Genomic DNA, 234,773 nt, shown 5'->3' on the forward strand with positions numbered 1-234,773 from the left:
GCAGAAACTGTAGCTGGCGGGCCTCGGGTCTGTGGACACCAGTTCTCCCTCCTCACCAGGCACTGGGGGTCGGGGAGCATCTTCGGTGAAACTTGCTCCGAGGTCCAAGGGGAAACCCTGCTCTTGGATATTCATTTTGGGACTCTGCGTCAATGAACAATGAGCGCTGCACCCTAATACATCAGTACTTACAGCTCCAAAGTGAATCAATCTGTCCTGTTGAAACCATTAAGAGGACAAGGATTAGGAAAGGTGGGTCCATGAAACACGACCAGAGGTTTTCTCAAGACAAGACTCACGATGATGCCCTCCCGCTCAAACTCAAAGCAAGAAACTCAGTTTAAATGTTCAGTCGAGCTATATTTTGGCTACAAGCATAGTTCCACTTTAAAACAATTTCTGGAAACTTTTACAACTACAGGAATGCCTCTCATGCTAAGAAGGGATGCCCAGGACACGGGAATGCCACTCCCCACAAGTCTCACTGCATGAACATCACGGAGGCTGGCAGCTTGAGCACCTCCCACCTCAGCTGCAGAGCTGAGTGACAGGGAAGACAGGAAGGCCGGAGGCAGGAAAGCTGCCTCTAGTCCTGGCTATGTGTATAAACCTGAGTGAGGGCTGGACCGTCACAAGTAAGATGGAGACAATCACTCCACCAGCCCCAACAACACTCAGAGAGAAAGGAAGGCGCGCTGCAGCCCCGAAGGTGGTGGGCGTCTTCTGAACCCCACATCCTCCAGGCTCAAGGCCACTGTTTTCCGCCTTTGCGTCACGTCACACGCGGTACACCTTGCAACACATGAGAACACACGGCACGGTGTTCCTCCAACTCTCAACACGCGCCTCAAAGAGAGATAATCATGGGTCACCTTCAGCCCCATCAACCAGGGGATCATGGACACCACCCACGCCCAGAGGCGCTCGGACACCGCCACTGGAGACAATCTTTAATTTTTTAATTTTTTTTTTGAGATGGAGTCTGGCTCTGTCGCCCAGGCTGGAGTGCGGTGGCCGGATCTCAGCTCACTGCAAGCTCCGCCTCCCGGGTTTACGCCATTCTCCTGCCTCTGCCTCCCGAGTAGCTGGGACTACAGGCGCCGCCACCTCGCCCGGCTAGTTTTTTGTATTTTTTAGTAGAGACGGGGTTTCACCGTGTTAGCCAGGATGGCCAGGATGGCCTCGATCTCCTGACCTTGTGATCCGCCCGCCTCGGCCTCCCAAAGTGCTGGGATTACAGGCTTGAGCCACCGCGCCCGGCGGAGACAATCTTAACACGCTCTATCAGAATGCTGCACTTGACTCTTAAAAGCCTCTCTGATGAGGATTCAGATAGCAAATAGTAAATGGGTAACTTAAGGAACAGAGAAGGTACAGAATAAAAGGAAATGCAAATACAGTTTGTAGCTAAGGAAGCTATAGTTCATGTGACTTCACTCCTTAAGCTGAAAACCGAACCACCCACCCTCTTAGACATCAGAGAACTATAGAATTTGCTGCTACTACTGCTGCTGCTGCTACAAGCCTGCAAGGAGTATGCAAAAGAGACTAGGTAAGGGCTCCAACAGAAACCCTGCCATGGTCTGTGGTCCTTCCTGCCACGAACTATAGGAGCCCAGGAGCTCTGGCTATGCCTCTCAACCTGGCCACGCAGGTGACTGCCACACAGCCTGCCATGATGTAAGTGGTCCTGGCTAAAAGGGGCTGGAGAGAGGGCTTTAGAGAAGCATGTTGGGTTCAAAAGCCTGGAGTGCTGAACAAGCCACGGGGAACAAATAAAACCCTAAAACCCAGGACCAACTCAAGGGGGATCTCCCAGCCACCACTCCACACTGCTGTCCCTGGTCTACATGGAATCTGTCCCCCACATCAACTTCCTCACATTGCACACACTTTACCAGCCAACAGCTGCTCCTGGCTGGAAGCAAGAAGGATCCACAGAGCCAGGCATGGTGTCACGCACCTGTAGTCTCAACTACTCAGGAGGCTGAGGCTGGAGGATCCCTTGAGTCCAGGAGTTCAAGACTAACCTGGGCAACATAGTGAGACCCAATCTCTACAAAAAAACTTTCTTAATTAGCCAGGTATGGTGGTGTATGCCTGTAGTCCCAGCTACTTGGAAAGCTGGGGCAAGAGGATCCCTTGACCCCAGGACTTCAAGGGTGCAGTGAGCTATAATCGCATGCCACTGCACTCCAGCCTGGGCAACAGAGCAAGATCCTGTCTCTAAAACAATAAAATAAAATTAGTAAATAAATAAGAAGTACCTATAGATGGAGGATGGGTTGCAACTATGTGCCCCCAGTGACATTTCAGCAGCTAAGGACTTTTTGGGAACGCTGCTGGGTAGTGTGTCATCTTGGTCTCAGCAGGAACACAGCTTCTAAAGGTCAAGGCCCAGTGAGCTGTGCTATCCTGCTGCTCACACACCACTTCAGCGGCAGCCACTCTGTGAGCCCTATCAGCATGGAGGGAGTACCCTAGGTGTGGGCACCTCCACACTAGCTCACGGTCATCTGTCTGGGACGCCGTCACAGGAAAGAAGGCCTGCACCCTGACCACCTGAGCCTTACCGTGATAGATGCGCTGCCATTCACTAGCTTGAATATTCATCAATGAATATTTAATTCATTGATTTTTAATTCAATGATATTTAATTCTTTGATTTAATTCATTGATGTAAAAAAGACAGACATTTGTCACAGATGCCAAACACTGGCTCTCTACAGATGCTGAACTACTGTACTACAGAAAACAGCAGCAAATTCTTCCAAAACTAATGGGTTTTATTGTTTTGGTTTTTTTTGTTATTTTGAGACAGGGTCTCGCTCTGTCGCCCAGGCTGGAGTGCAGTGGGGCGAGTTCAGCTGACTGCAGCCTCAGCTTCCCAGGCTCAAGCAACTCTCCAGCCTCAGCCTCTCATATGGCGGGGACTACAAGCAGGAGCCACCAACGCCCGGCTAATTCTTGTATTTTTTGTAGAGATGGGGTTTCACCATGTTGGGCAGGCTGGTCTCAAACTCTTGAGCTCAAAGCAATCTGCCCATCTCGGCCTCCCAAAGTGTTGGGATTACAGGCCACCTTGCCTGGCCCCAAAACTAATGTTTTAATTCATGTGTGAACCAAGTCCACCTTAATTATTTTAAACTATTTTTCAGAGCCCAGGAGAAAATTTTTTTATAATCATGTGTATTTTGGGCTGTCAACTGACAGAAGACTTTTTGGTGTCCCTGGAAGCACATGAACCCCTCCACAAGTTACTGATGTTGTTAAAACATATCCCAATTCCTGAAATCTCTGGGTTTCCACATGGAAGCACACCAAGCATTTAGTGTACACACACGTAGACACCACACATAAAGCAGTTATGTTTACTCAGGTTAGCATCAAATGCCCGCAAGCACTGAATCTGGCCCACAGCCTGTAGCTACCATCAATAAAGTGAGTCCATAAAATGGGCAGGATGCCTACAAGTCTGATATCGTATTTAAAATTCCCTTTCATCACTGCTTAGGCATATGCCCCAGGCACCATGGCAGCAAACTCAGTGCTACCTACGTGTGTAGGTATTTATTTTACCCAAACTTAACTTTTGAAATTTTGATTTACATGGAGGATGCAAGTAAAACAGCACGACTCTGACATCTTCCCAGCTGTCCACTGATTTAACTCTTGAAGGTTCAGGGCTACTATTTCACATGTAATTTGTTCCCCCATCACTGAAATTCTCAGTGACTAATGTAATCCGAAAAAGTCTGCTTAGCTTTTCTGAAACTAGAAATCCAAGTCAACACCAGCTGAAAATCAAACAAAAACACTGTTTTTCATGCTTTCCCATCCTTGTCCCCGAATGGAGATCTTAAAACTGAAACTGAGGCCAGGTGTGGTGGCTGACCCTTGTAATCCCAGCACTTTGGGAGGCCGAGGTGGGCGGATCACCTGAGGTCAGGAGTTTGAGACCAGCCTGACCCACATGGAGAAACCCCAACTCTACTAAAAATACAAAATTAGTCAGGTTTGGTGGCACATGCCTATAATCCCAGCTACTTGGGAAGGCTGAAGCAGGAGAATCGCTTGAACCTGGGAGGCGGAGATTGCGGTGAGCAGAGATCGCACTATTGCACTGCACCCTTTATCAATTATCTTAGAAGGGGCCAGGCACGGTGGCTCACACCTGTAATCCCAACACTTTGGTAGGCCGAGGTGGGCGGATCACCTGAGGTCAGGAGTTCCAGGCCAGCCTGGTCAATACGGTGAAACCCCGTCTCTACTAAAAATAGAAAAATTAGCCGGGCGTGGTGGCGCATGCCTGTAATCCCAGCTACTCAGGAGGCTGAGGCAGGAAAACTGCTTGAACCCAGGAGGTGGAAGTTGCAGTGAGCCAAGATCGCGCCACTGCACTCCCAGCCTGGGCGACAGTGCGAGACTCCGTCTCAAAAAAAAAAAATTATCTTAGAGGGGGCGGTGGTCACGCATGTAGTCCCAGCACCTTGGCAGGTTGAGGCAGGTGGATCGCTTGAGGCCAAGAGTTCAACAACACTTGCTGGGCAATATAGTGACACCTCATCTCTACAAAAAAAAAAAAAAAAAAAATTACCTTATAGATGGGCTGAGAAAAATCCCTAGAGAACTGACATGTTTTTCTCTACTTTCTTCAATGCCAAGCCGAAAGTTTCACTGCTCAGGCAATGCAGCTCTGGTTTCACTGGGGGCTAAATTCCAAAGTGCCGGGCGGGAGGTAGAATCTAGGAACCACACCCAAGAGAGAGACGAGTGTTTGGGCAGCGAGGCATCAAACCTGGAGGGCACGAACGCCTGAGCACGCGGCTACTCAGGCCGCACCGCGACCTGGACCCGGTACGCGGCCTCGGCGAGGGCGGGCGGGAGTGCCCTCCTCCGGGGCAGCCGGACTCCTGCCGACTTCTGGGAGGCGGGGAGGGCTCCAGGCCCGGCTCTCCCGGAGTTCCCGCACGCGATGCGCGGCCCCTGCAGCTGCTCCGCGCCCCCAGACGCGCCCGAGGCCTCGGAACTCCAAGCGGCCCCCGCGCCGCCGGTCTCGCTGCCCAGGGACACCCCTGCCCCAGCTCCCCGCGCGCCCACCCCCTCGGCCCCACGCGCGTCAGCCACCCGCGCCCCCCGCCGCTTCCGGGTCCCGCCCGCCCGGCCTAGCGCGGCCTAGCCCGCCCCGGCGCCCGGCCCTACTCACCCGCGCGCGGAGGCGGCGGGGCCCCGGGCCCGGCTCCCGGAGCGGCGCGGCGCAGCCCGGCCCATGCGCTCAGCGGCAGCGCGGCGGGCGGGACTCGGCGGGGGCGCGGCCCGGGGCGGCCCCCATCTCGGCGGCTGCGGCTCGGCGGCCCGGGGGCGGACGCGGGGCAGGCCGCGGGGGCGCCGCAGGGGCCCAGCCGCCAGCTCCCACCCGCCCGCTCCGCGTGGACGCGGCTCCGGGTCGACTCCGGCCGGCTCTGGCGGCGGCAGCGGCCACGATTGCCTCCGGAGCCGGAGCCCGAGCCCAGAGCGCCGAAGCCCAGGCCCGAGCGCCCCCGCCGGCGGCGCCCGGAAGTGCGGGGGCGGGGCCGGGGCGCGGGGACGAGGTGAGAGCGCGGGGCGGGGCCTCAGCTCGGGGCGGGGCCGACAGCGAGGGGACGAGGTAAAGAGCGTGGGGCGGGGCTTCAGGCGCGGGGCGTGGCTGAAAGCGCGAGGATAAGGTGAGGAGCGTGGGGCGGGGCAGACAGCGATTGGACAGGTGAGGAGCGCAGGGCGGGGCCCAAGCACGGGCGGGGCCGGAAGCGAGAAGACGAGGTGAAGAGCGCAGGGCGGGGCCTTGGGAGTGGGGCTGCGGCCAGGGAGCAAGGCGGGGCCCGCCTCGAGCCGAAGAGGTAACGAGCGTGGGGCGGAGCCTCGTGCGCGGGGCGGGGCCGGAAGCGAGGACGAGGTGAGAAGCATGGGGCAGGGCCTCTGCGTGAGCGGGAGAGGGGTGTGGTCAGCCCCTGCCGGGGGCGGGGCGCGGCGGGGGCGTGGTCGCGCGGTCTTCCCGAGGGGCGACGCGGAAGCAGAGCCGCGGCGGCTGCGGCTTCCCGGAGTGCGGAGTGGGGGAGGCGCCGCTGCAGGTGCTTGGAATGGCTGCGACCGTGGGGAGCGCTGGGCGGACTGCCCGCCCCGACGGGCGCACGCGGGGCGCAGCCCTTTTCTGCCGCCAGTACATCGGTGGGCATCCAGGGGGCTGCAGGCCTCGGGGCTCCCTGCCCCGCCGGCCCTGGACCGGAGGCCCCCGCGGAGACCGCCACGGCCTGCCAGCCGCCGTGAGGGAAGCAGGCTCCCAGGAGTTGGGTGGTCGGCAGGCAGGGATGGCCAGGTCCCTTGGAAGGTGGCGTGGGCTCCACCCTCCTGAGTCCCCAGGCAGCCGGGACTCACAGCGCCAGGGAACACATTAGGCCCCAATATGTGCTGGCTGTCACCCGGACAGGAGCCACAACCTCCAAGGAGCCCACCGGCTAGGACCCTCTGCCTTGATTTCTCCCAGGCACCATCTAGTATCAGAGAAGGGTTCTCCTTCCCTCCGCTGCCCAGGCCAGCCTGAGAGGAAGGCCATTGGAGTGTCTGAAACCCTGCAGCCCCTCCCCTGGGCTGTCTCCACAGCGGCCCTGCCAAGGGGTGCAGTCCAATCCTGCCATCTTGGCTGCCCAGATCCGTGCCACCTGCCCTGCAGGCCACAGAGCACAAGGCCACAGCCCCAGGCATCCCACAGCAGAGAGGCACAGGACCCCAGCAGCAGCCCCCACACCAGCTCTGGCCAGCCCAACCCTGTCAGAACCAACCCTCTGCTCTCCACCCAGGCCTCAGCCGACCATCAGGCCCTGCCTCCCCCAAGGAGGAGGATGTCAGTACCAGGATCAGCCCTGTCCTTCCCAGAGCACTGTTGGGCCTGACACCTCCCAGGACGCCCCAGGCAGCCCCCTGGGGTCAGCTATACCCCCATTTAACAGAGGAGACAGCTGCAGTTCAGGCCACACAGGACCAGCTCGCCTCCTGCTGGGTGAGGGCTCCCCACCTCGTCCACCCCACACCTGAGCCAACGACCCTCATCTATCTGCCCTCTGCTTTAGGCCTCCCAGGGCTCTCTGGTGCCCACAGCCCTTCAGGGCCTTTCCTAACAGCGCCTCCCCCATGCCCTCCCCTAGATGCATCTGGCCACTTGCCCGCCTCTGTGCTTCTGTGTCCATCATGTCCATACCCCCCAGCTCCCTCCAGGCACCTCTCACACCAGCCCCATGTCTTTCCCTGGGCTATGTCACCCTCGGTGCCCAGCCTCATCCTTCAGAGCTCCCAGGCAAGCGCAGAAGTCCCAGCTCCAGGCTCCCTGAGCCGCCAGCCCACCCCCCACCAGATTCCCACAGGTGGGACTGCATGGGGAACCATGTGTGGAAGCCTCCGAGCCCACGCCCCTGCCAGCCCTCGCCCCTGCCAGCACTCAGCATGGTGTCCGATCCCAGCATTGCTGTGTGGGAAAGGGGGCAGCAAGGGATGAGGGCCACTAGGCTGTCCCCAGCCTGCCAAGGGCCCAGGCCCACCTCCTAGATCACCATGCTCAGAGCAGGTGAGCAGGGGCTGGGGATATGAACGAAGCTGTACTGGTAAGCCAACACTTGGTCCCGCTGGGTCCTGGCAGCAAGCACCCTGCCAGGTCCCACAATGCTGGACACTGGGTCCTCCCTGCAAGCCCCCCCAGCCCATTCAGCCTCAGAACCTTAGAGGAGACAGAGTGGGTGGCCTCCATGCTATAGCCCAGTTTCCAGGGATGAGGGAGTCCTGGATGGCCAGGCAGCAGGACCTCAGACACTGACCCATGGGCTGCCCCCCACTCCCACAGCAAGGTCCCCAATGCTTGCCTTGGTTCTGCAGAGCTGCCGCTGCGGCCGGGCCAGGCTCTTGGGGCTGTGTCCATGTCCATCCTCCTCTTGGCCCTCGGTGGCATGTGTCCCCAAGCCCTGGGACCAGAACAAGGCCCTTGGGCCTCCAGCTCCTCGGGGCCCCTGCCCTGCAGGGACAGGAAAGGGGTCAGAAAACCTGGAGGAAATGCAGCAGCCCTTCTAAAGTAGGTTGGGGTGTTGGTATGGAGAGGAGATTCTCTGAGTCTGGCACAAGTAGGGGCAGGCCAGGCAGGAGAGATGTAGAGGAAGGCCCTGAGGAGGGCAGGGAGGCCGTGGGGGCCTGTGGTGTGCAGGGTGAGGTTCAGCCACCTCTTCCTCACAGAAGGGGCAAACGCCCTTTGCTTCGAGTGCGAGTTTGCCACGAAGGCTTTTATTTGATTGACCATGGATGACATTTAATCAGGTTTTGTTTCTAGGCACCAAATGAAAAACTTAAGAGCAGACATGAAATTATTTTTTTCAATGTAGACATAGAGGGAATGCTTTTTTATTTTTGGAGATGGAGTTTCACTCTGTTGCCCAGGTTGGAGCCCAGTGGCATGATTTTGACTCACTGCAGCCTCCACCTTCCATTCTCAAGTGATCTTCCCACCTCAGCCTCCCGAGTTACTGGGATTACAGGTGTGCGCCACCACACCCCACTAATGGTTTGTGTTTTCGCTAGAGACAGTGTTTCATCATGTTGCCCAGGCTGGTCTCTAATTCCTGAGCTCAAGGGATCCACCTGCGTCAGCCTCCCAAAGTGCTGGGATTACGGGCCCAAGCCACCACACCCAGCCAGAAGGAATACTTTGAAAATAAAGTGACTGGCTGGGAGCAGTGGCTCACGCCTGTAATCCCAGCACTTTGGGAGGCCGATGCATGTGGATCACGAGGTCAGGAGTTTGAGACAGCCTGACCAACATGGTGAAACCCCATCTCTACTAACAATAGTAAAATTAGCCGGGCATGGTGGCGGGCGCCGTTAGTCCCAGCTACTCAGGAGGCTGAGGCAGGATAATCGCTTGAACCTGGGAGGCAGAGGTTGCAGTGAGCCAAGATCTCCCCATTGCACTCCAGCCTGGGTGACAGAGCGAGACTCTCTCAAAAAAATAAAAATAAAAATAAAGAAAAGGCCAGGCACAGTGGCTCACACCTGTAGTCCTAGCACTTTGGGAGGCCAAGGCCAGAGGATCATTTAAGCTTAGGCGTTCAAGATCAGTCTGGGCAACACAGTGAGACCTTGTCTCTACTAAAATATGTTTAAAAATTAGCTGGGGTGGTGTTGCGCACCTATGGTCTCAGCTACTTGGGAGGCCGAGGCAGGTGGATCACTTCAACCCAGGAGTTGGAGGCTTTAGTGAGCTGTGATTGCACTATTGCACTCCAGCCTGGGCAACAGAGTAAGACCATGTCTCAAAGAAATAAAAATTAAGAAAATAATAGGCCGGGCGCAGTCGCTTATGCCTGTAATCCCAGAATTTTGGGAGGCCGAGGCAGATGGATCATGTGGTCAGGAGTTCAAGACCAGCTTGACCAATATGGTGAAACCCCGTCTCTACTAAAAATACAAAAATTAGCTGAGCACGGTGACAGGTGCCTGTAATCTCAGCTACTCGGAGGCTGAGGCAGGAGAATTGCTTGAACCTGGGCAGCAGAGGTTGCAGTTAAGCCGAGATCATGCCATTGCACTCCAGCCTGGGTGACAGAGTGAGACTCTGCCTTAAAAAAAAAAAAAAAAAAGAAAATAATAAAGTTTTGATGCCTTAAATGTGTTTATCCACTTAACTGAAGAAGACTACTTATAAAAAATGACTCAAAGGAATCCTAGAAGACACGCCAAGGACATTCGTTGGGGAGCGTTTGCCGCTGTACGATGTGTGATGGAGACAGCCAGCTGCAGAGACGGATGCTGTGTAGCCAGCGTCCCTACACCAGTGTAAGGGGAGCGGGGGAAAAGGACGGACGATTCTGATCCAGGGTACCGGAGGCCGGGGGAAGCCTTGGGTTCAGCCTCTTCCTGTCTGCCGCTTCCCCACCCCTCCACCCAGTCCATAGGTGTGAGAGGTGGGAGTGGGCAGGAAGGGGAGGCCCCTGGAGGGGGAGTTCGGGTGAGGGAGGACTGCACTTTCCATCGCAGGCACAGCCGCCACCACCCTCCGTGGCCTTCCAGGTGGTAAGGTGTAAGGCAAGCCCCAGCTCTCATCCCTGAGTCTTCTTTTTCTATCAGTTCTGAGCCCATGGGAGAGGCCAGATGCTGCCTGTGCCCCCATCCCAAGCCCAACAGAGAACAAGGAGATATAACACCCCGGAGAGATGCTGCAAGGCCACACACATAGAGCACCACTTTTCGTGAAAATAGAAAATGTGGGCCAGGCACGGTGGCTCACACCTGTAATCCCAGCACTTTGGGAGACTGAGGTGGGCGGATCACTTGAAGTCAGCGGTTTAAGATTAGCCTGGGCAACAATGCAAGACACCGTCTCTACAGAAGCATTGTTTTTAATTAGCCAGGCATGGTGGCGTGCGCCTGTGGTCCCAGGTACACGGAAAGCTGAGATGGGGATGGCTTGAGCCTGAGCAGTCAAGGCTGCAGTGAGCCAAGATGGTGCCACTCCACTACCAGTCTGGGTGAGAGCAAGACCTGACTCTGGGCTAGGTGTGTTGGCTCCCTGACAGGCTGGGTGGTGGGACGGAGCCCACAGCTGGCCGTGACCCAGTTCTGGTGTTCCAGGCACATCGTGAGTACAGGGCAGGGCCCACTGGCCTCCCCCAACCTCAGTGCTGTTTTCCCAAAAAAGGTGGCACCCAAGTGCAGGGGCCATGCCCCGAGGGTCCTCGGGCTGACTTCGGGAAGCAGCAGGTGAAGTCCCACCTCCCTGGGCAGCCTTGGGCCGCTTCCTGTCCTTGCTGGGGGCACTCCTGCCCCTGCCCCACGGATCCCAGTCCTTGTCCCTGCTATTCCCTCACCTGAACGCCCTTCCCTGCCCTGATGGCCTCCATCCCACAGGACTCTCTGGGCGCCGCCGCCCCCCGTTGGTGCTCATCTGTCTTTCTACCCACTCTCCCCAGCGGCCCCAATGCCTGCACACCCCAGAGCCCAGCGGTACCCCCTCGAGCTGGCAAGGGGACATTAAACGGGAGGTGAGGAAGTGCAGCCCCCAGCGGGCAGCTCCCTTCACCCTGGCCCACCTGTGGCCCCGTCCACCTGTGCCCTCCACTGCCTCCCTCTGCTCGGCTGTCCCAAGACGTCTCTCTCGGCTGCCTAGGAACCCTGCGGCCGCGGCCAAGTTCTGAGTGTGTGATTGTGTGTGCTGGGCCCCAGGCCCCTTTGTTGCCGCAGCGTCTGTCGTGGCAAACAAAAGTGCACTGGATTAGCCACAGTGGATTAAAAGATTTGCTTCTCAGAGTTTACCTAATAACCTAACAATCATGTCGACGGGAGCTTTGAACCCCCAGGGCGCGCCTGCCAGGCCAAATGAGAGCTCAAGGCCTCTGTGGACAGCAGGGCGTGGTCAGGGGGAGGAGACGCGGCCACGGCTGTCCTCACACCCGGCTCGGCCCCTGCAGGCTCCTCTGGGCAGAACTTGGGGAAGGGACAGCCTCTAGCAGGAGGTAGAGGTCTTCCAAAGGGTGCGGGTGTTGGGACCAGGTGTCCGGCCCAGGCCCCCAGCCACATCCACACACGTCGCACACGGCAGCAAGGACACAAGCGGCATGGACACGGCCGTGCGGGCGACGTGTGGGTCCCACAGTGCTGTGGTGCACGACATCTCTGCTGTCACCCCACGGTGCCCTTTCCTGCCCGTACACGCATGCACGCGCACACACGTGCACATGCACACACACACAAGCACGCCCCGCTTTGATCTCCAAAGGAGACTCCATTGACAAGCTCTTAATCGCAGCTGCCCTTGCAGGGCCTGTCCCTGAAGTCCCGAGTAATGGGATTTGGCGCTTCTGATCCATCGGGCTGGCCGCTTCCCCTGTCATAGGTGGACATTTTTTTCTTTTTATCGCTTCTGTTTCTTTCTTTTTTTTTTTTTCCCCTCGAAAAAATGCTGCTTAAATGGCACCGACTTGACATGGCTTGTCACCCTGGAGCGGTGGCCGGGACGCTGGCCTGGACCAGTCGGGGGTCTTTGATGCCGCCTCTATGTGAAACCTGACGTGGAAGACCCACCAGGGCGGTTTTGGGGTCCGAGTTCCGTCAGGATCCATCCTGCCTCACCCTGCTCCCTTTGTCTCTTCCCCTGACCCTTCCTTGGGACACCCGGAGAGGGTCTGAGGGTGAGGGTGCGGGCGCTGTGTGTGGGCTTGCGCTTGAGGGTGGGGTGGGTCGAGGGCAGGGCCGCAGCCGCGAGAACAATGGGCAGAGGAGGCGCGTCCACCTGTCCGCCCGGCCGCCTGCCCGGCTTACCTCACCTGCCTGGCTCCGTGTGCCTGCTCACGCCCCACCGTCCCGCTGTCCGCCATGATGGGCTTGGCCGTCCGTCCGAGCACTTTCAGCCACTCTGGGAAGCAGGTCCCTGCTCTTGGCCACTGTGTGGCTGGGAGGCAGAAGCGTGACTCTGGGCTGCAGCTCGGGCTCCTGCCGCCGATTGGCTGAGGCAGGGACCAGATGACGGGCCTCGGAACCCTATGGTAGCCATGGCAACCAGCCCCTTTAGACACCGCCACCCCCGAGCCACTCCTGACTGCCGAGGGAGCAGGCGGCGCTGCCCGTGGGCCCATGCCAGGGTCCCCTTGGAGGAATGAGACGGGCATGGCTGCATGGTAGCTGTCCCCACAACAGCTGTTAAGCGTTTGCATGTGTTTCATTCATGTCCAGTGTGTGGGGTCCTTGTCCCTCTCCTGGCCTGTCTGGGGCCACTCCGTGCCCTGCCTGACCCCCAGCAGAGGCAGAAGCACTGGCCTTGAAGCCCCTGCTGAGAGGAGGACTTCAGGTCAGGCTTGCCCCAGGGGCTGAAGGCCAAGCACACTCTGGTGGGAAAATAAAGGGTAGAAGCAGTGGGAGGGGGAGCAGGGAGAACTTCTTAGCCCCAGTGGGCAGAGCCAAGCTCTCATCCACCTCAGACGGCAAAGGCTGCCAGCTTTATCTCTGCCCACAGTCCACTCTACCACCCTCTCGTTAGCTGCAGCCCTTGGAATATACTCATGTGCTCACACAGTCCTGTCTCACAAGCCCCCTGAGGCCCCTCCCATGGCCTTGCTCCCTGGACCTGGGGTTCCCGCCGGGCAGGACTCTGGGTCTTTGGCCACGCTGAGCAGACCGTCTGGCCATCAGCCACACACCTGCGGCTACACCTGCTCTCCCCCTGGGCTGCAGTGCCCTCTTGCGTCCCGAGAATGCCTCTTCCCTCCAGGGTGCATCAGCATCGGCCCTGGCAGAGCTTTCCCGTATGTCCGGAGACCAGGCTTCTCACCCGTCACCCATGGACATCCTGGGCATTGCAGGGCACTGAGCATCCTCAGAGCCACCCCCCACCCCCAGCCCTGTGACAGCCAGAAACAGCGTTGGCTTGTCCAAGCGCCCTGGCAGCAGCACCGCTCAGCCAAGACCCCTTCGAAGGCCTCGCCTAAGCCTAGGAAGCTAAGTCCCCCTTCCTGGCCCAGGCCCAGCACCTGATGAGCAGAATCTGGTGATGAACCGCTCCAGGACTGCAAGGAGCAAGCGAGAGCCTTGGGCTGCTGCAGCCCAGGGAGGCCACTGCCAAGGCCAGCAGAGGGACCTGGGAGCCAGGGGAGCCTGCAGTATAGTCCACGGGGATCCACCTTCAAGAGGGCAACTTCGGGGCCGGTCCCAGGGAACATGGTATGGCCTGGGCGCTGGGGGTCTTGGGCCGCGGCTGCTCCCCCAGGACCCTGGGCCTAGCTCCAGGCTTCTTCACACTGGCCTGGTGGTGAGCCACCTGTCCCAGGATGGAACCCGGCCTTGAAGCACCCCCCCCATGCCATGCTCAGAGCTACCAGCTTGTCTGGGGACAGGGTGTGGGTGGGGACGCCAGCCTGGGACAGCAGGCAGTGGTTGGGGAGGATGGTCCAGGGCTGGAGCCAGCCTAGGGAGGGCTGCGGGGCACTGCAACAGAGGGAGCCAGGACTGCGAGGCAGCCCAGGCTGCTGGGTGTGGCCATGTGGCCAGGGTTCCAGCTTTGGTGGCTGGTGGGTGTAGGAGGGACAGGGACTTGAGGGAGCCTGGGAGCCCCACACAACTCAGCCTGTGCCGGGGGCCGGCAGAGGGTTGGTGTTACAGATGAGCACTGGTGAGAGGGAGAGGGCGGCCAAGGACTGAAGGTGGAGGCGGAGCCCTAAGCAGGACCAAGGGACACACAGTGGTCTCCTGGCAGCTCCCTTGAGCTCCCAGCACACTGACGGGGCAGAGGACAGGAGCAGAGGTGCCAAGCGACCCAGAGGGCCCGTCTGCTCTCCACACCCTTCCCTCCACTATCCTGCTGCTTCTGTGCACCTAAGCAGGACTCAGGAAGCAGGCGAGACCCTTGGGGTCAGGGGTCAGACACGGAGTTGAGACTGGGTACCACAGACCAGCCTCACATCCACTCCACCCTACCCTTTCTGGCCTTAGCTTCCCAGTCTCTATGTGGAGTGATGGGGTCACTGACGCCCTTTCCAGGCCTCCAGTTTTCTACCCCCAAAGGACCCCTGCCCATAGCCATGGTGAGGGTCCACCCCGGAGTCCACCCTGAAGTCCACAGCCCAGTTTCTGCCCAACACCGCAGCTAACTGTTGTCATGGAGACACATGGCCTCTGCCAAGCCTGGGACACACGGTGGGGAACTCCTGGCCCCTGAGGGCTCTGACATGCTGGGGCTGGTGCAGGCTGGCCCAGGGCAGTTCTGCCTCCTGCAGGGTTCATCTTGCTCTGCACAGACCCCTCTCCCACTCCTGGTACCTGAGGGTCTGCAGGCCGCAGTGAGGGAGAACTGGCCGTTCTCACAGACCGAGTCCAACACTTCAGGAAGCAGCCTGACAGTTGCGATTGGTGAGGACGGCAGGAGGGTCCAGTGGCCCCAGCCTGACCTGGCTCTGGAAGGGGTGAGGTGGGCACAGGCAGGGCAGGAAGGTGTGGGGTGGGCACAGGGAGGACAGGGAAGGGTGGCCGGCAGTCATTCCCAGGTCGGCTCCCCAGGCTCCCAGCTCAGTTCTGGGTTCCGCATGTCCATGGCGGAACCGGTACAGTCCCTGGGACCCCTCCCCACATCCCAGAAGGCAGACTAGTATGCTGGATCCAGCTGCTGGGCCCGTCCCAGAACTGAGTCATGGTTTGATCTTGGGAGATGGGTCCGGCATTCACGGAAGGCCTCTTGCCCTTTTCTCAGTCAAGCACTTTTGTGGCCTCTGACCAGAAAGCAGTCAGGGCCCTGGCCACACCCAGACCCCACCTCAGTCCAGCCTGGCCTCCCCTGCCGTGGGCTCCAGTGAGGTGACTGGCACAGGAGGTGACCTGCTGAGGCCAAATGCAGCTCCTCTCACTGGTCAGCTGGCAGCCTGGTCCCAGACCCACGACCCTGAGTCAACATAGATCAGGACACTGATAAGCACGTTCCACCACGGCCAACAGGGGGACCGAGGCCAACACCTGCGAGCCCGCTGCCAAGCCTGGCCCCTCACCCCTTGGGGCCCCCGGAGTCTGACCCAGGAAACCCTACTGGCCTTGACAGGAGCCCTGCTTGCCCTGGGGCCTTGGGTGGGGTGGGAAGGAGCAGGTGGTGAGTGAGGGGCAGCTGCTGAGGCCTGAGCTGGGACGTGTTGGACACACACACCGTCGGGGAGCCAGGGGCAAGGTGAGGGACTAGAGGGGGCTTGGCTTAAATTCAGAGCTGAACACCAGAACTATAGGGGGCAGAGAGTGGCCAGAACATCCCAACTCTGGCTAGAGCTGGGGCCTGGAACAGCACTCATGGTATGGGCAGCAGGGCTGAGCCTTATGGCCCCACAGAGCTGGGAAAGGGACTGGCTAAGCACTGTCTGCTTTTCATACTTTTTTTTTTTTTGAGACGGAGTCTCGCTCTGTTGCCCAGGCTGGAGTGCAGTGGCACCATCTCGGCTCACTGCAAGCTCCGCCTCCCAGGTTCACGCCATTCTCCTGCCTCAGCCTCCCAAGTAGCTGGGACTACAGGCACCTGCCACCACGCCCGGCTAATTTTTTGTATTTTTTAGTAGAGACGGGGTTTCACTGTGTTAGCCAGGATGGTCTCCATCTCCTGACCTCGTGATCCGCCCACCTCGGCCTCCCCAAGTGCTGGGATTACAGGCTTGAGCCACTGCACCCGGCCTTTTTTTTTGAGACAGAGTTTCGCTCTTATTGTCCAGACTGGAGTGCAATAGTGCAATCTAAGCTAACTGCAACCTCCACACCTTCCAGGTTCAAGCAATTCTCCTGCTTCAGCCTCCCAAGTAGCTGGGATTACAGGTGTGTGCCACCACACCTGGCAAATTTTTTGTATTTAGTAGAGATGGGGTTTCACTATGTTGTCCAGGCTAGGCTCAAACTGCTGACCTCAAGTGATCTGCCCACCTCAGCCTCCCAAAGTGCTGGGATTACAGGTGTAAGCCACCGTGCCAGGCCATAGTTTTTTGTTTTTTTTTTTTTTTGAGACTGAGTCTCGCTCTGTCACCCAAGCTGAAGTGCAGTGGTGCGATCTCGGCTCACCGCAACCTCTGCCTTCCAGGTTCAAGTGATTCTCCTGCCTCAGCCTCCCGAGTAGCTGGGACCACAGGCGTGTGCCACCACGCCCGGCTAATTTTTTGTATTTTTAGTAGAGATGGGGCTTCACTGTGTTAGCCAGAATGGTCTCTATCTCTTGACCTTGTGATCTGCCTGCCTCAGCCTCCCAAAGTGCTAGGATTACATGTGTGAGCCACCGCACCCATCCCAAATTTTTTTTTTTTTTTCAGACGGAGTCTCGCTCTGTCGGCGAGGCTGGAGTGCAGTGGCACGAGATCTCGGCTCACTGCAAGCTCCGCCTCCCGGGTTTACGCCATTCTCCTGCCCCAGCCTCCCGAATAGCTGGGACTACAGGCGCCCGCCACCTCGCCCGGCTACTTTTTTGTATTTTTTTAGTAGAGACGGGGTTTCACCGTGTTAGCCAGGATGGTCTCGATCTCCTGACCTCATGATCTGCCCGTCTCGGCCTCCCAAAGCGCTGGGATTACAGGCTTGAGCCACCGTGCCCGGCCTAAAATTTTTTTCAAGTTCATTCACAGAGCAGGGGCGTCACGTGAAGGCGCTGGTATGGAGAGCAGCAGGTTCAAGTTCATTCACAGAGCAGGGGCGTCACGTGAAGGCGCTGGTATGGAGAGCAGCAGGTTCCAGTTCATTCACAGAGCAGGGGCGTCACGTGAAGGCGCTGGTATGGAGAGCAGCAGGTTCCAGTTCATTCACAGAGCAGGGGCGTCACGTGAAGGCGCTGGTATGGAGAGCAGCAGGTTCCAGTTCATTCACAGAGCAGGGGCGTCACGTGAAGGCGCTGGTATGGAGAGCAGCAGGTTCCAGTTCATTCACAGAGCAGGGGCGTCACGTGAAGGCGCTGGTATGGAGAGCAGCAGGTTCCAGTTCATTCACAGAGCAGGGGCGTCACGTGAAGGCGCTGGTATGGAGAGCAGCAGGTTCCAGTTCATTCACAGAGCAGGGGCGTCACGTGAAGGCGCTGGTATGGAGAGCAGCAGGTTCCAGTTCATTCACAGAGCAGGGGCGTCACGTGAAGGCGCTGGTATGGAGAGCAGCAGGTTCCAGTTCATTCACAGAGCAGGGGCGTCACGTGAAGGCGCTGGTATGGAGAGCAGCAGGACACGTGGGCAGAGGTGCCTGGTGTGCACAGAGACCTCACAGGCACTCCCAGGGCTCTGAACCAGGCAGGTCCTGACCCAGTGACCCCTTGTGGCCCCGGGAGCCACGGGCTCCTCTACAGCCCAGCAGGGCCAGCTGCTCCCTCTGGACTCTGCCACAGCCCTCTTGGGAGCTCAGGGCCCCTCAATCAGCCAGCAGGCCCACATCGGGCAGCTGCCTCCAGTTCACCCCAACCTGCCACCAGCTAGGGCTGGCTTAGGCTCAGGGGACATAAACCCCCCTTGTCATTCTGCACATGCGGCTGGGGGAGCCCTCCCTGTGCTCCCTAGGAGAACTGAATGGGTCCGGAGGATCAGGATATCCAGGTAAGGGTCAGGGGAGAGGGCCAGGCACCCCTAAACCTCAGGGCAGGAAAAGCCTTAGGGTACACAGCCCAGCTTCCCGCTGGCCATACCTCCACCCTGCAGGTCAGGTGGGAAGTAGCAGGAGGGGACACCAAGGTCGCAGGTCCCCAAGTTCGTGTCACCCCCACCTCCTGTACCACTTGCCACGACAGTGCTGACCAGGGGAGGCTCCTGACTCAGGCGGCTGCACCAGTGGGGCCCTCTGAAGGCCCCTCCTGGTTCCTTCCAGTCCCTGAAGAGCCAGGCCACAGCCTCCCTAGCCCTGCTCTGGAGAATGTTCGGGAAGGGCAAGAATGTGCAATGGAGAGGGAACGGGCATCAGCCGGCTACACCCCTGGATGCCCCCAGCTACACCAGACCCTCTACCAGAGGAAAGACAGACACGGAATCCGGCCAGGGTGGTGGCTCGCACCTGTAATCCCAGCACTTTGGGAGGTCGAGGCAGGTGGATCACCTGAGGTTAGGAGTTCAAGCCCAGCCTGGCCAAAAAGGTGAAACCCCTTCTCTACTAAAATACAATTAGTCATGCATGACAGCAGGTGCCTGCAATCCCGCTACTCAGGAGGCTGAGGTGGGAGAATCGCTTGAACCCAGAAGTTGGAGGTTGCAGTGACCTGAGATCACATAGATGCACTCTAGCCTGGATGACAGAATGAGACTTCATTAAAAAAAAAAAAAAAAAAAAAAAAATGGTGAGAGGCCGAGGTAGGCGGATCACAAGATCAGGAGTTCAAGACTTGACCAACATGGTGAAACCCCACACCTACTAAAAATACAAAAATTAGCTGGGCGTGGTGGTGGGCACCTGTAATCCCAGCTACTCAGGAGGCTGAGACAGGAGAATCACTTGAACCCAGGAGGCGGAGGTTGCAGTGAGTTGAAATTGCGCCACTGCACTCCAGTGTGGGTGACAGAGCAAGACTCCGTCTCAAAAAAAAAAAAACAAAAAACCACAAAACACAGAATCAAACCTCGCTCTCTGCAGCTCAGCTGGGGACAGGCAGCCAGAGTCAATGCCCACGGCTCATCCAAGGTCTCAGGGACAGCAGGGGCAGGGGTGACAGGATCAGGGTCCCCAAAGAGAACGCCGGTCCTCAAAGCAAAGACGCACACACACAGCCTGGCCCAGACTTTACTCGCTCCCAGCCCCACGGGCACAAGCAGCACTGCCCCGAGCATGGGGGCCCCCGCCTGCGAGGAACTGGGTGGCCCCAGGCCTCCTGGGGATCCCTGCCAAGCTGGCCCCAGGCTGGAAGGTACATGGGCAGCACACAAAACCAGGATCCACTCACTGCCCACGAGTGGCCCTCACAGCTCCCCAGGATCTGTGTCCTCGGTGCAAAGGGCCTGGCAGGGAAGGCTGGGCCTGGTGGTCAGGCACGGAGGAGCTGTGTGGTCACTGGCCACTGGCTCTCTTCTGCACCACCACCGGCTCTGACAGTGCCTGCTGCTGCAGCCGCTGGATCAGCTCCGCCACGTAGATCTTGAACAGGGGTACAGGGTCCTAAAGGGAAGAGGGGCTCATGGTGAGGCCAGGGAAGCCCAAGGCAGCTGGAGTTCTGGTGGGGATGGGACCAGCAGCTGCCGCCCAGAGGAACTGGGGCATGAGAGGCCCTGGAGGGCAGAGCCCTGTCAGTGAGATGAGAAACCCCCTCCCTTGGGGACACTGGAGGCACACACCTGCCCCTGTCCCATCCCTGTGGTTGTGGATAAACAGAGGGAATGGGGGCAGCCAACTGCCATGCCATCAGGGGCTCCCGGTCCCGACAGCTACCACAGGCTCCAGACCCTGGGATGCTGGTGGCCGAGCAAACCCTTGGTGCAGGAACCCAATCCTCCTACTGAGGGTCCTGTGGCAGGACAGGGTGGGGACTTGGAGGGGAGGGAGCGGGCCATGCTCCTCTGTGGGGGCAATGCAGAGCAGCAGCTCCTCCCCTAGCCCACCCAGTGCAGCAGCCCCTCATGCAGGCTCTCTCCAAGGCAGCACACTCCCAGACCCCGCACACCAGGCCCTGGGCAGGCAGCAGTGCTCACACCCTCACCTTTTCCTCCAGAAGTCTCTGCTTCTCAATGGCCTCCTCCAGTGTGAGGCCCACCCACTCTGCCTCCTCCTCTGGGATGGCAAATTCCTAGGCAGACAGAGATGGAAAGGGTGGTGAGGCCCAGGGCCGAGCCAGGAGGCCCCAGGGGCAGGGAGCGGGATGGAAACCCTCACCTTGTATTTGTCGTAGATGGCCGCCCGCCGCTCGGGGTCCTCGGGGTGCAGCTGGGGGTCCTGCCGGGCAAGCCGCAGCAGCATCCCTCGCTTCAGGTCCATCCCGAACTTGGAGCACAGGTCCTCCTTCGGGGTCTGGCAGGAGGCTCACATGGGGCCAGGTGCTGGTGGCAGGGCCCCGCCTACCCTTCCAGCCAACCCACCCGGCTCCTCTCTAGCCGCTGGTGGTCCCAGGACAGGACAGAGAAGGCCCAGGTGGGGCCGCCTGATCCCACGGGGGTGGGATCAGAACAGAAGCAAGTCCAAGAGCAGGGAAGGGATCAGCTGTGCTCACTCAGGCCCCACCGGCAAGTCAGCCACCCACAGAGCAACGGCCTCTCCTGCAGGCAGGAGACCCCACAGGCGCTGGCCAGAAAGGGGCACGGCCCCATTCACGCTTTCCCAGTGATTCTCCTGCACAGATGCCAGCGCGCCCCGGTGTGATGCTGACCTGGGGCTCCCTTGAGTCTGACTGGCCCATCCCAGACCCTGCTGTGCACTGACTCGCCCCACCCCGCTTGCCTTGAGGATGTAAAAGTCGAACCCGTAAGCCTCATCGATGAGGTCCAGGGTCCGCATGGTCACGGTCACCGTGAACTTCTTGTCCAGGATCTCACTGTAGAGCTCTCGCTCAAACAGCTGTGGCTTCCACACCTTCTTCAGCCTCTTGGAGAGCTGAGGGTGCAACAGAGCCTCTGTGAGTACTGCTGCTTCCTCCTACAGACCAAGGGGGACCCAGGGCAACTGCCCTCACCCTCCCCTGGGAGACTCCATCACAGACCCACGGCTATCAGACTGGGGACTTGGAGCTGAGTGGGCCGGCCCCCAGCCCACTGCTGCCCTAGCCCAACCGCTGGTCCTGGCTGTGTACCCAGAAGTCAGCTGCTCCCCAGCAAGCTGGGCGTTCCCGCCCTTGTCACATGGTTGCTGGATGTGTTTCAGAAACATGTGCAACCCCACAGTTTACAGGTCGTCACATTCCAGGCTGGAGGTGACACAAGTCTCCCCAGAGGCTTCAGCAGTCCCGCCAGGAAGTCCATCATAAGCAGCCTCGAAGCTCTGCTCGCCTCCCGGACCTGCTCTGCTCCTCCTCATCCTAACGTTACCCCGACTCCGCACGGCCTCTGGTTGCTCCCCGGCCTGAATCACCCCACCTCACCCCTAGTTTATCAGTCCTGTTTGCCAGAACTGCGGTTCTTGCTCTGCATGCCCCTTTGCTGGAGCTGTGTCTCCGCCAGGCTGTAATCCCCAGAGCCCATCCACATCTCTCCAGGTACCCCGGGCGTTCCGCACAGCCAAGCCCTGGGAGGAGCCCCTGAAGCCCGCCTGCCGACCCACCTTGTCGTCGTTGGCGTATCTTTGGCCCAGGATCCAGCCCTCGCCGCCCCACAACCCCCGCTGGGACTCGGGGGGAAAGTAGATGGGGATAGGCACGTCCTCCACACGCTCCCGCTGCCCGTTCTTGGGGTTGATCTTGAACTTGACCCCATGAGGCCTATAGTGCACGGGAGTGGGCGTCCGCTCCTCCTCCAGGGAGCGCAGGTAGTGGCCAGGCAGGCGGGCACAGATGCCCTCTCGCAGCCGCAGCCGCTTCCAGAGCCACACGGGATACTTGTGTAGAGGCATCGCGGGCCTGGCGGGACGTGAGGGCTCGCAGTCACCTGCAGCCTGGCCCGGCCCCCGGTTTTCACCACCTACCCCCTACCCCGGCCCCGGGCTCTTACCCTGACCCCCGGGCTCTGACCTCCTACCCCTACCCCCTACCCCGGCCCCCGGCTCTCACCCCCTACCCGCTACCCCGGCCTCCGGCTCTCACCCCCTACCCCTACTCCGGCCCCCGGCTCTCACCCCCTACCCGCTACCCCGGCCCCCGGCTCTCACCCCCCACCCCTACTCCGGCCGTCGGCTCTCACCCCCTACCCCTACCCCGGCCCCCGGTTCTCACCTCCTACCCCTGCCTCCACTCTCACCTCCTACTCCTGCCCCCGGGCTCTCACCTCCTACCCCCTACTCCTGCCCCCGCCCCGCACCCACCTGCCCCTCCCCTTCTGCCGCGGTCCCCCCGCCGCACCCCACCGGCCCGCGCCCACCTTTCAGAGCTCTAAACCCGGCGCCCCACCGGAACCGGAAGCCGGTCCGCCGCGCCTGGACCTCCTCCCACCGCTGACTGGCTGCAAAGGCCATCCGTCTACCCCTCGTTCCGCCCCCTTTAGGGACCGTAAAAAACACCCTGCAGAGACAGCAGCAGCAGCTCAAGGCACCGTTGGCAATGTGCGGCCCAGGCGTTTCCGCAAAAGGGCGACGCGGGCGGGGCGGGGGTTGTTCTCCCGGGGCCCGCTTACCCTACCAGGGAACGAGCGCAGAAAAAATGTAAAAACTCGTTTAGTTTGAAATATTAAATTCACCAATCACAGATAAATCAGATCTACATAAAAATATGTCTTAATGTCTTAGAATTTTCTTTTACTCCAAAACACCCCATATATACATATTTCTTTTATAAGCTTAGAGATTGCTTTGGTGGTCAAAGGCAGGGTGGCTGGGGGAGGTAAGACCCTCAGGAAAGCCACACCCCGGACAAGACCCAGAAAGGAAGCCCCCAGAGCCAAGTGTAGGAGGACCCCACCCGGGTCTCAGCCGCCCACTTCCCCAGGGTGGATCCAACACTCACAGGCCTCAGGGAGGGGCCAGGTGCTGCTCCTAGTCATTGCTTCCCCCACAAGGCTTGCATGAGGAGCAGAGACAGCCCAGTCTCCTGAACACCCGCAGGGCACAGACAGCCCAGTGCAGGGGGCAGACACAACCACAGCTCCTGGGACCCAGAGAAAGCTCCCAGAGGGAGGCCCAGGAACGCTGGGGTGGGTGGACTGGGCTGGGTAGGGGTTCCTTGTGGGCCAAATCCCCAGAGCAGCAGAGCACACCAGTCCCAGGAGACTCTTCTCAGGGACCCAAGGCTCCAGAGCCAAGAAAAAGGGAAGGGCGGGGCGGAAGCCTGCATCCCCAGCGCCCATCAGCTTTGGTGGAGACCTTGGTCTCCAGTCCCTATGATGACCACAGCAGCAGAGGGGGATCCTCCATGCCTCAGGCAGGCTGGCATCAGGGCCACATAGGGGCCAGGAGCAGGGGTCTCGGAGTTCACAGCTCCCAGCTCCAGTGGTGGGCTCAGGGTTCCTGGGCTCCATGGGTCTCTTACCACAGCCTCACCAGGGAACAGGACCACAGGGAGTCCTTCACCCCATCTCTAGCCACCCTCAGGCCAGTAGAGCACACAGCCCCATCCTCGCACAGGCACCTGTGGTCTCCAGGTAACTAAGCCCAGGCCCCAGGGGCCACTGCAGACAGCAGCTGGGATCTGCAGAGGGACCTCAGCAGCCAGCAGGCAGCTGGTGGGGAGAGGTGCGTGTGAGGGGGGGTGGCCCTCTCCTCAGTAGGAGGAAGTGAGAGGGTACCCAGGCCAATTTTATTCAGCTGGAAATCAATCTGTCCAGGACTGAACCAGGTTCCCCCTCCTCGATGCAGCTCCTGGCTGAAGAGATCATCAGAGCAGCAGCTGTCCCCAGGCTGGTGTCATGTCACCGTGTACAGTTCCTCCCGATCATTCTTACAGATCTGATAGTGGCAGGGGAATTTCTGCGAGCAGGCCCAGGGCTCAGCGTGCTCATCAGGTGGCGGCAGCAGCAAGGCTGCGCTCCCGGCCAGCAGGACGTGCCAGATGCTGTGGGTGTAGTAGTAGTTGTCGCTGGTCATCATGGAGGTATAGATGGCAACGCCCACGGACGCCATGGAGATGCCGGGCAGGAGGTAGAAGGCCCAGCGCTGCCACGAGGTGGGGTAGCACTGGCGCCGGTGCCCGCAGCGGTAAGTCTAGAGAAAACAGCCACGCAGGCATCAGTGCAGCCGCAGCTCCCAGGGCCCGGAAACAGCGGTTACTGGGGGCCTGCCCAGCTCTGGGCAGCAGAACGACAAGGGTGGGCTGCTTCAAGGGGGCTCAAGGGCACAAGGCCACTGGTCCTCAGGCCCAGGCCTCAGGGACACAGCCATGCTGGGCCTCTGTGGGTGCCATGGCAACCCCCAGCAGATACGGGCATTCACTGGTTGGAGCAAGACCGGGAACGTGGCCAGAGCAAGGGGCCAGGCTCTCTTCTGCGAGCATCTGGGCAGCAGTGCCAGCCAGCCCGGCTCCTTACCCACATGGAGGCCATGATCACGAAGGCAAAGAGGCAGGGCCCCAGCATGTTCCAGATGCCCCTGCGGTCCAGCTGCAAGGACATGGCGATGACCAGTGTGCCCAGAAGAAACAGCACCTGGGCAAGACACAGGGATGACTGCAGGGACACCTCTGAGGGTGAAGGCCCAGCAGGAGCAAGTGTACCCCAGGGCCCCGCAGCACCTCTGCCTGCCCCCTCGGAGCTGCTGCCACCCTCTGACCAGCTCTGCCAGCCGGCAGGGACACGCCCCTCCTTCAGCTTCTGCATTGCATCCACAGGTGAATGTGGCCAGGCGCGCACCTCTGGGGGACTAGAGGGTGGTCAAACCGGACAGCCACATATGGCAGCTCTGCACCCACACACTCACTAGCCCTCTGTACCCCTGGGTTTCCAGGAATCCCCCATCAGGGTGGCTTCAGTCTCCCGCCCACTGTTCCATAGGGAGGGGCTCCTACCCCCCAGTCTCCATCAGACACTTCTGCCCACAACCTACAGTTCTCTGCCTATCTGCAGGTTCAGGCCCTGCACTCAGCCCTGCAGGACCCTGGTGTTTCCCAGCCTCCCCCTGCCCTGGCTGTGGGGCTCCCATGGGTACCCCCTTGGGGCAGCACCCAGCCTGTAGTTCCCAGAGCAGACAGGAGGGCAGAGCATACAGCTCACAAACCTAGGGCACGAGTCTCCCCATGCCAGGGCCAGCTGCCACAGAGTCCCCAAAGCATCCTTGGCACCAAGGACCCAGGGAGCATGGGTAGGGGCTTCTCAAGGATAGGGGGCCTGGCCTCCCCTGCCTACCACCTTCCTTCCTGGCATCCTCCAAACAGCTGGCATTGCCCCCTCACAACTGCCTGCAGGGTCTCAGACCCGCATCTCCGTGTGGCATCACAGAAGACATGAGCTTTCTTTTCTTTTGTCACCCAGGCTGGAGTGCAGTGCCGTGACTTCAGTTCACTCCAACACCTCCAACGCCTGGGATCAAGCGATCTTCCCACCTTAGTCTCCCGAGTGGCCGGGACCACAGGCATGCACCCACTACGCTCAGCTAACATTTCGATTTTTTGTACAGCCCAGGCTGCTCTTGAACCCCTGGCCTAATGGGATCCTCCCCCAGGTGTTGGGATTACAGGTGTGATTACAGGTGTGAGCCACCAGAGCCACCGTGCTAGGGCGAGATGTGAGGTTTCCAGGGGCTGTGCCCAATGCCAGGTCCGGCCTCTCCCACGGTACTGCCTTTTGCAGGCTGCACTTGGGGGCCCTGCTCCCCCAGAGCCTACACCCCACGTCGAGGGCCACTCACGTATTTCAGGACTGCCTTGAGCCGCGCCATGCACAGGATGGTGACCCAGATGGCCGCCCCGGAGCCCAGGAAGTCGCAGTACTGCAGCGTGTCATAGTTGAGGATACACAGCACCGCCTCCCCGGGCTGGTCGCAGGCGTGGTAGAACTGTGGAGAGGCTCCGTGAGCGCCATCCCGCCCTCCCACCCCAAGTCCCTGCAGGAGGGCAGCCTACCGTGGAGAAGAACATGGTGTAGGCGTAGACGGAGGCCTCAACCAGGAAGAATCGCTGCACTGAGACGGTGATGGGGGCCAGGAACATGAGGTTGCTGAGCGTGAGAAGCAGTGCGGCTGCCCTCTGCTGGGCCACCGTCTGGGCTGTGCTGTTGTCCGTGCAGCTCCACCCACGCCAGCCTGGGGGCACAAAACCCCACGGCGGAGGCTGGGGGCACTGCTGAAACTCAGGGCCCACCCCTCACCCAGGACCCTGCAGAGAAGCCCCTTCATCACCCAGGGGCAAGCTGGGTAGGCACAGTGGGCGGGGCCAAGGTCAGGAGGCAGTATCACCCGCGGGGATACCTGGTGCCTGTGCCAGGCAGACAGATTGTTGGTGGGGAACAGGGGAGTGGGGAGGAGGCTTTGCCCCTGCATTGCTTTGCAGGGGTCTCTCTCCAGCCCCTTGTGGCGCTTCCCCAGGGGAGAGGCATGGCACAGCACTGGAAGCCAACAGCAGCAGCGTCTCGGGGCGGGCGGGGCCCTGGCCCTCACCTGCCTTGCAGCTGCAGCCGGCATACAGGTAGCTATGTCTGCGGAGCAGGAGGCACTGGCCATAGGGTCCACAATCGTTCAAACAGGGCACCAGGTACAAGGTGGTCTCCACATGGACCACAGCCTGCTCACACTCCCTTTGAGGAAGGGGCCACAGGAAAGCTGGTGCAGTGGTCTGACAGCCCAGCTGCCACCAGCACACCCAAGAGGCTGACGGACATGAGAACCCAGCATTGAGGCCCTCAGCTTTCAGTAGCCCTGGAAGAAGCACCCCTCTAGCTGGGTCACTCAGAATGCCAACCTCAGGCAGCCCGCCTGTGATCCTGAGTGAAATGACAGGGTGCCTGACCCCCGTCCCTGCCCTAGATTTACTTACTCAGCGTTCTCAGGGCACATGAGCTGTAGAGAGAGGTACCAGTTGTCTGTCTCTGGGTAGGGGATGATGAGGTTGGCCCTGAGAGACCAGGCGCTCAGAGACAAGGGGTAGCCCTGGAAGAAGGCTGCAGGGGAGCCAGAGGGCCCCATCAGAGGAGGCCGGGTCGGGAGCTGGCAGGGGCCACGCTGATGGTGACGCCTGCCCATCATACCTGTGGTACAGTTGAGCGAACTGTTGAAGCCAAGGAAGGGTGAGGCAGCGTTCACACAGGCCACTATGACGGTCTCATTCCGCATCTCTGTCTGGAAAGGGAGGCAGTGCCGGCTCAGCCCCAGCAGCCCCTGGCCACAGTGGGGTCATCCGCCCCACATGCCAGCTCAGCCTGGTGCTGGTGCCTTTTTTTTTCTGAGACGGAGTCTCGGTCTGTCACCCAGGCTGGAGTGCAGTGGCGCGATCTCGGCTCACTGCAAGCTCCGCCTCCCGGGTTCACGCCATTCTCCTGCCTCAGCCTCCTGAGTAGCTGGGACTACAGGTGCCCGCCACCACGCCCAGCTGATATTTTTGTATTTTTACTAGAGATAGGGTTTCACTGTGTTAGTCAGGATGGTCTCAATCTCCTGACCTCGTGATCTGTCCGCCTTGGCCTCCCAAAGTGCTGGGATTACAGGTGTGAGTCATTGTGCCCGGTCAGTGCTGGTGCCTTTCTCTGAGACTCCTGCAGGCCCAGGGCCCAGGGCCCACCGAGACCCTTCCTCCCCGGGCCCTGGGACATCCTGCCTCCACCCCACCTCTGACCCTAGCTACCCTGGGCCCTGCTGACAGGAGCAAGGCTGCCCAGCAGGGTAGGCGCCCCCAACATGGGCCCCTGTCCTGGCCCATGCCTGCTGGTGTCACTGTGTTGCCTGTCCCAGTGCCAAGGTAAATGAGGAGGCCCTGCAGGGGCCGCCCGACGCCCTGCCCAAGCCCAGGCCACAGGCCGCTTGCAGACAGCAGGTACCTTGTTGGCCCGCAGGGAGATGGTGAGGGACCCCCCGCTGTCCATGCCGGTGTTCAGGCGCAGTCGCATCATGGACGGTGTGTTTGGACACACCCTCACCGAGACCCTGTCCAGGAGCTGGAAGTGCACGGACACCACGTCCATGTCCTCCCGCATGACTGGGTAGTTTGTGAGGCAGAAGGGGCTGCGGTCCACGCTGCCACTCCTGCCCAGATACTGGTGGTCGGGGCTCAGGGAGGGCAGACCAGTGGAGGCATTGAAGCTCTGGTTTTGGCTGCTCTGCAGAAGGGGCTGGATGGTTACACTCTGTGGCCTGCAAGCTGCCGAGAGGACAAGGGGTTTGGTTGGAGGAATGTCTAGGGATCTGGGGAGGGGCAGGGCCATCCCTCCAGCCCTTGTGCGGCCCACCTGTGAGGGCAGCTACAGCACTGAAAGTCACTGTCCCGAGGGGCCCCACCAGGCTCTCAGCTGTCACTTGCAGCCACCGGTCCCAGGGCGGTGAGGGCAGCAGCAGGCGACAGGGCCAGGGGGCACTGGTGCAGGTGAGCACCTTCTGGAAGTTGCTAGGCAGGGTGACCGGGCCCACGGTGAGACGCACAGGGCAACCCAGGCTCCCGCTGGACACACAGTCCCGCAGCTCCAGCAGAAGCTCCCGCGTGTAATCGGGGACAAAGACCCTGCAGCAAGGGGACACAGCTGGCTCAGGCTCTGCCATTCCTCAGCCCACCTCGTGGGGACCCAAGGAGGCCAGGCATCTGGACTACTTCCCAGCCCACCCCCAGGGCTCAGGGCCAGGCTCTCGCACCCACTCCACCAAATCTGAGGTGGGGCCGGAGGCCAGAGCTGGGCTGCCCCACCAGGCCCCGCTCACTTGAGGTAGCTGGGGTGGGAGAGGAGAGTGTGTGGAAGGGGCACATCTGGCTCCATGACTGAAATCTCGACCACCCGTGTGACCAGCAGGTCAGGCTGGAAGACGTAGGCACAGGTGGGAGCCAAGCCCTAGGGAGAGAACAGGTGTGGGCAGGGGTGGTGTCAGAGAATGCAGGCATGAGGGCAGGGTCCCACCAGAAACCCCAGGCATGCAGGGAGCAGGGCTGGCCCCAGAATGCAGTGTGGAGCCTAGAGCAAGGACCACCCCAAAGAGGTGAACGGCAGGGACTGGCCATCGCCGCGAGGTTCTCTGCCTCCATCCCGGAGGGCAGCCCCTCTCACCTTCAACTCGATCTTCTGGGATGACGGGGGCAGGTGGGCGGCCACGAACCAGTCCCCGGGGGCTGGGTGGGAAACGTTGACAGAGGCATTGCTTAGCGGTGCAGCGCTCAGTGGCACCCTGACCTGGAAGGAGGGCTGCACCGAGGTGTCATCTGGGAAGCTGGTGCCCAGTGGGTTGATGACGGGAGGAGCGCCGGAACGGAAGTGCCTGGAGACGGGAGGGCAGCACAGGGCTCAGGCACAGGGCTTGGCCAGGCGCGGGGGGTGGGCAGGCAGGCGGGCGGCCACCTACACGGTGATCTCTGCGTCGGTGCAGGCGGTGCCGCCCTCCCGGGAGACCTGCAGCAGCCAGCGCAGAAGCACAGTGTCCGGGGGCACGCGGAAGCGGAAGAGCCTGGCACTGCCGTACCAGCTGTAGAAGGACAGCCTCTGCGGGGCCTGCGAGAAGTGCTCGGACACCAGCCCCACCTCTGTGAGGAGAAGGAGGCGTCAGCCAGGCTGGGAGCCCTCCTCCAGGGCCGCAGATGGGGAGGATGAGGTCCCCAGAAGGAAAGGGCTGTAAGCCCCAGGGGACCCACCTGCAGCCCTTGGCACACCAACTCTGACCTTGGTAAAGGTCACGGCCACCCTCTGGCCCCTCAGCCAGTCCTCTGCCATCCCTCCCCAAATGACCTACATCCCACCCTCCTGGCATCTGGGTCTTTTCAAAGCTGCCATCTCACTGCAGCAGCTTCCAAACAAGTCCCAGGGCACCTCAGCACCCGTCGCCACCCTAACTGCCTCCAACCTTAGAAGACCCCACTCCCCACGGCCAACCCAGGTTGAAGCTGAAGGACCCAGCAGGTGTCAGGAAGGAGCCCCCGCCCCTTATCACAGATGCCCTGGCTACCAAGGCCAAGGCATGGCCCTCCCACCTCCTCTCAGCCTTCCACATCCCCCATCTCTGGATGGGTTGGCTGCCTGCTTGGGCTATGATGTCTTCGGACACAGCCAAACCAGAGCCCAAATTCCCCCTTACCCAGAGTGAGACCCCGCGTGCGGGAGGGACCCAGGCCAGAAGCCTGGCCAGCCATGAGAACAAGCGGACAGCTGCCCCCTGCATTCCAAGCGGGCAAGGCTCCTAACTGTCCTCAGGGAATGCGCCCATGCCTGGTGCGGGGATGGAGAAGGGCCCGTGGGAGACATCCTGCTCATGGCCCCAGGCGAGGACTCACAGGCTCTCACCCCCAGCCCCCGTGCCAGTTCCGACCTCGTGCCCTTGTGACCTTGGGCATCCTTCCCTCCCTGGGTCCCAGCCTTCTCCTGGGTAGGTCAGGGTGGAGGGCACGTCCCTTTGGGGGCCCCTCCCTCTGAGGTTAATTAATGACAAAGGCTTCAGGAGGAAATGCACAGTGGACACAGCAGGGTGTGGCATCCTCCCCTCCGCTGCAGTTCCCCACTGCAGTTCCCCATCCTGCACTCAGGAACCCTGCCTAGGTCTCACTGGAGAGTGGCTGGCTCAGGCCCAGGCCCAGGCCCCTCCTGAGGAGGAAGACAGGTGAGCAGCAGGCTCTCCTGCCAGCCTGGTGACCCTCCCATAGAGGCACCCGAAGAAACGATATACCTGCCAACAGCAGCCTGTCGGAAAAGCCGGGCCAAGCTCCAGGGGAGCCTGGCCTGGGGGCTGGGCAGGGGCAGGGGCAGGCTCCACCCACGACGGACTCCAGGCTTTCCAGGTGTCTGCTGGCCACCAGGTCCCACCCACCAGGCTGTGGCCTGATAATGTGGGCAGAGGAAACTCAAGCCCCCGGGGCCACGGTGTCCTGGAGAGAGCCGGCCTCTGTGGGGACAGGCAGGGGAGGCCACCAGCAGCACACAGCCCCTGGGCCTGCTGGGGCAAAGCCCTCAGCCCCTCTGGCCCTGGAGCGCCAGCCTGAGGGCGCCTAGAACCCAGCTGGTGGCTGTGAAGTTTCAGCAAGTACACAGAGATAAGAGATCTGTTCAAGGTTGTCCTAACACCCAGTTCCCGACTCCCAGGGCTCACAGGCCCTCAGGGCCTCTCCCAGGGCTCTGTAGCCCAAGCTCCCTGCCCAAATCGCCCACGCTACCAGGCTGTTAGCGGTGCTCTGAGCCCGAGGTGACCACAGGGTGAGGAGGGCCAGCCACACACCCCCCCTGCCTGCCCCACAGCCCCTCCACGGACACAGGGCCGGGTGAGGAAGGTGGGAATGCAAGTCCCTGTCCCTGTCCTGGGAACCTGAGTGAAGACCCCTGACCCACATCCTCCAAACCAGGACAGGCACCCATGGGAGACCCTGACCACCCACAGATGCCACAGAGCACTTACTCCACAGTAGGCTGGGAGGAGTGAGGGGCTGAGCCAGCCCATCAGGCCTCTCCACTGCCCACACCCAGGTGTTCCATCTCCCAGGGACCCCTCACCAGGCCTGAGTTCTGGAACAGGAGAATTTCCTTTGCCAGTTTCCTAAGGAATAAGGTTTTGGTTTTTTTGAGGGTCTCACTCTGTCACCCAGGCTAGAGTGCAGTGCCATGTACACGGCTCATGGTAGCCTCAGCCTCCCATGTAACTGGAACCACAGGCTCACATTACCACACCCAGGTGATTTTTTTTTCTTTTTTTCTTTTTTTTTTTTTTTGAGACGGAGTCTCGCTCTTTCGTCCAGGCTGGAGTGCAATGGAGCGACCTCAGCTCACCACAACCTCCGCCTCCTGGGTTCAAGGGATTCTCCTACCTCAGCCTCCTGAGTAGCTGAGATTACAGGCGCCGGCCACCACACCCAGCTAATTTTTGTATTTTTAGTAGGGATGGGGTTTCTCCATGTTGGTCAGGCTGGTCTCGAACTCCCGACCTCAGGTGATCCACCCACCTCAGCCTCCCAAAGTGCTGGGATTACAGGCGTGAGCTTTGCGCCCAGCCATGGAGCAATTTAATCCCGGGCACCGTCCTCGGGGAAAACTGCTTTTCATCTCTAGCTGTGCCAAGCTCAGAAAGCAGGAGGCACAGCCCCCAGAAGAAACAGGAGCTCAAAGGAGCAATATTTCAGGGGCGGGGGAGAGGCTGGGGGCCGGGAAGTCAGGGAACAGCACCGGATCAGCTGCAGGCAACCTGGGCACCCGAGTGACTGGGGACGTGTGGGCCCTTCCAGCCAGCCGGCAAGGACACGACCCTTCGAGCGAGGCCACAGAGGCCAGGGCAAGTCCTCAGCATCTCCGGGTGGCCAAGGCCTGGCGGTCTCCACACACACGTCCCTACCCTGTACAGACCTTGGAAGGGCAACACCTTCTCCCTGGTGCAGCCGGCTCCTTGGACCTCAGTCAGGGACGGCGACCCTCAGGGAACAGAAATGCAAAGTTTCCAAACAAGAGGGGAGAGGGGCGCCCTTTCCTCAGTCCCTCCTCCCAGAAGCCGGGCGGGCGGTGGGAAGTGGCTGTACCAGGGCTGGTGGTCGCTGTGGAAGGGCTGGAGCCATGACGCCCACGGGCCCCGCTCCAGTGTCTAACAACTTTCTCCTGGCTCTGCCCCTCTCCCAGGCCGGACCGGGCCGGTGAGTTCACGGCCCAGACACTCCTCCCATCTGGAGTCCCGGGCAGTCTCCTGGGCCCCTCAACTTCCCCGCGCCGAGTGCGCCGGGCACGCCGGACCCGAGCGCTCTGGAGGGAGGAGGGACAGGAGAGGACGCTCCAGGGGCCGATGTGGCCCAACCCAGTTCAGGGAAACCAGGAGGAAGAGCGGGGTCCCGCCCGCCTCGACCCCTCGGACACGAACCGCCGCAAAGGGCCACCCTGAGCCCCCAACCCGCGGCGGGGACCCCAGCCCCGCGCCGGCGCCAGATGAGCGCACAGGTGCGCCGGGGGTGAGTCACAATCCCGCCCCGCCCGCGGCCCCAGCCCCACTCCCCCGATGGCGCCCGCGCCCCCCGCTCACCGCTCTTCCCGCTGTCGCGGGCGGAGGCAGGCGGGGGCCGGGCGAGCAGCAGCAGCAGTAGCGGCCCCGCCACCACCGCGGCCACTGCCTCGCCCCCGGTCCCGGTGCCAGCCCGGCCCATGGCTCCGCGCTCGGCCCAGCGCTACCCGGCCCGCGTCCCGCGCCGCCAGCCCCTGCCGCCGCCCGGGCAGCCTCTGCCGCCTCCGCGGCCGCTGCCGCCTCTGCCCCCGGCGCCCATGGCCCGGCCGGTCTCCGCCACCGTCGCCCCGGGCACTTCCGCCCGCAGGCCCCGCCCCGCAGGCCCAGCTGGGAGGGCGCGGGCGGGGTCGGGGGGCGGGACCGGGGGGTCGCAGACGCCGGGCGCGGGGGGAGGGTTCACGTGGGACGCGCGGGGGACAGAGCGGGGGACGCGGGGTCTGGGGGACGCCGGAGGGGGCTCGCGGGACGGAGGATCGCGCGGGACGGAGGGATCGCGGGGGTCCCAGGACGGAGAGGTCGCGCCGGGCGCGCTTGGAACACGCAGGAAATTCTCCCCGAGGCGTGGGCTTCGCGGGGCTTCCCCGCCGGTTCGGTGAGTCCCAGCTCTGCTCGGCCGGGACGTCCGTGGCGGGCTCGGGGAGCCCGCGGGGCGCAGAGGCGCCGACCTCCGCCTGGGACCTAGAGGGGCCCGCGCCCTGCCCTGCCCGGCGCGCGTGGGCCTGAGCCAGGCGCCTCAACACGGCGACCCCTGGGCCGGCCTTCACGCCGCAGAGCCGCTGCAGGTGCGTGTCAGATCCACGCTTTTATGCACAGACGAGAAGGCTGCTTGTGCTTAGGGACTGTAGTACCCGATTGGGATGGCGATTCAGACGGGTGCGTGGTCAAGTCGTGGTACTTTTTTGCACCGGGATGGAGTCCCATCATGTAAGATTTAAGCCGAAAAAAGGAAGCGATAAAGCCTAGAAGAAAACTCAGGGAAGCTTTTTCTGTCTTGGGGCCAAGGCGGCTTTTCCAAGCGTGGCACAGAATCCAGAAGTTCCACCGCGTCGTGGGTGGGAGGGGGGTAGGGGGCGTCTGCAGAGCCAAACTACATAAGCGAAGTCAAAAAGACGAGCCCCCAACTGTGAGGTGGGGCACACAACTTGCAACTCACATCACAGAGCTCACCTTAATAAGACTAGTAACAGTGTAGTAATAAACAGCTCTAAATCAACCATACAAAGGCTCCCGGAGAAGATACTGAAGGACAGCTGCCAGAGATACGGGGATCCTCCCCCCTCAGCGCAGAAATGCAAATTAAAAACCTCTCCAGGCCGGGGGCGGTGGCTCACGCTTGTAATCCCAGCACTTTGGGAGGCCGAGGCGGGCGGATCACGAGGTCAGGAGATCGAGACCACGGTGAAACCCCGTCTCTACTAGAAATACAAAAAGTTAGCTGGGCGCGGTGGTGGGCGCCTGTAGTCCCAGCTACTCAGGAGGCTGAGGCAGGAGAATGGCGTGAACCCGGGAGGCGGAGCTTGCAGTGAGCCGAGGTGGAGATCGCGCCACTGCACTCCAGCCTGGGCTACAGAGCCAGACTCCGTCTCAAAACAAAAACAAAAACAAAACACTAAAGTGTCCTTCCCAGGATGTGAGGGTAAAAAAGTAAAACATAAAAGGAAAACCCCGTTGAAGTGACTTTTTTTTCCTTTCACCTAACACATTGGCAAATAAAAACTGTACTGACAGGTGAGACTGCGGCCCACAGACACTGCTTGCAGCAGGCAGAGGATGTGGGAGCCTAGTGGGAACTCCGGACTTGTCCACTAAAGTAACAGCAGCAATGACCTTCCCTCGGGAATTGCACCTCTGGATTTTCCCTGCAGATACGTTCACGGAAGTGGGATACTGCATACGTCCAGTGACTTAACGTGGCACCGCCTACATGCGTGTCACTGGCCGGTGGGGCATTCAAGTCATTCATACGGGGTCCAGATGCGACAGAGCGTGGCCGAAACAGGAAAGACAGGAAGCGCTGTGCTGCTTAGAAATGGTCTACCAGATGCAGCAGTAGCTGTAAGAAAGGAACAGGCAGAACAGTGTGTTCAGAGCGCTACCATTTGTGTAGAAAAGGGAGAAAAACACGTTTCATTTGTGTGTATCAAAGGCATAGAATGTCTGGAATGATCCAGCACCGGCTACACTGGTTGACCTTGGGGGCCGGAGAGGCAGGGGTGGGGGTGGGGGTGGCCGCAGGGACTATACCCGTTTGTACCTTTTGAACGCCGCAGCGGGGGGTGAGGGTTTACGGAGCGGGGGAAGGGAAGCTGACTCCACGAGCCCAGACCCCTGAAGGCCAAAGCAGCGGAGGTGGAGGTGTTGGCCGGGGAGGAAGGAAGCCCCGGCTGAGCCTTAAAGAAACCCTTTGTTTCCCGGGAATGCCAGCTGGCCGTCCTCTGCCCTGCTGAGGGGTGAGGGGGCTCCTAGGCGGTTCTCAATTTAAAGGCACAGAAGTCAGATCGTGGATTTTGCTGAGCCATGATTTGAGTGTGCTGTGCCGGGCTGCACCCAGCAGCCATGGTCAGCACCAGCACCCAGGACTGCTCCATCAGACCCAGTCCCTGCACCAGGCTGGGGCCAAGCCCCGCTCCTCCCACTGCCCTCCCCTGAGTGAGTCACCTTAGTTTGAGGTTCCTGTGCCCCAAGTTCCCCACCAGAGAGGGAGAGAAGCAGCAGAGTCCCCATTTCCAGTGCTCCAGCTGAGGGTTGGTGAACTTGAAGGTGGATAAGAATCCCCAGACAGAAGTCCACAGACATCTGCTAAGTCACAGAGCGCTGGCATTGGAGAGACTCTTCTGTAACAGGAGACACAGCTCAGTCACACCAGTGGTCAGGGAAACAAATTAAAACAAGTCATTTTGTCAAAAAGCAGCCACGCAGCCCTCGCCACAACAGGCGCTCACGCTTTGCTGGCAGGAATGTGAACCCCCTCAACCTTTTGAAAATTATTGTGGCAACATTAAAATGTAATGGAGAGGCCGGACACGGTGGCTCATGCCTGTAATCCCAGCACTTTGGGAGGCTGAGGTGGGGGGGGTCACCTGAGGTCAGGAGTTCAAGATCAGCCTGGCCAACATAGCAAATTATTTTTGTCTCTGCTAAAAATACAAAAATTAGCCAGGCATGGTGACATGCGCCTGTAATCCCAGCTACTCAGGAGGCTGAGGCAGGAGAATCACTTGAACCCGGGAGGCGGAGGTTGCAGTGAGCAGGGATCAGGCCACTGCACTCCAGCCTGGGCAACAGAGAAAGACTCCATCTTTTTAAATTATTATTATTAAAATAATAATATTAATTTAAAAAATAATTTTTTATTATTAAAATAATAATAATAATAATGTACTGGAGAACACTAGGGCCTAGGGACAGACACACAAGGATGTTTGCAGCAGAACTGTTTGTAGTTGCAAAAACCTGGGAGCTCCATGAGGGCAGTGGGTAAACAAATTATGCTATAATACACTCTGAATTTTTTTTTTTTTTTTTTGGACATGGAGCCTCACTCTGTTGCCCAGGCTGGAGTGCAGTGGTGCGATCTGGGCTCACTGCAAGCTCTGCCTCCCAGGTTCACGTCTTTCTCCTGCCTCAGCCTCCCGAGTAGCTGGGACTACAGGCGCCCGCCACCATTCCCAGCTAATTTTTTGTGTTTTCAGTAGAGATGGGATTTCACTGTGTTAGCCAGGATGGCCTCGATCTCCTGACCTCATGATCCGTCCACCTCGGCCTCCCAAAATGCTGGGATTACAGGCGTGAGCCACCACGCCCAGCCTACTCTGAATTTTTATGCAACTTTTAGATAGGTCTATAAATGTGTCTTCTGAAGGAATGTCGGTAAAGTGGAAAAATTCAGCTGCTGGATAACATGGACGCATCGTATTTCCAAATAAACAGGAAGACCCTCAAGCCCCCTCCCCAGGTCCCCCTCTAGTGAGCCTGGGTGAGGGTGAACTCCAGCTGCCTGTGGCCTGGCCAGAGGGGAGGCTTGCTGGGTGTGGGAGCTGCTTTCCACAGTGGGTGTGCTCTTCGCCCAGCAGCAATAAGCATTATTATAGTTGCCTTGGATAAAAATATCAAAAGTTAAATAAAAGCAAAAAGAAAGCTGTAATCCAGTTTTCTCCAAATAACCACCCTGTGCACCTCCTCCAAATGCTTCCCGTGTGTGAGACTGCATGAGGACCGCTCTCTCGCGCAGACACTCTCCCATGCTCTGCAGGTTGACAGGAGTTTCCCTCTGTCTGTTCATGGCCACCTGGTAGACATGGCAGACCTGTCTCCCCACTCTGCCGCGAGTTTCCTGAGGGCAGGAGATGGGTCTCTCTCACTCTGTGGCCAGGCAGGAGGGGTGCAGACAGTAACCCCGTCTTTCTGACCCAGTGCCCCAAACTGTCAGCATGAACCACACCAGAGGTGCCCAGACATCAGAGTTTCATCAGAGTTTCACAGACAGAAATAGTTTTCCCAGAGTTTGGGTTTTTTTTTTTTGTTTTTTTTTTTGAGGCGGAGTTTCGCTCTGTCTCCCAGGCTGGAGTGCAGTGGCCGGATCTCAGCTCACTGCAAGCTCCGCCTCCCGGGTTTACGCCATTCTCCTGCCTCAGCCTCCCGAGTAGCTGGGACTACAGGCGCCCGCCACCTCGCCCGGCTAGTTTTTTTTGTATTTTTTAGTAGAGACGGGGTTTCACCATGTTAGCCAGGATGGTCTCGATCTCCTGACCTCGTGATCCGCCCGTCTCGGCCTCCCAAAGTGCTGGGATTACAGGCTTGAGCCACCGCGCCCGGCCGGGTTTTTTTTTAAGGCTCAACTACCATACATTATTATTCTTTCATTAAAAAAAAGGTCATTTTCCCAGCCTAGGCAACATAGTGAAACCGTCTCTACAAACAAACAAACAAATTGTACCCAGGCATGGTGGCATGTGTGTCTATAGTCCCAGCTACTCCAGAGGCTGAGGCAGGAAGATCCCTTGAGCCCAGCAGGTCAAGGCTGCAGTGAGCCAAGATCGCACCACTGCACTCCAGCCTAGGTGACTGAGACCCCATCTCAAAAATTAATTAATTAATTAATTAATTAAATCATCCAAGGGCTGGGGACGGTGGCTCACACCTGTAATCCCAACACTTTGGGAGGCAGAGGTGGGCGGGTCACGAGGTCAGGAGTTCAAGACCAGCCTGGCTAATATGGTGAAACCTGTCTCTACTAAAAATACAAAAAACTAGCATGCCCTGTAGTCCCAGCTACTTGGGAGGCTGAGGCAGGAGAACTGCTTGAACCTGGGAGGCAGAGGTCGCAGTGAGCTGAGATCGCACCACTGCACTCCAGCCCGGGTGACAGAGACACAGCAAGACTCCATCTCAAAAAAAAAAGAAAAAAGTCATTTTCCAACCAAAAAAGTAGGAAGTACATACCATTTTTGAGGGGGCCCTGCCCCTCTATATCTGTGGATATTTCTTGTCAGGTGGGACGAGAGACTGAGAAAAGAACTAAGACACAGAGACAAAGTATAGAGAAAACACAGTGGGCCCAGGGGCATGCGAGGACCTGCACTGGCGCTGGTCTCTGAGTTCCTTTAGTATTTATTGATCATTATTTTTACTATCTTGGTGAGGGGAGTGTAGCAGAGCAACAGGTGGGAAGAAGGTCAGCTGAGAAACATGTGAGCAAAGGAATCTGTTCAAGGAAAGGTACTGTGCCTGGATGTGCACATAGGCCAGATTTATGTTTCACTTTACACAAACATCTCAGTGTAGCAAAGAGTAACAGAGCAGTATTGCTGCCAGCATATCTCGCCACCAGCCACAGGGTGATTTTCTCCTATCTCAGAATAGAACGAATGGTCAGCTTTATACTGAGACATTCCATTCTCAGGGACGAGCAGGAGACCGAAGCCTTCCTCTTATCTCAACTGCAAAGAGGCCTGTCTCTTTCACTACTTCTCAGCACAGACCCTTTACTGGTGTCGAGCTGGGGGATGGTAAGGTCTTTACTTTCCCACGAGGCCATGTCTCAGGCTGTCTTAGTGGGGGAAAACCTTGGACAATACCCAGGCTTTCTTGGGCAGAGGTCCCTGCGGCCTTCCGCAGTGCATCGTGTCCCTGGTTAATCGAGAATGGAGAATGGCGAGGACTTTTGCCAGGCACACTGCCTGCAAACATATTGGGTTTTTTTTTTTTTTGTTTGTTTGTTTTTTTTGAGACAGAGTCTTGCTCTGTCGCCCAGGCTGGGGTGCAGTGGCCGGATCTCAGCTCACTGCAAGCTCCGCCTCCCAGGTTTATGCCATTCTCCTACCTCAGCCTCCCGAGTAGCTGGGACTACAGGCGCCCGCCAACCCGCCCGGCTAGTTTTTTTTGCATTTTTTAGTAGAGACGGGGTTTCACCGTGTTAGCGAGGATGGTCTCGATCTCCTGACCTTGTGATCCGCCCGTCTCGGCCTCCCAAAGTGCTGGGATTACAGGCTTGAGCCACTGCGCCCAGCCGCAAACATATTGTTAACAAGGCATATCCTACACAGCCCTCATCCCTTAAACCTTGTTTCCACACAGCACATGTTTCTGTGAGCACAGGGCTGGGGCTAAAGTTACAGGTGAACAGCATATCAAAGCAGAAACAATTTTTCTTAGTACATACCAAAATGGAGTTTCTTTCTTTTTTTTTTTTGAGATGGAGTCTCGCTCGGTTGCCCAGGCTGGAGTGCAGTGACGCGATCTTGCCTCACTGCAACCTCCACCTCCTGGGTTCACACCATTCTCCTGCCTCAGCCTCCCGAGTAGCTGGGACTACAGGCGCCCATCACCAAGCCCAGCTAAATTTTTTGTATTTTTAGTAGAGATGGGGGTCTCACTGTGTTAGCCAGGATGTTCTCGATCTCCTGACCTCGTGATCCGCCTGTCTCGGCCTCCCAAAGTGTTGGGATTACAGGCTTGAGCCACTGCGCCCAGCCCAAAATGGAGTTTCTTATGTCTTCCTTTTCTACATAGACACAGTAACAATCTGATCTCTCTTTCTTTTCCCTACACTTTTTTTTTTTTTTTTTTTTTGAGACAAAGTCTCGCTCTTGTCCCCCAGGCTGGAGTGTAATGGCAGGATCTTAGCTCACTGCAACCTCTGCCTCCCAGGTTCAAGTGATTCTCCTGCCTCAGTCTCCCGATTAGCTGGGATTTCAGGTGTGCACCACCACGCCTGGCTAACTTTTGTATTTTCAGTAGAGACGGGGTTTCACCATGTTGGCCAGGCTGGTCTCAAACTCCTGACCTCAGGTGATGCGCCCACCTCAGCCTCCCAAAGTGCTGGGATTACAGGCATGAGCGACTACACCTGGCCGGAAGTACATACTCTTAGAATTTGAATGAAGTTTCAGTTTTTTTTTTTTTGTTTTATGTTCAGTACAGTGTTTTGTTGTTATTTTACATTCAGTAGATGGCAGTAGATGGGTTTTTCTTTTTTCTTTTTTTTTTTTTTTTTTAATTGAGACAGGGCCTTGCTCTGTCACTCAGGCTGGAGTGCAGTGGGAAGATAGTGGCTCCCTGCAGCGTTGGCCTCTTGGGATCAAAGGGTCCTCCTGCCTCAGTCTCCCAGGTGGCTGCAATTACAGGCCAGTACCAGCACGCCCAGCAGTGGTTCTTATTTATCCCTATTTTGTCTGAGCAAATGAACGCCTGTCCTGGGTGTGGGTGCTAGTGAGTTGGAAGATGAAGGGCATGGGCAGTGACCGTACAGCGCTCAGCCTGCAGGGAGCCTGGGGTGAGTCCAGCAGTACTGGAGCACGGAACCACAGCAGATGTCCTTGTCCCTTCCAAGGGGTGGGAACAAAAGGTGACAGGGACAGAGGTGACTGCTGGGGCAGGAGGCCCAAGAGTTGCTTTCTGCTTGGAGGGCTCCCCTTGCATCCCTCAGCAGTGTACCTGGGCTGGCCGATGGGACTGAGGCTGTGCTGGGCCCCTCCTTGTAGGAGGAACCCACTCTTCCTGGATCCTCCCTGCAGTGACCTGAGCAGAGGTGAAAGAGGGCTAGCTGGATGCGATGGCTCACACCTGTAATCCCAGCACTTTGGGAGGCCCAGGGAGGTGGATCATGAGGTCAGGAAATTGAGACCACACTGAAACCCCGTCTCTACTTAAAATACAAAAAAAATTAGCCAGGCGCAGTGGTAGATGCCTGTAGTCCCAACTACTCGGGAGGCTGAGGCACGAGAATGGTGTGAACCCGGGAGGCGGAGCTTGCAGTGAGCCGAGATCGCGCCACTGCACTCCAACCTGGACAACGGAGTGAGACTCCGTCTCGAAAGAAAGAAAGAAAGACGGAAAGAAGGAAGGAAGGAAGGAAGGAAGGAAGGAAGGAAGGAAGGAAGGAAGGAAAGAAAAAAAGAAAGAAAGAAAGAAAGAAAGAAAGAAAGAAAGAAAGAAAGAAAGAAAGAAAGAAAGAAAGAAAGAAAAGAAAGAAAGAAAAGAAAGAAAGAAAGAAAGAAAGAAGTCTAGCGTGTGTACACATGGAACTCCAAGAGGACAGGAAAGAAACTGAGACAGAAAAAGATATGTGAAGAAATACCCCAAATTCTAAAATTTGGTGAAAGGCGTTAATTTACAGATTCAAGCAGCTTAGTGAACCTTAACAAGAATCAATGCAAAGAAAACCATAACCAATTACATCATAGTCAAACTGCTGGAAAACGAACTTAAAGAGAAAATATTGAAAGCAGACAGAGAAAGATGACACATTATAGTCCAGGGAACAACTGAATGGCATAACTTCCCATTAGAAACAACGGAGGCCAGGGCCGGGCGCTGTGGCCACGCCTGTAATCCCAGCACTGTGGGAGGCCAAGATGGGAGGATCAACAACAGCTTGATGGTTTCTAACAAGAGTTCTGGCGCGCACCACTACACCCACCTAATTTTTGAATTTTTTTTGTAGAGACAGGGTTTCGCCATTTTGCTAAGCTGGTCTCCAAGTGCTGGCCTCAAGGGATCTGCCTGCCTCGGCCTCCCAAAGTGCTGGGATTACATGCGTGAGCCACTGAGCCCGGCCAGCATGTTTTTAATGTGCAAAATAAAATACACGGAAATAAAAAGAAAAAAATGCCAGGCACAGTGGCTCACGCCTGTAATACCAGCACTTTGGAAGGCCAAGGTGGGTGGATCACGAGGTCAGGAGATCGAGACCATCCTGGCTAACATGGTGAAACCCCGTCTCCACTAAAAATACAAAAAATTATCCGGGCATGGTGGCAGGCGTCTGTGGTCCCAGCTACTCCAGAGGCTGAGGCTGGGGAATGGCGTGAGCCCAGGAGGCAGAGGTTGCAGTCAGCCAAGATCGTGCCACTGCACTCCAGCCTGGGCAACAGAGCGAGACTCCGTCTCAAAAAAAAAAAAAAGAAAAAATAAAAAAACTATACTGAAATACCATTATGAAAATATTGTAGGCCAGGCCGGGCACAGTGGCTCACACCTATAATCCCAGCACTTTAGGAAGCTGCGGTGGGTGGATTGCCTGAGGTCAGGAGTTCAAGACCAGACTGGCCAACATGGCGAAACCCTGTCTACACTAAAAATACAAAAAATTAGCTTGGTGTGGTGGCGAGCACCTGTAATCCCAGCTACTTGGGAGTCTGAGGCAGGAGAATTGCTTGAAACAGGAGGTGGGGGTTGCAGTGAGCCAAGATCATGGCATTGCACTCCAGCCTAGGCGACAGAGTAAGACTATGTCTCATAAACAAACAAACAAACAAACAAAATATTTTAGGCCAAGTGCGGTGGCTCAGGCCTGTTTTCCTAGTTACTGGGGAGGCTGAGGCAGGATTGCTTGAGGCTGGGAGGTGAAGGCTGCAGTGAGCTATGACTGTACCACTGCCCTCCAGCACAGGTGACAGAACGAGACTCTTGCTAAAAAAACAAAAACAAAACATTAAACAATGTACGATATAATAATAACTGCTTTTTCCTTTTTGCAATAGATTTATTGGGATACAATTGACATATTATACACTTCACTCATATATTTTTTATTTATTTTTATTATTTTTTTGAAGAGACAGGGTCTTGCTATATTGCCCTGGCTAGCCTCAAACTCCTGGGCTCATGTGATTCTCCAGTCTCAGCTTCCCAAATTGTTGGGACAATAGGCCTGAGCCATAGAGTCCAGCCTCTAAAAAGAAACAAAGCCACTTCTTTATACCATAGTACTGCAAATTTTAGCCAGAGCAACTAGACAAGAAAATAAAAGCATTCAGATTGGAAAGAAAGAACTGAAACCATCTCTATTCCCATATGACATGACTTTTTTTGAGGCAGAGTCTTGCTCTGTCACCCAGGCTGGAATACAATGGCACGATCTCGGCTCACTGCAACCTCCACCTCCTGGGTTCAAGCCATTCTCCTGCCTCAGCATCCCCAGTAGCTGGGATTACAGGCATGCACCACCGTGCCCAGCTAATTTTTGTATTTTTAGTACAGACGGGGTTTCACCACATTGGCCAGGCTGGTCTTGAACTCTTGACCTTGTGATCTGCTCGCCTTGGCTTCTCAAAGTGCTGGGATTACAGACACGAGCCACTGTGCCCCGCTCCATATGACACAATCTTATACAAAGAAATTCCCAAGGAATTCATTAAAAAAACTAGTAGAACTAATAAATGCATTCGGCAGGCTTGCAGGATACAAGACCAATGCACAAAGCTCAATTGTTGGCCGGGCGGGGTGGCTCACGCCTGTAATCCCAGCACTTTGGGAGGCCAAGGCGGGTGGATCACCTGAGGCCACGAGTTTGAGACCAGCCTGGCCAACATGACAAAAACCCGTCTCTACTAAAAATACAAAAAAACACCAGCCAGGTGTGGTGGCAAACACCTGTAGGAGCCTGAGGCAGGAGAATTGCTTGAACCTGGGAGGCAGAGGCTGCAGTGAGCAGAGATCATGCCATTACTGCACTCCAGCCTGGGCAGCAAGAGCGACACTCCGTCTAAAAACAAACCAACCAGCCTCAATTGTACATTATACACTTGCAACGGACAATTTTAATAAGAAAACAATTCCATTCATATAGCAGCAAAAAGAATACAAGCTTTTTCAAGATTCATTAAGTTCTAGGAGTGGGAGACCTAACCATTTCAAACAGTAGCACCCTGTGGTATCTACCCAATATTACCATACCTGTGAATTCTGTTGGTGACAAAGTCACAGGCCCTGCAACTATGACCGTGCCTTGTTCTTCATATCCACAACTGAATGAATTAGAGGAATGCAGCCACATCAGCGGCCATTTGAGAATAAAGGTCGGATTTTTCCCCATTCACATTCACAGACCAGGCTCACATCTGTAATCCCAGCACCTTGGGAAGCCAAGGCAGGAGGATTTCTTAATCCCAGGAGTTTGAGACCAGCATGGGCAACAGGGAAGCCCCATCTCTACAAAAAATTAAAATATTAGCTGGTTGTGGTGGCGCGGGTCTGTAGTCCCGCCTACTCGTCCTGGCCGCAGGGCCAGCGTCTCCGGAGCGCATGCCTCCTCCCGCCCTGGGGCTCCCGTGGGAATTTCACCCTCCATTGGAGGCAGCTCAGGCCAGGGCTTCTAGACAGACTTCCTTTTGGTCCGTGAATTTATTTATTCTTGAGACAGAGTCTTGCTCTATTGCCCAGGCTGGAGTGCAGCGGTGCAGTCACAGCTCACTGCAGCCTCAACCTCCTGGGCTCAAGCGATCCTCCCGCCTCAGCCTCCCGAGTGGGCCTTCCTCCGCGGGAAAGCGTTAAAATGATAGTTAACAGTTGCGTCCGTATAAAGACGAATGCAATTCGAGAGGGATTCATTATTATTTTCTGTTTTTTCTTCAATTTTAACAGAAATTGGCGTTGAACATTTCCACGCGCCCCGTGAGCGCCAGGCCACGGGGGTCTGGGGCGGCGGGGGGCTGCGGATAACATCGGCGCGGGGGCTCCGGGGCGGGCGGGGGCGGGTCTGTGGTTGGCACCGCCCTCCGCGCCCGCTCCTCGCTCTCGCAGCGGCCCGCGGGCCGGGCGTCATGGGCGGCCTCTTCTGGCGCTCCGCACTGCGGGGGCTGCGCTGCGGCCCGCGGGCCCCGGACCCGAGCCTGCTCGTGCGCCCCAGCTCGGGTGAGTGGGGCCGCGCTTCCCGGCGGGTACGCGGGGGACGGAGGGGGCGCGCGCCGCTCGGCCTTTGTCCGCGCACGTGCGGATCGGGGTCCGACTCCCCCAGAGGCCTCGGGGCGCGGGCTGCGGGGTCCGCCCGAGTTGGGGAAGGCGCCGGCTTGCACCCCCGCGCCCCTCCAGGGCCCGCCCGGCTCTGCGGCCCCTTCTCGCCTCCCCAGGCCCCAGGCTGCAGGCGCCCGGCGAGTTGGCAGCCTGGGCGGATCCGGGGCGACCGAGGGCCCAGGAGCCCAAGGAAGGCAGAGGCCGGCGGCAGCACTGGGCGGTGAGGGGGCTCCCGGCCGGGGTGGGGGTAGGGAGCCGCTCCGCTGGGTCGTTCGCTGAAGGCCAAGTTAGGCCAGAATCTGACTGGGACGCCAGGCGCTAAGTCCCCGGCCCCGCCGCCACCCGGCCCCCCCAGCTGCCACCTCACAGGACGATCCATGTCCCAGGGCTCCCTCCATCGGCTCTGAAAAGTGAGCCGCCGCCTCCAATGCCCGCACCAGCCGCAGCAGAGCCCCAGGCTACACAGGGCGCCCTGTGAACTGGGTTTTGGGGGAACAAACCAATCAGGGGGTCTTCCTCCCATGGGCCTCAGCCGCCTGCTGGGGTTAACTTTTCCTCTTGGCCTGGCGGGGCCCCTTTGGCTCTTTCCAGCCTCTTTGTGGGACATACAGGGTCTGGGCTCGTATGGAAACCAGGGACCCGCTGCGGAGGGTAGCTTGGCTCTGGAGCAGCCTGGGACTGTGGGAGGGTGAGGACGTCTTCTGTCTCCCTGGCAGCGTCCCCTCCAGTGGAGGACGGCTGGGGCGGAGCTCAGTGCTGACCCTGGGTCTGGAAGCGGCAGGCCTTGAAACTCCACAGCAGCACAGACCCCGTCTCCTGGCTCGGGCAGGAACCCTGTTACCTTCCCTCTTCAATCTTCAGGCCCCCTTTGTCCGTGTTTCCAGGGCTCACCGGTGGGGAAAGTGTGTTTCTCCCTGGTTTCCTGCCACTCCTTCACCTCAAACACAGGGTGGGCTCTGGGTTCCTCTTCACGTGGAAAGTCTGGGCTTCAGACCATGTCTGTCGTCATCCAGAAGGGCTGGAGTCAAAAGTGAGGCTGGAGCTTTGCCAGATCTCCAGACTTCCCTGCGGCCACTGAGCTGGGCTGTGCCTCTGGGGACCCCGGGTGGTCCCTGAGCTGGGCTGTGCCTCCGTGGACCTCGGGGTGGTCCCTGAGCTGGGCTGTGCCTCCGTGGACCTCGGGGTGGTCCCTGAGCTGGGCTGTGCCTCCGTGGACCTCGGGGTGGTCCCTGAGCTGGGCTGTGCCTCCCTGGACCTTGGGGTGGTCCCTGAGCTGGGCTGTGCCTCCCTGGACCTCGGGGTGGTCCCTGAGCTGGGCTGTGCCTCCCTGGACCTTGGGGTGGTCCCTGAGCTGGGCTGTGCCTCCCTGGACCTCGGGTGGTCCCTGAGCTGGGCTGTGCCTCCCTGGACCTCGGGGTGGTCCCTGAGCTGGGCTGTGCCTCTATGGACCTTGGGGTGGTGATCCTTGAGCTTAGGCAGTATCTCCCTGAACCTCTGGGCGATCGCACATCTCAGGCAGCCTCTGCCTCTGCTGGGAGAAGCCATGGCCCCTGGGAGAGGCTAGAAGCCCTAGGGACACATTGTCTTGGGTGTCCCTGACAGGGACTATCGTGGGAGCATTTCTGGCTATGGGCACCATCCTTGTCCATTCCAGAGTGCTCTGCATAGTGGCAGACACCCTGAAGCCTGGTGACCCCTGGGCTCTGGCAGGGAAACCCGGGTCGTGGGGATGTGAAAGGCTGAGGTGTCAGTGCCCCGACCCCTTGCCTTTTAAAGGAGGGCCCTCCTGGACCCGGGAACGGACCCTGGTGGCGGTGAAGCCAGATGGGGTGCAACGGCGGCTCGTTGGGGACGTGATCCAGCGCTTTGAGAGGCGGGGCTTCACACTGGTGGGGATGAAGATGCTGCAGGTAGTGGGGCTCTGGGCTTGTGGGTGTCCCCATGGGGACAGGGTTGGGGGATCCTTCTCAGCCTTTTCACATCCCAACCAGTGCCGGGGTAGGGCCCGGCTTTGGCAGTTGAAGGGGCAGGAGGGATCTGTTCTGCAGTGGGGGTGCTGCCCATGCTGGTGTTATCTGCAAGGTGCCTGAGGTCAGGGCATCACAGCTGCTGCGCTAGTGCCCAGGTTTACTCTCTGTGGCTCCTCCTCCTTCCCTCAATGCCACCCAGGCACCAGAGAGCGTCCTTGCCGAGCACTACCAGGACCTGCGGAGGAAGCCCTTCTACCCTGCCCTCATCCGCTACATGAGCTCTGGGCCCATGGTGGCCATGGTATGGCAGGGCAGGGGTGGTGGAAGGGCCTGGGGGTGTGTCTTCCCCCCAGCAAAGGGAGGGGCCCTGGATTGAGTGCAGGGGCCTTGGTGTTCCCCACTTCTTCCCAACCATTATCTCGCGCTGCAGGTCTGGGAAGGGTACAATGTCGTCCGCGCCTCCAGGGCCATGATTGGACACACTGATTCGGCTGAGGCTGCCCCAGGAACCATAAGGGGTGACTTCAGCGTGCACATCAGCAGGTACGGGGGTCCTGACACACCGGGCTGCTGCTGGGGACGAAGAGGGCCAGCACTTGGGGTGGTGGCAGATCCACGAGACCTGGGTGTCTTGCTGTGCTGGGCTGAAGCCAGGTGGAACATGACAGCTCACATTGGTGACAGCGGTGTTCTTCCAGACCCTCCTGCACACAGGGCAATGAGGCGTTCCCTTTGTGTTATATGTACCGTGCCATCATTGCCTGACACCCCAAGGGGTTGGCATGGGGCAACTTGGCGGGAAATGAGGCTCCCAAAAGCTGGGGTCTGGGGGGGGTCCACGAGGCTGTAAAAGGCTGAGGCCAGGCTGGAACCCGGTTTCCCAGCTCCACTGTTACTCCTTTCCTGTCTGCAGTCACAGGCTTGCTCCCCTAGACAGAGGGCAACAGGGGAGCAACAGATGGTCCCTGGGACTCCTCAGGGTGCACATGAAGCCTGAGCCTCACCTTGCTCCTGTCACTGGCACAGGAACGTCATCCACGCCAGCGACTCTGTGGAGGGGGCCCAGCGGGAGATCCAGCTGTGGTTCCAGAGCAGTGAGCTGGTGAGCTGGGCAGACGGGGGCCAGCACAGCAGCATCCACTCAGCCTGAGGCTCAAGCTGCCCTTACCACCCCAGCCTCCACGCAGGAACAACTACCTCTGTCAGCAAGAACCCAAGCCCACGTCCATCCCTGCCTATCCCAAACCACTTACTTCCCTGTTCACCTCTGCCCCAGCCCAGCCCAGAGGAGTTTCAGCCACCAACTTCAGTGCCTTTCTGTACCCCAAGCCAGCACAAGATTGGACCAATCCGTTTTGCACCAAAGTGCCGGACAGCCTTTGTGGTGGGAGGGTCTTCGAAAGTTATCCTAACCTTTCCTCCAAAGGGGAGGCATTAAAATTCACCATGCCCAGCACATGGGTGGTACATTAATTATGACTTCCACCAACTCTGAGGTAGAAATGACGCTTTTATGCAAGTTGTAAAGAGTTGAAGAGTAAAGATGAAGTTTTGCACACCTAGTTCTATAACGTTGTTGGATGTATGAGCCAGGCGGGGGTCCAGAGACCACCAACCTGCAATCCGGGGGAACCCAAGCTGGGCAGGAGTCTGATGCCGCCAAAGGAGGAGCTGCCTTCCCTGGGAAGGGGCAGAAAGGGGCCGGCGGGCTGACACCATCCGGCGCAAAAAGGGCCTGGCAGCCTTTACTGTGGCGGTGGCGGCTCCATCCCGCCCCTGAAGCCGCTGGCCCGCGGGTATGTCCAGTCCAGGAACGGCCCAGCGTGTTTTTCCCCCGTGACCGTGGCGGGCTCCCCTCTTCCAACAGTGGTACAGGCGGGGCGCCCCGTCCTGGGTTCGTGGCATAGCCCCGCCGGGGCCGCCTCCCGGGTTCAAGGTATTCTCCTGCCTGAGCCTTCCGAGTAGCCCAGATTACAGGCACCTGCCACAACGCCCGGCTAATTTTTGTATTTTGATAGTAGAGACGGGGTTTCACCATGTTGTCCAGGATGGTCTCGAACTCCCGACCTCGTGATCCGCCCGCCTCGGCCTCCCAATGTGCTGGGATTACAGGCGTGAGCCACCGCGCCCGGCCCCGGACCATTCTTTATTGGCCTCAAAACGGGTCATTTTGGGAAGCGACGCGGGGCAGGCCGCGCTCCCCATGGTGTTTACGGGGATGCGAACGGGGGCCCAGAGGCTGCGAGCCCGGCCTGGACCCAGGAGCCAGGGGTATCCCACAAGTTCCGCAGGCTCCGAACGCGACGCTCACGCCGAATACCTGTGAAAAAGACTCGGGGAGGGGACCGCAGAACGCCGGACTTCCGCCGCGGGAACCGCCCCCACCCCATTGCGCCTGCACCTCGCGCGCTGACTTCCAGTCCCAGCAGCCCCCGCGGGGGGCGGGGCCTCCGGGGAGAAATCAGAGGAGGGGCGGGGCGTCCGGGGAGTGGGGCGGGGCTCCCGGTTACAGGAGCGTTCGCCGCTTCGCGCGGGGTCCCGGAGGCCAAGGCAGCTCCCGCCCGCTGTCCCCGCAGTCCTCGCCGCGAGCGTCATGGCCCAGCCGCCGCCCGACGTGGAGGGGGACGACTGTCTCCCCTCGTACCGTCACCTCTTCTGCCCGGACCTGCTGCGGTGAGCGGGGCCCGGGAAGCGGGCGCAGCCTCGGTGCGGCGTCCGGTTCCTGGGCGCGGGCGCCCCCACGTGGTCCCCGTAGCGCCGAGAGGGCCGGCGGGGTCCCCACGGAGGGCTCGTGTGTTAGGAAACCTGTCCCGCCTGGCTCCTTTCTTTTTTTTTTCTTTTTTCTTTTTTTTTGAGACGGAGTCTCGCTCTGTCGCCCAGGCTGGAGTGCAGTGGCGCGATCTTGGCTCACTGCAATCTCCGCCTCCTGGGTTCAAGCGATTCTCCTGCCTCAGCCCGGCTAATTTTTTGTATTTTTAGTAGAGGTGGGGTCTCACTATGTTGGTCAGGCTTGTCTTGAACTCCTGACCTCAGGTGATCCACCCGCCTCGGCTTCCCAAAGTGCTGGGATTTACAGGCGTGAGCCACCGTGCCTGGCCCAACCTGGCTTCCTCTTTCTTAACATAAAATTTTAGGTTGAAATCATTTTTCCGAAGACCCAGAAGGCCCAGGAATGCCGGGTTTTGCCCAGCAGCTCTTCATTTTCCTGCAAACGCCTTGGTGTTCACATGGGAAGGCAGCCCGGGTAAAGGTCGAAGTCCTCCCTCACTCGGCCAATGGGCGGATCCTTTTTTTTCTTTCCTTTTCTTTTTTTCAATTTGCAACATGTTCAAGTTTTTATTACAAATGTGATCTTTTGCCAGGAGCAGTGGCTCACGCCTGTAATCCCAGCGCTTTGGGAGGCCGAGGTGGGCAGATCACCTGAGGTCAGGAGTTGGAGAACAGCCTGGCCAACATGGTGAAACCCAGCCTCTGCTAAAAATACAAAAAATTAGCCGGGTGTGGTGGTGCACACCTGTAATCCCAGCTACTTGGGAGGCTGAGGCAGGAGAATCGCTTGAACCCAGGAGGTGGAGGTTGCAGTGAGCCAAGATCGCGCCATTGCACTCCACCTGGGCAACAAGAGTAAAACTCCATCTCAAAAAAAAAAAAAGAAAAAAAGTTTTAAGTTATATTCTCCAAGGAAAGGTATTGACAATTGTTTTTGAGTGTTCTGCAAAGTAAAAAAAAAAATTGTGGCCGGGCGCGGTGGCTCACGCCTGTAATCCCAGCACTTTGGGAGGCCGAGGCGGGCGGATCACAAGGTCAGGAGATCGAGACCACGGTGAAACCCCGTCTCTACTAAAAATACAAAAAATTAGCCGGGCGCGGTTGTGGGCGCCTGTAGTCCCAGCTACTCGGGAGGCTGAGGCAGGAGAATGGCGTGAACCCGGGAGGCGGAGCTTGCAGTGAGCCGAGATCGCGCCACTGCACTCCAGCCTGGGCGACAGAGCGAGACTCCGCCTCAAAAAAAAAAAAAAAAAAATTGTTTTGAAACGGAGTCTCACTCTGGGTTCAAGCAATTCTCCTGCCTCAGCCTCCCAATTCTGCTTCAGTCTCAGTGTGCCCAAGTGGGACTATAGGCACACGCCACCACGCTGGGCTAATTGTATTTCTAGTAGAGATGAAGTTTCACCATATTGATCAGGCTGGTCTGGAACTCCTGACTTCAGATGATCCACCTGCCTCAACCTCCCAAAGTTCTGGGATTACAGGAGTGAGACACTGCGCCTGGCCCAAAATTAATCTTTAATCATTAAGAATAGGAAAGGCAACTTAGAGCTCTGCCCATCCATCTGGTACAATTTGTGCCAGTCATACCGATTAGTACACATTTAATATGTACAAGAAAATCTCTAATAAGGCCGGGTGCGGTGGCTCAAGCCTGTAATCCCAGCACTTTGGGAGGCCGAGACGGGTGGATCACGAGGTCAGAAGATCGAGACCATCCTGGCTAACACGGTGAAACCCCTTCTCTACTAAAAAATACAAAAAACTAGCCAGGCGAGGTGGCAGGCGCCTGTAGTCCCAGCTACTCGGGAGGCTGAGGCAGGAGAATGGTGTAAAGCTGGGAGGCGGAGCTTGCAGTGAGCTGAGATCCGGCCACAACACTCCAGCCTGGGCGACAGAGTGAGACTCCGTCTGAAAAAAAAAGAAAAAGAAAAAGAAAATCTCTAATAAATAAAAAAGCCATATTATCCTGACCTAGCTCACTGAATCTCAGGAATCATCTTTGACATTCATGCCATGCAGGGCTTAGGAGAGAGGAAACTATAACCTCTATCTTGTTTAAACCAGGGTTATTTTTTCTATCTTGTATCTACTTCTGTCAGTTTCTGTCGAAATAGTCACTGCAACCTCCGCCTCCCGGGTTCAAGCAATTCTGCTGCCTCAGCCCGGCTAATTTTTTGTATTTTTAGTAGAGGTGGGGTCTCACCATGTTGGTCAGGCTGGTCTTGAACTCCTGACCTCAGGTGATCCACCCGCCTCGGCTTCCCAAAGTGCTGGGATTTACAGGCATGAGCCTGTGCACCAAAATACTCTTTCCCCCACTGCACTTTGCAAGTTTGTGTCAGCACAAGTTCAAGACCAGCCTGGGCAACAAAACAATACCCCTCTCTAGAAAAAGTAGAAGAAAAATCAGGCCGGGCGCGGTGGCTCAAGCCTGTAATCCCAGCACTTTGGGAGGCCGAGACGGGCGGATCACGAGGTCAGGAGATCGAGACCATCCTGGCGAACACGGTGAAACCCCGTCTCTACTAAAAAATACAAAAAACTAGCCGGGCGAGGTGGCGGCGCCTGTAGTCCCAGCTACAGGAGAGGCGGGAGAGCAGGAGAATGGCGGTAACCCGGGAGGCGGAGCTTGCAGTGAGCTGAGATCCGGCCACTGCACTCCAGCCTGGGCGGCAGAGCGAGACTCCATCTCAAAAAAAAAAAAAAAAAAAGAAAAATCAGCTGGGCATGATGGCGTACACCTGTAGTCCCTGAAGCAGGAGGATCCTTCTAGCCTGGGAGGTCAAGGCAGCAGTGAGCTGTGATGGTGCCACTGCACTCCAGCCTGGATGATGTAGCAAGAATTTCTCTCAAAATAAATATATAAAATACTATAATTTTATGGATTTTCATTTTATTTATTTATTTTGAGACTGTGTTTCGTTCTTGTTGCCCAGGCTGGAGTATAATGGTATGATTTCGGCTCACCACAACCTCTGCCTCCCAGGTTCAAGCGATTCTCCTGCCTCAGCCTCCCGAGTAGCTGGGATTACAGGCATGCGCCAGCACGCCTGGCTAATTTTTTGTATTTTTAGTAGAGACGGGGTTTCTCCATGTTGGTCAGGCTAGTCTCAAACTCCCGACCTCAGGTGATCCGCCCGCCTTGGCCTCCTAAAGTTCTGTGATTATAGGCATTAGCCATGGTGCCTGGCCGAATTTTCATTTTAAATCATTGCCATGTAGCAATATGGGGGGTGTATTTTAACAGGGCTCTTTTATTTTTTACTTATTTTAATTTAATTTTATTTATATATATTTTTTGAGACGGAGTCTCACTCTTTTGCCCATGCTGGAGTGCAGTGGCGTGATCTCTGCTCACTGCAACCTCCGCCTCCTGGGTTCAAACGATTCCCCTGCTTCAGCCTCCCAAGTAGCTGGGACTACAGGCACCCACTACCATGCCCAGCTAATTTTTCTATTTTTAGTAGAGACAGGGTTTCACCATATTGGCCAAGCGGGTCTCGAACTCCTGACCTTGTGGCCCACCCACCTTGGCCTTCCAAAGTGCTGGGAGCCACCGGCCTGGCCCAATAGGGCTCTTCTAACGGAGCCTCCTTTTTTACTCTCAGGGACAAAGTGGCCTTCATCACAGGTGGCGGCTCTGGGATTGGGTTCCGGATTGCTGAGATTTTCATGCGGTGAGACTGCTTTGAGTCCCCTCCCTGCTCCCCGCTTCTCCCTGCCTGGGCCCTGCTGGATGCTGGACCCCTGGAAAGATGCTGGTGGGAGGTAGAAGTCCCCTGCTCATCCACCTGACAGGATCCAGGTGCCTGCCAGAGGGACTGGGGAGGGGTTGAGGATTGCCCTGGGGGGAGTCAGGACTTCGGAGCTCCTACAGGTCAATGGAGATTGTGTGGCTCTGGTCTGGGGCCTGCTGGGACTGTGTCAGGCCCCAGTGCTGGCGCCCGGCAGGGCACATTTTTTCTTGGGACACAATTCTGTGGCTTCAGGCCGGGGTCAGCAACGTATCCCACCTGACAGCGGCTAGAGTTAGGCTGAGGTGGGAGAGAGGGACTCCTTTTCGGTTCCCCTGAGGCTCCTGCTTTTCAGACCAGAAAGGTGAGCCCCACAGGAAGAGATTTGGCCTTTCCACTGGTGGCTCTGTGCTCGGGGCGTCTGAGGACCGAATGGGACACTGCAGCTCCAGTGGGGCCTGCCTGGCAGGGGGAGCTGCCTTTGTGGCTGAGGACCGAATGGGACATTGTGGCTCCAGTGGGGTCTGCCTAGCAGGAGGGTAGCTGCCTTTGTGGCTGTTGTGGGGAAGCAACTCCCAAACCAGAAGAGTGGAGAAATCAAAGAACAAGGCAGACAGATCCCGTTTGTCCCTGTGAGGTGATTTTATTGGGGAATTTATGGGCAGAAGCATAGTCGGGTGGCTGCGAGACAGGCGGGTGGCTGCGAGACAGGCGGGTGGCTGCGAGACAGGCGGGTGGCTGCGAGACAGGCGGGTGGCTGCGAGACAGGTGTCTCCAAGCTGTTACCCCCAGGCCCAGGGCTTCTGTACCACAGGGAAAGGGTCTTGCTTCAGAGGGAGTGTGTAGGAATTTGTTGAAGATAACATCAAAATTGTTTTGACCTAAAGGCAGGACTTATCTTTGTGCTCTTCTGCAAGAACAGTAGATAAGCTGGACATTGGAAATCATAGCGGCCTTCCTGGAACTGGGGTCCCTAGAGGCCAACGTGGTGGATTTGCATCCATGTGGTCAGGAAGGGGAGCAGGGAGCACCCCGCTTCAGAACGGCCTTCCACACCAGCCCCACAGGGAGAAGAGGGTGGAGGATGTGGGCCCAGCAGGCCCCAGGCAGATGTGTGGGCTGGGCCTCTGTGGCTCACAGCAGTCTCTGTACCTGGTGTTTGGGACAGGGCTGGCAGGCCTGTGCGGTGGGATGTCCCATGCCAGAAACCCCAGGGTGGGCACCACCTGAGGTCCCTCCAGAGTTGCTCAGTCCTGTTCACGCCCCTGTGCCCTCTGCCAGCTGGGCCTTCAGCCCTGGACTGGTACTTCCGCCCGAGAGACTCCTGCCCAGGAGCTGGGCAGATGCCCCCTGGGAGTGCCGCTCGCCTGCACTGTCCTCACACCTGCTTCTGGTTTTGCAGGCACGGCTGCCACACGGTGATCGCCAGCAGGAGCCTGCCACGAGTGCTGATGGTGAGAGGACCTCTCCCGTGGTCCCCTGTGCGGGTGGCTGTGGGGGTGCTGGGCCTGGGCCTGGAGGGTCCAGAGGCTAAGGGGATGTTGGCACCAACATTTTTTTTGTTTTTGAGACGGGAGTCTCGCTCTGTCGCCCAGGCTGGAGTGTGGTGGTGCGATCTCGGCTCACTGCAGCCTCTGCCTCCCAGGTTCACGCCATTCTCCTGCCTCAGCCTCTGGAGTAGCTGGGACTACAGACGCCCGCCACCACACCTGGCTAAATTTTGTATTTTTTTGGTAGAGATGGGGTTTCACCATGTTGACCACCATGGTCTCGAACTCCTGACCTCAGGTGATCCGCCCACCTCAGCTTCCCAAAGTGCTGGGATCACAGGCGTGAGCCACCGTGCCCAGCCGGCACCAAAACTTGCACTTCTAAATATGGAGCTTCAGTGTAAGTGGCCAACCAGAGACATCTTCCACTTTTTTTTTTTTTGAGATGGAGTCTGGCTCTGTCGCCCAGGCTGGAGTGCGGTGGCCGGATCTCAGCTCACTGCAAGCTCCGCCTCCCGGGTTCACGCCATTCTCCTGCCTCAGCCTCCCGAGTAGCTGGGACTACAGGCGCCCGCCACCTCGCCCGGCTAGTTTTTTGTATTTTTTAGTAGAGACGGGGTTTCACCGTGTTAGCCAGGATAGTCTCAGTCTCCTGATCTCATGATCCACCCATCTTGGCCTCCCAAAGTGCTGGGATTACTTGAGCCACCGCGCCCGGCCTTCTTTGACTTTTTAAAAATCTAGTTATTGGCCGGGCGCGGTGGCTCAAGCCTGTAATCCCAGCACTTTGGGAGGCCGAGACGGGCGGATCACGACGTCAGGAGATCGAGACCATCCTGGCTAACAAGGTGAAACCCCATCTCAACTAAAAAATACAAAAAATAACTAGCCGGGCGAGGTGGCGGGCGCCTGTAGTCCCAGCTACTTGGGAGGCTGAGGCAGGAGAATGGCGTAAACCCAGGAGGCGGAGCTTGCAGTGAGCTGAGATCCGGCCACCGCACTCCAGCCTGGGCGACAGAGCGAGACTCCCTCTCAAAAAAAAAAAAAAAAAAAAAAAAAAAAAAAAAAAAATCTAGTTATTGGGTCCTGGGAGGAACCTTCCTGTTTGGGGGTAATGTGGCCCCAATAAAGATCTCTGGGCTCACCTGGGTTATTTAGGTGGTCCGTGCATCCCACCTACCGGAGCCCTCAACCTGTGAGGAGAGTCTCACCTGTGCCACTGGTCTGCGGCAGGGGCAGGACATGGGTGACAGTGGCCTGGAGGGCGATGCAGAGAGAGGATTCTAGGACGGGTGGCGGTGCGGGGAGAGTGTGGCAGGCAGGTCCCCACAAACATCTACCAGGGTCGTGGGTACTTGCAGGCTGTGCTTCCCCAGAGTGGGGCCCCGCAGCAAACCCAGGGTTCCAGTGGAACCCGGACCCATTGTCCTCTGCAGACTCCAAAGGCCTTTTCTCCAGGCCGGGGCTGCAGGGCTGCTGTCTGCCTCTTTACCTGGGCTTCTAGGCCGCCAGGAAGCTGGCTGGGGCCACTGGCCGGCGCTGCCTCCCTCTCTGTATGGACGTGCGAGCACCCCCAGCTGTGATGGCTGCCGTGGACCAGGCTCTGAAGGAGTTTGGCAGAATTGACATTCTCATTAACTGTGAGTCGGTGCTGAGTGAGGGTGGTGGCTTCTCACAGGTTGGTGGTACCGATTGGAGGCCCTAGAACTCTGGTCCTGGGGTGGGGACTGTGCCAGGGAACCTAGCTGCCTGCCCTGGGGTGGGCTGTAACCCATCCATGTACCTGAGGCCCAGACTCAGGCTCCGGGCCTCTGTCTCCGGCCCTCTGTCTCCCGGTTTCTGTCTCCGGCTCTCTGTCTCCGGCCCTCTGTCTCCCGATCTCTGTCTCCGGCCCTCTGTCTCCCGATCTCTGTCTCCGGCTCGCTGTCTCCCGATCTCTGTCTCCCGATCTCTGTCTCCCGGCCTCTGTCTCCCGATCTCTGTCTCCGGCTCTCTGTCTCCCGATCTCTGTCTCCCGATCTCTGTCTCCCGGCCTCTGTCTCCCGATCTCTGTCTCCGGCCCTCTGTCTCCCGATCTCTGTCTCCGGCCCTCTGTCTCCCGGTTTCTGTCTCCGGCTCTCTGTCTCCGGCCCTCTGTCTCCCGATCTCTGTCTCCGGCCCTCTGTCTCCCGATCTCTGTCTCCGGCCCTCTGTCTCCGGCCCTCTGTCTCCGGCCCTCTGTCTCCCGGTTTCTGTCTCCCGGCCTCTGTCTCCCGGTTTCTGTCTCCGGCTCTCTGTCTCCGGCCCTCTGTCTCCGGCCCTCTGTCTCCCGGTTTCTGTCTCCGGCTCTCTGTCTCCGGCCCTCTGTCTCCGGCCCTCTGTCTCCCGGTTTCTGTCTCCGGCTCTCTGTCTCCAGCCCTCTGTCTCCCGATCTCTGTCTCCGGCCCTCTGTCTCCGGCCCTCTGTCTCCCGGTTTCTGTCTCCCGGCCTCTGTCTCCCGATCTCTGTCTCTGGCCCTCTGTCTCCAGCCCTCTGTCTCCCGGTTTCTGTCTCCGGCTCTCTGTCTCCGGCCCTCTGTCTCCCGATCTCTGTCTCCGGCCCTCTGTCTCCGGCCCTCTGTCTCCCGGTTTCTGTCTCCCGGCCTCTGTCTCCCGATCTCTGTCTCTGGCCCTCTGTCTCCAGCCCTCTGTCTCCAGGCCTCTGTCTCTGGGCCTCTGTTTCCCGATCTCTGTCTCCAGGCCTCTGTCTCCGGCCTGACTCCGCTTCTCTGGGAGGCAGCAGGTCAGCACAGCTGCAGTCCAGGTGGACTCCATGATCACGGCTAAATGGCAGAGTCGGGTGCCCTTGTGTCCTGAAATTCCCTCCTAAAAAAAAAGTAATAGCCGTTTTTTTTTTTTTTTTTTTTTTGAGACAGCATCTTACTCTGTCACCCAGGCTGGTGTGATCATGGCTCACTTCAGCCTCCACCTCCTGGGCTCAAGCCATCCTCCTGCCCCAGCCTCCTAAGCAGCTGGGACTACAGACGTGTGCCACCACGCCTGGGTAATTTTTGAATTTTTTGTTTTTCGTAGAGATAGGGTCTTACTGTGTGTTGCCCAGACTGGTCTCAAACTCCTGGGCTCAAGCAATCTTCTTTCCTTGACCTCCCAAAATGCTGAGATTACAGGCAAGAGTTACCAATAAAATAAAAGCTAGCCCGGTCTAGCTTTTTTTTTTGAGACGGAGTTTCACTCTTGTTGCCCAGGCTGGAGTACCGTGGTGCAATCTCAGTTTACTGCAACCTCCGCCTCCTCGGTTCAAGTGATTCTCCCATCTCAGCCTCCTGAGTAGCTGGGATTACATGCACCCGCCACCATTACCTGGCTAATTTTTGTATTTTTAGTAGAGATGGGGTTACATCACATTGGTTAGGCTGGTCTCGAACTCCTGACCTCAGGTGATCCGCCCACCTTGGCCTCCAAAAGTGCTGGGATTACAGGCATGAGCCGCCGCGCCCGGCCCCCAGCTTTTATTTTTTATCACAGTTTTAGGTTTATAGAATAATTAATAGTACATGGAATTCCATATTCCCACCCACAGTTTTCCCTGTTAACATCTTGCATTTGTTACAATTGATGAACCAACACTGGGTTCACTCTGCAAAAATTCCTTTTGAAAAACATCCTGTGTATTAGTTTCCTGGGCTAACAGAGTACTACAACCTGCGTGGCTGAAACAACCGAAATATAATCTCCCAGTTCTGGAGGTCAGAACGTCCAAGGGGAAGGTGTTGGCAAAGCTGTGCTCGCTGAAGGCCCCGGGGATAGCCTGTTCCTGCCTTCTGCGTGGCTTCTGGTACTGCCACAGTCCTTGGCCCTCCTGGGCTTGAAGACTGTCGCTCTGCTGTCTGCCACTGTCTTAACGTGGCGTGTGTGTGTGTGTGTGTGTGTGTCCTCTTCCCTTGTTATACGGATGCTAGTCATTGGATTTAGGGCTCACCCTAATTCATTGTGACTTCAATGTAATTCGATTATCTCTGCAACCTACCCCATTTCCAAACAAGGCCACAGTCGCAAATACGGGGTCAGGGCTTCAGCATGTCTCTTCTCGGGGACGTAGTGCAGCCAGGACACCCATCTTGCTCCGGTCATTTTGGAATTTATCCTAGGGCATGGGTCTCCTCCCTATGCCACAGGGCATCTGGGCTCCCTCCTGCACCCTCCCCTTCACCCACCTGGCCACGCCCACCTGGTATCCCTCTCCCCAGGCTCCAGCAGCTCCTGCGGTCTCCCACTCTGCAGGTGCGGCTGGGAACTTCCTGTGCCCCGCCGGCGCCTTGTCCTTCAACGCCTTCAAGACCGTGATGGACATCGACACCGGCGGCACCTTCAATGTGTCTCGCGTGCTCTATGAGAAGTTCTTCCGGGTGGGCATCCTCCCGGCGGGGGCCTCCGCCTTATGACCGCCATCCACCGCCCCGCGGCCTCCCCCTTACGGCCGCCGGCCCACCGCCCTACCGCCTCCCCCTTATGGCCGCCCACTCACTGCCTCAGGCCTTGTGTGTTGCAGGACCACGGAGGGGTGATCGTGAACATCACTGCCACCCTGGGGAACCGGGGGCAGGCGCTCCAGGTGCATGCAGGCTCTGCCAAGGCTGCTGTGGGTATGACCCCCCTGCCCAGGTCTGCCCACCTGGGTTCCCACTGGGCCCTCTGCTTCCATCCCAGGAAGCCAGCAGTCTCCACGTGAAGCTGAGCCCAGCTTCAGGCAGGGAGGCCTGGCCTTGGCCCTGACCCCTGCAGAGAGCAGAGCGGCCCCTTCATATCCAACTTTCTCCCGTGCAGACGCGATGACACGGCACTTGGCTGTGGAGTGGGGTCCCCAGAACATCCGCGTCAACAGCCTCGCCCCTGGCCCCATCAGTGGCACGGAGGGGCTCCGGCGACTGGGTACGGCTCTCAGGGAGCCCAGGCCTCCCACAGATCCTCCCCTGGGGCACAGGGTACCCATGGAAGCTTCCAGAACCTTGGCAGGGGGTATGTTGAAAAGCCCTCACGCCTGTAATCCCAGCACTTTGGGAGGCCGAGACGGGTGGATCACGAGGTCAGGAGATCGAGACTATCCTGGCTGACACGGTGAAACCCCGTCTCTACTAAAAATACAAAAATTGGCCGGGCGCGGTGGCTCACGCCTGTAATCCCAGCACTTTGGGAGGCCGAGGCGGGCGGATCACAAGGTCAGGAGATCGAGACCACGGTGAAACCCCGTCTCTACTAAAAATACAAAAAATTAGCCGGGCGCGGTTGTGGGCGCCTGTAGTCCCAGCTACTCGGGAGGCTGAGGCAGGAGAATGGCGTGAACCCGGGAGGTGGAGCTTGCAGTGAGCCGAGATCGCGCCACTGCACTCCAGCCTGGGCGACAGAGCGAGACTCCGTCTCAAAAAAAAAAAATAAATAAAAAAAAATAAAAATAAAAAATAAAAATAAAAATACAAAAATTAGCCAGGCGCAAAGGCGGGCGCCTGTAGTCCCAGCTACTCGGGAGGCTGAGGCAGGAGAATGGCATGAACCTGGGAGGCGGAGCTTGCAGTGAGTGGAGATCGCGCCACTGTTCTCCAGCCTGGGCGGCAGAGCGAGACTCCATCTCAAAAAAAAAAAAAAAGAAAAAAAAAAGAAAAGCCCTGTGCTGATTCCATGGTGGCAACTATGTTCGGTGCCTGGCCTGATCCTGCTCCATGCTAGGCCTTGGGGACACTGACTGTGCCCTTGCTGTTCCCAGATGCTTCTCGGAATGAGCTGGGGGAGAGGGGAGGGTGCTGGGTCTTGGGGCCCATGGGGCCTAAACCTTCTGCTGCCCTCCAGGTGGCCCCCAGGCCAGCCTGAGCACCAAGGTCACTGTGAGCCCGCTGCAGAGGCTGGGGAACAAGACCGAGATTGCCCACAGCGTGCTCTACCTGGCCAGCCCTCTGGCTTCCTATGTGACGGGGGCTGTGCTGGTGGCCGATGGCGGGGCATGGTTGACGTTCCCAAACGATGTCAAAGGGCTGGCGGATTTCGCATCCTTCTCTTCTAAGCTCTAGGTGAGGTGCCGCTCCCGCTTCTTGGGGTCATCTGTGTCCTTGGATGTTGGTCACTGCATGGGCAGGTCTGTGCGGGACCCATGGGGCTGGCGTCTCCTTGGTCCCCATCCTGCCGGCCCTGCACCAGCCTGACCACACGTGGGTGCTGCCCCGTGGGGCTGGGCAGGAGGCGGGCGCTAGGGCACTTGCTCTTCTGTAGTGGCCTCGGCCTCTGCCGGCATTTCTGGCAGGTGCTGGGTGGCCGAGGCAGCCGAGGTGTTTTAGGGGGAAGCCGTCCTCAGCCGGCTCCTAAGTTCTGGAACTTCTGCAGGATTCTTCCGGTCACTGCTTCCCTCTGCCTCACAGCCAGGTGGAGAGCACCAGTCTGAACCAGCAATGCCCGCAGCCCAGCCCCTCCTCCGGACACTCAGCTATTTCTGCACTCTCCCTCCCCATGGTCCCAACTCCAGGGCAGGAGCAACTGGACAGTGGGCCTGGCCCGTGGAGCTGCCATGCCGGTGTCTGAGGGCCAGGTGCCACGCAGGTGGTGCAGGTGCAGACAAGATACTGAGATGTCCCCTGCCCCGTGGTCAAGGCTGTCCTGCCTGCCTGGGTCCAGGGCCTGAGGGAGCCACATGGATCCTGAGACTTGTGTTCTCTTGGCTGAAAACACTGAGGTGCTCCCGTCCGTGCGTGGCCCATGAGCTGGGACGGGCCTCTGTCTCTGCACCACCTGTTTGCATAAACACACTTTGCTACAATCTTGCTAGATGGTGCATTTTCTTAAAAGATAATCTATTTACTGTAAAAATAAACTGGACTTTGCAAAAGCTTTTAGAAGGAAAAGAGCATTAAAGAGAATTGCTGGTAACCCTGTCGTTTGTGGGTTGTGTTTTCTTCCTGTCTTTTCTGTGATGTTTAATTATTATTATTATTATTATTATTATTACTATTTTTGAGATGGAGTCTCGCTCTGTCGCCCAGGCTGGAGTGCAGTGGCGCGATCTTAGCTCACTGCAAGCTCTGCCTCCCGGGTTCATGCCATTCTTCTGCCTCAGCCTCCCGAGTAGCTGGGACTACAGGCACCTGCCACCACGCCCAGCTAATTTTTTGTATTTTTAGTAGAGATGGGGTTTCACCATGTTAACCAGGATGGTCTCCATCTCCTGACCTCGTGATCCACCCGCCTCGGCCTCCCTAAGTGCTGGGATTATAGGCATGAGCCACTTGCACCCGGCCTTTTTTTTTTTTTTTTTTTTGAGATGGAATCTCCCTCTGTTGCCCAGGCTAGAGTGCAGTGGTGTGATCTTGGCTCACCGCAACCTCCATCTCTGGGGTTCTAGCGATTCTCCTGACTCAGCCTCCCCAGTAGCTGGGATTTCAGGCATCTGCCACCACGCCTGGCTAATTTTTTGTATCTTTGTAGAGAGAGGTTTCACCATGCTGGCCAGGCTGGTCTTGAACTCCTGACCTCAAGTGATCCACCCCACTGGGCCTCCCAAAGTGCTGGGATTACAGGCGTGAGCCACCGCACTGGCCTCAATATAATTCTCAAGTATGTTTTGGTATTTTTATTACAAATGAAAGCATTTGAAAACAAGATAGGTCATTGATTATGTGTTTTTAAACTTAACAAAAATTGGCTGGGCATGTTGGCTCACGCCTGTGATTCCAGCACTTTGGGAGGCTGAGGTGGGAGGATCACCTGAGGTCAGGAGTTCCAGATCAGCCTGGCCAAGATGGTGCAACCCCGTCTCTACTAAAAAATACAAAAATTAGCCAGGTGCGGTGGCGGGCACCTGTAATCCCAGCTACTTGGGAGGCTGAGGCAGGAGAATCGCTTGAACCAGGATATAGAGGTTGCCGTGAGCCGAAACCGTGCCATTGCACTCCAGCCTGGGCAACAAGAACAAAACTCTGTCTAAAAAATAAAAATAAAAAATATATGATATAGCATGTATTATTCTGTAAGTTGCTTTTTCACCCAGCTTGTCTAGAAGTCTGCCGTGTCAGTTGTGCAGATGTGGTGTACTCACTTAAACTGCTACACTTCACAACAGACAACAGGCTCCACTGAAGCCGTTCGGTTCTTCTTCCAGAGAAATACAAACACCTGAGGGAAACAAGTCTTTCCATCGCCCTGGGAACATGTGCAGTTTCTCTGACAGGCACCGGAAGGCGGATCCCACACTGGAGTACTCCGACCTCTAGCTGCATGCGTAGCGCCAAATTCCCACTTGCTGGTGTCCTCAGACTTACTCTGATTGGTATCCAGGGCTATTTTCACACATTTTCCTGGTTACCTGTGAGGATGAGGATCTTTTTTATGTGTTTACCGGCCACTTGAATTTCCTCTTCTGGAGCTGCTTATTAATATTCTTTCCTCGTTTTTCTACCGGGTTGCTGTTCTTTTACCGTTTTTTGAGAAATTCTTTTGTGTATTCTAGAAATGAATATTTTGTCTGTTAAATCCTTTCTAACTATCTCTTTTCCTAGTTGCTACCCCAACATTTATATATTGGAGTCCTAATGCCAATGGATGGTATTTGGAGATGAGGTCTTTGGAAGGCATAATAATTTAGGGTTAGGGCCGGGCGTGGTGGCTCACGCTTGTAATCCCAGTACTTTGGGAGGCCAAGGCAGGTGGATCACAAGGTCAGGAGATCGAGACCATTCTGGCCAACATGGTGAAACCCCATCTCTACTAAAAATACAAAAAATCAACTGGGCATGGTGGCGGGCGCCTGTAGTCCCAGCTACTCAGGAGGCTGAGGCAGGAGAATGGCTTGAACCCGGGAGGTGGAGCTTGCGGTGAGCCGAGATCATGCCACTGCACTCCAGCCTGGGTGACAGAGCGAGACTCTGTCTCAAAAATAATAATAATAATAATTAGGCCGGGCGCGGTGGCTCACGCCTGTAATCCCAGCACTTTGGGAGGCCGAGGCGGGCGGATCACAAGGTCAGGAGATCGAGACCACGGTGAAACCCCGTCTCTACTAAAAATACAAAAAATTAGCCGGGCGCGGTTGTGGGCGCCTGTAGTCCCAGCTACTCGGGAGGCTGAGGCAGGAGAATGGCGTGAACCCGGGAGGCGGAGCTTGCAGTGAGCCGAGATCGCGCCACTGCACTCCAGCCTGGACAACAGAGCGAGACTCCGTCTCAAAAAAAAAAAAAATAATAATAATAATTAGGGTTAGATGCGGTGAGCAAGGTGGGGCCCCCATGATATGGGAACAGTGCCCTTATGAGAAGAGACAGTCTTTTTTTTTTTTTTTTTTTGAGATGGAGTCTCGCTCTGTCGCCCAGGCTGGAGTGCAGTGGCCGGATCTCAGCTCACTGCAAGCTCCGCCTCCCGGGTTTATGTCATTCTCCTGCCTCAGCCTCCCGAGTAGCTGGGACTACAGACGCCGGCCACCTCGCCCGGCTAGTTTTTTGTATTTTTTAGTAGAGATGGGGTTTCACCATGTTAGCCAGGATGGTCTCAATCTCCTGACCTCATGATCCGCCCGTCTTGGCCTCCCAAAGTGCTGGGATTACAGGCTTGAGCCACCGTGCCCAGCCTCTTTTTTTTTTTTTTGAGATGGAGTTTCACTCTTGCTGCCCAGGCTGGAGTGCAGTGATATGATCTTGGTTCACTGCAACCTCTGCCTCCCGTGTTCTAGCGATTCTCTTGCCTCAGCCTCCCAAGTAGCTGGGATTACAAGTGTGCACCACCACGCCCAGCTAATTTTTTGTATTTTTAGTAGAGATAGGGTTTCACCATGGCCAGGCTGGTCTTGAACTCCTGACCTCAGGTGATCCACCCGCCTCGGCCTCCCAGAGTGCTGGGATTATAGGCATGAGCCACCACACCCAGCCTTTTTTTTTTTTTTTCTTGAGATGGAATTTCCCTCTTGTTGCCCAGGCTGGAGTGTAGTGGTGTGTTCTCAGCTCACTGCAACCTCCACCTCCCGGGTTCAAGTGATTCTCCTGCCTCAGCCTCTCGAGTAGCTGGGATTACAGGACACGCCACCACACTCAGTTTTTGTTTTATTTTTTTTTTTTTGAGATGGAGTCTCGCTATGTTGCCCAGGCTGGAGTGCAGTGGCGCAGTCTCGGCTCACTGCAAGCACTGTCTCCCGGGTTCACACCATTCTCCTGCCTCAGCCTCCTGAGTAGCTGAGATTATAGGCGCCTGCCACCACGCCTGGCTAATTTTTTGTATTTTTAGTAGAGACAGGGTTTCATCGTGTTAGCCAGGATCATCTTGATCTCCTGACCTTGTGATCCACCCGCCTCGGCCTCCCAAAGTGCTGGGATTACAAGCATGAGCTACCGCGCCCGGCCTAGTTTCTGTATTTTTAGTGGAGACGGGGTTTCACCATGTTGGCCAGGCTAGTCTCGAACTCCTGATCTCAAGTTATCCACCCGCCTCAGCCTCCCAAAATGTTGGGATTACAGGCATTAGCCACCATGCCTGCCTTTTTTATTTTTTTGAGACAGTCTCGCTCTGTTGCCCAGGCTGGAGTGCAGTGGCTTGATCTCAGCTCACTGCAACTTCTGCCTCCCGGCTCCAGTGATTTCCCTGCTCACCCTCCTGAGTAGCTGGGATTACAGGCACCCGCCACCACCCCCACCTAATTTTTTTTTCTGAGACACAGTCTTACTCTGTCGGCCATGCTGGAGTGCAGTGCTGTGATCTCGACTCACTGCAACCTTCACCTCCCGTGTTCAAGCAATTATCTGCCTCAGCCTCCCTAGTAGCTGGGATTACAGGCGCCGGCCACCAAACCCAGCTAATATATACATAAATTTTTTAGATGGAGTCTCGCTCTGTCCCCAGGCTGGAGTGCAGTGGTGCAATCTTGTCTCACTGCAACCTCTGTCTCCCAGGTTCAAGTGATTCTCCTCCCTCAGGCTCCTGAGTAGCTGGAACTACAGGCATGTGCCACCACACCCAGCTAATTTTTGTATTTGTATTTTTATTTTTATTTATTTATTTTTTTTGAGATGGAGTCTCGCTCTGTCACCCAGGCTGGAGTGCAGTGGCCGGATCTCAGCTCACTGCAAGCTCCGCCTCCCGGGTTCACGCCATTCTCCTGCCTCAGCCTCCCGAGTAGCTGGGACTACAGGCGCCTGCCACCTCGCCCGGCTAAGTTTTTTTTTGTATTTTTAGTAGAGACGGGGTTTCACTGTGTTAGCCAGGATGGTCTCGATCTCCTGACCTCGTGATCCGCCCGTCTCGGCCTCCCAAAGTGCTGGGATTACAGGCTTGAGCCACCGCGCCCGGCTTTTGTATTTTTAGTAGAGATGGAGTTTTACCATGTTTGCCAGGATGCTCTGAATCTCTTGACCTCGTGATCCGCCCGCCTTGGCCTCCCAAAGTGCTGGGATTATAGACGTGAGCAACCGCGACCAGCCTAAATTTTGTATTTTTAGTAGAGACAGGGTTTCAGCATCTTGGCCAGGCTGGTCTTGAACTCCTGACCTCATGATCCACCCGCCTCGGCCTCCCAAAGTGCTGGAATTACAGGCATGAGCCACCACGCCCGGCCCAGAAGAGACAATCTTTCTCTAACACGTGACAACAGAGAAGATGGTGGCTATGGTTTGAATATTTATACCCTCCAAAACGCATGTTGAGGCCAGGGCAGATCACTTGAGGTCAGGAGTTTAAGACCAGCTTGACCAACATGGTGAAACCCTGTCGCTATGAAAAATACAAAAAATTAGTCGGCCTTGGTGGCACACGCCTGTAATCCCAGCTACTCAGGAGGCTGAGGCAGGAGAATCACTTGAACCCGGAAGACGGAGGTTGCAGTGAGCCGAGATCGCGCTACTGTACTCCCGCCTGGGTGATAGAGTGAGACTCCATCTCAAAAAAAAAAAAAAAAAAAAAAAAAAAAAATTAGCCAGGGGTGGTGGCAGGTGGTGGCTAATTTCTATTTTTTTTGGTATTTTTAGTAGCGATGGGGTTTCACCATTTCTGTCTTCTGATCTCGTGATCTGCCTGCCTCAGTCTCCCAGAGTGCTGGGATTACAGGTGTGAGCCACTGCCCCTGGCCTAAGGTGGGAAGATCTATTGAGCCTAGGAGGTTGAGGCTGCCGTGAGTTATGGTCGCACCACTGCACTGCAGCCTGGGCAACAGGGCAAAACCCTGTCTGAAAAAAAAAAAAAAAGGGAACTGCCACAGCTCACAGCCTACCAAGGGGCACAGATAGTAGGTCTGAACAGCAGACGGATAGATGGGAACTTGTCTCTTTAGTTTTTCATGAACAGCTTCTAACTGGTCCAGGCAGGGAGGTGCAGGCTTCCAGGCTGTGGTTCCATGGAAGATACCAGCCGGGCACGCAATGGACGTTTTCCAGCCCTGGCACAGACAGAGCGTGCGCACCCCTGCTCTCAGAAAGCCAGCCTTCTGCCTCTGGCAGCACCGGCACATAAAAGCAGAGGCAGCCTGCTGTCTCTGCCTCACCCACACTAACACCCCTATTTAGAAAGGTTGACACATCACTATCACTGCTTCTGAAAATTTTATCTGGCCAAAGGCATCAGCCCAAACTTGAATTCTTGCCAAAGCTGGAGGTGATTTCGTTCTTTGAATGCAGTATCTTCCTCATGAACACATACAGCTCTTACAAGAAAATGAGAATATAGTTTGGGGAGGGGGACCCCTCATCTTCCTTTTCCCAATGCCAGCCTCACAAAGTCTGGTCCCATGTCCCCTGAGATTATGCCACGGGAGATGACTCACTCAATTAATACGCTGCTCCTGACCGTACACTTGGAAGCAGAGGTTCCGTTCCTTTGATTTTTGCCAAAGCTGCTTACGAAACCGTATCTTGTGTTGGTGCCCAAGGTGTGTAAAAATACAAGTTCATCATTTCCCTGATACAAATCACGACAGGCTAAATTTAGTGCCTCACCTGCTCCTAACTAGTCTGTCCCACCGTCATGCCTGCCGCCAGGCTGTGGTCCTGTCTGAGGTTCTGTGTCCCTCTGAGGACAGGGACACCTAGACACAGAGGTCAGTTGTCAAACGCGGCCACGGTGCTCGTGAGGCTGGCTGCAGACGGGCGATTAACGCTGGGTGTCTTCTTTAGTCTTATTTTCTTGTAAAGACGAGGTCTCGCTTTGGTGCCCAGGTTGGTCTCGAACTCCTGGGCGCAAGCGATCCTCCTGCTTGGGCGTGGGGCACCGCGCCCGTCCCAACGCTGGGCGTCTTGGAGACCTTGGTCACAGGCTTAAGGGAAAGGCCTAGCGCGTGGCCGCGCCTGCCTCTGGTTTCGAGGGACATGGACTGCGTGTCTGGGGCCCCTCCGCACTCCGTGTCAGACCCTGCGTCCGCCGGGTCAGCGCGGGGTCTGGGTTGGGCCTCGCCCTCTGCAGCGTCTGCGCCTCACAACCCCTGAGGCACCTGCGACCCCTGGGCCGCGGAGCCAGGAGTGCGCCGCCTCCTGGTCTCATCAACGTGAGAACGCTTTACCCCGGAAGGGCTCAGCTCCCAGGGGGCTATGTCCCTGTGCGTCTCTCGCTCGCCGCGCGGTGCCGTTTACTCGTCCGCACCATGCGTGGGTCGCGGTCTCGGTTGCGCCCGCTGGTAGCTGTACGTCGGGAACCGTTCTAAGTAAGGTTTGACTCCGCGCGCCCCTTGCCAGGGACGTCACGTCACGCCACGCCTCCACTCGCAGCCTTGGAGCACCCCGGCGTCCCGCGCCTGAAGCTCGAGACCCCAGCTCCGGCGAGACGAGGCATACAAGACAGCGGAACACCCCCCGCAGCCGCCGCACTGCCGCGACACTCCCGGCGCCTGCCTTTATAGGAAGCCGGCGAGGGGCTGGGGCACCGCCGGGACGTGCTGACGTCAAGCCCGACGGAGGGCGGGGCCGGGGCAGCGGCGGCGGCGTTAGTTCTCCGGGTACCTCAGGAGTCTCAGCCTCCTTAGTCTCCTCATCCTGCTTCACAGGCTGCGCGGCCTCCGGTGTCCTCGGCCCCCGTCCGCTGTCGCCCGCCGCCCGGCCCCTCGCCGCCCTCCCTAGGCCGCCCCGCCGCCATGGGCCTGCGCCCGCCTCGCCGCCGGGCCGAGGGCAGCTGAGGCGCGGCGCGAAGATGGGCGAGGACGGAGCAGGGCCCGAGCGCCAGCCCCAGCAGCCCGGGCGCCCCGCGCGCGCCCGCCCGCGCCGCCGAGGGGATGCCCGCGCCCGCCGCCGCGCCCTGAGCGCCTTTGTCTGCCGCCCGCGCCCTCCGCACCACTAGCCTCTGAGGAGCATGGCGTCGGCCCCGCCGGCCTCGCCCCCGGGCTCGGAGCCGCCGGGGCCCGACCCGGAGCCGGGCGGGCCGGACGGGCCGGGGGCGACGCAGCCGGCGCCGGGCCCTGCGGAGCTACGCCTCGGAGCGCTCGCCGCTGGCTCCGATCCGGAGCCCCCGGGCCTGGATGAGCCTGCACCCGGAGCCGCTGCGGATGGCGGGGCGCGCTGGAGCGCCGGGCCGGCCCCGGGGCTGGAGGGAGGCCCGGGGGACCCCGGGGCGCCCGCCCCGCCGCCACGCTCCGGCCCGCTGGGGCAGCTCGAGAGCCCGGAAGCCCCGGGCCCAGGGCGCCGCTCCGAGGCGCCGCTTCCAGAACTCGACCCGTTGTTCTCCTGGACTGAGAAGCCCGAGGAGTGTGGCCCCGTGGGCTGCCCGGAGAGCGCGCCTTACCGCTTGCAGGGGTCCAGCAGCAGCCACCGAGCGCGGGGCGAGGTCGACCTCTTCTCTCCCTTCCCCGCGCCCACGGCGGGCGAGCTGGCGCTGGATGAGGGTCCCGGGTCCCCGCCGCAGCCCTCGGATCTCAGCCAGACCCACCCCCTTCCGAGCGAGCCCGCGGGGAGTCAGGAGGACGGCCCCCGCCTCCGAGCCGTGTTCGATGCCCTGGACGGGGATGGGGACGGTTTCGTCCGCATCGAGGACTTCGTCCAGTTTGCCACGGTCTACGGGGCAGAGCAGGTACGGAGCGGCCCGGGCCGTGGCGTGGGAACCGGGCAGGTGCGCGTCTGGCCTGCGGGGTTGATGTGGGACCGGTCGACGCGGCCCATGGAGTCGGCAAAGGCATTGTCAAGACCTGCGAGTCCTGCTTTTGCTGCTTATTCACCACTTCGGCCCTGGTTTTCTGGTTGAATTTCACTGGAGTCCCTATTCCCTTCTTAAAAGGAGGTTCTATTCTGGGGAGTCAGTTTTTTCCCATCCCCCCATCGCCCCGTCAGCTGGATCTTACAGAGGTCTGCTCCTGGCCTGGGGACACCCCCCCAGGGTGCCTGATCGACGTGCCCCTGAATGAAAAAGTTCCCCGCGATTCCCTCGCCCGAGGGCCCAGATACTGCTTGGCTGAATTTACCCAAGTTCGAGCCGCAGAGGCCAGGCTGCCCAGACACCTTGAGATCCTACTGATAGATACCTATTTTGAGCACAATTACTTTACTGTGCGTGGTTGACATCTTTTCTACTTAGATTTAATCTTTTATTGTTTGGGAGACAGTCGATGCTTGTAGAAGGTCCTGGAATTAAGAATTTTTACTTTGGTGCCTTTGGGGAGGAAGGGAATGAGCCTCTGAGCTTGTTGGCAAATACAGAAGTCTAGCAGAACTCCATTACGGCCACCTCCACTCTAGCAGGAGAGGTGAAATGCGTGGACAGGCACTGCGCACAATACAGTGTGGCAGGGGTCCGCGCGGTCCTCAGGGCGCCTGCTCCTGGGGGGAAGGTGGGCCGGAAGATGCAGTCATTGCTATCTACCTCAGCACTTAATAAGTTTAAGTGGAGATAACAGCAGGGCTGTGTGTGTTCTGCCAATAACCCAGTGGACATCAAATAATACCAGCGCTCACTTTTAAATAGTTTACTTTGTAGGAAATCCCTAAGGTGCATCTGTCAATTTTTTGTATTTTGTTGACTTCTCACACATGCAGGCATATGGTAAGTGGGTGTTCAAGTACATATGCATGTTTAAGCCAAAGGTCTGTAAGAAAAGAGGTAAAATTGGCACACTGCTATTTAGGGTGTCAGTCATAACATTAAGAACCTTGATGGGCAGGCGCGGTGGCTCACGCCTGTAATCCCAGCACTTTGGGAGGCCGAGGCGGGCGGATCACGAGGTCAGGAGATCGAGACCATCCTGGCTAACATGGTGAAACCCCATCTCTACTAAAAAATACAAAAAAATTAGCCGGTGTGGTGGTAGGCACCTGTAGTCCCTGCTATTTGGGAGGCTGAGGCAGGAGAATGGCCTGAGCCCAGGAGGCGGAGCTTGCAGTGAGCTGAGATTGTGCCACTGCCCTCCAGCCTGGGCGAGAGCGAGACTTCCATCTCAAAAAAAAACAAAAAAAAAAAAAAGAAAAAACAGGGGCCTGATAAATCAGTGTTCCTTACTGAGTTCACACTAAGAAGGTGTACAGACAGGTTGCCTGTGGGGCAGCCTGCACTGCTCACGTGCTTAGCTCCAGTTGGGATATTGTCAGGATAGTTTTCCACCTACTCTAATGGGCAGTAAAATATGTGACTGATACTTTCCGGTATCGTCAGTGTGGATGGTGGTTGCTGGTCTAGGTGTTTTGCTGTGTTTCCTTCTTGCCTCTGACCTGGAGAGCACCTTGAGCTCCCTTGGTTGCTGTTGGCTAGTGCACTGTGTCTTCTCTCAAACATACTCTTGCTTTAGTACAGCAAAGAAGGCAGGAGAGTACCACCTTTGCTCCTTGTTACCATAACCCAACTTTGATAGAGAGCTTCTGTGAGGCTCAGGTATGTTTCCACTGGATTATACCACAGTTCTCTGAGATGGTAGGCAAGCATGATTCATCCCCACTTTGCAGGTAAGAAACCAGAAACTCAGAAAGGTTAATGTAGCTCTCCCAAGGCCTCACAGGGGTAGAACTAGATCTTTTGGCTCTTAGACCTTAGATGCCTCTTCTTAAATGTGGTGGCTCACAATATCCCTATTGTGATAATAACTTTTTGACTTTCATACAATTATTTTTATTTGAGAAACAGCTTTTGTCATAACCTCCCTTAATGATCACAATGGGAAAAACTTCGGGTTGCTATTTGGGGCTGAGCTTTCTTGTCATCACAAAGTACAAGTGAGACAAAATTCTTCACTCTGACAGCTCTTGGTGGAATTCGAAGGTTGGGGGCAAGGACTGGATGACTTGGGGTTTGATGAGGATGGGAAAGTGGAAGGGATCTCCTTTGGTATTACTCCTTCTGTCTGTTCTTCTGGACGGCTGAGGAAGAAGCAATGTTGGGTATGATCTGAGTGCCTGGACTTGGACCAGGTTCCTGGGATGGAGGAGAGCTCTTGATTTCTTCAAGCTAAGTTACTGTTCGGCAGCAGATAATTTACAGGGTAAAGAAAGGTTGATTTTCATGTTATGTAACCCTGTAGCCATTCCTCAGTTTCAGCAGTCTTGGTTCATCTGTAAACTACCCACTTACTACCCCCAGATGATTTTTGAAGTGGGTTCCTGACATTATATCATTTCTTCCATAAATGCTTCAGTATGTATTTCCAAAATATATCGATTCTTTTGAAAACATTAATGATTTTTTTAAAAAAACCCTAGGGAACAGTTCAGATAAACTGGATAACAGCAATAAAGATCGTAAGTTTTTGTACTTTCTACCTTGAGATTTCAAAATATTGAGCACATGAGAGACTCTTAGTCCAGTCACATTACTGTCCTTGATGATAACAACTGGATTATCTTATTTTATTTTATTTTTTTTTTGAGGTAGAGTCTTGCTCGCTCTGTTGCCCAGGCTGGAGTGCAATGGTTTGATCTCAGCTCACTGCAACCTCTGCCTCCTAGGTTCAAGCGATTCTCCTGCTTCATTCAACTTCCTGTGTAGCTGGGATTATAGGCGCCTGACACCACACCTGGCTATTTTTTGTATTTTAGTAGAGAAGGGGTTTCTTCATGTTGGCCAGGCTGGTCTTGAACTCTTGACCTTAGGTGATCCACCCGCCACTTTGTAATCCGAAAGTGCTGGGATTACAGGCATGAGCCACCGCGTCCGGCCAAGTATCTTAATTTTTATCAAATTTTCAGAGGTATCATATTCAATGTCTTCTGTGTAATCTGTTTATGAAGGTAGCATTTTAAATTATTTAAATGGATTATCTGAATTTTTAATAGAAGCAGCTCCTGTTTATAATACAGGTGGCTTTTGTGTCCCTCTTTCTTTAGCAATGTCATGGTGTGTTTGGATCTAATTACATCATCTGGTGATAGATCAGGTGTGGTGTAATGTAACACAGTGTTATGTTAGCAGGAATCAGCAGATGAAAGGAGCAAGTGGAGCTTTCTGGTTATTTTTTCTTTTTTTTTTTTTTTTTTTTTGAGACAGAGTCTTGCTCTGTCGCCCAGGCTGGGGTGCAGTGGCCGGATCTCAGCTCACTGCAAGCTCCGCCTCCCAGGTTTAGACCATTCTCCTGCCTCAGCCTCCCGAGTAGCTGGGACTACAGGCGCCCGCCACCTCGCCCGGCTAGTTTTTTGTATTTTTTAGTAGAGACGGGGTTTCACCGTGTTCGCCAGGATGGTCTCGATCTCCTGACCTCGTGATCCGCCCGTCTCGGCCTCCCAAAGTGCTGGGATTACAGGCTTGAGCCACCGCGCCTGGCCTATATTTTCTTGAAACAGGAATTTATAGTCAGATGCATCCAGGAATTAGCTATGAAGTTGGAATAGGTGATTTTTAAGGCTTCAACCATCTCTGGAGATTGACATGACCCTTTCATGGTGCGAGGGCTGATGCTTTTGTATTTACTACCACCCATCATGAAGCAGAGATTGTAAAATAAATTCTAGGAGTGTTGTGAGAAAGGATTACTTTAATTTTGTTTTGTTTTTAAAGATTATGACTTTACATGTTATTTTTACAGTCACTTAAGCATTTGTATTTTAATAGCCACTGATTCTTTCCAGAGAGTGTCCTTCAGTAACCTTGGTAGGCATTGTCTGTCTTCAGTACTTGCAGAAATAGGCTGCTGAAGGAAGTGTGGATGCTCAGATCTCCCTACGTTTTTTTATTCCGGCACCGCCGCTGGTGGCAGTAGGAAGTTCCTAGGGACATTTGACTGCACCTTTTTGTTTGTTTGTTTTGAGACAGGATCTCACTCTGTCACCCAGTCTGGAGTGCAGTGGCAAGATCTCAGCTCACTGCAACCTCCACCTCCTGGGCTCAAGCAGTCCTCCCATCTTAGCCTCCTGAGTAGCTGGGACTATAGGCAGGCATGACCATGCTCTGCTAATTTAAAAAAATTGGCTGGGCGCGGTGGCTCACGCCTGTAATCCCAGCACTTTGGGAGATTGAGGCGGGTGGATCACGCGGTCAGGAGATCAAGACCATCCTGGCTAACATGGTGAAACCCCGTCTCTACTAAAAATACAAAAATTAAAAAAAATTATTTTTGTAGAGACGATGTATAGTGTAGTGATATTGTCCAGGCATATTATTGAACTCCTAGGCTCTAGCGACCCTCCTCAGGCCTCAGCTTCCCAAGGTGCTGGGATTGCAGGCATGAGCCATAGCGCCCGGCCTGGCATCACCTTTTATTTGCTCTGTATCATTTCCAGTCTGTTAGCCTTGAATTTGAGTGAAGGTGTGTGTGAATGAGAGTGAGCGTGTGTGTGTGTGAGCAGTTATGTATGTGATGTGTGTAATATGTGTGTGTGTAATATATGTGTGGTGAGATGTTTGGGAGCATGTGTCTGCAGGAGAGGGATTTGTATGTAGGAGTGGGATATCTGTGTGGACGTGGCTTGTCATGTATGTGTGTGAGCAGGTGAGTGTATGTGTTCTGGGTCTGCATGTTGACTGAATTGCTAAAAGGCAAATGAAGCTTGGGTTATATAAAGCAGAAAATGACCAATAATCCCACTATCCTAAGAAAAATAACATTACCATTATTTTAGTACATTTCTTTTCAGACTTTTTTTTTTTTTAAATAGAGTCTCGCCCTCTCCCCCAGGCTGGAGTGCAGTGGCACAATCTCAGCTCACTGCAGCCTCCACCACCTGGGTTCAAGTGATTGTCCTGCCTGAGCCACCTGAGTAGCTTGGACTACAGGCGTGCAACGCCTGACTAATTTTTATATTTTTAGTAGAGACGAGGTTTCACCATGTTGACCAGGCTGGTCTCGAACCCCTGACCTCAAGTGATCCACCTGCCTCGGCCTCCCAAAGTGTTGGGATTACAGGTGTGAGCCACTGTGCCCGGCTTAGACCTTCTTTGTACATAGACACAGACACACAGGTGACTGTCCACAAAGGTACACAATTGAGATCATATTGGGGTAGAAGCTAAATTTTTTTATTTTTTATTTTTTGAGACGGAGTCTAGCTCTGTCGCCCAGGCTGGAGTGCAGTGGCGCAGTCTTGGCTCACTGCAGGCTCCGTCTCCTGGGTTCATGCCATTCTCCTGCCTCAGCCTCTTGAGTAGCTGGGACTACAGGCACATGCTACCACACCTGGCTAATTTATTGTATTTTTAGTAGAGACAGGGTTTCACTGTGTTAGCCAGGATGGTCTCGATCTCCTGACTTCGTGATCCGCCCGCCTTGGCCTCCCAAAGTGCTGGGATTACAGGCGTGGGCCACTGGCCTGGCAGGTGTATATGTTAATGGAAACCTAAGGTTTACTTGTCCCCAGGAAAATTCAGAGTTGTTAAGGATGGCCTGAGCAGTGGCTAATACCGGTAATCCCAGCACTCTGGGAGGCTGAGGTGGGCAGATCACCTGAGGTCATGAGTTTAAGACCAGCCTGGCCAACATGGCAAAACCTAAACTGTACTGTCTACTAAAAATACAAAAATTAGACGAGGCGCGGTGGCTCCCGCCTGTAATCCCAGCACTTTGGGAGGCCGAGGCAGGTGTATCACGAGGTCAAGAGATCAAGACTAGCCTAAGCAACATGGTGAAACCGTGTCTCTACTAAAAATACAAAAAATTAGCCGGACGTGGTGCATGTGCCTGTAATCCCAGCTACTTGGGAGGCTGAGGCAGGAGAATTGCTTGAGCCTGGGAGGTGGAGGTTGCAGTGAGCTGAGGTCTCACCACTGCACTCCAGCTCGGGCGACAGATCAAGACTCTGTCTTAAAAAACAAAAACAGGCCGGGCGCGGTGGCTCACGCCTGTAATCCCAGCACTTTGGGAGGCCGAGATGGGCAGATCATGAGGTCAGGATATCGAGACTATCCTGGCTAACACGGTGAAACCCTGTCTCTACTAAAAATACAAAAATTAGCCGGGCGTGGTGGTGGGTGCCTGTAGTTCCAGCTACATGGGAGGCTGAAGCAGGAGAATGGCGTGAACCCGGGAGACGGAGCTTGCAGTGAGTAGAGATCGCGCCACTGCACTCCAGCCTGGGCGACAGAGCGAGACTCCGTCTCAAAACAAAAACAAAAACAAAAATTAGCTGGGCTTGGTGGTGGGCGCCTGTAATCCTAGCTACTCGGGAGACTGAGGCGGGAGACTGAGGCAGGAGAATTGCTTGAACCCTGGAGGTGGAGGTTGCAGTGAGCTGAGATTGTGCCACTGCACTCCAGCCTGGGTGACAGAGCGAGACTCCGTCTCAAAAAAAAAAAAAAAATAGGTGCTGGGCACGGTGGCTCAAGCCTGTAATCCCAGCACTTTGGGAGACCAAGACGGGCGGATCACGAGGTCAGGAGATTGAGACCATCCTGGCTAACACGGTGAAACCCCATCTCTACTAAAAAACAAAAAAACTAGCCGGGCTAGGTGGTGGGCGGCTGTAGTCCCAGCTGCTTGGGAGGCTGAGGCAGGATAATGGCGTCAACCCGGAAGGCGGAGCTTGCAGTGAGCCGAGATCCGGCCACTGCACTCCAGCTTGGGCGACAGAGCGAGACTCCGTCTCAAAAAAAAAAAAAAAAAAAAAAAAAAGGTTAAGGACTATTCTAGTTCCAGTTTAGGATCTAACATACAGGAAGAGTTTAATTATATGTAGATGGTGCAGACAAGGTTGTTAAGGGCACCAGGCTTATGAATTGCTTCTCTTCCAAGCACTTATTGTGTTTAAATTCTGGCAACATTCAATCTAAACATTAGTTATATCAGACAAAAGGATTAGGCATCCATTTAAGTCTATTATGTAGCTCGTCAAAGTGATAATTATAAAGGCTCCAAACTTACTTAGATTAGCACTTGTAAGTTATTATGATAGAGTGATGTACTAAATATATACCACACTTACAACCATGTAGAATTGTTACAAGTGAAAGAAGTTTTGAAGATGTATTAAAAGTACTTTTAGTTTTGTGTTGAGAGGTGTGAGTGTGTAGGACAGGGTGTATGGTGGGAATGGTTTTATGTGAGGTATTGTCTATATTTCCTGTTACGTTACTGATTTTAATTATTTTGAAAAGTAGTGCCTTTGCACATAGCATAGAGTTCAAACAGTATAGAAGGGAATCTAGTAAAAAAAAATCATTACAGTTGGTAGAAATAAAAAAAATTAAGTACACCCTAAAGATAAAATATTTACATACTTTGAGTTCATTAAGGTTCGTACAAAATATACAAAATGCATCTAAAGAAACTTGGATTTCTAGTAAATTAAAGAACTAGATGGAACATTGAATTTGCATCTGCAGATGCTTTATGAAGATGGGCTATTTTTATTGATACTTGGAAAAATGCATATTAGAAAATGCCTGTAATTCCTGCTTCTTGGAGAAGGAAAAAAAAATGCTTGTAATCCTTTTATAATTTTTTTTCTTTTTTTTTTTTTAAGAGATGGGATCATTGGCAAGGTGCGGTGGCTCACACCTGTAATCCCAGCAATTTGGGAGGCCGACGCGGGCAACTCACAAGGTCAGGAGTTCGAGACCAGCCTGACCAATGTGGTGAAACCCCGTCTCTGCTAAAAATACAAAAAATTAATCCCAGCTACTCAGGGACTGAGGCAGAAGAATCGCTTGAACCCGGGAGGCAGAGGTTACAGTGAGCCAAAATCACGTCCCTGCACTCCAGCCCGGGCGAAAATGCAAGACTCCATCTCTTTTTTTTTTTTTTTTTGAGACGGAGTCTCGCTCTGTCGCCCAGGCTGGAGTGCAGTGGCAAGATCTCAGCTCACTGCAAGCTCCGCCTCCCCGGTTCCCGCCATTCTCCTGCCTCAGCCTCCCGAGTAGCTGGGACTACAGGCGCCCACCACCTCGCCCAGCTAGTTTTTTTTTTGTATTTTTTAGTAGAGACGGGGTTTCACCGTGTTAGCCAGGATGGTCTCGATCTCCTGACCTCATGATCCGCCCGTCTCGGCCTCCCAAAGTGCTGGGATTACAGGCTTGAGCCACCGCGCCCGGCAAGACTCCATCTCAAAAAAAAAAAAAAGAGACGGGGTCTCCCTTTGTCGTCTGGGCTGGAGTGCAGTGGTGTGATCATGTATAGTTCACTGCAGCCTTGAACTCCTGGGCTGGGTTCAAGGGATTCTCCCACCTCAGCCTCCAGGGACATGCCCCCACACCCAGCCAATGTTTTTTTTTTTTTTTTTTTTTTTTTTCCGAGACGGAGTCTTGCTCTGTCCCCCTGGCTGGAGTGCAGTGGCACTATCTCGGCTCACTGCAAGCTCCGCCTCCCAGGATCATGCCATTCTCCTGCCTCAGCCTCCCGAGTAGCTGGGACTACAGGCGCCCGCCACCGCGCCCGGCTAATTTTTTTGTATTTTTAGTAGAGACGGGGTTTCACCATGTTAGCCAGGATGGTCTCGATCTCCTGACCTTGTGATCCGCCCGCCTCGGCCTCCCAAAGTGCTGGGATTACAAGCGTGAGCCACCGCGCCCGGCCTGTTTTGTTTGTTTGTTTATGTATTTATTTGTTTATTTTTGAGACAGGGTTTGGCCCTGTTGCCCAGGGTGGAGTGCAGTGGCATGATCTCAGCTCACTGCAAGCTCCAACTCCCAGGTTCAAGGGATCCTTCTGCCTCAGCCTCCTGAGTAGCTGGGACTATAGGTGCGTGCCAGCACACACAGCCAACTTTTGTGTTTTTTGTAGAGATGAGGTTTTGCCATGTTGCTGGTCTGCTAAGCTCAAGGGATCTGCCCACCTTGGCGTCTGAAAGTGCTGGGATTATAGGTATGAGCTACTGTGCCCAGCCTTATTTTTATTTTTTGTAGAGACAGTTCTCACTATGTTACCTGGGTGAACTCCTGGCCTCAAGCAATCCTCCTAATTTGGCCTCCCAAAGTATTGAGATTATGGGCGTGACCTCCTTGCTAGGCCATCAAATTCTTAGTGACAGAATTACAGCGAGATAGGAAGAATAAGTCCTAGTGTTCTGCCACTGTAGGATGACGGTAGTTAAAAATCTGTTTTTCCAAATAGCTAGAAGGGAGGAGTCAGGTGCAGTGGCTCACACTTGTAATCCCAGCACTTTGGGAGGCCAGGGAGGGTGAATCACTTGAGGTCAGGAGTTGGAGACCAGCCTGGATAACATGGCATGAAACCCCGTCTCTACTAAAAGTACAAAAATTAGCTGAATGTGGTGGTGGGCACCTGTAGTCCCAGCTACTGGGGAGGCTAAGGCAGGAGAGTCGTTGGAACACGGGAGGCAGAGGTTGCAGTGAGGCGAGATTGCGCCACTGCACTCCAGCCTGAGTGACGGAGGGAGACTCCGTCTCAGAAAAAAAGGCTAGGTGCGATGGCTCATGCCTGTAATCCTAGCACTTTGGGAGGCTGAGGCAGGAGGATCACCTGAGGTCAGGATTTCTAGACCAGTGTGGCCAACATGGTGAAACCCCATCGCTAATAGAATTAAAAAAACCGAGCCAGGTGTGGTGGTGCACGCCTGTAATCCCAGTGAGCTGAGATAGTGCCATTGCACTCCAGCCTGGACAACAAGAATGAAACGCCATCTCAAAAAAAAAAAAAAACTAGTAGGAGGATATTGAATCTCCCCGACCCAAAGAAATGATAAATGTTGAAGATGAGAGATGTGCTAAGTACGCGGAACTGATAACTGTACGTTATAGACATCGGAACATCACTGTGCAGCCACGAGCATGCAAGACTGTTATGTCAGTTAATCAAAGGGGAAAAATTCTTAGTGAAAAGAATTGTACTAATTGCAATGTAATTATTACTATTTTTTTTTGTGAAATGGAGTCTTACTCTGTCGCCCAGGCTGGAGTGCAGTGGCCGGATCTCGGCTCACTGCATGCTCCGCCTCCGGGGTTTACGCCATTCTCCTGCCTCAGCCTCCCGAGTAGCTGGCACTACAGGCGCCCGCCACCTCGCCCGGCTAGTTTTTTTTTGTATTTTTTAGTAGAGACGGGGTTTCACTGTGTAAGCCAGGATGGTGTTAATCTCCTGACCTTGTGATCCGTCCGTCTTAGCCTCCCAAAGTGCTGGGATTACAGACTTGAGCTACCACGCCCGGCCCACTGTAATTATTATTATTATTTTTTGAGACAGTGTGTCAGTCTGTTGCCCAGGCTGGAGTGCAATGGTGTAATCTCGGCTCACTGCAATCTCCGCCTCCTGGGTTCAAGTGATTCTCCTGCCTTATTCTCCCAAGTAGCTGGGATTAGAGGCTCATGCTAGCACACCTGGTTAATTTTTATATTTTTAGTAGAGATGATGTTTCACCATATTGGCCAGGCTGACTTTGAACTCCTGATCTTAAGTGATCCACTCACCTTGGCCTCCCAAAGTGCTGAGATTACAGGCATGAGCCACTGCACCTGGCCTTCCCTCACCTCCTGAGATGGAGTCTTGCTCTGTCACCCAGGCTGGAGTGCAGTGGTGCATTCTCCACTCTCTGCAACCTCCACCTCTCAGGCTCAAGTGATTCTCCTGCCTGAACCTCCTGAGTAGCTAGGATTACAGGCACGCACCACCATGCCCGGCTAATTTTTGTATTCTTAGTAGAGATGGGGTTTCGCTGTGTTGGCCAGGCTAGTCTTGAACTGTTGACCTAGTGATACGCCCACCTTGGCCTCCCAGAGGGCTGGGATTATAGGCATGAGCCACTGCATCCAGCTTTTTTTTTGTTTCTGTTTTTTTTTTTTTTTTTGAGACAAAGTCTCACTCTGTCGCCCAGGCTGGAGTGCAGTGACCGGATCTCAGCTCACTGCAAGCTCCACCTCCCGGGTTCACGCCATTCTCCTGCCTCAGCCTCTGGGACTACAGGCACCCGCCACCTCGCCCGGCTAGTTTTTTGTGTTTTTTAGTAGAGACGGGGTTTCACCGTGTTCGCCAGGATGGTCGCGATCTCCTGACCTCGTGATCCGCCCGTCTCGGCCTCCCAAAGTGCTGGGATTACAGGCTTGAGCCACCGCGCCCGGCTTGTTTCTGTTTTTGAGACAGAGTCTTGGTCTGTCACCCAGTTTGGAGTCCAGTGGCACCATCTCAGCTCACTGCAGCTTCCGCCTCCAGGGTTAAAGCGATTCTCCTGCCTCAGCCTTGTGAGTAGCTGAGACGCCACCATGCCTGGCTAATTTTCGTATGTTCACATTGGCCAGGCTGGTCTGGAACACCTGACCTTGGGATCCGCCCGCCTTGGGCTTCCAAAATATTGGGATTACCGGCATAAGCTAATGTGTCCGGCCTTTTAAATTTTTTTTTTTTTTTTCCTGAGACGGAATTTTGCCCTATCTCCAGGCTGGAGTGCAGTGGCACTATCTCAGCTCACTGCAACCTCTGCCTCCCAGGTTCAAGTGATTTGCCTGTCTTAACCTCCCAAGTAGCTGGGACACCTGGCATGCGCCACCGCGCCCAGCTAATTTTTGTATTTTTAGTAGAGACGGGGTTTCACTATATTGGCCAGGATGGTCTGCATCTCTTGACCCTGTGATCCGCCTGCCTTGGCACCCAAAGTGCTCGGATTTATAGGCGTGAACTGCCATGCCCGGCTAAAACATTTTTTATTATTTATTTATTTATTTATTTATTTATTTTTTGAGATGGACTCTTGCCGTATCGCCCAGGCTGGAGTGCAGTGGCCCATCTCCACTCACTGCAAGCTCCGCCTCCCGGGTTCCCACCATTCTCCTGCCTCAGCCTCTCGATTAGCTGGGACTACAGGTGCCTGCCACCACACCTGGCTAATTTTTTTTTGTATTTTTAGTAGAGACAGGGTTTTACCATGTTAGCTAGGATGGTCTCGATCTGCTGACCTTGTGATCTGCCTGCCTCGGCCTCCCAAAGTGCTGGGATTACAGGCGTGAGCCACCGTGCCCGGCCAAAACATTTTTTAAAGAGATAGGGCTTTGCTCTGTCACCCAGGTAGGAGTACACTGGCGCCATCACAACTCACTGCAGCCTTGAACTCCTGGTCTCAAGTGATCCTCCCACCTTAGCCTCCTCTTTGTAGCTGGCACTACAGGTGTGCACCACTGCACCTGGCTTTCAGAAGTTCTTGAGACTATAACAGACTAGGAAAAATGGATTCAGTGTCATGATTAGGGAGGAAAATAAATTCTTTAAGTAGGTAGTTTTATTTTTCTCTCCAGATACTTCATGCTTGTATCTGTCTGTCTGTCTGTCTGTCTATGGCTAGTCAAGTGAAACAGTGGGAATGGAGAAGGACCAAAGCAACCCGTAACTGATTGTGGTCCGTCAGTCGTAAACACCACTGCACTCGGACCAGCTCAGTTTGTTTGAGCAAATTGGTATTACTCTGGTTACCATCTTGTGATATTCTTGTGTTTTTCATAAGTTTCAAAACAGAGCTCATGTTGAGCCAGTGTTCTGTGTGTGCGACTAAAACAGGCGTCCTGGCTCTTCAGCCTTCAAGTCTCCCGATGGGTGTGGACCCACAAAATCTAAGACAGGTCTCAATTAATTTAGAATGTTTATTTTGCCAGGGTTGAGGACGCATGCCCATGACACATCCTCAGGTACTCCTGATGACATGTGGCCAAGGTGATCGGGGCACAGCTTGATTTTATGCATTTTAGGGAGACATGCGACATCAGTCAATATATGAAAGAAGTACATTGGTTCATTCTGGAAAGGTGGGACAACGCCAAGCAAAGGTAGGAAGACATGAAGCAGGGAGGGGCTTCCAGGTCACAGATAGGTGAGAGACAAAGGGTTGCATTTTGTTTGTTTTTGTTTTTGAGACGGGGTCTTGCTCTGTTGCTCAGCTGGAGTGCGGTGGCGCAATCTCAGATCAATGCAACCTCTGCCTCCTGGTTTCAAGCGATTCTCCTGCCTCAGTCTTCTGAGTGGCTAGGACTACAGGTGCATGCCACCTCGTCCGGCTAATTTTTTGTATTTTTAGTAGACATGGGTTTCACTGTGTTAGCCAGGATGGTCTCGATCTCCTGACCTCGTGATCCGCCCCCCCTTGGCCTCCCAAAATGCTGGGATTACAGGCGTGAGCCACCGCGCCCGGCCTTCTTGGTTGATTAATATTTATTTCTTTTTTTTTTGAGATGGAGTCTCACTCTGTCACCCAGGCTGGAGTGCAGTGGCCGGATCTCAGCTCACTGCAAGCTCCGCCTCCCGGGTTTACGCCATTCTCCTGCCTCAGCCTCCCTAGTAGCTGAGACTACAGGCGCCTGCCACCTCGCCTGGCTAGTTTTTTGTATTTTTTAGTAGAGACGGGGTTTCACTGTTTTAGCCAGAATGGTCTCGGTCTCCTGACCTCGTGATCCGCCCGTCTCGGCCTCCCAAAGTGCTGGGATTACAGGCTTGAGCCACCGCGCCCGGCCAATATTTATTTCTTTACTTTTATTGTCTTTTGAGATAGGGTCTCATTCTGTCACTTACAGTTGCATAAAATGGAAACGCTCTGGACTACAATAAATTTCTGTGTTCCTTTTTTTTTTTATTAAAGATTTACTAATTTTTGTATTTTTAGTAGAGATGGGATTTCGCCATGTTTCCCAGGTTGGTCTTCAACTCCTGAGCTCAAGTGATCCACCTACCTTGGCCTCCCAAAGTGCTGGGATGACAGGCATGAGCTACCTCGCTCAGCCCCTCTGCTGTTGTCCCTTCTCTGGGATCAGTGGCCCAAAGTCCAAGGGAGGCTCTTGCTCTGCCTACCTTCCCCCCTTTCTCCTACCTGGTGGGCATTCTCAGCTAGGCCTGGCCAGCTGGCATCTTAATTTCCTGAAGGATTTTCTCTTTGCTGAGTGATCGATCCCCTTGCTTTGCTGGCCGTGTCCTGCCTACTGTTTCTTAGGTCAGTGATGCGTCTTCCTCACAAAGATGTTCAAAATACACAGATTTTTTTTATCCCTTATGGGAAGAAAGACTTCTGAAAATGCTGTGTGATGAATCCGGGAATGTTAGTTCTGGAGACCAGCCATGCTGGGGGATCAGGAAGGCGTCCCTGCCATCCCTGCTGGTTCAGCTGGAGCTGTGTGTGCAGCAGGAAGTGAGGAGGTGAGAACAGGTGCTGGCACAGGCCCGCCTAGCTGCCCTTGTCCCATCCTCTTCCTCCTCCAGCCGTCCTCCAGAACACAGGATGGTCAGCTGGGACCATTTTTCTTTTCTTTTTTTTTTTGAGACGGAGTCTCACTCCGTCACCCAGGCTGGAGAGTGCAGTGGTGCGATCTCGGCTCACCACAACCTCCAGCTCCCAGGTTCAAGTGATTCTCCTGCATCTGCCTCCTGAGTAGCTGGGATGACAGGCGCCTGCCACCATGTCCAGCTAATTTTTTTTGTATTTTTATTAGAAATAGGGTTTCACCATGTTGGTCAGGCTGGTCTTTATCTTCTGACCTCAGGTAATCTACCCGCCTCAGCCTCCCAGAGTGCTGGGATTATAGGCCACTGTAGCCACCGTGCCCGGCCCTATTTTTCTTTAAGCCTGTTCTGATCACTCAGTAACCTGGTATTCCCAGTCACTCAGTGGCCTGATGTTCCTGACCCCTAAGCCATGTGTAGCCGTGATTAGACAAACGCATGCTCTAGGAGTGCACAGCAGGGGACGCGAGGTCTTCCCGTCACCGTTAGCACGCTGGCCTATTCTCACGGGGGGTGAGTTTTCCCCCTCTGTGTCACTCTCCAGTAAGTCCTGCTGATTCATTCGAAGGCCCACCTGTAGACGAGTGATGAGAATTAATTATTTGAAATATCTTGTAATGGTAATAAAATAATTGCTATGCCGGGTACTCCGTTGTTGCCTCTCTAAATTGATTTCACACACACAAGCCCTAATGTGCACAGGGACTGGCCTGGAGTCGGTGCCAGCTGCCTCTCTGGCTGGAGCCCTCTGCTCCATGCTGCTCCTTTCTTGGCCATGCAGCAAACACATATTTGTGTTCCCACACCAGGCACCCTTCCTTCTATGACATAGTAACAGTGTCTGAGTGACTGATCCTTTTGATCTGTCTCCCTAGAGAAGGAATTCCACAACTCTTGAACTATGGAGTTCTCTAATCATGCTGGGTTTTTTTGTTTTTGATTTTGTTTTTGAGACGGGGTCTCGCTCTGTCACCCAGGCTGGAGTGCAGTGACTGCAGAGGTGCGATTTCAGCTCACTGCAGGCTCCGCCTCCTGGTTTCACACCATTCTCCTGCCTCAGCCTCCTGAATAGCTGGGACTACAGGCGCCGCCACCGTGCCCGGCTAAGTTTTTGTATTTTTAGTAGAGACGGGGTTTCACCATGTTAGCCAGGATGGTCTCCATCTCCTGACCTCCTGATCCACCCACTTCAGCCTCCCAAAGTGCTGGAATTATAGGCGTGAGCCACCACGCCCGGCCTCATGCTGCTTTCTAGGAACGGGGTCTCACTGTGTTGCCCAGGCCTGAGTGCAGTGGCTGTTTACAGGCTCCGTCACAGGCACTGCAGCCTCCAGCTCCTGGGCAGTCCTCCCGCCTCAGCTTCCCGAGTAGGTGGGACTCCTGGCCCATGCCACTGCACCCAGCTTATGATGCTGGTTTTTGAAATGGGGTTACTATTCCCACGGTGAGTGTCTTGGGGGAGTTTGGGAATGGTAGTTGGAGTTATAAATTCAACGGAGGTCTTTCCTTTCATTCTGGAGGGTTATTAGAACCCTCGTGAAGGGGGTTGCTATTTCAGGAGGAGCTGCTGTGGCCAACCAGGAGTGCGCTAGGTCACATTTCTGGTTTTCCTCCTGCTCAGCTGGGCTGCTGCTTCTGGTGTCTGGATGCTTCCACAGTTCTCTACTTCTGAAGTGGCAGTCCAGGGCGGTCAGGCAGGGGTGCATCGCTTTTCTGTGTCACACTGCTTTTTTTCTGACATAGTGGCAGTGTCTGCTGAGTCGTCCCAAAGCACGGAGTTTTGTATCTTCGTGGGCAGGAGCTGGAGTCCACCCTGTTGCTTTAGTGGGTGGCCTTTGAACGAGAAAGAGAGCCGGTCTTACTTGTTGGGCGTCATTCTCCTGAGAATCAGAACAGGCTCCATGCTAGAGCCGTTATCTCTGCAAATGTTTCTTCCTCTCTTCTTCCATCACTCTCAGCCCTTCTTTTTTTTTTTCCCACTTGTCTGCAGTTTTATTTCATTCCAACATTGGGTGGGTTGGTTTACTTTACTAAAATCCAAGAAAAACAAGGCTGAGGTTTTTGCTGTTGGAAATGAAAAGCCCTTTCATGAAAACGTCCATCCCGGTCAGCATGGCTTATTCTGTCTGGTGAGGAGAGAAGAAGCCTTGAAGACATTTCCTCTTGGTGATTTAATTTTTAAGAACCCCCTTCGGGAAGCCTGCCCTGTGATGCGTTTTAAGAGAAACACCAGTTAGTGAGGTTTCATCAGCGCTGAGGAACACTTGGCTCTCTCTTGCGGACTAAGAAATACCAAGCAGGAGGAGTCTTGGCATTTGGAACAGGTAAATCAGGAACCTGCTCTCGTTGGTTTGCGAGTGCCTTTAAAGCGAAAGCAAGAAACTTAGAAGAAAAACATCACAGATCATGCACACTTAAAATGAAAACGTGCAAAAGAAATAAATAAAAATAATAAAAACATGCAAATAAAGGAGAAAATAAAAACCCCATTCAGCACTGTGAATCTTTTCAGCCTTCTAGCTTTTAAATTTTTCTTTGTATAGGACAGTTAAACAAAACCAGAGTCATAATTGACCATTTTAACCCAGTTTAAGTCAACATATTGTTACCACCTCTTGACATCAGTGCATCTGCTTCTGCAGCACGATCTTTGGTGGTAGTGGTGGTGGTTGTTGAGAGGGAGTCTCGCTCTTTCGCCCAGGCTGGAGTACATTGGCGCGATCTCGGCTCACTGCAACCTCCGTCTCCCGGGTTCAAGCGATTCTCCTGTCTCAGCATCCCGAGTAGCTGGGACTACAGGCGTCCCCCCACCACGCGTGGCTAATTTTTGTACTTTTAGTAGAGACGGGGTTTCACCGTGTTAGCCAGGATGGTCTCGATCTCCTGACCTCGTGATCCACCCGCCTCAGCCTCCCAAAGTGCTGGGATTAGAGGCTTGAGCCACCGCGCCCGGCCCTGCAGCATGATCTTAATGGCTCATAGCTTTTCTGCTGTGTAAATGAATATGCTACAATTTGAGTACTTCTCTGTCTTTGGTATTTTAGGTTTTAACTTTTTTACCATTATAAGCTTTGTTGTAGCTGAATCTTGCTGCACAATTTATTATTTTTTTAGGTTAAAGTCTTAAAAATGGAATTGCTGGGAGAATGAATATGTAGGTTTTAAAGCATTTAAGAAAATGTTTTCCGTCACCAAATTGTCCTCCAGAAAAGTATTGCCAATCTGACACAGGAAGAATGGCATATCAGCGGAGTTTTAGTTTGTATTTCCTGGAGTGTATTTGAGCCGATGTTCCTCTGTGTGTTAATAAACACATATTTTTGTGCATGTGTGTGTCTGTGTTGTGGTGTAGGTGTTCTCCAGCCTGAGGCGCCTGTTTCTCAACCTGCGCGTGGAGGTCGGCCGAGGCAGCCTCTGAAGTCCATGGAGCCCTGGACAGTGCCCAGAGTTTCTGTAGGGTTTCTTTCTTTGTGGTATTATCCTTTCTTACAAGTTTCAGATATAGGCCATCAGTCTGCGTCATTCAGCAAGGAATAAAGAACATGGAAATGCCTACTTTTCACTACCTTTGTTCTGATGTAACATTCTCCTTGTAAAGGGCAGAGGGTAGTAGGCTAAGGCAGACAGCAGCAGGATGGTGCTGAGAGCGGCTCTGAAGAGTCTCCATTTTGTGCTGACTTAAAAGTTTTCTGTACTGTTGGATGATCTCTTGATAATTAAAAAAGAAATTATGATAGTCATAGCTGTTCAACCAGATCTGCAGTTACTTTATTCAGCAAGGTCTCAGGCTCCTAATTTTAGAACTCCTAGAATTTTGTAGTCCTCTCAAGATCGGGTTCTGGCCGGGTGCCATGGCTTACGCCTATAATCCCAGCACTCTGGGAGGCTGAGGCAGGTGGCTTACTTGAGGTCAGGAGTTCGAGACCAGCCTGGGCAACATAGCGAGACCCTGTCTCTATTGAAAAAGATTGGGTTCAGGCCGGACGCGGTGGCTCATGCATGTAATCCAAGCACTTTGGGAGGCTGGGGCGGGTGGATCACTTGAGGTCAGGAGTTTGAGACCAGCCTGGCCAACATAGCGAGATTGTCTCTATTAAAAAAGATTGGGGCCTGGTGCGGTGGCTCACGCCTGTAATCCCAGCACTTTGGGAGGCTGAGGCAGGTGGATCATGAGGTCAGGAGATGGAGACCATCCTGGCTAACATGGTGAAACCCCGTCTGTACTAAAAATACAAAAAATTAGCCTGGCATGGTGGCAGCCTCCTGTAGTCCCAGCTAATCGGGAGGCTGAGGCAGGAGAAGGGCATGAACCCGGGAGGCGGAGCTTGCAATGAGCCAAGATCACGCCACTGCACTTAAGCCTGGGCGACAGAGTGAGACTTCCTCTCAAAAAAAAAAAAAAGATTGGGTTCAGGCCGGGCACGGTGGCTCACACATGTAATCCAAGCACTTTGGGAGGCCAAGGCAGGCGGATCACTTGAGGTCAGGAGTTGGAGACCAGCCTGGCCAACATGATGAAACCCATCTCTACTAAAAATGCAAAAAAAAAATCAGCCAGGCCTGGTGGCAAGCGCCTGTAGTCCCAGCTACTCGGGAGGCTGAGGCATGAGAATTGCTTGAATCTAGGAGGCGGAGGTTGCAGTGAGCTGAGATCTTGCCACTGTACTCCAGCCTGGGTGACAGAGCAAGACTCTGTCTCAAAAAAAAAAAAAAAAGATTGGGTTTTAGGTACTATGCCAGTATAGGAGCTCTTACTTTTAAATTTAAACCAAATTTCAAAAGAAAAAAATAGGTGTTCTATAATCTTCCCCTTGCCCACCCAAGGAGGTGACTCTGGTCTGGTATTGTGGAATGAGAATCTGAGCCCGACAGCCTCAGTCAGGTGGCTGAATCTCAGGCCCACAGAGACTGGGTTACTGTTGGTTCCTGTAGTGGCTCCACTGTGGAGAGAGCGATACTGCCAGAAAATCTGGGAGCCACAGAGTACAATCTTCCTCCAGGCACTTGCCATTTCTCCCCATTTGTGCTCTCGGCGGGGGCTGCTTTGTGCCCACCTGGCCCAGGTGTAGGGACTCAACAAGAATGGGACAGACCTGGCTGCTCCCTGGGGGAGGCAGATGGGCAAAAGGACATTATGGCCTGAGCACCTAGAAGCCTGCAGGTACAGGTGTTCTCTGGATGCAGTCCTGTGGCTCAGGTGTAGGCCCCATGTGAGGTGGTGGGTAGGTGGGGCTGGGAAGTGTTCTAGACACAGAGACGAGGGTGCATCGTAGAATTTGGGGACGTTGGGTCCTATTTGGGGAATGGGAGCTTTGCATCCTGTCATCTTTGTTTCCCTAAAGATCACCCTGGGTGCTGGGCATGGGGGTGCTGGGCATGGGGGTGCTGGGCATGGGGGTGCATGTCTCAGCTACTCGGGAGGCTGACGTGGGACGATTACTGGAGCCCAAGAGTTTGAAGCTGCAGTGAGCCATGATCACTCCTGTGACTAACCACTGCACTCCAGCCTGGGCAGCATAGTGAAACCCCGTGTCTTTAAAATATAAAATAAAGATCATCCTGGCCTCTTTCTGACCCGTATCTGAAGTTGGTTGTCTACGCGAAGCAGAACAGTGGTACCCAGAGGCAGGGCCACTGAGGCTTGTTTTATTTTAGGGAATGACTTTGCAGGTGGACTTTCCTTGGAAGCGGATATTTCCTTCAGAGGGACATAAAGAATGCCCCTTGCCAGGCTGTCTTCCAGGTGGCCCTTGGCACTGCCTGCAGACCGGGTGGGCACTGTGGCTGCAGAGCTCTGTGCACTGGCAGGGTCACATGGTCTCATCCTTCACGGTAGAAGTCTGTGGCGTCTGCTGCTCTAGGCCGGTGTCCAGATGTGTCTTATAGGGACATCTTGACATATTTTCCAAGCACACTTCAGTGTGAGGACTTATTTCCATATAGTCCTTTTTATTCATAGATCTCAAACTTTTTTTTTTTTTTTTTAAGACGCAGTCTCGCTCTGTCGCCCAGGCTGGGGTGCAATGGTGTGATCTCAGCTCACTGTAACCTCCGCCTCCTAGTCCTGGTTCAAGCAATTCTCCTGCCTCAGCCTCCCGAGTAGCTTGGATTACAGGCACGTGCCACCATGCCCAGCTAATTTTTGTATTTTTAGTAGATTTGGGGTTTCACCATGTTGGCCAGGCTGGTCTTGAACTCCTGACCTCATGATCTGCCTGCCTTGGCCTCCCAAAGTGCTGGGATTACAGGTGTGAGTGACCATGCCCAGCTTTAAAAACATTTTCTTAAGAGACGGGCTGGGTGTGGTGGCTCACAACTATAATCCCAACACTTTGAGAGGCTGAGGCAGGAGGATCACTTGAGGCCAGGAATTCAAGACCAGCCTGAGCAATATAATGAGACTCTGTTTCTATAGAAAATATAAAAATTAGTCAGGTGTGATGGTATACCCCTGTAATTCCAGCTACTTGGGAGGCTGAGGCAGGAGGATCACTTGAGCCCAGGAATTTGAGGCTGCACTGAGCTATGATTGTGCCAGTGTCCTCTAGCCTGGGCAGTAGAGTAAGACCCTGTCTCCAAAAAGGAAAAAAGAGAGTCAGAGAGAGAGATGGGGTCTCACTGTGTCACTCAGGCTGGAGTTCAGTGGCACGGTGGCAGCCCCCCGAGTAGCTGGCACTACAGGTGTGAACCACTGCATTTCTTATTGTAGAAACAATTTCTGGGCGCCTATTTACTGAGTACCTGCTGTAGGCATTTTGCTCAGCTCACATTACAGTGAGCAAGATGGACCACAATTTCAGTTTTTTCTCAAGCGTTTTAGATAACTGTATTTACAGCATTCCAAAGTATTGAATAACAAAATAGATATGTTCCTAGAGATTGTTTCATAGAATGAATTATTTTGCCCATGAATTCTGTTATATTTTCAGAAATATTATTCTAGAGAAAAGGAAATTTGCCACTTGAAGATTAGCCTCAGGAAAAAGTAAACACATTTATGACATCAAATGGAAGTTAACATGACTGATGTTCATGGAAGACTAAACTAGGCCAGGTTGGGTGGCTAACGCCTCTAGTCCCAGCTGCTTAGGAGGCTGAGGTGGGAGGACTGCTTGAGCCCAGGAGGTGGAAGACCAGCCTGGGCAACATGGTGCAACCCTATCTCTACAAAAAAATTAAAAATTTAGCTGTACCTGATGCTGTGTACCTGTAGTCCCAGCTACTGGGGAGGCTGAGGCATGGGAGGATCGCTTTAGCTGGGCAGGTCAGGGCTGCAGTGGGTGGTGATTGCACCACTGCCATCCAGCCTGGGTGACAGAGGAGACCCTGTCTCAAAAAGAAAAAAGGCCAAGCGCGGTGGTTCACGCCTGTAATCCTAGCGCTTTGGGAGGTGGAGGTGGGTGGATCACCTGAGGTCAGGAGTTTGAGACCAGCCTGGCCAACATGGTGAAACTGCGTGTCTACTGAAAATACAAAAAAAATTTGCTGGGCATGGTGGTGTCTGCCTGTAATCCCAGCCACTTGAGAGGCTGAGGCGGGAGAATCGCTTGTACCCAGGATGTGGAGGTTGCAATGAGCCAAGGTCGTGCCATTGTACACCAGCCTAGGCGATAAGAGCGAAACTCTGTCTCAAAAAAACAAAAAAGACTAAGGGCCGGGCACGGTGGCTCACGCGTGTAATCCCAGCACTTGGGAGGCCGAGGCGGGTGGATCACGAGGTCAGGAGATCGAGACTATCCTGGCTAACACGGTGAAACCCCATCTCTACTAAAAATACAAAAAATTAGCCGGGCATGGTGGCAGGTGCCTGTAGTCCCAGCTACTTGGAAGGCTGAGACAGGAGAATGGCGTGAACCCGGGAGGCAGAGGTTGCAGTGAGCCGAGATTGCACCACTGCACTCCAGCCTGGGCAACAGCGCGAGACTCTTTCTCCAAAAAAAAAAAATAAAAAGACTAAAAACGTATAAATTATACCTGTCTCACTACAAAAACTCATTAAGAGAATCATGCTCAGACCGTTGTCTGGTTAATGTGAACGCATCTGAAAAAAGGGTGAGAACAAAGGGTTAAATTCAGCTTTCAGGTAGACTAATTTAAAACCACAGGCCAGGCTGGGCACAGTGAATTGTGAAAAATAACGACAATGTAAAATAGTAGAACAAAATTAAAAAAGGAAAAAGAAAAAAAACTATAAAGAAAATTTGACATATGAAAAAGCGTATTGGCCAGGCATGGTGGCTCACACCTGTAATCCTAGCATTTTGGGAGGCCGAGGTGGGCAGATCACGTGAGGTCAGGAGTTTGAGACCAGCCTGGCCAACATGGTGAAACCAATCTCTACTAAAAATACAAAAATTAGCCGAATGTGGTGGCGGGCACCTGTAGTCCCAGCTACTTGGGAGGCTGAGGCAGGAGAATCGCTTGAACCCTGGAGGCAGAGGTTGCAGTGAGTTGAGATTGCGCTGGCAATGAGGGAAACTTTGTCTCAAAAAAGTAGCCGGGAGTGGTGGCTCATGCCTGTAATCCCAGCGCTTTGGGAGGCCGAGGTGGGCAGATCACCTGTGGTTAGGAGTTTGAGGCCAGCCTGATCAACATGGAGAAACCCTGTCTACTAAAAATACAAAAGCAGCTGGGTGTGGTGGCGCATGCCTATAATCCCAGTTACTCGGGAGGCTGAAGCAGGAGAATTGCTTGAACCCGAGAGGCGGAGGTTGCGGTGAGCCGAGATCACGCCACTGCACTCCAGCCTGGGCAACAAGAATGAAACGCTGTCTCAAAGAAAAAAATCAATAATATACATAAATAAATAAACAAACAAACAGGATGGAAATTATACCTCAAATTTAAAAAGTAAGATGGCTATGGTAGGCCAAATAATGGCTGCCAAAGACGACCAGGTCCTGCTCTGTCCGCTTAGACTACCACACTCTACCAAAGTCCTCGTCACAGTGCGCTCTGGCCCTCTTGCCCCTGCAGCCTCACTTCCTGCTGCCGGCCCCCTGCTCATTCTGCTTCTGACACTCCACAGGCACACATCCTCCTCCAGGCCTGTGCAGTAGCTGTTCCCTCTGTCTGGAACACGCAGTCCTGTACATCTCCAGCTCAGTGTCTTACAGGACTGTCACCAGGCAGGACAGAGTTCAGGCTCGTTCAGGTGCTCAGCAGAATTCAGCTCCTTGAGGCTGTAGAACTGAGGACCCTGTTTTCTGGTTGGTTGTTGGCCAGAAGTGGCTCTTAGGTCCTGGAGAACCCTCAGGTTCACCACGTGGTCCTCCCAGGTATGGCAGCTTAATTCTTTGAGACCAGCAGGCTGCTACAGTGGAGTCTTAAGTTAACATAATCAAAACCAGGCATGGTGGCTCACACCTGTAGTCCCAGCTACTCAGGAGGCTGAGGTGGGAGGATCGCTTGAGCCTAGTATCTTGAGGCTGCAATGAGCTGTGTTTACCACACCACTGCACTCCAGCCTGGGTGACAGGGAGACTCTGTCTCAAAAAGAAAAAAAAAGTTTTAGGCCAGGTGCAGTGGCTCACAGCTATAATCACAGCACTTTGGGAGGCTGAGTTGGGTGGATCACTTGAGGTCAGGAGTTTGAGACCTGCCTGGCCAACATTGTGAAACCCTATCTCTACTAAAAATACAAAATTAGCCGTATGTGGTGGCGGGCGTAAGTAATCCTAGCTGTTGGCGTAGACTGAGGCAGGAGAATTGTTTGAACCCGGGAGGCAGAGGTTGCAGTGAGCCAAGATCGTGCCACTGCACTCTAGCCTGGGTGACAGAGTGAGACTGCATCTCAAAAAAAAATTTTGTTTTAAGGATTAAGTGAGCCTCATCACAGTGACTGTCCCACCATATGCACAGACCTTGCCAACACTGAGGAGAGGGAGTCTTAGAATTCTGCCTGCTGCCATGGTCTAGTCCTGGCACACCTTCCTTGACAACATGGAAGCCAGGTCACTACCCAGGCCACCAACAAGGAAGTTCACCATTTGACCTCCTGAACGTGCAGAACAAACCTTTTTTCTCTTTCTTGAGACAGGGTCTTACTCTAGCCTAGGCTGGAATGCAGTGGCACAATCTTGGTTTACTGCAACCTCTGCCTCCCAGGCTCAAGCGATCCTCCTGTGTCACCCTCCTAAGTAGCTGGGACCACAAATATGCACCACCATGCCCAGCTCTGGCTAATTTTTTGTATTTTTGGCAGATATTTTTGTATTTTTGTTTCACTGTGTTGCCCAGGCCAGTTTCAGACTCCTGACCTCAAGTGATCCCCTGGTGTCCAAAAGTGCTGGGATGAGGCGTGAGCCGCCATGCCCAACCAAGTATTGGATAACTTTTTAATTTACTTTTCTTCCTCCTTTACTTCCGCTCAGGGGTCTAGGTCTGAGCCAGGACTTGAGGGTGTCCCCATGGGGGCTGGTGTTACCCAGGACACTGTAGCGGCTAGCAGGGCTTGGCTGGGCTGGCGAGTGAGGGCCCCACTTCTCTGTTGCGTACAGGGGAGGGACCGAGGATCTGAGTGGCATCTGTAGGTCAGAGGGCATGCTGACCTTGAAAGCAAGGCAGGAACGGAGTTCTATGAGCTGAGGAGTCCCAGCTGACTGGCATTCTAGAGAAGAGCCATAAAGGGAGCGTATTCATTAGCCCCAGGGAGAGAGTCCCCCCAGGAGCTGCTCACCTTCCCCTTGCCTGGGGCACACACCTGCTTCTCCAGGGACCAGACCTGAAGTGCAGGAAGGAGCCTTCTGCTTCCCGCAGCGCTCCGTCTGCCATCATTCAATGTGTGGATTCTTTGGTTGCTTTCATCAATTCTGTTTTATTTCCTCAGCGTGTGTGCTGAAAGCTTGAATGTATCCCCTTGGCTGTTTTCCAAGTATTCTGATGTGCATTTTAAGAGTCTCCTGTCTTTAAAATAATGTGGAGACAGCTCTGAATATACTAAAACCATTGAATTGTACCCTTCAAATGGGTGATTTTGTGGTATGTGAATTTTATTTCAATAAAGCTGTTAACAGAAATAGTACGGAGTCCGTACTGCTGTGTTTTCTGGAGCACCCGGAGTCCCCTCTGTCCCTGGCCATCCCTCCCTCCCCCCGCCTCACCCCTGCACCTCACCCTCCCCACCCTTCCCGTACCAGGGAGCTTCTCAAACACAGAGTGGGGTGTTGAGATTATTGGAGGGCTGCAGCCTATTGGAATCCCGACGAAGGTGGAAAGGTGTCAGGGAGGGGTGCCCGTGGTGTGGAGGAGCCCCACATTCTCGTCCCTGGCCTGTCACGAAGAAGGAACCCATCGCAGTGATTAGAAGGACTTAGGCCGGGCGCAGTGGCTCATGCCTGTAATCCCAGCACTTTGGCAGGCTGAGGCGGGTGGATTACCTGAGGTCAGGAGTTCAAGACCAGCCTGGCCAACATGGAGAAACCCTGTCTCTACTAAAAATACAAAAAATTAGCCAGGCATGGTGCTGTGTGCTTGTAAATCCCAGCTACTTGGGAGGCTGAGGCAGGAGAATTGTTTGAACCTAGGAGGTGGAGGTTGCAGTGACCTGAGATCACACCACTGCACTCCAGTCTGGGCGACAGAGCAAGACTGTCTCAAAAACAAACAAATGAGAAAAACAAAAAAAAAAGGCTGGGCTCAGTGACTCATGCCTGTAATCCCTGCACTGTGGGAGGCCGAGGCGGTGGATCGCCTGAGGTCAGGAGTTCGAGACCAGCCTGGCTAACATAGTGAAACCCCATCTCTACTAAAAATACAAAAATTAGCGGGGCATGGTGGCAGGCATCTGTAATCCCAGCTACTCGGGAGGCTAGTGAAGGAGAATCACTTGAACCCTGGGAGGCAGAGGTTGCAGTTAGCTGAGATCGCGCCACTGCACTGCAGCCTGGGCGACGAGTGAAACTCCGTCTTAAAAAAATAAAAAGGAAACAAACAAAAAATCAGCTGGGCGTAGTAGTGGGGGCCTCTAGTCCCAGCTACTTGAGAGGCTGAGGCAGGAGAATCGCTTGAACCTGGGTGGCTGAGATTGCAGTGAGCCAAGATCACGCCACTGCTCTCCAGCTTGGGTGATAGAGTGAGACTCCATTTCAGAAAAGAAAACAAAGAAAAAGCCACAAAGAAGGACTTAGAGCTGGGTGCTAAGCAGGCCTCCTCCTGCTGTTAGGTGGACATGTCTATTTCTTTTTTTTTTTTGAGACGGAGTCTTGCTCTGTCGTTGAGTCTGGAGTGCAGTGGCACGACCTCGGCTCACTGCAAGCTCTGCCTTCCCCGTTCACACCATTCTCCTGCTTCAGCCTCCCGAGTAGCTGGGACTACAGGCGCCCGCCACCACACCTGGCTAACTTTTTGTATTTTTAGTAGAGACGGGGTTTCACTGTGTTAGCCAGGATGGTCTCAATTGGCCTACAAAAGTGCTGGGATTACAGGCGTGAGCCACCGCGCCCGGCCTATTTCTTTATTTTGTTTATTTTATTTTATTTATTTCTTTTTTTGAGACGGAGTCTCACTCTGTTGCCCAGGCTGGAATGCAGTAGTGTGATCTCTGCTCACTGCAACCTCCGCCTCCCTTGTCCAAGTGATTCTCCTGCCTCAGCTTCCTGAGTAGCTGGGATTTCAGGCACACATCACTATGCCCGGCTAATTTTTGTATTTTTAGTAGAGATGGGGTTTCATCATGTTGGTCAGGCTGATCTTGAACTCCTGAGCTCGTGATCTGCCTGCTTTGGCCTCGTAAAGTGTTGGGATTACAGGCATGAGCCACCGCGGCTGGCCTCTTTTTTTTTTATTTTTATTTTTTATTTTTGAGATGGAGTCTCGCTCTGTTGCCTAGGTTGGAGTGCAGTGAGCGATCTCAGCTCACCACAACCTCCGCCTCCTGGGTTCAAGTGATTCTTGTGCCTCAGCCTCCCAAGTAGCAGGGACTACAGGCGCCCGCCACCATGCCTGGCTAAAGTTTTGTATTTTTAGTACAGATGGGGTTTCACCATGTTAGCCTGGCTGGTCTCGATCTCCTGACTCTGTGATCCGCCCACCTCGGCCTCCTGAAGTGTTGGGATTACAGGAGTGAGCCACCGTGCGCGGCCTGGCCACATCTATTTCTGATGGATGAAAGTGGATTCCTGAATATGTGGTATGACTCTCTGGGCACATACGGAGTAACCTTTTCCATGTCAGACCAGCACAATGCTTTTATTCTAGACTTTTCTCCTCTAAACCAGGGAAAGCAAGTCGGTGCCTCAGTTCCTCGTCATGGGTAATCAGAACAGATCTCTGATTTAGGAAGCCTTTTTTTTTTTTTTTTTTTTTTTTTTGAGACAGAGTTTTGCTCTTGTTGCCCAGGCTGGAGTGCAGTGGTGTGATCTTGGCTCATTGCAACTTCCGCCTTCTGGGTTCAAGTGATTCTTCTGCCTCAGCCTTCCGAGTAGCTGGGATTACAGGCGCCTGCCACCAGGTCCAGCTAATTTTTTTTTTTTTTTTTTTTGTGACGGAGTCTCGCTCTGTCGCCCAGGCTGGAGTGCAGTGGCGCGATCTCGGCTCACTGCAAGCTCCGCCTCCCGGGTTCACGCCATTCTCCTGCCTCAGCCTCCCGAGTAGCTAGGACTACAGGCGCCCACAACTGCGCCTGGCTAATTTTTTGTATTTTTAGTAGAGACGGGGTTTCACCGTGGTCTCGATCTCCTGACCTTGTGATCCGCCCGCCTCGGCCTCCCAAAGTGCTGGGATTACAGGCGTGAGCCACCGCGCCCGGCCCCAAGTCCAGCTAATTTTGTTTTTTTTTGTTTTTTTTTTTTTTTGAGATGGAGTCTTGCTCTGTCGCCCAGGCTGGAGTGCAGTGGTGAGATCTCGGCTCACTGCAAGCTCCGCCTCCTGGGTTCATGCCATTCTCCTGCCTCAGCCTCCCGAGTAGCTGGAACTACAGGCACCTGCCACCACGCCTGGCTAATTTTTTGTATTTTTAGTAGAGACGGGGTTTTACCATGTAAGCCAGGATGGTCTCGATCTCCTGACCTCGTGATCCGCCTGCCTTGGCCTCCCAAAGTGCTGGGGTTACAGGCGTGAGCCAGCCCGCCTGGCCCAAGGAAGCTATTTTTGTACTTCACACAGAGAAACTGAGCTGCCACTGAGCACATTCAGAGTAGGAAAACTCATGTGATTTAACCTACCTGTCTTTCTTCCAAATTTCAGTTTAGAGGTATACACACCATAGCTTTTAAGTTGCCAAGAAAAGAGACATGAGATTTACTCAGATGCCTTCATTTTCCCAGCAGGACCTCATCATTCCAGGTGGTTGAGGCATCCAGTAGGCGGGTCTTTGTTCCTTGCTCGCACACCCGATTAAAAGCAAAGACCTCCCCTCATCTAGGGCAGACTCTGAGCAGGGTCTTTAAGCATCAGTTGCCAGGCATAACCCCCCATAAAGTTACTTGCTATAGTAGTTGGTGCAAAACTGACTAAATGGGAAGGGAAAACTCTCTAGCCAGGTGCCGTGGCTCATCCCTGTAGTTCCAGCTACTCTGGAGGTCAGGCGGGAGGATTGCTGGAGTCCAGGAGTTTCAGACCAGCCTGAGCAACATAGTGAGAGCCCCTCCCTACAAAAAATACAAAAATTAGCTGGGTGTGGTGGCATGCACCTCTAGTCCCAGCTACTCAGGAGGTTGAGGTGAGAGGATTGGCTGCGTCTAGGTGTTCACATCTAGCCTGGAAAACATATTGCAGACCTCATCTCTCATACTGTAGACCTCCTCAAAACCAAAACGAAAAAAGCGCAAAAACAAAAACCAACAAAACCCCACAAAACCAACCCTGAAAACACCCCTGTCTCTGGAGCTCTTTGTCCAGGTCCCTGAGCCTAATGTGATTTGCAGCAGAAGCCAGCCTTCCTGCAGGTTTAGGAAATGTCACATACAGGCTCTTTCTCATTCAAGCTTTCTTGGCCGGGTGTAGAGGCTCACGCCTGTAATCCCAGCACTTTGGGAGGCTGAGGCGGTAGGCAGACCACCCGAGGTCAGGAGTTCAAGACCAGCTTGGCTAACATGGCGAAACCCCATCTCTACTAAAAGTACAAAAGTTAGCAAGGCATGGTGGTGCATGCCTGTAATCTCAGCTACTTTCGAGGCTGAGGCACGAGAATCGCTTGAACCCGGGAGGTGGAGGCTGCAGTGAGCTGAGATCGCGTCACTGCACTCCAGCCTGGGTGACAGCGTGAGACTCCATCTCAAAAAAAAAAAAAAAAAAAGAAATAGGCTTTCTTTTTTTTTGTTTTTTTTTTGTTTTTTTTTTTGAGACGGAGTCTCACGCTCTTGCCCAGGCTGGAGTGCAGTGATGCGATCTCGGCTCACTGCAAGCTCCGCCTCCCGGGTTCCCGCCATTCTCCTGCCTCAGCCTCCTGAGTAGCTGGGACTACAGGCGCCCGCCACCGCGCCCGGCCAATTTTTTTTTGTATTTTTAGTAGAGACGGGGTTTCACTGTGGTCTCGATCTCCTGACCTTGTGATCCGCCCGCCTCGGCCTCCCAAAGTGCTGGGATTACAGGCTTGAGCCACCGCGCCCGGCCTAAGAAATAGGCTTTCTTTCTTTCTTTCTTTCTTTCTTTTTTCTTGACCACATGCACCAGATTGAAGAATAAGCTTTCTTGTCTGTTCTCTATACAGTGATATGTAAAAATCACCACTCAGATCAAAGAATTGAGAACCACGCAGTGGGGGTGCGGTGGCTCACAACTGTAATCCCAGCACTTTGGGAGGCCGAGGCTGGTGGATCACCTGAGGTCAGGAGTTCGATACCAGTTCTGCCCAGGTGGAATGCAGTGGCACAATCATGGCTCACTGTAGCCTCAACCTCCCAGGCTTAGGCAATCCTCCCACCTCAGCCTTCCAAGTAGCTGGAACTTTTTGGTATTTTTTGTAGAGATGAGGTTTCACCATGTTGCCCAGGCTAGTCTCGAACTCTTGGGCTCAAGTGATCCACCCGCCTTGGTATCCGAAAGTGCTGGAAATCCAGGTGTGAGCCACCACGCCTGGCCTTAGTTTGGTTTAGGCTTTATAGTAAGTGCATCTCTAAGATATTTTATTAAACATCTTTTCATTTGTGTTTTTTTGTTTTTTTTTGTTTTTTTTTTTGAGAGAGAGTCTCGCGCTGTCGCCCAGGCTGGAGTGCAGTGGCTGGATCTCAGCTCACTGCAAGCTCCGCCTCCTGGGTTTGCACCATTCTCCTGCCTCAGCCTCCCGAGTAGCTGGGACTACAGGCGCCCGCCACCTCGCCCGGCTATTTTTTTGTATTTTTTAGTAGAGACGGGGTTTCACCGTGTTAGCCAGGATGGTCTCGGTCTCCTGACCTTGTGATCCGCCCGTCTCGGCCTCCCAAAGTGCTGGGATTACAGGCTTGAGCCACCGCGCCCGGCACATCTTTTCATTTGTAAGAGTACTTCAGTTATCTCTGTTAAAATGAACCAACCAGAAAGATTCCCACTTCAGTGCAGGACAACAGGTATTAGTATCAAGAATTAAGTCTGGGCACGGTGGCTCGCGCCTGCAACCCCAGCACTTTGGGAGGCCAAGGTGGGTGCATCACCTGAGATCAGGAGTTCAAGACCAATCTGGCCAACATGGTGAAACCCCGTCTCTAAGGTGGGCTGAGTGGCTCACCTGTAATTCCAGCACTTTGGGAGGCCGAGGTGGGTGGATCACTTGAAGTCAGGAGTTCGAGACCAGCCTGGGCAACATGGCAAAACCTTGTCTCTACCTAAAATACAAAAATTAGCCAACTATGGCGGCACACGCAGCTATTCCGGAGGCTGAGGTAGGAAAATCGGTTGAACCTGGGAGGGAGAGGTTGTAGTGAGTTGAGATTATGTCACTGCACCCTAGCCTGAGTGACAGAGTGAGACCCTGTCTCAAAAAAAAAAAAAAGAGAAAAAGAAAAACAAGGCTGGGTGCAGTGGCTCATGCCTGTAATCCCAGCACTTTGGGAGGCTGAGGTGGGCAGATCACCTGAGGTCGGGAGTTCGAGACCAGCCTGCCTAGCATAGCGAAACGCTGTCTCTACTAAAAATACAAAAAAAATTAGTTGACTTTGGTGGAAGGTAGCTGTAATCGCAGCTACTTGGGAGGCTGAGGCAGGAGAATCATCTGAACCAGAAGGTGGAGGCTGTAGTGAGCTGAGATCGCACGACTGCACTCCATCCTGGGCGAGACTCTATCTCAACAACAAACAAACAAAAACAACAGAAAAGAAAAGTCAAAACAAAAAAGCAAGCACTTGTTGGGAACAGCAGGGAAAACCCTTTGTGTATATATATATGTTTAGCTGCTTGGCGTCTGCTTTTAGAAAGAAGCGTCCGTGCCGTCGGCAGGCGAACCACAGGCTTCAGTGCTGTTGGGAGATACTGCATAGCCAGGCGTTCAGAGCTGCCTCTCTCCCTGCCCACGCTGGCCCACGTACTGATCTAGTGTGACGTTTACAAATAGCTAAGGGAGCGCCTCGGAACATTTTGCTTATTATTGCCATGGTTTCTGATAAGATAAGCTTTGTTGAAAACATTCAAGTATGATAGTAACAACAGGATGTAGAAAGGTGGTGTTTCTCCTTTGAAAGGTGCTTTGCTGTGAAGCCATAACACTGTGTTATTCGAGAATCCTGGGAGGAGTCTCTGGGATCCTAGTTGACTGTGGTGGGAGAACTCGTTCTGCTTTCCTTTCTTTCAGATCAGTGGATCATGTTTCTATATCCATAGCAGGAACAATGCCGTTTGTCAGTAAGTTTTTCATACTGCAGTCACCCTGGAGCCAGTGACTGAGTGGATTCTGCCTCTGGTGTTTCTATAACTTACTGTCCGTCTGCTGGAGCGGTGCTGGCTGGCTTTGGCCATTCTGGTTTGTGTCTCTTGGCTCAGTTTTCTGCCACTACTGGATTTTGCAGGGAAGGGTAGACTGTCTTATTTTTCACAGTTTCACCTTTTTTTTTTTTCCGAAGCCTCTGAATTGAGTATTTTGGGCTTGGAGAATTAGAACTATCCCCAAATCATCAGTTACATGAAGCTCGTCTGTTCTACAAATTATAAAGAAAATACAATTAAAATGGAGTTTTAAAAATGTATACTTTGATTCACTCTTATTCATTCTAACATGGTAACACGTAAAGGGGCCTATTGTAGTTAATGATTTGTTTAAAAAATGTTTGGTGAATGTTTCAGAATGAACAACTTGGTACTTTGTGTTCAATTAGTAACCTCAGTGTTGAAATCCTTAGGAATCTTCAGGACAGATTGGCCAGTCTGGACTCTGGATTAGGTAACTCTCAGGTACCCAGCAAGACTCTCACATTCTTAGGAAGGAGGACTTTTGTGAGATAAGTGGGTAGACGTTTTATAAACTCCGGTTGCCTCCGGGAAGTTGGCTGATGATGGACTTCCGAGCCCAGAGTCGCACTGGCACACGGGGCCCTAGGATTGAGGCGATGGCCCCAGCCTCTTCCATTGTGGAGGGGAAGCGGAAACTCAGTCTCTGGCTCAGGAATTCCGCACTGTGGGGTCCGTTAGCTGGGGCTGGCCCTGTTTGAGCCTGACTTTATGGGGTATGTTGGCCGACAGTGGCAAGAGGGCCAGCCGCAGGGGTCCTGGCCTGCATGCTTCGGGCTTTCTGGATTGCCTCCTGGGCGCATCCCATGCGATGGCCTTGCTGACCACATGCTGCACCCCCTATCCTTGTCCTGAAACAGAGCAGCTGTGTCCTGGCGTCTCCAGCGGGGTTGCCCTTGAGGGTTCCGTGCTTGCTGCTTGTTGGCAGCCGGGGCATCTGGACTTCACCGCAGGGCCTAGGGGTTTGTCAGTTAATGGATGTGGCTGCAGCCAGGGCTCTTGCCAGCCTGTTGCCTCTCCCTGTCCCTGAGCATTTTCACAGCCCAGCCCCCCACCCAAGAGGGGCTTCCTTCAGGAGTCTGCTCCCTCTGTGGCTGAGTGCTGCCTCCTTTTTCCTTTCTCCCTGGCCCACACTTCTTTCTTCTTTGCTCTCTTTTTCCTCTTTTGCTGTTCTTGAAGTTTTCATTATGGAAGAGTTCAAACCCATATGAAAGTGGAGAGTAGTGAAACGGTGCACTGGTACTCAGCCCCAGTCGCAGCAACGTGCAGGCATGCCTCTGGTGACATCTGTACCTCACCCCAGATTCTTGAGGTATTTCTTAGTTTTTCAGTACATGTGTCTAAAAAGCAGTGCTCTTTGAAAAATTACGAAAATATAACCACACCTGCAAAAACGAACAGTTCCTTAATATCATCAAATATTTATCAATGTTCAAACCTCTTTTTTTTGAGACAAGAGTTTCACTGTTTTTGCCCAGGCTGGAGTGCAGTGGCATGATCTCTCTCAGCTCACAACAACATCCGCCTCCCAGGTGTAAGCAATTCTCCTGCCTCAGCCTCCCGAGTAACTGGGGTTACAGGTGCCCGCCACCACGCCCAGCTAATTTTATATTTTTAGTAGAGACGGGGTTTCTCCATGTTGGTCAGGCTGGTCTCGAACTCCTGACCTCAGGTGATCCGCCTGCTTCAGCCTCCCAAAGTGCTGGGATTATAGGCATGAACCACCACACCCAGCCTCAAACTTTTTTTCTTTTTTTTTTTTTTTTGAGACAGACTCTCACTATGTAGCCCAGGCTGGAGTGCAGTGGCATAATCTTGGCTCACTGCAAGCTCCGCCTCCCGGGTTCAAGCAATTCTCCAGCCTCAGCCTCCCGAGTAGCTGGGATTACAGGCGAGTGCCACCACATCTGGTTAATTTTTGTTTTTTTAGTAGAGATGGAGTTTTGCCATGTTGGCCGGGCTGGTCTGGAACCCCTGACCTTCGGTGACCCGCCCATCCCAGCCTCCCAAAGTGCTGGGAATACAGGCGTGAGCCACAAGGCACCCAGCCACATTATGGTTTTAATTTGCATTTCTTTGAGGACTAATTGAGCATTTTTTCATGCGTTTATCAACCATTCATACATATTATCTGATGAAATTTCTATTTAAGTATTTTGCTCACTTAAAAAAAATTCAGTTGTCTTTTTTTTTTTTTTTTTTTTGAGACAGAGTCTCATTCAGTCACCTGGGCTGGAGTGCAATGGCACAGTCTCCGCTCACTGCAACTTCTGCCTCCTGGGTTTAAGCAATTCTCCTGTCTCAGCCTCCTGAGTAGCTGGGATTACAGGCATGCACCACCACGCCTGGCTGATTTTGTGTTTTTAGTAGAGATGGGGTTTCTCCACTTCGGTCAGGATGGTCTCGAACTCCTGACCTCAGGTGATCCACTCACCTTGGCCTTCCACAGTGCTGGGATTACAGGCGTGAGCCACCGCGCCCGGCCTGAGTTGTCTTCTTAATTGTAAGATTTCCTTATATATTCTGGACATAAGTCATTTAACAGATACATGATTTGCAAATACTTTCTCCCAGTGTCATTTTTTTGCTTTTATTGTTATCTTTTGAGCATAAAAGTTTTAAATTTTTATTTTTTATTTTTTAAGTTTTGGGGTGCATGTGTAGGATGTACAGGTTTGTTACATAGGCAAACATGTGCCATGGTGGTTTGCTGTACCTGTCAGCCCGTCACCTGGGTGTTAAGCCCAGGTATTTTTCCTAATGCTCTCCCCGCTTCCAACCCATCCCCTGAATTTTTTTTTTTTTTTAATTGAGACGGAGTCTCACTCTTGCCCAGGCTGGAGTGCAGTGGCCAGATCTCAGCTCACTGCAAGCTCCGCCTCCTGGGTTTACGCCATTCTCCTGCCTCAGCCTCCTGAGTAGCTGGGACTACAGGCACCCGCTACCTTGCCCGGCTAGTTTTTGTGTATTTTTCAGTAGAGACAGGGTTTCACGGGGTTAGCCAGGATGGTCTCAATCTCCTGACCTCGTGATCCACCCTTCTCGGCCTCCCAAAGTGCTGGGATTACAGGCTTGAGCCACCGCGCTCGGCCTGAAATTTTTTAAATTTTTGTGAAATCCAGTTTACACTTGGCAGAATAAACCTGCATTCTTTCTGAAGAGTTTCATTTTATGTTATATCTGTGTGTGAGTTAACCTACTTAGCGTTTATGATTTTTGATATCTAGGGTCTCTTTTCCTCAGTTATTTTCTACCAAGGACTCTGCAGAGCCAGGAAGGCATTTCTGAATGGGCGGTGTGTGCTTATCTATGTTATCTTTTTTTTTTTTTGAGACGGAGTCTCGCTCTGTCGCCCAGGCTGGAGTGCAGTGGCGCAATCTCAGCTCACTGCAAGCTCCGCCTCCCGGGTTCACGCCATTCTCCTACCTCAGCCTCCCGAATAGTTGGGACTACAGGCGCCTGCCACCACGCCTGGCTAATTTTTTGTATTTTTAGTAGAGATGGAGTTTCACCGTGTTCGCCAGGATGGTCTCGATCTCCTGACCTCATGATCCGCCCGCCTCGGCCTCCCAAAGTGCTGGGATTACAGGCATGAGCTATGGCACCCGGCCGCTTATCTATGTTATCTATGTAACATATCTATGTTCGCCTGCTGGATCCTTGCCAGAACAATATCTAAAACTTCAGAACTGATCTCCCCACATAAGACCCTGGCTGCTTTCAGTGGCCAGGGTCCCACTCCCGTGGTTCATCACACCAGGTGCTGCTGGTAGCCCATTTACAGGGTGCTGCCTGTCCTGTGGCTGTGGCCGTCCGCAGTGGCCTGTGAAGGCTGTGCTGCCTCTTGTATGTGCGGAGTCAGACGTTGTCGCTGTCAGCACCACCACGTTGGCGGCTTCTGTGCTTTTGGTGAAAAAGCCAAGCACGTGATACAACCTAATCCTGATTCCCTAAAGTGGCCCCCAGCCTTCCTGGCACCAGGGATTGGTTTCATAGAAGACACTTTTCCACAGACGGGTCTGGGGTCAGGGTGGTGTCAGGATGAAACTGTTCAGGTCATCAGGCGTTAGATTCTCATAAGGAGCGCACAACCTGGACCCCTCGCATGCGGAGCCCACGGGAGGCTTTGCACTCCTGTGAGACCCTGATACCCTGCCCCTGCTGATCTGACAGGAGGGGAGCTCAGGCGGTAGTGCTCCCTCACCTCCTGCTGTGCCTCCCCGTTCCCAGCAGGCCATAGACCAGATCTGTCCCAGTCCGAGGTCCAGGGTTGGGGACCCCTGCTGTAAAGGCTTAGGGTAACCTGGTCTCATTTGGCAATTACAGGTGAAGGACTTAACTAAGTACTTGGATCCCAGTGGGCTCGGCGTGATCAGCTTTGAAGACTTCTACCAAGGGATCACAGCCATCAGAAACGGAGGTCAGTCGTCCCCGCCATGAGCTCCCACCTCCTCTCCCCTTCCTCAGCCATCCTCTCAGCCACCTGCATGTCACTGGGCTCCTCGTGCCGACTGTCATCGTTCCTTCTCCATGAAGCCCCCAACATCCCCCAGGTTTCCAGGTGGTCTCCTTCCTTTCTTGTTGCTTTCTCCTCACACACCCTGTCTTCCAGAATTGGCTGAGTCAACTACTTTTCCATAATGCTAGAAAGCAATTGCCCCTTTCCTCAAAGATTTCATGATGGAAATTTGAGAATTTTCAAAGTACTGAAAGAATGATTCCATGGCCACCCACGTGGGTGTTCACCACCGTGCTCTGCAGGCAGCACTTTGTTGCACTCTCTCCATGTCTCTGTCCATCTCGTCTGTCCCCCAGACCCTCTCGAATGGGATGTGTTTGCAGTCAGCATGCTTCCACGCACACCACCCTGAACACTGCAGCCCATACCACCATCGTTCCCTAGAGCTCAGTGTTTGTTTCCAGTCTTCCTTTGAGTAAAAATTTACCTGTAGTGAAATGTACAGCTCACGCCTGCTCCTCTGTGAGCTCCGACAGAGTCCCATGCCTGGCAGTGCGGAGCCTGTCACACGCATCACTGTCCCCGTGTGGGTCCCGCATACCCCTTGCCCTCAGGCAGTGCCTTCCCTCCTGCTGGCACCGTTGCTGATTTCTGTCACCGTGGATTAGTTTTGCCTATCTCTCTCTCTTTTTTTTTTTGAGACTGAGTTTCACTCTCATTGCCCAGGCTTGAGTGCAATGGCCCGATTTCAGCTCACTGCACCCTCCACCTCCCGGGTTCAAGCAGTTCTCCTGCCTGAGCCTCCCGAGTAGCTGGGATTATAGGCACCCGCCACCATGCTCGGCTAATTTTTGTATTTTTAGTAGAGACGGGGTTTCACCATGTTGGCGGGGCTGGTCTTGAACTCCTGACGTCAGGTGATCCACTCGCTTCAGCTTCCCAAAGCTGAGGTGCTGGGATTACAGGCGTGAACCACCATGCCTGGCCAGTTTCACCTGCCTTGAGGGTCGCGTGCTGTCACCTGGCTTCTTTCTCCAGCACGACCCCTTCCCCAGCACGACCCCTTCCCCAGCACGATCCCTTCCCCAGCACGACGCCTTCCCCAGCACGACCCCTTCCCCAGCACGACCCCTTCCCCAGCACGACCCCTTCCCCAGCACGACGCCTTCCCCAGCACGACCCCTTCCCCAGCACGACGCCTTCCCCAGCACGACCCCTTCCCCAGCACGATCCCTTCCCCAGCATGATCCCTTCCCCAGCACGATCCCTTCCCCAGCACGATGCCTCTGAGATTCATCTGTGTGGTTTGCATGTTTCAGACTCTGTGCTGTCCATTGTGGGGGCAGCGTCCATTGTGTGCTTGTTCCGTATTTCATTTCTTCATTCTCCTGGTGATGGGCATGTTTGTGTACAAGTCTTTGTGTAGACGCGTGTCGTCAAGTCATTGGGGCCTGTATCTAGGAGTGGGTCATGTGCTGGGATAAAGTCAGTTCTTCACAGTGGCCGTGCCGTTTCACACTCTCACCAGTCCCTATGCACTGTCCATCTTACGTCAAGTTCTGAAGCTCTGAACAGGCCTTCTCATTTCTCATGTTTGGCCAGGCGGTGTAGGGGTGACGGTGGCGGGCCCTTCCCTCCTTCCTGCACGTGCAGGGTAAGTCAGACCTTGGCTGGGTCCTGCAGAGTTGACAGGTGCAGTCAGGTTGATGGATGCCCTTGGGCCTCGACCTCAGGTCTTGTCTGTCTCCTCCACAAAATTATTGCCTGACAGTGTCTCTAAGGTACTGGGTTTTATCAGATGCCAAGTCCTTTGATGGCTCTGGGGAATGTGCTGTGTGTTGTTCCCTGTTTTTTTTTTTTTTTTTTTTCTTTTTGAGACGGAGTTTTGCTCTTGTTGCCCAGGCTGGAGTGCAGTGGCACGATTTCATATCACTGCAACCTCCGCCTTCCAGGTTCAAGCAATTCTCCTGCCTCAGCCTCCTGAGTAGCTGGTGGGATTACAGGTATGCACCACTGTGCCTGGCTAATTTTGTATTTTTAGTAGAGACGGGGTTTCAACATGTTGGTCAGGCTGGTCTCAAACTCCTGACCTCAGGTGATTCGCCCACCTTGGCCTCCCAAGTTGCTGGAATTACAGGGATGAGCTACCATGCCCAGTCTGTTCTCCATTTGTTACTCTGTATTCCACTGTCTGTTCTTTCACCCATGAATGTGTTGTGGGACCATCGTGGCCTCTGCGCTGGGCTTGGCCCCAGGGCCTTTGTGGTGAACCAGCACCAGAGCAAGGCCAGTGGGTGGCGGCAGGAGGACAAATGGGTGAGGTGCTGCCGCTGTCAGTGTAGCAGGCCGGGGGTGAGATGGGAACTAGGCAGGCAGCCCTCTCTGAGGAGGGGTTGAGGGGAGAAAGGACACCCTGACAACCAGGTAAAGACCACCTGGCCCAGGTGAGGAAGCAGTCCTTAGGTGGGGCGAGGATGGAGAGAGACTGCAGGCCCTGGAGGCTGAGAGGAGGGTGCAGGCAAGCTCTGGGTCAAGGGGCCTGCAGAGCAATGGGCAGAGCAGGTAGCCACAGATCCTCAGGAGGCAGCATTGGCAGGAGAAGGGGGAGGAAGAGGACAGTCAGGAGGCCTTAGAGTCTGCAGGCTGAGCACCAGCAGGTTGAGGCTGATGGGGCCGTGTCTCAGTCTAACTGATAGGCTGCAACCCTTAAGTAACGTCTTGAGGATAGATGTATACTTGATAAATTTATTTAACCTTTGTCCTTCTGCACAAAGCTTTCAGTAGCAGCTTTGTGAGAATTTTGGCTCTCGCATCCTGTGCCTTGAGGCTTGCTGCATGGTGTGCTGCAGGTCCTCCCTCCAGGCCTTCTGGAAAGTCTGGTTCTCCTCAGGTTACTCATGACATGGCAGTCCTGCCCATGACCCTCGGGATGAGTTTGTCCTCTAACTGATTCACTGGTTAGCTCAGGGGAGATTCTAGGTGTAAACTTTTTCATCTTAGTTTGAAAAATCCATTATGGGCCAGGCACAGTGGCTCATTCCTGTAATGCCAGCACTTTGGGAGGCTGAGGTGAGAGGATCAGTAGATCCCAGGAGGGTAAGACCAGCCTGGGCAACATAGCGAGACCTTGGCTGTGCAAAAAAAATAAAAAAAGGAGCTGAGATTGTGGCGCATGCTGTGGGCCCAGCTACCTGGGAGGTTGAGGTGGGAGCATCCCTTGACCCCAGGAGGTGGAGGCTGCAGTGAGCTGTGTTTGTGCCACTGCACTCCATGCACTCCAGCCTGGGTGACAGACCCTGTCTCAAAAAACAAAATAAAACAAAGCAAAACAAAAAACTTGCCATTAATTCCAAATCGAATTTTGTGTGTAATAGAGAATGCGATCTTCATGATACTGATGCTTTGGTATTTGTTGGGCTGGCTGGGTGGTTTTTATGCATGGGGTGGTATGCCCGAGAGGATGCTTCTTTTCTTTTTCTTTTTTTTTTTTTTTTTTTTTTGAGATGGAGTCTCGCTCTGTCGCCCAGGCTGGAGTGCAGTGACCGGATCTCAGCTCACTGCAAGCTCCGCCTCCCGGGTTCACGCCATTCTCCTGCCTCAGCCTCCGGAGTAGCTGGGACTACAGGCGCCTGCCACCTCGCCCGGCTAGTTTTTTGTATTTTTTAGTAGAGATGGGGTTTCACCGTGTTCGCCAGGATGGTCTCGATCTCCTGACCTCGTGATCCGCCCGTCTCGGCCTCCCAAAGTGCTGGGATTACAGGCTTGAGCCACCGCGCCCGGCCAGGATGCTTCTTTTCTAGCGATTGGTCCCCTGAGTTCATGGAGGTGCCAGCTGGAGGCTCACGTCTGCTTGGTCTCAGTCGCAGGGAGGAGAAAAGCCCCTCATGAAGCTGGTAGCTTTGTCATTTTTGTTTTGTATGGCTGTGTTTCATCTTCACTCTTAAGTCAAGGATTACTGGATGCAGGCTTCTAGGTTGATGGTGAGGGAGCCTGGGGACCCCCAGAACTTGCTGTTATCAGAGAGGCTTCAGTGTTTGGGGCTGAGATGGGGGTGCATGGAGGCCAAGCACAAGACCCCAGGTGGCAGTTACCACTTCCATGAAAAACAAGAAGTGGAATAAGAGAGCCTGTACTTCTTGGTCCAGTAACAAGCCATATTTTTTTTTTTTTTGAAACGGAGTCTTGCTCTGTCCCCCAGGCTGGAGTGCAGTGGCGCAGTCTCGGCTCACTGCAAGCTCTGCCTCCTGGGTTCACGCTGTTCTCCTGCCTCAGCCTCCCAAGTAGCTGGGACTACAGGCGCCCGCCACCACGGCCGGCTAATTTTTTTGTATTTTTAGTAGAGACGGGGTTTCACCATGTTAGCCAGGATGGTCTCGATCTCCTGACCTCATGATCCGCCCACCTCGGCCTCCCAAAGTGCTGGGATTACAGGCTTGAGCCACCGCGCCTGGCCAACAAGCCATATTTTACATAGTCGTAATAATTAAATTGAATATTGATGTAACCGAAGATGGTGATGTAACCATTTTGGAAGATTGGAGGATGGAAAATGGGGCAAGGTGCAGTGTGGCAGGGCATCTCATGGGGACTGTTTGGAAAATACAGAGGAAGTAGATGCGAGCTTAGAGGGGAGTGTCGGTGGCCTGTCAGTAGTCACAACCTGTCAGCACTGGCTCCTTTTTCTTTTGAGATGGAGTCTTGCTCTGTCATCCAGGCTAGAGTGCAGTGGCGTGATCTGGCTCACTGCAACTTCCGCCTCCAAGGTTCAAGCGATTCTCCTGCCTCAGCCTCCCAAGTAGCTGAGACCACAGGCTCGCGCCACTGCTCCCAGCTAATTTTTTTGTATTAGAGACGAGGTTTTGCCATGTTGACCAGGCTGGTCTCGAACTCCTGACCTCAGGTGATCCACCCACCTCGGCCTCCCAAAGTGCTGGGATTACAGATGTGAGCCACCGCGCCCTGCCTGCATTCATTTTCTAGTGACAGGCACGTGTATGAAATCACAGGGAACAGGACTGTAACTCTATGCATTTTGTATAAAACCAGAAATTATTTGTTGTGACTGCTGGTCTTGTTATAAATGTTACAACCCATTTCCTTGGTGCCACAAAGACTCAGAGTACTCAGGGCCCTCGCCAGTCACTGGGTGCTGCTCTTGGCTTGTCATAGGGTAAACTTGCTCTGCACAATGTGGCTGGCAGAGCGTGTTCCTGGGCCTGTAACTGAGGGCGGACTGCAGGCGATTTGGGACAGAGATGTGTCCCTCGGGGTCAGGGACACAGCCTGTCATGGAGAGTTAAGACGGCTTTTTGTAGGTTTGGGCAGGTGAGGTGCTCAGATCCCTCTGCAGAGTCAAGGCTGGGAACAGCAGTGGCCCTGGGTACCATGGTATGGGCAGGAGGGAGCCACCTGGGTCCATGATTCTGTCCTCAGGGTGAGGATTGGTTTGCTCCTGTGAACCATGGCTAACACGAAATGGGGCAAGCTCAGCTCTAGGGGTTCCTGGGAGGCCTTGGCTTGGAAGGTGCCCACTCTCAGCTCAGGAGTCAGGGTATCCTCCTGGCAGGCCCATGCCCTGGGGTGGGCTTTGCCCACTGAGCAGAATGAAGCCTCCAGCCTGGCTTGCTGCCCTTGGAGGAGCCTGATGCTCTGTCCGGGAAGCCTGGGGGCTGCCAGCTGTGGACTGTGGCTGCCTGTGGTTGCCAGCATCTTGGCTTAGTGACTGTAGGGGTGAGAGAGTGATGGCCCAAGGACAGCCCGTCTCCAGATGTTTCTTAGTGGTTGCCCAGCAACCTGACATGCCAAGGTGGGGCCTTCTCCCAGACACCGTTCCCTTCTCTCCTTGCCTTCACCTGGGTCAATCCCACAACAGCTGGGTCACCCCTCTCTCCTTCCCAGCAGCTGACAGGTGGGCCTGGGGTGCTCCTGTGGCTGTCTACTTGAGAGGGCGGTGAGCTAGACATCGTGAGCCAGCCAGGGCTCTCCTATCTCACTGCAGGAGAGCTTGAGCCAGGCTGGTGGAGGTGGCTGCAGCCGAGGGAGAGCACAGCTGGGACCTGTGAGGACCATGGACGGGGACAAATGGGGCAACGGTCCCATGAGTGCCGTCGAACCAGCCTGTTCCAGGCTCTGGGACGTAGCACGAAACAGAAGTGCAGAACCGCTGCCCTTGGGAGCTTTCCAGTGGGAGACAGACCACAAACAAGCGGGAAATAGGGAGGCAGAGGGGCGGGGAGGCCTCCCTGAGAACGTGCAGGATGGGAAGGCAGCATCCCACGAGGGCTGCACCTGGCATGTTTGGAGGCCACGGTGAGGCAGGGTCACAAGGAGGAGGTGAGAGGCAGGCCTCACAATTCTGTCTCCAGCCTCAGGCTCCTGAAGAGGCTGGTGGGACATCCCTGAGAGCTGGTGTGAGGGGTGGGACACCGAGCCGACTGCAGAGCTGACAGCAGAGTGGAGTGGGCGTCAGGGAGGAGGTTCTGGGGCCTCAGGGAGGAGGTGCTGGGGCTTCAGGAAGCAGGTGCTGGGGTGTCAGGGAGGAGGTGCAGGGCCCTCAGGGAGGAGGTGCTGGGGTGTCAGGGAGGAGGCCCTGGGCCATCAGGGAGGAGGTGCTGAGTTGTCAGGGAGGAGGTGTCGGGGGGTCAGGGAGGAGGTGCTGGGGTTTCAGGGAGGAGGTGCTGGGGGGTCAGGGAGGAGGTGCTGGGGTTTCAGGGAGGAGGTGCTGGGGGGTCAGGGAGGAGGTGCTGGGGCGTCAGGGAGGAGGTGCTGGGGTTTCAGGAAGGAGGTCCTGGGCCTTCTGGGAGGAGGTGCTGGGGTTTCAGGGAGGAGGTGCTGGGGGGTCAGGGAGGAGGTGCTGGGGGGTCAGGGAGGAGGTGCTGGGGCGTCAGGGAGGAGGTGCTGGGGTTTCAGGAAGGAGGTCCTGGGCCTTCTGGGAGGAGGTGCTGGGGTTTCAAGGAGGAGGTCCTGGGCCTTCTGGGAGGAGGTGCTGGGGCGTCAGGGAGGAGGTGCTGGGGCATCAGGGAGGAGGCGCTGGGGTTTCAAGGAGGAGGTGCTGGGGGGTCAGGGAGGAGGTGCTGGGGCGTCAGGGAGGAGGTCCTGGGCCGTCTGGGAGGGGGTCCTGGGCCTTCTGGGAGGGGGTGCTGGGCCATCTGGGAGGAGGTGCTGGGCCGTCTGGGAGGAGGTGCTGGGGCGTCAGGGAGGAGGTGCCACCATGGCATTGGACACATGGCCTCTGGGGCTGCGGGCTCTGCTTTGCTGTTGTGTAATTTGATGTCATGATTTATGTTCCATTAGGAAGGAGAGTGAGAGTAGAATAAAATGAAATCGAATGGAATTATTTCATAGCACTTAGAAGAAAAAAAAATGTGATCACCCAAACCGCACTTCAGCCGAGGTTCACTTCAGGTGTTGTTACCTCTGTTGTGGCTGCGGCAACCTGTGTTGTCCGTCAGCCCTGCTGCGTCAAGGAGTGGCCAGCAGGATGTGCTGGCCTAGTTTGCAGGGAAGCACAAGGAGGCTTTACCGTCACAGCCACAGGCCTTGTTTCAGGAATAGAATGAGATAGAGAGGGAATTGTTCCAAATAGGCCATTGCTGTGTCTCACACACCCCTCACGCTCTGGAAGAATAAGAGAAACGCACACGAAAAATTCCCAGCTAATTGAAAATTGTTTTCGTTGTTATAGAGAAAACTGATATGAGGATGGTATTTAGGTCCTACCAAGAATATTAAAATGCCATCTGTGTTCATATCTTCGCTCTGCCCTCTGGGGCAAGACCCTCAGATTGTTTGCCCACTGTCAGAACCTGAGCTCTCATGCACTGTGTCCAAAACGCTTTGCTGTGTTTTGAAAGTTTTTAATTCTGTGTTTCAGTGTTTGGAAGTGCAGGCAAGACTGTTAGCATTTTACTTTTTATTTTATTTTATTTTTTGAGACGGAGTCGCGCTCTGTCGCCCAGGCTGGAGTACAGTGGCGCAATCCCAACTGACTGCAAGCTCCGCCTCCTGAGTTCACGCCATTCTCCTGCCTCAGCCTCCCAAGTAGGTGGGACTACAGGCGCCCGCCACCACACCCGGCTAATTTTTTGTATTTTTTAGTAGAGACGGGGTTTCACCATGTTAGCTGGGATGGTCTCCATCTCCTGACCTTGTGATCCGCCCGCCTCGGCCTCCCAAAGTGCTGGGATTACAGGCATGAGCTACCGCGCCCGGCCAACTGTTAGCATTTTAAAATGTAATTTAATTTTTTAATTTTTAATTTATTATCATTATTATTATTATTATTATTTTGAGACAGTCTGTCTGTAGCCCAGGCTGGAGTGCAGTGGTGTGATCTTGGCTCACTGCAACCTCCACCTCCTGGATCCTGGTTCAAGCGATTCTCCTGCCTCAGCCTCCCAAGTAGCTGGGATTACAGGCACGTGCCACCATGCCCAGCTAATTTTTATATGTTTAGTAGAGACAGGGTTTCACCATGTTGGCCACTATGGTCTCGAACTCCTGACTTCGTGATCTGCCCACCACAGCCTCCCAAAGTACTGGGATTACAGGCGTGAGCCACTGCACCTGCCTATTTTTTATTATTTTTAATTTATTATTTATGTGTGTATTTATGAGCCAGGGTCTCACTTTGTCACCCAGGCTGAGTGCAGTGGCGCGATTTCAGCTCACTGCAGCCTCCACCTCCCAGGCTCAAGTGATTCTTGTGCCTCAGCCTCCCGAGTAGCTGGAACTACAGGCACCCACCACACCTGGTTAATTGTTTTAGTGGAGACGGGGTTTCACTATGTTGGCCAGGCTGGTCTGGAACTCCTGATCTCAAGTGATCTGCCCGCCTCAGCCTCCCAAAGGGCTAGGATTATAGGCATTAGCCACCGTGCCTTGCCTTATCTTTATTTTTTGTAGACACAGGATCTTTGCTATATTGCCCAGGCCAGTCTTGAACTCCTGGACTTAAGCAATCCTCTAGCGTCAGTCTTCCAAAGTGCTGGGATTACAGGTGTGAGTCACCATGCCTGGTCTCCACTTTTATTTTTTCTTTGCAACAGGGTCTTGCTCTGTCACCCAGGCTGGAATGCAGTGGTGCAGTCTTGGCCAGTTGCATCCTCTGCCTGCCTGGCTCAAGCCTCCAGAGTAGCTGAGACTACAGGTGTGTGCCACCATGCCCAGCTAATTTTTTTCTTGTCTTTTTTTTTTTTTGAGACAGAGTCTTGCTCTGTCACCCAGGCTGGAGTGCAGAGTGGTGCGATTTCGGCTCCCTGAAACATCCAACTCCCAGGTTCAAGTGATTCTCCTGCCTCAGTCTCCCAATTAGCTGAGATTATAGGTGTTCACCACCATGCCCAGCTAATTTTTACTATTTTTAGTAGAGATGGGGTTTCACCATGTTGGTCAGGCTGGTCTTGAACTCCTGACCTCAAATGATCCTCCCACCTCAGCCTGCCAAAGTTCTGGGATTACAAGTGTGAGCCACTGCACCCGACCTAATTTTTGTATTTTTTGTGGAGATGGGATTTCACCATGTTGCCCAGGCTGGTCTCAATTGCCTGGGCTGAAGCAATCCACCTGCCTCAGCCTCCCAAAGTGCTGGGATTACAGGTATAAGCCACCATGCCTGGCCCCAACCTTCACTTTTAAAATAAGTGATTGACATTAGAATAGATTGTGTTAAAGATATTGAGTAAGTACTGCTATGTTGTAAGTAGCTGGTATATATTTTTTTTTTTTTTTTTTTTTTTTTTTTTTTTTTTTGAGACGGAGTCTCGCTGTGTCTCCCAGGCTGGAGTGCAGTGGCGTGATCTCGGCTCACTGCAAGCTCCGCCTCCCGGGTTCACGCCATTCTCCCGCCTCAGCCTCCCAAGTAGCTGAGACTACAGGCGCCCGCCACCACGCCCGGCTAGTTTTTTGTATTTTTAGTAGAGACGGGGTTTCACCATGTTAGCCAGGATAGTCTCGATCTCCTGACCTCGTGATCCACCCGCCTCGGCCTCCCAAAGTGCTGGGATTACAGGCTTGAGCCACCGCGCCCGGCCGTAGCTGGTATATTTTAAGCAAGTAGTTGAATTAATAGTGAGACAGTGTGAGGACACCTAAGTGTCTTCTGTCACTCACAGGCCCTGGAAGGTGCTTTGACCTGTGAATATCACTGAGAGGCTGGAAGCCACTGCCTTTTCCTACAGGAGGAGAGGCAGGTGCTGCGGGATGGGTTGTGTTTGCAAAGTGATGACTGTAGCTAACGTAAGAATTATAGCTTCTCACGAGAGGATAGCTTTTCCTTTAAAGTTTTTCTCATAAAACACTGATTATAGAAGATAAGCAAAAAAAAAAAAAAAAGAAAGAAAAGAAAATGAAAATTACGCGTGAGCCCAGCACCCAGGAAAAGATGTTTTCATATTATTTCTTTTTTTTTTTTTTTTTGAGACGGAGTCTCACGCTGTTGCCCAGGCTGGAGTGCAGTGGTGCGATCTCGGCTCACTGCAAGCTCCGCCTCCCGGGTTCCCGCCATTCTCCTGCCTCAGCCTCCCGAGTAGCTGGGACTACAGGCGCCCACAACCGCGCCCGGCTAATTTTTTGTATTTTTAGTAGAGACGGGGTTTCACCGTGGTCTCGATCTCCTGACCTTGTGATCCGCCCGCCTCGGCCTCCCAAAGTGCTGGGATTACAGGCGTGAGCCACCGCGCCCGGCCTGTTTTCATATTATTTCATCATACCTACACCTTCTCATGTAAATGTTTTTAAAGGTTTAAATCTGGTTTTGGGAGGCGGAGGCAGGTGGATCATGAGGTCAGGAGATCAAGACCATCCTGGCTAACACAGTGAAACCCCGTCTCTACTAAAAATACAAAAAATTAGCCGGGCTTGGCGGCGGGTGCCTGTGGTCACAGCTACTGGGGAGGCCAAGGCAGGAGAATGGCGTGAACCCGGGAGGCGGAGCTTGCAGTGAGATTGTACCACTGCACTCCAGCCTGGGCGACAGAGCGAGACTCCGTCTCAAAAAAAAAAAAAAAAAATCTGAGTGGTACCTAACATTTATTAAAGGCCATGAGCAGTTTTACAGAGCTCAACATCTTGCTCTCTCTTTTTTTTTTTTTTTTTTTTTTGCAGCGCTGTCTGCTTCTTTTAAGAAATAAAAAGTTTTCCTCCTACCTCCGCACCTCCTCCTCAGAATTCTCTCCAGAAGCCTTGTTCCCATGGGGAATGCATCTCTGACCCGTCCACAAGGCTGTTTTCTCTCCCTGAATTTCTCACATTCACTCCCTTGCTTGTCTTGACCCCCGCAGGGTCCCCAACTCCCACACATCTGTCCCTGGGGGCCTCCTTCCCTGGGAGCCCTGAGGCCACCAGGGGTCCTGTCACTGGGTGGCTGTGGGTGACGTGCTGAGCACGAGGTCTTCTCCCTGCAGATCCCGATGGCCAGTGCTACGGTGGCGTCGCTTCTGCCCAAGACGAGGAGCCCCTGGCCTGCCCGGATGAGTTCGATGACTTCGTTACCTACGAGGCAAGTCTGGCATCCACCTCTTCCTTTATGCCCTGCGGCTTGTGCCTCCTGCTCCTGGGCTGTCTTCTGTAGAAGCTGGCGTGAGGCCTCCTGCCCTGTGTGCACCGTGGGGATGTGTGGCTGTGACAGGAGGCCCACAGTTGTCTGTTCCACACGTCCTCTCAGCCTGGGCAGGAGTCCTCCCCCAGGGCCTGTCAGCCAGCAGAGGTGGGGTGGGCAGTGACGTCATGACCACCCGCTGCCAGGCTCCAGGCACAGGTGGAGCAGAGGGCTTGGGAGGATTCCTTTTGTCAACTTGCAAATGATTTTCTGTGTTTGGGGATGCCTGACTAACGCCTGCCCCTGCTTGGCTGTCCTCCACCCTGCTCCCAGATGCAGCCAGGGTTGTCACAGTGACGTGGTGTCTCCTGTCACTGTGGGTCCCTTGTTCTCAACATAGCTGGGGAGAGGGTCTTCGAGCATAGTCGTGGTGGACAGAGTGTAACCGTGTCCACCGGTCTGGAGGGTGGGATTCCAGGAGAGCCATGTGGCTGCCGCAGAAAATGCATGAAGTTGAACCTGAGCCCTTGGGAACCGCGGGGAAGGTGGAGGTGGCAGCCACCAGTCCTGGTCAGCCTGCTGCCGAGCAAGGGCACCAGAAGGGCTGAGCTGCCGGCCAGTGGGGCCTGAGCTTCTCAGGTCAGTCCTCTGTGCCCTGACTTCTCGAAAGCTGAGGCTGGCACCGGGTAGTTTTTGAGTTGCTTCTGGATGCCACTGGACAGTGGGAGCCATGGGATTGTACTCCGTTCCCTGCTCCAAGAAGCTGCCCCAGGGATTAGTCACCCTCAGGTGGGCAGCTTCCCTTCTGCCCACATAGACCCCAGGAGTGGTCCTCCCTTAGAGCGGAGTCCTGGTTATCAGCTGGGCTGCAGCTTCCGGGGCCAGGGTGCCCACTGTGGGTCCCACGTTTGGCTGTGCCTTTCTGCATATGAGGCAGCGGTGAGGTGCTGGCTGAGAGGGCGTGTAGTTGGAGTTGGGCCCTCTCGCATGGCTGCGGTGTGTGGAACATGCTGGGAGACCCCAAGACTGCAGACGGCAGCTCCTGGGCCTTGAGAAGGACCCGGCTTCTTCACGAGGAGACACCCAAGGTCCTGCAGGGTAACCCAGAGGCCTTGGTCTGCAGCATCTGGGGAACTGTGTTCCTGGGCGTTCATGTGCCTGGGCACTCTTTCTCACTTGTGTCTGTCTTTTTATCCCCCTCTCATGTTTGTTAGGGCATTGTTGATTTTTTATGTCCTATGTATGGTGCAGTGGCTGAAGAGTGGCCTCTCAAAAGATACATCCACCCAGAAGCTGTGGGTGTGACTTTATTTGGAAAAAGGGTCTTTGTAGATGTAGTTCATTAAGGATCTCAAGATGACATCATGCTGGTTTGGGCCCTAAATCTAGTGACAGGTATCCCTGGAAGACGAGAGACACACAGGGAGAAGGCAATAGGAAGACGGGGCAGAGACCGAGCCAGGGAACTCCGGGGGCTCCCAGAAGCCAGCAGAGGCAAGGATGCGTCCTCTCCGAGAGCCTTAGGCAGGAGCCAGCCCTGCTCACACCTTGGCTTTGGACTTCCAGCCTCCAGAACTGAGAAAGGATAAACTGGTGTTTCTTCAAGCCCCGTGGTCTGTGTTAGTTTGTTGTGGCAGCCCTGGGCATGGATACCTTGAGTTACATTACTCGAGGCACTGAAGGCACCAATGCATTTTATCCTTAAAGGCCTGTGTGGTCTGAAGGGCGTGGCCGAGCCTCACGCTGGTCACTTCAGAAGGGTGGGAACCTGACGTGTCAGAGTGAATCTCATAGTTTTAGATCCTGATTTCTTTTTTAGAATGGAAGGGCAGGTCTAGCCCCATAGGGTCGGTGGTTTTTTCTAAAACAGCTCGTGCCCTCAGTCTCTTGCCTCAGCACCTGGGTGGCTTGCCGCCCACAGGAAGAAAGTGTTTTTACTTAAAAAAAATGAATATACTTCATGTTTTAGAGCAATTTTAGGTTTACAGAAAATGGAACATAGTGTAGAGCATTCCGGGACCAAATACTGATACATTATTATTTGTTTTGTTTTGTTTGAGACAATCTGCTCTATTACCCAGGCTGGAGTGTAGTGGTACGATCTTGATCTTGGCTCACTGCAACCTCAGCCTCCTGTGCTCAAGTGTTCCTTCTTTCTCAGCCTCTCCAGTGGCTGGGACCACACCCAGTAACCACCATGCCTGGCTAATTTTTTGTATTTTTTTTTTGTAGAGATGGGGTTTCACCATGTTGCCTAGACTGGTCTCAAACTCCTGAGTTCAAGTGATCCACCCACCTTGGCCTCCTAAAGTGCTGGGATTACAGGCGTGAGCCACTGCACCCGGCCTGATACATTATTATTAACTGAAGTCCATAGTTTAGGGTTCACTCTTGGGGGTGTATATTCCGTGTTTTGACAAATGTAGAATGACAGGTCCAGCATTATAGTGTCACAGAGTCGTTTCGGTGCCAGCTCATCCCCCATACCAGCCCCCACAACCACCGATCCTCAGTGTCTCCACAGCTCTGCCTTTTCCAGAACGTCACGGAGCTAGAACCATCTGGCATGCAGCCTTTTCAGATGGGCTTCTTCCCCTTAGTCAATGTGCAGTTACAGTTCCTCCATGTCTTGCTTTGCTTTTTAAGGGTGGGATATAATTTTCCACAAAGTGGAATTCGATACTGTGAAACTTATGGAAAGACTGCTCTTTTAAAAAACAGCTTGTACATCACATCATCTTTAAAAAAAAAGTCTAATAAAGATATGAGTGGGGAGTATGTGTGTTCCATCCAGATACCCTATTCAGGGACCCTTCACTTGATCAGGTGATCTTCAGGCAAATAAACCTTTAATTGATTGATATTCTGAATGGTTCCAGTCAGACCCATTTCTTTTTACTGGGAACTCGCACCGTGGTGGTCGGCAGAAGTGTGCAGTTAGTCATGGCCGAACTGGTGGGTCTGTGGCTCGCAGTGTCTTCCCAACGATCCTCTCGACAGGCAGCTTGTAACGGAAAGTTGCTGCCGTGGTGTCTGAGTAAGCGGGGGGAGTGGAAGGGGATGGACTGTGGTGCCGCTGAGTTCCTGGGCATGGTGATGTCTGAGGATCTGAGCAGGTGGAGCCCAGGGGGTGGTGCTGTTTGTCAGGGTTTCTGGAAGAGCGAAGGGAAAGTCAGGGAGTGTAAGGCACATCTCCCAGAATCGTCGGGCTGTGCTCTCTCCCATCCTCCCTCCTTCTCCCACTACCGGTGGTGTCTGGAGCAAAGAGCCGCCTTAGTGAAATGACGGGGAAATGTGTCTTTTGTACAAACCATTATCAGCTTAGGAAGCCAAAAACAAAAGCCACTCTGTTTTGAGCCCTGACTAACTAACTGTTTGTTAAACCAGCAAGGACACTTCCTGAACTTTGCCTCCCGCTGCCTGGGCAGCACCAGCAGGAGGGTTATTAGAGTGTGTCTGGGAGCAGGTTAAACTTTCTCCTAGGTGGTGGTGTGCCTCCTGGTGAGCACACAGGCTTTGCAGAAACCCCAGCATGACAAGCAAGTAGGAAGGTGACGTTGTTTGAGAAAAGCCAGTGACCCGGTTGGGACGGAGACACGATGGGGAGCCCAGAGCCCATCTCCAACAGCATGCGCTTCCTGGAAGCTGTGTACAGAGCCAGGCGCAGCCTGTGAGGCCACCCAGGCCAGCATCTGAGGGTAAGAGGAGGCAGTAGTGTGCACTGTGCCCAGTGTTCCTATTTCTGTGGTGGAGAAAGGCTCAGGGAAGAAGGAACTGTGACGGGGACAGTGTTGGCCCCACTCGAGTTATTGATGGCTCTGAAAGTTATTGATTTTCTCTACCCGCTGGTGATTTGGGTGGAGGACTTGTTAACTAGTGAATGTAACGTTTAGACATAGCGACGTTTTCTAACATGCACTTTGATTTTCAACTGAGTTCCTCTGAACATTGGTAATTTGTAAAAATATTAAAAAGTTGGTAGCATAGACTCGATGGCTTCTGGGCAAGGCCAGGTCCTGGCTGGCTGGCAGATAAAATAAACTGCCGGGGCCGGTGTGAGCTGTTACTGCGTTTTATCCAGGAGGCTGGGAGTGAGCAGGCACCGTGCTCTGAGGTACGTTTTTGTCTCTGGAAAGGCAGGTGATGGCTGCCCTGGAAAACTCCATACAGGGAGGCCTTGAACCACAGAAACCAACCCGCAGGCCTCAATTTGGGAGTGAGCAGGTACGGGCGGCTCCTGTGAGCTGAGCTCTCCGGAACCCCCAGGGCATCCAGCCAGCCAGGGGCTCTGAGTGTCAATGGTGATGGCATGGAAGTGGACATCCGCAACCCCAGAGCAAATAAAGGGGTGGGTGTAGTGACCAAAGTCGCTGAGGAGTGGAACTGTTCATCTCTGTGGGATCTACAGTGCATGGAGCCACTCTGCAATGGCAGGGAGGCCCGGCTTACTTTATTTTTTGTTTTTTATTTTTTATTTATTTATTTTTTTGGAGACGGAGTCTCGCTCTGTCGCCCAGGCTGGAGTGCAGTGGCGTGATCTCGGCTCACTGCAAGCTCCGCCTCCTGGGTTCACTCCATTCTCCTGCCTCAGCCTCCCGAGTAGCTGGGACTACAGGCGCCGCCACCTCTCCCGGCTAGTTTTTTGTATTTTTTAGTAGAGACGGGGTTTCACTGTCTCGATCGAGCCAGGATGGTCTCGATCTCCTGACCTCGTGATCCGCCCGTCTCGGCCTCCCAAAGTGCTGGGATTACAGGCTTGAGCCACTGCGCCCGGCCCTTGTTTTTTATTTTTATTTTTTATTTTTTATTTTTATTTTTATTTTTTTTTGAGACAGAGTCTCGCTCTGTCGCCCAGGCTGGAGTGCAGTGGCGCAATCTCGGCTCACTGCAAGCTCCGCCTCCCGGGTTCACGCCATTCTCCTGCCTCAGCCTCCTGAGTAGCTGGGACTACAGGCGCCTGCCACCGCGCCCGGCTAATTTTTTGTATTTTTAGTAGAAACGGGGTTTCACCGTGGTCTCGATCTCCTGATCTTGTGATCCGCCCGCCTCGGCCTCCCAAAGTGCTGGGATTACAGGTGTGAGCCACCGCGCCCGGCCCGTTTTTTATTTTTTAAATTCTTTTTTGAGATGGAGTCTCACTCTGTCACCCAGGCTGGAATGCAGTGGTACGATCTTGGCTCACTGCAACCTCCACCTCTCAGGTTTAGGTGATTCCCGTGCCTCAGCCTCCTGAGTAGCTGGGATTACAGGCGCCTGCCACCACACCCAGCTAATTTTTGTATTTTTAGTAGAAACGGGGTTTCACCATGTTGACCAGACTGGTCTTGAACTCCTGGCCTCAAGTGATTCACCCACCTTGGCCTCCCAAAGTGTTGAGATTACAGACGTGAGCCACTGTGTCCGGCCCTCAGGCTTACTTTAGAAATGAGGAGGTGAAGGTGGGCCCAGAACGGAGTGTGTGAGTCCTAGGCTTGGCAGGGAGTCCGAGTTTGTGCAGCGTCTGCCTCGTTATTCCTGTGTCTGTGGAGAATTATTTCCGTTCCAAACCATCCTTTCTAAGCTCTAAGGAAGTACAGGTGCCTCTAAGGAGGCACTGGCTTTTCCTGCAGGGGCATCTTCCTCAGCTACAGGTCTGATAGGAACTCGGTGAAATAAGTAGGCCCCACTGCCCGACCTCCCTCCCTTCCTAGGAGGACAGACGCTCTGCTCAGGGCTCCATGAGCTGTTTGAGAGAAAGTGTGGGTTTGTTCTTAGAAACGTCAAGCTTCCTGTTGGGGACTCAGGGTCCACTCTGTCTAGGGAAGGGCATCGGGCATCCGTCAGAAGTACCAGTCCGTTGGCTTTTTAAAAGCTGGTCCAAGGTCAGGTGCGGTGGCTCATGCCTGTAATCCCAGCACTTTGGGAGGCTGAGGCAAGAGAATTGCTTGAACCCGGGAGGCGGAGTTTGCAGTGAGCTGAGATTGCACCACTGCATTCCAGCCTGGGTGACAGAGCAAGACTCTGTCTCAAAAAAAAAAAAAAAAAAAAAGAAATAAATTTTAAGCTGGGCATGGTGGCTCATGCCTGTAATCCCAGCACTTTGGGAGGCCAAGGTGGGCAGATCACGAAGTCAGGAGTTCGAGACCAGGTTGACCAACATGGTGAAACCCTGTCTCTACTAAAAATACAAAAATTAGCTGGATGTGGTGACTCCTGCCTGTAATCCCAGCTACTCAGGAGGCTGAGACAGAATCGCTTGAACCTGGGAGGTGGAGGTTGCAGTGAGCCGAAATTGCGCCACTGCACTGCACTCCAGCCTGGGTGACAGAGCAAGACTCCGTCTCAAAAAAAAAAAAAAAAAATTAGGCGTTGTGGCAGGCGCCTGTAATCCCTGCTACTTGGGAGGCTGAGGCAGGAGAATCAATTGGACCTGGGAGGCAGAGGTTGCAGTGAGCCGGGATCATGCCACTGTACTCCAGCCTCGGCGACAAGAGCGAGACTCTATCAAAAAAAAAAGAAAAAAGAAATTTTAGGCTACATACTGAACTACTGAACGTGATGTTGTAATAACCACACTTTTCAGAGTCGACGGCAGGTCTTCCTGGTGCCTCTGGGGTGAGTCTTTGTCGCTGACAACTCTGGGGCAGTGTGGCCCCTGTGAGTGTGCAGTCCTGTTGGGGTAGCTGGCAGCTGCCCTCAAACCATCTCGGACCTGTGCGCTGGGCTTCGCATCCCGCCTGGTCATGCCTTCCCCACAGACCCAGCCTCTGACAGACATCCTGGGCCTGCCTGCTTTTCTGGCCACTCCCGCCTTTTCCTGCCTGGTGTCCTGCAGGCCCAGCACAGGCCAGCCCTGTCCTGAGTGGACCCTGGGCCCTGCCTTCCTGCAGGAGCCGGAGCTGCCTGGGGACGGTGAGTAACATGAGAGCTGGAGTCTCTTACAGTGCTCTCCTGGTTCTGGATTTTACAGGGGATGCTTTTGAGGAATGACTTAGTTTTTATGAATTACTTCCTTAGATCCTAGGGGAGATTGGATTTTCCCCTGGAAGTGTAAGTCCCATAATTGGACACCCAGAGTAAGTACACTCCACAGCACTCCCTGTTCCCTCATGGCTCTAGAAGCAGCTGGCAGGGATTTTCCACCCACCAGTGACACTTGCACCCTGTTTCTGTGCTTTGAAAAGCACCTTCCTGGGTTGTCTTTCTTGGTGCCACGAGGTGGCCACCTTGTGAGACGAGAATTTATAACCCCGTTTGCGGCAGGGCTCCAAGTGGTTGAGTCATGCGTCTGAGGTCACATGGCTTTTAATAAAGGGGCCAAAGATGGAACTGGGGCCTCCTGCAAGCACGCCAGGCTCCTGGCAGCTCGGCCTAGCCCTTCATGTCTCTTCAGTGAGGCTCAGGTGGGTGCAGCCTGGGGTGGGACCCTCTGGTAGCCCTTGCAGGTCTTAGCACACTTTGTCTACTTTTTTTTTTTTTTTGAGACGGAGTCTCGCTCTGTTGCCAGGCTGGAGTGCAGTGGCATGATCTTGGCTCACTGAAACCTCTGCCTCCTGGGTTCAAACAATTCTCCTGTCTCAGCCTCCTGAGTAGCTGGGACTACAGGCGCACGCCACCACACCTGGCTAATTTTTGTATTTTCGGCAGAGACAGGGTTTTACCATATTGGCCAGGCTGGTCTCGAACTCCTGACCTTGTGATCCACCTGCTTTGGCCTCCCAAAGTGTTGGGATTATAGGCATTAACCACCGCACCCAGCCACTTTGTCTGCTTCTTACGATACTAGAACCAGAGTGCAAAGGGCATCTTTTTCTGCTGGGACTGCAGCTTTTCTGAGATCTTGTTTATTTGCAAATTGTTAACCTCAGAGTCTTCTGAGCATGAAATGTTGGCCACTTTTCCTAACCAGCAATTTCATTTTCATTAAGGTTGAAATTATAAATTGAAAATGTTGGCTGGGCACGGTGGGTCACGCCTGTAATCCCAGCACTTTGGGAGGCTGAGGTGGGCAGATCTCTCGAGGCCAGGAGTTCAAGACCAGCCTGGGCAACATAGCAAAACCTCATCTCTACAAAAAATACAAAAATTAGCTGGGCACAGTGGTGCATGCCTGTAATCCCAGCTACTTGGGTGGCTGAGACACAAGAATCACTTGAACCTGGGAGGCAAAGGTTGCAGTGAGCTGAGATGGTGCCACTGCATTCCAGCCTGGGTGACAAAGTGAGATCCTATCTCAAAAAACAAAAACAATTAGAAAAAGAAAAAAATAAAATGTTCTGTTTAATAGTTCTTTAGTTTTATGTTCATTTGTACAATTCATAAATATTTACTATCTACCTATGCCTGGTCCTATGTTAGGTGCTAGACACTTAAGAGTAAAAACAAGTTGGGTGTGGTGGCTTATGCCTGTAATCCCAGCACTTTGGGAGGCTAAGGCAGGCAGATAGATCACTTGAGCTCAGGAGTTTGGGACTAGCTTGAGCAATGTGGCAAAACTCCATCTCTACAAAAAATACAAAAATTAGCCGGGTGTGGTGGCTCGCACCTATAGTCCCAGCTACTCAGGAGGCTGAGGCAGGAGGATTGCTTGAGCCCAGGAGTTTGAAGCTGCCGTGAGCCGAGATTGCACTACTGCACTCCAGCCTGGGTGTCAGAGTGAGACTCTATCCCAGAAAACCAAAAACCAAGAAACAGCAGTAAAAACAATTGGTTGCGATGGCTCATGCCTGTCATCTGAGCAGCGTGGAGGATCACTTGAGGTGAGGAGTGGGAGACCAGCCTGGGCAACAGAGTGAGACCCTGATTCAAAATTAAACAAATAAACAAAGAACTGAGCCAGGTGTGGTGGCACCAGTAATTCCCAGCTACCGCTAGATCCTGTCTATTTTATTAAAGTAAAAAGAAAAAAAATGACTCTGCCAGCCTCAGTAGCTCACACCTGTAGTCCTAGCACTTCGAGAGGCCAAGGCTGGTGGATCACTTGAGCACAGTTCAAGACCAGCCTGGAAAATATGGCAAAATGCCATCTCCACAGAATTTCAAAAAATTAGGCATGGTGGCTTCTGCCTGTGGTCCCAGCCACTCAGGAGGCTGAGGTGGGAGGATAGATTGAGCCCAGGAGATGAAGGCTGCAGTAAGCTGAGGTTACACTGTTGCACTCCAGCCTGGGCGGCACAGAGAGACACTAGCTCAAACAACAATCAAAATTACTCAGAGTGCCTTGTTTTCTGCTTTCAGACATGTACCTATTTTTCATTTAAAAAAATGTTGAATTTAGCCGGGCACGGTGGCTCACGCCTGTAATCCCAGCACTTTGGGAGGCCGACGCAGGTGGATCACCTGAGGTCAGGAGTTCCAGACCAGCCTGGCCAACATGGTGAAACCCTATCTCTACTAAAAACCCAAAAATTAGCCAGGCGTGGTGGTGCACACCTGTAATCCCAGCTACTCAGGAGCCTGAGGCAGGAGAATGTTTTCAACCTGGGAGGTGTAGGTTGCAGTGAGTGGAGATTGTGCCACTGCACTCCCGCCTGGGCAATAAGAGTGAAACTCTGTCTAAAAAAAAAAAAAAAAAAAAAAAAAAAAAAAAAAGATGATTTGTGTTTTACTCATTTTATTTTCATTTTTGAAATAGAGGCTCACTCTGTCGCCCAGGCTGGAGCTTAATGGCGCAATCTCGACTCACTGCAACCTCTGCCTCCCAGGTTCAAGCCGTTCTGCTTCAGCCTCCTGAGTAGCTGGGATTACAGGCACGTGCCACCACACTTGGCTAATTACATTTTATTTATTTATTTATTTATTTATTTATTTTTGAGACAGAGTCTCGCTCTGTCGCCCAGGCTGGAGTACAGTGACACAATCTCGGTTCACTGCAACCTCCACCTCCTGGGTTCAACCGATTCTCCTGCCTCAGCCTCATGAGTAGCTGGGACTGCAGGCACTTGCCACCACGCCTGGCTAGTTTTTGTATTTTTAGTAGAGATGGGGTTTCATCGTTTTGGCCAGACTGGTCTTGAACTCCTGACCTTGTGATCCGTCTGCCTCAGCCTACCAAAGTGCTGGGATTACAGGCGTGAGCCACCATGCCCGCCTATATTTATTTATTTTAATGTAATTATTTTTTTTTTTGGAGACAGAGTTTTGCTCTTGTTGCCCAGGCTCGAGTGCAGTGGCGTGATCTCAGCTCACCACAACATCTGCCTCCCTGGTTCAAGCAATTCTCGTTCAAGCAAATACTCAGCCTCCTGAATAGCTGGGATTACAGGCATTCACCACCATGCCCGGCTAATTTTGTATTTTTAGTAGAGACGGGGTTTCTCCATGTTGGTCAGGCTGGTCTTGAACTCCTGACCTCAGTTGATCCTTCTGCCTCGGCCTCCCAAAGTGCTGGGATTACAAGTGTGAGCCACTGCGGCCAGCCATTATGTTTATTTTTAATTAATTAATTTTTTTGAGATGGGTCTCTATCACTCAGGTTGGAGTACAGTGGTGTGATCACAGCTCACTGCAGCCTCGACCTTTTGGGCTGAAATGGTCCTCCTGGCTGGGCATGGTGGCTCACTCCTGTAATCCTAGCACTTTGGAAGGCTCAGGTGGATGGATCACCTGAGGTCAGGAATTTGAGACCATCCTGGCCAACATGGTGAAACCCCATCTCTACTAAAAGTACAAAACTTAGGCATGATGGTGCATGCTTGTCTTCCCAGCTACTCGGAAGGCTGAGGCAGGAGAATCACTTGAACACAGGACTCGTATGTTGCAGTGAGCTGAGATCATGCCACTACGCTCCAGTCTGGGTGATAGAGTGAGACCCGGTCTCCAAAAAAAAAAAAAACAACCCCAAAAAACAAAAAGCAAGCTCCTCCATCAGCCTCTGCAGTAGCTGGGACTTACAGGCAGGTGCCACCACACCTGGCTAATTTTTGTATTTTTGGTAGAGACAGGTTTCACTTTGTTGGCCAGGCTGGTCTTGAGCTCCTGGGTTCAAGGGATCCACCCACCGGAGCCTCCCAAAGTCCTGGGATTACAGGCGTGAGTCACTGCGCCCGGCCTGAATTGTGTTTTATAAGTAATGTCCCTGCTTAGAGACGGTTGGGACTTCAGCGTCAGACCCCTCCCTCCACACTGCCCTCTCCAGGGCCTTGCAGCAGTGAGGTGTGGGGCGTTGGCAGTTCCCTTCCCAGCTGGTGCCTGCTGACTGCTGGCGCACTCTCTCCTAGGCCAACGAGGTGACGGACAGCGCGTACATGGGCTCCGAGAGCACCTACAGTGAGTGTGAGACCTTCACGGACGAGGACACCAGCACCCTGGTGCACCCTGAGCTGCAACCTGAAGGGGACGCAGACAGTGCCGGCGGCTCGGCAGTGCCCTCCGAGTGCCTGGACGCCATGGAGGAGCCCGACCATGGTGCCCTGCTGCTGCTCCCGGGCAGGTCTGTACCCCGCCACCAGCCTCCTGGAGAGGCCTTTGGGATGTGGCACCTGTGGAGGTGTCTAATGGGCAGACTGGGATCTTGGAGGAGTGCGTGCTGGCTAGTATCCATTACATGGGGGTGGGGCTTGGCCCTGCAGTAGCTCCTGACCTTCCTGGAATGAGCCCACATCACCTTGCCCACCTTGCCCGAGCGGTCTCCCTGTTCCAGCTGACTTTCCTGTGGTTTCCAGTGTTGCTCAACATCTTTAGCTGTAGAGAGAGAACTTATAGGAGAAGTGGATGTCTCAGCAGGGTTTTGGAACCCATTCACCTTTGCAGCACCCCTGTGGAGGCCATGTTCTCTCCCCACCTGTCCCCCACCCTCAGGATTTCTGTAGCCCCCTGTATTTCGAGGTAGTTGGGGCTGGAGTAGAGGGAAGGGCAGAGTCTGGGAGAAGGTCAGATCAGGGAGGTGTCCGGTGGCTCACGTGGACCTGAATCAGTGCTTTCAGTGTTGCCCCTGCTACTGGAAAGCCCACTCAGCATGCTTAAGTGTAATTGTGAAGCAAAAATTAAATTCTCAGCCCCCCAACCAACTGATGGACCCCTCTCTCAGCCTCAGACATTGCTCAGCCAACCTGAAAATCTAGTTCAGGCCATCGTTAGGGAGGTCAGGCAGGCCTCATTAGGCCCCTCCCGTTGGAATTCAGGCCCAGCTGACCAGCATTCACATTAAACAGAGACTGACAAAGGTGGACTTTTTATAGCAGCCACAGCACACCACATTCCAGTCTGACTCTAGTGCAGCATCACAAGACAGGTGGCGGGCCCTGAAAGAAATCCAAGTATTTTACCCCAAAATATCTATTTATTTGACATATTTCAGAATGGTCCTATAGGACTGTCTCTTGTGGGGAAAGTCTGCACCCTGTAGAGAATCTCCTCCCTTCCCAGGTCTTTTCCCTGATGCAGGAGGGAATGAACTTGGAGTCTGGCACCTTCTCAGGTCTGCTGCCTGCTGTCTGGAGGCCTCATCTGCTTGATAAAGCCTTGGTCTCCATAGCCCCTTATCTTAAGCGGAGGCATTCCTTGCTATTGATTCCAAGTCTTTAGAGAATAACTCTTTCAAACAGTTGACAATCAGAATATCTTGGCATCTGCTTATGACCTGGAAGCCCTCCTGTCCCCCACTTAGAGTTGTCCCGTGTTTCCTGACTGAACCAGCATCTTGCATGTAGGGTTGATGTCTTATGTCTCCCCAAGATGTATAAACCAGGCTGTAGCGTGATCCTCTTGGACATGTGCTCTCAGGGCTTCCTAGGGCAGCATCACGGGCTGTTAGTCACTCTTATTTGGCTCAGAATAAACCTCTTCAAATATTTTACAGAGTTTAAGTCTTTTTGCCAACATAATACACCCACAAGTGCATGCCCATGTTGTAAGTGCAGAGCCAGCAGGTTTTTCAAACTGACCATTCCCACGGCCCTTTTCTCAGGTCCTCCCAGGCCCCTGACAGCAGCCAGCTCTCCACCGGCCCCGCATCTTCCTTAAGTTCCCCACACGGCGAGGTCCTTCCTGTGCCTGGCTTCTTCCACTTGCTGTTGTGCTTGTGGATTTAGCCCTTTTTTTTTTTTTTTTTTTTGAGACGAAGTCTTGCTCTGTTGCCCAGGCTGGAGTGCAGTGGTGCGATCTCAGCTCACTGCAGCCTCTGCCTTCTGAGTTCCAGCGATTCTCCTGACTCAGCCTCCTGGGTAGCTGGGATTACAGGTGCACCCTACCAGGCCCGGCTAATTTTTGTATTTTTTAGTAGAGACGGGGTTTCACCATGTTGGTCAGGCTGGTCTCAAACTCCTGACCTGGTGATCCGCCCGCCTCGGCCTCCCAAAGTGTTGGGATTACAGGTGTGAGCCACTGCATCTGGCCGTATTCAGCCCTATTTTTGTGCTTCACTGTAAATTGTTTACTTTTATTATTCTATTGCAAGAACATGCTGTGACTTTAAAATTTATTCTCCTGTTGACGGCAGTGGGTAGTTTACCATTTTTGGTTTTGAGGGTGAAGCTGCTATAGGAGTTCCTTGTCTTTGGGAGCATGGTACGGCCCTGAGCAGGATGGTCATCGGGAGCACGTCCCTTCAGCCTTGGAAGTTCCTGCAGGGGCTGCAGGGTCACCTGCTTCCAGCATCTGTGGGCCCCGGGCTGCCTGACCTCAGCAGCACACGGCCGTGTCTGCTCTCCTGCTCGCCTTGTGCGAGGCGTGCAGACACGGCTTCACTTGCGCTTCCCGGGTGACTAATAAGGTGTGCACCTTTCATTAGGGTTGGGAGCTCTTCTGCCTGCTTGCTGATCACAGGAGGGGTCTGCAGACTTTTTCTCTAAAAGAGTTGCAGGCCACATGGCCCCCGTGGCAACTGCTCACCTCTGCTGTTGTGCTGCGGAAGCAGCCAAAGGCACGTGGGTCAGCGAGCACGGCTGTGTTCCCGTGAAACAATTTTCAGAAATGGGCCATGGCAGGATTGGCAGAGTTGGCCTGCCCCGGTCTGTTGGGTCCTCAGTCTTTTTCTCACTGATTATAGGAGTCCTTTAGATATGAGTCCCATATGGGGTGTGTGTATCACAGATCCTTTGTCCTCTCTCTGGGTCTCCTTTTCACCTTTTGAGGCACAGATTTTTGTTTTTATTTTTGTTTTCCAATACAGAGTCTCGCTCTGTTGCCCAGGCTGGAGTGCGGTGGTGCCATCTTGGCCCACTGCAACCTCTGCCTCCCGGGCTCAAGTGATTCTCCTGCCTCAGCCTCCCAAGTAGCTGGGATTACAGGTGCCTGCCACGGCGCCCGGCTAATTTTTATAGTTTTGGTAGAGATGGGGTTTCAGCATCTTGGCCAGGCTGGTCTTGAACTCCTGACCTTGTGATCCACCCGCATTGGCCTCCCAAAGTGCTGGGATTACGGGCGTGAGCCACCGCCCTGGACCAGAACAGATGTTTTAAATTTTGCTATAGTTGAGTTAATCCATTTTTCTTTTATGTTTATTAGCACTTTTGTGTCCCACTCAATAAATCTTTGCTTACTACACAGTCACTATGATGTTTACTTATGCTTTCCTTTAAAAATGTTATTGTTTTACCTTCATATTCATATCTGTGATCGCTATATAATTTTTTTGTTATGTTTTCTTTTGAGACAGTCTTGCTGTGTCGCCCAGGCTGCAGGGCAGTGACACAATCTTGGGTCACTACAATCTCTGCCTCCCGGATTCAAGTGATTTTCTTGCCTTAGCCTCCTGATTATTGGGACTACTGGCGCCCGCCACCACGCCTGGCTAATTTTTTTGTATTTTTGGTAGAGACAGGGTTTCGCCATATTGGCCCGGCTGACCTCAAACTGTCAGCCTCAAGTGATCCGCCCTCCTTGACCTCCCAAAGTGCTGGGATTACAGGCATTTATTTTCTCACTAGTTTTTAAGCAGTATAACTCTTGGTGGGGCGTGGTGTCTCATTCCTATAATTCCAGCTCTTTGTGGGGCTGAGGCAGGTGGATCACAAGGTCAGGAGTTTGAGACCAGCCTGGCCAACGTGGTAAAACCCTGTCTCTACTAAAAATAACTAGCTGGGCATGGTGGCATGCGCCTGTAATCCCAGCTACTCGGGAGGCTGAGGCAGGAGAGTCGCTTGAATCCAGAGAGGCAGAGTTTGCAGTGAGTCGAGACTGCACCACTGCATTTCAGCCTGGGCGACAGAGCGAGACTCTGTCTCAAAAATATATATATATATAACTCTTTTAGGGGACACATATTTTGAAAAGCTCATTTGTGACCGGATCTGATTGCTAGCTAGTGTTACCCATCTTCTGTGGACCTGGCATGGAAAGCGCGTTGGGCATCTGCGTGCAGACCGTCTGGTTTATACAGCCTCTGCCATGCAGCGTGGGCCTCTTGGTCCCCAGCATGACCTTGCATGTGGGCCTTCTCTGTTCCCGTCACGCATCAGGAAAAGCTGTGCTGAGGAGAGGAGGAGATGGGGTGGGGAGGGGTGCTGAGCCCCTCGTCATTGCTTCTGAGGGAGTAGCAGGTTTCACCACAGTGGCCCGGGGAGGGGGAAGGGCCTCCTGGCTGATGGACCAGTGTGTGTTTTCCTCTTGCTGATTCTCCTCCCCTCAGAGGGCAGTTTTCTGTCACAGTATCTGAGCCTGTTGGTAAAACAAGCACCCAATCATAAGAAACAGAAAATAGAGTCCTCCTGTAACGTAGCCTAATTTTAGATGGTGGCTGTGGAAGGGAGCCACGCCTGCCTGTCACTGTGTAGGAAGGGGACTGATGCAGACAGGCAGACCAAGTTGAAGACCCTATCGGGAGGCTATGAAGTGGCGCACGCCTCCCGGTTTTGGTTTCTTTTTCGTTTTTCTTTTCCTTTTTTTTTTTTTTTTGAGATGGAGTCTCGCTCTGTCACCCAGGCTGGAGTGCACTGGTGCAATCTCAGCTCACTGCAAGCTCCACCTCGCGAGTTCACGCTATTCTCCTGCCTCAGCCTCCCTAGTAGCTGGGACTACAGGCGCCCACCACTGCGCCCGGCTAATTTTTTTTTGTATTTTTAGTAGAGACGGGGTTTTACCTTCTTTTTTTTTTTTTTTTTTTTTTGAGACGGAGTCTCGCTCTGTCGCCCAGGCTGGAGTGCAGTGGCTGGATCTCAGCTCACTGCAAGCTCCGCCTCCCGGGTTCCCGCCATTCTCCTGCCTCAGCCTCCCGAGTAGCTGGGACTACAGGCGCCCGCCACCTCGCCCGGCTAGTTTTTTGTATTTTTAGTAGAGACGGGGTTTCACCGTGTTAACCAGGATGGTCTCGATCTCCTGACCTCGTGATCCGCCCATCTCGGCCTCCCAAAGTGCTGGGATTACAGGCTTGCGCCACCGCGCCCGGCCAGGGGTTTCACCTTCTTAGCCAGGATGACCTCAATCTCCTGACCTTGCGATCCTCCCGTCTCGGCCTCCCAAAGTGTTGGGATTACAGGCGTGAGCCACCACGCCTGGCCTCTTTTTTTTTTTTTTTTTTTTTTTTTTTTTTTTTTTTTTTTGAGACCCTGTCTCGCTCTGTCGCCCAGGCTGGAGTGCAGTGGTGCGATCTTGGCTCACTGCAAGCTCCGCCTCCCGGGTTCAAGTGATTCTCCTGTCTCAGCCTCCTGGGTAGCTGGGACTACATGCGCCTGCCACTATGCCCGGCTAATTTTTTGTCTTTTTAGTAGAGACGGGGTTTCACCGTGTTAGCCAGAATGGTCTTGATCTCCTGACCTCGTGATCCGCCCGCCTCGGCCTCCCAAAGTGCTGGGATTACAGGTGTGAGCCACCGCGCCCGGCCCTGGTTTGGTTTCTCTATCATTTTTACTGAAAGCCTGCGTATTTAAGGCCATGGGATTCATCCTGAGCTGTCCCAGGAGTGGTGCGTGGTGGGCATTTCTGTGGGTATGAAACTGGAACTTCTCACGGCTGAGCACAGCAGGTCTGGACAGAGCAGAGTACGTGATCCTCCTGACTCTGCCCCCTTCTCCTGGGCACGAGGAGCCGCCTCACTCTCCCAGGCCCCTTTCTTTCCTGGAACGAAGCAGCACCTGGCCTGCACGGCAGGTTCTCCTGAGGACTTCTGGGGAAGGGTGGGAGTGGGGAGCGCTGGAGCACAGGAGCCACTGGAGGCACAGCTGTTTCCCGTTGCCTCCAGCCACTGTGTTTTCCAGAACTTGGCTGTGGGGGAGTCACTCTCTTCAGAAGGAGAACGGGTACTTGGAAACCCCTTCCTTTTCCCCGTTGCGATTTGCTGTTAAGTTTTAGATTAAAGTAGAAGTTTGAATTCCATCGCCCAGTGGTTGCGTGAGGACAGCAGCTCCCTAGAGAAGAGGTGAAGGTGCTTGAACCCAGATGTTTGTCTGTGTGGACCTGCGCTGTCCCGTGTGGGGCTGCGGGACTCGTGATGTGGGAGGACACACTTGCTGCAGAGTGAGGAGAGTGAAGAGGCTGGAGTGTTTGAAACGACTGCATGTTGGGCTAAGTAAAATGTTTTATTAAAATATATTTGGGCCGGGCGCAGTGGCTCACACCTGTCATCCCAGCACTTCGGGAGGCCAAGGCGGGCAGATCACGAGGTGAGGAGATCGAGACCATCTTGACTAACACGGTGAAACCCCGTCTCTACTAAAAATACAAAAAATTATCCGTGTGTGGTGGCGGGCGCCTGTGGTCCCAGCTGCTTGGAGACTGAAGCAGGAGAATGGCATGAACCCTGGAGGCGGAGCTTGCAGTGAGCTGAGATCGCTCCATAGACTCCAGCCTGGGCGACACAGCAAGACTCCATCTCAAAAAAAGAAAAAGAAAAAAAAACTGTTTCTTTACTTGTTTTTTTTTTTTTGAGACAGGGCCTTGCTCTGTCACCCAGGCTGGAGTGCAGTGGCATCATCACCGCTCACTGTAGCCTCGACCTGCCAGGCTCAAGCAACCTTCCCACTTCAGCCTCCCGAGTACCTGGGACTACAGGCGTGTGCTTCCACACCTGGCTGATTTAGAAATTTTTTTTTGCAGTTGAGGCCTCCCTCTGTTGCCCGGGCTGGTCTCAAACTCCTGAGCTCAAGCCATCTGCTCGCCTTGGCCTCCCAAAGTGTTGGGATTACAGGTGTGAGCCATCGCACCCAGCCCACCTTTTTTTTTTTTTGAGACGAGTCTCACTCGTTGCCCAGTCTGGAATGCAGCAGCGCCATCTCGGCTCATTGCAAGCCCTGCCTCCTGGGTTCATGCCATTCTTCTGCCTCAGCCACTCGAGTAGCTGGGACTACAGGCGCCCGCTACCAAGCCCGGCTAATTTTTTATATTTTTATAGAGACAGCGTTTCACTGTGTTAGCCAGGATGGTCTCGATCTCCTGACCTCATGATCCACCTGCCTCGGCCTCCCAAAGTGCTGGGATTACAGGTGTGAGCCACCGCACCTGGCCTTTTGTTTTTTTTTAAACGTGACTCCCAGGACTCACGTGTGGCTTGTAGCACACCCTGTGGAAAGCACCTTCCATACCCTCAGCTTGGGGATGCCTATGGCCTTCAGTCAGAAGACATCATTTCTGTTTTACTTTGTAGGTCTCACCCCCATGGCCAGTCTGTCATCACAGTGATTGGGGGTGAGGAGCACTTTGAGGACTATGGTGAAGGCAGTGAGGCAGAGCTGTCCCCAGAGACCCTGTGCAACGGGCAGCTCGGCTGCAGCGACCCCGCTTTCCTCACGCCCAGGTAATGACACCTTGCACCAGCACACCCTCCTCCCTCTTCTTCCCGTGGTTGATTATAGGAAGTTTCCCTTTTTGGTTCGTACGTTGGTAAGAGAGAACTTGCTTTCCTTGATGTAATGTGATTAAGTAAACCATATTCAAAAATTTAAAATTTATACCTGGATTTAGGAAAGCTGGGTGAAGTCCCTCTTATCCAGCTACATCCCCAGATCACTGCATTTCTGAGGCTTCAGCAGAATCATGTGGCACAGAGCTGTGTTTGGACACTCGGCTTGCAGGCTCCTTAGCTGTGGGCCATGGATCACATGGTGGGCTGTGCAGGCTTTTGAGGGAGGCCTCAAGATCACAAGTGAGTCTTCAGATTCATTTCCTTGTAAATATCTGACATCCCAACTGGAAAGCTGTGACTAAATAAATAGAAGCATGACACGCAGTGGGTGAGATGCCTACTCACAAACGTCCAGAGTCCTCTTGGCTTGGATCCAAACATGGGGTCTGGGTACGCACGTCTGAGGGCTTAGGGCTCCCGCGTGGGAGTCAGTCCCTCGAGGACGCTCCTGAGTTCAGGGAGACCCTCGCCTGGCTGATGGGGTTGTTACTTCAATCCCTTCTCCCCTTTGCTGCTAGGTTCTTGTTGTCCATCTTTGCCAGCATTCAAGGTCGAGTCTCTTTAGGCAGCCACGAGTCTTCCCTTGCCCGCCACCTGCCCGCTGTTACCGAGGCCCAGGGAACCTGGGTGGAGGGCGGTGCAGGAGGGGCCATCCCTTGAGCTGAGCAGCTCATCTGTCCATAGGGTCCCCCTCCTTTTGTTTCCCATGTGCCCTCCCTGAAGCCACCCATCAGCCCTGGGTGTGGGGACCCTGCACGGATGTCCCGTGTGCTGGTTTGTCCCGGCGAGCGTCCTGGGAGAGCTGTGCGTGAGTGAGGCATCGCAGGCGTCCTCAGAGGCAGTGTGCTTGTCTTCGGCACTGTCCTCTCCCAGCGGGTGGTGGTGTCAAGACAAGGGCCAGAGGACTGGGCGTTTCTAAACTTGTGTCTCTGGGCTTGGTAATCACCTCTTCCTACCTGTGTAGTTCCTCCCTGTCTCCTGTGCAGTGTTTTCATTGTTACCTGTTTCAAGTGTCATCTATGCTACATTGTATGTTTCACTTTTCACCTTTCTTTACTTGAGCTTCCACAGCCTGTGGGTCCCAGTGCCCAAGATGAGGCTGCCTTTGCTCCTCTGCCTTCGCGTCGCAGACACAGCACCCCCTGCCAGTGCCCCAGAAGCCCTTGGAGGTGAAGTCACAGGGAGGTTAGCTAGCACCACCACGGTACAGAACACTGAGTTTTAACGCAGGTCGGTTTTTTGGGTTTTTTTTTTTTTTTGAGACAGGATCTCACTTTATTGCCCAGGCTGGAGTGGTGCCATCATGGCTCACTGCAGCCTCAACCTTCCTCAGCTTCCTGAATAGCTGGGACTACAGGTGTGAGCTACTACACCTGACTAATTTTTGTATTTTTTGTAGAAACAGGGTTTCACCATGTTGCCTAGGCTGGTCTCAAACACCTGAGCTCAAGCGATCCACCCACCTCAGCCCCCCCAAAGTGCTGGAATTACAAGCATGAGCCACCATGCCCGGCTTTAATGCACATCTTAAAAATCAGAAAACTATTGTAGATTTATCATTCATGCATAGTTTTTGCTAGAGGTGATTTTTGGAGTAATCATAAATATAGTACAGTAAGTAAAGTTTACCTGGAGATATGGTTTGCTATCACGTTGATGTGTTTTTGGCAAAAGAGAAAGCAGTGTGGTTTTTTTACCTTCTTTTTAAAGAAGGGCTTTTGCTTTGCAAGGAAGCTCTCAGGCTGCCCCTGCTTTCTTCTGGGCACCTGACCCAGAGGAGCAGGTGTGTGCGGGGCCCCCTGATGCTCGAGCTGGTGCCTGTCCGGGGCTCCTGGAGGCAGCTGAGGGGTGTGGGCTCACTGCGGTCTAAAGGCAAGAGCCAGAACATTGCACAGCTCATTCTCCACGTGCTTTTGTTCCACACCATGTCCCGTCCTGTCCCCCTCAGCCCCTTGTGCGGAGTCACAGATGACCCCACGGGTCCCCATCCTCTCCTGAACGGACGCTTCTGTCTCTCTAGCACTGACCCTCTTGCCGCAAAGCTGCACAGCATCCTCACTGATGAGGCGTTTGAGTTTTACTGTAGCCAGTGCCACAAACAAATCAACCGCCTTGAGGATCTTTCCGCCCGCCTGAGTGATCTTGAAATGAATAGGTAACTGACGAGCGCCTGGCCTTGCTGTCTGTTCCCAGGGTGTGGGGGACTCCCGATACCCACAGCCCCGTTGAGGGCCTGACCTGACTCCGGTGCTTCCTGAGGCCTGGCCTGGTTGCCGCGAGGCCAGCGGGACTCTCCCTGGGGCCCCGCCTCCTCCCCTGCACGCCGCGGGCCGCCGGGGCCCCGCCTCCTCCCCTGCACGCCGCGGGCCGCCGGCGCCCCGCCTCCTCCCCTGCATGCGCAGCTCAGGCCAGCGCTTGTGTTGGTGGAGAAAGTGATCAGTCTTTGCAAGCTGTGCTGTCTGTCCTGTGTGTGAAAGAGGATTCTTTCTGCATTTTACTAAAAGATTTCTTTCATTGAGCTCATGAGACAGAATTGGGAAAGTTAAAAGATTTGGTCTTTAAGAACAAATGTGTGTAAACAGCTTTCAGGATTGTTAGTTTCAGTGGAGTTTTGTGTACTCACAGTGAGCCTGTAAGGGAGCTGACTGTGTCTCGGCAGGGGAGCTTCTGTGGCTGGCCTCGTGTCTAACCCCCAGTTACAGAAGACAGTTTTGGGTGGTTTGCACTTATTGACGTGCCTATTAGGCATCTGTGTTGATTTCGCCTGCAGTAAAGCCCATGGGGAAGCCCCTGGGTGGACAGCCCTCGAGGAGGGTCTGGTGAAGAAATGGGCCCCTTTGGAGCTTTCCACAGCAGCCCTAGCCTAGCAGAAGAGGTGAGTGAGCATGCAGGCTCATGCTGGCAATCCGGGATGGCTTCCCGAAAAACGAGCCCTGGCCTGTTGGGAGGGTTTGTAAAGGTGGCGGAAAGGTGAGCTACCGTTATGGTTCTAGCATGTTTAGAGGTCTTTGTGAAACTGCTTACTGTCTTGGGCCTGCTTCTGTCCCTGCCCCCAGGGGGCTTCTGCCAAGGCCAACCCATCCTTGCTGGTGGGTGCTCACTGCTCACAGCCTTGTTGAGGCTTCTGTCCTGCCTCTAGTTCCATTTCCAGGGCACTTAACTCTTCTTAGGTTCCATGAAATGCTGTGAAACACAGGGCCTCCAGCCAGTGCCCATTCAGGTGGAGAGGATGCCGGTGAGGCCCGGCACTGATGGCCATTCTGGAGCATCAGGGGGTCTTGGCAGCACTGATGAGAAAGCAGAAGTGCTCTTTGAAGAGGGCCTTCCTGGGAGACTGGAGGCCATCCAGAATCCGGTGATTCCAAAGATCCGCTAGCCTCTGTTTGAGGGGAAATCGGTTTTCGCCTGCTGTATTTGTTCAGCTGAGGGTTCAGGGCTCGGTGACGATGGCTCATCCTGCCTGGGGAGGGGTGATTTGTTCTTCCCACGCAGAGACTTGCCCTCGCACCCACCGGTAAGTTGAGTGCAAGCATATCATCTCCGTATGTGAAAGTAAAGCCTGAAGACTCAGGTCTCGTCTCATTCTCTGAAGATTTTTGACATAGAAGGGATTTTTTCCCACATTGAGAACTAGCTCCAGGATGGCCATGGTCACCCCTGCTGGGCTTTGTGGGTTAGAGAAGGGACTAGGATGTAGCTAAGTACAACCAGCAAGTCCTGTGGAGCCTCACGTCCAGGTTCTGCCACCCCTTTTCCTAAGACTCTACGAAGCGGGCCAGGCGCAGTGACTCACGTCTGTAATCCTAGCATTTTGGGAGGCTGAGGCAGGCAGATCATTTGAGGCCAGGAGTTTGAGACCAGCCTGGCCAACATGGTGAAACCCTGTCTCTACTAAAAATATAAAAATTAGCCAGGAGTGGTGGTGCACGCCTGTAGTTCCAGCTACTTGGGAGGCTGAGATGGGAGGTTCACTTGAACCCAGGAAGTTGAGGCTGCAGTGAGCCAAAATTGTGCCACTGCACTCCAACCTGGGCGACAGAGCCAGACTCTGACTCCAAAAAAAAAGACTCTGCCAAGTGGTTAATATGCTATTCAGTTCAACACAATCAGGGCACACAGCTGCCAGTGAGAACATTCTCCCCAGAACCCTCAGTGGAGGAGATCTGAATCTTGCCTTTTAGTTTCCATGGACTTGCCCAAAAGTAAGCTTATTTGGTCATGCTTTGTGGGTGACAAGAGGTGATTAGTCCAGACCACCTCTGGAAGCTTTGATATCGGATATGATGTCCAGTCACCTCAGAACAGGCCAACAGCTATTGCATTTTCCAGGTATCCTGGAGCCTCTAAATACATTTCATTTTGTAGAAACTAAGAAGTGTGCTTTACATGGAGGTATATTTTCTTTTTTCTTTTTTTTGAGACAGAGTCTCGCTTTGTTGCCCAGGCTGGAGTGCAGTGGTGCGATCTCTGCTCACTGTAACCTCTGTCTCCCGGATTCAGGCGATTCTCCTGTCTCAGCCTCCCAAGTAGCTGGGACTACAGGTGCCTGCCACTGCACCCGGCTAATTTTTGTATTTTTAGTGGAGACAGGGTTTCACTGTGTCTCAATCTCCGGACCTCGTGATCCTCCCGCTTCAACCTCCCAGAGTGCTGGGATTACAGGCTGAGCCACTGCGCCTGGCCTGCCTGGAGGTATATTTTCAAATTACAAACGCTGTTGCTGGTCTGCCAGTCCAGGCCCTGAGAGGTAAACTGAACGTTCAGTAGGTAAACTGAACGATGAGTCTGTCCTGTCTTATTAGTTCTAGGGAGTCTCAACAATAATAGGATAAAATTAGATTTGTATTCAGCCTGGGTGCGGTGGCTCGTGCCTGTAATCCTAGCACTTTGGGAGACCGAGGTGGCGGATCACGAGGTCAGGAGATCGAGACTATCCTGACTAACACGGTGAAACCCAGTCTCTACTAAAAATACAAAAAATAAGCCAGGCGTGGTGGCGGGCGCCTGTAGTCCCAGCTACTTGGGAAGCTGAGGCAGGAGAATGGCGTGAACCTGGGAGGCGGAGCTTGCGGTGAGCCGAGATTACACCACCGCACTCCAGCCTGGGCGACAGAGTGAGACTCCGTCTAAAAAAAAATAGACCTGTATTAGTCTCCAATCAGGAAAGGAGAGCCACACAGTAATTTGAACAAGGAAAGTTTAATACAAAGAATGGACTGGGTGTGGGCTGAAATCCCAGTGCTTTGGGAGGCTGAGGCAGGAGGATCCCATGAGCTTGGGAGGTTGAGGCTGCAGTGAACTGTGGTTGCACCACTGCACTTCAGCCTGAGCGATAGAGTCAGACCCTGCCTATAAAAAAAGGTAATACAAACAAACAAAAAATTTTTAAAATCATTAGGGAAAGAAAAATAATGACTGCCACAGGCTATGGGAGTAATGAGGCACTGGTTGGGATGAGTGAAAAGAACTCTGCAGAGCATAGGGATAGCAGCCACAGGAGCAGCCGCCACCCAGGGCCCGGGCAGAGCCCCCTAGCTGCAGCCACTGCTACCCAAGGCTGAGATCTGCAGCAGCTGCAAACCGGGTGGTGGGGACACCACCGTGCTGTCAGGGCTTGTGGGGAACCTGCCTCCTGGCTGCCAGGAAAGCTATTCTGTTGCAGGATGCGTGGCAGAGTCACCCCCTAGAGAACAGCTACCCGAATGGGGTCGGGGAAGCCCCTGGTTCTGGCTACAGTGGGCAGGATGCTCTCTAGAGTGGGGGCTAGGGAGGCTGCGTGTGTTAGAGGGCCCTGCAGAGAGTGGTCAGAACCAGGAGGCAAACCTCTTCCTGCTGTGTTTGCTCCACGGCTCCCTCTGCTGATGACACGCAGCATCATGGAGGAGGAGCCTGCTAAGGGCCCAGCGCTGTTTCTGCAGGGCCAGTAAAAAGGATGGACTTGGAGCTGAGGGGTCTACATTAATACCTGGCACAGCAGCTGGTTCTCCTCCAGCAGATTTTTTTTTTTTTTTTTTTTTTTTGAGACAGAGTTTTGCTCTTTGTTGCCCAGGCTGGACAGTGGCGTGATCTTGGCTCACTGCAACCTCCATCTCCCGGGTTGAAGCGATTCTCCTGTCCCAGCTTCCCGAGTAGCTGAGATTACAGGCACGTGCCATCACACCCGATTATTTTTGTATTTTTAGTGGAGACAGGGCTTTTCCACGTTGCTAGGCTGGTCTTGAACTCCCGACCTCTGGTGATCCGCCCGCCTTGGCCTCCCAGAGTGCTCGGATTATAGGCATGAGCCACCATGCCCGGCCCCTCCAGCAGATTTTTCTGCCTGACCCTGGAAAGAAAATCATGGGTGTTTTTGAGACAGGTAGGCTGAAGAGAGATGTGGCTTTGTGAGTTCCAGGATCTTGATGGTTTCCAGGCCCTGGGGGTGAGGGTGTCTTCTTGCAGGCTGAGGCTAATAGTTTAGCAGCTATACTGTAAAATACAACTTTGGACCTCAGAAATGAGAGAGAAGGTAAGTTTGGCTCATGTGCCACTGCAGATGGTTAAATCAAACAGTTGATGTATAATTGGCTACATTTACTGCCCTGAAATGGCAACGGGAAAGGTGTCCAAACTGATGCCTAGGCAGGCGTTCTGAGCATAATGCATCAGTGCCTAAGTCGAAGTCAGCGGCAAACTCTCCTGTCATAGCGGGATCTGGGGTCACTTTTCACTTGGGGGTCTCCGAAGGCCAAGCGTTTGGGGGTAATTTGGCTTTAGAAGCATTGGGACAGTGCAGCCAGCTGATGGGACCAGTTGTGGCGCTGGCCCCTCAGTCGCAGTCTGGGGTGGCTGCATCTGGAAGCCTCTTCGGGGGCTGGAGTAACGAGACGTATGCGGCCTCATCCCAGCACCCCCGTGTCCTTGCTGTTTTGCTGAGTGAGCGTTTGTGCATGGGCTTGCCTGGGGGGCCCTGCATGCCGGGAGCACTGCTGAAAGGCCGCCCACCCCGTATCTCCACAGCCTGAGTTTCCTGCTTCCTCCTGCTCCTCTCTGTCTGTTCTAACAATTTTCCTGTTTATTTTGTTTTCTGCACAGTCCAACAAAGCGGCTCTCCAGCAAGAAGGTGGCAAGGTAGGTGGGTCTCTGGTTCCTGCTGAAAAACGTTCTGAAGTGGATAATTAATCATAGTTTTTAAAAAAAGTTTTAGAAAATGTTCTTTTCCGAGGTATTTTTTAAACTCCTGCAAGTTACTTTACATGGTTTGGGGCTGAAGGTATCCTGAGGGCGTGTTGGGAAAGGGGTTTCCAGGGCTGTGAATTTGGACCCGGATTTGTGACCAGGAGGTAGGTGTCGGAGCTTTTGGTGCTGGGCCTGTTGAGTGTTCACTAAGGTCTGGAAGGGGCCACCATCCCCACGTCTGCTCTACGTTAGTTCTGAGGTACCGAGACCCGGTGAGGAGCCTGACTTCTCAGAGCCGGGTCTGGGCAGCTCCCCAAGGTGAGTTGAAGGTGAGGGGTGGGTCTGACTCCAATTCCTAAAGACCATTTCTTCATTTTTCAGCTTTGCATAGATCTGTTGCCTTCCTGCTGTGAAAGATGGCAACATACACTTTTATCTTCCTCCCCTGCCAGTTCTTTTTTTTTTTTTTTTTTTTTTTTTTGAGACGGAGTCTCGCTATGTCGCCCAGGGTGGAGTGCAGTGGCCGGATCTCAGCTCACTGCAAGCTCCTCCTCCCGGGTTTTTACGCCATTCTCCTGCCTCAGCCTCCCGAGTAGCCGGGACTACAGGCGCCCACCACCTCGCCCGGCTAGTTTTTTGTATTTTTTAGTAGAGACGGGGTTTCACCGTGTTAGCCAGGATGGTCTCGAACTCCTGACCTCGTGATCCGCCCGTCTCGGCCTCCCAAAGTGCTGGGATTACAGGCTTGAGCCACGGCGCCCGGCCCCCTGCCAGTTCTTACCGAAATAAGCATGCAGGGTTAAGGCCTTTCTCAGGGAGCCACGCAGTGTGGCTGCTGGGTGGCCTCTGTTGCCATCAGAGACTGGCTTCGCGTCTTTATCTGCTTTGCCTTCCCTGTCCCCATCCTGCTTCATGGCCCAGCCTCTGGCAGGGCCGGGAGACGCCTCTCCGGCTTCCTCTGGAACATCCCCCCCCCGGAGCCGCCTCTCTGCCCCGTTGTGCTGGGCATTCTCCAGGCCTCGTGGCTGTGGTCCTGGACGGGTCTCCCCACACCAGTGAGTTCCTTTGTTTCAGGGGTTGGATCCTCTAGCTCCCTGGCTCTGTCTTCCTTCTTGTTTGTTTTCTCCATTTTTTGTCCAGCACATCTTCCTGTAGCTTCTTGAGAAAAGGGGTGCTCAGGAGATAGACTTGAGCCTCGGTTGGTTTGGACTGTGAGAGTGTGGATAGTTTTCCTGTAAGATGTTTGACGGCATTGCTTATGTTCTAGAGCTAGACTTGCTACCCTGAGGTTTAACCGTTCTGACTCGGTTTCTTTGTGACCAGCCTGGGCAACATAGTGAAACCCTGTCTCTACAAAAAAAATAAATAAATAAAAGAAAAATAGGCAAGGTCTTGCTACGTTGCCCAGGCTGTCGTGCAGTGGCTGTTCACAGGTGCAGGCATAGGTCTGACAGCCCCAGACTCCCTGGGCTCAAGTGATCTTCCCAGCTTGGCCTCCCAAAATTCTGGGATTGCAGGTGTAAGCCACCACACCGGGCCAGGGACAGAAACCTTTTGTTTTCCGTTTTCTTTTATTTTGAGACATGGTCTTGCTCTGTCACCTGGGCTGCAGTACTGTGGCACAATCACAGCTCGCTGCAGCCTGTACCTCTCAGGCTCACTCCATCCTCTCACCTCCTCCCCCTGAGTTCCTGGGACTACAGGTGTGCATTGCCATGCCCAGCTAGTCTTTTAATTTTTTTTTTTTTTTTTTTCGAGACGGAGTCTCGCTCTGTCACCCAGGCTGGAGTGCAGTGGCCAGATCTCAGCTCACTGCAAGCTCCGCCTCCCGGGTTTACGCCATTCTCCTGCCTCAGCCTCCCGAGTAGCTGGGACTACAGGCGCCCGCCACCTCGCCTGGCTAGTTTTTTGTATTTTTTAGTAGAGACAGGGTTTCACCGTGTTAGCCAGGATGGTCTTGATCTCCTGACCTCGTGATCCGCCCGTCTCGGCCTCCCAAAGTGCTGGGATTACAGGTTTGAGTTACTGCGCCCGACCGTCTTTTAATTTTTAATAGAGATGGAGTTTCAGTATGTTGCCCAGCCTGGTCTTGAACTCCTGGGCTTAAGGGAGACTCCCACCTTGGCCTACCGAAGTACTGGGATCACAGACCTGAGTCGTCACACCTGGCCATGGATGGAAACTTTTTTCTTTTTGTTTCTCTTCTCTTTTCTTGGCTTTCTTTTCTTTTTGAGACAGTCTTGCTCTGCCTTGCTCTGTGCAGTGAAGTGATCACAGCTCACAACAGTCTTCACTTCCCAGACCTCCCAAGCTCAAGCGATCCTCCCTCCTCAGCCTCCCGAGCAGCTGAGACCACAGGTGCCCGCCACCACGCCCAGATAAGTTTTAAATTTTTGTAGAGACAGGCCCCGACTGGTCTTGAACTCCTGGGCTCTAGCAGTCCTCCCACCTCGGTCTTCCAGAATGTTGGGATTACAGGGATGAGCCACCGTGTCCCACTCGTTTTCCATCATTTTAGGGGCAAGGGGCTAGAGGAAGCAGAGGTGAATGTCATCATGCATTTTTTTCTGTCTTCTTGCCTACCCCTTTCAGAAAAGCATTGAGCTGGCCGGGCGCGGTAGCTCACATCTGTAATCCCAGCACTTTGGGAGGCCGAGGCGGGTGGATCACCTGAGGTTGGGAGTTCAAGACCAGCCTGGCCAACATGGAGAAACCCCATCTCTACTAAAAATACAAGATTAGCCAGGTGTGGTGGCATGTGCCTGTAATCCCAGCTACTCGGGGCTGAGGCAGGAGAATCGCCTGAACCCTGGAGGCAGAGGTTGCAGTGAGCCGAGATCGTGTCACTGCACTCCAGCCTGGGCAACAAGAGCGAAACTGTCTCAAAAAAAAAAAGAAAGAAAGAAAAGCATTGAGCTCTTAGGAATGTGAAGAGAATCCCCAGCCAGCTACACTTCTGTTAACCAGTTCAGCATCACCTTCCTCCCCACTTCATCGTCTTTTACTCCAGACAGGCTGCAGCTGGTGACATGAAAGGCCAGTCAAGGCCAGCTGAGGCATCTCCTTGAGGCTTCCTGTGCCTAGGATGGGGCGCAGCCTGCAGCTGGCTGTCACAGCCTTGTGTCAGAAACACCCTTTGAAATTTAATGTTTCCTTCATGGATACCCTTTGGTATAAAAAAAGCCCAATCTGGTCCAGGCACAGTGGCTGACGCCTGTAATCCCAGCACATTGGAAAGCCGAGGTGGGCGGATCATGAGGTCATGGGCCCGTCAAGAGCAGCCTGACCAACATGGTGAAACCCCATCTGTACTAAAAATACAAAAATTAGTCAGGCGTGGTGGTGCGCACATGTAATCCCAGCTACTCAGGAGCCTGAGGCAGGTGAACTGCTTGAACCCAGGAGGCAGAGCTTGGAGTGAGCCAAGATTGCACCATTGCACTCCAGCCTGGGCAACACAGTGAGACTCCATCTCAAAAAAAAAAAAAAACCCGATCTGCAGTTATCTGAGTTATCTGTCGTTAGAGTTTACAAAACAGAGGCATGGGCCGGGCGCAGTGGCCCAAGCCTGTAATCCCAGCACTTTGGGAGGCCGAGACGGGCGGATCACGAGGTCAGGAGATCGAGACCATCCTGGCTAACACGGTGAAACCCCGTCTCTACTAAAAAATACAAAAAACTAGCCGGGCGAGGTGGCAGGCGCCTGTAGTCCCAGCTACTCGGGAGGCTGAGGCAGGAGAATGGCGTGAACCCGGGAGGCGGAGCTTGCAGTGAGCTGAGATCCGGCCACTGCACCCCAGCCTGGGTGACAGAGCGAGACTCCGTCTCAAAAAAAAAAAAAAAAAAAAAAAAACACAAAACAAAACAGAGGCATGTTCGCAATATATCTATCCACATGTAAATATATACACGCAACATTTAATCTGCTGTTTTGCCCCAAATATGCCACAAGAGGCTAAGGAAGCGCAAAATAACTGTCGTGATTCGCTTCTCACAGTTCTCAGCCCTTCGCGCTGCACTGTTGCTGAGATGGTGGGTTTTGCCGGCAGCCATTGTAGCCCCTGGGCTTGGCTGCCTTGTCACCTCCCTCAGCCTTGTTCCATCCTTGTCCATGAGATGGAAGTGATTTTCTCCAGTCAGCTGTGCGTGTGCAGGGACAGGGGCTCCAGGCAGAGCCGAGTCCATCAGGACAGGAAGAAGTGCTTACAGCAGGCAGGCTCCTAGGGCCCTGGGTGGGAGGCCTCAGGGATCCCTGTACCTCCTTGCTCACCAGCCAGGCTTGACCTACTGCCCTTCGGGGCAGATCAGGCTTTTTCCACAGCTCCCTCTCTGAGGGGAGGGTTCTCCCAAGTGAGGGTGTGGTGTAGCTGGAGAATCCCTCTTTCTGGGGGATTTAAATAAGCAGCCCGGCCGGACACGGTGGTTCACGCCTGTAACCCCAACACTTTGGGAGGCCGAGGTGTGCAGATCATGAGGTCAGGAGTTTGAGACCAGCCCGGCCAACATAGTGAAACCCCATCTCTACTAAAAAATAAAAAAATTAAAAAGTTAGCTGGGCGTGGTGGCAGGTGCCCATAATCCCAGCTACCTGGGAGACTGAGGCAGGAGAATCGCTTGAACCCGGGAGGCAGAGGTTGCAGTAAGCTGAGATAGCACCGCTGCACTCCAGCCCAGGCGACAGTGCAAGACTCTGTCTCAAAAAAAAAAAAATTTAAATAAATAAACAAGCAGCCCCACACGCCATGCTGAGGACCCTCTACCTCACACGGGTGGCCGTGTATGGTGGCTGCACGCTGGGTGCCTGGGGATGGCCGTGCCTCCTGTCCCCAAGTCAGCCCCAGAAGTGCCTAAGCCTCTAGGACAGCTCAGAAGTACTGACAGGCCCCAGGCCATGGCCTCTCCTCAGGGTAGGCTCTGGGTTGCAGCTTCCTGCCTGGAGTGGCTCATATTTGGGGGCAAGGTCATGGGCGCTTAAGGGCAGCGACTGGCCAAGAACATGATCCGCGTCAGCAGCAGCTTTTGAGAATCTGATGAAATTCCCAGGGCCCCGGAAGGGCGCTGGTGTGTTCCAGCTGGTGCACGTTCTCAGGGCTTGTCTCCACGGGCAAAGATACCTTCTTTTTTCCTCCTCAGAGCATTTATGGGGAAAAAGATGGAAATGTTCAAGCCCAGTCCATACTAAGAAGCAAATCAAACTTCATACACTTGGTAGACATTTTCAGTGGAAAAACACTAACATTTTATGGAATTCTTACCCTGCTATGTCCCTAGCCAAGCTGTTTGTATGCAGGACCTTGGTCCAACCTCAATTGCCTGTATACCCCGATTTCATAGGCAAGGAAGCTGGGAGAAAGTCCCCCCATTTCACAAGCAAGGAAGCTGGGAGAGGGTCCCCCCATTTCATAGGCAAGGAAGCTGGGAGAGGGTCCCCCCCTTCATAGACAAGGAAGCTGGGAGAGGGTCCCCCCACTTCATAGGCAAGGAAGCTGAGAGAGGATCCCCCCATTTTACAGGCAAGGAAGCTGGGAGAGGGTCCCCCCATTTCATAGGCAAGGAAGCTGGGAGAGGGTCCCCCCATTTCATAGGCAAGGAGGCAAGGAAGCTGGGAGAGGGTCCCCCCGTTTCATAGGCAAGGAAGCTGGGAGAGGATCCCCCCATTTCATAAGCAAGGAAGCTGGGAGAGGGTCCCCCCATTTCATAGGCAAGGAGGCAAGGAAGCTGGGAGAGGGTCCCCCCATTTCATAGGCAAGGAAGCTGGGAGAGGATCCCCCCATTTCACAGGCAAGGAAGCAGGGAGGGGGTTCCCCCATTTCATAGGCAAGGAAGCTGAGAGAGGATCCCCCCGTTTTACAGGCAAGGAAGCTGGGAGAGGGTCCCCCCGTTTCATAGGCAAGGAAGCTGGGAGAGGATCCCCCCCATTTCACAGGCAAGGAAGCTGGGAGAGGATCCCCCCATTTCATAGGCAAGGAAGCTGAGAGAGGATCCCCCCGTTTTACAGGCAAGGAAGCTGGGAAAGGGTCCCATTTTACAGGCAAGGAAGCTGGGAGAGGGTCCCCCCATTTCACAGGCAAGGAAGCTGGGAGAGGGTCCCCCCATTTCACAGGCAAGGAAGCTGGGAGAGGGTCCCCCCATTTCACAGGCAAGCTGGGAGAGGGTCCCCCCATTTCACAGGCAAGGAAGCTCAGAGAGGGTCCCCCCATTTCACAGGCAAGGAAGCTGGGAGAGGGCCAGTGCTTTTTTACAGTCACGCAGTTGTGAGCATCAGGCTATCAGCCCGGAGCCTGGCTCGGTACTGAGGCTCCCAGGATGTATAAAGAACTGAACACGCGCCTTTGCTGTTGGCTCTTCTGTGCGAGTGCTCTGAGAGTTTTCTGTGCTCCCAGCAAGTTGGGGTTGGTGTAGATTCACCACAGCGAATCTGGCCCAGCGGTGACCACGAGCACGCGCTGACTGCGCGCCGAAGTTCAAGCTCCCTGGAGCAGCTCCTGCCCCGAGGCGGCAGCCTATGGGCTGGCTGCATCCACGCAGGACCACGGGGCTGTGTCCCGGAGCCTGGCCCAGGTAGTAACCTGGCATGGCCTGCAGGGCTGGGGACGCGTCCACAGGAGCTGGTGCCCCAGAGGACACGTGTGTCTGGTGTCTTCCTGGACTTGGTTGGACCGGTTTCCCAGTGTGTCCGTGAGGTTGACACTGAGTGAGACTTCCGGGATCGACACTTTTCCTGGGACCCTCACTGTTCCTGCCGCAGAGAGCACCTGTGAAAGTCCGAGATGAAGAATGTGTACAGGGGAGGTGTATGCAGGTCGAGGTCCTGAGCTGATGTCTCACAGGCTTCTGGTAGAGACAAGATTGTTCGTGTCTCTGTGAAGAAGGACACGTTTTATTGCTGCCAAGTACAAAGTCCTCTGCCACTCGCTGGCCAGGACTGAGGTCGTGTTCTGTCAGGTTCCAAAGAGCGCCAGGAGGACTCTGAGACCACAGAGCACGGCCTGCTTTCTCCCAGCCCCGGTAAAGATGTCCAGCCTGGGACCTCCCCCTGTATATAATGCTTTAAGTGGGAGAAGACCACCACCCAGATCAGGGGAGGACCTGTCCCCTACAATGCTGCCGCCTGCTTTTCAGATTGACTTGGGAGTGCTTGTGCTGACGGAGCTTGTCCTGTGGTTTTTCCCTTTCTTCCCTCTGTTACTGTTCCTTTTCCATAGGTACCTGCACCAGTCAGGGGCCCTGACTATGGAGGCCCTGGAGGACCCTTCCCCCGAGCTCGTGGAGGGCCCAGAGGAGGACATTGCTGACAAGGTAGGTCCTGCAGGGCTGGGTAGCGGCAAGTAGGGGATTTAGACACAGCCATGTCTGAGGGCCTCTGCAGACATCCCGGGAGGTGGGGACAGCACAGCCGGAGGTGACCCCATGTCATCCAGGGCTCCCCAGACCCTCTGCTCTTTGGCAAGTTTCCCCAAGGGATCTTGTGGGCATGTGATAAAAAGGAGTCTTCCTGTTGTGCACAAAGGGCCAGCTGGGAGGGGTGGACTGGGCAGTGAATGAGAGCCCTCAGGGATCCCACCCCCACTGTGTCTGAGTTGGGTTGGGGGACACCCAGACATTCAGTCCACCAGGCCCATGGAGACGTGACCTGGGGCACCCATGATTTGGGAGAAGGCGGCTGCCCCTGCAGTGACTGCAGAGCCAGCAACCTGAGGAACAGGCCTCTCCTGGGGACTTAAATGGAATGGGTGGCAGCAGCCAGGGCAAGGCAGCCTTGCCGTGGTCAAGACCCGCTTTTCAGCCGGATGTGGTGGCTCATGCCTGTAATCCCAGCACATTAGGAGGCCCAGGTGGGCCGATCACTTGAGGTCAGGAGTTTTGAGATCAGCCTGGCCAACACAGTGAAAGCCCGTCTTTACTAAAAATACACATGGTAGCCAGGTGAGGTGGCGGGCACCTGTAATCCCAGCTACTCGGGAGGCTGAGGCAGGAGAATCGCTTGAACCTGGGAGGCGGAGATTGCAGTGAGCTGAGATCGTGCCACTGCACTCCAGCCTGGGTGACAGAGCGAGACTCCGTCTCACCTCCTGCACCCCCTCACCTCCTGTGACCTCTTCACTTCCTCCTGTACCCCCTCAATTCCTCCTGTACCCCTCATCTCCTGTACCCCCTCACCACCTCCTATACCCCCTCACCTCTTCTTGCATCCCCCCACCTCTTCCTGTACTCCCTCACCTCCTGCATCCCCCTCACCTCCTCCTGTACCCCCCACCTCCTCCTGTACCCCACCACCTCCTGCACCCCACCACCTCCTGTACCCCCACCACCTCCTGCACCCCCACCACCTCCTGCACCCCACCACCTCCTGTACCCCCACCACCTCCTGCACCCCACCACCTCCTGTACCCCCAACCTCCTGCACCCCCACCACCTCCTGCACCCCCACCACCTCCTGCACCCCCACCACCTCCTGCACCCCCACCACCTCCTGCACCCCCACCACCTCCTGCACCCCCACCACCTCCTGTACCCCCAACCTCCTCTTGTACCTCCCACCTCTTCCTGTACCCCCATCTTCTCCTGTACTCCCTTACCTCCTCCTGTACCCCCTTACCTCCTCCTGTACCCCACCTCCTCTTGTACCCCTCACCTCCTGTACCCCCATCTCCTCCTGTTCCCCCTCACCACCTGCACCCCCCACTTTCTACTGTACCTCCCACCTCCTCCTGTACCCCATCTTCTGTACCACCTCACGTCCTCCCGTACCCCTCACCTCCTCCTATACCCCCTCATCTCCTTCTGTATCCCCTCACATTCTCCTGTACCCCCTCACCTCCTCCTGTACCCCCTCACCTCCTCCTGTACCCCCCACCTCCTGTACCTCCCACCTCCTCCTGTACCCCCTCACCTCCTCCTGCACTCCTCTCACCTCCTCCTGCACCCTCTCACCTCCTGCAGCCCTCATCTCCTCCTGAACCCCCTCACCTCCTGTGTCCCCTCACCTCCTCTCCTGCACTCCCATGTCCTCCTGTACCCCCTCACCTCCTGCACCCTCTCACCTCCTCTATCCCCCTCACATTCTCCTGAACCCCCCTCACCTCCTATACCCCCTCATTTCTTCCTGCACTCCCTCACCTCCTGTATCCCCTCATCTCCTGTGCCCCCTTACCTCCTCCTGCACCCCACCTCCTCCTGTACCCCATCACCTTCTGTACCTCACCTCCTCTTGCACCCCCACCTCCTCCTCCCTACAACTTCTCTAGCATCTCAAGTCTGCTGACCCAGGCTGAGTCCTCCTCTGCTCCCTTTACTCCTTCTCCTACCTCTGCAGGTGTCTGACTTTATCTTGATGTGAACTCTCTGAGGGAGGGAGGGACCGAGACATGAGTCTGTTCGTCCCTTGCATCCATGGGCACCTGGGCTGCCTCTGTGAGCTGCATCTGGCTGAGCAGAGACCCAACTGTGTGTTGGGGGCAGAGTCTTGCTGCCCATGAGCCAGCCAGTCCAAAGGCACCCCTGGGCCTCTAGCTCTCGGAGCTGCGGCAATGTGTGCATTTGTGGTGTCGAGATGACAGTACTTCCCAAGCCCCCGGCCCCATTAGGAGCTGCATCTTCTTGGGTTTATGGGACAAGTTCCAAGGGTAAGTTGGATCCGACACCAGCCTAGCTAGGTGGATCTGATTCTGTGCTGAGAAAATCCCCAGGCGGCCTCCCAGGTAGTTCCCTTGGGGGTGCAGGCCCTTCTGCTTCTGACTACCTGACCCTGAAGCCTGGTCTCATTGCCAAGGTCGTCTTCCTGGAAAGGCGTGTGCTGGAGCTGGAAAAGGACACGGCAGCCACTGGCGAGCAACACAGCCGCCTGAGGCAGGAGAACCTGCAGCTGGTGCACAGGTGAGCCTGGGCCAGGAGACCTGGGCCTCTGCGTAGTGCCTCCTGTGCCCACCTGTCAGCCCCCATTTACTTCTCTTTACCTCACACAGCAGGGGCTTGGCCACCAGTCCATCCCAGGGTGGAAGCCGGCTGAGGGGGTGGTGCCGGGTGGTCATCTGAGCCTACCCATTGGGCTGCAGGCAGGAAACTTGAGGCTCTGACTGGTGCTCTCGTGGGGAGTTGTCCATGAACCCTAGACACACAGAGGGCCAGAGGAGGGCACTGCCTCCCTCTCAGGAGTGTGAGACCTGACCCACCCAGAGGAGGAGCTGACTGCAAACCCACGCAGTGCCCAGCCTCGCCAGCAGGCCTGGAGGTGCAGCTCTCCCACTCTGGTCCATACGAGGTGTGCCCATCCTGGAAGAATGCAGGTTAGGGAAGTTGCTCAGCCGCAGAAAGCGAAATGAGCAGAGACTGCTGAGTACGTGACAGGATGCACAGTCTCATCACTGTGGGCAGGAGTGCTAGGGAGGAAGCGAAGTGTGACGCCGTGTTTGCAGAGAAAGAGTGGGAGCTGCTTACCCCACTCTCGTTTGCAGACTTTTCTTAGAATACTGTGTAATTCTCAGTGTTTTTCAAACGAGGCACGCCATGTTGTCTCATAGCCGATTTGCAGTACTGTTTCTCATGCAAAGTAAGATGAGCTTGGCCCAGGAGTCATCTACCCAGGCTGTGCCACCTGGAGCTGGGCACTGGCAGCCTCTTAGGGGCAGAGGAGGCAGCCAGGAGGCCTGTGAGGCACCTGGGGAATCTGCAGAAGAGGTTCTTCCTGTGAGCTTCTGCTCCCTGCCCAGCTGCCCGGGCACATCCCTGCCCTTCCACGTATTCTCAGCTCAGCCAAGGGCCCTGTCCCTTGAAGCTTCAGTGTCTTCATTACCACTGACCAGGTAGATTCAGGGCTCTGAGCAGCCTGCACACACGTGTGTTGGCAGCAGGGCATTTGCAGTCAGCACTCCCAAAGCCCCCAAGCCCTCACCCTGCACCGTACTAACATGCGTGACCCGCCCTTCAGCTTCAGATCCATCTGCCCTGTGAGCGCTGAAAATGTCTCATGGGATCGTGGGCGTAACTTGCACATCATTTTAATTCTAACAAAGCAAAGCACATTCTCTTGTGGAGTGAAGACCCTGGGCTCTGCGGCTGCCCGTTCTCCAGGATTCTCAGCAGAGGAGGGCCTGCCGCCGGCCCCTGCTGCCTTGTGGAGAGGGGCCAGGCATGCTGGCGAAGGGGCTGGGCTCCAGTAGTGTGCTACACATATGCTGCGCCTCCAGAGACCACTGTCTCCTCCTTGTCAAGGAGAATCTGGAGGGGCCACCAGACATGCTTGTTTTTTGTTTTTTTAAGAGACAGGGCCTCCCTCTGTTGCTCAGGCTGAGTGCTGACTACAGCCTCTACCTCCCAGACACAAGTGACCTGCCTACCTCTCAGCCTTCGATGTAGCTGGGACTACAGGTGTGCGCCACCACGCCCAGCCTTTTTTTTTTTTTTTTTTGAGACGCGGCCTCGCTCTGTCTCCAGGCTGGCGTGCAGTGGCGCAATCTTGGCTCACCGCAACCTCCACATCCTGGATTCAAGCGATTCTTCTGCCTCAGCTTCCTGAGTAGCTGGGACTACAGGCATGCACCACCATGCTGGGCTAATTTTTTTATTTTTAGTAGAGACAGGGTTTCACCATATTGACCAGGCTGGTCTCGAACTCCTGACCTTGTGATCTGCCATCCTCAGCCTCCCAAAGTGCTGGGATTACAGGCATGAGCCACCGTGCGCGGCCTACTTTTTAAATTTTTTGTAGAGATGAGGTCGCACCATGTTGCCCATGCTGGTCTCAAATGCCTGGCCTCAAGCGATCCTCCTACCTTGGCCCCCCAAAGTGCTGAAATCAGAGGCGTGAGCCACTGTGTCCAGCCTAGATGCCTTTGTTGAGCTGACTGTCAAGGTTTCATTTGAGTCTGGAGTATGTTCATCAGTTTTCCGTGTGTGTGGTGTGAAGTCCACCCTGCTGCCTTGCTCCGCCCACTGACCATCTGCAGCGCAGCCCCGGCCACATTCAGTTCCTGTGGCTGTTCCCTGTGGTGCTCACCTCCACTGTCCTAAACAACACGTTACCCGTTTTCAGTATCATCTGCCCGTCCTGAGCCATTTGCTCTCTAGCCGTGCCGTACAGCTGCCATCCTGGGAATTCCGAGTGCTTCCCCTGGGTTTGAGTCCTTATTTTCTGGGTCCCACGTTTTCTTCTTTTTGCCAACTCGTTTTCTGAGGACGTCACTGATAGTTGCCTGGAAGAGGGAGCACAGGAGCCAGATGCTCTGAGAACTGCTTGTGTGGAAGTGCTTAGTCCTCCCACCCCTGCTCCAGTCCATAGCGTAGCTGGGCATAAAATTCTAGGTCAGAAATTGAATTCCCTGAGAATTTGAAGACCTCTGACCCCGTGCTGTGACTGAGGACCCGCTGTTGCCGCAGGGCCTTGCTATTCTCCGTAACTTCTGTTTCCCACCCTACATACTTGGATGAGGATCTTGTATTATTTGCCGTGTCATGCACCTGGTTTTCAGCCTTCAGTTTGTTGTTTTGTGTTTTGAGACAGAGCCTTGCTGTATCGCCCAGGCTGGAGTGCAATGGTGCAATCTCTGCTCACTGCAACCTCTGCCTCCCGGGTTCAAGCAATTCTGCTTCAGCCTCCCAAGTAGCTGGGATTATAGGCATGTGCCACTGCGCCTGGCTAATTTTTGTATTTTTAGTAGATTCGGGATTTCACCACATTGGTCACGATGGTCTCGAACTCCCAATCTCAGGTGATCCGCCCACCTCGGCCTCCCAGAGTGCTGGGATTACAGGCGTGAGCCCAACATCTTGATCGGAGGTTTAGATCGTCCTTCCCACACTTTCAGTTCCTGGGAGCTGTTCCTTGTTGTCTGTCTGTTCTGCAGCGGCCCGCCCTGACCCTGCAGCTGTGGTTCTTGGCTCGCGGAGGGCACTGGCTCAGGGACCTTTCCTCACTGTCTCCTGCATCATGTGTCTCCCTGGGGTCCTCGCTTGGTGTTTGCTTTGGCCAGTTCCTGTTGAAAGCTTGCCTGTTGTGTCTGGTGATCTTTGGCCATCCGTCCACTCCTGCGTGTGAGGCACCACAAGGATAAGAGGCTCTGTGCAAGGCAGGGCTTCAGGGCCTGGGCTGTGCTGTGTCAGTGGGCAGGGCCTGTGCCCTTCTCTTTGGGACAGTCCAGTCCTGTCTCCTGCAGGTGGTTGTGAAGATCTAGGGAAGGCCAGGGTCTCCCCGCCCCGTGGGAATGTCGTCTTTTCCCTGTGGTCTAGCTGACACCTGCCCTGCCTCTGCTCTGAGGTGACCTGGATGGGACTGGTCTCTATACCCACTTCCCCAGCCTGGAGGGGACTGGGAGCAGAGTGGGCCCCCCTCCACTTGTGGCCCCTCACAGCCTCTGGGGCCCAGATGTGCCCAGCAGCCAGAGGTAGACTCGTCCTGGCTCCCATGTGGACCTGGCAACTCAGGAAGCCTCGTGAGCACCTTTGGGAGATGTGCCATGAACCGACTATACTGCAGCTGAAGGCAGACACCGCCCGCACACTCAGTTCCCCGGTGTTCAGCTGCCACGGGCCATGTGCTTCATCAGACTCACTTCCTGGAAATGCTGTGGCCCTTGGACCCTGGTACCTTCACGTTCCTTCCCGAGGCTCCGAGGCTCCGAGGCTCCGTGCCTCTGGGCCCTGAGCTCACTCACTGTGTGTAGTGGCCGCAGGTGGAGCAGCTGCATGAACAGAGTGCACCAGGGGCGGTCACCTGGCGGGCTCGGGCCCTCGGGGTGCTGCAGTCCACATAGCACAAGCGGGCAGTGCCTGTGGGTATCAGCTGGGCCGGGGTGCAGTGGACACTGCTCTGGCCACCCCTAGCTGCCTTTAGTGTGGAAGGCGAGGCTATCTGGGGGTGTGTGCGCTGCTTCAGAACTGCCTTGATCAGAGCTCGGGGATGCCCTTCTCGGCCCTCCTCCCTGGTGGCGGCAGGTTCTCTGGAGGTCCTGAGGCAGCTTCTGGGCATGGGTGGAGCCACTGCACACCCTGCCTGGAGACAGCTCAGCTCCTCCTTTTGCCTTTCAAGAGCAAACGCCCTGGAGGAGCAGCTGAAGGAGCAGGAGCTGAGAGCCTGCGAGATGGTCCTGGAAGAGACCCGTCGGCAGAAGGAGCTCCTGTGCAAGATGGAGAGGGAGAAGAGCATCGAGATCGAGAACCTGCAGGCCAGGTAGGCGGTTCCCCACAGCCCGCCCATCCCAGAATGCTGTAGGCCAGGTAGGAGAGGTTCCCTGACAGCCTGTCCACCCCAGAACGCTGCAGTGGCTAGGAATAACCTGAATTTTAGAAAAAGGGGAAAAGCTATGTGGTGAAGACCTTAAAACTCCCCAAAAAGCCACAAGAAATCAGTTCAAAGACTGACCCTGTGTGGGTGTTGGTTTCTCTAAATCTACGTCTACAATATATCCAGTCTGTTTAAAACACTAATTTTTTTTTGTTTTTTTTTTTGTTTTTTGGGGTTGTTTTTTTTGAGACAGAGTCTTGCTTTCTCCCCCAGGCTGGAGTGCAGTGGCGCGATTACAGCCCACTGCAAGCTCTGCCTCCCGGGTTCACATCATTCTTCTGCCTCAGCCTCTCAAGTAGCTGGGACTACAGGTGCCCACCACCACACCCAGCTAATTTTTTTGCATAAAATACCAATCTTTTTTTAAGGGAACTTGACAAAATTACTTTTACATTCATCTGGAGACATAGCCTTGGATGAGTCAGAAAAAGTGGGAAAACAATAAGGAAGAAGATTAACGATACTATATTAAAATATATCATAAAGGAGGCAGGGCACAGTGGCTCACGCCTGTAATCCCAGCACTTTGGGAGGCCGAGGTGGGTGGATCACTTGAGGTCAGGAGTGCAAGACCAGCCTGGCCAACAAGGTAAAACCCTGTCTCTACTAAACAACAAAAAAAAGTCAGGCATGGTGGCACGCGCCTGTAATCTCAGCTACTTGGGAGGCCGAGGCATGAGAATCACTTAAACCCAGAGGCAGAGGTTGCAGTGAGCTGAGATTGTGCCACTGAACTCTAACCTGGATGACAGAGTGAGACTCCATCTCCAAAAACAATTTAATTAAAATATATATATATAAAAAAAATAAAGGGAAAAATTATTTTTTATTTTTTTACTTATTTTTTAATTATTATTTTTTTTGATGGAGTCTTGCTCTGTCACCCAGGCTGGAGTGCAGTGGTGCAATCTCGACTCACTGCAAGCTCCGCCTCCCAGGTTCACGTCATTCTTCTGTCTCAGGCTCCCAAGTAGCTGGGACTACAGGCGCCTGCCATCACACCTGCCTAAATTTTTGTATTTTTAGTAGAGACAGGTTTCACAGTATTAGCCAGGATGGTCTCGATCTCCTGACCTCATGATCCAGCCACCTTGGCCTCCCAAAGTGCTGGGATTATAGGCGTGAAACACGGCACCTGGCCTTTTTTTTTTTTTTTGAGACCAAGTGTCGCCCTGTCTTCCAGGCTGGAGTGCAGGGAGCGATCTCAGCTCACCACAACCTCCATCTCCTTGGTTCAAGCCATTCTCCTGCCTCAGCCTCCCTAGTAGCTGGGACTACAGGCTCGCACCACTGCACCCGGCTATTTTTTGTATTTTTAGCAGAGATGGTGTTTCACCATGTTGGCCAGGATGGTCTTGAACTCTTGTGATCCACCTGCCTCGGCCTCCCAAAGTGCTGGGATTACAGGTGTGAGCCACTGTGCCCAGCCAAAACATCATTATTTTTAATAGCGATGGGGGTTCTTGCTGTGTTGCCCAGGCTGGTCTTGAACTGCTGGGCTCAAGCAATCCTCTCACCTCGCCCTCCCAAAGTGCTGGGATTACAGGCGTGAGCCACCGTGCCAGCCGAGGCACAAACTAATATTAAAGCAGCACAGTGCCTCGCGTACTTCTCCATCTGGGAACTCGTGCTGTGGATTCCTGGTGTGTGTTTACAAATACATTTGCAAGGAACGGTTCTGTAAAGGTAAAAAGCATCAGGTAATTTAAAATACCTATAATCAGAGGAATCTAGAGTTGTCTATCCTTGTGTGTCTGGGTAGTGAGAGTGGAGGAAGTTGTTTTATACAGTTTTTTGTTTGTCTGTCTGTTTTGAGATGGGGTCTTGCTCTGTGCCCTGGCTGGAGTGCAGTGGCTCTGTCATGGCTCACTGCAGACTTGAACTCCTGGGCTCAAGCAATCCTCCTGCCTCAGCCCCCGAGTCACTGGGGCTGTAAGTGTGCTCTATCTTACCCGGCTAACTTTTCCTTTTTGGTAGAGATGAGGTCTTGCTATGTTGCCCAGGCTGGTCTTGAACTCTTAGCTTTAAGCAGTTCTCCCACCTTGGCCTCGTTTTGTTGCTGTTGTTGGGATTTTTGGTTGTCGTTTTTTTTCCTTCCCCATACTCTCAGCAGAGCCACCTCAGCCTCTTAAAGTGCTGGGATTATGGGCCTGAACCACCTCATGTGGCTTCTTTAAACTGAGCATGTACTACTTTTAGATTTTGAAATACAGTTGCTTTAAATATTCATAAAGGGATTTCAGGTTCTTTTGCTTGTGTTCCTTCCAGCTCTTAAAGCTAAGATACTTGCCTTATCTAAGAAGAGCTCCTAGGCGTTTTCAAAAGTGGGTGGCAGGAAGGAGCCTGCACGCAGAGAGCTGTGCGGGATGCCCTGCACAGGGAGGCCTCCGTGCCTGCCATCGCAGTGGGGCGCCGTCTTCTGGGGAGCAAGGTCAGGGCAGCCAGGACAGTGTTCTCCCCTGGCCTTGGCACAGTACAGTTGAGTGGGCTCCAAATTAAAGTACGTTTCTCGTCTGTGAGCACCAGGGAGCACCTCCCGTGGCACCTGTCCACTGGGGCTGAGGTTGAGGCACAGCTGTGTGGACATCCTGCCTCCTCTGTGTGCTCTGGTGTGGAGGGGCACAAGATAGGGGTCTCACGAGGCCCTCAGGGAGCAAGCAGGGCCCAGTGTCACTGCCTCTTGTGAGCAAGCCGCCTACCCGCCCTAAGCCCTTGGGGACAGTGCCACCGTGTTCTGGACCTTGTCAGTCTCCTGCAGCTTCTTGGAGTGGCCACCAGCAACCTTGTGGTTCTCAGGGCTGCTCAGGCCCTCAGAGGCCCCTGCAGTCAACCCAGCACGGAAGCCTCTGGCATCTTGGGGACTTCCCCAGCTTGGCCTCTGCCCGTCTGGTGTATAGGAAGACCCTGGTCAGTGCAATGACAGTCTCAGTCCGGGGTCCCTCAGGAGCAGAGGGCCAGGAGGCAGGACCCCCAGCACCTGCATCGGAACCTCCTGGGAGCAGCAGGGCTGGCCGTCTTTGCAGTTGCAGTGCCTAGAAAACAGCTGGATTTCAGGCGCGGGGCCTCAGTAGAGATGAAAGTTAAAGCTGAAAGGGCATAGAGAAGATGGAGGAGTGGAGAGACCGGAACTTTGGACATCCTTGTTTAGGGACCGGGAAAGAAGAATATGTGTCATCAGCAGAATGGGGCTGTACGAAGGTCACAGGCAGAGATCTGAATCTCAGGACACAGGGCCTGGAAGAGGTTCTAGGAAAGGCCAGGTACCTCTGGGAGTGGGGCCCCCAGGGGCCTCCAGAAAGTATGGGAGCCCCTGGCAGGCTACAGAGAGCTGGAGTGAAGGCTGATGGGGCCACAGTGGCATGTCCACAGAGGCCAGGGCCTGATTTGCGGGTTATGGCACCCGCTGAACCCCTGGCGTTGGGGTACATGACCCATCATCAGGCAGAGTGAACTGGGTGAATGTGGCCCTGGTGTGTGGTGCTTTCTAGCAGCATGTGAGCCAAGGAAGCCCAGGGAAGCCTTCGCTTTTGCCACGTAGCATAGCTCGTCCTTCCAAAAAATGTGAGTAGACTCCCCCGAGCCTGATACTGAAAGGAAAGAAGGCAGAAAGACTGACCCCAGCGCTGGGCAGAGCTGAGTGTGTCTGATGGACAGTGAGAGACTGGGGCAAGGAGGAAAGAAAGAGGGGCCAGGCTTCGGGAGGGCAGCGCTGCTGTGCGTGAAGCTGTGCAGCTCTGTATTTTCTTCTCTTTGCATGTCTGTAGTTTTGAAATTCAATAGAATTAAAACATAATTTGCTTTCAATAATTATGAACAAAACATGCAAGTGTTACTCTGAAAGGAGAAAACAACTGTAGGTAGAGCCATCTGGACTCCAGGGTTAGAGGTGGAGAATGGAGCTTACTATGCTCTGGTCAGCAAAACAACAGGAAAGGCAGATGGCAAAGGTGTAGCCCAGAAAGCACAGCTGCACACACTCCTAACACACACAACACCCTGCGCCAGCAGCTACACCGGGGTTTGCATCTCGGGGCAGCCACGCAGGCGACACGTACCGGGGTTTGCATCTCGGGGCAGCCACGCAGGCGACACGTACCGGGGTTTGCATCTCGGGGCAGCCACGCAGGCGACACGTACCGGGGTTTGCATCTCGGGGCAGCCACGCAGGCGACACGTACCGGGGTTTGCATCTTGGTACATGAAGGCTCAGAAGTGGGTAGCACCAGGAACTGTGGAAGTTGGGTGAAGGCAAGGCTCACACAGGAGGGTCCCCCCCCACATACAGCTGGGTCACACCCATCCCCACCCTAGAGGAGGAGTCTGGACTGCAGAGCACCAACACACACCGGAGTGACACCAGTGAGTGCCCTTGTCCTCCTGACGAACGCCTGTGGCCAAGGGTCTGACCAGCCCCAGACAAGTCCCTGGGAGCACGCCTGTCCTGGGCACCCCGTGGCCTCCCTGGTGGTGCAGAGGCCAGCAGGTGCTCTTGGGAAGGGGTTGCATCTGCTTTGCCCCTGGTCTCAATCATCAGTTCTGCAAAGCAAGAGCAAGTCCCCTCTTGGGTAGAGGACACCTGAAGCCCTTCCCGCCCAGCCCTGTGCTGCCCCTGGGTTTCCATCTTACACCAAATTCTGGGTGTGGGTGCAGGTTAGGTTGAATTAGAAGGGATGGCAGGGTAACAGGATAGTGAGGACAACTGGATTATGGAGAAGATCCAGGGTTCCTTGGAGAAATGGCCAGTTCTGAGGCTGGGACGGGAAAAGGCAGGCTGAGCCTGCAGCAGTGTGTAGTATCTGAAAATGAGGAAGTGCTTACACTAAACCCCCCCCTGCCATGAGCACAGACACAGGGTATGTCAGAGGGACACGGGCCAGCTGAAGGAGTTGCCAGACGCCAAAGCTGGAACAGTTCAAGTAACAAACTCATAGTGATAGCATTGGATTACAATCCAAAACATAAAGTTCATGAGTCCATCGTGACACAAATAAATGACTATTAATAAACAGAGAAGAGGGCCGGGTGCGGTGGCTCACACCTGTAACCGCAGCACTTTGGGAGGCTGAGGTGGGTGGATCACCTGAAGTCAGGAGTTCAAGACCAGCCTGGCCAACATGGCAAAATCCCGTCTCTACTGAAAATACAAAAATTAGTCAGGCGTGATGGTGGGCGCCTGTAATCCCAGCTACTCAGGAGGCTGAGGCAGGAGAATTGCTTGAACCCCAGGAGGTGGAGGTTGCAGTGAGCCAAGATTGCGCCACTGCACTCCAGCCTGGTGACAGAGTGAGACTCCTCCTCAAAAAAAATAAAATAAATAAAATAAAAAATAAGGCCGGGCACGGTGGCTCACGCCTGTAATCCCAGCACTTTGGGAGGCCGAGACGGGCGGATCATGAGGTCAGGAGATCAAGACCATCCTGGCTAACACGGTGAAACCCCATCTCTAATAAAAATACAAAAAAAAATTAGCCGGGTGTGGTGGCGGGCGCCTGTAGTCCCAGCTACATGGGAGGCTGAGGCAGGAGAATGGCGTGAACCCGGGAGGCGGAGCTTGCAGTGAGCCGAGATTGCGCCACTGAACTCCAGCCTGGGCGACACAGCGAGACTCCGTCTCAAAATAAATAAATAAATACAATAAAATAATAAAAAATAAAATCCTTCAAAGATTACAGAAAAGCTCTGCCCGGAGCACTTGGGTGGGCACCTAAGGACTGGCCCTGGTCATTTGGGGGCGTCTGTGTGTCACAGGGCAGCCCCAGCAGGGTTTCCCTGAGACACGGGGCGCTCTGGTCCTGCAGAGGCACATGCTTCCCAGAGTGAGTTTCAGCTTTGCTCTCGTGTCCCAGGCTACAGCAACTGGACGAGGAGAACAGTGAGCTCCGGTCCTGCACGCCCTGTCTGAAGGCCAACATTGAGCGCCTGGAGGAGGTGAGCTGCCTACATCCTGGAGCTGTGGCTAGTGGGCCCAGCCCGTGCCCTGCCTGTGGGGCAGCCGAGGTAGCCCTGAGCTCTGTGCTGAGCAGGATGCTGTGCTGTGTGTGAGGGAACAGGGCCAGCTCAGGGCCCAGGCCACTGGAAGGCACCGGACCTGCTCCACCCACAGGAGCAGGGCCCAGAGGCTCCACCCACAGGAGCAGGGCCCAGAGGCTCACTCCTAGATGGACCCAGGGCTCTGAATCTGGGAATTGTCCTCCAAGGGGAAGGCATCAGCCAGCCACTCACACCCCGACCCCTGCAGACGTGGAGGCAGAGGCTGCATGTGGGGTTCCCGCACCCCAGCTCATCACTGTGAGACCTCCCTCCCCCCACCTCACCAGCTGTGCTCTGGGAAGCTCCCAGGAAGGATATTCTCAGAGCACTTGGGCCCTGGCTCCCGTGAACCAGAGGAGCCCGGCTGGAGCTGCCCACAGCCACTGAGTCAGTTCCTGTCCACACAAAGGTCCTTCCTGCCCCTCATGAGAAATGGCCCTCGTGGCCTGTGTGTGTGAGGCGCCCAGAGGCAGGTGGCCTTGACCTCCACTGAGAGGCAAGAAGGCTCAGACCCAGCCCTGTCGCGCTCCAACACGGGGGCTACCATGCTGCTGTTTGGGAGACTCAGAGACTGGAGGGACAGACGACCGGGGCAAGCTGCATGCACAGGTGGGAGGGCAACGCACATCCAGGGCAGGTGTCCACCCCTGCAGGAGAAGCAGAAGCTGTTGGATGAGATAGAGTCGCTGACGTTGCGGCTCAGCGAAGAGCAGGAGAACAAGAGGAGGATGGGGGACAGGCTGAGTCACGAGAGGCACCAGTTCCAGAGGGACAAGGAGGCCACACAGGAGGTGAGCTGGCACCCACCCTGCCCCATGCCAGTCCTGCCCCCAGCCTGCCCCAGGGGAAGCCTTTGTTTCCTAAGATGCTAGCTTTTGGCTGTGAGTTTTGGACATAGCTGCTGGTGTGTGTCGTCTTCCCGAGAGACGGCCAGATCAACCCTGAGGTTCTACAGCCAAGTGATGGCTGATGGTGTCCCCTGGGAGCCCAGGCCCCCCGGCTCACCCAGCGGTTGCCCTGCAGCTGATCGAGGACCTCCGAAAGCAGCTGGAGCACCTGCAGCTCCTGAAGCTGGAAGCTGAGCAGCGGCGGGGCCGCAGCAGCAGCATGGGCCTGCAGGAGTACCACAGCCGCGCCCGGGAGAGCGAGCTGGAGCAGGAGGTCCGCAGGCTGAAGCAGGTGGGCAGGCCTGGGCCTCCCTCCCTCACATTCCTGCAGAATGTTCCACAAGGCTGGTTGGGAAGGTGGGGACATGGAGGGTCAGCATCTGAGCTGGAGGCCTTTTTCCCTGGGCAGTCCTTGTCCCTGCTCAGCCATCTGCAGGGGCCACAGCCCAGTAGTGATGTTGCTGTGCCCTCCCAGGACAACCGCAACCTTAAGGAGCAGAACGAGGAGCTGAACGGGCAGATCATTACCCTCAGCATCCAGGGCGCCAAGAGCCTCTTCTCCACAGCCTTCTCTGAGTCCCTGGCTGCAGAGATCAGCTCTGTCTCCCGAGATGAGGTAACACATCCCGTGCCTGCACAGGGTGGCCTGGGGTTTACAGCCCGCACTGTCTGTGCGCTGTGGTTTATGCACTGTGGCCTGTGGCCCGTGCGCCTCAGCTCTGACTGCCTGCTCTCCCTACAGCTCATGGAGGCAATTCAGAAGCAGGAGGAGATCAACTTCCGCCTGCAGGACTACATCGACAGGATCATCGTGGCCATCATGGAGACCAACCCGTCCATCCTGGAGGTCAAGTAGAGGCAGGAAGGCCCAGCCTGGGCTGGATTCGGGACTCCAGCACCCTGGAGTGGTCCCGTCACACCGTGAGGAGCCAAGACCAGCAGGTCCCACAGCTGACGGTGCCCAGAGCATGCAGGGAGTCCTCATGCAGCTGGGCTGGGGCCGCCAAAGACAGGGGCTGCCAAAGGGGCAGAGGGTGGTGGAGAGGAGAGGGAGAAAGGGAAGTCCCAGGGCCCGGGGTCCATAGAGGGTGAGGGTTGTGGCGGGGCCATCCATCAGCGCTGACCTTTCGGGGGGCCCAGAGCTTTCCAGCCCTAAGTCACCCTGGCTGTGAACGCCTATACTTCAGTTCAGCAGGATGGGTTGGAAAGCCTCTCTGTGCAGAGGTGTGGGGTGAGCCCCGCTATGGCCTCCTTGTGGTGGTCCCTTTCCACATGCAGCCCTATTGGGAAGAAAGGAAGAAAACGGGTCCTTCCAGGGGTGCTGCTGCCTAAGCCACCCACACAAGTACCCTGGTGCCGTTTCACCCATGCTGAGCCGCTGCTGATGGCTGACGGGCTCCCGGACCCTCACCTCAGACATGGTGGTGCGGGAAGGACGGGTGGGCAAGGCTGGTGCATTTCCCCAGCTCTACCTACGCTGCTTGGGCCATTGCCCAGTCAGATGTGGTCACCTCAGTCCAGCTCTGGGGCCTCCAGGCCATGTGGCTGTTCCCATGGCCCATTCCTCGCTGCAGTAACCCCTGGGGGCTCTGACCACCTATGGGGGTCGGGCAGGAGCCACTGGGGCCCTCCACTCCGACATCAGGACCTGAGATTACAGCTGTGTGGCGCTCTCTCCCTGGGTGGGGTGGATGCTGCAGGCTCCTCTGGCTCCCAGGTGCTGCTTCTCCACAGGTGCGGCCTGACCTGGCCTCCTAAAGGCCACACCCTCCCCACGCACTCCCCAGGCCAGAGTCCAAACATCAGGAACCCTGTTTTCTTGTTTGTGTCTCACTTAGAAATCGTGGTTCTTCCCCGAGGGTGCGTGTTGTAGGAGGGAGAGGGCAGGGAAGACTCACAGCAGAGCGGGAGGGGCTGCGCTTCTCGGGTCCGCACCCCAGGCGCAGCGGTGTCACCCCACAGGGCTGCAGGCCCGCCCCCGACCCCCAGCATTCCCGGGTGGGCCCAGACCCCATCACCAAGACTGGCCACCTGCTGCGTGTGAGTGCGCGCATGTGTGCGTGCGTGCGTGCGTGCGTGCACCTGTGTGGCCCCGCATCCACCGCCTTCCATGCTAGGATGTAAGAAGTCGCCTCCTATTGTACATTTGGGGAAAGCCTTGGGTGTAAATCAGTGTAAACTTGGAGGAGAAATTTTTCTATCATGTAGAGTAGGTATTTTTTATAGATTGAAGGTTGATCAATTTTTTAATACTTTCAAGAGAGAAAACTATCTGTGTATACACATGAAATATATATATATATATATGTATAATATATAAAGACTGGCACCCTGCCTCTCTGTGCCCAGGCCCAGCCCTGGTGACACGGCACCACTCAGCAGTGCTGTCGCTATAAGCATGGACTCCCAGGAGACAGTGTGGGAAACGCTCCTGCTTTAATTCCTCAAGAAACGGCTCTTCCTGCCTGGATGCAGGAGGGCAGGGGCCACCACAGATTAAAGCTGTTACTGCACACGCAGAGGCCGGCTCCTTCCTCCGGGGGGCCACAGGGTGGGGTGGGAGTCTTGTGGGCCGGGCCCAGCTTCCCTCAAGGCGTCCGGGGCCATCAGTTGTCTGAGCTCAGAACCCAGGAGACGTGCCTGGCTCTGCAGCTTGGTCAGACCAAGACCCTTCCAAGGCTGCAGGATTGCACCTCCAGGTCCAGCAGAGCCTGGCAGCTTTCTGGCTAGGTTCTGGATCCTCACGAGTTGCTGAGACAGCATCAAGGTGGGGCCAGGGAAAGGGGGCAGCACAGGGCTGTGTGGGCCTCAGGAGGGCGGGGGGCCGGGCAAAGGGGGCAGCACAGGGCTGTGTGGGCATCACAGCTCTGGGTCAGTATCCCTGCCTCTGGGGATGTACGTCCCTTGTCGGGAGAGCTGTCAGCATGTCCCCAGGATGAAGAGAAGAAGCGGGGGGCAGGGCACAGAGGCTCACGCTATAATCTCAGCACTTTGGGAGGCCAAGGCAGGAGGATCGCTTGAACCCAGGAGTTTAAGACCAGCTTGGGCAACATAGCAAGGCCCCATCTCTAAAAAATAAATTAGCCAGGCTTGGTGGTGCACACTTGTAGTCCCAGTTCCTTGGGAGGCTGAGGTGGGAGAACTGCTTGAGCCCAGGAGATGGAGGTTACAGTGAGCTGTGATCACACCGCTACACTCCAGCCTGGGCGACAGAGCAAGACCCCATTTCAAAAAGAATTTAAAAGGGCAGTGATGTGCAGGGTGGTGGGAGAACATACCTCAGACGAGGGGGCAGACACAGGACCAGCACCAGAGGCATAGGAAGGAGAGAAGGCAGGGCCCGATGGGAGTGGGCTCCTGAGGTCACAGGGGCAGCCAGGCAGTCTGAGAGCTTAGTGCCACTGCAGCCACAAGGAACGGCCTGTGGGGAGTGGTCTCATCTGATCAAGAGTCCCCCAAAAACACAAGCCTTGAAAACTAGACCACTTGGTCTGGCATCCAGAAAGCAGACTGCATCTGCATCTCTCTCTTCTCCTGTCCCCGCCCGGGATGCCCGCCTGCCCATCACTCTCAGATGCAGATGGAGAAACCAAGCCCAGGGAGGCTGAGGACCCAGGTCTGTCATCCCCTCAGCCCAGCTGCTGCCTGTGGGCTGGTGACCGGAAGAGGACCAGGCGTGGCCTACAGTGAGGAGTGCTTGAACCCTCAGTGCAGGTGCAGCAGAATGATTCCAGGTCACAGAGCCCAGGAACCCTGGTTGCTTCATGAGTTAGAACTGAGGAGTGACATGGGTGGTGTGGGCGTGTCCAAGGCCAAGTTCCTGCTCCCAGGAAAAGGGCCTGCTCTCTCACCTACGTAGGGGTCTCTGTGTGGTGCCAGCAGGGCCCATTCCTGCTTAGAGGGAGAAGCTGGAGGTGGGGAGAGGGACTCATTACACGCTTCCAGGCCAGAGCCAGGGAGGGGAAGGGGAGCAGCTTCCTTCTTATACCCCACTGTGGTCTAGGAGCACCTCAGTTTCATTTCCATGCTAGATTTTAAACGTGAAGCCTGTACACAGTCCAGCTGGCCCCACCTCGATGACCCATTGGGGTCTCTAGCCCAAAGGAGTTTAAGACAGGAGGACACAGGATGAAATGGAAACATTCCCGTAAGGGCTGCCAGAGACCTTGTCGGTGAGCGAGAGCAGGGTGGGGCGGCCAGTGTGCATGCCTGGTGGACGTGCCCAGAAGCCCGCACCCCCCCGGGAGGCCTGAACGTGTCCCTCTGGAGTGTCGCCCCCCCCCACCCTCAACTGTGCAGGCAGATCCTGTCCCCAGCTGGTTCCTGACATTGAATGTTCTGAGTCTTGGTCAGTTCTGCCCAACGGAAGAGCACTAAGGAGTCTTGCCTGGCAGAATGGAGAGGAGCGGCTCTGCCCCTGCCCTGGAACAAGAGCCCCTCACATGAGGACCGCCCCAGCCTGCCTCTGCTAAAGGGCAGGTATAGGAAGGTTGGACCCCCTCAGCAGGCCCCCCGGACGGCATCCTGGCCCCTCTACCTGCTGGCAGTCCAGGAACCGGGAGGCAGTGGTGCAGAGAAGGGCAGGGACTTCTCCCGGGGCCTCGTCCATTGTTTTCACCTGTTGGGCCACCCGTTCTTTTTTTGAGACAGGCTCATTCTGTTACCCAGGCTGGAGCGCCATGTGCCATCCCAGCTCACTGCAACCTCAACCTCCCAGACTCAAGCAATGCTCCTGCCTCTGCCTCCCGAGTAGCAGGAACCACAAGCATGCACCACCACACCTGCCTAATTATCTTTTAAGTGGAGACGGGTCTCACTATCTGTGTTGCCCAGGCTGGTGGTCCATAGTCTTTGACGCAGGCCTGTGTGGCTCACAAAGCAGGTGATAGCAGGGTCATCCCGTCAAATCTGAGCATGGCACCAGAGCACACAAGTCAGCCACCTGCAGGCCTTGGCACCCTCGTGCTCCACGCCAAAGTCCCTGTGTGCTCAAGTCTGGGCTCCATGATGGCACTGGGGTCTGTTCTATTTGCTGCTGTGTCCAAGTGAGACTTTCTCTGGGTGCCTAAACCGATGCCTCCAGTCTCAGTTCTGTTTGGCCCTCCCCATCCTCTTCTCCTCAAGGGGGGATCACGGCTCACCTCTTGGCTCTTCTGCGCACGTGCATTAGCTGCTCAGGTCTGTCTGGATATGAGGGTTGTGTCCTCAGGCCAGGACTGCACTGGCATGGAGCAGGGCTCGGTCAATGGTCTGGATAATCCAGAGTCACTTACCTTCTGCTGTGCAGGCTTTTACAATTCACGCCTGTGTGCCTCATGTCTTGTGACTCAGAATCTTCAAGACAATCACAGGCTGGCCTCACGGATGCACGAGAGACTCTTCTCTCTCATCGCACCCATTCCCTCCAGCTCTCTCCTTGTGCAGGGCAACTTCAGTCATCTTGAAGATGCCTCCTGAGGCCCTCTTCTGGGTGAATGGGCTTCCTCCTCCACCATGACAAGCTACTGGGGAGGGCTGGGGTGCTCCCACCCTCTCCTCACCCCAAATGGGCCTGGCTTGGCAAAACTGGCCAGAACTGACCACTCTGCAGTGAGCTGGCAGGGCCCTCAGCATCAGATCCACAGGCTCAACTGCAGCTGCTTCTCTGGTTGGGAGGTTATAATGCCATGAACCTTCTGCCGGCTAGATCACCGGCCCCTGGCCAGGGAGCCACCTAGGCAGTGCCAGGGAAGGACTGGGAAGGGGAGGGAACCTGCAGTCCCTGAGTCAACCCTTGACTGCACCCTCTCCTGTGGTTCGAAAGCCCCATTTGGCCAGTAATCTGCCAGAGGAGAGCCAGCTCTCACTCTGCAGCCCTCTGTGCCCCCAGACCCCCACTGGCCCCCGAGGACGCATTTCCTGCCCTTGGGATGCCTTTGCATGGATATAGGCTGGGAACGGCGCATCCAGCTGCCCTGCCTGTCTTCACAGAGGGGGCAGCAGACCTAGAGGGGGGTGTCCAAGACACAGGAATGAAGTGTCCTTATCAAAAGCTTCCAAGGACAGAAGTAAACCCCTCCTGCCAGCTTCTGCCCTGACTGCAGCTAGAAGCCGAGCTCCAGGTGGGACACAGGTGTCCCTACTGCACCATGTAGAGCATGATGGAGGCCCATCCTTGGCTTTCCTGGAGCATGAATATCCTCTGAGGGGCACTGGCCCTGGCCTTGTAGGTCTTGCTGAGACTGGCTTAGAGTTTCTGGCCCCGGAGCAATCGTCACCCAACCTCCCACTTGTAAATCTCGCCACAGAATCGGAGCACAACCAAACCGTCTCTCCGGACTCTCAGGGGACCAGCCCTGCTCCTGTGTCTCCCTCTCCTGCAGGGCCATTGCCTTCTCAGGCTCCTCATCTGCGCCTAAGAGCGGGAGTCTGGCTGCCCTCAGCACTCGCGTCCCACCCTGCAGCCTGATAAGCTTGACGCCAAGGCACTTTCCCGAGAGCCGGCCCAGCAGCTGCTGGCAGGAGAGTGGCCTCAGGGCAGCGGGAAGGGGACCTCCGGGGAGGGAATGAGGCCTGCGCAAGGGGCCTGGGAGGACCCAGGAGTCGCCCCGGCTTCCCTCCCCCAGGCCCTGGCTGGGCGCCGGCGTGGCCATTTAATGGCGTCCCTCCGCGACCGAGAAGGAAGGGGCCTAGAGAGGCTGTGCCCAAGCGACGCTACCAGGCCAGGTCGCGTCTCGGGCCAGGGCGGTCCCGTTGCCACTGCCGCTCTTGGCCGCCGGGACCAAGCACAGCACGCGGTGTCGCGAGGGGTGCCCTGGGAGGAGCGAAGGGGTCTCCGGTTCTCGCGAACACGGCGGGGTCGGGGCGGAGTCGTGGGTCCCCAATAGGGCGGCCGCCCAGAGCCCCGCGGGACACGGACGCCCCCGGCCCGGCCACCCCCGAGCCCCACGGGACTGAGACGCCCCGGACGCGCCGACGCCGCGGCGGAAGGCCGCGCCCCTCCGTGCCCCTCGCAGGGCCCTCTGGGAGCTGTAGTCCCAGCACCTCGGGCCGTCCCACTCCCTGATAAGCCTGGAGCGCGGCGCCTCCCGGGGACCGAGGCCCGGGGCCCGGGGCCCGGCCGTCTCCAGCAGCACGGGCAGGCGGAGTGGCCCAGGCGGTCTGCAGGCTAGGAGGCCGCCACCCGAGGATTACAACTCCCGGCCTGCCTCGCGCAGGCACCGCCCCGAGCTTCCGCCCCGGAGGCGCCGCGCAGCCCTGTGGGAGCCGTAGTCCGGACGCGCGATTCACAGCGCCGCGTGCGCCCCGGGCGCGCCGTAGCCGCGGGGCCCGGGCCGGGCGCTACGCTACGAAGGAAGCGTAAGGCGGGCGCCGGACGCGGGCAGGGACCGGGGCCGGGGCCGGGTCGGGGCGCTCCGCGGCTGAGGAGCGGGAGGCCGTCCGGGCAGCGCGGCCGGCGGCGAGAGGGGCCCCGCCGCTCTCCGGAGGCAGAAGTTGTGGATCGGCCGGCGGGGGCGAGCGGGCCCGGGGGCCGGGGCCGCGCTGCCCGGGCCGCGAGGACTGAGGCGGCGCCGCCGGGCTGTGGAGGTGAGTCCCGTCGGCCGGGCCGGGCCGGGCGCGCAGCCGGGGAGCGCGGGCTCGGAGGACGGCGGGGAGCGCGGGCCTGGCGGGACGCGGGAGGCCTCGGGGGCTGGGCGCGCCGGGCTCCGAGCCAGGGCAGGGACGGCAGGGCCCTCCGAGTGGGGTCAGCCCGCCGCCCGCTAGCGCCTCCAGGCCGGTGGGGGCCCGGGCTGGGCTTGGGCGATGCTTCGGAGAGGAGCCCAGAGGAAGGCGGGAAGTCGGCAGGGACCTGGGCCATGTGGGTCACTCGAGGCCAGCCGCGGGGGCCGCGCACACAGGAGGCGGCCTCGGTCCTGCCTGCCCCGGCCCTGCCTGCCCTTGAGTGCCCTTATATCCGGGTCCATCGTGCGGTCTCGGCCGCGTTAGGGATGTGGTGCTTGGTGCGGGCATGGCTCCCCTGTCACTTGGGGAACGGCCTGGGGGCGGCCACCTGGCGTGGAGGGGCTGGCAGGAGCCCCGTCTGTGCCAGCCATGGCAGTGTTCTCTTCCGCGTTCCTCTGGGGCTGCTGCGGCACCAACTGGGAAGTTGCAGATCCGTTCTCTGACAAGCCAGCTGTTCCTGCTGGTTGCAAAAGGGACCGCTCTAGTCCTGACGGGGGGAACTCTTGTGTAGTCCGTGGCCCTGGCCAGGTGAGCTCTCGGGGGCCCCCTTACCGCCCTGGAGTTTGTTACCAGACTGCAGGTAACAGGACCCGGAAAGCAATGGTGAGACCCAGAACCTGAGGCGGGGCCTGGGTGTAAGGGGCCAGTGGGGAAGACTGGGACTCCGTTGGGTGCTGAAGAGTTTGGTGCTTCTCCTTTGGGAAACCCGGGTCTCTTCCTCGGCCCAGGTCTGAGGGATGCGGAAACGTGAGTCACAGTTCAGTGTGGGAGTGTCCCGTAACTGCCTCCGCGTTCCCAGAGTCTGGGGCTGGGTGAGGATATAGGGGTGATCTGCCTTCCGGTTCTAAGTGACTTCTCGACTGTGAAGTGGGGCAAGAGAGATTGTTTTTCTGGTCTTTCCAGGGGAGGCAGATCCTGCAGGAACCAGCTTGGCCTGGCCTTGGGTTAGGTGTGCCTTGCCTCCTCTGAGTCCTTCTGCTTGCGGGAGCAGCACCCCTCTTTTTCCTGCTTCTGTCTCTGCGTCTGAGGCTCTCCAGAGCTCATTGATTGGCAGACGAGCCAGTGACCTCTGAGGCCCCAGGAGAGCCCGAGGCTCAGTGACTTCGTAACTGCACAGGGCCTCCTGTCTGGGCCTCCACAGACCTTGGTGTCTGAGAGCAGGAAGCGGCTGGTTCCCTGTAATCCTGCATCTGTGTAAGAGCCTCAAGCTCTGCTGGCCCTCTCTCCGGGCATCCCTCACTTTATCCTTGCCCTGGCCTTGGGTAGCACTCTGGTAACCCCAATGCCACAGGTGAGGAACCAAAGCTGGAGACAGCTGTTGATGGCAAGGGAGGGGCCAAGGGAGGCTGAGTGCCTGGTCTCTACCTCCTGCTCTTTCCACCAGCTCATACAAGGCAATTGAAGGGAAGGATTCTGCTGCTCAGAAAATCCTCCAAAACCATGCGTGTTGTTCATGGGCCTGAACCGGTCAATGAAGAACCTGAGAGGGGCCGGCCACCCACATGGCCGTTGGTGGCCAAGCAGCCCCTGGTCCAGCCCTCTGGCCTGCAGTGTGATGCCTCTATTCACTGCACTAGGTGTGGAAAGGTGCTGAGAAGGCAGATGACATCGTTAAACAAAACAGCTTGGGGTCTTTGAAAAACAGTGGCGGAAACCCAGGAAAGCTGGTGACTTGTCCGGTCTGCATCTGTCCTGGGCGACCGCCCAGCCCTGGACTGTGAGGCTGAAATGACAGCAGACGGGGGGCTGTGCTTGGGTGGTTTCCTCATCAGACACCCAGAAAAGAGACCCCCAGCCCAGGGGCTGCCTCGTGCGCTCTGCCCTCCTGTTCTGCTCTGCCCCTCTGGTCCTGCCCTAGACCCTGGCCCAGCAGGAGTGCCCAGAAGCCCAGTTGGGCTTGTTCTCTGCCTAAAGCTCTTCCGCATCCCTGGTAGCCTCTCAGTGTGGATGTGGGATTCCTCACCACCGGGCTGTGCCTCAGCTTCGTGGAGCTACTGGACTCTCATGCCCCACACTGGCGAGAACGCTCAAGTCTGTGCAGTTCTCATGTTGCCCTGCAGCTGGTCCCTGGCTCCCCTCCATGGGATCTGCCTGCAGCTCTTACACTGTGACCGCCCTGTCTCCCTGCTGGATGTGGTGCTGCGAGGGCAGGGCCCGTTTCTGTTTCTTGGCAGGCCCAGTGCCAAGCACCGTCCAGCCGTGTGTGGCGCAGGTGGTCAGTGAGCACCTGGGGTCGGCTCTCACCACAGGCAGCTCTGGATACCTGGGTTCTGGCGGCCAAGGGGGACTCCTGGGTGCTCCAGGAGAGCAGCACAGCAGCCTCTATGGCGTGGACGCGGCCACACCTGAGCTCGGCTTGTTTCTGAGTCTGAGAGAACAGGCTTGCTGGCCTGTGACCCTTACATGTGTGTCTCGCTGCAGGGAGGCTGTGGGTTGAAGCTGGGCCTGGAGACCTGTTCAGCCACACCCTGTCACTATGTGGGTCACACACAGCTGGGTGGAGACCTCATGGTGCGTGGCCCGGGGAGGTGTCTGGGCATGGAGTCTGTGGACAGCTACATTGTACCACTAGGACAGGGGCTGCTGCTGGGCCCACAGGGTGCAAGGAATGGGGACTGTGAGAGGATAGGGGCATCCTAGCCCAGGGCAGGGACCCCAGGAGGGACCATGTGAGCCCCCCAAGATGAGCTGCGTCAGGCTGTTGCTTTGCACACTTCGAGGGGCCTGCCCGAGTGCTGCATGGGAAGCCAGCATCGTGGCCGCCCTCCCCAGAACTCATCTAGGGCACCAGGGTGGACCCTTGAGTCCCATCGGATCATGGGCATCACCCTCACCGTCCTGGCCTCCAGATCCCACGATTTCTCAGATTCCCTGACATCAAAGGGAAGCTTCCAGGGTTGCCATCCCCTTCTCCCTGGAGGTCCGAGACGGGACGTCAGGACGCAGGGCCATCACTGCTTGTTGAAATGTCACAGTGATTGCAGCGTCCTTTCCTCTGTGGAAGGAGCTCGCTCTGCCAACGAGGGGATTCCTCCTCATGCCCTTCCCCTCACTTTTCTTCAAAAAGTTGCCGTTTATTTTTTAAATTTTTTAAGTTTTATTTTTTTGAGCCAGGGTCTCACTCTGTTGCCCACGCTAGAGTGCGGTTTCTGTCATAGTCACTGTCTCCTGGGCTCCAGTGATCCTCCTGCCTCAGCCTCCCAGAGCACTGTAGGACTACAGGTGGGCGCCACCACACCCAGCCTCTGCCCTGTGTAAGTAAAGTCCCCCAGGCAGGTTGAACCTCTTACACCTTCTGCCGCCTGCCTGATCCCCACTCCCTACCCCCCACCTCCCTGCCCCCTGTAATGAGAAAGGCAACACGTTTTGGAGCTTTCTGGAGTTCCTGCCCCTCCTGAAAAGGTGGCTGCAGAGAGGCCGGAGCTGGTGGGGAAAGAGGTGCCAAGAGGCCTACTCTGGGGCCCAGGGCCACACGGCTCCCAAGGCCCCAGTCTCCCTCTCTGCGGTGACAGGTGCCCCCTGTGTCCCAGCGGCTTCTGCTTGGCCACCAGTGAGGTCGCCGGGATGCCCAGACCAGGGCTGCTCCTGCCACCACTTGGCAAGCACAGAAATAGAGAAGTGCCAAAAACCACGAGTGCTTGTCTGGTCCTTTTTTTCCTGTTAAAAATAGAATTTGGGGCTGGGTGTGGTGGCTCACACCTGTAATCCTAGCCCTTTCAGAGGCCGAGGCAGCTGGGTCACCTGAGGTCAGGAGTTCGAGACCAGCCTGACCAACATGGCGAAACCCCATCTCTACTAAAAGTAGAAAAATTAGCTGGGTGTCATGGTGTGCGCCTGTAATCCCAGATACTCAGGAGGCTGAGACTGTAGAATTGCTTGAACCTGGGAGGCGGAGGTTGTAGTGAGCCGAGATGGAGCCACTGCGCTCCAGCCTAGGCGACAGAGCGATACTCTGTCTCAGGAAAAAAAAAAAAAAAGGTAGAATTCGGTTGGGCTCAGTGGCTCACACCTGTAATCCTAGCACTTTGGGAGGCCACGGCGGGTGAATCACATGAGGTCAGGAGTTAGAGACCAGCCTGGCCAACGTGACAAAACCCCTGTCTCTACTAAAAATACAAAAATTAGCCAGGCGTGGTGGCGTGTGCCTATAACCCAGATACTTGGGAGGCTGAGACAGTACAATTGCTTGAACTATGAGAATTGCTTGAACCCGGGAGGCAGAGGTTACAGTGAGTCGAGATGGCGCTACTGCACTCCAGCCTGGGTGACAGAGCGATACCCTGTCTCAAAAAAAAAAAAAAAAAGGCCGGGCGCGGTGGCTCAAGCCTGTAATCCCAGCACTTTGGGAGGCTGAGACGGGCGGATCACGAGGACAGGAGATCAAGACCATCCTGGCTAACACGGTGAAACCCCGTCTCTACTAAAAAATACAAAAAACTAGCCGGGTGAGGTGGTGGGCGCCTATAGTCCCAGCTACTCGGGAGGCTGAGGCAGGAGAATGGCGTGAACCCAGGCGGTGGAGCTTGCAGTGAGCTGAGATCGGGCCACTGCACTCCAGCTTGGGCGACAGAGCGAGACTCCGTCTCAAAAAAAAAAAAAAAAAAAAAGGCCAGGCGTGGTGGCTCACACCTGTCATGTCCCAGCACTTTGGGAGGCCGAGGCGGGCAGATCACCTGAGATCAGGAGTTCGAGACCAGCCTGACCAACATGGAGAAATCCCGTCTCTACTAAAAATACAAAAAATTAGCTGGGTGTGGTGGCGGGCACCTGTAGTCCCAGCTACTCAGAGGCTGAGGCAGGAGAATGGCGTAAGCCTGGGAGGCAGAGCTTGCAGTGAGCCGAGATTGCGCCACTGCACTCCAGCCTGGGCGACAGAGTGAGACTCTGTCTCAAAAAACAAATAAAAAAAAAAAGGCCGGGCGCGGTGGCTTAAGCCTGTAATCCCAGCACTTTGGGAGGCCGAGACGGGCAGATCACGAGGTCAGGAGATCGAGACCATCCTGGCTAACACGGTGAAACCCCATCTCTACTAAAAATACAAAAAACTAGCCGGGCGTAGTGGCAGGCGCCTGTAACCCCAGCTACTCAGGAGGCTGAGGCAGGAGAATGGCGTGAACCTGGGAGGCGGAGCTTGCAGTGAGCTGAGATCCGGCCACTGCACTCCACCCTGGGTGACAGAGTAAGAATCCGTCTCAAAAAAAAAAAAAAAATAGAAAAAAAGAAAAAAGGAAAAAAAAAGTTGATGCTTGTGCCACTGGACACACCCGCACACCATCCTCATGCTGATCACAAAGAGGGTGAGGGGCTGGGCACAGTGGCTCATGCCTGTAATCCCAGCACTGTGGGAGGCCGAGGCGGGCAGATCATTTGAGGTCAGGAGTTCGAGACCAGCCTGACCAATATGGTGAAACCCTACTAAAAATACAAAAATTAGCTGGGCGTGGTGGCAGGCGCCTGTAATCCCAGCTACTTGGGAGGCTGAGGCAGAATAGCTTGAACCTGGGAGGTGGAGGCTGCAGTGAGCTGAAATTGTGCCACTGCACTCCAGCCTGGGTGACAGAATGAGACTCTATCTCAAAAAATAGAATGAAACAAAAATTTAAAACCAAAAAAAAGAAGGTGATGGCTGAGTGAGGAGGCCACCGTGGGCCGCACACAGGGCCCAGGAAGGACAGGGCGCAGGGAGTATGAGCGTCCGGTCCACTGCAGTCGCTCCACCATGGAAAGCAGGACCTGAGAGAAGCAAAGCTGCCTGGCTCAAAGCAGTGGCCGCCCTGCTGGCAGTTGTAGTGGCCGGGTAGCACTCGGGCCGGGATCCAGGGGAGTGTAGGTGGCCACCTGGCCGTGTGCCTGAGCCCTGCCCAAGCTGGGCACCTTTCCCTGGCAGTGCCTGGTAAGCTCTGCTGCCCTACTCATGGACTCTTGCCCGTGGCCTGTTCCTTGTAGCAGGGCCGGGCTGTGGGAGGTCCGGACAGGATCTTGAATGGCCCTGTCTGCGGTCCTGGCTGGCCGGAGGTTGACTGCACTGGACAGGTCAGGGGCCTTAAACCAGGGTAGTGAGGAAGCAGGCGAGCCCATGATGCTCCCCAGGCTGCCTTTGGCTCTCGGACAGACAAGCTTCTAAGGCGAAAGGTCTCCTGGGGCTGATTTCCAGGGACTTTGGCTCCTGCAGAGAGGCCTGGAGGCGGGGCTTGGTGTTCCAGGGCCAGAGTCCTCCGGGTGGAAGCTGAGGGGCCTGATTAAATGCCTCCCTTCCTAGGCAGCAGCCCAGACGCGGCACAGAGAGGGCTCGGGAGCTTGCGGCAGCTTCAGGTGAGTTTGCTCCCAAGCACCGCGGCTCATTTATGGGTTTGTTTGGGCTGCAGAACTGTTTGTGGAGCAGCGGGGTTGGAGTGCCCATGGCTGGGGGCCTCTCCTCAGAGCCCTTGATTCACAGAGCCCCTCGAAGCCCGCAGTCCTGCCTGCCCTGAAGAGCCTGGTTCTCCCAGCCGTTTGGGCTGTGGTCCTGTCGTGGGAGGTGACAGTGAGGGCGCACTGCCTGGGGTCCTGACAGGGGTGTTTGACGCTTTGGTGGCCTCCCCTGTGCTGTGGTCCCGGCCCCCAGATGGAGCCCCCCGTCCCCACGGCAGCACTGGGGCGGGGCTGATGAGGAGCATGTGCATGGCCCCCGCCACTGTCCTCAGCCAGGAGGGTGCCTGGTCCCTGGGGAGCGGCCTCCACCTGTTTCTGGAGAATGCTGTCCTGCCAGTTGTCACTGGGGATGGGCGGTCGTAGTCCATGTCCTCCCCCAGGGCGGGGCCCTGGCCTGGTTTCTTGTAGGGACGATGGGAAGCCCTGTCCTCAGCCCTCCCACCTCATGGATGAGCTTCACGTCCTTGGGGCCTTCTCCTCCACAGGGGGCCTTAGCGTCAGTGGGGACACAGGCAGAGGTGCCTGTCTTCGGGTTGTGGGGACCGACTGAGCTTTGTCCCAGTAGTGGCTGGCTCTTGTTTTCTGTCTGGACCAGCAGCCTCTGGTCTGGTGGGTGCAGTTCTAGGGTGCAGTGGGTTTGCCGTGGGGCCAGGCCGGGCCACCAGCTGCCTGGACACAGGGGCCTCCGCTTTCTGTCTGCTGCCCCACACACCCCCAACTCAGGCAGGGGTGACAGTGGGGTATCTTCGTTGGGGTCGCTGTGGTTCCCATGGTGGTGAGATGGCTCTGGTGAAAGACTGATCGAGATGCAGGGCCCGGGAGCAGGTGCTGTGTGAGTGGTACACGCCTGTGTCACCTGCGGGGCAGGGGAGGGCCCAGGGTATACAGCCATGTACGTCATTAGTTAGCAAGACAGTGAGGTGTGTGGAGTGGATGCAGCTGTGGGTGCCACCCGCGCAAGGCTGGGGGTTGCTGTGCCAGCCCTGCTCCCATGTGGGCTCCTAGCTCCCCAGGTGGGGATGCTGACCCAGGGAGGTGCCTTTGCCTGCACCCACTGGAGTCTCAGGAACATGCGTCACATCCCCACATCATGCCCACTGAGCCCACCACCTACTGAGAGGCACCCTGAGACCCTGTCCTGCCACAGGTGGGCTGTCAAGGCCAGCACCAGAGACCCCCAGCAGACCTCAGTGGCCACAGATGGAGTGGGGCGGCAACGGTCACCTCCAGGACTCAGCCCTGTGCTGAGTCGTGGACAGTGTGGTCATACTGGCCCTTCTCATGCGCATCCCTTGGCTGGACACTCCTTGCTGCCCTCATGGGGTATGTGTGTGGCATGCCTCATACAGGACAGGGACTAGCCAGTTGGCCCTGCTCATTAACCACTTGTCCCCACAGGGCAGTGGCAGCCTCACCTCTGCAATTCTCCAAGGCTGGATCTAGGCCACCGCCCCATTTAAAACTAGGGCAGCGGTTCCCAGGGAGGGTGGGGAGCTGCACGGTTGGACTTGTGGGGGGCAGGCATGGGTCCACACAGCCCGGGGCCCTCAGCACCCTGCCCCTCCAGGAAGCCCGGAGGTGGGCGTGGCTGCAGCCTGGCTCTGTGACAGGGCTAAGTCCTGGCCACTCTCGAGGTGCCGCCCTGAGAGTGAGCCCCTGCCGGCACGGCTCCTGCTGGTTCCCATTCGCAAGCACCTAAAACAGCCTGGCCCACAGCAGAGGCCCCGGGGGTGTTTGCTAAACCAGCGGGGGGCACATGCGGCTCACAGGAGCGGCACAGATGCTCCACCAGCAGCAGGCCCTGCAGGAGCAGCAGCGGCCCAGGGCGTGTCCCGGGGGTCAGGGCTCGACATGCTCTGCGGGTCCTCACCGTGTCCCTGGGGGACCAGTCTGGGCACACTCCTTGGTGACAGTGTCTCCCCCTCACCCCCAGTTATTCGGACAGGAACTTGGTGACAGTGTCTCCCCCCCACCCCCAGTTATTCGGACAAGAACTTGGTGACGGTGCCCCCCACTCCTCCCCCGGTTATTCGGACAGGAACTTGGTGACGGTGCCCCCCCCCCCAGTTATTCGGACAGGAACTTGGTGACGGTGTCTCCCCCCCACCCCCAGTTATTCGGACAGGAACTTGGTGACGGTGCCCCCCCACTCCTCCCCCGGTTATTCGGACAGGAACTTGGTGACGGTGCCCCCCCCCCCCCAGTTATTCGGACAGGAACTTGGTGACGGTGCCCCCCACTCCCCCCTCGGTTATTCGAACAGGAACTTGGTGACGGTGCCTCCCCTCCCCGGTTATTCAGACAGGAACTTGGTGACGGTGACAGTGCCCCCCCAATCGCCCCTCCCACCCAGTTATTCGGACAGGGAGCCAGGAGGGGAACCACGGATTGACCTGACCTGCGTCCAGCCCTCCTCAGGGTCACTGCACTGGGTGATTCACATGTGCCCAGGCCCTGAAGTGGGCTGGACCTGGGAGTGGCAAGCGAGCCTTCCTCCCGAGAGCCTCTGGCTGGCTGCAGCAGGCCCTGTCCCCGCTGTCCTCAGGCGAGTGGCCCTGGACATGATAACCCCCTGCCAAGGTCTGGCCGGAGCCAGCACCCACGGCTGAGATACAATCAGCCCTGGCTGGGTGCTGTCCCTGGAGGTGGCTGCTGGTTCTGCCCTCCCTCCTTCTCACCACTCCTTGCCCCTCTTTCCTGGGGTTCCCTCCCATCGGAGTCTTCCTCCTAAATGCAGTTCTCTCCCTGTAGGGGAACGCCGGCTGGGAGCCTTGGTTTTTTTTTTTGCCCAGGCTGGAGCGCAGTGGCGCGATCTCGGCTCACTGCAACCTCCGCCTCCCGGGTTCAAGCAATTCTCTGCCTCAGCCTTCCGAGTAGCTGGCATTACAGGCGCGTGCCACCACCCCCAGCTAATTTTTGTATTTTTAGTAGAGATGTGGTTTCACCATCTTGGCCAGGCTGGTCTCGAACTCCTGACCTCATGATCCGCCCCCCTCAGCCTCCCAAAGTGCTGGGATTACAGGCGGGAGCCCCCACACCCGGCCTGGGAGTCTTCTCCGTAGCTGCTCGTCCTGTACTAGCATTTGTCCATCCATGAGTGGATGGGGACGCAGGGGGACCCAGGACCCACACCTGCAGTCGGGAAGGCTGGCAGGGTGGATTTCCGGAAGAGCATCAGTGCCAGCTTCCCACAGTCACCCCTGTGATGGGACCCTCAGGTTGGCACGTGGCTGGCAGCTGTGTCCCGGGAGTCCCAACTGCTTGCAGCCCTTGCTCCTTAGTGGGCCTTGCCAGCCAGGGCAGGGCCCCCGCCACCCACACAGGGCTCTCGACTCCTCTGGTAGCAGGTCAGGGGCGGTTCAGTGATGCCATCTCTGGAGATCCCCTGGCGTGCGCTGGAAAACTCCAGAGAGGCCTTAACAGAGCCGGCTGTTCCGCCTCCGTGACAGGGATGTTTACTCTTCTGGGCAGGCTCCTCTCCTCCGAGCACCCACGAGAGGGCGCTGTGTTGTCCCTGCTCTCCTAGGACAGGCCTCGCTCCTGTCCAGATGGGGCCCGCAGGGTCGGGTGGCTGAGACTGGCTCCAGCTCAGGGAGGGTTTTCTGAGCGAGCACAGGGGAGCAGGCGGCCGGCAAGCAGCTCACTTCCTGCCCTGGGTGCAGCTGGGCACCATGTCTGCCCTGGGCCTGCTAAAGGCATCAGTGAGGAGCAGGCAGGACCTCGTATGAGCCTGTGTTTCTAGCAGCGCGCGTGACCCCAGGTGCCACGTGCGTGAGTGCATGGGTGGGTGAGTGCGTGGGTGGGTGAGTGGCGAAGGCGCTGAGGCTGGCCCCAGCGGGCACACAGTCCTCACACACAACAGGGGCAGGGCTCCTGTCAGAGCCAAACCAGCTCAGGGCCCAGTGCAAGCGGTTTCTGTCCCGTGGCACCTCCGCTAGTCACAGCTCCCACCCAAGCCCTGCCCCACTTAGGGTTCGGCTGCAGAAGGGGAGTGTCGGAAATGCCCAGCCCGTCTCCCATGAAGGACTCCTGCGTGGCATGGGCTGGGGAGTGCAGGGGTCGTTTGGGTGGTTCCAGTGTCTGGCGTAGCCACACAAGAGGCCCTGAGTTGATGTGGGCTCCCTGCTGGGGAGCCTGCTCCATGTGTGCTGGGCTCCCAGCATTGCATCCAGTGGCATTCAGGGCCCTGTGGACCTCGCCTGTGTCCTGCGCGTTTAAACGCTGCCCCTTGTGGAGGCCGCCAGCACTACAGGGCCTGTAGTGTGGCGCATCCACGTGAGATGAGTGGCCAGGCCCAGTTGTGTCCAGAGACGAAGCCTGGAGAACGGGCCTGGATGTCTCCGTCATGGTTTTACGTTCGTTTCACACGGATGCAGCGATGTCTCAGATACCTCGGATCGTGCAGGGCACGTGGCCAAGGCTTGTTTTGTCTGTTCCTTTTCTCCTGTCTTACGTGGCTACCAGGAGGTCTGCCACAACTCCCGTGGCCCCCGTCCACACTGCGTGGCGCTTTCCAGCCTGGCTGCCAGCTGCCCCTTCGAGCGCAGATGTGAGCACAGGGTGGTCCCTGGGGAGAAGCACCGGCAGGCGAGTGAGCCAGGCTGTGCCCAGTCAGACCCCTGCAGACCCCGAGGCTTGAATTTCATGGAACTCTCACCTGTCACGGAGTATTGTTTTTCTTTTGATTTTTTCCCAACCATTTAAAACTTTAAAAGCCATTGTTGACTTGAGGGCTGGACCAGGCTTAGGGCTGGGCTCTGGTCCGCACCCCACACTGGCCCTGTTTGTCCTGTGCCCATTCTGCCTGCGGGGCAGGCCTGAGCCACCACAGGATTGCAGGGTCCTCAGGGTGCAGGGCCCGCGATGCTTCACCCCTCCCACGACCCCAGCACCTTCAGAGAAAACGGACCCTCGAGTCGAGTGCAGTGGTTCAGGCGAACGTTATCACCACACGGGGGACTTGGCGGCTTCTGCCCCAGGCTTCAAAGGAGAGGGGATCCAGAATTGTCTGTCCCACCCCCTCAGCCCCTGCCCTTGAAGCTTCTGTCCCCAAGGCTGTGGGGAAGAACCAGGGAAGGGCTAGCGTGTCTGCTGTGCCATCCCAGGTGCTCGCGCCTCACTGAGCTCAACTCCTGCGGTCTCAGAGCTGCAGGCCCCTCCCGGGTGTCAGAGCTGCAGTTCCCTCCCGGGTGTCAGAGCTGCAGGTCCCTCCCGGGTGTCAGAGCTGCAGGCCCCTCCGTGGTGTCAGAGCTGCAGGTCCCTCCCGGGTGTCAGAGCTGCAGGTCCCTCCCGGGTGTCAGAGCTGCAGTTCCCTTCTGGGTGTCAGAGCTGCAGGCCCCTCCCGGGTGTCAGAGCTGCAGTTCCCTCCCAGGTGTCAGAGCTGCAGTTCCCTCTGTGGTGTCAGAGCTGCGGGCCCCTCCGTGGTGTCAGAGCTACAGGCCCCTCCCGGGTGTCAGAGCTGCAGGCCCCTCCTGGGTGTGAGAGCTGCAGGCCCCTCCCGGGTGTCAGAGCTACAGGTCCCTCCCGGGTGTCAGAGCTGCAGTTCCCTCCCGGGTGTCAGAGCTGCAGGCCCCTCCCGGGTGTCAGGACACTGACTGGAAAGGCCCCCCCACATCCCTGAACTCCAAAGGGTATGTCCTTTGGTGCTTTTTTTTTGGCTCTGTCTGCCAGGCTGGAGTGCAGTTGTGGTACTCAAGCCATCCTCCCACGTCAGCCTTCTGAGTAGCTCGGTTTACAGGTGCACACCACCGTGCCCAGAGAGTTTAGTTTTCTGTAAAGACAGGGTCTCACTGTGTTGTCCAGGCTGGTCTGGAACTCTTGGGCTCAGGTGATCCCCCACACATGGCAGCTTTGACACTTGACCATTTCCTCCCAAGCTCTACCCCGACACTGGCTCTGTGTCCCAGAGACTTAATCAGAAGCTGGTAGAAGGGCTGTGAAGTGTGTCGCAGTGGGAACTGCCAGTCAGCCCACAGCTGGCCTGCCTGCCTGCACGCCCACTTTGGCCCCGATCTTGGCAGGGAGAGGGGGGTGTATTGGACTCTGGGGAGAGCAGCTGCCTGCACTGGCAGGGTCCTCCCGTCTCAGGGTTAACGTTCTCAGCTGTATTTGATTTCTCCTCAGCCAGAGGGGGTAAGATGGCCTTCCCAGAAGCACAGGTGGGCTGTGTGTCAGAGGCCCTGGACAGCCTGTGCCTCTCCCGGGCCTCCCAGCAGGGGTGGCTCTCGCCTCTCTGGAGGGGAGACCCCAGGAACCGGCCCCGCCCTTGGCCACAGCATCACAGGTTCCTTGTGTTTCTCGGGGTCTGGGGCGGGCACAGGCTCTGTGGGTGCACACGGCACGGTCAGGCTCCCATCCTTCTAGAAGGCTGCAGAGTGGCGTGTGGGCAGCTGTGTGACGTGGCCCCAGATCTCCATCTGGCCTGGCCTGCAGCAGCTCCCTAGGCCCTCTGCTACCTCCCCTGCCTACCTTTGGGTAGACGTCCTCTTGACCTTTTCTTCTGTGATAAAGCAAAAGCGTGTGATCTCTTTTCTCACCAAGGAATAAAACGTCTCTGAATACCACAGATGTGATGCCGGGCTTTTGGGGGCTGGGGGGCATCCTAGGGCCCTGAGGGAGGAGCCCCGTGGGTGCCGACGTCGGGCCCCGGGCCCTGCACCGAGACATCCCCTCAGCTCACCCCAGGCGGCTGGGCATGCTGGGAAGTGCTTCCAGGCTGTGTGTGTGAATCATGCTGTTTCTTCTCTATTTTCTCTCTCTGTCTGTTTATTTTTGTTGTGTGTCACTCTGACCAGCCGGCCGCCCTGTCTCTTCCCTCCATGCTCCGCTTCGCCCGCTGCCGGCCAGAGGTGACCAGGTCCGGCTCTCAGCACGGCCGCCGGCCGGGGGGCCATGGGGAGCTCCGCCTCCTCCCTGGCCGCAGAGACCGAGTCGGACCACAGCTTCCCCCGGGGGCCGCCCTACCCAGGTCCCCCGGCAGCGGCTGGCTGGTGTAGGAGCGGCCCAGGGGGACCCGTCTGGGGAGGTGCCCTGGTCAGCCGGCAGCACCAGCCCCCACGGCCCCGGGCCCGCAGGTAAGAGGTGGGGAGGGGTGGCCCCGGAGGGGTCCCGGGGGCAGAGGGCCTCTTTGTCGGGGTGCCCCCTCCTTGGCAGAGGTGCTTGCAGAGAAGTGGGTCCCTGCTCCTACCAGTTGTAGCAGCTCTTCCCAGGGTACAGAAGCTAAGCAGGTCTGGGACCCCGGCCTCGGCCTGGCTGGTCGTGGGTGGGAACTGGGGAACCCCGGCCTCGGCCTGGCTGGCCGTGGGTGGGAACTGGGGCTTGTGCGCCCAATCCCGGCGGCCCTGTGTTTCTCACAGGCTGTGCTGCTGCACGCAGAGAAGCTGTTCCTGAACCTTCTCTTTGGGCTGGGATCGCTGGCGGCTGCATGCTCTGGGCATGCTGCCTGCTGCCCACGGTTTCAGAGCTGCCAGCACTCGCTGGGCTCCACCTGCTGCCCCTCCGGGGGTCACAGGCCTCATGGCTTGGTGGCCGAACTCCACGTGCTGGCTTCTCACAACTGTTACCGTGGCCTTGGCTACCCGCTGCGTCCCTTGGGAGCCCCCACTGGGTTCTGGGGTGCCTGGTGTGGAGGCAGCCCAGGCGGCGAGGTCTGGACTAGCTGGACACCACCGATGCTCCAGCCGTCACCCCATCCTGGCCCTCACTGGAGGCAGGGACTCAGGGGCCCGGGGCCTCACGGCCAGTGCTACAGTGGCAGCTCTTGCTCTCTCAGAGGGTCCAGGCCTGGCCTCTGCAGACAACGTGCCTGCATCTCACACTGGAAAGGGCCTGTCAGGCTGCACGCGGCAGCAGCTTCCTGCAGACCCAGCTCCCACGTGGGACGGCATCCTGCTGTCTGCTGGCCCCCAGGTGGGGGGGATGGGTGTGGAGCTGCAGGCAGTGGGCAAGGCCATGACAGGTGGCCAGGCCTGGGGACCAGCCTCCAGGTGGCATCCAAGCTGAGGCCTGAGCTCCGGCCGACAGGGCTGAGGATGCAGGGGATGAGCCAGGGGCCGTGTGGGAGAGCCCTGGATCCCCATCTGAGAGTGACCCCGATGGACAGGGAGGAGCCCCATCTGAGTTACCCCGATGGACAGGGAGATGTGGCAGAGGTGGGGCCGTGTGGGGCCTGGTGCTCCTCCTGCATGTGGTGGCACCGGAGCGCCTCCTAGTTCCTGGTGTTACTGCCCCAGCCGCCTCCCAGTGAGCGTCTCCACGTGCGCCAACAACGGCTTTATTGAGGTAGAACTTACCAGATTCACCTGTTACAAGACTGCAGTTTGGTCACTCTCAGCCGTTTGTAGAGTTGTACAGCCGTCCTTGCAGTCCAGCGTTACAGCATCTCGCAGCCCAGAGAGACCCCCGCATCCCCACACTCCAGCATTACAGCATCCCGCAACCCAGAGAGTCCTCCAGCCCCACAACCTAGCGTTACAGCATCCCGCAGCCCAGAGAGACCTCCAGCCCCACACTCTAGCGTTACAGCATCCCGCAGCCCAGAGAGTCCTCCAGCCCCACACTCTAGCGTTACAGCATCCCGCAACCCAGAGAGTCCTCCAGCCCCACACTCTAGCGTTACAGCATCCCGCAGCCCAGAGAGACCTCCAGCCCCACACTCTAGCGTTACAGCATCCCACAGCCCAGAGGGACCCCCGCATCCCCACACTCCAGCGTTACAGCATCCCGCAACCCAGAGAGTCCTCCAGCCCCACACTCTAGCGTTACAGCATCCCGCAGCCCAGAGAGACCTCCAGCCCCACACTCCAGCGTTACAGCATCCCGCAACAGAGAGACCCCCGCATCCCCACACTCTAGCGTTACAGCATCCTGCAACCCAGAGAGACCACCACATCCCCACACTCCAGCGTTACAGCATCCCGCAACCCAGAGAGACCACCACATCCCCACAGTCCAGCGTTACAGCATCCCGCAACCCAGAGAGACCCCCAGCCCCACAGTCCAGCGTTATAGCATCCCACAGCCCAGAGAGACCCCCACATCCCCACACTCCAGCATTACAGCATCCCGCAGCCCAGAGGGACCCCCGCATCCCCACACTCCAGCGTTACAGCATCCCACAACCCAGAGAGTCCTCCAGCCCCACACTCTAGCGTTACAGCATCCCGCAGCCCAGAGAGACCTCCAGCCCCACACTCCAGCGTTACAGCATCCCGCAGCAGAGAGACCCCCGCATCCCCACACTCTAGCGTTACAGCATCCCGCAACCCAGAGAGACCCCCAGCCCCACAGTCCAGCGTTATAGCATCCCACAGCCCAGAGGGACCCCCGCATCCCCACAGTCCAGCGTTATAGCATCCCACAGCCCAGAGAGACCCCCACATCCCCACACTCCAGCATTACAGCATCCCGCAGCCCAGAGAGACCCCTGCATCCCCACACTCCAGCGTTACAGCATCCCGCAGCCCAGAGAGACCCCCAGCCCCACAGTCCAGCATTACAGCATCCCGCAGCCCAGAGAGACCCTCCCCAGCCCCACAGTCCAGCATTACAGCATCCCGCAGCCCAGAGAGACCCCCACATCCCCACACTCCAGCGTTACAGCATCCCACAACCCAGAGGGACCCCCCCACATCCCCACAGTCCAGCATTACAGCATCCCGCAGCCCAGAGAGACCCCCAGCCCCACAGTCCAGCATCACAGCATCCCACAGCCCAGAGGGACCCCCAGCCCCACAGTCCAGCATCACAGCATCCCACAGCCCAGAGGGACCCCCCCGCATCCCCAGAGTCCAGCATTACAGCATCCCGCAGCCCAGAGGGACCCCCAGCCCCGGACGGCCACTGACCGGCTTCCTGTCTGGGTTTGCCTTGTGCAGAAGGTGCGTGGATGTGGGGCCCCGTGTCTGGCCTCTTCACTTGGCACCGTGCCCTCCAGGTTCATGCACGTGCAGCCCGAGGCAGTTTCATTCACTGCTCCGTTGCGGGACGAGCCACATTTTATCTGTTCCTGGACACGGGGACTGCTTCCACGTGGTTTCTGTGGACAATGCTGTGAACATTCTTGATGAGGTTTTGCGTGGACCTGTTTTCACTTGCCTTGCGTAGATACCTAGGAGTGGGATTGCTGGGGCGTGTGGTGAACTTCTGTGACGTCCTGAGGAACTGCCAAGCCGTCTTCCACAGCGGCTGCCTCACCTGGTTCCCACCCGCAAGGCCCTTGACAGCTCCTGCTGTTGTCTGTCCTTGTGATTCTGGCCATCCCAGGGGGTGGCAGCTGGATCTGCTTGGCTTTGATCTGCGTTTCCCTGGTGGCCAGCCTTGTGGGGCCTCTCTCCCTGTCTCATCCACCTATGCCTGTCTTCTTTTCATTCATTCACTTATTTATTCATTCAGAGACAGGGTCTCACTCTGTCACCCAGGCTGGAGTACAGTGGTGTGATGACAGCTTGCTGCAGCTTCTACTTCCTGGGTTCAAGGGAACCTCCCATCTCAGCCTCCCAAGTAGCTGGAACTACAGGCGTGCACCACCACAGCTGGTTAATTAAAAAAAAAAAAATTTGGCCGGTGGATCACCTGAGGTCAAGTTCAAGACCAGCCTGGCCAACATGGTGAAACCCCATCTCTACTAAAACAAAAATTAGCTGGGCATGGTGGCGGGCACCTATAATCCTAGCTACTAGGGAGACAGAAGCAGGAGAATCCTTTGAACCCGGGAGGCAGAGGTTGCAGTGAGCCAGGATTGCACCACCGCACTCCAGCGTGGGTAACAGAGTGAGACTCTGTCTCAAAATAAAATAAAATAAAAATACAAACCCTGAGCTTGAGGGTCGAGACTGCAGTGAGCTGTGATCGCACCACCGCAGCCCAGCTTGGGCGACACAGTGAGACGCTGTCTGAAAAAAACTTACAGAAAAATGTAGAAACAATTGTTCCCTTTCATTTCCAGAGGGCAGAGGACTTTCGGCCCCTGCTTTTTGAGCATCGGGCGGAGTTTCAGACCTCAGGAGGGCCTCTCCGGTCTACAGCTCCCAGCGGCCTCAGGCCACGCTCCCAGGATCCCCTGGGACTGGCCCAGGGCTATTGGGGGTGGCTGCGGTGATTCTGGCTACGGGGAGGGAGGCGGGGCGGCGGGGCAGGCGCGGGGTCTGCCGTGCCGGGCGTGTAGGGCGTGTGTCAGACTTTAGATCTGGCCTGCAGGGTCAGGCCGTGGCGTCTGGTGACACCACATTGCTCTTTCTCTTTCACCCTTGCCTCCTGCTGGGCCCTCCCCTGGGTCGGCATCCCTGGGGCCACTCCTGCCACGGCCCGCTGCCGTGGGGCCTGAGCTCCAGGCAGCTCCTGTCTGCTGCTACAAGCAGGCCCCCAAGGTGCGTGGCGAGGAGACCCCCAGGCTAGAGATGAGCGAGAGCGGTGGGAGAGCAGACTGGGAAGGCAGATGGGGTCCACACACGGAGCCCTCCCCACCACATGTATGCACAGGCGACCCCTGCTCTGCTCCGACAGAGGGCGCTGGGACTGGGGAAGGTCGGCCACAGCAGCCCTGGCATTGACTGAAGAGCTGCCTGCCCGGCTCGCTGCCCTGGTGGCCGCTGAATTCTCCCAACGCCCCAGGAGAGCAAGTGCTGTGGTCCCATGACTGCTCCCCCGTATGGATGAAGGGGTGGTGCACAGGCCGGCGGAGCCCGGGAGAGCCAGGTGCAGTCTGTGTCTCCCGCGCAGCATGTGGCCGGCGCGGGGCTGAGGTCCTGTACAGCTGCCAGGGCCTGACTCAATCAGTAAACCAGTAGTCTACGGGCCAGCGGCTTCAGACACAGAGGAACAAGCGCAGGTGCTGTCCCTCAATCAGTAAGCAACGGGCCAGGCACTGGCGGCTTAGGACAGAGAGGCAACAAGGGTAGACCCCACCTGGAAGGCTGACCAGCGGCTGGGCTGTGGCCAGCCTAGGAGAGTGCAGCCCAGCTCGAGGGAGGCACCACTTCTGCCCCTTAGAGCACTGAGCAGAGCCCCCATGGCATCACCCACCCTGGCACAGCAGGAGGACCTTCCAACCAAGTCTGGCACCCCGGCGTGTCCCGAGAGCTGTCTGGGCACAGGTCGCAGGGCTGCCCGGGCCAGACGGGGCATCTGTTTCTCATTGTGGCCTCAGGGGCTCCGGTGGCTTTGACCAAGGCCCTGGGGGACAGAATGCAGCTTCCTGCTCCTCGCTTTTCCTAAGAAAGAGGCTGCCTCCCAGGACTGGGATGGCACCAGTCACAGACCCGTGGCCTCCATGCTCCGGGGGCTGCTGTCCCGGCTGCTTCGGGGTGGGCTCCGTCTTGCACACAGCGAGCGGCTTCATCACCTCCCTTTCCAATTGGAGCTGAGTGTTGGCAACACCCAGATAACTGGGGCACACAGGTCTTGCGTGTTGGATTTTCTGGACACTTGCCTCAATTTTCCATTCACCTTGGCCTTTGTACAGTAAGGAGCGGCCCATTGTCTCCCCTGAGCCGTTCCCTTCAAAGGTGCTCATCCCACGATAGTGGGGCCTCCTCACTGAGCGTGTGTGGCTGTGACTTTAGGAGGGTTCTGGGTTGAGAATTCCGAAAGGGCTTTGCTTAGGCCTAGCTTTGGGTCTTTGGGCTCCTGACGTAAGCATTTTACTTCCAGGCATTGGTGGTCTGGCCTCAGGAGGTCAAGGCTGCAGTGAGCCGTGCATGAGCCACTGCACCATCCTGGGCAACAGAGTCAGACCCCATCTCTAAAGGTCAAAAAAAATTATTGTAAGGGTTTCAGGTGTCTGAGCCCGTGAACCTGCCCAGGCCCTGCAGAGGTGAGGGTGGCCCTGGAGTGGCTGGGGGGTTGTGGAGACCAGAACCAGTGCTGAAGGGAAGGGAGGGTGGGGGCCCCACCAAGGTCTCCTGTCACTGACACCTGACCCCTGACCCTTGACCCCCTTCCACCTCAGCCCACCGAGAGAGGGCGGCACAGTGCAGACTGCGGGGTTGGTGACACTCCACTCAGAGTCTCCAACCACAGAAGGGCTGTGCCCTGCCTTCGCCCTCCTCACCCGTGTTCCAGGGCCATGTTTGAACTTTAGGCCTTGTTCTTGCTTCTTGGAAACCCTCCTGAACTGCAGACCGTCTTCCTGACTCACCTGGGTTTTGCCAGGACGGCTCCAAAAGGTGTCTCCCAGCAGACACACCCCACTGGCGATTTTTTGGTCATGGGGACCTGGGTTCTCTTTCTCCTCTCTGGAGCCTGTGACACTGTCCTTGCTAGTCAGTGACAACCACAGACCCAAAGGGAGGGTGTGTCTCAGGAGGCCCAGCCCACCTCTGCCTGCACCTGCGGTCAGAGGGGCGCAGAGTCTGTGAAGGCATCTCCCGGAGTCAGGGCTGCAAAGGTCGTGGCCACTCTGCAACCCACAGGGGCGGTGGGGCCAGACGTCAGGGAAGGTGCAGGTGCGGCCGGGAGCCCGCCAGCCACAGCTGCATCCATGCCCTTCTCCGAGTGAGTGATGGTGGGGAGAGGCCTGGCTGTCTGCAGGCAGATTGCTTGGGCTTTTCACAGAAGTCCACTGTGAGAGCCTTGGTCTCTGTGCTCCAGCTGGACGCCCTGAGCCTCTCCGGGCACAGTCCACTCCCATCCACTCTGCCAGGGGCAGCTCAGGGCCCTCGCCTTGCGAGGCTGAGCGCAGGGAAGGTAGCATCAGAGTTCACTCGGCTCCACAAAACAATCGTGTTGCTTTCGGAGACTTTTTGTTTTTTTGTTTCTTATGAAGAGGCAAGTTTTCTTTCTTCCTGAACCAAAAGGTTTTAGATGGAGCACAAGATTCATGCCATATTTACAAGAACAATTGATTTTTCTGCCAGGCAGAGCAGCCAGTCTGTCTCAGAGGCTGTGCTATGGAGTGGGGAGGACCCTTGCTCAGATCAGCCCATGCCTTCCCCAGGCCCCTGCCCGTCCACCCACCCTTCTGTCTGAGTACCTGTTCCATGCCCGGGACGACCTGGTCCTGAGCCTGGCCGGGCCCCCCCGCCATCTGCCATCCACAGGCCTGGTGACAGAGAAAGCAGTGCCCTTGAACAGCAGCCCGGCTTTGGGGTGCTCAGCCCTCTCTGTAGGATCCTGTGTGGCTCAAGGGGTCTGCCAGGCCTCCAATGGGCAACAGGGGCCCTGAGCCGTGCGTGGATCCATTCTAGGCAGAGGCAGCTGCCACCACCGCCTGCCTCGAATGCTCAGCCCTAGGCTCTCGGCCCCGTAGCTCTGCAGCCACAGACGGTGCCTTCCCCAGGCTGAGAGAAGGGTGGGGTCCAGCCGCTCAGGACCTCACAGGGTGGCCCTGATGAGCCCCTTCCCTTGCAGCCACACCCACTCGCCCGGGTCTATGGCCACGGCCGGAGAGTGGTCCTGTGTGCGCTGCACCTTCCTGAACCCGGCCGGCCAGCGCCAGTGCTCCATCTGCGAGGCCCCCCGGCACAAGCCCGACCTCAACCACATCCTGCGGCTCAGCGTGGAGGAGCAAAAATGGCCCTGTGCCCGCTGCACCTTCCGCAACTTCCTGGGCAAGGAGGCCTGCGAGGTGTGCGGCTTCACCCCAGAGCCTGCACCTGGAGCTGCCCTCCTGCCAGTCCTCAACGGAGTCCTCCCCAAGCCACCCGCCATCCTTGGGGAGCCCAAGGGCAACTGCCAGGAGGAAGCAGGTCCAGTGAGGACTGCGGGGCTGGTGGCCACGGAGCCCGCCAGGGGGCAACACAAGGACAAGGACGAGGAGGAGCAGGAGGAACAGGAGGAGGAGGAGGGGGCGGCGGAGCCCAGAGGGGGCTGGGCCTGCCCGCGTTGCACGCTGCACAACACACCCGTGGCCAGCTCCTGCTCCGTCTGTGGGGGCCCACGCAGGCTCTCGCTGCCACGGATCCCTCCTGAAGCCCTGGTGGTCCCGGAAGTGGTGGCCCCGGCCGGCTTCCACGTTGTGCCTGCCGCGCCTCCACCCGGCCTCCCTGCGGAAGGCGCCGAGGCCAACCCCCCAGCCACCAGCCAGGGTCCCGCTGCTGAGCCAGAGCCGCCCAGGGTCCCGCCCTTCAGCCCCTTCTCGTCCACCCTGCAGAACAACCCCGTGCCACGGAGCCGACGCGAGGTTCCGCCCCAGCCGCAGCCGCCGGTGCCTGAGGCTGCCCAGCCGTCGCCCTCTGCCGGCTGCAGGGGGCCCCCCCAGGGCTCGGGCTGGGCTGCGGCCGCCCGCCTAGCAGAGTTGCTGTCTGGCAAGCGGCTGAGTGTGCTGGAGGAAGAGGCCATGGAGGGCGGCTCTAGCCGCGTAGAGGCCAGCAGCTCCGCCTCGGGCAGCGACGTCATCGACCTGGCTGGAGACACCGTGCGTTACACGCCCGCCAGCCCCTCCAGCCCTGACTTCACCACCTGGTCGTGTGCCAAGTGCACACTCAGGAACCCCACGGCGGCCCCCAGGTGCTCGGCCTGTGGCTGCTCCAAACTGCACGGCTTCCAAGAGCATGGCGAGCCCCCCACCCACTGCCCCGACTGCGGGGCGGACAAGCCCGGCCCCTGTGGCAGAGGCTGCGGACGGGTCTCCTCGACCCAGAAGGCCACCCGCGTGCTGCCCGAGCGCCCGGGCCAGTGGGCCTGCCCTGCCTGTACCCTGCTCAATGCACCACGGGCCAAGCACTGCGCTGCCTGCCACACGCCTCAGCTCCTGGTGACCCAGCGGCGGGGGGCCGCGCCCCTGAGGCGCAGGGAGAGCATGCACGTGGAGCAGCGGCGGCAGACAGATGAGGGCGAGGCCAAGGCGCTCTGGGAGAACATCGTGGCCTTCTGCCGGGAGGTGAGGCGCCCCTCCCTCACCCTCTCCCTGCTCCTCAGCCTCCTGCTTCTGCCCTCCCCGTCCTAGGCTTTGGGCTCTGGCCGTGGGCTGGGGAGCAGCCCGCAAGGCCTAAGACGTGATGGGGTGGGCAGCACCCTCCACCCCGAGGCTCCGAGCTCCCGACGTCCCTGGGGTCTGGCTTGGCCTCCTGACCTTGGTCCTTGCTCATGACCAAGATGCACGACCTTCACCCACCTCAGCCCTCCTCCTTGGCCAGGAGGGCGCCAGAGCCCCGTCTGATGTTCGGGCCGCAGGGAGGCGAGGGCTTCCCAGGGGCAGCGTGGAGACCCCGCTGAAGTCTGAGGTTGGGATGTGAAGTGTGAGGTCGGGATGTGAAGTGTGAGGTCGGGATGTGCCCATGCCCCACCCTCGGGGGCAACGTGGAGACCCCACTGAAGTTTGAGGTCGGGATGTGAAGTGCGAGGTCAGGATGTGAAGTGTGAGGTCGGGATGTGAAGTGTGAGGTTGGGATGTGAAGTGTGAGGTGGAGATGTGCCCGTGCCCCACCCTCAGGGGCAGCGTAGAGACCCCACTGAAGTGTGAGGTTGGGATGTGAAGTATGAAGTTGGGATGTGAAGTGTGAGGTTGGGATGTGAAGCGCGAGGTCAGGATATGAAGTGTGAGGTTGGGATGTGAAGTGTGAAGTCGGGATGTGAAGCGTGAGGTCAGGATATGAAGTGTGAGGTTGGGATGTGAAGTGTGAAGTCGGGATGTGAAGTGCGAGGTTGGGATGTGAAGTGCGAGGTCAGGATGTGAAGTGCGAGGTCGGGATGTGAAGTGCGAGGTCGGGATGTGAAGTGTGAGGTCGGGATGTGAAGTGTGAGGTCGGGATGTGCCCGTGCCCCACCCTCAGGGGCAGCGTGGAGACCCCGCTGAAGTTTGAGGTCGGGATGTGAAGTGCGAGGTCAGGATGTGAAATGCGAGGTCGGGATGTGAAGTGCGAGGTCGGGATGTGAAGTGTGAGGTCAGGATGTGAAGTGTGAGGTGGAGATGTGCCCGTGCCCCACCCTCAGGGGCAGCATGGAGACCCCACTGAAGTGTGAGGTTGGGATGTGAAGTATGAAGTTGGGATGTGAAGTGCAAGGTTGGGATGTGAAGTGTGAGGTTGGGATGTGAAGTGTGAAGTTGGGATGTGAAGTGCAAGGTTGGGATGTGAAGTGTGAAGTCGGGATGTGAAGTGTGAAGTCGGGATGTGAAGTGCGAGGTCGGGATGTGAAGTGTGACGTCGGGATGTGAAGTGTGAAGTCGGGATGTGAAGTGCGAGGTCGGGATGTGAAGTGCGAGGTCGGGATGTGAAGTGCGAGGTCGGGATGTGAAGTGCGAGGTCGGGATCTGAAGTGCGAGGTCGGGATGTGAAGTGTGAGGTTGGGATGTGAAGTGTGAGGTCGGGATGTGCTCATGCTCCACCCTCAAATCCAGCATGGAGTCACCCACAGTCAACTGGGGAACGGCCTGCATCCTTCCCAGCAGGGTCAGGGCCAGAGCCATGCTGCCACCCCTGTCCCTGCAGCCTCCCACTGGGGGCTGAGCTGTCCCCCTGGGCCCACACGTCCCCTGCTCCTCACCAGGGCCTCTCCACACAGGGCAGGGCGGCCAAGCGCCAGGTCTATGGCTGTCCATACTCCACCCGTCCCTTTGGGGCCCAGGCAGTGCTTTCGGGCGCTCTCCTGGGTGGGGTCTTGTCCCTGCCAGGTGGAGTGAGGCCGCCTTGCCCAGCCTGAGCATGTGGCCGTGGTCTCTGCAGAACAACGTGAGCTTTGTGGATGACAGCTTCCCTCCCGGGCCTGAGTCTGTGGGCTTCCCCGCGGGCGACAGCGTGCAGCAGCGCGTGAGGCAGTGGCTGCGGCCCCAGGAGATCAACTGCTCCGTCTTCAGGGACCACAGGACCACGTGGTCTGTGTTCCACACGCTGCGACCCTCAGACATCCTGCAGGGGCTACTGGGGAACTGCTGGTGAGGTCCTCTCCAAGGCCGGGTTGGGGCTGTGGGCGGGTGTCCAGCCGCGGTCCCCCCGAAGCTGCCCCGAGGTTACCCTGAGGCTCTGCACAGGTTCCTAAGCGCCCTGGCGGTGCTGGCAGAGCGGCCGGACCTGGTGGAGCGGGTGATGGTCACACGCAGCCTGTGTGCAGAGGGTGCCTACCAGGTGCGGCTGTGTAAGGATGGCACGTGGACCACGGTGCTGGTGGACGACATGCTGCCCTGCGATGAGGCCGGCTGCCTCCTCTTCTCACAGGTGGGGCGGCCTCTGACCCCGGCCCCCGTGCCCCACAAACAAGGCTGGCTGCCTCCTCTTCTCACAGGGCGGGTAGTGTGGGGGCAGGCGGGGGTGGCCTCTGACCCCGGCCCTCTGCAGGCACAGCGGAAGCAGCTGTGGGTGGCCCTCATCGAGAAGGCGCTGGCCAAGCTGCATGGCTCCTACTTCGCGCTCCAGGCGGGCCGCGCCATTGAAGGCCTGGCCACGCTCACCGGCGCCCCCTGCGAGAGCCTGGCGCTGCAGGTCAGCTCCACTAACCCCCGCGAGGAGCCCGTTGACACTGACCTCATCTGGGCCAAAATGCTGAGTTCTAAGGAGGCTGGGTAAGAGGGGGGGCACTGCGTGGTCAGCTGCGTTGGGAGGAGAGGCGAGGCGGAGTGGTGGGAGACGTGGGGCTGGCGGCCCCTTGACCCGGTTCTGCATCCACAAGGTGCCCCGGTGTGGGCTGACCCGTGTGGCCAGGCCACAGCCCCCATCACCTCCCCTTCCCTGGGCGGATCTGGAGCTGGCGTTCTCATGCCAGGAAGGCCACATCCTGGCCCAGACTGTGGGGCGAGCCCGATGCTGTCACCCCCTCAGGGCAGGCGTGAGGGGCGTGTTAAGTTTGGCCACACCCTGGTCAGCGGGTCTGTGCCTTGACCCCTGGAGGCCTGCTGGGAGTGGCCCGGTGCGAGCACCTCAAAGCTCCCAGAGCCCTCCTCAGCTGACCCTGGGCAGTGCCGCTGTCCACCCGCCTGGGAGCCACAGAGCCCAGAGCCAGCCTCACAAGGCCTCCAGGGGACCCAGGCCTGCCACCCCTAATTCAGGCCCTGTGTGCCTCAGGCACGGTGGAGGGGGCTGGTCCAGACCCTCCTGAACACACTTCACATGCTCCCTACAGGCAGGAGTGGGCCCCGGTCAGTGACGGCCCCGGTCAGGGAGGGCACCAGTCAGCAAGGCCCCCCGGTCAGTGAGGGCCCCTCTCAGCCATGTCCCCAGTTGGTGAGGGCCCCAGTCAGCCATGCCCCTGGTCAGTGAGGGCCCCGATCAGTGAGGCCCCCAGTCGGTGAGGGTCCCGGTAAGTGAAGTCCCCGGTCGGTGAGGGTCCCGGTCGGTGAGGCTCCCAGTCGGTGAGGGTCCCGGTCGGTGAGGGTCCCGGTCGGTGAGGGTCCCGGTCAATGAAGTCCCCGGTCGGTGGGGCCCCGGTCGGTGAGGCCCCAGTCGGTGAGGGTCCCGGGCGGTGAGGGTCCCGGGCGGTGAGGGTCCCAGTCGGTGAGGGTCCTGGTCAGTGAGGGCCCCGGTCGGTGAGGGCCCCGGTCGGTGAGGCCCCTGTTCAGTGAGGGCCGCTCTGCCACGCAGGTTCCTCATGGGTGCCTCCTGTGGCGGGGGCAACATGAAGGTGGACGATTCGGCCTACGAGAGCCTGGGCCTGCGCCCCCGCCATGCCTACTCCGTCCTGGATGTTCGAGATGTCCAGGGCACCAGGTAGGGCCGGGCTGGCTGAGGGTGGGCAGGGTGCCGGTGAGCCACGGGCAGTGCTGTTCTGATCCTCACCCCTGTGGTCTGCAGGCTTCTGCGGCTCCGAAACCCATGGGGCCGTTTCTCCTGGAATGGCAGCTGGTCTGACGAGTGGCCACACTGGCCGGGGCACCTGCGTGGCGAGCTCATGCCACACGGCAGCAGTGAGGGCGTCTTCTGGATGGAGTATGGCGACTTTGTCAGGTATCAGCGCCACGGGGCAGTGTGCGCTGCCGCCGCCCTCCAGGGCCAGGTCCTTCTCTGTAGAACAAGCCTGACCCGCCTGCTGACCTGGGGTGGGGACGGCTGGTCTGTGGCCCAACGCAAATGGGAGCTGGGGCTACAGCTCCAGGGTGCCGACCTCAGAATCCAGGTCCACCCAGGTCAGCAGAGCCCAGAGCCCTGAAGAGCCACCCCTGGACGGCTTCCAGTGTAGGCCTCAGGGATGGGCCCCCAGGGGCCGGGCTGCAAGAGGACGGTGACAGAGCAGCTGGCACCTGCTGGGGTCACCGGCCTGTGGTTGCGCCAGGAGCGGAGCCACGGCGGTGTCGGCTGCGGTGGGCTCAGGGCCCCATCTTCCCGCTGCCCCCAGGTACTTCGACTCTGTGGACATCTGTAAGGTGCACTCGGATTGGCAGGAGGCACGGGTGCAGGGCTGCTTTCCCAGCTCGGCCAGTGCGCCCATGGGGGTGACAGCGCTCACGGTGCTGGAGCGGGCCTCGCTGGAGTTCGCTCTCTTCCAGGAGGGCAGCAGGTGTGTGCTGTGGGGCCGCACTGGGCTGGGCTGGGCTGGCGGCCACGGCCACGCGTGACCCCAGCCCGCGGTGTCTGACGCAGGCGCTCGGACGCAGTGGACAGCCACCTGCTGGACCTGTGCATCCTGGTGTTCCGGGCCACGTTCGGCAGCGGTGGCCACCTCAGCCTGGGCCGCCTCCTGGCCCACAGTAAGCGCGCGGTCAAGAAGTTTGTCAGCTGCGACGTCATGCTGGAGCCTGGCGAGTACGCTGTGGTGTGCTGTGCCTTCAACCACTGGGGGCCGCCCCCCCCGGGCGCCCCTGCCCCCCAGGGTACGTGCCCCCTACCCCAGGCTCATGCCCCAGGCCCGCAGGGAGGGCTGTGGCTCACACGCCCCTCCTTGTAGCCTCCAGCCCCTCGGCAGGGGTCCCAAGAGCCTCCCCAGAGCCGCCGGGCCACGTGCTGGCTGTGTACAGCTCCAGGCTGGTCATGGTGGAGCCTGTGGAAGCTCAGCCCACCACGCTGGCCGACGCCATCATCCTGCTCACCGAGAGCCGGGGAGAGCGGCACGAGGTGGGTGGGGGGTCCTAGGGACAGGTGGCGTGGGGCAGGGGGAGTCTGCCCCAGCCCCTGCCCTGCCCCACAACTGCTGTGCCTGTGCCCAGGGCCGTGAGGGCATGACCTGCTACTACCTGACACATGGCTGGGCAGGGCTCATTGTGGTGGTGGAGAATCGGCACCCCAAGGCCTACCTGCACGTGCAGTGTGACTGCACCGACAGCTTCAATGTGGTGTCCACGCGCGGCAGCCTGCGCACCCAGGATAGCGTGCCACCCCTGCACAGGTGCGCCCCCGCCCCGCCCCCACACCTGCCCCACGCCTGCATGGTGCACCCCCACCCCCACCCCACTGCACCCACACCCATCCCATACCCCCACCCCCACCCCACTGCACCCACACCCAACCCATACCCCCACCCCTGCTCGGGGGTGCCCATACCCCTGCCCCCACCCCTGTACGGGTGTTTGTCACCCCACTCCTGCCCCTGCCCTTGCACGGGTGGGTGCAGTCCTGTCCCCATCCCCCCCTGCCCTCCCCTGGTCCTCACCGGTCACCGGTCCCCTCCCCTAGGCAGGTCCTGGTGATCCTATCCCAGCTGGAGGGCAACGCGGGCTTCTCCATCACCCACCGCCTGGCACATCGCAAGGCAGCCCAGGCCTTTCTCAGTGACTGGACAGCCTCCAAGGGGACCCACAGCCCCCCACTCACGCCAGAGGTCGCTGGTCTGCATGGGCCCCGGCCGTTGTGACCACGATGCCCGGGGCAGGGGCTGTGTGCAGACGGACCCCCACCCCCTACACGCACTTTATGAGGGAGACCCCGACAGAGGACGCTTGAACCAGAATCTCAGGACCCTGCCCAGGGAGCTGCCAGCCCAGTGTGCAGCTTCCCATGGGCCTCCCGCCCCCTCCCTCCCCTCCCTGAGCACCCACAGCCCGCCTGGCCAGGCCTCCCGGCCACCACGCAGAATACCTCGAACCAGACGGGCTGTGAGCCAGCCCCACTCACCTGCCAGCCCCAACACCCGACGGGGGGCTGAGGCCAGTCTGCCCCTCCCTGTGGGCTCAGAGTCTTCTGTGGGGGAGGCAGCCAAGAGCTCTGTCCACAAAACCAAATCTGGGTGTCAGACGCCAAGACCCCAGGGTGGGATCAGGGACCACTCCTCGGGGCATAATATCAGTTTTCCCCCAGAGCCCGGGTCCCTGTTCGCCACGGGGCAGGCGGGGTCCCTGGAGCCCTGGTGTGGAGCGGAAAGTCCCAGGGCGGTCCCTGTCTTAGAAGGAGGGGCCCTTGGCCAGCCACCCCCCAGCGACACTATGCAATTGCGCCCGCCAGGATCGAAGCCATGACCGGGTGCAGGCGGGCGCCAGGCCCGCTGTGGGTGGGCACCAGTTCTCAGCACCGCTCACTGCTGCCGGGCAGGCCAGGACCAGCAGGCTCCTCAGCCAACCCTGTCCCTCAGCTCGGCCCTGCCACAGAGAGGGACCCCAGCCCATCGTGGACGTTGGCAGGGCTCAGCCGCTCCCACCTCCCCACAGAAGCCCAGGAGCGTGTGGACGTCTGAGTCCAGCTTCCTGCGTCCCCACCCGGCCCTCCTGGCCCCTCACCCCCAGGCAGCGAGCCAGCCCCACCCCCACGCCCCCTCGTACCCTGGCAGGGGATTCCGGGGCTGTTACACCTGGAGAAACATTCCCACTCCCCTTTGGCCTCCCTGTACTCCGAGCTGTGAATATTTTTAACCCTGTAAATACGGCCAGCTCTTGTGACACAGAGACTATTTTATCAACCGTCAGCACCGTTCCTTTACGATAGGATTCTCCACAGTGGCTTCTGACTCAGGCTCCAATGGACCAAATAAAAGCGTTTTGTTTTGTAATCACGCCTCCTCCTCCGGCTGTTGCTCTGTCCAGGGCCCTGTGGAAGGGCAGAGAGGTTGCAGGTCCGAGGGATAGGCCCTGCCCAGGCATCCCGGGCAGGTGGACAGATGGGGGCCCCTGGAGATGGCCGTGGTGGGGTGACTCACAAGCTTGTAAGGGGCAGCCAGGAAGGACGGAGTGACTGGGCGGGGGCAGGGGCCGCAGCCCCAGGGCCAGGAAGGACTGGGCAGACAGGACAGCAGCACATGCAGCTTCTCCCAGCGAGGCATCCGCACTGGGGGCCCTTTCTGAACCCATCAGTCACCCGGCAGGAAAAGATGGAGTGAGGGGCTTGTGGGGAGAAAAGTTTCCTGTCCCCTCCCAGTCTCGTCCCAGGATGGCCTCTGCCCCCACGCAGGTGCCGCTGATCAAAGTGCCCAGTCGGAGGCTCTGCTGTCTCCCTGGACGGAGTTGGGGGCTGGGGTGCGGCCGGTGCAGGGTAAGAGGCTGTCACGGGCAGCGTATCGAATGTGAAAGCAATTAAAGCCACCAGCAGTGTTGGCTCCAGGCGGGCCTGGGGCGGCGGGGAGCTGCCAGAACGCATCTCGCCTCGGTGCCAGCGGACGCCTGCCCTGCTGTCCGCGCCTGCGTGGCCACACCGCACTCCTCCTGGGGGTGGGGGCCAGGCTCGCACCCACTCTCTTCTGACACAGAGCGGGCTCTGTCCAGCCCTGGGGTATCTGGGACCCCCGCTCCTCCCGAGAGCTCCTCTGCCCCTGGCCCCACTCCCACCGCCACCCACCTCTCTGGTTTCTGCCGCCCCAGCCCTGTGGTGACCCAGGACAGAGGCCCATGAGAAGGACCCTCGTGGGCAGGAGTCTCCATAGCAGGCGAGGGGTCCGTGCCCACCCTCTTAGCTGCCCGGAGTCCCCACTGGCCCAGCCAGCAGCCTCCTCTCCGCTTGAAACCCCCGGGGGGCAGCTCCAACAGGGAGGTGGTGAGGGAAAGGGGGGGCATCTGCAGAGGACTTGGGCTCCCACAGCCCAGACCCTGCCAGGTGTTGGGCCGGGGCCACTGTGGGGACCTGGAGGAGGTGGCTGGCAGCAGGTAAGGGGAACAGGTGCGAGCGTCCTGCAGGCAGCAGGGAGGACTGGCTGGGCAGAACACACAGCCCTGGTGCAGGGCAGACCCCGGGGGCAGCTGTCGGGGCTGCCTCCTCCTTACTGACACGGCCCGGCCCCTGCTCAGCCCTCCCCTCCCTTCTCTGTGCAGGCCTCTCCCCTCCCCGCATTTCCTCCTGGGTCTCACCCCCACCAACAGCACCATCTCCCTGGTGTGTCTGAACTATGCCAGCCCTGTGCCCCCACGGTGCCCTCTCCTGGCCCCTCTTGTTGGCGCTGCTAGCCAAGTGGCCTTCCCGGGGCAGGCAGTGGCGAGTTCTCACTTACGAGGCATCCCTGTCAGAAGCACTTAGTGTACAAATTAGCCGTGGCCTCTTCGCCTCCTTCCGCAGCTCTGGGCTCCAGGCTGACTGGGCTGCGGCTCCAGGCCCTCTCCTGCCTGCCCGGGGCGCACGGCTGCCCAGTGAGGACCCCTGGCTGCCCGCCCATGTCCTAGCCAGAGTGCCTGCTCTCCACTGGCCGGCCAGGGCTCCCCCAGGACCCCGACCCAGACCTGGCTGGGGGTGGCCACGGCGGGCTGGGGGTGCTCAGTGAGGTTTGTGGGGGTGGGAGGCCAAGGCCCAGGACCTGGATCTACCCCAAGAGTGGCCAGCCCTGGTGCTGAGGGCTACAGGGGGGCTGGACATGGGGCCCCACCACCCCACCTGCCAGTTGGAGGCCCCGCCACCCCGCCTGCCAGCCCGCCTGCCACTCAGGCGGGGAAAATCATCTGTGACAGGCCCAGGAAGGCCGGCCCCGGGGGCCGCAGAGAGACGCACACAGCTCCTCTTCCTAACATATGGCTGCTGTCGGCCCCGGGCGCTGCTGGTCAGTGCCAGGCTCAGGAGCCGGTGGGGGCTCGAGCAGCCTGAGCCTCTCGTCCCACCCGCCTGGTCGGCTGCCCCCTCTGTCAGTCTACATCCCAGCCTCCTGGAACGGGGGCTCACTCTCACTACAGCAGCTTGGCCCTCCAAGGAGTGTCCCATACCCTCATCTGTCCCAGAGGCTCAGGACACACAGAGGGTCAGCCCCACACCCGGCCCAGGGTGGCCAGTGACCTGGCATGTCCATGAAAGAGTGCAGTGCATGGAGAAGGGCCCAGCTGGGGTCTTCCAGAGCCGAGCGGCGGGTGGGAAGGGGGCTCTCTGGAGTGGAGTCTGGGACGGTCGGGGCTGCTAGGGAGGACTCTGCCTGGTAGAGCTGCATGCAGAGCATTGGAGCCGGAAGACTCCTGGAGCCAGGGACCCATTCAGGCACCTCCTAACAGGATCCCTCAGGTGGATGGACCCCAGAGCTCCGCAGGCACTTTGTGTGCCCCCCACCCTTGGGCTGTTGTCCTGGGCGCTCTGGCCCACTCGGGTGCCCAGCCCCCTCCGTTCTCCCCCCACACCACCACTGTGTACCCGCCCGTCAAGGCCACCAGCCTCAGGCTGGTGCCCAGGGCCCTCATGTGTGGCCATGACCCCTTTGGCCAAGGCCGGGCTGCCCCTCTCAACCAGGGATCCTTGAGTGGGCTGGAAGGAGGAAGCCCTCAGGAGGCCTGTGCTCTGTAGACCTGGGGTTCTTGAAGTGCTCAGGTGGCCACAGGCCCTGGGGTCCGTTATTGAACAGACATCAGCTGTGACCAGGCGCCTTGCAAGGTACTGATCCCACATGGGGGCTCCAACTTGCTGCCGCAGGATACGCCAGTCTCAAGACCTACGTGGGGCCTCCAGCCTGGCTCCAGCTCTGCCACTGCCCTCACTGCGCGGGTGCAGGCGCCCCGGCCCCTGCACCTGTCCCGACACTGGCTGTGTGTGGACGCTGAGGGGATGAGACAGGCCTGCCCCCGGGCACTGGCCATGCCGAGCACTGCCTCCACTGCCTTCCCTGAGCCCAGCTCTCCATCCTGCCCGTGAGCCCCGGGCACACAGTCCCAGTGTTAATGGAGGTGACAGGCGGGCAGCCGTGGGCAGACCGGGCAGAAGAGGTTAATGGCCAAAATGAGCTTCTGGCTAGAGGCAGAAGGAGGGGCCATGGGGTCCCCATCCCGCCCTGCACTGGGACGGGCTAAGGAGACATCAGGGCACCCACTAGGACTACAGCAGAAGTGCCCGAAGACTGAGCACCCCACCGCCCATTCTGCAGATGGGGGCCGTGGCCCAGGAAATTGGTGGGGTGGGGGCACAGGTGCCAAAACAGAGTCCCAGTCACTGCCTCAGGAAGCAGAGGCCACCTCTCCATACCCAAAGTCAGCCCATTGTGCAAGGGCTGGGTCCCAGCAAGTGGGTCATAGTCACAGTGAAGAAGCTGATGTGCCCAGGGGGCCCTGTGTTTGGGGGCTGCTGGCACTGACGACCCGGCCTCCCCTGGCTGTTCGTGATGGCAACAGTCATCTGGGCACACGATGTACTGGCCTCACATGCCCCTCACCCCCCACCCCGCGTACGGCCGAATCTCAGGACCCCCACCAGCAAGTGCAGGGCTCCTCATCCTCGCTGCCAGAGCCCTTCCGGGAGGCCAGAAACACGTCCAAGTTGTGCCCCTGGGCTCCTCTGGGGGCTGCCCCTCTTCTCTTCTCATGCAAACTTCTGCAAAGGCAATCGGTGGTGAGGGGTGGGGAGCTCCTTCACAGCCTTGTTCCGCCTCTGGGGTTCCTTGGCCCCCTGAGCTTCACTGGCTTTATTTCCTGCATGCTGAGATCTAGATGCCCCAAGACCAGGGCTCCCTGGTCCCTATTTTCCTTTCCCCAGACGATGACCAGAGCCTCCGGCCAGTTGGTCTCCTGTGCTGTCAGCTGTGGCCTCTTCCAGACCTTCAGAGGGGTCAGTTTCGGGCTGGCCGGTGAGGGACTACCGGTGTCAGGGTGACCTTGGACCCTAGTCTCCAGGGGCAGTGCTCGGCTGAACATGTCCAGAGTAGGGTCTATGTATGGAAGCAGCCGGCCTCCTGGCCCCCGCTCTCCACGGGGCTGCTGGCGTGACGGCAGTCCAAGCTGTCTCCCGGCCTGGAGCTGCCTGCACGGTCAGCTGGTCAGCTGGGCCAGGCCAGGCGGGCAGAGAGAAGGCTGGCATGCTCTGCCATCCACAGCACCCCTCCCAGTCCCCTGCCCCACCCCAGGGACTTCCCTCAGACGGGCGTGGGTGGCTGTGTCAGGAAGGTGGCATGGAGGCAGGAGGGAGACAGAGCCCCATGCCCACCCCAGAACCAGGGACTGCTTTTCATGGACCCTGGGTGGGCTCCACCAGGGAGCTCTGCCAGCAGCCAGGTCAGGACCACAGGGAGATGCTGCTGGGCTCTCTTCTCAGCCCCATTCGAGGGGTGACACCCAGAAGTCCCGTGGGGTCCTCCCTTCTTCCCCAAGGCACCCCTGAACCCGACCTGATCTGGGGACAGCCCCGGAGCCCGCAGCTGAGCCTGCAGGAAGCCCCAGGTCCTGGGGAGCCATGTGGGCCGGGCTCCCTGTGCTGCCTCAGAGCCAACGGGGAGTAGCACACGCCTCTCTGGCTGGAGACCCCCAGACGGCCGCCCATCACATGTGTCGGGTTTAGGACGTCTCTCCTGAGTGAAGGCAGGGGCTCTGCCCCAGCCATGCCTGTGTCCGCGTCTGGGAGGGAGCAGGCCGGTCAGGTGAATCTCCCCTAGGACCCAGCTGAGCAGTGGGGCTCCAAGCCTTTACGTTCTGGCAGCTCAGGGAGCTGCTTGGAACTTGGTGCAGCCGGGGAGGTGGGGCTGGGAGCAGCCCTGGCCAGGAGGACATTGGGGAAAGGGCTTCATGGTGTGGCTGGGGGTCCAGGCCCCTCCCCGGCCCTGCTTCTCACCTCCACCGCCCCAGGTCCTCTCAGGAGGGGACTCCCGTGGGGAGAGGGTCTTTCAAACAGCAGGGAAGTGCGTGGCCTGGTGGGGCAGCCCTGAGGCACCTCCCAGCGGAGCCGGGAGTGAGGGTTGGAGGGGTCCGCATCCAGGAAGGGGGAGGGTGCCTGGAGACCAGCCCCAGGTGGAGGCCATCAGCGGGCAGGGCGGGGTGCGAGGGGCCGGTCCAGGCAGCCTCCTGTTTGGAGGAAGAGAGAACGGAGGGCAGGGCTCGCCCCAGGAGGGCAAGGAAAGGAGCCCGGCTCCGCTGGCTCAGTCCGCGGTCCCCCTGTCCTGGGGCTCAGCCCCCCTGAGCCCTGCCTTGGGTGGGCCTGCGGCTGTCAGGGGCCAGAGCCCTGACGGATGAGCGCTGACGGCCCCTCTCCCGCGCCCCGTGCCGCTGACACCCGTCACGCCGCGGCGGGGACCCGGGAGACCTGGCGGCCTCTGCGCACCCCCGCGGCAGCCTGCGGGCGACGGGGGCGGGAGGTGCCGGGCGCCCCTGACTCGGCCGCATACCTGCGCTGCAGTCCGCTCTCCGGGCACTGCCTCCCGGGTTCCCGGCCGCTCCACCGCGCACCCAGAGAGCTGAGCCGGTCCCGGCGCACAAGGCCGGTGAGTGCGCACGAGGGGGCGGCGGGGGGCGCGCGGGAGGAGGGGGCGCGGGGCTCGGGCCGGGGGCTGCTCCTTCCCTCCCGCCGGGAGCGCAGTCGGAGGTCGCAGCGCCCCCCGGAGCCCGGAGCCCAGGCGCACGCGCGCCCGCCTCTGCCGCCAACTTCGGGAGGTGCGAGCGGCGTCGGGGGGACGCGGGCGGCGGCGGAGGCTGCGGGAGTCGCTGCCGCTCGAGGGACCGTGGGCTCGGGGGTCCGGCGCCCGGCGCCGGGCCTCAGTTTCCTCCGCGGGAGCCGCATCCCACCCTCAGAGCCCCAGCGCGTCCGCGTGGTCCGAGTCGGGGCCGGCGCGGGGCGGGGAGGGGCGGGAAGTTTGCGCCCCACGCGCGGCCTCACAGACTTGGCGGCTCCGCTCCCGGCCGGGCGCAGGTAGGAGCGGCGGGAGCCGCGGGGGCGGCAAGTTGGGGCGTCGCGGGGCCGACTGGACGCGGGGCGCGGGGGCGGCGGGTGGCCAGGCGTGGGGGGGGCGCGAGGGGCGGCCGGGTCCCCCCCACTCTCCTCTAGGCGTCCAGGAGCAGCGCGAGGGGAGGGAGGGCCGCCCTCAGGTGCCAGGCGGGGAGGGCAGGGGCCGGGTCTGGGGTCTGGGGCAGGAGCCTGACCTTGCGCTCTCCGTACCCGCCTGTGTGGGGAGCCCCGCGTTCCCAGGGGGTAGCGGGATCTGCGGATGGCCGGTCAGGATCCCCGGCTGCTGGGTGCCCCCTCTTGCCCTGGGGGGGTATCTGTGCCCTCCATGCCACTGGTTCTCGCCCAGACAGGGAAAGGTGAGTGGGGCTGGGTGTCGGGGCCTGGCACAGGGCTGCTGGCTGCCCGGGGAGCAATTGCCGGGTCCGCCTGGGACGAGCGTGTGAGTGCGTGTGCCTTTGTGTGTGCGTGTGGCTGCTGTCCGGGGGTGTCCTCGGCTCTGTGTACACACACCAGGTGGGTGCCAGGCATCCTCCGGGTCCCCATGGGGTCAGCAGCTGCTGAGACAGCCCCTTGGACAAGCCCCTGACCCAGGAGCCCCCAGTCCCCGCTGGGAGGTGGGATGGGTTGTGGCATCAGTCGGCACAGCTGTGTGGCTCCCAGGGCTGGGTGATCGATGGCCCGGCACAGCCGCCTCTGTCGCCGGAGCGCCCACACCCATTTGTCATCCACATGGGGTGGGGGGGCGGTGGGCAGGGAGAAGGGGCCGCCTCTGCACCCACCACGCGGTCCAGGCCGGGTCTGCAGTCCCTCAGGGAGCCCCAGGCCCTCTCCTCCCCCAGCCCCTGCCTCCTGACCCCCACCCTGTCTCAGCCACAAACCAGCTGGTCAGCCTCTGCCTGCTCCCGCAGCCCGTGACCCCCTGCAGGGCCCCAAGCCTTTGGACGAGTGGACCTCTCCAGCCCTGTTGATCGTCCCCCCAACGGTACCAACACAGTGTTTTGCGGGCAGCAGACAGCACTGCCCCAGCCCTACCCTGCTCAACCTACCGGCCATGCATGACCATGGGTGTGACTCCCAGCCATGTCTGCGTGTGTCCTGGGGAGTCGGTGTGTAGGGCCTGTGTGAATTCGTGAGTGCTGTGTTGGAGTGGTTTGGAAAGCCCCTGACACCTGGGTGTGCAGTGAGTGTGTTACCACAGACAAGCAGCCATGTCAGTCGTGATGGGGTGTGATGTGTGTGCAGCCAGGGCCCCGCACTTGGTGGCAGGCTCTGTTCTGAGCTCAGGAGGTGGCTTCTCTGGGTGCTGGGTGAGGGCTCCGTGTGAGCCTGTAGGCTGTGCACCCCACACAGGCGCGTGCTGGGGCGGTGGACAGCCCAGGTGGTGGCCCAGATGGAGTGTGGCGTGCATACCAGCGCCTTGCGGGGCGTGGGGAGGAGCGGGTCTTGGCTGAGTGTGGCCGCTGCAGGCTCGGCCACTGACCTGCCTGAAGCCACCCAGATGGAGCTGGGCTGAGCAGGTGGCTGAGCCGTGGGGCCATGCTGGGACGTCCACTCCCCACAGCCTGGCCTGGCCCCACATGAGACCGACCCCCTCAGAGACTCCCAGTGCCCACCTGACGCCCTGCTGGAGCAGGCTGTGTGCGCGCGTGCAGACACACACACGCACGCACACATGCACACACGCACACACATGCACGCATGCACACACGCACACACGCACACGCATACACATGCACACATATGCGCACATGCACACGCACACAGGCATGCACACGCGCGCACACGCACACACATGCACACACGCACGCACATGTGTGCACATGCACGCACACATGTGCACACGCAGCATCATCCCACACAGGCCCTTCTGTTGGTGTCTCGTCTCAGTGCCTTTTCCTCGGCTTTGAACAGGGGCAGGCAGATCGGCAGGGGCCAGCGTTGCTGGAGGGAATGAGACCAGGAGGCTGACGTCTACCCGGAGTGAGCCCTGGTCACGCTGATTCTTTTAGCCACTCACATGCTGTGGGGAGATGGGTGTGGGCTGAATTATCCTAGAAATTGGCCAGCCTCAGAGGTGGGATTTGTGTAGGGTCAACCGATAAAATAAAGGATGCCTAGTTAAAATCGAATTTCCGATAAGCAATGAACACCTTTTTGGTGTGCCTTTCCAATATTGCCCAGGCGTCACTTAACACTCAGAAATGACGTGCTGCTGATCGGAGTGAGATGCAGCTTGGGGGCCTGGACTTTTGTTTTTTTTTTTTGGTGCCCTGCACTTTGCTGCCACCCTGGAAGTGTGTGTGGGGAGGAGCCGAAGGATGGGGCTGGGGGTGGTGCAGGGCGGAGGGGGGACAGGGCACCCAGGCTCCTGTCCCTGGAGCCGGGGGAGCCCTGGATGGAGAACAGTGGGGAGTTAGTCAGAGGCAGGCTTGGCACTGACTGTGGCCCCATCTACAGGTGGCCATGGTGCCCAGCCCTGCCCCATAGCAGTCTGCCATGTCACGGGAGGCAGGCTCATGCCGCGTAGGCACAGGGGCGAGGGCACGGTCTCGGAAGCCCAAGAAGCCACACTACATCCCGCGGCCCTGGGGCAAACCCTACAACTACAAATGCTTCCAGTGCCCCTTCACCTGCCTGGAGAAGTCGCACCTCTACAACCACATGAAGTACAGCCTCTGCAAGGACTCCCTGTCGCTGCTGCTGGACTCCCCGGACTGGGCATGCCGCCGCGGCTCCGCCACACCCAGGCCCCGTGCACCCACCCCAGACCGTCCCGAGGAGCCCGACCCCGGCAGGCAACCCCAGGGAGCGCAGCCCTTGGATGCTGTCCCCACGCCTGACCTCGTGGTCGCTGATGTCCGCTCCCTGCACCGTGGCGGAGGCCCCAAGCCCAGGGCCGAGGGGTCCCCAGGGCCACCACTCCCTGTGGCTAGGGCCACCCGGAAGGGTCCCGGCCCCAGTGGGCTCCTGCCTGAGTCGTGGAAGCTGGGGATGGGAGGGGGCCCAAGGGGCGTGGCTGCAGGGGATGTGGCCTCAGCGGGCCCTGAGGGCAGCGTCCCCTGCTATCCCCCGCCTGCCCCAGGGGAGTTCCCTGAGGCCCAGAGCCTCCACCTGTCTCTGCTGGGCGTCAACTACCCGCTCAGCCCAGGCCTCTGCTCCTTCTTGGGGCCCTCACTGGCCGCTGCGGCCCACGTGCCCTTCCTGGCCTCAGCCAGCCCCCTGCTGCCTCCGGCTGCGGCCTTCCCAGCTGCGCAGCCCCCTCAGCGCCCCACCCTGGGCCCCCGCCTGTACTACCCACTGCTTCTGGAGCACACTCTGGGGTTGCCAGCAGGCAAAGCTGCCCTTGCCAAGGCCCCTGTCTCCCCCAAGAGCACCCCTGGGACTCTAGTTCCTGGTCTGCTGAAGGTGCCAGTTCCAGGGCTGGGGCCATGGCCCCGAGTCACCCCCAGGGACCCAGGGCAGGAGGGGGAGCTGGAGCGGGCAGCCCAGAGTGACCCCAGGAAGAGGCTGTCCCTGGGAAGCAGGCTGGAGCTCCCGAAGGCACCCCCCAGCCTGACGAGGTTCTGTTCCCGGAGCAGGTGGGCGTCTTGGGCTCCCGGTTCCTGGGGTGGATGGAGGGGCTGGGCGGCTGGGCATGGAGGCTGGGTGGCTGGGCATGGCGGCTGGGTGGCTGGGCATGGAGGCTGGGCATGGCGGCTGGGCGGCTGGGCATGGCGGCTGGGCATGGCGGCTGGGTGGCTGGGCATGGAGGCTGGGCATGGCGGCTGGGTGGCTGGGCATGGAGGCTGGGCATGGTGGCTGGGTGGCTGGGCATGGAGGCTGGGTGGCTGGGCCTGGCGGCTAGGCATGGTAGCTGGGGTCTGTCCTGAGCTCAGTCACTGGGAAAGTGTGCTCCAGGCCACAGAGGGGAACTGAGACCCGAGAACCAGCGTGGGGGTTCTCGGGGTCTCCAGGAGAGCCCAGGCTCTAGGCTGGGGCCGCAGGGCAGAGGCCATGAGGGGAGAGGGGCTGGGGCCGGAGGCGCCGTGGGAGCAGTGTGGCCTCCTGACCGGCTCCCACCCCACAGCCTGCCCACCAGCCCCTCTGTGACGCTGTGGCCTGAGGACAGGGAGCCAGGCGGCCCTGAAACCCCCGGCCCCGAGGGCCCCCTCCCACCGCAGCCACGGGGCCCAGTGCCAGGAAGCCCAGAGCATGTGGGTGAAGACCTGACCCGGGCCCTCGGTGACTACGCCAGGGTGGAACGGCGCCTGGGGCAGCTGGGGCCTGCGGGGGGCCTGGCCCCAAGACCCCTGCGGGAGCAGTTGTGCAAGATCCGCCTGGAGCTGCTCACCATCCACCGGGCACTGGAGCGGGCCGCGAGGCCACCCGACGCACCCCTCGACCTGTCTGTGAAACGTGCGCCTGCCAAGGGGCCCCAGGCTCTTGGAGAGGCGTGGGGGCAGCCCGAGCTGAGTCCCATGTTGACCAGGGGTACCCCCGAGCCACCCAGCATGCTGGGCCCTGCAGTGCCCCAACCCTTCTCCGGCCACACCACAAAGTGTGAGGCCGACTCCAGTGTCCCACCCCCGGGGCTCCCCCTCCCGGCCTCAGATGACCCTGTCATTCCTGGCAGTGGCTGGGGCACCTGTGTTACCACAGGGAGTTCCCAGACCCCTGAGGCTGTCTGTGGTCTGCAGAGCCCCCGGGGCGCCGAGGTCTGACCAGCAGTGCCTGAGGTCCGACCGTCTCTGCCCACAGTGTGCCAGCCCCTCTCCTGCAGCCCCGACCCCTCACCTGCCCCAGCCCCATGGCCAAGGCCTGGGACCTGCCCCACCCCCGCATGCATGTGGATAGACCCCCACGGGCCGTGGCCAACGCTTTTCCCTGGGGCCACACAGGGACATGGGAGGTCACAGTTATTTATTGATCACAATTGTGGACATTAAAACGGAAAATTGTGTTCACACACACCATCTGGGCCTCCTTCCTTTGGGGTCCTAGTGTAGCCGACTGGACACCCCCTTAAGGAAGTGTCCTGGCCTGGGAGTCCTGGGTGGGCAGTAGTCCTCCCGGGCCTCTGTCGCCCTCTACTGTGGGCTGGGCTTTCCCTGCGGGGCTGGGGTCTGGGGGTGGGCGGGATGTCAGTGTCAGGAGCTGAGCAAGGAAAGGCATGTGATCTGGGCTGCTTGGGGTGATCTGGCCTATGTCGGGGGTGGGCATGGACCCCTGAGCATCCTCTGGCCTCTGAATTCAGCAAGGCAGCGCTAATGTCAGCTCTCCAGCGGTTAAACGGTGGCCCCGAGGCTGTGTGGCTAGAGGCTGCTCACCCAGCATGGGCTCTGCTGGCCCCTGCCAGCCCCTGCAGCCGAGATAGGTATCGGCCTTCACGGCTCACTGCCTCCCTCCCGGCATGGCCTGGCTTGGCCCTCCCACGGGCAGGGGATGGGCAGGCAGGGAGGGGTGCCCGGGACCCCCACAGCAAATCACTTCTCTCCTGGGGGAGCTGGCTAAACCCTCCACGCCCACCCTGGAATGGGCCCTGGAGCCCACGCTGACCCCCCAGGAGGAGAAGCAGTTCCTGCTTGCACCTAGTTCCCTGAGCTGGGCTGGGCCAGCCGGGCTGCAGCCAGTCCAAGCAGGCTGGTAGCGGGCCCCATTAACTACTGAGGAGATAGCATCAGCCCCGACCCTGCCTCAGGGCAGCCAGAGCTGGGGTGTCGCCTTGCCAGGGAGATAGCATCGGCACCCACCGCCTTGGGGCAGCCAGAGCTGGGGTGCTGCCTGGCCAGGCGCGGAGTGCTGTGGGGACAGGTCCCAGCTGGGCCCCTCTACCCAGAGGCTTCTTGGAGGCGCTGCAGGGGGCCCTAGGCAGCCAGGAGGTGTTAAGTCCCGACTCTGAGGGAGACTCCCTATCCTCAGCCCCGCACCCCACATGTCCACCATACCCCATATGTCCACCGCACCCCCCATGTCCACCATACCCCATATGTCCACCGCACCCCCCATGTCCACCGCACCCCCCATGTCCACTGCACCCCCACATGTCCACTGCACCCCAGTTTATCACCCCCACTGGGCAAACAGGTGAGCATGGCCTTGCTGGGGGCAACAGCACCCGTCTCCCAGGTGTGGAGACGCGCACGACCTTCTTCGCTGTCAGGACAGGCCTCGTGGAGGGTGCCTCAGCCAGCAGGTCACCCACCCTGGTCCAGACCCAAGGACCCTGCTTGGAGGTGGTGGCCTGGGGCTGCCTTGCCACTCAGAGTAATGAACTTGCTGGTTGTGGGGGGACCGTGGGGGACCCCCTGAAGGGGGGTGGGCTGCATGGCATCCGGCCGTGCAGGGGACGTGGGAATAGTGTCCAGGCAGAGGGCACAGCCTGCAACGAGGTGCAGAGGCAGGAACGCTGCAGCATGGGGAGTCCTCAGGAGACTTGATTTTTCTTTCATAGAAGCTTCCGGGCCGAGGCCTGAGACTGCGCTCTCTCTCCTCCACCCGGTCCAGCTGCGTCCCTGCCAGTGGCTCCTCCCACTTCCTCTGTTCTAGTTTCCAACAACAGAGGCTGCAGCCACCCAGCCCCGAAGCAGGGCCCAGCGAGACTGGCCCCAGGTAAGAGACCCTTCCCCGGGCCTCTTGGTGGGGCAGGTGGAGGCCCTCGGGACAGGCTGCCTCGCCCCAAGGGGTCAGAAGTCTCCCTCACCGAGGGGCTCAGGTAGAAGGGCTATGTGTGGGTGACCCCCAGGTAGAAAGGGGTTCCGTAGGCAGATGGATTTGAGAAATGCTGCTTATCTGTCTGATGCCCGTGAGCGCAGCTGGGGCTCAGGGGAAAACCCACAGCGAGCTCCATGGGTCATGTGTCTCCCAGACTCGAGTTCCAGGCACCTAGACACTAGGTGGCCACTGGGCTTGGGGGTCAGGCAGACCCTCGGGACCTGGAGGACCCAGCCTCATAGGAGGGCACTGGAGGAGTGACTGCCATTCCCACACACAGTGGGGCTTTATTCTCTGTCTTGCAGCCCCAAACGTGATCCAGCCGCAGAGAAGCTGAGACGGTGATTACGACTGACTGGACTCCGGCCTCCGGCTGTCTGCACCTCACGCTGGACCTGCCTAGAGACTCCACTGGCTCCCGGCAGCCCCGGCTGCTTGGGCGGATCCGGGTGCCCGCAGGGGCTGCAGGAGGGCCCCGGGGCCTGCACTGCTCCCGCGATGGCCTGCTCTTCCTCACGGCCGGAGCTGCACCCTGTGTCCACGTGCTGGATCTGGAGGGACGCCCCGTCTGCCTCCTGCCCTGCTGCACTCCGGGGACCGGGGCCTTCGTTCCAGAGGATGTGGCTGTGACAGCGTCAGGGCTTGTGGTGGTCAGCGATCCCATCCACGGGGCTGTCCATGCCCTCCAGCACACAGCCCAGGACCCCGGAGGCCGCTGGGTGACCGTGGGCACCTTCCTGTCTCCCCGAGGGCTGGCTGTGGATGCCCTCAGCCGCCTCCTGGTGACAGACTACTTGCCCGGGGCTGTGCACAGCTTCACGTTGAGCCCTGCTTGGGAGCCCCTGGCCCCAGCCTCCATGCTGGGTCTGGAGGGCCCCTGCTGGGTGGGCCCGGGGCCTGATGGGGGCCTTGCTGTGAGTGAGGAGTTTGGGGATGTGAGGCTGTTTGGCAGTGCCCACCAGCCCCTGGGCTCCCTGGGGGGCTGGACGGGGCACACTTTCGGCTGCCCAGCAGGCATCTGCTCCAACTCAGAGGGCAACATTATTGTAGCAGACGAGCAGAGGCGCCAAGTGACCCTGTTTCCCCGGGCTGGGCCACCCATCTGCCTGGTGTCGGAGGGGCTTGGGCAGCCCTTGGGAGTGGCCTGTGCACCCCAGGGCCAGCTCCTGGTGGCTGATGCCAAGGACAACTCCATCAAGTTGTACCAGGGCCTCAAGGAGCTGGCCTGACCTGAGGCTGGGTTGGAGCAGGCCTCCTGTGCCTGAGGCCAGCTCCAAGGCCCTTGGATCACCGTGGGAGGAGTCCTCGGGGTAGGTGGAGCCTCCAGACTATGGGCATTGCCTGCCTGATGCCAGCACCCCCTGGGCTGGGCTCGAGTTCTCCTGCTGGTGAGGCTCCGGATCTCAGGGGCAGCCCAGAGTCAGTGCCTGCCAGGCCTGCAGCCTCCCCTGCCGGGGCCGCTCTCTGCTGTCCCCATTCAGTGCCCTGGGCCCTGCATTCATGTCCCCCACGCCCACTCAGACCCTATGCCTGGACTTTGGGGCTGGCAGCTGAAGCCCTGAGATCCTGGGCCAGCTGCTGGCACACAGCTAGGCAGGCTCTCCTGCCAGGTGCCCACGCCCAGGCCTCCCAATCAGAGGCAGACAGGCAGGGAGGGTGTGGCTGGGCTGGGCTGGGTGGGGTGGCCTGGGGCAGGGGTGTAGACCCGAAGTGTCCCCAACCTCAGAGCGACCTAGAGTCCTGAGTCTCCAGTAGCTTCTCTGGGCCTGGCAGAGGTAAGGGGAAGGTAACCCTGGAGTGTCTGGAGGCCAATGGCTGGCTGAACCCCAGATGCCTTTTCTTTTTTTTTTTTTTTTTTTTTTTTTTTTTTTGTTGAGACGGAGTCTCGCTCTGTCGCCCGGGCTGGAGTGCAGTGGCCGGATCTCAGCTCACTGCAAGCTCCGCCTCCCGGGTTTACGCCATTCTCCTGCCTCAGCCTCCCGTGTAGCTGGGACTACAGGCGCCCGCCACCTCGCCCGGCTAATTTTTTGTATTTTTAGTAGAGACGGGGTTTCACCGTGTTAGCCAGGATGGTCTTGATCTCCTGACCTCGTGATCCGCCCGTCTCGGCCTCCCAAAGTGCTAGGATTACAGGCTTGAGCCACCGCGCCCGGCCTCCAGATGCCTTTTCTTCCACGTCCCCATGAATGAAAGCTGTCTGGGCCTTCATTCTGCAAATAGGGACAAACAGCTCTGTGCTTATGGTGCAGCTGTGCTGGGAGGGCCTGGGGGAGCCTTCCTACAAGGAGAGACTCCTGCTGCTTTAGAAAACTGAGAAAAAACAGGGGTCTAACCCTCTCCTCCCATTTTACAAGTGGGGCAATGAGGCATGAAAGGAGAGGCGTCTGGGTTACCCCGTGGGTCTGGGTCCAGGGAAGGGCCTGTATGGGGGAGGGAGCTGGGAGGGGATGGTGTCTGGCCCTACCCCTGTGGGGTGGGGAGGTGGGGCTCCCCTGTATCACAGGACACCACCCATGAAAGGTCCCTCATATGTCTGGGTCCTGTGGGTGGGGGATTAACTGGGCGATATAGTTGGGTGCTCAATAAACATAGTTGCTGCTGAGGTCTGGGCTGGGGTCTTGTTCCCGGGATCGGGAGGCGCTGGACGCCTGTGTGTTCTCTCCTGACGATCGCTGGCGGCAGCCTCTGGGCTGGTCCTACCAGGGTTCAAACTTCCCGGCACCACTGGCCTTGGGGATCTGGGGGCGGCCCCTCTGCAGACAGCAGGGTGAGGGGGGCGGGACCGGGCTGGGGCCGGGGCCCTCCTGGAATCCCGCAGGGCCTGAGGACCTGTTCACCTGGCGAGGCTGGGAGCAAGGCGGGGTCCGGGTTCCACGAAGGCCAGGTCCAGTCGGTTTCTCAGGCGAGGAAACCGAGCTGACGGAGGGCTGGCAGCCCAGAGGCTGGCTCGGGAGGTCTGGGCCTGGGGGCTGGGCGGGCACGCTGCGCCGCGGAACGCTCGGGCCGGGCGGGCAGGCGGGCAGCCCGGGCGCCTTTGGGGGCCGGACCGTCGCGCGGCAACGCGCGGAGCCGGCGGAAGTGGGGCTCGGGTCCCGCGGCTGGGCTGGAGGCACCGAACGCCGTCGTCTGCCCGGGCCCGCCCAACCGGGCTCCCAACCCCATCCGGACCCTGCCGCCCGAGCGCGCGGCCCCGGGAGCACCCGGTGAGCAGGGGGGTGGGCGGCGCGCGGCGGGATCTCGGGCAGCGCCGCTGCGTCTCCGGGCCCGGGCTGGGGGCCCCGCACTCCCGCCCGCGGCGCCGCTGGTTCTTCCTCCGGGAAGTGGGGCCGCCCCTGGGCCCGCGCCCTCCGACCCGCGCCCACCTGGGCCCCTGTGGACTCTGTGCAAGGGCGGTCGGTGGCCCGGGCCTGGCTGTGGGCCCTTCGCAGTTGTCCCGGGTTGCAGGAAAGGGCAAAAAACGGAATCAGAGGCTCTTCCCAAATGAGAGGGGAAAGCCTGCTTGAGGAAGGGCAAGGTTTTTTTTGTTTTTTGATTTTTTTTTTTTTTTGAGACGGGGTCTCACCATGTTGCCCAGGCTGAACTCGTGTTTATTTTTCATTATTTACGTATTTATTTTGAGAGGGAGTCTCGCCCTGTCACCCAGGCTGCAGTGCAATGGCATGATCTCGGCTCACTGCAACCTCCGCCTCCCGGGTTCAAGCGATTCTCCTGCCTCAGCCTCCCGAGTAGCTGAGACTACAGGCGCCCGCCACCACGCCCGGCTAATTTTTGTGTTTTTATTTTTATTTTTATTTATTTTTTTTTTTGAGACAGAGTCTCGCTCTGCAGCCCAGGCTGGAGTGCAGTGGCCCGATCTCAGCTCACTGCAAGCTCCGCCTCCCGGGTTTATGCCATTCTCCTGCCTCAGCCTCCTGTGTAGCTGGGACTACAGGCGCCCGCCACCTCGCCCGGCTAGTTTTTTTGTATTTTTTAGTAGAGACAGGGTTTCACCGTGTTAGCCAGGATGGTCTCGATCTCCTGACCTCGTGATCCGCCCGTCTCGGCCTCCCAAAGTGCTGGGATTACAGGCTTGAGCCACCGCGCCCGGCCAATTTTTGTGTTTTTAGTGGAGACGGGGTTTCACCCCCAGTCTAGGCTGGTCTTGAGCTCCTGACCTCAAGTGATCCGCCCACCTCGGCCTCCCAAAGTGCTGGGATTACAGGCGTGAGCCACCGCGCCCGGTTCGTGTTTATTTTTCAAACAAGGCGCTGGGAAACGCAAATTCTCCGGAGCTCTTGTGGAGCGGTGGCAGGGAGGGGCGGCTCAGCCAGAGATGGCCCTGGCCCGTCCTCACTGGCAGGGGTCCCACCCAGCCCTCATTCACGGGACAAGAGGGAAGTCTTACTGCTTTATGTGGTCGACCTCCCTATCTGCCTGGTCTGGGAATGGCCTCACAAGAGCGCTCGGGCTCGTTCTTAGCAGAGGAAGCTCTTGTGGCTAGCCTGGCGCGTGTGTGTGTGTGTGTGTGTGATTTTTCCCCTCAGTCTTTAAAGATGCTCACGTTGCCGGTGTTTCTGCCGCTTTCTCCCGTCCCGCACCTCCTCTGCTATCGATCGCTTCTCTTTCATCTTCCTCTGGCTGTGTGATCGCAGCAGCCTCTAGTGCAGGCTTCTTTGTGCCGCCGACCGTCCCGGAGGCTGAGGTGGGAGTGTGACGGGCGTTTGCCCCACGGCACGTTGAGTTCTGTCTCACTACCCGACAGATAAGAACAGCTTCTGCCCTCCCATCTCCTTCAGTAGACACAAGGCGCTGCCTTTTTTTTTTTTTTTTTTTTTTTTTAGGTAAACTTTGTAGATGAAGCACAAGGAATACACACAAAGAAAGCCCACAGATCCTGAGCACACAGCTGGGTGAATTTACCCAAAGTGAGCCCACTGCAGAACCAGCTCCCCCCAGAACGTCTGTTTACTGTTAGACCAATTGTGTTTCTTTTCCGACAATCTCTGTGGGCGGTTTTCCTTAGTCCCTGTGAAAGCTCTTCCCCAGCAGGGCGTGATGAGTCCCTGGGCTGAGCTGGGTGGTCCGCCTATGGTGGTCACACAGCCAGATGCACTGGGCCCCTCACAGGCAGAATTGCTCTGGCCCTGTCACGGTGTCCTTGGTGCCCCACCTCAGCTGGCCTCCAGGCGTCCACCCGCCGCCTGCCCTCTCTGGCCACTGAGGAAATGGGCATTTGTGGAGTTCTACGCCCGACCCAGAAGGGCTCTTTCCAGTTAGAACCCATGGCCTTGAGTGGTGGGACCCTCCAGCCCCGGTGCGGGCTGCCTGCATGGGAGGAGAGCAGCTGCACCAGGGACTTCTTAAGCCCCAGGCATTTCTGTGTGAGGCCTCTTCCAGAGCCCCTCCAAGCTTCGGGGGAGGACTTCCAGGTCACACCACCCCGAGGTGTGCGTCCCACTGTGTTCCCTCCTCCCTAAGGGCGTGGCGGGCTCTGGAACCTGCAGGCGTCCCGCTCTGTTCCCTTGTCCCTAAGGGTGTGGTGGGCACTGGGACCTCCAGACCCAGGCTCAGGCCAAGCTATGTCCTTCCCTCGAGTGTGGGCTCCATCCTGGGGGGTATCTGCTCAGGGTGGCTGCTCCACTCTTTGTGCAGGCGAGATGGGGCTTTCTGTGTCTGAGGAAGGCGAGCAGCCCAGCCAGCCGGCCAGCAGTGCTCCCACCGCTAGGGGGTCCTCCTGCCCTGTGGGACCCTGCCGGGGAGGGCAGCAGTGGAGGAGGAGGAAGCCCCAGCTGGCTGTGTGGCTCGGCAGGGACCTGTGAGAAAGGGGGAGGAGAGGCCCAGGGCCTGGGAACTGCAGGGGCTTGGGTGGCTTCCTACTCAGAGGCCACCTTGGAAGGCTGGCGTCCCTCAGCCTGAGAGTGCAGGACGCGGTTCCTCCACTTCTCCAGTACCTGTGAGCCTCTCTCTCCCCGTTTCTAGGCACCCACAAGGTTGGAGAAATACATTCTGGAGAGAAATATGCCCTGGGGTGGCTGTGGGGATGTCCGGGAGAGGCAGGCACTGCCCGGGTGCCACCGTGGGCGGGGGTCAGAGTGGAGGCCGAAGCCCCGTGTGCGCTGAGCCTGCTCCCTGAGCAATGAGGCAGGTCCTTCCTGCCCCCAGGGAGGGGCTTGTGAGAGGCAGGGACCTGGGGGGTCGCCCACCGTGTGCACGAGGGTAGTTTCGGCAACCCAGCAGCACTTCATTTTAAATTTTCATCTTTATTCTTGCTTAATATGTGAATCATGGTTTGTCACGGTTTCAATTGGCGTGACCTTGCTAATGAGATTGTATAGCTCTCCATGTGCTACACCTTTAAGAACATCTCTCTGATCAGGTTTCCTTTTTTTTTTTTTTTTTTTTTTTTTTGAGGCGGAGTCTCGCTCTGTCGCCCAGGCTGGAGTGCAGTGGCACGATCTCAGCTCACTGCAAGCTCCGCCTCCCGGGTTCCCGCCATTCTCCTGCCTCAGCCTCCCGAGTAGCTGGGACTACAGGCGCCGCCACCACGCCCGGCTAATTTTTTTGTATTTTTAGTGGAGACGGGGTTTCATTGTGTTAGCCAGGATGGTCTCGATCTCCTGACCTCGTGATCCGCCCGTCTCGGCCTCCCAAAGTGCTGGGATTACAGGCTTGAGCCACCGCGCCCGGCCTGATCAGGTTTCTTAAAAACAAAAATAAGAAGCCTGGAGTTCGGTTCGGCCCCACACCCCGTCAGGTGGTGCTGAGGAGACTGTGCCCTGGGCCGGCACGTCTGGAAATAGTAGGGCAGGCCTGGTGGCTGCATGTGCGTGGCTGCCTCGTGCGGGTTGGGGTGAGGGCCTGGGGTGGAGGTGGGGACAGCGCTCCGGCTGCCCCTTGGAGCAGCATGGCCCATGTGAGGTGGCAGCCAAGGGGCCCTATGGCCTCCACCACCGAACTCGAAGCTGAGGTGCCCCGACCTGTGGCCCTGTGGCTGCACCTGTCAGCCCGTCTGTGCCACATCCCGCAGCCCACGGTGGGGGGCAGCAGCAGCTCTGAGCCGAGCCTCTCATCTTCTCTTCCAGCCTCCCAGCATGGTGCTCAAGGCCTTCTTCCCCACGTGCTGCGTCTCGGTGGACAGCGGCCTGCTGGTGGGAAGGTGGGTTCCGGAGCACAGCAGCGCCGTGGTCCTGGCGGTCCTGCACTTTCCCTTCATCCCCATCCAGGTCAAGCAGCTCCTGGCTCAAGTGCGGCAGGCCAGCCAGGTGGGCGTGGCCGTGCTGGGTACCTGGTGCCACTGCCGGCAGGAGCCCGAGGAGAGCCTGGGCCGCTTCCTGGAGGGCCTGGGTGCCGTCTTCCCCCATGAGCCCTGGCTGCAGCTGTGCCGGGAGAGAGGCGGCACGTTCTGGAGCTGCGAGGTCACCCACCGGCAAGCGCCCGCTGCCCCCAGTGCCCCTGGTGAGGACCAGGTCATGCTCATCTTCTATGACCAGCGCCAGGTGCTGCTGTCACAGCTACACCCGCCCACCGTCCTGCCCGACCGCCAGGCTGGAGCCACCCCTGCCAGCACGGGGGGCCTGGCTGTGGTCTTTGACACAGTGGCACGCAGTGAGGTCCTCTTCCGCAGCGACCGCTTCGATGAGGGCCCCGTGCGGCTGAGCCACTGGCAGTCGGAGGGCGTGGAGGCCAGCATCCTCGTGGAGCTGGCCAGGCGAGCCTCGGGACCCGTCTGTCTGCTGCTGGCCAGCCTGCTGTCACTGGTCTCAGCCATTGGTGCCTGCCGGTAGGTGTCCCGGGACAGGGAGGTGGCAAAGAGGGGCGCCCCGTGAGTGCTGGCCTGTCCCTCTGTCTGTAGTGGGCACAGAGGCCCAGATGGGCTCTTCCTGGGCCCAGGCCCCCTCCCCACTTCCTGCAGCCGGGCTTTGGCCCCATCCTGCCCTCCCAACCCTCGCCTCTCAGAGGGTGTCCCTCACCCCTGGGGTAGAGCCAGGTCTCCGGGCAGCCTCAGGGATTGCCAGGGGCCCTCCCAGTAGGTATAGAGGGTGAACCTCAGTGGCTCAGGTCCCTGAAAGAGAAATCACATGGTGAGCACAGATGCGACTGCTGCCACCGGGGGGCACTCCTGAGGGCGCACGGGCCCGCTGGCCTGAGCCCAGCCCGTGCCCCCAGCAGGCCTCTGGGCACTGCAGTGCTCATGGGCTGTGGGGGTGTCATCCACTTGCTGGCCCCGTGTGCCTGGGGGAGTGGTCTACAGGCCCTGCTGTTCTCCACACTCACAGGTGCTGCTGGCCAGGGGTCAGTCTAAGCCCAAGGGCCCTGGGGGGCATGGGGGTGGCCCTGAGCTGTGATTGAGAACAGAGGGCCCCCTTCCACAGGAGACCTCATGTGCCTGGCGGAGGCACCGCGTGGGGAGCAGCTGGGGGTCACCCTCAGTTGCCCCCTGCCTTAGATCTGGGGGTCCCTACTCTGGAGTGCTCTTCCTTGTGAGAAGCCCAGTCAGCCCAGGAGACCCCTGCCCAGGCTTCTGGGCCCCATCGGCGGGGCGAGGCCCTGGGCCCGTGGGAGTTGCTGTTGGCTCGCAGGTGCTGCCTTGGCAACAGCTCTGGGAGCATGTGGTGACCACAGGGTCACTGACCCAGGGTCAGCACCTGTGAGGAGGCCAGGCTCTGTGTTAGTCGTGTGCACTGTGAGGTGGGTGCTGTGAGCACTGCCCACCACCACGTGGGCCACCGAGGGCCCCTCCCACCTGCCCCTATCCCGCTGAGCTCAGGAGTGTGGCCTGGGTGTTTGTGGTCCCCTGCACAGTGGGAACGGTGGGAGCAGGATCTGGACAGGGGCACGTCACTCCTCTCCGCTCCCACACAGAGTGTTCAGGCTCTGGCCCCTGTCCTTCCTCGGGAGCAAGCTCTCCACGTGTGAACAGCTCCGGCACCGGCTGGAGCACCTCACACTCATCTTCAGTACGCGGAAGGCGGAGAACTCTGCCCAGCTGATGAGGTGTGGGCCTGCCCTGGTCTCCTCTGCAGGGTTGGGTGTGTGCCCTCTGGTCTCTTCCCCATCCCCCTCCGCACCACGCTGACCCCTCCAGCCAGGCAGGCCTCCTCCTGCGGCCCCAGGCTGTGCTGGCCACCCTCATGCCGGCTGGGCCGGACCTCCCTTCCAGGAAGGCCAACACAGTGGCCTCCGTGCTGCTGGACGTGGCCCTGGGCCTCACGCTACTGTCCTGGCTCCACGGGAGAAGCCGCATTGGGCATCTGGCCGACGCCCTCGTTCCTGTGGCTGACGTGAGTGGACTGGGGTGGAGCCTGGTGTCCTGGGTGGGCATGGGGACCCTTCCTGGGGCAGCAGAGCCTTCCCGGACCAGAGCCACCCCCACCCCAAAGCCAGCTCTACCTTCTCCATGCTCTGGAGACATGGCCCTCCCCGGGACCAGGAGCAGGAACTCCAGGGGCGCTGGGACCTGGGCAGGGCAGGCCTTGCAGGCACCCCCCCCCTTTCCTTCTGAAGGGGCCGTGTGCAGGAGCCACTGGGCTGAGGTTCTGGGGAGCCCGCCTCTCCCTGTGGGCCCAGCGTCGTGGTGTCTCCCTTGTGGCCCCTACCTGAGGTCAGCGCTGCTCTCCTGTTTCTCTGGGGCCCTCTGCAGAGCCAGGTCATGAAACCTTCCCTGTCCAGGGCTGTCCGTGTGCAGCCCGGCTGGGACTTCCTGCCCTGCCCCTGTGTTGATTCTGTAACTCCTGTGCTGAGAGCCAGGGGCACAGCTTGTCTCCCATCTCCCACCTTCCCTGCATGGTCTGTGCCCATTTCCAGCTGGGTGCAGCCCCCATCTCTGCAGACCTAATGTATTTCCATGCTGCCTCTGGGCCTTCAGCTTCTCTGTCTTCCTCCCTCAGCACCAAAGCCCCGTCTCTTCCATTAGGAGCTTGTCTTCCTGACAGGGGTGGTCCCTGGCTCTTTGGCCCACCCTTGGGCCTCTGTGGAGGCCTCCTTGAGGCCTGGCTGGGTGGGTCTTGTGTGGGCTGCAGGTGTGCACTGGGCCTGCTTGTGGCCAGGCCAGGCCTCTGGGGGCAGCAGTAGGCACGTCTGTCTGCCATGGGCTGCGGAGGTGCAGGGAGGCCCAACCCAGAAGGAAGGAGGGGCAGGGCTTGGGAAGGGGCTTGGCGACTTTGCCTGTGGTCGTCCGCACCCGCCTCTGGCCTTCCTTGTCCTAGACCTCTCTTTTGCAGAAGTGCTCAGAAATATAAATAATTAATTTAAAAATGAAAGTCTCTTCCTGCTGCCAAGCTCTTATCCTTTAAATATTAAATAAGTTTTATTTATAAAGAACGTTCTTTTCTCCTTTTTTTTTTTTTTTTTTTTGAGACGGAGTCTCGCTCTGTCACCCAGGCTGGAGTGCAGTGGTGCGATCTCGGCTCACTGCAAGCTCCGCCTCCCGGGTTCACGCCATTCTCCTGCCTCAGCCTCCCGAGTAGCTGGGACTACAGGCGCCAGCCACCTCGCCCAGCTAATTTTTTGTATTTTTAGTAGAGACGGGGTTTCACCGTGTTAGCCAGGATGGTCTCGATCTCCTGACCTCGTGATCCACCCGCCTCGGCCTCCCAAAGTGCTGGGATTACAGGCGTGAGCCACCGCGCCCAGCCCCCCTTTTCTCCTTCTTGCCAGTCCTGCTGCGGCTGAGGCCTTGGCCCAGGCTTGGAAGGGGCCTGTGCAGTGGCCAAGTGGGGGCCGAGGTGTCACTGTCTCCTTGGTGGGGAGGCTTAGGCTCCCTTGGGGTCTGCCCCCAGGGGCCAGCACAGCCTCTGGATGCTGGGTTTCTTCCTGGGCGGCCAAGACCCTCCTTCCCTGTTTGCTCTTGGGGGTGCCTGTGCTCTCAACTTGACGTCATCCTCCCTCTGGGGACCTGCCCTCCTGCCTTGTTGCTGTGACCCTAATGGACTTTGCACTGTGTCGCTTACCTGTGGCCATCCCGGGCAGCCCGAGCCTCCGTGATGGGGTCTCTGGCAGGGACTGTGTCTGCTGTGGGCGACCCCTGCAAGGCTGGAGCTGAGTCAGGGTCTGCCAGGCCTCGGCGTGTCCACGTGTTTGGGGCTGAGGGCTCTGGTGGGTCCCGTGGCCCAGGTAGTGAGAGGGGAGGAAGATGGTGGAGGTGGGTGCAGGCAGGGGGCCGCGTGCCCGGCCATGTCACCCAGGCCGGCGGAGAGCGCCTCCGGACCAGCCTCCTCAGACCCCAGTCCCGGAGCCATCTGTGAAGGGGAGCCCGTGTGCTGTCCACGCTAGGATGCAGTGGCCCCTGGCGGAGGGAAGGCTGACCAGGGTGGGGGCCCATCACGAAAGAGCCTGGGGAGATGCAGGTGCTGAGCCTGGCAGCCCCTGCCCCAGCGTGGCCCGTGTCCCTGCAGCACGTGGCCGAGGAGCTCCAGCACCTGCTGCAGTGGCTGATGGGCGCTCCCGCCGGGCTCAAGATGAACCGTGCACTGGACCAGGTGCTGGGCCGCTTCTTCCTCTACCACATCCACCTGTGGATCAGTGAGTGCAGGGAAGGCGGGGGCCCCAGGGACCCTGGAGCTTGCTGAAGAGGGTAGGGACCCAGCCACACCCCGCCCCCTGCACCCCCAACTCTGCTTCCTGCGTCCTGTGTGTGTGAGGCTTGTGCTGGGCCGAGGGCTGGGGTCTGAGCACCTCCTGAGGGCCAACCCCACCCTGCCAGGCTACATCCACCTCATGTCCCCCTTCGTCGAGCACATCCTGTGGCACGTGGGCCTCTCGGCCTGCCTGGGCCTCACGGTGGCCCTGTCCCTGCTCTCGGATATCATCGCCCTCCTCACCTTCCACATCTACTGCTTCTACGTCTATGGCGCCAGGTGGGCAAGGGCTTCCCTTCCCCACCGCCCCCGGGAGGTGCAGAGGCTCCGGCTGTGCGTTGGAGAAGGGCGGGGCGGGCGAGTGGGGGGGCCGGGGCGGGGGCGGGGTGAGTGGGGCTGGGGGCGGGCCGGGCCTGACAGCACTGCGTCCTGTAGGCTGTACTGCCTGAAGATCCACGGTCTGTCCTCGCTCTGGCGTCTGTTCCGGGGGAAGAAGTGGAACGTTCTGCGCCAGCGCGTGGACTCCTGTTCCTATGACCTGGACCAGGTATGAGGCAGGGTTCCTGGCTGGAGGGTTGACTGCCCCCCGCCTGCGTCCACCGGGCCAGCGCGGCTACTTGGGCACCACAAGGGGGCAGCCTGCTCCGTCCTGCAGCTCAGGCCCGCACAGGCCCTGGGAATAGGTGCCGAGTCTGCGGTGTGGGCTGTACGTGGGGCTCTGAAGCGGTGCAGAGCTTCCCTGGGCCACAAAGAAAAGACAGACACACGGCCCTGAAGGTGATGCTGGCACAGGGCCTAGAGGTGCCCTGGGTCAGAGACTGGGGTGACCCAGGTACAGGCCCTAGTGGTGCCCAGACTTAAGAGGCTGGCTCTGGCTGTCCCATCTGCTGCTCACGCCTGACAGCCCCTGGATGCTGCCATCCAGAGTGTGTTCTTGGTGACTGTGGCCACACACCCTCTTGGTTGGTCTGGCCCCCACCTGTCTCCCCTGCGAGTCCCCCAGTCCATGGGGTGGGTGGACACAGCCCTCCTGCTATTGGGACTGCTTCTGAGCAGGCTGTCCCGAGTTCCCTCAGGAAGCCGCAGAGTCCCGACGGCAGCTCCGGGATGGGGGAGGGCGCAGCGCTGGGCCGTCCCTGGGCGAGGGGTCCTGCTGATGTCCGGCGTGCTGGCCCCTCCCCACAGCTGTTCATCGGGACTCTGCTCTTCACCATCCTGCTCTTCCTCCTGCCAACCACGGCCCTGTACTACCTGGTGTTCACCCTGGTGAGCTGAGCACCCCCAGGCCTGGGCACTGGCTGTGGCCACTGGGCCTGGCTGCAGTGCTCTGTGTGGTTCCTGCCAGCACTGCCTGGGAGCTGTCAGCTGTGGGGCGGGCTGTCTCCTGCTGCAGGCCACGTGGGTGGCCTTTCAGGACCCTCTGGGCAGTGTGTGCTGGGCCCTGGAGCAGGCAGGGACCTAGCCTGGTCGGGAAGACCCCTCACTGGCCTGGAACACACAGCTGGGGGCTTGGTGGGAGGACCCACGGCAGGTGGGCACACAGGACGCCTTCCCTGGTGCCTGCACTGGGGCAGACAGTGGGAGGTGAGCAGAACCACCTCCAGCACCTGGCTGATCCCCAAGCCTCGATCCCCTCTGCGTGTAAGGCTGTGGGGAGGCACCTCTGACCTGGTGGGAGGGCCGACTGCTCCACCTCCAGCTTTGCTCCAGGGCAAGGCCCAATGGCAGGCTCTGTGCCCTGCTCAGGGTGTGGTCCCTGCTCTCCCCAGGGCCCTGCAGCCTCTGGGCCCCCTTCATCATGGCCCAGGATGGGGTCGGGCTGCTCTGCCCCCAGGCACGCCTGGCCAGGCCGGTCCTAAGCGCTCCTCTGCCACAGCTCCGGCTCCTGGTGGTCGCTGTGCAGGGCCTGATCCATCTGCTCGTGGACCTCATCAACTCCCTGCCGCTGTACTCACTGGGTCTTCGGCTCTGCCGGCCCTACAGGCTGGCGGGTAAGTGCTGCGTACTGGACAGCTGTCCCTGGGCGGGTGGAGGGGAACCACACCTGTGGGCCCTGCAGAAGCAAGGACAGCACAGGCCGCTGTGCCTCCGGCCTGGAAGCCGTGGTAGACATGAGCAAGTGGGCAGGGAGGACAGGGCCTCCCAGTCCCAGAGGTCTGCAGGACCAGCTGCCTCCAGGAGCTGGAGAGACTCATCTGCCGGCGCAGGTTCAGACACCGGGCGATCCAGGCCACAGGCCTTTGTTCTTCTGCTTTGGGATTTTCTGGGCTTGGGAGCCTGAACTGCAGGCCAGGGGTGTGGTGGGTCCTGAGTCGGCCAATCCCAGCAAACTTAGAGGCACTAAGAGCCAGCAAGGCGGCCATCATCCAGCAAGTACCCTGTCCGCTCTGCCGGAAAACCCTGTCCACTCAACAGCACAGCCTGCGCCTGTCCCTCACTGGGCTCTTCCCTGCTTGCCGGACACTTGGCTTCTTTCAGTGGAGCTCTGCAGGAGGCGTTTTTTTTTTTTTTTTTTGAGATGGAGTCTCGTTCTGTCGCCCAGGCTGGAGTGCAATAGTGTAATCTCGGCTCACTGCAACCTCCACCTCCTGGGTTCAAGCGATTCTCCTGCCTCAGCCTCCCAAGTAGCTGGGATTACAGGCGTGTGCCACCACACCCGGCTAATTTTTTCTATTTTTTTTTTTTTTTTTTGAGACGGAGTCTAGTTCTGTCGCCCAGGCTGGAGTGCAGTGGCACGATCTCGGCTCACTGCAAGCTCCACCTCCCGGGTTCACGCCATTCTCCTGGCTCAGCCTCCCGAGTAGCTGGGACTACAGGTGCCCATCACCGCGCCCGGCTAATTTTTTTTTTTTTTTTTAGTAGAGACGGGGTTTCACTGTGATCTCGATCTCCTGACCTCGTGATCCGCCCGCCTCGGCCTCCCAAAGTGCTGGGATTACAGGTGTGAGCCACCGTGCCCGGCTAATTTTTTCTATTTTAGTAGAGATGGGGGTTTCATCATTTTGGCCAGGCTGGTCTCAAACTCCTGACCTCGTGATCCTCCCATCTCAACCTCCCAAGTAGCTGGGATTACAGGCACAAGCTATCACACCTGACTAATTTTTGTATTTTTAGTACAGATGGGGTTTCACCATGTTGGCCAGCCTGGTCCCGAACTCCTGACCTCGTGATCCCCCTCCCCGGCCTCCTAAAATGCTGGGATTCCAGGCATGAGCCACTGCGCCTGGCTGCAGGAGGCTTTGATGCTGCCCTGGCAGCGAGATCCAGGAGTTGGGGTGGGGAAGGGGCAGGGAGAGCCTCGTGGGTGGCCACGGCCAGCAGCACCTGGGTGCCCCTCAGAGAGGAAGGTACCTCCAGCCTCTGCCCATGCGTGGAGCTGGCCCCCACACGTCCTCCCTCGTAAGCCCCTTGCTATTCTTGCAGCTGGTGTGAAGTTCCGTGTCCTGCAGCATGAGGCCGGCAGGCCCCTCCGCCTCCTGATGCAGGTGAGGCCCCCTGTGGCCAGGACGTCCTATGCTGCTGCCCCTGTTCTGGAACAGTGGGGTCAGCTGGGTGTAGTGTCTAAATGGCACCATGCTAGCCTGCGATGAGGCACAGGGAGGGTCCAGTGGAGCTGAGGGGCAAGGCCCACCCGGGAATACCCCCCCTTACCCGCAGGGCCTGAGGACACTGGTGTCCTGTGGATGGGGCCCATTCTGCCCTGTGTCAGAGGCGCCCTTGGCTGGTTGGGGCTGCCCTGGGTCCCACAGGGCTCAAGTTCTGGGTGGAGTAGAACCGACTGAGTGAGTCCTGGAGTGGGGTGTGTGTCCCTGCAGCACGGCCCCTCAGAGTTGGGCAGCCCCGAGGGGAGATGCAGCTCCTGCCTCCCCACAGTGCTCCCTTCTGGCTGCAGGCTCACCTGCCTCCCTGGGAACTGGGACCGGCCTGTCCCACAGGCGAGGGAATGTCTGGGACGGTGCTGGCCCTGCCCCACCACTGCCTGCCCCCGCCCTCTCTCTGCAGATGGGGTTGGAGCTCAGACCACCCCGCTGACCGCCGCCCTTGTCCTTCCAGATAAACCCACTGCCCTACAGCCGCGTGATGCACACCTACCGTCTCCCCAGCTGTGGCTGCCACCCCAAGGACTCCTGGGGTGCCCTGTGCCGCAAGCTGTTCTTTGGGGAGCTCATCTACCCCTGGAGGCAGAGAGGGGACAAGCAGGACTGAGGGAGCCGGCCGCCGGCTTGCCCAGAACCACTGCACAGCCACGGCCAGCCCTCTGCCAGGGTGGTGCCAGCTCAGCTGGCGCGCGGCCCGTGCTTTGTGGACGCTGCTGTATGCTCCCGAACACAGCAGGCCCTGCTATCACACCTTGGGCTTGGAGGTCATTGGGGGTGAGCAGATGTGGGGGTGGCCAGCCCAGCTGGCCGCGCTCCATCACTGGCACTGCCTGCCTTGAGACCCGCTTCCCGCCTGCTGCAGTCACCACGGTGGCGAGCACAGCAGCCCCAGGTGTGCAGAGCACTGCCCCATGCCCACCCTGCGTACCCAGGTCCAGAGGGCCCGGGCCCTGACTCCCTGAACCACACGGGGTTTATTTGCTGATGTTCCCTGGAGAGGTCGCTTTGTGAAGGAGCTGTCAGCAGGCCGTGGGCATTGCCAGGCTGCTGTGGGGGTGGGAGCAGCCTTAGTGTCAAGGGCCTGCCCACTGACCCAGCCATACCTCTCCGTGAGTGGTGCCCCTGCAGCAACAGGCCCTTGGGCCAAATCTCCTGTCTCCCATCGTGGGCCTCCCAGGGAAGGCGGAAGCCCTGCTGTGCAGACACGTCTGTGGGCCACGGGTGTGAGCAGCCTGGGAGGGGCTGTGGCACTGAAGCCAAAAGTGCCTGCCAGACAGCACGGCCTGGGTGCGGGGTTCCCTTCAGGAGGGGAGGCTGCAGGTGCCGGCTGGTGAGGGGATGACGCGCTGTGGGCGGGAGGAGGCAGCGCCCGTCTCAGCAGCACCAGGACCACTCCGGACTCCCTGGCGACCCAGCACTGGGGAAGCCGTCAGCTGCTGTGCAATAAAACTTGCCCCGTGTTTGGAGCGCAGGCTCCGCCCCGGGTCCACGTGCACCACGAGTCCAGGGAAGCTCCAGGGTGGGGATGCGGACGCTACCCGAGGGATTTGGGCTGCCTCACGTGGGCCTGCCCTGCGGAGTCGACGCCAGTTTCCTGCTCGAGGCCCTGACGACGGCTGATGGGACGAGCTCGCAAGTCCTGGGCCCCAGAGGACCTTGGTGTAGGCGGGTGAACCCGGGCCCCCCCACCCTGGGGTCATGGCCTTGCCCTGACATAGATGGCGCAGGGGTGTAGGCCTCCAGGGGCGGGGCGGGGCGGGGCGAGCAGGTCCAGCTCTGGGTCTGTGGAGTCCATGCGGGGTGGGGCCCTCATGGGTCCTGGCCCAGTAGAGCCTGCAGCTGCCACATCTGCTAAGAACGGTCTCCGTTGCCTGCAGTGCAGGGGCCCACCTGGCAGGCCCCACAGCCCATTCCCGGCCCGAAGTGTACAGGCTTCCATCCAACCTGGACTTCCAGGCAACCAGAGGCTGGACTCAGAGGCACTCGGAGCCCACCAACCCTCTACCTGTGTCCCCCGCCTCCCCCCAGCTGCCCACCTGGCCCAACACCCCTCCCATCTGTATCCCCCCCCACTCCCCCTCCAGCTGCTTACCCTGTCCCTACCAGCTGCCCACCTGGCCTGTCACCCCTCCCACCTGTGTCCCCTATACCCCATAGCTGCCCACCTCACCCCCCACACTCCCTTTACCCCACTCCCCCTCCAGCTGCCTATTGAGTCCACCAACACCCCCAACCTGTCCAACACCCCCAACCTGTACCTCCCACTCCCCGCAAGCTGCCCACTGGACCACCACCCCTCCTAGGGCTCCCACCAGGTGAGGGTCTTGACGCTCAGCCACTGCTCTGTGACGGCCATGTCATGGGTCATGTCTGGCAGCGGTCGCCCCCTCTGCTGGGCACTGGGCTGACTGCCTACCCTGAGGGCCAGCCAGGTTTGCCACCAGAGCTGACCAAGGGAACACCATCACCCCAGCCACTCGAAGCCACCGAGAGGTGCCGCCTGCACCTCCAGGCTCCGTCTGTTCTCGCTGTACAGCCCCTGCCTGGAGACAGCCTACACCTGTGGGGCGCCCCTCATCCCTCCACCAGGGCTCTGGCCACCCCTGCCTCACTGACCCAGACAGGACAATGGGCTGGAGGTTTTCCAAGGCCTGCCCAGGACCATTTATGGACCCTCAGGACACCCTGAGAAGCAGACACCTTCCCTTTCAGAGCTGGGGCCGCCCATAGAGAAAGGTCTCACCAGTACTTCACAGATTCAGACTTACAGAAATGCTGTGAGAGTAACACAGGGTGCTTCCAGCACCCCTCACCTATATGCCCCCACGACCTTGTGCTGTGTGTACGTTTTCACATTTTGTCTTTTTTTTTTTGAGTCAGGGTCTCACTCTACTGTCCAGGCTAGAGTGCAGCCTCAACCTCCCTGGGCTCCAGTGATTCTCCCACCTCAGCCTCCTGAGTATCTGGGATTACAGGCACCCACCACCACGCCTGGCTCGTTTTTGTGTTTTTAGTAGAGACGGGGTTTCATCGTGTTACCCAGGTTGGTCTTGATCTCTTGGGCTCAAGCCACCTGCCCTCCTCGGCCTCCCAAAGTGCTGGGATTACAAGTGTGAGCCACCGGGCCCAGCCAGCACATTCTTTATATTTTTCTGCACCATTTGAGTCAGCTGCCGATTTTGGCTCTAGAATTTTCAGCATGCATTTCCTCAGAACAAGGCAGCCAGTGTGGTGCTCAAATCCGGAGCTTTTGCACAGATGCTGTCCAAGCCACCGACCCCATTCCCGTGTGTCCCATGTGTCATGGGCCAGTCTCCAAAGCCTCTGGTGCTTTAGGGATGGAGCCCGTTACTCAGGCGTGTCCCTGGTTGGGTCTGCTGATGACCCTCATGATGAGATGCCACTCATGCTTATGGCAGCAGTAGCAGGACACCACCCAGGGTGGCACACAGAGTCCACCTGTTCATCCCAGTGATGCCAATGTGTCTACTTGGTCGAGGTCCTGTCTGCGGGGTTTTGTGCTGCAAAGCCACGTTCCCTTGTCATTAGTAACTTGTCCATGGAAACGGGACCACGTTCATGCTGTTCCTCACTGCCCTCATCCACTGCACACTGTGTCCACCAAGGTCATTGGCTCTGTCCACTTGGGATGTGAGTGAGGCCTCCCCATGGCGGCAGGCCAGGACCAGGAGTCCCTGAGTAGCTGAAACTTGCAGGTGCTCCCTGGGCACAGGGCTTCAGGGGCCAAGGTTTGTCTGCCCCACTGGGCAATTGTCCACCCCCTTAGCAGGACTTCGAGGACATCCCAGCGGCCACTGGGCACCCAGGGCGCAGGGCAGACACCCCAAACCGCTCCCTTTGTCCCCCAAGCCCCTCACTTGGACAGGGGCTCCACTTAGTGGCCTGGCATGTCTCTGCCAGTGGGTGTGGGGCGTGGCAGGAGGGGGCTGTCAGGGTCTCCACCAGACACTGCTCAGGCCTCCGAAGTGAGTGCCCAGGTGGTGGCTCACCCAGAACTTCTGGGTGGAGGCCTCTTCCCACACTCCACTGTCCCTGGCTGCCCTGCTCCTGGCCTGAGGTCCCTCAGCAGCAGGGATGGTGTCCTGCCCCGGGGGCCCAGGCCTGGCTTGGCCACGGTGGACCCCAGGATATCCTGCGTAAGTGCACGCAGCTGCATGGGAGGCGCAGCCCCTCGGTCCACAAGGCCTGGATGCCAGAGGATAGCACCCATCTGTCTGTCCCTCCCTTCACTGGGCCTGCTGCCCCAGACC

The 234,773-nt window shown here is 57.0% G+C and overlaps 10 protein-coding genes and 10 long non-coding RNA genes across 83 annotated transcripts in view; 12 read left to right on the forward strand and 8 right to left on the reverse strand.

Annotated features, from left to right (window-relative positions):
- AXIN1 (axin 1) overlaps window positions 1-12,500 on the reverse strand; it is a 76,667-nt gene extending 64,167 nt beyond the window's left edge. For 2 of the 13 annotated variants that reach the window (XM_077984814.1, XM_077984809.1), the window contains exons 1-3: window positions 12,328-12,500; window positions 7,887-8,035; window positions 1-216 (exon numbers count right to left, since the gene is read on the reverse strand). The exon at window positions 1-216 is cut by the window's left edge and continues 743 nt beyond it. In XM_077984814.1, the coding sequence (XP_077840940.1) occupies window positions 1-135 (135 nt within the window). In that variant the 5' untranslated portion in view covers window positions 136-216; window positions 7,887-8,035; window positions 12,328-12,500. Of the gene's footprint in view, window positions 217-4,489; window positions 4,570-4,597; window positions 4,746-4,798; window positions 5,091-5,206; window positions 5,482-5,544; window positions 5,564-7,886; window positions 8,036-12,327 lie in introns of those variants that run through there. The other 11 variants (XM_077984815.1, XM_077984810.1, XM_077984812.1 and 8 more) reach the window with 10 other exon arrangements.
- Window positions 10,406-11,314, forward strand: LOC144337790 (uncharacterized). The gene is made up of 2 exons (XR_013411297.1): window positions 10,406-10,538; window positions 10,980-11,314. It is a non-coding gene; the product is annotated as an uncharacterized LOC144337790 (long non-coding RNA).
- Window positions 12,501-19,237: 6,737 nt separating the features above from the next.
- Window positions 19,238-22,516, reverse strand: MRPL28 (mitochondrial ribosomal protein L28). The gene is made up of 6 exons (XM_015125202.3): window positions 22,464-22,516; window positions 21,712-22,006; window positions 20,896-21,048; window positions 20,335-20,469; window positions 20,162-20,248; window positions 19,238-19,623 (listed from the first exon to the last, which is right to left on the reverse strand). The coding sequence occupies exons 2-6, from the start codon at window positions 21,997-21,999 to the stop codon at window positions 19,516-19,518; spliced, it is 771 nt and encodes a 256-aa protein (XP_014980688.2). The 5' UTR covers window positions 22,000-22,006; window positions 22,464-22,516; the 3' UTR covers window positions 19,238-19,515.
- Window positions 22,517-22,754: 238 nt separating this feature from the next.
- PGAP6 (post-GPI attachment to proteins 6) lies at window positions 22,755-33,407 on the reverse strand. Of its 7 annotated transcripts, XM_077984854.1 has the most exons (15): window positions 33,133-33,386; window positions 32,642-32,858; window positions 32,472-32,537; window positions 29,500-29,677; window positions 29,208-29,415; window positions 28,867-28,994; window positions 28,404-28,672; window positions 27,996-28,315; window positions 27,210-27,300; window positions 26,999-27,122; window positions 26,623-26,759; window positions 26,090-26,268; window positions 25,876-26,022; window positions 24,561-24,677; window positions 22,755-24,237 (listed from the first exon to the last, which is right to left on the reverse strand). In XM_077984854.1, exons 6-15 carry the CDS (start codon window positions 28,920-28,922, stop codon window positions 23,941-23,943), a joined length of 1,737 nt encoding a protein of 578 aa, XP_077840980.1. In that variant the 5' UTR covers window positions 28,923-28,994; window positions 29,208-29,415; window positions 29,500-29,677; window positions 32,472-32,537; window positions 32,642-32,858; window positions 33,133-33,386; the 3' UTR covers window positions 22,755-23,940. The 7 variants fall into 7 exon arrangements, with proteins under 7 accessions (XP_077840980.1, XP_077840976.1, XP_077840975.1 ...); XM_077984850.1 differs by lacking the exon at window positions 32,642-32,858 and having other exon boundaries at window positions 24,561-24,632; window positions 33,133-33,392; XM_077984849.1 differs by lacking the exon at window positions 32,642-32,858 and having other exon boundaries at window positions 33,133-33,391.
- Window positions 33,408-34,225: 818 nt separating this feature from the next.
- On the forward strand, window positions 34,226-37,252 carry LOC144337793 (uncharacterized). The gene is made up of 2 exons (XR_013411300.1): window positions 34,226-36,035; window positions 36,740-37,252. It is a non-coding gene; the product is annotated as an uncharacterized LOC144337793 (long non-coding RNA).
- Window positions 34,939-49,650, reverse strand: LOC114674324 (uncharacterized). Of its 2 annotated transcripts, XR_013411284.1 has the most exons (4): window positions 38,554-38,696; window positions 37,288-37,444; window positions 35,770-35,945; window positions 34,939-35,164 (listed from the first exon to the last, which is right to left on the reverse strand). It is a non-coding gene; the product is annotated as an uncharacterized LOC114674324 (long non-coding RNA). The 2 variants fall into 2 exon arrangements; XR_003725361.2 differs by lacking the exons at window positions 37,288-37,444; window positions 38,554-38,696 and adding an exon at window positions 48,932-49,650.
- Window positions 44,642-48,771, forward strand: NME4 (NME/NM23 nucleoside diphosphate kinase 4). Of its 11 annotated transcripts, none has more exons than XM_077983451.1 (6): window positions 45,129-45,246; window positions 46,062-46,247; window positions 47,122-47,255; window positions 47,515-47,616; window positions 47,746-47,858; window positions 48,342-48,771. In XM_077983451.1, the coding sequence occupies exons 3-6, from the start codon at window positions 47,241-47,243 to the stop codon at window positions 48,463-48,465; spliced, it is 354 nt and encodes a 117-aa protein (XP_077839577.1). In that variant the 5' UTR covers window positions 45,129-45,246; window positions 46,062-46,247; window positions 47,122-47,240; the 3' UTR covers window positions 48,466-48,771.
- DECR2 (2,4-dienoyl-CoA reductase 2) lies at window positions 49,131-62,198 on the forward strand. Of its 4 annotated transcripts, none has more exons than XM_015125158.3 (9): window positions 49,131-49,988; window positions 53,696-53,764; window positions 55,224-55,275; window positions 56,816-56,951; window positions 59,571-59,695; window positions 59,839-59,932; window positions 60,114-60,305; window positions 61,131-61,348; window positions 61,694-62,198. In XM_015125158.3, the coding sequence occupies exons 1-8, from the start codon at window positions 49,909-49,911 to the stop codon at window positions 61,346-61,348; spliced, it is 966 nt and encodes a 321-aa protein (XP_014980644.2). In that variant the 5' UTR covers window positions 49,131-49,908; the 3' UTR covers window positions 61,694-62,198.
- Window positions 62,199-69,447: 7,249 nt separating this feature from the next.
- Window positions 69,448-168,239, forward strand: RAB11FIP3 (RAB11 family interacting protein 3). 3 transcript variants are annotated; one of them, XM_015125204.3, is made up of 15 exons: window positions 69,448-70,289; window positions 106,945-107,038; window positions 118,480-118,574; window positions 129,812-130,023; window positions 137,110-137,259; window positions 139,388-139,522; window positions 144,442-144,477; window positions 151,731-151,824; window positions 154,298-154,401; window positions 158,549-158,689; window positions 164,650-164,731; window positions 165,487-165,624; window positions 165,857-166,012; window positions 166,196-166,336; window positions 166,463-168,239. In XM_015125204.3, the coding sequence occupies exons 1-15, from the start codon at window positions 69,576-69,578 to the stop codon at window positions 166,574-166,576; spliced, it is 2,406 nt and encodes an 801-aa protein (XP_014980690.3). In that variant the 5' UTR covers window positions 69,448-69,575; the 3' UTR covers window positions 166,577-168,239. The 3 variants fall into 3 exon arrangements, with proteins under 3 accessions (XP_014980690.3, XP_028696596.2, XP_077840974.1); XM_028840763.2 differs by lacking the exon at window positions 139,388-139,522 and having other exon boundaries at window positions 69,449-70,289; XM_077984848.1 differs by lacking the exons at window positions 69,448-70,289; window positions 106,945-107,038; window positions 118,480-118,574; window positions 139,388-139,522 and adding an exon at window positions 122,004-122,311.
- On the reverse strand, window positions 71,598-87,227 carry LOC144337788 (uncharacterized). The gene is made up of 2 exons (XR_013411295.1): window positions 85,960-87,227; window positions 71,598-72,339 (listed from the first exon to the last, which is right to left on the reverse strand). It is a non-coding gene; the product is annotated as an uncharacterized LOC144337788 (long non-coding RNA).
- On the forward strand, window positions 81,328-87,249 carry LOC144337794 (uncharacterized). Its single transcript, XR_013411301.1, has 2 exons — window positions 81,328-81,597; window positions 85,969-87,249. It is a non-coding gene; the product is annotated as an uncharacterized LOC144337794 (long non-coding RNA).
- On the forward strand, window positions 144,976-145,547 carry LOC144337782 (uncharacterized). Its single transcript, XR_013411288.1, has 2 exons — window positions 144,976-145,117; window positions 145,255-145,547. It is a non-coding gene; the product is annotated as an uncharacterized LOC144337782 (long non-coding RNA).
- Window positions 145,911-149,074, reverse strand: LOC144337791 (uncharacterized). The gene is made up of 2 exons (XR_013411298.1): window positions 148,346-149,074; window positions 145,911-146,199 (listed from the first exon to the last, which is right to left on the reverse strand). It is a non-coding gene; the product is annotated as an uncharacterized LOC144337791 (long non-coding RNA).
- Window positions 146,860-147,851, forward strand: LOC144337796 (uncharacterized). Its single transcript, XR_013411303.1, has 2 exons — window positions 146,860-146,920; window positions 147,209-147,851. It is a non-coding gene; the product is annotated as an uncharacterized LOC144337796 (long non-coding RNA).
- LOC144337786 (uncharacterized) lies at window positions 168,140-172,614 on the reverse strand. The gene is made up of 3 exons (XR_013411293.1): window positions 170,994-172,614; window positions 170,415-170,900; window positions 168,140-168,922 (listed from the first exon to the last, which is right to left on the reverse strand). It is a non-coding gene; the product is annotated as an uncharacterized LOC144337786 (long non-coding RNA).
- A 342-nt stretch (window positions 172,615-172,956) lies between these two features.
- Window positions 172,957-202,611, forward strand: CAPN15 (calpain 15). 19 transcript variants are annotated; one of them, XM_077984787.1, is made up of 14 exons: window positions 172,968-173,058; window positions 179,681-179,733; window positions 186,627-186,905; window positions 194,179-195,649; window positions 197,433-197,641; window positions 197,738-197,921; window positions 198,042-198,265; window positions 199,281-199,406; window positions 199,491-199,643; window positions 200,032-200,193; window positions 200,277-200,506; window positions 200,581-200,747; window positions 200,840-201,018; window positions 201,306-202,611. In XM_077984787.1, the coding sequence occupies exons 3-14, from the start codon at window positions 186,724-186,726 to the stop codon at window positions 201,481-201,483; spliced, it is 3,465 nt and encodes a 1,154-aa protein (XP_077840913.1). In that variant the 5' UTR covers window positions 172,968-173,058; window positions 179,681-179,733; window positions 186,627-186,723; the 3' UTR covers window positions 201,484-202,611. The 19 variants fall into 19 exon arrangements, 18 of the variants coding, with proteins under 18 accessions (XP_077840920.1, XP_077840925.1, XP_077840913.1 ...); XM_015125208.3 differs by having other exon boundaries at window positions 172,983-173,186; XM_077984789.1 differs by having other exon boundaries at window positions 172,983-173,167.
- Window positions 202,612-207,204: 4,593 nt separating this feature from the next.
- Window positions 207,205-213,607, forward strand: PRR35 (proline rich 35). Of its 3 annotated transcripts, XM_028840767.2 has the most exons (4): window positions 207,205-207,360; window positions 210,570-210,638; window positions 211,116-212,236; window positions 212,725-213,607. In XM_028840767.2, the coding sequence occupies exons 3-4, from the start codon at window positions 211,155-211,157 to the stop codon at window positions 213,356-213,358; spliced, it is 1,716 nt and encodes a 571-aa protein (XP_028696600.2). In that variant the 5' UTR covers window positions 207,205-207,360; window positions 210,570-210,638; window positions 211,116-211,154; the 3' UTR covers window positions 213,359-213,607. The 3 variants fall into 3 exon arrangements, with proteins under 3 accessions (XP_028696600.2, XP_028696599.2, XP_077841087.1); XM_028840766.2 differs by lacking the exons at window positions 207,205-207,360; window positions 210,570-210,638 and adding an exon at window positions 207,374-208,197; XM_077984961.1 differs by lacking the exons at window positions 207,205-207,360; window positions 210,570-210,638 and adding an exon at window positions 208,314-208,622.
- Window positions 213,541-217,647, reverse strand: LOC144337775 (uncharacterized). Its single transcript, XR_013411278.1, has 2 exons — window positions 217,513-217,647; window positions 213,541-217,182 (listed from the first exon to the last, which is right to left on the reverse strand). It is a non-coding gene; the product is annotated as an uncharacterized LOC144337775 (long non-coding RNA).
- NHLRC4 (NHL repeat containing 4) lies at window positions 215,111-217,950 on the forward strand. Of its 2 annotated transcripts, none has more exons than XM_077984986.1 (3): window positions 215,111-215,246; window positions 215,654-217,180; window positions 217,509-217,950. In XM_077984986.1, the coding sequence occupies exon 2, from the start codon at window positions 216,206-216,208 to the stop codon at window positions 216,575-216,577; it is 372 nt and encodes a 123-aa protein (XP_077841112.1). In that variant the 5' UTR covers window positions 215,111-215,246; window positions 215,654-216,205; the 3' UTR covers window positions 216,578-217,180; window positions 217,509-217,950. The 2 variants fall into 2 exon arrangements, with proteins under 2 accessions (XP_077841112.1, XP_077841113.1); XM_077984987.1 differs by having other exon boundaries at window positions 215,166-215,246; window positions 215,629-217,180.
- On the forward strand, window positions 215,195-231,997 carry PIGQ (phosphatidylinositol glycan anchor biosynthesis class Q). 9 transcript variants are annotated; one of them, XM_077984905.1, is made up of 13 exons: window positions 215,195-215,246; window positions 215,654-216,262; window positions 220,169-220,252; window positions 222,410-223,107; window positions 224,190-224,321; window positions 224,488-224,608; window positions 226,721-226,847; window positions 227,029-227,182; window positions 227,339-227,450; window positions 228,089-228,169; window positions 228,780-228,894; window positions 230,327-230,388; window positions 230,957-231,997. In XM_077984905.1, exons 4-13 carry the CDS (start codon window positions 222,419-222,421, stop codon window positions 231,107-231,109), a joined length of 1,746 nt encoding a protein of 581 aa, XP_077841031.1. In that variant the 5' UTR covers window positions 215,195-215,246; window positions 215,654-216,262; window positions 220,169-220,252; window positions 222,410-222,418; the 3' UTR covers window positions 231,110-231,997. The 9 variants fall into 9 exon arrangements, with proteins under 9 accessions (XP_077841031.1, XP_077841030.1, XP_077841033.1 ...); XM_077984903.1 differs by lacking the exons at window positions 215,195-215,246; window positions 215,654-216,262 and adding exons at window positions 218,436-218,551; window positions 221,307-221,468; XM_077984904.1 differs by lacking the exon at window positions 215,195-215,246 and having other exon boundaries at window positions 215,654-216,658.
- The last annotated feature ends 2,776 nt before the right edge of the window (window positions 231,998-234,773 follow it).

Source organism: Macaca mulatta, chromosome 20 (assembly GCF_049350105.2).
Source record: "Macaca mulatta isolate MMU2019108-1 chromosome 20, T2T-MMU8v2.0, whole genome shotgun sequence".
NCBI lineage: Eukaryota > Metazoa > Chordata > Mammalia > Primates > Cercopithecidae > Macaca > Macaca mulatta.

Bases quoted from the DNA above. Each gene is read 5' to 3' on its own strand.
- PGAP6 (XM_077984849.1), bottom strand. From the start codon at position 33,253: ATGGGCCGGGCTGGCACCGGGACCGGGGGCGAGGCAGTGGCCGCGGTG. The intron at 24,678-25,875 runs GTGAGTGGCCCT...TGTCTTGCCCAG, and splicing joins TCAAGGCAGTCCTGAAATAC to GTGCTGTTTCTTCTGGGCAC. The intron at 24,238-24,560 runs GTAAGGAGCCGG...TGTTTTCTCTAG, and splicing joins TGATCATGGCCTCCATGTGG to ACTTACCGCTGCGGGCACCG.
- NME4 (XM_077983444.1), top strand. From the start codon at position 46,974: ATGGGCACCATCCTTGTCCATTCCAGAGTGCTCTGCATAGTGGCAGAC. The intron at 47,256-47,514 runs GTAGTGGGGCTC...AATGCCACCCAG, and splicing joins TGGGGATGAAGATGCTGCAG to GCACCAGAGAGCGTCCTTGC. The intron at 47,859-48,341 runs GTACGGGGGTCC...TCACTGGCACAG, and splicing joins TTCAGCGTGCACATCAGCAG to GAACGTCATCCACGCCAGCG.
- CAPN15 (XM_077984787.1), top strand. From the start codon at position 186,724: ATGGGGAGCTCCGCCTCCTCCCTGGCCGCAGAGACCGAGTCGGACCAC. The intron at 200,194-200,276 runs GTGTGTGCTGTG...TGTCTGACGCAG, and splicing joins CTCTTCCAGGAGGGCAGCAG to GCGCTCGGACGCAGTGGACA. The intron at 201,019-201,305 runs GTGCGCCCCCGC...CCCCTCCCCTAG, and splicing joins AGCGTGCCACCCCTGCACAG to GCAGGTCCTGGTGATCCTAT.
- NHLRC4 (XM_077984986.1), top strand. From the start codon at position 216,206: ATGCTGGGTCTGGAGGGCCCCTGCTGGGTGGGCCCGGGGCCTGATGGG.
- DECR2 (XM_015125158.3), top strand. From the start codon at position 49,909: ATGGCCCAGCCGCCGCCCGACGTGGAGGGGGACGACTGTCTCCCCTCG. The intron at 59,933-60,113 runs GTATGACCCCCC...TCTCCCGTGCAG, and splicing joins CTCTGCCAAGGCTGCTGTGG to ACGCGATGACACGGCACTTG. The intron at 60,306-61,130 runs GTATGTTGAAAA...GCTGCCCTCCAG, and splicing joins TTCCAGAACCTTGGCAGGGG to GTGGCCCCCAGGCCAGCCTG.
- PIGQ (XM_077984902.1), top strand. From the start codon at position 222,419: ATGGTGCTCAAGGCCTTCTTCCCCACGTGCTGCGTCTCGGTGGACAGC. The intron at 224,609-226,720 runs GTGAGTGGACTG...GTGTCCCTGCAG, and splicing joins CCCTCGTTCCTGTGGCTGAC to CACGTGGCCGAGGAGCTCCA. The intron at 227,183-227,338 runs GTGGGCAAGGGC...TGCGTCCTGTAG, and splicing joins TTCTACGTCTATGGCGCCAG to GCTGTACTGCCTGAAGATCC.
- MRPL28 (XM_015125202.3), bottom strand. From the start codon at position 21,999: ATGCCTCTACACAAGTATCCCGTGTGGCTCTGGAAGCGGCTGCGGCTG. The intron at 20,470-20,895 runs GCAAGCGGGGTG...GCCTCCTGCCAG, and splicing joins TCGACTTTTACATCCTCAAG to ACCCCGAAGGAGGACCTGTG. The intron at 19,624-20,161 runs GTGAGGGTGTGA...TCTTCCCTTTAG, and splicing joins AGAGACTTCTGGAGGAAAAG to GACCCTGTACCCCTGTTCAA.
- RAB11FIP3 (XM_015125204.3), top strand. From the start codon at position 69,576: ATGGCGTCGGCCCCGCCGGCCTCGCCCCCGGGCTCGGAGCCGCCGGGG. The intron at 118,575-129,811 runs GCAAGTCTGGCA...ACTCTCTCCTAG, and splicing joins ATGACTTCGTTACCTACGAG to GCCAACGAGGTGACGGACAG. The intron at 158,690-164,649 runs GTAGGCGGTTCC...CTCGTGTCCCAG, and splicing joins ATCGAGAACCTGCAGGCCAG to GCTACAGCAACTGGACGAGG.
- PRR35 (XM_028840767.2), top strand. From the start codon at position 211,155: ATGTCACGGGAGGCAGGCTCATGCCGCGTAGGCACAGGGGCGAGGGCA. The intron at 212,237-212,724 runs GTGGGCGTCTTG...CCCACCCCACAG, and splicing joins AGGTTCTGTTCCCGGAGCAG to CCTGCCCACCAGCCCCTCTG.